The 261592-nt window shown below is 47.5% G+C and overlaps 1 protein-coding gene and 2 pseudogenes across 3 annotated transcripts; 1 reads left to right on the forward strand and 2 right to left on the reverse strand.

The window, feature by feature from the left end:
* Positions 1 to 2171: 2171 nt before the first annotated feature.
* On the reverse strand, positions 2172 to 35212 carry LOC134944431 (up-regulator of cell proliferation-like; annotated as a pseudogene).
* LOC134945731 (uncharacterized) lies at positions 25774 to 189911 on the forward strand. 3 transcript variants are annotated; one of them, XM_063935183.1, is made up of 5 exons: positions 25774 to 25844; positions 54318 to 54437; positions 174118 to 174156; positions 181630 to 181668; positions 188553 to 189911. In XM_063935183.1, exons 2-5 carry the CDS (start codon positions 54338 to 54340, stop codon positions 188660 to 188662), a joined length of 288 nt encoding a protein of 95 aa, XP_063791253.1. In that variant the 5' UTR covers positions 25774 to 25844; positions 54318 to 54337; the 3' UTR covers positions 188663 to 189911. The 3 variants fall into 3 exon arrangements, with proteins under 3 accessions (XP_063791253.1, XP_063791251.1, XP_063791252.1); XM_063935181.1 differs by lacking the exon at positions 188553 to 189911 and adding an exon at positions 184040 to 185633; XM_063935182.1 differs by lacking the exon at positions 188553 to 189911 and adding an exon at positions 184040 to 184342.
* Positions 152217 to 166105, reverse strand: LOC134945730 (up-regulator of cell proliferation-like; annotated as a pseudogene).
* Positions 189912 to 261592: the final 71681 nt, after the last annotated feature.

The following is a 261592-nucleotide window of genomic DNA, read 5'->3' on the forward strand; positions in this document are numbered from 1 at the left end:
CTGGTGATAGACGTTTGTAGCTATACCTGGATGTTCCTGATTTGTGTCTGGTCCAGTATTGCATCTGTGTCCTGACCCTGTCTGATACTGGAATCTTGTGTAATCAGTTCTGTCAGAGTCTGGAACTTCTTGTGAGCTGCTTCCTACCCTGGAGCGTTCCTGTCCTGTAACCCAGTGATTCTGTCAACCTTTGATCCTGTGGTCCTGAGTCCTGGTGTCCGGAAGACTGTTATGGGAATCCTTCCAGCTTTCCATTCCTGTGAGCCTGTGTCTGCGGCCTCGGGGTTCCAGTTCTCCTGCCTGTATTAGGTCCGGTGTTGTGAGTAGCGGCTTTGCCGCATCTTACGGCCTTGGCCGTATCTGTCCGTTATTTTCCTTTGGTATTTTCTGCAGAGGGTTCTGCGTATGCTGTCATCGCCGGTACACAACAGTATTGTGTCAGCGTGTGGTCAGCATTTCCTTTGTTGTAGTTCGTCTTGGCGGCTGAGCCGCACATACTTTTGTTTGAGTTCTGTAGTTGCCCCTAACTCGGGTTTCTGTTTAGTTAGAGGTTCCCCTTGTTCTCGCCCCATCTCAGTTTACGCCTTGTCTCCAACTAAGACCGGGGGGCATCGGAGTTGGGCAGACATAATCCACCCTTCAAACGCGGCTGCCGTGGGCCCAAGCAAACATAGTCTCGCAGGCGTCGACTGACCACGCGGGTGAGACAACGGAGTCAGGGGTTCTGTAGGGGTTGCTGCTGAACTCCATTCCTAGCCGCAGCATTACGTTCCTGGCTCATCCACCCAGTTTCAATAGTACCAAGTACAGTGAACGTAACAATTACTTAACCTTTTTCTTAAAGAACCTTTTTCATTTCCACATCAGTGTGTAGAGTATATTGACTCTTGTTTTTTATTGACTATTGATTGTATGATCTGTGATCACAGACAATATGCTTCTCAAAGGGGGACCACTGTCTGAAATAGCGGACTTATTTTGCAGTAGTCATCATGGGTTCCTCATTGTGCTGAGAGTGGATCAAGTACTCTGTAACATTATTGCAGTGATGTCACCGGCTCTGCCACATCACAAAGAGTCGGATCAGGGGAGGTTGGGGGGGGTTACACACTGACATTGCCAGCTCTCCCTCTTGTGCAGCAGCAGAAGGAAGAACAAGGCAGACAGAATGTGAGCATGACAGTAGACACAGGAGTACAGGTTTCACAAGCTACTGACTGAACTTACCAACAAGAAGAGAGATAGGAGGGAGGAGATAGCTGTAAGTGACCCAGAGGTTATTTGATAAGAGCTACGGGACTGGAGAAAGAGACAGAGAGTCCTCCTGAGTCCTGTTCCAGTGTGTAAGAGTTTAGACAGAATCTGCTGCTATTCTTGTGAAAAGATAAATGGTATATTTTATTTTTCTATGTGTATTTTAAGGTTGTTTAAGTTGTCTTTGTTCCACAGCAAGAAATCTTTGTAAAAGAGTTGCCTCTCAATTAGGTGGAGCTATAAACAGTACCCAGGCATTGTTTACCTATTAGTGTAAATCTAATATACACCATTGGTTTAAATGTAATATACACAATCTAATATACATCTCTGTCCCTGTAGCACATTGCTGCACTTGCACTGTGCAGTCACATAGTGGGGATGGGGCAGCAGGATGACAAGTGGGGGGGTGCTGACAAGATGTGGAGGGCCGGAGTAGTCGGGGCGGGCCCCCCTGTCTCAAGTGCCCCGCCCCAAGGCTTAATCCGGCCCTGCCATCACCAATCAGTAAAGAAAGAGGAACCCACTTGGTTAAAACATCTTTTGTTCCTGGAAACCCATCCAGTACTGAGCACAAGTGGAGCTCATTATTCAAAACCAGACAGTATATCTTCAGGTTGACTCCAACTTTCCCTTCACAATTAAGGGGTTAAACACTTGGAATTTACCAAGGCTTATATGTTATTTTGGGTATTTGGGAATAGAGGGACATTACGTAATGCTTTTGGTCATAGATTTTAGTAGTATATTGAAGTTTTGTATGTGGTAGGTGTAGGTGTCATTTGATAACCTTTTGTGACTTGATATTTCTCTGAGTTGTATAATGGATGCTTTTCAGATATGTAATATAGGATATAGATACTATTTCTAGTTTCTCTGCTGATTTGAATGTAGAGACCAATTTCACATTATTATTGTTACTTAATATTAAAAGCTTCCTCCAGACTTTCCAAAGCTTGTTCCTTTGTTATTTTCCTCCAGTCCTCTGGCAGTACAGCCAGCTCTGCTTCATATTCTTCAGCAAATTGCTGGTTAAACTGAGCAAAAATGTATTTCCAGTAATCAGAGGACTTGATGCTGGCATCGGGTTGGATGGCCCAGTCAGGGTAATATGTACGATACTCTCTGTACGGGTGTGGATTCCAATTAGTGTCCCAATTTTCAAATGTAGCTTTTGATACAACAGCAGTGGAACATATGTCCGTGACCAGTGTCTTATCTCTTAACCGTCTGTACTGTCCTAATCCTCTTGATCTGTGGACAGATGCGGAATGCTCCTTGTGATTACCCCCTACATTCTCACAGGGGACTTTACAGAATGGACACTGATGTCCACATCCAATCACCTTCTTACACAGCTCATCCTGAGGCTTCAGTGAGACCCTGGATAGTACAGTCTCAATGTCCAGTGATCCCAGCTCTGACAGGATTTGTTCCTCTATGGTGGGGAGATAGGACAGAATGTCCTCAGAGAACTGCCCAACATCTGCTGTATTGCAGAAAGTGACCACCTGCATCTCATTCTGGGAAATTACTAATTCTTCCCTAAATAATTCACAAAACTGCTCTAAAAATGCTGAAATTGTTTCTACTTCTGAATATTTTCCCCTATTAAGAACATCTTGGATTCTTTTAGTGATTGCACACAATCTTTTTTGTAGTAAAGTAGAGCAGATGGGTTTTGATATTTTCTTGCAATATACTGAAATATCACATTTTTCACAAACCGCTCATATGAATTAATATATTTTAAATAGTTTTGGAATGAATTTTCCTCTAGTAGCTTCTCCAGCACAGATCTCTGGAAATTGCTTCTGCTGCTAAATGTTGTACTATCAGAGCTGTGTAATATCTCATCCATGATTTCCTCCCCAAGATGCCTCAGAATATACTCAGTTAGTGCCGGCCTCAGGCACAGCTCACAGAATTTCTTGGCTCTGTTCTGACACTCATCTTTCTCCTGAAATATACTCTGAAATGTAGAAAAATATTGTGGTTTTAACTTTTCTAGAGCTATTTTGGGGTCATTTTCTTGGATAAAGGTATCATGCATCTTCTGGAAAGCATCAGATGCTTTCCCAAAGATGAGCAGTTTAATGTCCAACTCAAACTGTGAGGAAAAATGTATCTTGTTACGGTTTCCTTCCTCTAGTTTAGCATTGATCATGTGCAGTAATTCCTGGCAGTAAGTGTCATCATAGTCAACATGGGAAGTTACTTTCTCTGTGACGTATGTATCACATGTATCTAACAAGGATGCAGCAAGAGCTGCGACCCTATCATAGTTTTTTTTACTAATATATAAATCGTTGCAAGTTAATTTAGTCCAAGAGACGTCAATGTGCTTTTTATCCATCTTAAATTCTCCATGTCTATAACCATCTAAACTCATCACATTAGATAGGTTTTGATTTATCCCTGCACCCTTCCCACTCATCTTCTTTCTCAGCAGATGAAGCATTGCTTGGCCAATGTCACGTTTCGGTAATTCCTCCATCTGTAAGTCACACAGTGTTTTCTTCCACATTGCTTCAAATTCTCGCTTTACTTCCATGTCCCCCAGATCACAGTTCCTCTTTCTGCAGCGTCTCAGGAGATCTGTAATTTTCTCTTCAATGAGCTTCTGAGATGTTTTCTGAATATTCTGTACCTTGAATTTGCCTTTCTGAATCGAAACAGCTTCACTGACCTTGCTGAGCGCGTTCCTTTCTAGTTCTCGCTTCAAGAAATTTACGTTCATGAAAAAATCATCTCTATATTGCTCTATGAGATGAACATTGTCAGATTTATTGTCAAAGTATTTCTCTAGCAGTTCCAACATTTGCTTTTCTTCATCATGTAGCAGCTGTTGGAGAGCGTCCCTATACTGAGCGCAGGTTTCTGTATCCAGCCTATCAGCAGACTGATTCCTAATACTGGTCTCTGTGCTCATCACACAGCTGTGAACGGATTTGGTGAATCCCCATTCCCACATTGAGTATTGTGCAGCCAGCTTGTTATAGGCTTCAGCTACCAGACTGTTCCTAAAGCTGAAGATAAACTTCTCGTGTTTAACTGCGTTCCACAGACTTTTTATCCATGTAATAAACTCAGGAATCCGGCATTGCTTGTGATCAGAGTTATGTAACTGTAAGAATTCAACTAAATAGTTTTTTAGTTCATAAACATTCTCACTGTAACCAAAATTTACTGGAGCCATTGGTGGGACCCCCAGCCACAGTCCGGGAATGTACCAGTTGTGTCTCTCTAGGTCATAGTCCATCACATCACTGAAAGCTGTAATTCCACTTATCTTCTCCATTTCGGCAGCAACCTTTGTCATTTCATTCAACTGTTCCAGAAGTTTCTTCCTATCTCTCATGTTCTTCTGATGAGCAGACACATCGCTCACGTTCTGATGTACAAACTGGCAGTTGGGCTTTTTCCCGATTTCTTTCATCCTAAGAAATGCATGGACCACGATCTGTAGAATATCTTTCATTTCTGATGTATTTTCCATGGCCATATTGACGATGGTGATGTCACTCAGCCCAACCACCAGTGTGGCCAGCTCATTGTCATGTTCATAACTATCCTCCAGAGAAGCCAACTCTGGAGCTTTCAGCCCTTCAGTATCAATCACCAGAATGAAGTCACAGCCCAGCTCCTCCTGGAAGGTCTCTTTCACCTTAATAAGAGTCATGAAGGCTCCTCGTGTGCATCGTCCACTGGCCACCGGGAACTGTAACCCAAACATGGTGTTCAGAAGGGTGGATTTCCCCGTGCTCTGTACTCCCAGCACAGTTATTACTCTCATTCTACAGTGTCCTCCCGTCTTGGTGTCCAGCTCTGTCAGGACATCAGTTATCCACCGCAGGGGGATGTTGGAGGCATCTCCATCAATCAGCTCCAATGGGAACCCATCCAGTAGAAGATCAGCAGCGATTCCTGGAAGTTTTGCAAACTGTTTTTGGGTTTCAACAATTAATCTCTCATTAACCATTGCACATTCAGCCTCATAAACCTGCCCCAGCTCACGTAGGAAATGCTCAATTCCCAATGAGCTGTCAGAGATTTTCTGATCCAGTTGCTTCAGTTCTTCAGGATTGTTTGATGTATTGTTACATTTCTCCATGTACTCAGACTGCAGGGTAGAAATATTATTTCTTGCAATTGAATCCAGTTCAAATTTCATCCATTTCAGAAAATAATGTTTTTCTGCTTGAGACAAATGGGCAATTGCATTAATAAATAACGAGATGCCATCGGAAATGCTGTGCTCATGTTGTTTCTTGTGAAGGGACTTTTGTCGCTGTATAAGCTCACTTCTATAGTCTTGTGTATCTTTTCCACCTTGTTTCGTCATTCTGCAAAGTTCTTTGTCTATTTTTGACAATTGTTTCCACAGATCTCCCTGTAATTTCAGTGTTCGGTTCTTATACTCGGCCACATTGCGTATTGCAGAGGTGATGTTCATGGCATAGTCACTTGCAGTCTGACATGTAGACACGTTTTCATCTACACAGATATAATCTCCATCGATCTCATCTTTAATACTAACCAAACTTCTTTGATAATTATTTAAAAGACTCTGAATGGTGTTTTGTATCTTTCTCACAAATGCCGCATCATTTCCTGTGCTGCCCTTATTAATAATGTTTTTTTTTTTCATTTTTAGCGGTGACATTAGACTGTTGATGTGATTCACAGTCTCTGTAGTTACTTTTTTACCAGAATTTGGAGTAAGGATGACGTAATACTCGGCCTCCGTGTTACTGCAGCTGGATAACAGGCTGAATTCTCCTTCACTAATACTCTCAACAAACACAAACACAGCAGAGGAGACTCGTGTCAGAAACGTGAACTGTTCCCAGCTGGACGCCAGGTCACCGCGTAGGTTGGTCACTGCGATGGGCTCTGGGAAGATGTCAGATTTACCACAAGGAAAATACCAGGAAATTTCCACAAGTCCATCAGATATTTGCCTCTCAATATCTCCTCCCTCCATATTATCATGAATGAAGAAGTTGTGATGTTGTTGTGGTGGATTAAGAACTTGATTCAGGATTTTAGATTTGGATAGTTTATTTGTCCCCAGTTTTACAAAGGAGAAGATCGGCATGGGAATATTCACAACATTGTCTTCTCTGAATCCTTTACTGTCAGCCAATGACTGAGGTCTCCATCTCTTCACAATGTCCCTCATTGCCCACAGCATGAAGGTGCATTCTGGGCCATCACCAGCAGGGAGCAGCAGAGGGACAGCAAACTGGCACATGGACATTTTTGATACAATCTCTTGCTGTAGAAAACTCTCTGAGCAATGCAGGACAGCACACACCACGTCCAGAGGGTGGATATAATGAGACAACTCATCCTCTGTTTCACTTGTTGGTAAACCAACTTCATCTTCAATATCCTCGGGACCCAGGTTATGTGGAAGTTCTTCTAACTGGGTGTTTATTGCAGTTCTGTTCAGGGCCATGAGCTTCCGTATAAAGTGCCAAGGAATATTTGTCATATCCTGAGGCTGAGTCTCATCCAGGTTCTCTGACCCAATCTCTAGAACATCCCTCAGGGTCAGCTTTGAAATGCCTTGTTGTTGTATATTTAATTCCTCCAGAACTTTTTGAAAAATATGTACTTTGTCTGTGAAAAGAAAACATTAGGTTACAGTATATTAATATTGTTATTGAACTTTAAAATAATACATTTATAGAATTCAATCTTTTCCATTACTTAATTTTCATAAATATACCTTTGTGTTTTTAAGTAAAGTATAACTAATTCCTAAAAAAAACTGTATATTTGGGCATATTTACCATTGTATATAGGGGTTCCCTCCCATATTGTACATACCAGGATTCCTGCGTCAGTGTTACTGGAGCATTAAGGGCCCACTGGGGAAGGCACCAGTGGGGGCCCTTGCTTAAGGGTGTGGCCAGCCACCACAGGCTTGGCCAACCATTAGAGAGGGCATAGCCTCCAGACAACATGGATACTACAGTGCATGGTTTGTCCAAACACCTGTGGATTAGTCCCACACTGGTCCTGCACAGATCTGTTTCAAAAGGCTATGCCAGGTCCTACCATTTTTGTCCCTGCTTGCTGAAAAATTCAGGAAACAGGATGCCTATGAGAGGAATGTACAAGACTTGAATGGACCTACTGTATTCAATGCTGGATTCCAAGTAAGAAAATTTTAAATGAGGTTTTAAATGTAAAATGTTACTCCCATCATTAAACCCTTAAAGGTGAATACATGATAATGTTAGAAACATGGGATCCTAATCCCACAGATTGAAAACATTGGAGTATTCATGATTAATACTGCACCTTGTGCAATGTGGACTTGAGACCAGTGCCTCTGCCAATTGAGCCACAACAGATGCTACTGTTCAGTGTTACCTTCTTTTATGCTTGAGCTTTCCGACCAAGACCCTTCTTTCCACCAACTTAATGGTCACAACTCCCCCCTACCTCATCACATCTGGTGCTTACCTCGGGGGGAAGCAACCTGCAAAGACCATATGACAGGGCAGGAGTCAGTGGTTAAAACTTGGGTTGTATTTGGACTTCACACCCTCAGGATAAGCTGTAGACTGGTGAAAGGATTTGACCTTATTTTCTTTAACCCTCGATGTGATGGCCTTACAGACGTCTGGAGTGTAAACTTTTAACCACAAGGTACATGCACAGACAAGCAGTTAAAATTCACACTGTTTATTATAAAGTTAACAAGAGTATATAAGACAATGCATATGGGTGGAACTGACAAGTGTAAAAGGGCTCATTGGCTTAGGGGTAGGTTCCTGGGTGGGGTACGTAGGGGTGGTTAATACTTGACATAACATAATTGGATATAGCAGTTGCCAGGCAGATGTTATATATGTTGCATCAGACGAAACTTAACAAAGGATCTTTTAGTAACACACAGAAGTAGAAAAAGCAGGTTTCATCTAGTAGAGAGCTGACCTTGGATGCCAGACCCACACAAGCCTGGTATCTGTATGAGAGACAAAGGCATCTAACACAGGGCAGCAGCATCCATTGCAAACACATAAGAGTTCATAAAGCATGTTTTAACCCTTCACTAGGGAAATAGAAATATTCACTTTTACACTGTAATTATTATAAGGAAACTGATCATATAAAAAGTAATATGTACAAAGACAGAAGAGGTAACCCTTCAATCCCCTCTTAGAATCATGATTATTATATGACATGATTCTTGAGTGAGGCTCCTTTCTTGTTTCTCCAGTTCTTGAGATATTGGACATAATCGTCGGGTCCCTTACTATCAGAGGAGGTGACAGGACTGGTGGTTATGTCATAATACATCAGGGCCTTATCAATGCCTTTGGAGGTAAGTTTCTTTCCACAGGGAATTACACAATAAACTATAATGCCTACAAGAATTAAAGTTACAAGTATGAATATGCTTATTTGCACAAGAGCCAGTTTCCAATTTTCAAACCATCCAAAATATTGGCTCCATGGGTTATCAATACCTGAATTTTTCTTAAGTTCTATGGATAAGGTTTCTAACTTGTTTATGGCTAAAGTAACCTTACCATTGGGACCAGTGTTGTCAGGAATATATGTACAACAGCCTTCCACCTTACTAATGTAAACACATGTACCGCCTTTTTCTGCTAGGATCATGTCAAGGGCCATTCTATTTTGGAATGTCATTTGGGAAGTGGCTTCTAGCTGTTCAGCTATACCTTTAAGAGCATCTTTGGTATCATTAACAAATCTTTGTTGATTATAATATATATAATTAATCCAGGCTACGTTTTTATTTACAGTTTCCCACATATGTAATAAATGTCGCCTAATGATCTAGTTTGGTTGACTAAAACAGTTGTTCTTTTATTTGCACAATACCCTGGTGGGAAGGTTTTTAAATTTCTCCCTGTTGTGGTGTTAGATGTATAACAAGTGTAGTTTCCAGGATATATGGTTATGGTGCTTCCTGGGTTGGGATTTTTTGACAATATGGGATATTCCCTTTTCCACATTTCGCACTGACTGTCATTTGTTTTGGTGTCATTAAAAAGGCTGAAAAAAACAATTTTCTTGTTCTAGGGGTATATTAAGGGGCACTGTACCTAGGTGGGGCCTAGATTTGCCACAGACATAACAGTTGCTTTTATTGTGTTTGTTAGCACTATACTTCATCCATTCCAACCAAAAATTAATGTCAGAGAAACCAGTTTCAATAGCTAGGGTGTCTTCAAAGGTAGGGTTAGTAATAGCCACCATATCTTTAAAAGTGGCAATATGGGGCTTTAAAGGTTTGTTTTGGGGAGCAATTTTAGGCTGGTATTTTGGGTTTTTATACATATCCCATAAATAAAACATTTGCCTTGCACTATAATACCCTGCTTGCCACCATATACCAAGTACATAAGTCTCATTGTCGCTTCTGCTAGGGTTCATTATGTTTAGTCTAAACCTGTATGAATTTGGGCCTTCATCCATCTTATGAATGGATAGTCTAGAAAGTAGGGGTACTCCATATTTGCTCCATCTATTCTTTGCAAACGATGGGCCATATTTCCAATCTACTCCTGTATTCCACCCCACAGCTTCCCAGGAATTACAATTAGATCCATAATATCTATTGTCATAGTACCATTCGTCAGTAACACAAATATATACTGTCTCAGACATTCCTGATTTCCTCCTTTGTTGTATATAATATTTGTCATCAGCAATTTTGGGGAACATAAAATAGTCAAGGATATATGTGGCTACGTGTGTATTGGAGGAATTGTACCACAAGGTGGGGATCCCATTAGTCTGTGTAATATCAACCTCACATATTGTGTGGTGAGTGAGGGCCAGTAGGGCTATCAAGGTAGTCCCCAGGATAAAGATAGGGGACAGGTTCCTCATCTTCTTCTGTTCTTCTTTCTTCGCTAGGTGGGAGGTCAGGGCTGTCTGCCCCGGTTCGTACCTCACTGGAATCACTTGCTTCCCTCTCTAGGTCTGGTCTAGGAACCTTTTTTACTCGGGATGCATGGATCCAGGTAGGACTTTCCTCTGTCAGGACTGCTGTTCGGGTAACTGCTACGACCTCTGTCTCTGGACCATAGGTGAAGTCTCCTGGGCTCTTGTTCCTGGGGAGCACCTTCACCACGACTCTGTCTCCGACTTTAAAGGGGTGTGTAGGTTCCTGTGGATTCAAAAGGGTTTTTACAAACAACCTCATGTTCAATTTCATTCAGTTTTGTTATCAGGGACCTGACATACTCTTCTCTGATAAGTTCTAGATCTCCCTCCTGTATTACTAATGGTTTCTTAGCCCAAGGTGTGGGAAAAGGCCTGCCCATTAGTATTTTAAATGGGGAGTAACCTAGAGTTTTCTGTGGGGTATTCAAGATGCTGGTGTTTAGCTTTATTAGGGTTGTTCCTGAGGCAAGTGATGCATCTGCTAACATACTGGTCCACAAGTGATTTGGCATTAGTAACATAAAAATCACTGGTTAGTAGGAGGAGTGTTGTGGCTTCACCACGGTGACCAACACCACGGCACTGGGCAACGAGCAAAGGGGCACTGGACTGGGGTATACAGGGTTTCCCCTCTTTGCAGATTAATCCTGATTTAGGATTTTTTCTGCAGAATTGGGTAAGTCCAGTCGGAGAGATCAGTATTAGTCGCAGCAGCTTGAAGTTGAGTGAGCAGATGGACGTTGTCAAGGGAGGGACATGCTCTAGTGAGTGCAATGAGTTCTGCAGCTTGCGCGGACTGATAAGGCATTGGTAGGGTCTCCAACACAGTATCAGGGAGGGTGACAATGGCATAGCCAGCCTGGTATGTATTGTCATTGGGCCTACTACAGGAGTCGTCAACAAAAACAATGTCTGCGCCTGGTATGGGAACGGGAGACATGTCAAGTCTGGGAGAAGTTTCAGCTTCAATGGAAGCAGCACAGTCATGTAGGTCGGGTGGTTCATCCTCGGGACCTTTCAAGCCTAAAAGGGCATTGAGAATGGGTGCAGGGCCAGAAGAACCAGCAGTGCACTTGATGGTAAGGGTAGGGTTACTCAAAAGGAGTACTTCATATCCACTAAGGCGTTGTGCTGACATGTGCTGTGTGTAAGCCTTTAAGTATTGCCAGGACATCATGTGTGGTGTGGAGTACTGTGATGTGGCCTAAAGTGAGGGTAGTGGCCATTTCTGCAACCATTGCACAGGCTGCCAAAGCCCTGAGGCAGGCAGGCATACCTTGTACAGACACTGGCATGACTTTGGAAAAAAAATGCCACGGGGCGCAACTTCCCTCCATGAAACTGTGTGAGCACCCCCGCCATGGTTTTACAATTGTCCCTTGCATATAGATGGAAAGGCAGCACACAACTGGGGAGGCCAAGTGCCGGACTTTTCATCAACATACATTTTAAACTTTCATATGCAGTTAACATTTCTTGTGACCATTGTACAGTTTTAGGTTTGTCCTTCAGTGTGGCTTGTCTCAAAATGTTATCACAATAAGAGCAATCAGATATCCACTGTCTGCAGTAATTTACCATACCCAGGAAGGACAGTAGTTCCTTCTGGGTAGTTGGGGTGACCAGGCCCAATACAGACTGTATGCATTGTGGACTGACTTTTCTCTCTCCCTGAGTGAGCACAAAACCTAAGTAATCAACATGCTTTTTACACCATTGCATTTTTATTTTGGACACCTTGTGTCCACATTCACAAAGCCAGTTTAGTAATGAAACACCATCCTCTCGGCAGGCCTCCTCAGTTTTACTACAGAGCAGCAGATCATCTGCATACTGTAGCAGGACTGAACCATGGTGAGGTTGCCAGGGCCTCAATGTGGCCTGGAGACAACAGGTGCGTCAATAATCTGCACCAGGTAAGTTGTTTACCCTCAAAAGAAAAGGCAAAAGTAATTGTGTCTGTGAATCTACAGGTATGCTGAAAAAAAAGGCATTCTTCAAATCAATTTCAGAGAAGAACACAGCATCTGCAGGGATTGCAGAAATGAGTGAGTTTACATCTGGAACAATTGGTGCAATTGGGACAATTAACTGATTGATCGCTCTGAGATCCTGTACAAATCCCAAACTACCATCAGCTTTGGCAACAGGGTTCACAGGAGTACAGTATGGTGATACACCATGTCTGAGAATACCCTGTTGTAAGAATTGCTGTATCATGGGGCGGAGACCTTCTATCTTTTCTGGTGAGAGGGGGTATTGCATAAGTCAGAACACAAAACACTGGCTGCTGCACCGCTGTCCACTAAAAAGGGAATTTTACTTCCATTTATAATAAGTGGCAGCAGAGGTGAATCTCACTATGACGGGAGAGTTGAATAAAGGCTGGGATACCCTCCTCCGGGCCCCGTCAGTGCGCGGGGTCTTTGGAATGTTCCCTGACTGCGGGGTTGGTTCTGTCTGTCAAAGCGTCTGGAGCTCTGATAGTTATGAGTGGGCGCAGGTTTCTTTTTACAAGCTACAGCGACAGGCAAAAAAACACAGGCAAAAAAAAAACTTCCTTCATATGTGTATAGCTGCGTCCTTTGCAAGTTTTGCGTAAATAAGATATACAGCCATCGAGGGTAATGGTGGGCTTGGGACAGTGTTTTACTATTATCTAAACTCTGGGTTATTGGTGCGTTAGGGATAGAGCTAGTGGACGCACCCTCCAGCAGTGAAGTTGGAAGCGATCCCATTTAGTGTGAAAGGGTTACTGCTGCCAAGAGATTTGTGTCTCTGAGCGCAGGATACATTGGAATGCAAAAGGGGGGGGGGGGCGAGAGGGATTTCAAAGACTTACAATTCCTCTGCAGCTTCGCTTCTGTGCTATTGGAAACTGACATTTTTTCTTAAATCTCCATATAGAAAAGGCAATTACTGCCTTCCCGTAGGAATGGGTCCCGTCCTGCTTTCTCTGTCCATCCCGCTAAATTATCCACCCATGGGTTAACTAAATAATACTCTGAGGTAGAGTTACGGGCAACATACATCCTGCATGTCTCACCAGGGAGGGGCGGGGGATATGCAGTTTTTTTACTCTGACTAGAGCCCATTGTCAGACAGTAATATAAATCAACAGTACAACTTTTAAAAGAAAATTATCTAAAATATACGACACTCTACTTATACATAGGTCCCTCCCATAGTAAAAATGCAATCTACACCAGCTTTCTACGCAATTTCCACAACAACCCACAACAACTGTCTATGCAATATCACAACAAAAATGCAGTTTACAAAAAAAACCTTCTATGCAATTTCACAACAAAAAGACTTTCTATGAAATTTCACAACAAAAAAAATGCAATTTACAAAAACTTTCTATGCATGCATTAGCTAACACCAGTTAATTAGTCATTGACAATATCACAATATTATCTGTATAATGAGAACATGAAATCTTTTGACGGGTACGCTTACCTTCGTACAAGATGTCAGAAAAAATACAGCGTTTTAGACAGGAAGCAAGAAAAGTGTTTGAGTAAAGATATCTGGCAGACGAAAACTTACCAGCCGTCTGGACCAAATATAAGAACTTATCTCACTACAAACATACAAAAATATATAGGCGATCAAATCGGGGTATTCTCTACGTTACGTATAGACTCCCAGGTCTATTTTAAGTATCCCAGATACTAACGTCTTTGGAGAAGTGCGCTCGGACCCCTGGTCCCTTCTCAGACGTATCTTTAAGTCCCAGACATTAAAGATTCTATGGTATCCCTGATACCTGTTTTAAAAACTTCGTAATATTAAGTCCCGGACTTAAATATTACCTTGTCACGTGTTCCCGGAACACTGACACGGATTCAGCTTCAGTGTATGACCGCAATCCTGTATGGCAAAGACAGACAATAAATCCTCTATCTTTATCATTCAGGGACGATCACTGAATCCCGGACAATTACCGATAGGTATTAAATTCCTATTTTTACCCCTTTTCACCACCTTACGTTATGAAAGGAAGGTACGCCCCGAATTTCATGTTTCATGGGGTTTTGTCTTTGCATTGAGAGAAGGTCAGGCAGTCAGGACATTTATTGAAATTAGATAAATTAGCTTAATTTTAAAAGTCAACATTCTGCATATTAAATACACATAATTACACATAAATTAATGTTTGTTTTATAGATATTTTGAGTAGATATTTTTGTGTTTTGGTTTTGGATCTTGATCCCTGCTCGTGTTTTGCCAAAACCACCCTTTCGGGTTTTGGTTTTGGATCGGGATGATTTTGGAAAAAAACATAAAAATTTGAGGGTAATTTTGATCCAACAGTATTATTAACCTCAATAACATTCATTTCCATTCATTTCCAGTATATTCTGAACACCTCATACCTCACAATATTGTTTTTAGGCCAGTTTTTCATTGTTTTTTTGTGTGTATGTCAACATAGGTTGACATGGACACGATATAAGTGGAGCAGAATACAGACCGTGAAAGTGGGGCCTCATGATCCTTCTCACTTTTTGGGTTTTAAGCAGGAGGTGTCAGAAAAGTTATCCTCGTTTGGCTCGCTGCGCTCATCATACTTCGGGCACTATTATATTCCCCCTACAGGTCCACTGGGATGGTAAAGTATGAACAAGTTGGTTTTAATGAAAAAAATCATGAAAAACTCATGTCGGCATTTTGACCTGTCGACTTTTTACATGTCGGTATTTTGACCTTGTTGGTATTTTAAATGTCGTAATTTGACCATGTCGGGATTTTGACTTTGTCGGGATTTTGGTCGTCAGTCAATTGTTGTCGGTATTTTGATTGTCGGGATTTTAATTGTCGGTAAAATGACTGCATCCCCTTTTAAAAACTAGGCCCCAAAGAGCACATGATGCAAAGAAGAAAAAGAGGTGCAATGAGATAGCTGGATGACTAAGCTAAGCGACCCAAGTGGGCGGCACAAACACCTGGCCCATCTAGGAGTGGCACTGCAGTGTCAGACAGGATGTCACTTTTAAAAACTAGGCCCCAAAGAGCACATAATGCAAAGAAAAAAATAAGAGGTGCAAGATGGAATTGTCCTTGGGCCCTTCCACCCACCCTTATGTTGTATAAAGAGGACATGCACACTTTAACAAACCCATAATTTCAGCAACAGGGCCTGCCAGACGACTGTGGCTGAAATGACTGGTTTGTTTGGGCCCCCACCAAAAAAGAGGCAATTAATCCCCCACCAAAAAAGAAGCAATTCATCTCTCCTTGCACAAACTGCCTCTACAGAGGCAAGATATCATCCTCATCCTCATCCTCCGATTCCTCACCCCTTGCTGGTAAATGTCTTCCTGGAGGAATGTATAATTCATTTTGGGGAACATCATCTTCTCCACATTTTGTGGAAGTAACCTCCTACGCCGATTGCTGACAAGGTTACCGGCTGCACTAAACACTCTTTCGGAGTACACACTGGAGGGAAGGGGGCAACTTAGGTAAAATAAAGTCAGTTTGTGCAAGGGCCTCCAAATTGCCTCTTTATCCTGCCAGTATACATATGGACTGTCTGATATGCCTACTTGGATGCTGTTACCCATATAATCCACCAACATTCTTTCAATGGTGACAACATCATATGCAGTGACAGTAGACATGTCAGGAACCGTCGGCAGGTCCTTCAGTTTAGACCAGATGTCAACACTTGCTCCTGACTGCCCTGCATCACCACCAGTGGGTGGGCTAGGAAATGTTATCCTTTTCCTCACAGCCCCTGTTGCGGGAGAAAATGAAGGAGGAGCTGTTGACGGGTCATGTTCTGCTTGAGTTGACAATTTTCTCACCAGCAGTGTCTCACTTGTGTCTGCCAGAAAGAGAGATACAACGTAGGTTTTAAACCTAGGATCGAGCACGGTGGCAAAAATGTAGTGCTCTGATTTCAACAGATTGACCACCCTTGAATCCTGGCAAAGCGAATGAAGGGCTCCATCCACAAGTCCCACATACTTAGCGGAATTGCTCTGTCTCAATTTCTCCAGCTGCTTCTGCAAAAGCCTGATGAGAGGAATGACCTGACTCAAGCTGGCAGTCTCTGAACTGACTTCATGTGTGGTAAGTTCGTAGGGTTGGAGAAACTTGCACAAGACGGAATTCATTCTTCACTGCGCTTGAGTCAGGTGCATTCCAGCTCCTTTGCCTATATCATAGGTGGATGTATAGGCTTGAATGACATTTTGCTGCTCCTCCATCCCCTAAAGCATATAGAGTGTTGACTTCCACCTCATTACCACCTCTTGGTTCAGGTGATGGTAGGGCAGGTTCAGGAGTGTTTGCTGGTGCTCCAGTCTTCGGCACGCAGTGGCTGAATGTTGAAAGAGGCCCGTAATTTTTTGGGCCGCCGACAACATCTACTGCACACCCCTGCCATTTAAAAAAAAATTCTGGACCACCAAATTAATTGTAGGTGCACAACATTGGACGTGCCACTGTGCGATGATGTCCCTCAGTTTCCGTAAGAGGTTGTCAGCGGTGTGCCTCTTACGGTAAGCGGTGATACACAGCGTAGCCAGCCTAGGAACGAGCTGGCGTTTGTGATGTTGTTGTTGCAGCGGGAGGCAAAACATCTACCCAGTGGGCTGTCACAGCCATGTAGTCCTTAGTTTGCCCTGCTCCACTTATCCACATGTCTGTGGTTAAGTGGACACTGGGTACAACTGCATTTTTCAGGACACTGAGGACACTTTTCTTAATGTCCCTGTACAGTCCGGCAATCGCTTTCCTAGTTAAGTGGAATCTAGATGGGATTCGGTACCGGAGACACACTACCTCTATCAATTGTCTAAAACCCACTGCACTAATGGCGGATATCGGACGCACATCTAACACCAACATAACTGTTAAGGCCTCAATTATCCGCTTTGCAACAGGATGACTGCTGTGATATTTCATCTTCCTCGCAAAGGACTGTTGGACAGTCAATTGCTTAATTGAAGTAGTACAAGTGGTCTTCCGACTTCCCCTCTGGGATGACGATCGACTCCCAGCAGTAACAACAGCAGCAGCAGCAGCAGTAGGCATACCACTCAAGGATCCTCCAGAGGAATCCCGGTTAGGAGAGGGCTCGTCAGTCATGCCAGTGACATGGCCTGCAGGACTACTGACGTTCCTGACTGAGGAGGAAATTGACGTTGAGGGAGTTGGTGGTGTGGCTTGCAGGAGCTTGGAAACAAGAGGAAGAAGGGATTTAGGTGTCAGTGGACTGCTTACGCTCTTACCAAAGTTTCTGAACTTGACAATGACTTCTCATGAATGTGCTACAGGTGACGTATAAGGGAGGATGTTCCTAGGTGGTTAACGTCCTTACCCCTACTTATTACAGATTGTCACCTGTTGTCCGGATTTGTGGAGAAATAATTCCACACTGAAGACGTAGCTTTTTTGGTATTTATCCCAGGCATGACAATGGGCTTTCTCATCCCATGGACAACAACTGTCTCCACTGGTGCCTTATTCAAACAAACCACATCACCATTAGAATCCTCCTCAGCACAAGCAACACCCATATCCTCATCCTGGTGTACTTCAACAGTGACATCTTCAATTTGATTATCAGAAACTGGACTGTGGGTGCTTCTTCCAGCACTTGCAGAGGGCATGCAAATGGTGGAAAGAGCCACCTCTTCACGTCCAGTGTTGGGAAGGTCAGGCATCGCAACCACCAACACACTTGGACTCTCCTTGGGGATTTGTGATACCATTTTAGAATGCACAGTTCTTTGATGTGCTTTTGCCAGCTTAACTCTTTTAATTTTTCTAGTGGGAGGATGAGGGCTTCCATCATCATGTGAATCTGAACCACTAGTCATGAACACAGGCCAGGGCCTTAGCTGTTCCTTGCCACTTTGTGTTGTAAATGATATATTGGCAAGTTTACGTTTCTCCTCAGACGATTTAAATGTATTTTTTATATTTTACTGAACTTGTCTTTTTGGATTTTACATGCCTTCTACTATGACATTGGGCATTGGTCTTGGCAGATGACATTGATGGCATTTCATTGTCTATGTCATGACTAGTGGTAGCTGCTTCAGCACTAGGAGGAAGTGGTTCTTGATCTTTCCCTATTTTATCCTCCAAATATTTGTTCTTCAGTATTTTTCTGGAGTTACTGTACAAAACAATATGCGGCACAGGAGAGAATACCCCTACACCACACAGGGCAAACGCTGCAAAAATTATTCGGATTAAATATTAATAACTCCTTTATTTGGAGTAAATAATATACAGCACAGGACACCACCACTGGACTTACATGGCAGCACCACTGGACTGGACTTATAAGGCAGTACCCCATGACTTTCATATGGCGTTACCGCAGGATTTATAAGGCTGTACCCCTGACTTGTACGGCAGTACCGCTGGACTTATACGGCAGTATCCCTGGATTTATATGGCAGCAGCACTGGACTTATATGGCAGCAAAGGACTCCACCACTGGACTCATGCAGCACAAGACAGCACCACTACACTGGACTTTTAAAGCAGCAACACTGGACTTATGGCAGCACAGGACATCATCACTGGACTTATGGCAGCACAGTACACCACCACTGGACTGATGCAGCACAAGACATCACCACTGGACTGGACTTATACGGCAGTACCGCTGGACTTATATGGCAGTACTGCTGGACTTATACAACGGTACCCCTGGTCTTATACTGCAGTACCCCATGACTTATATGGCAGCAACAATGGACTTATGGCAGCACAGGACATCACCACTGGACTTATGGCAGCACAGGACACCACCACTAGACTGATGAAGCACAAGACAGCACCACTGGTCTGCACTTATGGAGCAGCAGCACTGGACTTATGGTGGCACAGGACACCACCACTTGAATTATGGAAGCACAGGACACCACCACTGGACTGATGCAGCACAAGACAGAACAACTGGACTGGACTTATACAGCAGCACTGAACTTATGGCAGCACAGGACACCACCACTGGACTTATGGCAGAACAGGACACTACCACTGGATTGATGCAGCACAAGACAGAACCACTGGACTGGAGTTCTACAGTAGTACCCTTGGACTCATACGACAGTACCCCTGGACTTATAGAGAAATACCGCTGGACTTATACGGCAGTATTCCTGGACTTATACGGCAGTACCTCTGGACTTATACGACAGCAGCACTGGACTTATGGCAGCACAGGGCACCACCTCTGGATTTATGGCAGCACAGGACACCACCACTGGACTGATGTAGCACAAGACAGCACCACTGCACTGGACTTATACTGCAGCAGCATTGGACTTATGGCAGCACAGGACACCACCACTGGACTTATACAGCAGCAGCACTGGACTTATGGCAGCACAGGACACCACCACTGGACTGATGCAGCACAAGACAGCACCACTGTACTGGACTTAAACAGCACCACTGGACTTTTACGGCAGTCCTCCTGGACTAATATGGCATTACCACATGACTTATATGGCATTACCACTGGACTTATACGGCAGTACCCCTGGACTCATACGGCAGTACCCCATGACTTACACGGCAGTACCCCTGGACTTATACGGCAGTACCCCTGGACTTATACGGCAGTACCCCTGGACAGAGACGGCAGTACCTCTGGACTTATATGGCAGTACCACTGAACTTCTACGGCAGTACCCCTGGACTTATACAGCAGCAGCACTGGACTTATGGCAGCACAGGACACTCCCACTGAACTTATAGCAGCACAGGACACCACCTCTGTGACTAAACTGATGCAGCACAAGACAGCACCACTGGACTGGACTTATACAGCAGCAGCAGCACTGGACTTATGGCAGCACAGGACGCCACCAATGGACTGGACTTATGCATCAGCAGCAGAACTGGACTTATGGTAGCATAGGACACCATCACTGTGCTTATGACAGCACAGGACACCACCACTGGACTGATGCAACACAAGACAGCACTACTGGACTGGAGTTATACAGCAGTACCCCTGGACTTATACGGCAGTACCACTGGACTCATATGGCAGTACCTCTGGACTTATATGGCATTAACGCTGGACTTCTATGGCAGTACCCCTGACTTATAAGGCAGCAGCACTGGACTTATGGCAGCACAGGACACCACCACTGGACTGATGCAGAACAAAAGAGCACCACTGGACTGATCTTATGCAGCACTAGCACTGGACTTATGGCAGCATTGGACACCACCACTGAACTGATGCAGCACAAGACATCACCACTGGTTTGGAGTTATACGGCAGTACTCCTGGACTTAAATGCCAGTACCCCTGGACTTTTACAGCAGTACCCCTGGACTTAAACGGCAGTATCCCCGGACTTATACGGCAGTTTCCCTGGATATATATGGTAGTTCCCCTGGATATATACGGCAGTTCACCTGGACTTATACTGTAGTACAACTGGACTTCTATGGCAGTACCCCTGGACTTATAAGGCTGCAGCACTGGACTTATGGCAGCACAGGACACCACCACTGGACTTATGGGAGCACAGGACACCACCACTGGACTGATGCAGCACAAAACAGCACCACTGGACTGGAATTATGGCAGCACAGGACACCACCACTGGACTTATAGCAGCACAGAACACCACCACTGAACTGAACTTATGGCAGCACAAGACAGCACCACTGGACTGGGGTTATACGGCAGTACCCCTGGACCTATACAACAGTACCCCTGGACTCATACGGCAGAACCCCTGGACTTAAACGGCAGTACCGCTGGACTTATGCGGCAGTACCGCTGGATTTATACGGCAGTACCCCTAGACTGATACTGCAGTAGCACTGGACTTATGGAGGAGCAGGACACCACCACTGAACTTATAGCAGCACAGGACACCACCACTGGACTGATGCAGCACAAGACAGCACCACTGGACTTGACTTATATTGCAGCAGCACTGAACTTATAGCAGCACAGGACACCACCACTGGACTGATGCAGCACAGGACAGCACCACTGGACTGGAGTTATACGGCAGTTCCCCTGGACTTATAGGGCATTTCCCCTGGACTCATACGGCAGAACCCCTGGACTTATACGGCAGTACCATTGGACTTACGTGGCTGTACCGCTGGACTTATACTGCAGTACCCCTGGACTTATACGGCAGTACCCTTGGACTTATACGGCAGTAGCACTGGACTTATGGAGGAGCAGTATACCACCACTGAACTTATGGTAGCACAGGACACCACCACTGGACTGATGCACACAAGACATTACCACTGGACTGGATTTACACAGCAGCACTGGACTTATATGGCAGCACAGGACACCTCCACTTGACTTATGGCAGCACAGGACACCAACTCTGGAGTGATGCAGCACAAGACAGCTCCACTGGACTGGACTTTAACAGCTCCACTGGACTTATACGGCAGTACTCCTGGACTTATACGGCAGTACTCTTGGACTCATACGGCAGTATCCCATGACTTATACGGCAGTGCCCCTAGATTTATACGGCAATTCCCCAGGACTTATACAGCAGTACCGCTGGAACTATATGGCAGTACCCCAGGACTTATACGGTAGTACCTCTGGATAAATATGGCAGTTCCCCATGATATATACAGCATTTTCCCTGGACTTATATGGCAGTACCCCTGGACTTATGTATGGCAGTACCGCTGGACTTATACAGCAGTACCACTGGACTTATATGACAGCAGCACTGGACATATGGCAGCACAGTACACCACCACTGGACTGATGCAGCACAAGACAGCACCACTGGACTGGATTTATACAGCACCACTGTACTTATACAACAGTACCCCATGACTTATACGGCAGTACTACTGGACTTATATGGCAGTACCCCTGGACTTATATGGCAGTACCCCATGGCTTATACGGCAGTACCACTGGATAAATATGGCAGTTCCCCTGGATATATACAGCATTTTCGCTGGACTTATTTGGCAGTACCCCTGGACTTATATGCCAGTACCTCTGAACTTATATATGGCAGTACCGCTGGACTTATACAGCAGTACCACTGGACTGATACGACAGCAGCACTGGACATATGGCAGCACAGGACACCAACACTGGACTGATGCAGCAGAAGACAGCACCACTGGACTGGAGTTATACAGCATCACTGGACTTATAGCAGCACAGGCCACCACCGCTGGATTTATGGCAGCACAGGATACCACCACTGGACTGATGCAGCACAAGACAGCACCACTGGACTTGATTTATACAGCACCACTGGACTTATACAACAGTACCCCATGACTTACAGTATATAGCAGTACGGCTGTACTTATATGGCAGTACCCCTGGAATTATTTGGCAGTACCCCATGACTTATACAGCAGTACCACTGGACTTATACGGCAGTTCCGCAGGATTTATATGGCAGTACACCTGGACTTATACGGCCGTACCCTGGACTTTTATGGCAGCAACACTGGACTTATGGCAGCAAAGGACACCACCACTGAACTGATGCAGCACAAGATAGCACCACTGGACTGGACTTATGCAGCAGATGCACTGGACTTATAATAGCACAGGACACCATCACTGTACTTATGGCAGCACAGGACATCACCACTGGAATGATGCAGCACAAGACAGCTCCACTGGACTGGACTCATGCAGCAGTAGCACTAGACTTATGGTAGCACAGAACATCATCACTGTACTTATGGCAGCACAGGACACCACCACTGAACTGATGCAGCTCAAGACAGCACCACTGGACTGGACTTATACGGCAGCAGCACTGGACTTATTGCAGCACAGGATACCGCCACTCGACTTATGGCAGCACAGGACACCATCACTGGACTGATGCAGCACAAGACAGCACCACTGCACTGAAGTTATACGGCAGTTCCTCAGGACTAATTCGGCAGTACCCCAGTACTTATACGGCAGCAGCACTGTACTTATGGCAGCACAGGACACAACCACTGGACTGATGCAGGACAAGACAGCACCACTGGACTGGGTTTATACAGCAGCAGCACTGGACTTATGGCAGCACAGGACACCACTGGACTGATGCAGCACAAGACAGCACCACTGTACTGGACTTATGCAGCAGCACTGGACTTATGGCAGCACAGGACACTACCACTTGACTTATAGCAGCACAGGACACCACCACTGGACTGATGCAGCACAAGACAGCACCACTGGACTGGAGTTATACCGCACCACTAGACTTATACGGCAGTACTTCTGGACTTATATGGCAGTACCCTATGACTTATACGGCAGTACCGCTGGACTCATACGGCAGTACCCCTGGACTCATACAGCAGTACCGCTGGACTCATACAGCAGTACCGCTGGACTCATACAGCAGTACCGCTGAACTTATATGGTAGTGCCGCTGGACTGATACAGCAGTATCCCTTGAGTTATATGGCAGTAACCCTGGACTTTTTCGGCAGTACCCCTTGATATATATGACAGTTCCCCTGGATTTATACGGCAGTATCCCTGGACTTATACGGCAGCAACCCTGGACTTATACGGCAGTACCTCTGGATTTATACGGCAGCATCACTGGACTTATGGCAGCACAGGACACCACCACTGGACCTATGGCAGCACAGGACACCACCAGTGGACTGATTCAGTACAATACAGCACCACTGGACTGGACTTATACAGCACCACTGGACTTATGGCAGCACAGGACACCACCACTGGACTGATGCAGCACAAGACAACACCATTGGACTGGACTTATACAGCACCACTCGACTTATACGGCAGTACCCCTGGACTTATACAGCAGAACCCCATGACTTATATGGCTGTACCGCTGGACTTATACGTCAGTACCCAATGGCTTATACGGCAGCACTGCTGGACCTATATGACAGTACCCCTGGATTTATATGGCAGTTCCCCTGGACTTATACGGCAGTACCACTGGACTTATACGGCAGTACCCCATGATATATATGACAGTACCGTTGGACTTATATTGCAGTACCCCTGAACTTATACGGTATCACCACTGGACTTATGACAGGACACCAGCACTGGACTGATGCAGCACAAGACAACACCACTGTACTGGACTTATACAGCACCACTGGACTTATACGGCAGTACTCCATGACTTATACAGCAGTACCGCTGGACTTATACGGCATTACCCCATGACTTATACGCCAGTACCCCATGACTTATATGACAGTACCGCTGGACCTAAACGGCAGTACCCCTGGATTTATATGGCAGTACCCCTGGACTTATACAGCAGTACCACTGGACTTATACGACAGTACCCCTGGACTTATACGGCAGTACCCCATGATTTTTATGACAGTACCGCTGGACTTATACGGCAGTACCCCTGGACGTATATGGCAGCAACACTGGACTTATGTCAGCACAGGACACCAGCACTGGACTGATGCAGCATGAGACAGCACCACTGGACTGGACTTATACAGCAGCACTGGACTTATAGCAGCACAGGACACCACCACTGTGACTGGACTGATGCAGCACTAGACAACACCACTGTACTAGACTTATACAGCACCACTGGACTTATACGGCAGTACTCCATGACTTATACGGCAGTACTGCTGGACTTATACGGCAGTACCCCATTACTTATTCGACAGTACCGCTGGACCTATACGGCAGTACCGCTGGACCTAAACGGTAGTAACCCCTGGATTTATATGGCGGTACCCCTGGATTTATACAGCAGTACCACTGGACTTATACGGCAGTACCCCTGGACTTATACGGCAGTAGCCCTGGACTTATATGGTAGTAGCCCATGATTTTTATGACAGTACCGCTGGACTTATATGGCAGTACCCCTGGACTTATACAGCAGTAGCCCTGGACTTATATGGCAGTACCCCATGATTTATATGACAGTACCCCTGGACATATACGGTAGCACCACTGGACTTATGTCAGCACAGGACACCAGCACTGGACTGATGCAGCACAAGACAGCACCACTACGACTGGACTTATACAGCAGCACTGGACTTATGGCAGCACAGGACAACACCACTGTGACTGGACTGATGCAGCACAAGACACCACCACTGGACTGACACAAAAGAGCAGGTCGCCATCCCACCCACGCGCCACGCCACTCTCCTGCACAGACACTGAGGAGACATGACCTCTCGCTACACTCTCCAGGACTGGAGTGAAAATTGCGGCGACACTCGGCGTCTTATATGGAATCCAAAACCCGCGAGAATCCGACAACGGGATGATGACGTTTTGCCTCGTTCTGGTTTCCGAGTCTGGTGGGAAAATACGGAGCGAGAAATTTTGGGGGGAGGGGGGGTTCGGTTCTCAGAGAACCAAACCCGCTCATCTCTAATTTTGAGGCCTCTTTGATTCAGTTTTTTTCTTCTTGTGTATATGTGTCTGTGATGTGGCCATGCTCCCCTGTGTGCATAAAGCGTCTCTAAAGCGTATCACATTTATATTACAGTATGAGTCACTCAGGAGAAACGAAAGTGAAATTTTTAGGTTTTGTTTCTCCAGATGCCTGTGCAGTTCCTTGTCCTTTGTTCAGATTATTTATTCTCTGCGTGAATAAAGACAGATTCTGGAACCGCTGCTGCTCATCCTGGCTGTTGGATACGGGGTGAGTAAATGGCTGTTACTGCTCTACTGTTCACAGGCAGAATTAGTACAGGGAATACTTACCTACTTTTTAATTCTCCCCTCCGGGAGAAGCCCGGAGAGGAGATGCAGCAGGCGTCTTCGGGGGGCGGGGCTGGACTGTGACATCACTAAGCCCCGCCCCAGCATCGGGAAACGCCGCGATTCGCGGGTCTGCGGGAAGGGGTTGGGGCTAAAATGACGCGATTTGCGTCATTTTAACCCCTTCTCCACCCAACGGACCCGCGAATGCGGGAGGTAATCTCTCCATCCTGCTCGCATCACTAGGGTGCGAGCAGGATACGGGAGACCTGCCCACTCTTCCGGTGGCGCGGGGGTCTACCCCAAAAAACGGGAGCCTCCCGCAGCTTCCGGGAGAGTAGGTAAGTATGGTACAGGGGGTCTATGTACTAAGAGAAATAAAGTGGAGAGAGAGATAAAGCAGGGCCGTCTTTTCATATGGGCTCAGTGAGCTCATGCCCAAGGGCCACAGGAGTATATGGGCCCTAGGCTGATGGCTGAGGGTCCTCTCTTTCCAGGGGTACCAGATTTTTGAAAATCAGCCCTGGGGAACCGGAGTAATCCGACTTTAAAACAGGGGCCCTCATTCCGAGTTGATCGGTCGCAAGGCGAATTTAGCAGAGTTACACACGCTAAGCCGCCGCCTACTGGGAGTGAATCTTAGCTTCTTAAAATTGCGACCGATGTATTCGCAATATTGCGATTACTAACTACTTAGCAGTTTCAGAGTAGCTCCAGACTTACTCTGCCTGTGCGATCAGTTCAGTGCTTGTCGTTCCTGGTTGACGTCACAAACACACCCAGCGTTAGCCCAGGCACTCCCACCGTTTCTCCGGCCACTCCTGCGTTTTTTCCGGAAACGGTAGCGTTTTCAGCCACACGCCCCTGAAACGCCGTGTTTCCGCCCAGTAACACCCATTTCCTGTCAATCACATTACGTTCGCCGGAGCGAAGAAAAAGCCGTGAGTAAAATTACTTTCAACATAGCAAAGTTACTTGGCGCAGTCGCAGTGCGAACATTGCGCATGCGTACTAAGCGAATTTTCATTGCGATGCGATGAAAAATACCGAGCGAACAACTTGGAATGAGGGCCAGTGTTTCCCATCCAAGCCTGTTAATTGCTCTTCCAACCAGATATCTCAGGTTCTGTCTGACTTAGAGTTTTTCTGAGGGTAGACTCCAAAAGCTGTGACTCTCCCACTTTGGTGGACACTGGCAGCTTGTCTCTACTATGCCCAGAACCAGAGATATCAGCCTTCAAGCAGCTGCTCCCTGCTCCAGCTCCACACGCCTGGTATGCAGTTTTATATTTTCATTGGTGGATTGCTCTGGTTCCTGAACTTTAATCCCCAAGTCTCCAGTACCTCCTGAAAGGTGGGGCTCTCTGGTGTTTTATCCCATTAAAAGCTAAGAAATATATTTCCAGGAACTGGAGATATCCGCAGTCAAGCAAGCTGCCCTCCCACCAGAAAATGATGAATATTAAGCGCACTCCACTATCCACTCCTCCCCTGCTTATTAAACACCCACTACCGCCCTGGAAGTCATGTACCGGGGCCCCTTCATTCAGCCCAATGCCCCCTACTACAGTTTAACCCCATCTGTGCAGTAAATGAGTAATGAGCAGAAATTACTGCTCCAGGTCCTACATGCTGAGCAGAAGATAGAACCCCTACCGCCCGCGGGACATCAAAGCTGCCGCTGATAGCACCCCCCACCCCAACCGCTGGAGGATGGGTAGGGGGCCCAGTGCATTGCTGTGCCCAGGGGCCCACACTACTGTTAAGATGGCCCTGAGATAAAGTACCAACCAACCAGCTCCTAACTGACATTTTTCAAACCCAACCTTTAACATGGCCATTGTTCGCTCGCTAGCTACTTTTAGCAGCCGTGTAAATGCATTGTCGCCGCCCACTGGGAGTGTATTTTTGCTTTGCAGAAGTGCAAACGCCTGTGCAGCAGAGCGCCTGCAACATCATTTTGTGCAAAACAAGACCAGCCCTGTAGTTACTCTTCGTGTGCGTTGATTCTAACTTTGTAGTGTTGGCTTTTGATGTTACACACTCGCCCAGCGTTCACTCAGCCACGCCTGCATTTTCCCCGACATGCCTGCGTTTTTCTAAGCACTCCCTGAAAACGGTCAGTTGACAGCCAGAAACGCCCACTTCATGTCAATCTTCCTGCGTTCGGCCGTGCGACTGAAAGCTTCGCTAGAACCTGTGCAAAACCACAAAGGACTCGTGCGTGTGCATTGCGGTACATACGCATGCGCAGAAATGCAGATTTTTAGCCTGATCGCTGCGTTGCGAACAACAGCAGCTAGCGATCAACTCGGAATGACCCCCATTACCTCCATCCAAGTCTTGGTACATAGACCACCTAGTTCAGTAACTCCTGGAAAAGTTCTGTTTCCTCTGTAATAACCTGAATATAGATTCCTATATTGTTATTTGGTGCTGTATAATACTAGGGAGACAAGTCATTCATTAATATACAATAAGTATCTGTCCTAATAAATCAATGTTCTTAAATATATTTATATGTATGTCTTATGTGGTTGTAGTGTATATTGGAGATATAGTGTTGGATTGTCATTTTTCAAGCACAGCCTGTGACATGACCATTAGGAGCTGATTGGCTGGCACATTATCTCTCCACTTTATCTCTCTCCAATGCTTAGTACATAGACCCCTATGTATCAAGCACCTTTTGGCTAAAGGGGAAGTGGAGAGAGATAAACTACCAACCTACTGACTACTGTCACTTTTTAAACACGCCCTGTAACATGACAGTTAGGAGCTGATTGGCTGGTACTTTAACTCTCTCCAAGATTTGATAAATCTCCCCCAAAATCAAGTTTCCCGCCACATGGGGCATATATAATAATGTGAGTTTTACCCGTAAATATCATCCTTATCGCCTTATAATACATGATGATAATGTGTTATTTAATAAAGAGTATTGTAACAGAATAAAGAAAGTGGATTTGTGTCCAAATCTGTTTTCTTGCAGTGTTCTAGAAATGTGTGTGTATTATACAGAAGGGGCTTCCTCTGGGATCAATATACCCCCTCCACACGAGGCATGCACCTTATGTCCCTACTGGAAAAATAGGGGGGGGGGGCACCATTTCTCTCTCTGGCACAGAGCACCCAAAAGTCTAGCGCTGGCTCTGATGGTACCTACCCCTCGGTTTCTGCCACTCTGATGCTTATCTCAGTGTCCTGTCCCCTGATGCAGCAATGTGTATATACCATGTACCTGTCCTGCATTGTCTTGTACTGTAAGTCGCTGTTTTCTTGTTCTGTTCATTTGTTTATGTAATTTGTTAGGCGCTGCAGATCCCTTGTGTCACCAGATAAATAAAGAATAAAAATAGTAATAATACAGTTTATCCTTAACTCTTCTGGAGCACTGTTAACCTAACACAGCCTGCAATGCTGCACCTACTGTAACTGCAATAACTGCAACACTGCAATGCTGCACCTAACTGCAATAACTGCAACCCTGCACCTAACTGTAATTACTGCAACCTTATAATGCTGCACCTAACTGCAATTACTACAACCCTGCAATGCTGCACCTAACTGCAATTACTACAACCCTGCAATGCTGCACCTAACTGCAATTACTACAACCCTGCAATGCTGCACCTAACTTCAATTACTGCAACCCTGCAATGCTGCACCTACTGTAACTGCAATAACTGCAACCATGCACGTAACTGCAATTACTGCAACCCTGCAATGCTGCACCTAACTGCAATAACTGCAACCCTGCACCTAACTGTAATTACTGCAACCTTATAATGCTGCACCTAACTGCAATTACTACAACCCTGCAATGCTGCACCTAACTGCAATTACTACAACCCTGCAATGCTGCACCTAACTGCAATTACTACAACCCTGCAATGCTGCACCTAACTTCAATTACTGCAACCCTGCAATGCTGCACCTACTGTAACTGCAATAACTGCAACCATGCACGTAACTGCAATTACTGCAACCCTGCAATGCTGCCCCTAACTGCAATTATTACAACCCTGTAATGCTGCACCTAACTGCAATTACTACAACCCTGCAATGCTGCACCTAACTGCAATTATTACAACCCTGCAATGCTGCACCTAACTGCAATTACTACAAGCCTGCAATGCTGCACCTAACTGCAATTACTACAACCCTGCAATGCTGCACCTAACTGCAATTACTACAACCCTGCAATGTTGCACCTAACTGCAATTACTGCAACCCTGCAATGCTGCCCCTAACTGCAATTATTACAACCCTGTAATGCTGCACCTAACTGCAATTACTACAACCCTGCAATGCTGCACCTAACTGCAATTATTACAACCCTGCAATGCTGCACCTAACTGCAATTACTACAACCCTGCAATGCTGCACCTAACTGCAATTACTACAACCCTGCAATGCTGCACCTAACTGCAATTACTACAAACCTGCAATGCTGCACCTAACTGCAATTACTACAACCCTGCACCTAACTGCAATTACCACAACCCTGCAATTACTGCACATAACTGCAATTACTACAACCCGGCAATGCTGCACCTAACTGCAATTACTACAACCCTGTAATGCTGCACCTAACTGCAATTACTACAACCATGTAATGCTGCACCTAACTGCAATTGCTACAAACCTGCAATGCTGCACCTAACTGCAATTACTACCACCCCCAATGCTGCACCTAACTGCAATAACTGCAACCCTGCACTTAACTGCAACCCTGCACCTAACTGCAATTACTACAACCCTGTAATGCTGCACCTAACTGCAATTACTACAACCCTGCAATGCAGCACCTAACTGAAATTACTACAAACCGGTAATGCTGCACCTAACTGCAATTACTACAACCCTGCACCTAACTGCAATTACTACAACCCTGTAATGCTGCACCTAACTGCAATTACTACAACCCTGCATTACAGCACCTAACTGCAATTGCTGCAACCCTGCACCTAACTGAAATTACCAAAACCCTGCAATGCTGCACCTAAGTACAACCCTGCACCTAAATGCAAAAATGTAATGCAGCACCTAACTGCAATTACTACATCTCTGCAATTCTGCACCTAACTGCAATTCCTGCAACCCTGTACCTAACGGCATTTACTACAACACTGTAATGCTGCACCTAACGGCAATTACTACAACCTTGCAGTGCTGCACCTAACTGCAATTACTACAAACCTGCAATGTTGCACCTAACTGCAATTACTACAAACCTGCAATGCTGCACCTAACTGCAATTACGGCAACTGTATAATGCTGCTCCTAATTGCAATTACTGCAACCATGTAATGCTGCACCTAACTGCAATTACGTCAACCCTGTAATGCTGCACCTAACTGCAATTACTTCAACCCTATAATGCTGCTCCTAATTGCAATTACTGCAACCCTGTAATGCTGCACCTAATTTTAATTACTACAACCCTGTAATTCTGACTTAACGGCAATTACTGCAACCATGTAATGCTGCACCTAACTGCAATTACTGCAACCCTGCAATGCTGCACCTAACTGCAATTACGGCAAGCTTGCACCTAACTTCAATGCTGCACCTAACTGCAATTACTGCAACCTTGTAATGCTACTCCTAACATCATTTACTGCAACCCTATAATGCTGCACCTAACTGCAATTACTGCAACCCTGCTCCTAACTGCGATTACTACAACCCTATAATGCTGCACTTAACTGCAATAACTGCAACCCTGTAATGCTCCTCCTAACTGCAATTACTGCAACCCCGCAATGCTGCACCTAACTGCTATTACTGCAACCCCATATTGTGGCTCCTAACTGCAATTACTGCAACCCTGCTCATAACTGCAATTACTACAACCCTGTAATGCTACACGTAACAGCAATTACTACAACCCTGTATTGCTGCACCTAACTGGAATTACTACCACCCCGCAATGCTGCACTTAACTGCAATTATTGCAACCCTGTAATGCTGACCTAACGGCAATTACTGCAACCCTGCAAGTAACTGCAATAACTGCAACCCTGTAATGCTACACATAACAGCAATTACTACAACCGTGTAATGCTGCACCTAACTGCAATTTCTACAATGCTGCACCTAACTGCAATTACTGCAACCCTGTAATGCTGCTCCTAACTGCAATTACGGCAACCCTGCTAATAACGGCAACCCTGCACTTAACGGCAATTACTGCAACCATGCAATGCTGCACCTAACTGCAATTACTGCAACCCTGCTCCTAACTGCAATTACTACAACCCTGCACCTAACTGCAACCCTGCACCTAACTGCAATTACTACAACCCTGCAATGCTGCACCTAACTGCAACCCTGTACCTAACTGCAATTACTACAACCCTGCACCTAACTGCAATTACTGCAACCCTGCAATGCTGCTCCTAACTACAATTACTACAACCCTGCTCCTAACTGCAATTACTACAACCCTGTAATGCTGCACCTAACTGCAACCCTGCACCTAACTGCAATTACTACAACCCTGCACCTAACTGCAATTACTGCAACCCTGCAATGCTGCACCTAACTGCAATTAGTACAGCCCTGCAATGCTGCTCCTAACTGCAATTACTACAACCCTACAATGCTGCACCTAACTGCAATAACGGCAACCCTGCACCTAACTGCAATTACTGCAACCCTGCAATGCTGCACCTAACTGCAATAACTGCAACCCCGTAATGCTGCTCCTAACTACAATTACTACAACCCTATAATGCTGCACCTAACTGAAATTACTGCAACCCTGTAATGCTGACCTAACGGCAATTACGGCAACCCTTCAACTAACTGCAATTACTGCAACCCTGAAATGCTGCATGTAACTGCAATAACTGCAACCCTGTAATGCTGCTCCTAACTACAATTACTACAACCCTATAATGCTGCACCTAACTGAAATTACTGCAACCCTGTAATGCTGACCTAACGGCAATTACGGCAACCCTTCAACTATCTGCAACCTTGTAATGCTGCACATAACTGCAATTACTGCAACCCTGCAATGCTGCACCAAACTGCAATTACTACAACCCTGCACCTAACTGCAATTACTTCAACCCTGAACCTAACTACAATTACTACAACCCTGCACATAACTGCAATTACTGCAACCCTGCACCTAACTGCAATTACTACAACCCTGCACCTAACTGCAATTACTACAACCCTGCACCTAACTGCAATTACTACAACCCTGCACATAACTGCAATTACTGCAACCCTGCACCTAACTGCAATTACTACAACCCTGCACCTAACTGCAATTACTACAACCCTGCACCTAACTGCAATTACTACAACCCTGCACATAACTGCAATTACTGCAACCCTGCACCTAACTGCAATTACTACAACCCTGCACCTAACTGCAATTACTACAACCCTGCACCTAACTGCAATTACTGCAACCCTGCACCTAACTGCAATTACTACAACCCTGCAATGCTGCACCTAACAGCAATTACTGCAACCCTGCACATAATTGCAATTACTGCAACCCTGCAATGCTGCACCTAACTGCAATTACTACATTCCTAGGTCTGAAAGAACATTGTGAGCAGTGTGATTTATGTCTATTTCAACAATATAGCTATAATCTGTGAGGTTAAGATCGCTTATTGATATAGGGACAGGGGCGTCGGAATGGGGGGGGGCAAGGGGGCAGCTCGCCCCCAGCAAAGTTGAGAGAGGTGCCTATTACCCATAGCAGAGGAGTGGCAGTCAGGTGAAACACCGCGGCCAGCTGCCGCACTTTACAGCTGATGTGCAGTACCAGCCTCCTCTGCTTCTTCCTTGCACGGCATCATACTGGGTATCAGACTGACTTCAGCCCTGGACCCTGTGTGACACATGCGGCTGAAGTCAGTGTGATGCCGTGCAATGAAGAAGCAGGGGGAGCTGACACTGCACATCTCAGGTGGTCCCGAACTCCTCCACTGCCACCTCCTCGTCCCCTGCAGTGGCTCCGCCCCCAACCACAGTTGCTCCACTCCCACCTCTTCCCAGTGGCTGAGCCAGTGGAAACTCCCCTGCAGCCATGGAGGATGTAGCGGGAGAAGGGACACCAAGCCTGACCCGGACTGCTCTGCCCCTGCCTATGTCGGCTCACAGTGGCAGTGCCGCGATTCACGGGCATTTTGGGGGCGGAGCCTAATGCTGTGAAGTGCCAGCCCCCATTAGAGACCTGATCTGTACTGTAGTCAGGTAATGTCCATCTCTCTCTCTCCCCCCTCCCTTTCTCCCTGACATTATCTCTCTCTGGGCTCTCCCTGACATTATCTCTCTCTGGGCTCTCCCTGACATTATCTCTCTCTGGGCTCTCCCTGACATTATCTCTCTCTGGGCTCACCCTGACACTATCTGTCTCTGGGCTCTCCCTGACATTATCTCTCTCTGGGCTCTCCCTGACATTATCTCTCTCTGGGCTCTCCCTGACACTATCCCTCTCTGGGCTCTCCCTGACACTATCTTTCTCTGGGCTCTCCCTGACACTATCTCTCTCTGGGCTCTCCCTGACATTATCTCTCTCTGGGCTCTCCCTGACACTATCTCTCTCTGGGCTCTCCCTGACACTATCTCTCTCTGGGCTCTCCCTGACATTATCTCTCTCTGGGCTCTCCCTGACACTATCTTTCTCTGGGCTCTCCCTGACACTATCTCTCTCTGGGCTCTCCCTGACACTATCTCTCTCTGGGCTCTCCCTGACATTATCTCTCTCTGGGCTCTCCCTGACACTATCTCTCTCTGGGCTCTCCCTGACACTATCTCTCTCTGGGCTCTCCCTGACACTATCTCTGGGCTCTCCCTGACATTATCTCTCTCTTGGCTCTCCCTGACACTATCTCTCTCTCTCTGGGCTCTCCCTGACACTATCTTTCTCTGGGCTCTCCCTGACACTATCTTTCTCTGGGCTCTCCCTGACACTATCTCTCTCTGGGCTCTCCCTGACACTATCTCTCTCTGGGCTCTCCCTGACATTATCTCTCTCTGGGCTCTCCCTGACACTATCTCTCTCTGGGCTCTCCCTGACACTATCTTTCTCTGGGCTCTCCCTGACACTATCTCTCTCTGGGCTCTCCCTGACACTATCTCTCTCTGGGCGGGATGTAGTAATGCTTACCGGCACAGTTTTTCCCATTTAACGTAGAGAGATATGTACTAAACCTCGGTAACTGAGATGCCCTTCTTACCGTACTGCTGGGTGGCTGAGCTGGGCAGGGAGATAACCACCAGCAGCAAGAGCAGCATGTGGGAGAACAGCAGCCGAGGGTGCGGGCTGTACATACCCGAGCAGCTGGATATACGGTACAACAGTGCTGAGAGCCTCTGGTGCCCGCACCCCCGGAGCTGCAGTACTCCGGCAGAGGACACTCATCCCCCGAACCCTGCGTCGCGAAAGTGGAAACTGCAGACACTTGTTGCCGGCATGGTGCTGCTGCTGGCTGTCCTCCCACTCCGGCTCGGCCACTCAGCAGTACGGTGAGAAGGGCATATCAGTGCCCGAGGTATAGTACATCTCTCTGCGTTAAATAGCCTCTGCAGTGAATGGGAAAAACCGTGGCGGTAAGCATTAGTACATCCCGCTCTCCCTGACACTGTCTCTCTGTCCCCTCCACACTCTCTCTCTTTGACAATGGGGGTGATTCAGATCTGATCGTAGATGTGCTAAATTTAGCACATCTGCGATCAGTTACTCAGACATGCGGGGGGAAGCCCAGCACAGGGTTAGTCCGCCCCACATGTCTGGCTCTGCCCTCCCATCCACCGCGTGTGGAAGCTTCGCACCCAGCGAGTAGTCCCCTGTCTGCGCAGCTAGTGCACAGCCTACCCACTGCGTCCCGGGGCGCATCAGCTGCATGTGACGTCACGCAGCTGCCGTGGCCCACCCCCACAGCGGTCCGGACACACCTGCGTTGTCCGGACCGTGCCCCACCAACGGCGTTCTAACATTGGCACACCCCCTCTCACCACGCAAACCGCCACTGCCAGTCAATCAGGCAGAGGTAGTCACCGCCCGGAGATACTTTCGAGGCGCACTCCCCGAAGGTCTTAGGACTGCGATCGCCGCGTCTGCAGCGATCCAGTCTGAATTAGGCGCTCTGTCTCCCACACACTCTTTCTGACACTATCTCTCTCCCTGGCACACTCTCTCTCTCTGTTATACATTCTCTCCCTCTCTCCCTAATGGTGTGTAAATATCTCTCCCTGGTACTGTCTCACTGTCCCTTACACTCTGTCATCTTTCTCTCCCTCTTTCTCTCTTCCTGACACTACCTCCCTCCATCTCTCCTCTCTCTCTCTCTCTCTCTCTCTCTCACTTTTCCTCTCTCTCTCCCTCTCCATCTTTCTCTCTCCGACACTATTTCTCTCCCTGACACTCCCTGACACTGTCTCTCTGTCCCTCCCCACACTCTCTCTCTTTGACACTGTCTCCCCCACTCTCTTCCTGACACTGTCTCTCTCTCTCTCTCTCTCTCTCTCTCTCTCTCCCTCTCTCTCTATGACAGTCATCTCTTTCTCTCTCCCTGGCACTCTCTCTCTCTCTATGTGACACTGTCTCTCCCTCTCTCCCTGAAGCTGTGTAAATATCTCTCCCTGGCACTGTCTCTCTGTCCCTAACACTGTCTCTTTCTCTTCCCCTGACACTGTATGTCTATCTCTCCCTCTCACTCCCTAACACTGTCTCTCTCCCTGACACTACCTCTCTCTTGATACTTTCTCCCTCTCTTTCACGCTCTCCCTCTCTTTCTCTTTCCCTGACACTCATCTCTTTCTCCCTGACAACCTCTCGCTCACTTCTCTCTTTCGCTCCCCATTCCCTCTTTTCCATGAAACCCTGTCTCCCTCTCTCTCTCCCTGATATCCGCTTTTTCTGTCTCACTCTCTCCTGCTACCCCTAAGGGGCATTATAGTAATAACAGCGGGGGGCAGGGGGCCCTTTCAAAAATGTTCTATGGGAACAGCAAAGTTCTAGTTACGCCTCTGCCTCACACCGTCCAGCATCAGCCGCCTCATCACTGCCTATCCTCCCCTCCTCCCGCCTATCTCCGAATTTTTGCCGTACCACTGCCTATGGCCTGGGAGCCCATCATAGCTCCTGCAGAACCACTGCCTGGCTGGAGAGACAATTCAGCCTCTGCCTGGAGACCTCCAGGTAACTGCTCTTCTGGGAGCATCACATTCTGCTGCAGATGATATACCTCTCTCTATCTTTCTCCATCTCTCTCTCTGTCTCTCTCCATGAATCTCTCTGTCACTTTGTATGTCTCTTTCTCTCACCATGTCTTTCTCTCTCTTTCTATCTCTATCTTTCTCTCCATTTTTGTTATGAGGTACTGTATAACTCAGAGGGGGCGACATTTAGCGATTTAGGGGCGCCAAACGGAAACTATATCATTATCTTGCCCCCCCCACCTAAAAATGTTCTGACGCCCCTGTATAGGGATACCAATCAAAGGATCCTTTATGGTTTGCAAGAACATAAAAACAGATCCAACAGTCAGTGGAGTTCAGCTCCGTAGCCATTTGCTGATGTAGAAACCATATAGGGTTATTTTGTTTTCCCCCTTTCACCTGCACACACTGATATAAAGCACAAACAAGCAGGCAGAAAAACAAGAGTATCTTAACAGTCCATTCAGTTCTCTTCTCCCCGGGAGGCCCCACCCTTTTGGGACCAGTTTGCATCTTGTGGATCTGGTAAAGAAGAAAACACTTTGCCATGCAAATTAGTCAGTTGCTTATGAAGCTGAACCACGTAGTCAGTAAGAGAAGCGTACCGTCCATGCAATTCTTGTGGAAAGAAAAGGCCTGTTAGTGACGGCCTGCCAAACAGTATCTCAAATGATGAAAGTCCATGTAATCCCTTTGGGGTATGCCTCATTGCAAAAAGAGCTACTGGTAACGCTTGTACCCATGTAAGTTTTGTTTGCTCACAGATCTTAGCCATTTTGTTTTTTAAGATGCTATTTGCTCTCTCAACCTTCGCTAACGCCTGTGGTCGATACGGAGTGTGTATGTGCTTGTTAATTTGTAACCCGTTCAATACCTCTACAAATTCCTGTCCTGTAAAGTGAGTCCCCCTGTCCGACTCAACCGTTTCAGGTAGGCCATACCTGCACACAATTTCAGATATCAATTTCTTTGCTGTTAATGCGGCCATTGCCTTGGCAACAGGCCACGCCTCTATCCACGAGGAGTACATAACCATTCTGTTGCAAATTGTGCAAAACCCGGTGCAACCAAAAATTTATTGCAGGGCCGGATTTAGGGGGGGGGGGGGGGGGGGGCGCGACGGGGGCGACCCCCCCCCCTAACACAATCATAGCCACGCCCACTTTTGAGCAGAAGAGAGCTCTCCGGAAGAGCCTGAGGCAGAAAGATGTGCTGCAGCTTATACCACAGCAGCATAGAGTTTCCAGGAGAGCAAGGGTTACAGGGCATTTGCCCCCCACTTGCTGGTGTGTGGTCAGTCACATGTACATAGAACAATCACAAAGCTCTATCTCAGTCTCACTCAAAAAGTTCAGTCAGAATTGAGAGAGGAGTTAGGATTGCAGATGGGAGGAGTTGGGACTGTAGACGGAGGAGTCAAGATTAAACAGTAAACCGCCCCCTCTAAAGAAAAGTGTCACGATCCGGGTATCTGGACGCCATTACCTGCCGTTTAGGTGTCTTCTGAGACTGGCCCAGCGTTCCAAGTACGGATCTCATCTGTGTCAACACTCTGTATATCCCTCCTGTCATTCTGAGACGCTGTCACAGCAGCGCCATGTTTGAATCCAGCATGGCGTCTCCCGTCCTCTGCGGCCTCCGCCGCCGTTCCTGTGTTATTGCTACAGGTTGTCAGAGTGGTGCATCATGCCTGCCGCGGCCTCCGCTGTCCTCCATGTGTCTCAGCATGTAATTGTCATCTGGCGTCTCCTGTCCTCTGCGGCCGCCGCCGCCATTATCACTATGTTTACATATTCTATTTCAAACCAGTTTTCCCTCCAAGTTCTAACGTGGGCGCAGCCATGTTGGATTCAATCACATGCTCCAATTCCTCCAATCCACTGCCTCTGGAAATCTGCATAATTGCCCAGCCAATGCCTGCATAGCTGCAGGTATAAGTATCCTGTGTCTGGGCCAGATAGATGTCAGTGCTTTGAATGTCATACCTTGTTCCAGTCTCTCTCTCCTGTGACTTGTTTCTCCAGGTTCCAGTTCCTGTCTCCAGCATCCACAAAGAGACCCGCACCTGCTTTCCATCCTGCGGTGCAGCCTGACTCTACAGTCCTCCGTGGCTGTCCAGGTTCCAGCTATCTACTATCTGCTTCCAGCAGCCAGCTTTCAGCAGATTCCGGCTTCTACAAAACACCGGTGCTGATCCAGCGGATCCTATCTTACCAGCAGTATCCACTACCACCGGTAATCATCTATCAGCTATTCTGTTTCTACGCTCCCTAGCATCTCACATCATCCACTCTGTGTTTCATCACCTGGCTGGTTCCATCCAGCATCCACTCCGTGACTTTAGTACCTGGCTGATTCCATTCAGCATCCACTCCGTGTCTTACCACCTGGCTGGTTCCATCCAGCTGATACAGCAGCTTACTCAAGTTACCTGATTCACCTGTTACAACTACTGGCATGTTCCTCGGCTATCTCCACTACTACAACCAGGCCTGGTAAGGTTATTCCATCAAAGGACCTTAACATCTGTTCTTAACCTACCAGTGCTCTGTGATACCTTCTATGGTTACGTGTTCCAGGAACTGTGTTATTTGCCACTGTCATTGCTAAACCTTGAATGCTGCTTGTTATTACATGGAGTCTGTTAATAAACTTTTATTTTGAATTTTAACCTGGTTGTCATGGTCACACCTTCGGGTAATCATTCTGCACTTACATGTCCAGGGGTCTGATTAAACCTCCCAAGTTTAATTTCATCTCAGCCCCTACAACTGAGGCTTCCTCCCGTCAGCCTAAACCCTCAGTTGTGACAGTAAGCACTGACCATATGAATCCAGCCGGAGACCAGGATCAAGCGGCTAGACCTATGCAAGAACTGGCAGCCAGACTCGAACATCAGGAGGCTGCACAAGGTCACATCATCCGCTGTCTCCAGGATCTCTCTACTTGGCTGGATGGGATTCAGACGACCCTCCGTGGACCTGGCACGTCTGGTGCGTCCACCACAGTGACTCCAGCTGTAACCCCACCCACCTTACCCATTTCCATACCACGTCTTCATCTTCCAACGCCAGCAAAATTTGACGGATCTCCAAGGTTCTGCATGGGATTTCTCAACCAATGCGAAATCCATTTTGAGCTTCAACCTGGCAACTTCCCCAGTGACCGTACCAAAGTTGCCTATATTATTTCTCTTCTCAGTGGCTCAGCCCTTGATTGGGCATCACCGTTATGGGAGAAGTCTGATCCCCTGCTATCCTCCTATACTGACTTTGTAGCATCATTCAGGCGCATCTTCGACGAGCCAGGCCGGGTATCCTCTGCTTCATCTGAGATTCTCCGTCTACGCCAGGGAACACGTACTGTGGGACAGTATCTTATACAGTTCAAAATCCTGGCATCTGAACTGGCCTGGAATCACGAGGCCCTGTATGCTGCATTCTGGCATGGTTTGTCAGAACGCATTAAAGATGAGTTAGCTACCAGAGACTTGCCTTCTAAGTTGGATGAGCTAATTTCACTATGCACGAAGGTTGATCTACGGTTCAGAGAGAGAGCAACCGAGCGAGGAAGATCATCCATTCCTAAATCTTCTGCTCCTCCTCGTCAACCATCTCCATCCAAGGATGAGCCTATGCAAATTGGTCGTTCCCGTCTATCTCCCGCTGAGCGCCGAAGACGTCTCTCCGAGTCTCTCCGTCTCTACTGTGCAGCTCCGTCGCACACTATCAATGCCTGTCCCAAACGTCCGGGAAACTCCAGATCCTAGCTCGCCAAGGAGAGGGCCGGCTAGGAGTAATGATCTCCTCTCCATCTCCTCATGATTGTAACCTCCCAGTGTCACTCCAAATTGCTCAACGTTACAGGAACGTCATTGCCCTCCTTGATTCCGGGGCAGCTGGGAATTTCATAACCGAAGCTTATGTTAAACGGTGGTCCCTACCCACCGAGAGACTGTCCTCGTCCATCTCTTTGACTGCCGTGGATGGCAGCAAGATTTTTGACGCAGTCATTTCCTTAAGGACTCTTCCAGTTCGTCTGAGAGTGGGAGTTCTTCATTCTGAGTATATTTCTTTTCTAGTGATTCCAAGAGCCACACATTCAGTGGTTTTAGGCCTTCCATGGCTCCGTCTCCACAACCCATCGATTGACTGGACGACTACGCAAATACTGGCGTGGGGTCCCTCCAAGCTGAGACTTGTTTAGCCAAAGTTCTTCCTGTTTGTTCTTCCTTCCCCAGGTCATCTGATGTTCCACCTCCTCCATATCAAGACTTCACGGACGTGTTCAGTAAAAGCCTCTGCTGATATTCTTCCTCCTCATAGAGAATGGGACTGCCCAATCTACCTCATTCCAGGGAAGGTTCCACAGCGAGGCCGAACTTATCCGTTGTCTCTGCCTGAGACACACTCCATGGAAGAGTACATCAAAGAGAACCTGGCGAAGGGTTTCATCCGACCATCTTCTTCTTCAGCCGGCACAGGCTTCTTCTTCGTTAAGAAGAAAGACGGTGGTCTGCGTCCGTGCATCGACTACAGAGGTCTGAACGACATTACCGTCAAGAACCGATACCCTTTACCCCTGATTACAGAGCTCTTCGACAGAGTTAGTGGTGCAACCATTTTCACAAAACTGGACTTGAGGGGTGCCTACAATCTCATCCGGATCCGTGAGGGTGACGAGTGGAAGACCGCCTTTAACACCCGTGATGGACATTATGAGTACCTCGTCATGCCCTTCGGATTGAGCAACGCTCCAGCTGTCTTCCAGCACTTCGTGAATGAGATCTTCAGGGACATCTTATACCGCCATGTCGTTGTTTATCTAGATGATATCCTCATCTTTGCTAATAATCTAGAAGATCATCATTTCTGGGTAAAGGAGGTTCTTTCCCGTCTCCGTGTCAATCACCTCTATTGCAAATTGGAGAAGTGTGTGTTTGAAGTTAAAACCATTCCGTTTCTAGGTTACATTGTGTCCGGTTCCGGACTAGAGATGGATCCTGAGAAACTCCAAGCAATCCAGAATTGGCCTATACCCTTAACCCTCAAAGGGGTCCCGAGGTTCTTAGGGTTCGCCAATTATTATAGAAAGTTTATACGAGATTTTTCCACCATTGTGGCGCCTATCACTGCATTAACCAAGAAAGGTGCTAATCCGTCCAAGTGGTCCGAAGAAGCTACGCAGGCCTTTCACCTTCTGAAGGAACGGTTCATCTCTGCACCAGTTCTGAAACAGCCCGACACCGACTCTCCTTTCATCTTAGAGGTGGATGCCTCCTCCATTGGAGTAGGAGCGGTGTTATCCCAGAGGGCCAAAGATGGTCATCTACATCCTTGCAGTTTTTTCTCCCGGAAGTTCTCCCCAGCTGAGCACAACTATGCCATTGGCAATCAGGAGTTGCTAGCCATCAAGCTCGCTCTGGAGGAGTGGAGATACCTGTTGGAGGGAGCTTCTCATTCAATCACTATACTTACCGACCACAAGAATCTTTTATATCTCAAAGGCGCACAATGTCTGAACCCTCGTCAGGCCAGATGGGCACTTTTCTTCTCTAGGTTCGACTTTAAACTCCAGTTCTGTCCTGGTTCTCAGAATCGTAAGGCCGATGCCCTTTCCCGCTCATGGGAGCAAGAAAATGAGTCTGAGTCTGCAGACAAGCATCCTATTATTAATCCGTTGGCATTCTCCATGGTAAGGATGGACTCTACGCCCCCACCAGGGAAAAGTTTTGTTAAGCCAGTTCTAATGAAGAAGCTCATGTATTGGGCCCATGCTTCCCGTTTTGCTGGACATACAGGCATTCAGAAAACCCTTGAGTTTATCTCTAGGTCCTACTGGTGGCCAACTCTGAAGAAGGACGTTATGGAATTTATTGCCTACTGCCCAAAGTGTGCCCAACACAAAGTCTCCCGCCAGTCGCCTGCGGGGCAACTGGTTCCATTATCTGTTCCCCGTCGACCATGGACCCATTTGTCGATGGACTTTGATCTACCTATGTGCAACAAGTTTAATACCATCTGGGTAGTAGTTGACCGGTTCACCAAGATGGCACATTTCATCCCTCTCACCGGTCTTCCGTCAGCTTCCAAGTTGGCTCAAGTGTTTATACAAGAGATCTTCCGACTTCACGGTCTTCCTGAAGAGATCATCTCGGATCGTGGAGTACAATTTGTAGCCAAATTTTGGCGAAGTTTGTGTCAAGCCCTCCAAGTCAAGTTAAAGTTTTCCACAGCTTACCATCCTCAGACCAATGGTCAAACCGAGAGGGTGAATCAAGACTTAGAGGCCTTCCTCCGTATATATGTGTCTTCCTCTCAAGATGACTGGGTTCAACTCCTTCCTTGGGCCGAGTTCAACCACAACAATCAATACCATTCCTCATCTTCTTCGACACCATTCTTCAGCAATTATGGATTCCACCCTAAAGTCCCAGAATTCCAACCGCTTCCCGCAACTTCTGTTCCAGCAGTGGATGTCACCTTGCGTCAGTTTTCAAATAACTGGAAGAACGTCCGCGCGGCCCTGCTTAAAGCCTCATTCAGGTATAAGAAGTTTGCCGATAGGAAGCGTAGAGCGGTTCCTGCTCTCAAGGTGGGTGATCGTGTGTGGTTGTCCATGAAGAATTTGAGGTTGATAGTTCCCAGCATGAAATTTGCACCTTGCTACATCGGTCCTTTCAAGATTGAACAAGTCATCAATACTGTTGCCTACAGATTACAGTTACCACCCTTCTTGAAAATACCCAGGATATTTCATGTTTCCTTGTTGAAACCGCTGATCCTGAATCAGTCTCATTCTGCACTTCCTCCAGCTCCTAAAGTTCAGACTCAACGGGGAGTCGAGTATGAGGTGGCCAAGATTTTGGACTCACGTTTCCGTTACGGTCAGTTACAGAATCTCATTGACTGGAAGGGCTATGATCCTGAAGAACGCTCTTGGATCAATGCCTCAGACGTCCATGCTCCTGCCTTGGTCCGGAATTTCCACTCGAAGTTCCCTCTAAAGCCTAAGAAGTGTCCTGGGGCCACTCCTAAAGGGGGGGGTGCTGTCACGATCCGGGTATCTGGACGCCATTACCTGCCGTTTAGGTGTCTTCTGAGACTGGCCCAGCGTTCCAAGTATGGATCTCATCTGTGTCAACACTCTGTATATCCCTCCTGTCATTCTGAGACGCTGTCACAGCGGCGCCATATTTGAATCCAGCATGGCGTCTCCCGTCCTCTGCGGCCTCTGCCGCCGTTCCTGTGTTATTGCTGCAGGTTGTCAGAGTGGTGCATCATGCCTGCCGCGGCCTCTGCTGTCCTCCACGTGTCTCAGCATGTAATTGTCATCTGGCGTCTCCTGTCCTCTGCGGCCGGCGCCGCCATTATCACTATGTTTACATATTCTATTTCAAACCAGTTTTCCCTCCAAGTTCTAACATGGATTCAATCACATGCTCCAATTCCTCCAATCCACTGCCTCTGGAAATCTGCATAATTGCCCAGCCAATGCCTGCATAGCTGCAGGTATAAGTATCCTGTGTCTGGGCCAGATAGATGTCAGTGCTTTGAATGTCATACCTTGTTCCAGTCTCTCTCTCCTGTGGCTTGTTTCTCCAGGTTCCAGTTCCTGTCTCCAGCATCCACAAAGAGACCCGCACCTGCTTTCCATCCTGCGGTGCAGCCTGACTCTACAGTCCTCCGTGGCTGTCCAGTTTCCAGCTATCTACTATCTGCTTCCAGCAGCCAGCTTTCAGCAGATTCCAGCTTCTACAAAACACCGGTGCTGATCCAGCGGATCCTATCTTACCAGCAGTATCCACTACCACCGGTAATCATCTATCAGCTATTCTGTTTCTACGCTCCCTAGCATCTCACATCATCCACTCTGTGTTTCATCACCTGGCTGGTTCCATCCAGCATCCATTCCGTAACTATAGTACCTGGCTGATTCCATTCAGCATCCACTCCGTGTCTTACCACCTGGCTGGTTCCATCCAGCTGATACAGCAGCTTACTCAAGTTACCTGATTCACCTGTTACAACTACTGGCATGTTCCTCGGCTATCTCCACTACTACAACCAGGCCTGGTAAGGTTATTCCATCAAAGGACTTTAACATCTGTTCTTAACCTACCAGTGCTCTGTGATACCTTCTATGGTTACGTGTTCCAGGAACTGTGTTATTTGCCACTGTCATTGCTAAACCTTGAATGCTGCTTGTTATTACACGGAGTCTGTTAATAAACTTTTATTTTGAATTTTAACCTGGTTATCATGGTCACACCTTCGGGTAATCATTCTGCACTTACATGTCCAGGGGTCTGATTAAACCTCCCAAGTTTAATTTCATCTCAGCCCCTACAACTGTGAGGCTTCCTCCGGTCAGCCTAAACCCTCAGTTGTGACAAAAAGTCTAGATCCATCCCTGATTTATTGACACTATCAATTATTCCCCCTTTGGAAATATGTGAAGGGAGATGGGACAGATTTGCTAGAATAGGATACAAGGATGGAGGTGCACACAATCGCCCATCCTCATGTTTTCAAACATCATGTATTTGTTTGCAACCGGCTTTACTCCATTTGTCAAGTGTTTGGGGACCTGCCTAATTTTTCCGGGTCATTACAGTATCCATTGACAAACTCTCTGTATCTTTTGAGAACACTATGGGCTGCTCCACTGTCCACCAGACACTCCACTGAGTAAAAAGACATTTCATAGAGGCTCAAGAGGACAAAGGCATCACCCCCCCCCCCTACTATATGAGATGACTGGTAACACTGGAAGCTCTCCCCGTCAGACGCTATCCTTTGCCCCCTTTTTTTGGAGCTGGACAAGTTTTTGCAATATGGCTCTGTTTCCCACAATTGTAGCACTTCACATATCTGGGCTCCCAGTTGTTCCTCTCCCCGAACTTACCCCTCTAGGGTTTGCCAAGTGTCTCAACTACCATCACCCTCTGGATGTTTTTCTCCTGCACCTCCTGTATATTTCTCTGGATTGAACTGGCTAGACTCATTAGTGCCAGGACTGATTTGTCTTGCCAGTCGGCATGGGCCAAAACCAGCTTATCATGTATCTCCTTATTAAGTCCCGAGACTAATGTGGCAGTCAGCATCTTTCCCATACCTTGGTCTTCTAAATCTCCTCCTGCTTCTTCTACTGCCAGTCTAAATCTCCCAAAATAATCCTCCACTGGTTCTTTAACCTTTTGCTGAATATTTGTCACTCGGACCCAGGAGTGTGGGGGAAAGACTTCCCTAATTTTTCCCTTATGTGTGTAACATATCCTAATGCCCTCTGGGGGGTGTTCTGTCATTCTAATGGATCCGGTGGTAGGGTGAGTTTGGTAAAAATAGCGGCAGTATCGATCTGACCAGCTACTGATTTTATTATCTGCAGCAGGTCTCTCCATGTGGGACTGTAACTGACCGCAATATTATGCAGTTCATTTGCAAACCCATATGGATTGTTTCGTGGCTTAGGGATAGATGAAAGGAATCCTCTCATCTCCCCAGGTGTCCTTGGGACATGTTGTGTAACTCTCCGATCCGCCTGTCCAGTCCATTTGTACCAAGAATGAATTGCTCTCTAATTGGGTAAGCTGAGGCTTGAGGAAGGCGATATTCCTCAGCCATTTCATCTATCTCACCTTGGGTTATTTTGGGAGTGATGAGAATCTCACCCTCCACTCCACATAAAACCCTTCCTCTCCTTGGATCAGATATATTTTGCCAAGAGGTGTGGATAGAGTGAGGAGGTGTGTACTCTGGGGCATTAGCCCAGACCTGGGGCTCCACATACCTGGGTGGCAGGGGAGCACTTGTGGAGAAGCCAGGGTTTATTGTGGATGTCGGGTCTGCAGTGCGGTACACTGCCTTGTAGCTAGGGGGCTCCTCTGGTTTTGTCTCATCATATATTGGAGTCCCCTGGGTACTTTAATGAGAGGTCTCCAGGCTGACTGCAGTGGGTTCTATTAAAGATACAGCAAGTTGTTCTATCTCCTCTCCCTCTTCCTCATCTGACTGTACCTCTCTTCGCTGATTTGCCCTTCCTGTTCTTGTTTCTACTGTAAAAATACCTTGGGCTTTTTGCTGTCTTTTATAAGATTATACCGTCCACCTACTCCAAGCTGCCTGTTCATTTGGCTCTGTTAACTTTGTTTTATAATTTTTGCAGAGGGTTGCCCAGCGGGATGATTCAAAGGTTCCCTCTTTTGGGATTCCACAATCCATTCACCTAGTCAGCCTGCCCCACTTAGGCAAATGCTGGCTGACCCATTTGCCATATTTCTTATTCATCTTCTCCTGTGGGTTGCGAGGAGCCTCAGGATGTCCATTACTTTGATTTGGTGATTGGTCAAATCCGCGTTTGCTGTGACTGTTTCCCATAGCCTGGTTATGGTGGAGGGGACTCTTACACCCCTCTCTCAGTTTTTCACAGCACTATATTCTATGGCTATTGGCTGTTAGGGGAAGTCTTACACAGCGAATCCCCGCTTTTGGTCCCACCAAATTTTCCAACAGAGCCAAATGAAAATCAGCAAGGCGCAGATACCAAACAATACTTGCCCTCTGATGTCACCTATGTCAAACGATGCAAGTAAGGGATTATCTAAGCCAGAAGTATGATTTTTCATGCGAGACAGAGACACAAGTCTGCAGCTTTGGGGCACGCACTTCAGTGTAGCGAGAAGCAGACTCAAACCAGTGTACACAGTGCTGTCAGATAGGAGGCCAGGAGGTAATCAGAGATTAAAGCACTCCTGATCTGAGGGGAGAGCCCCGAGGGGTTGCCCAGGGACCTGTATTGACAAGCAAAGGCAGACCAGCAGAGAGCCTACTCTCACCAACACTTATCCTTCTATGACTTACTTTGTCCCTCTGCTATGCAGACAATGTTAATGACAGTTTACTTGACAGACTCAGAAGATAGGAAACATTCGTGTCCAAGGACAATAGTGTCCTCTTACTTTTTACTTCCCTGCCACCACCATGCTCTCTCTGTAGAGGTGTGTCTTGGGGCAGCATAATCACTCAGCCGTAAAGGGCCTCTTTCAAGCTGATATGGTTGTGTGCCGGCATCCACATATACTCACACATGCATATCCAAAAGATGTTAGAACACAAAACACAGCTGTTCAGGTTTTGGGACCTGTACTCATGACAGTGGGATGGAGGGTCTTAGGATTGGAGGAGGGGAGAGCAGAAAAAGACACAAATGTTCTCACCTTTTTTAAATAGTGCTGATCTAGTCTCCAGTCCTCCGTTCCTGTCCTGATTCCGTTCCAGTCACTTTCAGGTCCCGGGTGTCACAACTGAGGGCTGGTGCTGACCAAGGGAAGCCTCAGTTGTAGGGGCTGATGTGTACGTGAACCTGGGAGGCAATATGGGTTTCTTTGACATGCAGATGAGCTTGCAGTACCAATGCCCGAAGGCGTGACCATGACAACAGAAGGAAAGTTTATGAGTTTTATTTAAGCACAGTTCAGATGGTACATTGGCAGTTGCAGTATTCAGGTATAGTAAATGAACCCATCCGCTGAGTAATGGAATGAGAAATAGGAACTGACCAGCTGATGTTATACTGGAAACTGGGAGTACTGTTGGACCACTGGCTCTGGGTAAGCACCAGTGAACTGCTGGGTATGCTGGGTGGATGCGGGCCAGGTGATGAACTGTGTGGAAGTGCGTGTGCACCAATGTAGCAGAAGAACAGAGGAGCGACACTGGTGATGCTGGGGATCGGTGGTTATTCGAGGTCGATGGCGGAACACCGATGGTATCTGGAAATCGATGGCAGAGCACCGATGGTATCTGGAAGTCGATGGCGGAGCACCGATGGTATCTGGAAGTTGATGGCGGAGCACCGATGGTAACAGGAGACAGGACACCGCTGGAAGCTGGATGCTGGAAGCTGGCGTTAGGACACTGCCAGTCGCAGGGTTCAATGATAGGACACTGTAGAGTCAGGCTGCACCGCAAGGTCTCTAGTGGAGTTGAAGACAGAAGCTGGAACTACCTGGAGCTTAGCAAAACAACCACAACGAGGAGAGACTGGTAACACTGGGTATGACAACCAAAGCACTGACACTTTCCTGGTCCAGGAACAGGAAATGTATACCTGCTGGGAGGCAGGCATTGGCTGATCAATTATGCAGAGTCCAGCAGCGCAGCGGATAGGTTGAAGTGATAGCATGTGATTGGAAAAACATGGCTGTGCCCATGTTAGCATGTGGAGGGAAAGTCAGTTTGTTGAAACCATGTGGAGAAATGACAGTAATGGCGGCAGAGGCCGCGGAGGGCAGGAGACGCCATACTTGATCATTTGCTCACTGGAATCACAGGGATGGCGGCGGAGGGCTGGAGACGCCATTTTAGGATTAAGCACGTTAAATTTATGAAGCTGCGGAGACAGCGCTGCGGGATCACAGGGAGGAGATGTGAAGAGAGGACATCAGTAAAGCAGCTGGGATCCGGCCCTGGAACGCTGAGCCAGCCTCAGGAGACACTTGAAAGGTAAATAATGGCGTCCAGTTACCCGTCTCGTGACACCGGGTTTCAGCACCAAATTGTTGTGGATAAAATAACAACATGAGCAGCTGTTATCAAATTGGTATTTTATATTGATAATGGCAGAGCAAGATTACAATGACGTGACAATCAGCCTAATCAGGTAATATTACAAGAGCGCTCAGTCTGCCCAGAACATTGCAGAGAAAGCCCTTAATGTTGCATTCTCCAGAACAGTGGCGTAACTACTGCCCCCGCAGTCCTTGCGGTGGCTTGGGGGCGAGGGGCTGCGGGGGCGCCACTGATTTAGCGCAGATTGACATGCGGACGAGCGTCCGCATGTCAATCTGCGGTCTCCTTCCCTCTGCTGCTGTGTTGGAGGGACACGGAGGGCACAGCGCGCGCCTCTCCTGTGTCCCTCCTGGCTCTCCGGCGGGTCTAATAAAGGAAGTGCCGTTCGTGAGCACTGATTGGCTCACGAACTGGCACTTCCTTTAACAGACCCGCCGAAGACCCAGGAGGGACACAGGAGAGGCGCACACTGTGCCCTCCGTGTCCCTCCAACACAAAGGAGCGGGGGAGCGCGGCACTGGGGGAGCATATGTGGCAGGCACTGAGGAGGATATGTGGCACTGGGGGCATATATGTAGCACTGGGGCATGTGAGTACCTGGCACTGTGGGGGAATATCTGGCACTGGGGGCATATGTGGCACTGGGGGGGGGTATATTTGGCACTGGGGCACGTGAGTACCTGGCACTGTGGGGGAATATCTGGCACTGGGGGCATATGTGGCACTGGGGGGTATATTTGGCACTGGGGGCACGTGAGTACCTGGCACTGAGGGGGAATATCTGGCACTGGGGGCATATGTGGCACTGGGGGACTATATTTGGCACCGGGGGCATGTGAGTACCTGGCACTGTGGGGGAATATCTGGCACTGGGGGCATATTTGGCACTGGGGGGGTATATGTGTACCTGGCACATGGGGGGGGGCTATATTTGGCACTGGGGGCATGTGAGTACCTGGCACTGTGGGGGAATACCTGGCACTGGGGGCATATGTGACACTGGGAGCACGGCCCTAGCAACAAGCACTACCCCCTAGCAACGAGCATGACACGCAGTGCATGAAACCCCTGGCAACGAGCATGACACCCAGTGCATGAAACCCCTGGCAACGAGCATGACACCCAGTGCATGAAACCCCTGGCAACGAGCATGACACCCTGAGCATGAAAACTCCTGGCACCGTGCATGGAACCAAGAGCATGAAACCCCTGGCAACGAGCATGACACCCAGTGCATGAAACCCCTGACAACGAACATGACACCCTGAGCATGAAAACCCCTGGCACCGTGCATGGAACCAAGAGCATGAAACCCCTGGCAATGAGCAGGTAATTTAAAAGTAATTAGAAGCCTTACTGTAGAACTTAATGTGTAATGGGCATTACGGTGTGTGGCATAATGTATCACGGACATTGTGGTGTGTGTCATAATGTGTCGGGCATTACGGTGTGTAGTATACTATATCACGGGCATTGTGGTATGTGGTATAATGTCTCAGAATCATTGCGGAGTGTGTCATAATGTGTCACAGACATTGTATGTGCTATAATGTATCAGGGGCATTGCAGTGTGTAGCATAATGTATAACGGGCATTGCGATTCCTGTCATAGTGTGTCACAGGCATTACGGTGTTTGGCATAATGTGTCGGGAGCATTACGGTGTGTGCATATTGTGTCATGTGCATTATTGTGTGTGGCATAATGTCTAAGGGCCATTGCAGTATGTGGCATAATGTATACTGGGCATTACTATAAGGAGGAAAAATGACAAATAATGTAAGGGGCATGAATCAGGATTATTTTTCTTTCCTGTGGTGGCCAACGTCTGGGCGTGCAGGTTGCAAAACTGGGGTATAAGGTAGTCTTTTCCTGCAATGCCACTCCCCTTTATGCAAAGCCACGCCCATTCCAACAAAGTCACGCCCCTTTTGGCGGCGCGCCCCTTCGACGCGCGCATGTTTGTCCCTTTACTAGTACCAATTATGGGGGATATGGGGGGGCGCCAAAGAATTTTTTGGCTTGGGGGACAAAAATTTCTAGTTACGCCACTGCTCCAGAAATTCCTCCCCCCAAGGCTTGGACCAATCCGAGCAGGCCTTGAGGCCAGTTCCTCACTATCGAACACCATCTGGTCCTGGCTTGGGTACATGACGTGCAGAATTTAGCAAGGCTAGGAGGACCTAGCGAAGTAGGCAAGTTCTTTGTCACAAACATGTTTTTCATAATATTGCTTTAACTATTAAATGATATTAAAAGACAGGGCAGAATGCTAGAAACTGCTTAATTTCCTTAACACCTGTAATGCTGCACCTAACTGCAATTACTGCGACCCTAATATATTTGTCTTATACTACGACAACCACAGACAGAAGGTCCCAGCTGTTACGCCATATGCGTCGCAACTAGAGTTCCATGTAAGCTACACACATAAACTCTCTATACGACCGAGACAATACCACCCAAATATTGCTACTTGACATAATCCATGAAGTAACCTTATTACTTTAACTATATATTTATATATATCTATATATCTATATATATATATATACTGCTCAAAAAAATTAAGGGAAGACTTAAACAACACAAGTCAATCACACTTCTGTGAAATCAAACTGTCCACTTAGGAAGCAACACTTATTGACAATCAATTTCACATGCTGTTGTGCAATGGAATAGACAACAGGTGGAAATTATAGGCAATTAGCAAGACACCCCCAATAAAGGAATTGTTCTGCAGGTGGTGACCACAGACCACTTCTCAGCTCCTATGCTTTCTGGCTGATGTTTTGGTCACTCTAGTGGTAGCATGAGACGGAGTCTACAACCCACACAAGTGGCTCAGGTAGTTCAGCTCATCCAGGATGGCACATCAATGCGAACTGTGGCAAGAAGGTTTGCTGTGTCTGTCAGCGTAGTGTCCAGAGCATGGAGGCGCTACCAGGAGATAGGCCAGTACATCAGGAGACGTGGAGGAGGCCGTAGGAGGGCAACAACCCAGCAGCAGGACCGCTACCTCTGCCTTTTTGCAAGGAGGAACAGGAGGAGCACTGCCAGAGTCCTGCAAAATGACCTCCAGCAAGCCACAAATGTGCATGTGTCTACTCAAACGATCAGAAACAGACTCCATGAGGGTGGTATGAGGGCCTGATGTCCACAGGTGGGGGTTGTGCTTACAACCCAATACCGTGCAGGACGTTTGTCATTTGCCAGAGAACACCAAGATTGGCCACTGGCACCCTGTGCTCTTCACAGATGAAAGCAGGTTCTCACTGAGCACATGTGACAGACGTGACAGAGTCTGGAGACGCCAAGGAGAACGTTCTGCTGCCTGCAACATCATCCAGCATGACCGGTTTGGCAATGGGTCAGTAATGGAGTGGGGTGGCATTTCTTTGGGGGGCCGCACAGCCCTCCATGTGCTCGCCAGAGGTAGCCTGACTGCCATTAGGTACCGAGATGAGATCCTCAGGCCTCTTGTGAGACCATATGCTGGTGCGGTTGGCCCTGGGTTCCTCCTAATACAAGACAATGCTAGACCTCATGTGGCTGGAGTGTGTCAACAGTTCCTGCAAGACGAAGGCATTGATGCTATGGACTGGCCCACCCATTCCCCAGACCTGAATCCAATTGAGCACATCTGGGACATCATATCTCGCTCCATCCACCAACGCCACGTTGCACCACAGACTGTCCAGGAGTTGGCGGATGCTTTAGTCCAGGTCTGGGAGGAGATCCCTCAGGAGACCATCCGCCACATCATCAGGAGCATGCCCAGGCATTGTAGGGAGGTCATACAGGCACGTGGAGGCCACACACACTACTGAGCCTCATTTTGACTTGTTTTAAGGACATTACATCAAAGTTGGATCAGTCTGTAGTGTGTTTTTCCACTTTAATTTTGAGTGTGACTCCAAATCCAGACCTCCATGGGTTAATAAATTTGTGGTTTTGTTGTCGGCACATTCAACTATGTAAAGAACAAAGTATTTAATAAGAATATTTCATTCATTCAGATCTAGGATGTGTTATTTTAGTGTTCCCTTTTTTTTTTCCAGCAGTATATATATATATATATATATATATATATTTTTTTTTTTTTTTTAAACATTCAAATCATTATTACTTTCAGTATTCATAAAACAAAGAGAATATAATCCACCAAATACATCACCAGGTAAAGTGTACAATATAGTACAGGGGGAGTCTTCTCTATCCGAAATGCTCAGGACCAAAAGCATGTCGTATATTGGATTTTTAAGGATTTTGGAATTCCTAATTTAGGGGTGTTGATGGGGTCCACGGTGTGGGTATGTCTGGCGGGTGTTATTGGGGATCTGGCAGGTGTTGTGGGGTCTGGCAGGTGTTGTGGGGGTCTGACGTGTGTTGAGGTGGTCCAGCAGGTTCCACAGGGGTTCCGGCAGGAGTTGGGTGGGAGCTCTCGCATGTGTTGCAGGAGTCCAGCGAGGGGATTGGTCAGACAGGGTGGAGGAGATGGAGAAGCAGTTCCAGGTGAGGGAATGGCTGTGAAGCCACGCCCACATGGCCAGTCATTGGCCACTGACACTAGGTGACGTCATGAGACATCCAGATAAATCATTCTACAGAAACAGAGTAATCATTACATGTTCTCATTTTCAGGCTGTGAATCTTATAACACAATGGCTTCTAATGGAGAAACATCACTGGGATGGAGACTCTTTGGATATGTAAAGAACATTATTCCCGGGCTTTCAGCCGCTGCTGTGTCCCAACCAGAAGGTGAGTAACCTCTCTCCAGGCTTTAGGCAGTAGAAAGAACAGGGTCACATCTATGGGTAGGAGGAGTTAGGTGGTAGAAGCAGCAGGGTCCATGCCAGGGTCACATTTATAGGTAGTGGAGGTGTGGTGGTGGTGGTGGTGGTGGTGGTGGTGGTGGTGGGGGGTCGTTGGTTATTAGCAGCAGCAAGGTCTATCTTATGGTAACATCTATTAACTACTACCAGGCCGGTAGTTAGATAATTAGCAATATGCCTTTCTTATCAAACCTGGGACATCTCCTCCACTAGGACCCAGGGGACTACAGCTGTGAAAAGAACTGGTACCCACTTGTCTTGCAGGCGGGAAGGATTCAGAGACCATTAAGGAGAGTCCTGAGGGGATTTTGGGAGAGCAAAGCTGTGCTGTCCGGCTCTCCTGTCAGAGATAGACCACCTTGCTGAGTGGAAGATGGCCCTGCTGTAGAGTGAGACAGCCGGGAGTCACGGGTCAGGGGGAGCTGATCAAAGTGAGAAGAGGTGGCCCTGTGAAGGAGATGGGGTGCACTGTATGTAGGTGCAGACTGAAGGGAAGCAGTACAGCACTGCTGGTCTTTACCGGGTCATGGGCAGTCTCTGGTGGCACTTGCAGTGAGACTTTTTAGTGGGGTATCACACACCTGTAAAGTGTACTGTGCTCCCTGAGCGGCTGAATGTGGGAAGGAACAGTCGCTCGTGTTCCACTTTCTGGAAATGACAGAGATCAGTGACAGGTAATGGTGGCCATAGGGAAGGAACCCTGGTATCCCGCAATCTTGGTTGTGGTAAATGTACAGCACAGTTCCAAGTGAATGATCACAATTGAAGATTTGTGGTGAACGAATCCTTTGTATTGATATTGAAGTACATATGTGGGTTAACTCCAGGATAGGTTGGTATAATAAATGATAGGGGTACCGCTGGTGGATATGCAGGAAGGGGGATAAGAAACTACAGAAATGTAGGTAAAGGGTCTCCTGACTGGCCTCTCTCTACCAGTTAACACAATGCTCCCTGGTGCCCAGAACGCCGGGGTGCGGCACTAGTCTCTGGGGGGAAAAATACTAACTTCAAGACACACTGGGACTGTCCACAGTACCTTTCCCCCTCTTACAGAGCCTTACCTCCGTCTTATGCAGTTTCCTCCCAGCGTTCGCTTCCACCTCACCGTGCTGTGCATCCTGCAGCGGCTGAGATTCTTCATCCTGGTTCCGAGGCTTGTGGTCACAAGATCGCAGCTCTCGGTTAGTAATTGTGTCCTTAGCTCCGCTGTATATTGGTGATCCGGTATATATTAAACAAATATAGGAACTGTGCTGTATAAAGTAGATAAAGTAGATTAATCTGAAAAAGTCTGTCTAGGTCTCCTACGCGTATCGGCCCATCTGGTCCTTCGTCAGGGAGTCTGCAGTGGCCATCTTTGTTGAGGGCTATTTATGCCCAAAGTCCATTACGTCAGTGGGGGTGTGTGTTTTCTCTACAGACAATACTAAAAAGGGGAAAGAAGGGAAAAAAAGAAAATGGAGAGATAAAGGGAAAAGAATGGAAAAAATATGGGTAATACATATATTAAATGTAACTCATAGAGGGATGTCCAAAAATACTCATTTTAGTTCATCTTGATAGAATTATCTTGATGGAATTATCATATTAATGTGCATTAATTGTATAAACATATATATCATTCATGTAGTAAAGGGAGATGACGGGTTTTGGGGAGGGGACAAGGAAGACGCTGGTTAAGTAATCATAGACATAGGTGAATAATAGTCCATAATACCATACTCGATTAGTGGACTATGTGGGATTCAGTGTAGACCACTGATTATAATGTAATCATGTTCCTCACTTCATTATCCACATTCAAATGTCTAACTTAATCCCCCCACCCACCCCCTCCAATTGGGTGGCAAAGATCCCAATCCCATTCTTCCTGTTTTCTATTACCTACCAAAAATACATAAAAACATACACAACCCACCAGGCCGCCTGATAATATCAGGAATAGGTTCTCTTACATCCAATTTGTCCCAATACATCGATTCATATCTACAAACCTATGCACAGTCTCAGAAATCATATATAAAAGACACAACAGACATCATTAAAACTATCAGCACCAACACTTGGTCAGATGATTACTGGATTTGTACAAGTGATGTAACGTCTTTGCATACGATCATTGATCAGAATCAGGGATTAGATGCAATAAATCATTTCGTTTCAGCAGATCAAACTATGGAATCAACACAATCCATTTCCATTCTGGACTGTATAGACTTCATCTTACAACACAATCATTTTTGGTTTGAGGACACACATTACAGACAAACTACAGGCACGGCCATGGGGACTAGGTTTGCCCCAAGTTATGCCAATCTGTTTATGAGAAGTGGGAGGACATGCACATTTGGTGAGGGCATGACTTTGGGGCAAACCTAGTCCTCTGGCCCCCCGCCATGGTGCCGGAGCTACTGTTTAATATTTATACTGGCCATGTCTCCCTGTGTTTGTAACCTCACATGAATGCTTGGTACAATGTATTTTAGCCAGTCTCATGCAGGGGCTACAGCGGGTCACCCCCAGGAGGGACCCGTATACCTCACCCACGTTTCAGATGCACAATGAACCGGGGGACCCCCTAGTGGGGTCCCTGGCGAGTACTTACCACCGATGATCACCCTCAGGTAGCGTTAGGGGTGAGCGGCATGATGCGACTGCGACAGCCAAGGCGCCATGCCTCGCTGAACAAACATCCCCTCAGGACGGTGGTCCTGCAGCGGGGAAGCAACTCTGCACCTCAAGAGGCCGGTGACCATCCCCCCTAACTCCCACGGTGCAGGTATGCTGTTACCCAAACAGCATACCGATAGAAATAAAACTTTAAAGGAAATTGAAGAAAAAACTCTGGAGCTAGCAAAGTGTGCATTTTCTAAACTGACCTGTAGGAGGAGGCATAGAGGGGAGGAGCCAGTACACCCAGTTGAAGAAATTTAAAGTGCACTGGCTCCTTTGGACTCGTCTATACCCCATTGTACTAATCTGTCCCCAATATCCCTTATGGATGCTAGAGAAATATTAACTAATTCCTCATACTTTCACTCTGTTAGATACATACAGTTCGGCAGTAGGGATAAGCTGACAGTAACTGTTCTGTCTTGTTAGCATAGAACACTGGTTTGAAGAGAGAGAAATGGAAAGTTTTAGGTAACTTTCACAAAGTTGGATGATCAAGCTGAAAACTGACAGCACTCCACTTCTTAGTAATCTTGGTAGGACTTTTAAATTTGGGTCCAAATTTATTGGAAGTTTGCTTCAGTTGGATCCCCTACCTTAAAAATACATATCTTCTGATGTTTATCTGAACTATTTTTTGCCTTCATCAACACTTTCTTCCACTTTTCTTTTGAGGTGAACTGAGATTTCTTTTATTCCAGTGGATTGAATTTAAAGATCATTAAATGAGCTGGCTTTTGAATGACAACCACAGACACAATAGAATGGAGAAAGTCCAGATGATACATGGTGAACATTATTATATGCGAATTCCACCCACTGGAGTGACTCTACCCAATTCTTATGAGAATGAGAGAAGTAACATCTCAAATGCTGCTGTAAGATTTGATTGACTCTCTCTGTCTGGCCCAAAAATGAACAAAAGGCTTTCCAGAATCTTGCCATGAACTGTGATCCTCTGTCCTAGACTATATTAAAGGGAAATCTTGTAATCTGAATATGTTTTGGATGAATACATCAGCTACGATCTTGGCTGAAGGAATATCAGTGAGAGAGAAAAGAAGAGAACCTATCTGGTCTGTTTTGGTCTCTATCTCTTTGCCAATTCTGTATAAAGCAAATTCACCTGTCATATGCATACCATCCATAGTACAATAGACAGACCAAAAGGGTGACTCAATCATTAGAACAATACCTTCATTGCTACATCTTCAAATTCCACAATAATTGGGCAGAATATCTACCTTTTGCCTTGATTGCTTAGAACAATGCCTGCCATTCTTCCATCAATATGTCTCCATTCTTTTGTATATATGGTCATCATCCCAGAGCAAACTCTTTCTTCTCCTCTTGAACACATTAATGTTCCAGAAATTCACAACACGGCTACCTGGATTAAATCTGATTGGAATAAAGTTCATGCAGTATTGCACAGGGACTCAGTTTGTTCAAAAGAAATTCAGACCAACATTGTAGAATGTGTACCATCAAAGTGGGTGATATGGCTTGGCTATTTACTCAAAATAGACTGCACCAACCCACTAAAAGAATGTGTTCCTTGTTTCTTCAATCTCTTCAGAATTATCAAGCAAGTGAAACCTGTTGTTTTTTGATTGAAGCTTTCGGGATCTTTAAGAAACCTCAGTACATTTCATTGTTCCTTCTTAAAACCAGTCATTGTTTCCAAGATATTCAACTCCAACTATCCAAGAAGATCTCTTTCAGTTTTAGTTGATGGTCATCAAGAATTTCTGGTGGAAAGATTCTGGATTCCAAAAATGTACAAGGCCAAGTCCACTTCTTAGTCCATTAGTAAGGCTAAGGGAGGTTTTGGATTCAAGAGAAACACTTATATGCAGAGAAACTAAAGGAGAACTTTTAGAAATTGTTTCCAGGTAAACCTGGATTTAGGGGTTCCTCAACCTCTCCTTAAGGGAGAGTGGTACTGTTATGAGCCACCACGCAGTTTAGATCTCAATTTGAAAACATCCCTCTCACATCTAAAATCTCTCTGCACATGTTGCACCTGCCCCACCTACAGTGCAACATGGTTTTACCAAGGTGCACAGTTACTTGCTCTTACTTGATGAGGTCAGCGCACTTGTGGGAGAGAAGGACTGTGCGAGAAAGGGTGAAGATGGAAAGGGACGGAGAAAAAGGGATGAGAGAAATTGGGAAGAAAGTGATGTGACAATTTGATGTATGATAGTGTTCACAAATGACCATATGTGGTAATATAATGATATTTATTAGGGTGGTATGTTCCCACTGTCAGGTGTGTCATGCAGACCACCCTTTTCAGTGTACCCTCCTGAATGGTACACTTCTGCTCAAAACTTCTAGAATTAATAATAAGAGTGGTGGGTAAAAGTATGTGCCTCTCCGTAAATCTGGCACAATGTCTGTGTCAGTGTTACGTCCTTAGGAGTCCTAATGTTCAGAGGTCCCTTGCGGGATGAATGTCAGGTATGCCCAAGGGTGCACCTTTACCATAGGTATGGTATCACCTATGTGGCTCTGAAACTAGGTTAGTATCAGTCGTGGTGGGGTGTGTGACAGTTTGCGGCGTCCCGCCTGTCAGACCTCCCTGTGTGCACCAAATGAGGAATCGGGGGTACGGGCTTGGTTCTTACACTTACCGCCGTGGGTGCGTTCTGCGCGCCTATGCCGGCTCAGCTTCCGTTCCCGAGTCCTCCGGTGTCCTTTGATGTCCAGGCTGTCTCATCTCGGTCCCGTGGTCGGTCAGCGGCCGCCGCTTTCCTCCTTCCTCCGCCGGGTCCCGTCTGTGACTTCCTGCTTTGCCGCTCACGTGATGTGTCACGTGAGCGGGAGTGTTCGATTAGCCCCTGTTGCTCGGGGATACCTCTCTCCAGCACGGGAGAGGTGTCTGTAGAATGCAGTGTGTAGTGAGACAAGTCCACCAACGCGTTTCAGCAATCTACCTTTTTCTAGGATTACAAGTCTTGAGTCCTTGGATCATTATATGCTTGTTACATGGCACTGATTGGTTCCCAATGTATGTGCACGCCCCTTTATGTTAATGGCCAGTATTATATAATCAGCTTTCTCCAATGTTGATAGGAAGAGACTTATTCTTTGTGCCTAATTTGGGATGTCTGTTAACACTGATTGATTACTAATAATGGGTAATACTTGTGTGAAAAAAGATGGGGGATAATGTATGATAGAACTGTCAGTGCATATATTGTATAGATTGAAAAAGTTATGATAATTACATAGGTGGAGGGGATAAACATGGTGGGGGGGGATAACATGATTGGTTTGGGTAGTATGTGATGATATTAGGTAATTGTCTGTAACGTGGGATATCGATGTATGCAATTGCATGACAGGATGAAAGAGATGTGAAAGGAAAAGATAGTAACGATGAGTGAAAAATGAATAATGAATGAAAAATGAATAGTAGATATGATTGATATGTGATTGAAAATAAATAAATATAAAAATAATAATAAAATAAAAAAAATATAAATAAAAATAAATATGAATAATGGAAAAAAATAAAAATAAAAAAAATACAGAATTCTCATCCACAAATACAAGACAGACATTCAAAATCAGAAAAGAAATATCATGCCACACAAAGGGAGTCATTTATCTCATCACATGCCCGTGCGGACTCCAATATGTGGGACGCACAATCAGGACATTAAAAGTCTGAATATCGGAACATATACAAAACATCAAAAAAGGTTACAATAAACATAGTGTGTCTCAACACTTTAGAGACAAACACACACAGGATCTGACACAATTGAAATTTATGGCCATACAACAGGTGACGAACAACCGGCGGGGAGGTGACTTCATAAAAAGAATTAACAGGGAAGAACTCAGATGGATTTTTACCCTCAAAACCCTCACACCGAAGGGGCTCAACATAGAGTACAACATTTCTTCAGTACTATAGTGGACACTCACTACCTAACAAATAATCACCGTACGGATTAGGATCATTTAACACGGTATGATGAACCCATACCTTGGGTTATGGGACTACAAATGTAGGGGTATGACAAGACGTCTAGGGACTTAGATTAATTCATAAGTAAACACATGGTCAGTACCATGATATTAGTCCTACACTGAGGCAATCCACTCATCCTTAGAAAGCTATAAACATTTAGGGTGAGTGTAACATCATTTAAATCAGGAATGTAACTGCCTCCTGAGCACTTACTACTAATATACATTAAAGTACTCACACACACTCTGATCATTAATAAATTCCTCATCCTTATTTTTATTTTTATATTTATTTTTACTTTATTTACTTTTTTATATTTACTTTTATTTTTAATTTAATTTATATTTATTTTTATTTTTATTATATTTGTTTATTTTTATATTTATAATTTTTATTTTTTTATACCTTTTTTATTTTTATTATTATTTATTTATTTATTATTATTATTATTATATATTTTATTTTTTATTTATTTTTTATTTATTTATATATATATATATATTTTTTCTTCATTATTCATATTTATTTTTATATATATATATATCTATATTATTTTATTATTATTTTTATATTTATTTATTTTCAATCACATATCAATCATATCTACTATTCATTTTTCATTCATTATTCATTTTTCACTCATCGTTACTATCTTTTCCTTTCACATCTCTTTCATCCTGTCATGCAATTGCATACATCGATATCCCACGTTATAGACAATTACCTAATATCATCACATACTACCCAAACCAATCATGTTATCCCCCCACCATGTTTATCCCCTCCACCTACGTAATTATCATAACTTTTTAAATCTATACAATATATGCACTGACAGTTCTATCATACATTATCCCCCATCTTTTTTCACACAAGTATTACCCATTATTAGTAATCAATCAGTGTTAACAGACATCCCAAATTAGGGACAAAGAATACGTCTCTTCCTATCAACATTGGAGAAAGCCGATTATATAATACTGGCCATTAACATAAAGGGGCGTGCACATACATTGGGAACCAATCAGTGCCATGTAACAAGCATATAATGATCCAAGGACTCAAGACTTGTAATCCTAGAAAAAGGCAGATTGCTGAAACGCGTTGGTGGACTTGTCTCACTACACACTGCATTCTACAGACACATCTCCCCTGCTGGAGAGAGGTATCCCCGAGCAACAGGGGCTAATCGAACACTCCCGCTCACGTGACACATCACGTGAGCGGCAAAGCAGGAAGTCACAGACGGGACCCGGCGGAGGAAGGAGGAAAGCGGCGGCCGCTGACCGACCACGGGACCGAGATGAGACAGCCTGGACATCAAAGGACACCGGAGGACTCGGGAACGGAAGCAGAGCCGGCATAGGCGCGCGGAACGTACCCCCGGCGGTAAGTGTAAGAACCAAGCCCATACCCCCGATTCCTCATTTGGTGCACACAGGGAGGTCTGACAGGCGGGACGCCGCAAACTGTCACACACACCACCACGACTGATACTAACCTAGTTTCAGAGCCACATAGGTGATACCATACCTATGGTAAAGGTGCACCCTTGGGCATACCTGACCTTCATCCCGCAAGGGACCTCTGAACATTAGGACTCCTAAGGACGTAACACTGACACAGACATTGTGCCAGATTTACGGAGAGGCACATACTTTTACCCACCACTCTTATTATTAATTCTAGAAGTTTTGAGCAGAAGTGTACCATTCAGGAGGGTACACTGAAAAGGGTGGTCTGCATGACACACCTGACAGTGGGAACATACCACCCTAATAAATATCATTATATTACCACATATGGTCATTTGTGAACACTATCATACATCAAATTGTCACATCACTTTCTTCCCAATTTCTTTCATCCCTTTTTCTCCATCCCTTTCCATCTTCACCCTTTCTCGCACATTCCTTCTCTCCCACAAGTGCACTGACCTCACCATTGCTTAACATTAGTACGAAGGTAGGACACCTCTAGGCCTAGCAGCACTAACCCCCCATCGCAGTGAGCGCAGTCTCTCTCCAATTATCTACTTGCTCTTACTTACTTTATTACCAAATCAGAATTGGGTCATATGTTTGGACTAAAAATAGTGAGATGGATTCAGAGTACAAACAGATTACTTGTAAATTAAGAAGTGGTCTGAAAATTAGTAGGTCCACCAGACAGAAGATCATCGTTCAAACCAACAATAGAAATAGACAACTCAAGAGGCACAACTTGAATTGCAAGTATAGAAATGCAAGTCTTGTTAATTAAAATCCCAGCAGGTCCATTTGGACAGTCTTGTAAGAGAAGGATACTTGAACAGTAATTTGTTGGGAATTTCAATAAATTTACCTTAATTGCTGAGAGTTCCTCTCTATAAGTGCCAAGACTTTCTAATTTCCTGGCTTGTTAGGACAATTCCACACCAGATGACCCTCTTCTCCAAAATATAGACAGAGCCCTCTTAGATGTCTCCTGGACCTCTCAGCAGAGGAGTGTCGGGAGACTCCTGTCTACATAGACTAGGGTTCCTTTGGAAACTGTGGAAGAGATTGGAAGCTTTTTTCTGACTATGTTCCTGGAGTCATCAATCAGTATGGATAGCCAATTACATTAATTGATCTATAGATATAGAAGTTAGAAATTGAACTAAAGCATCCTTGATCTGTTCAGATAATCCTATACTGAAATGAGCACGCTGGATCAATCCACTTACAGTCAACTCTGTGCTGTACTGCTCCTTTAATCTGCAGTCCTGCCCTAAAGCATGAAGGTTTGACTCAGCAGAAGCAAGACTCAGGGTCATCATATAGAAGGCTTAGGCAGAGAAAAAGGGATTAGTGGACTGTAAAAGCCCAACCCAAAGGCCCAGGCTTGTGACTCACTATGGAAAGGAGAAATGATGATCCAACCCACTATTCCTCAGATCCAGAGGAATGTGGTCTGAGTTCCAAATAAAATTTGTAGCTGTCTTTAAAGTCCCAGAAAGTTACTTGGTCTCCAGAAAACTTGTCTGGAAAATTAATCTTGGGCTCTACTGTTAGTACATCAGCTCCAGGGACAATTCACCCATTTTAATCCTGAGCACATCACTCACTGGAATAACTCTTGCACCACCCAAGTGTGTATCTGAATTTTATTCACCAACATCTGCACTGGAAACAAATTTCCTTGTTCCATGGTGTCAGGCACATGTGATGGGACTGGTGATAATGTTATGAATCACTGACATGGTTAGTGGTTCTGCACTTACCAATTGAAGGGTTACCTCTTCTGTCTTTGTACATATTACTTTTTATATGATCAGTTTCCTTATAATAATTACAGTGTAAAAGTGAATATTTCTATTTCCCTAGTGAAGGGTTAAAACATGCTTTATGAACTCTTATGTGTTTGCAATGGATGCTGCTGCCCTGTGTTAGATGCCTTTGTCTCTCATACAGATACCAGGCTTGTGTGGGTCTGGCATCCAAGGTCAGCTCTCTACTAGATGAAACCTGCTTTTTCTACTTCTGTGTGTTACTAAAAGATCCTTTGTTAAGTTTCGTCTGATGCAACATATATAACATCTGCCTGGCAACTGCTATATCCAATTATGTTATGTCAAGTATTAACCACCCCTACGTACCCCACCCAGGAACCTACCCCTAAGCCAATGAGCCCTTTTACACTTGTCAGTTCCACCCATATGCATTGTCTTATATACTCTTGTTAACTTTATAATAAACAGTGTGAATTTTAACTGCTTGTCTGTGCATGTACCTTGTGGTTAAAAGTTTACACTCCAGACGTCTGTAAGGCCATCACATCGAGGGTTAAAGAAAATAAGGTCAAATCCTTTCAGTAATTCCTTTTTTTCTAGTCCGTAGTGGATACTGGGGTCTTGTATAGATTGGGTCCACTGGAACCTGGCACTTTAAAAACCATTAGTGTGCGCATGTGTGCTGGCTCCTCCTCTTTATGCCCCTTCTACCAGACTCAGTCTACAATAACTGTGCCCGAGGAGATGGACATAATATGAGAGAAGAACAATTACAACAGAGGTGAGGCATCAAGCCAACACACAACCATAAATGAAAGGAGGGTGCTAACCAGAACAGAGGATAGCAGCACCAACCGTATCTGGATAGCACAGCTATCCCGACTACATAATGGGACTGCGACCTCAGTCCAACCAAAACTTACACAGGCAAGCAGGTACGAAGCACTGAGGTGGGCACCCAGTATCCACTATGGACTATGAGTAAAGAAATTACCGGTAGGTATTAAATTCCTATTTTCTCTTACATCCTAGTGGATACTGGGGTCTTGTACTTTAGTACCATGGGGAAGTCCCAAAGCTCCCAAACGGGTGGGAGAGTGCTGAGACCCCTGTAAAACCGCCTGACCAAACTGAAGGTCATCCTTGGCCAAGTTATTCAACCTACAGAATTTAACAAACGTGTTTGAACCAGACCAAGTTGCCGCACAGCACAACTGTAGGGCTGATACACCACGGGCAGCTGCCCAGAAAGACCCTACCGAGACCCTACCGACCTTGTTGAGTGGGCCTGAAAAGACTTCGGTAAGGGCAGAGCCGCCGAAGTATAGGCCTGTTGAATGGTCAACCTGAGCCAACGAGCAATATATAGAAAAATTCAAAAATAGATTGCTTGGAAGGTGGCCGACCAATCTTGGAGGCATCATAAAGGACAAACAGCGAGCCAGATTTACAATGATGGGCTGTCCTTTTGACATAAATCTTCAGAGCCCGGACTACATCCAAGGACTCAGGACCAACGGAAGTGTCAGACAACATTGGAACCACAATAGGCTGATTCACATGAAAACCTGACACCACTTTAGGCAAGGTCCTAAGTTCTGCCCTGTCCTCATGAAAAAACAAATAAGGGCTCTTACAAGTTAAGGCCCTAAATTCAAAGAAACGCCTGGCAAACGCCAATGCAAATAACATCACCGTCTTCCAGGTGAGAAATTTTAACTCCACCCTACGTAAGGGTTCAAAGCAATCCAATTGAAGAAAGGACAGAGCCACATTGAGATCCCACGGAGCCGTGGGAGGCACAAAGGGTGGTTGCAAATGAAGAACTCCCTTTAGGAAAGTTTGTATTTCCGGCAACATGGCAAGCCTAAATGTAAGCCCATATCCACTCCCGCTTGCAGGAAAAGTAGAAAATGACCAATTCTAAATTCCTCGTGAGAAACCTTTCTACTTTCACACCAGGAAACATACTTTTTCCAGATACCATAATAATGTTATGACATAACCATCTTCCTGGCCTGGACCATGGTGGAAATAACCCGGTGGGGAAGACCCTTTCTTGCTAGAATCTCCCTCTCAGCTTCCAAACCATCAAACGTAGCTGCTGTAAGTCTGGATAGACGAACAGACCTTGCTGAAGAAGATCATCTTGGAGGGGCAGAGGACAGGGATCCTCCAGAGACATTGACAGGAGGTCCGGATACCACGCCCGTTGAGGCCAATCCGGGGCAATTAGAATTACCTGAACACTTACACTTCTTAGCTTTTTTAGCACACTTGGGATTAGCGGTAGAGGAGGTAACAGGCAAACAAACTGGTATGTCCATGGTGCTGTCAACGCATCCACTGCTACAGCCTGCGGATCCCTCGTTCTGGAACAGTAACGGCATAGCTTCTTGTTGAGACGATAAGCCATCAGATCTATCTGCGGACAGCCTCACCGGTGAATTAACTGAGGATGTAGGCCCCATTCCCCTGGATGGAGGTCGTGCCTGCTGAGGAAGTCTGCTTCCCAGTTGTCCACTCCCGGAATGAATATGGCTGATATGGCCCTTGCGTTGGTCTCTGCCCAGAGGAGGATTTTTGACACCTCTTGCATCGCTGCTCTGCTCTTCGTTCCCCCATGGCGGTTTATGTACGCCACCACAGTGGCATTGTCCAACTAAACCTGGATCGCCCAATCCTTCAGGAGATGAGAAGCCTGCAGAAGAGCATTGTAAATTGCCCTGAGTTCTAGGATGTTTATGGGCAGAGCAGATTCCTGTCTTGACCATATCCCCTGGAACTGGGCCCCTTGTGTCACCGCCCCCCAATCCTGGAGGCTGGCATCCGTTGTCAGTAGAATCCACGAGTGGATATTGAAACTCCTGCCCTCTACCAGGTGAGGATCTTGTAGCCACCATAATAGAGAACTCCGGCTTTCGGAGATAAGGTCACTTCCTGATGCATGTGAAGGTGAGAACCCGACCATTTGTCCAGCAGATCCAGTTGAAATGGTCAGGAATGAAATCTGCCGTATTGGATTGTCTCCTAAGCAACCACCATCTTGCCCAGTTATTGGATGCAAAGATGTAAGTATATCTTGCGAGGACGGGGCACCGAGCAGACCATAGCCTGTATAGTCAAGGCCGGGAGAAACACCTTTTGAGATCCAGTATCATCTCCGTGGCGGCCTTGGTGAAGACCCTTGGAGCTGTGTACAATCCAAAGGGTAAGGCCTGAAACTGCAAAAATGGTCATCCAATATGGCAAACCTGAGGTAAGCCTGATGAGGGGGCCACATGGGGATGTGTAGGCAAGCATCTTTGACATCCAGAGACACCAAGAACTCCCCCTCCTCCAGAGCGGACACCACTGCCCGCAGGGATTCCATCTTGAATTTGAACACCCACAGATACGGGTGTAGAGACTTCAGGCTCAAGATACGGCACACTGAACCATCCGCTTTAGGAACAACAAAAATACTGAAGTTAAAACCTCTGTTGCATAACGGAGGAGGTACAGGTACCACCACCCCTGTCTGCAAAAGTTTTTGAATAGCCTCTTGCAAGGTAAAGCTGGGTAAAGCTGGTATGCCCGACTTGAAAAACCTGTGAGGAGAGAGTGTTTTCTAGTCGGTATCCTTGGGAAATGAGGTCCCTCATCCAAGGATCCTGGCAAAACTCTGCCTACATGTGTGCGAAGTGCTGAAGGCGAGCACCTACCTGAAAATCGCCTTGCCGCTGGGGCCAACCATCACGCGGAAGGCTTAGTGGCAGAGGATCCAGTGGTCTAGTCCAGGGATGCAGCAGTTGCAGATTTATAGGACTTACCACGAGATCCTCTGGAAGTGGTGGAGACCCCTCGGCCCCTGTCTCTGCACCTTGCCACACGAAAGGACTGCAAGGAGGGTCCGGTGTAAGAACGTCTAGCAGGTGGCGCAGCCAATGGCAAATAGGTAGACTTACCCGCCATCGCCTTGGGAGATCCATTTATTTAATTTGTCTTCAAACAAGTAAAGGCAAGATTTTCTATACCCTCTTTGGAATCAGCGTCAGTCGACCACTGACGTAACCACAGAGCTCTGCGTGCCAAAACAGTCATAGCAGTAGTGTGGCCATTTATCTTACACAACTCTTTAAAAGCCTCGCTCATAAAATTTGCAGCATCCTGTATATGTTGCAGCAGAGTAGTAATGACCTCATCCCGGAGGTGGGATGTTGTGCAGTGCTTACTGCCGTATAAATTGCCTTGAGCGTGGTCTCAATTTTATGGTCAGCCAGCTCTTTCAGGGATATAGCCCCTGGTACTGGCAGTACCAATTTCTTAAATAGTCTGGATACAGACGTATTGACTGACGGGGGTTTTTCCCATACCCTTCTGTCCTCAGCTGGGAGGTGAAAGGTAGTTAAAAACTGCTGAGAATTTTTACATTTCTTATCAGGGTTCAAAATTCCTTAGACACTGGAAAAGTTTCTGAGCACTTGGGTCTAACATTAAAGTATAACTCCTCATCTGGTTCTGCCTCCTGATCCGGTATTGTGGAGGACCTCTCTCACAGCAAAAATGAGAGCCTCCAACCTAGGGGACAGAGAGCTGTCCTCATCCATATCATCATCATCATCATCCACATCAGGCTGATCAGAATCAGACTAGAGCACCTGTGGCAGTGAGCGTTTATGTGAAACCAACAGAGGGGCTGAGAAGCCTTTCTGGTATCTGCTGCTTTGGTCATATAATCAATAGACTGTTTTAACACCTGTCTCTCCTTTTTAGCTGCAGCTAATTCTGAATTGACATTCTGAATCATGCTTTTAAAATTGTCTAACCGGTTAGGTGCCTGGGAGCTGGGCCCCTGTGGTGATAAGAAACATTGCTCACACATGATGGTCCAATGATTCATTGCTTCAATGATGAAGGGGTAGAGTTACAAGCAGCACACAGTACCATGTCCACAGACATCCTACACAACTGTAAAACAGTGCAGCCCACTATCCAAACACCTCCACACAGACCCCAGAGAGCCCTTGTTGTGACACTGAGGAGCGGACACCAGACCACAGAACACAGCAGTATAATATGTGTAACTAAATGTATGACTTGACAGTAGTGTAGCAGCACTGCCACTGATGTGCTCCCCCCTTACTATGACTCGCTAGTATCAGTACAGAGTCCTGTAGCAGCGTGGGTCTCTAGAGGGGTCTTCCTTTCTCAGGTCCCGCTCTGGAAAGCCCCGCCCCCTGTAATGGTGCGTGGTCCGTGATCCAAATTTTTATGCTGGCTATGTTACAAACAACATCATATATGCAGACAGTACACACAATGCCTTTGTTGAGAAAGTGAGCACTGAGGGCTCAGACAGTTTTTCTGCGGCGGGCACCGCAGCTCTGGACCTGAGACCGCTGCATGACTTGCCACCAAACTGCACTGGGGACCTGCTAACAGGGACCCCGGTGTAACACTCACTGCACCTTGTACTTCAGCATCTGTTAGAGGGTGGCGGCTAGCTGCCGGTGTGGGCACACATACTGATGATATGTGATCGGCACCTCAGGAGCTCAGTGTCCTGTCGGCTGGGATTATGAACCATTAACCCTCAGGAGGTTGGTTCGGTACCCCCTCTAAGTCCCATGAAGCAGGTAGCCTGGTTGCCAACTAGGGCTACCTGAAAATAATAAACTAAAATAAAAACCAAAGGAAACTCTCTGGAGCTCCATAGAAATGCATCCGGTTCATGGGCACATTTTTCTAAACTGAGTCTGGTAGGAGGGGCATAGAGGGGAGGAGGCAGCACACACATGCACACACTAAAGGTTTTTAAAGTGCCAGGCTCCAGTGGACCCAATCTATACCCCATGGTACTAAAGTACAAAACCCCAATATCCTCTAGGACGTAAGAGAAATGTACTTTTACTGACTCGTCAATATCTCTCAGGCCCGTTGAGATATCGACTGGATTCAGGGGGTACCATTCTGACCCCCAAAAATGACAAGGCTACCGTCATTAATCCCACTACTTCAGTCATTCGAAGGGGAGAAACGGAGTACAGGTCTGTGGACTCGGTAGTACAAATGGATGGCACAGTCCACTACCCCATGGAATTCTTCAACATGCTTAACCCTCCTGGTCTCCCAGCCCACAAGCTTCTCCTCAAAGTGGAGGTTCTGGTGATATTGTTGTTGAGCCTCTACCCACCCAAACTCTGCAATGGCACCTGGCTGCGATTGAAGACCTTCCACAGGAACGTCATTGAGGCCTCAGTTTTCACTGGCTATGCTCGGGGGAAGTCAGTGTTTATACCCCACATACCACTCATACCATCAGAGTACACCTTCAAGCCCAAGTGGCTGCAATTCCCACTAAAGGTCTGCTTTACAATGACCATCAACAAGTCCCAGGGACAGTCGCTAAAGGTGGCAGGGATTGACATGAGGGAGGACGGCTTGTCACATGGGCAGTTCTACATGGCCTGCTCCAGAGTGAGTTCACCCAGTAGCCTGGTGATCCTGGAACCAACCTTCAATTCATTCATATTAAAATTGTTTAAATATCTTAAATTAATATTGATACCACCACGCTCTGGTACCCCAGATAAAATAAACTAAGTATATAAGTTAAGTTAGAATGGGATGAAGGAAAGGGAAACAGTACATATATAAGGTCTACCAGGGTGAAACCGGGAATATCGGCTGCTAGTGTTAGCACCCTGATTTACACCTTGAAAGAGCTACACACTAGTGAAACGTGCGTTGGCAGTATACCCGTGGCATGTACCATATTATGGGGGTAATTCTGAGTTGATCGCAGCAGGATTTTTGTTAGCAGTTGGGCAAAACCATGGCCCTCATTCCAAGTTGTTCGCTTGTTAACTGCTTTTAGCAGCATTGCACACGTTAAGCCGCCGCCCTCTGGAAGTGAATCTTAGCTTAGCAGAATAGCGAACGAAAGATTTGCAAAATAGCGAAAAGAAATTTCTAAACAGTTTCTGAGTAGCTCCAGACCTACTCACAAATAGCGATCTGTTCAGGCCGTTTCGTTCCTGGTTTGACGTCACACACACGCCCAGCGTCCGGCCAACCACTCCCGCGTTTCTCCAGACACTCCCACATTTTTGGCTGACACGCCAGCGTTTTTCCGCACACTCCCAGAAAACGGACAGTTTCCGCCCAGAAACACCCACTTCCTGTCAATCACTTCAACGATGAAAAATCTTCGTTTGGGCGTGAGCAAATCTACTAAATTCTTAGTAAAATTACTAAGCGCATGCGCACTGCGTATCATGGCAATGCGCATTTTTGCCTTAATCGTTCCGTTGCGAAAATCGTCAACGAGCGAACAACTCGGAATGACCACCCATGTGCACTGCAGGAGAGGCAGATATAACATGTGCAGAGAGAGTTAGATTTGGGTGTGGTATGTTCAATCTGCAATCTAAATTGCAGTGTAAAAATAAAGCACCAGTATTTACCCTGCACAGAAACAAAATAACCCACCCAAATCTAACTCTTTCTGCACATGTTATATCTGCCCCACCTGCAGTGCACATGGTTTTGCCCAACTGCTAACAAAAATCCTGCTGCGATCAACTCAGAATTACCCCCTATATCAGATCATGTCATTGTGATAAACGGAGTCAATATTGGTCAACCAGTTGCAACCGCAAATAAGTAAATGGGTGATGTTATTGGAGTACTGATTACACACAAGTTATGAATCTGCTGGATTGCAACATTGTATCTAGCTGTCAGCAATGTTTCCAGACTAGGATATTAATAAATGAACTGACATTTCTCTGAATCCAGATAGTTACTTTGGACAGTGACTTGAAGCATTATACTTATACATAGTAACACAGCTGGTACACTCTTATTACAATAAAGCCAGTGGGTAGTAATATTACATCATTTTTAACAGACCTGCAGTGGAATGTCAGATATTAATAGAAATTAAATTAATACAAGGAAGGCTGTCTAGTGGAGTGATGTGTTTGTTTATTGGGCTTTTTAAAAAAAAAACAATATCCACACTCTGCTTTATGGTTTGTTTTTTGGGGGGTATTTTTTTTCATCATTGCATTTTTAAAATCAAAATAATATATTTTTATCATAAACAGTTTTTATTGAGAAAAGTAACAATATAGGGAATATAGAAAAGAAAAAGGGAGGGGGTAGGGAAAGGGGAGCATGCTGGGAAATCCAATATACATAATACAAATGGAAAGATAATCTTTTTAGGCGATATCCATCATGTGTAGGTACAGCAAACATTTTTTTCTAGGGGAATCACTTTTATTCAAACTAAGTTGAGATCTGTGTAATAACAGCGCCTTCGCCATGTGCGACATATTGACGCCAAGAAAACCACTTCAGGATAGGGGAGGAGCTTAAGATGAATATGGCACGCAGGCTATCTCCATCTCAAAGTGAAACTGAACCTTGAGAAACCCCTTAAGTAAAGGAGGGGAGCGGAGGCTGTTTCCAGTTTTATAGCAGTACAGTGGCCTGTACTGCTATAAATCAATGACCTATCACATACCTCTGGTGAGATTGCACTTGTGGAGTATTGAGGTAGAGCAGGTACGGGTAGTCCCAGCACTTTATTAAGAGAAAACAAATATGGAAAACATTATGATGTTCTACAATTCCTCCTGCAAAATTTAGACTGTGTTGGCCACATACTATGTAAGCAGTCAGGTGTAAGGCAAAGCCTACATAACAATGGCCCTCATTCCGAGTTGATCGGTCGCAAGGCGAATTTAGCAGAGTTACACACGCTAAGCCGCCGCCTACTGGGAGTGAATCTTAGCTTCTTAAAATTGCGACCGATGTATTCGCAATATTGCGATTACTAACTACTTAGCAGTTTCAGAGTAGCTTCAGACTTACTCTGCCTGTGCGATCAGTTCAGTGCTTGTCGTTCCTGGTTGACGTCACAAACACACCCAGCGTTCGCCCAGGCACTCCCACCGTTTCTCCGGCCACTCCTGCGTTTTTTCCGGAAACGGTAGCGTTTTCAGCCACACGCCCCTGAAACGCCGTGTTTCCGCCCAGTAACACCCATTTCCTGTCAATCACATTACGATCGCCGGAGCGATGAAAAAGCCGTGAGTAAAATTACTTTCTACATAGCAAAGTTACTTGGCGCAGTCGCAGTGCGAACATTGCGCATGCGTACTAAGCGGATTTTCATTGCGATGCGATGAAAAATACCGAGCGAACAACTCGGAATGAGGGCCAATATATCATACATTTCACACAATAGGACATTGCACAAACAACATAACACATTGCATATACTGTATTAACTAGAGATGTGTACTTGAAATTTTTCGGGTTTTGTGTTTTGGTTTTGGGTTCGGTTCCGCGGCCGTGTTTTGGGTTCGACCGCGTTTTGGCAAAACCTCACCGAATTTTTTTTGTCGGATTCGGGTGTGTTTTGGATTCGGGTGTTTTTTTCAAAAAACACTAAAAAACAGCTTAAATCATAGAATTTGGGGGTCATTTTGATCCCAAAGTATTATTAACCTCAAAAACCATAATTTACACTCATTTTCAGTCTATTCTGAATACCTCACACCTCACAATATTATTTTTAGTCCTAAAATTTGCACCTAGGTCGCTGGATGACTAAGCTAAGCGACCCTAGTGGCCGACACAAACACCGGGCCCATCTAGGAGTGTCACTGCAGTGTCACGCAGGATGTCCCTTCCAAAAAACCCTCCCCAAACAGCACATGACGCAAAGAAAAAAAGAGGCGCAATGAGGTAGCTGTGTGAGTAAGATAAGCGACCCTAGTGGCCGACACAAACACCGGGCCCATCTAGGAGTGGCACTGCAGTGTCACGCAGGATGTCCCTTCCAAAAAGCCCTCCCCAAACAGCACATGACGCAAAGAAAAAAAGAGGCGCAATGAGGTAGCTGTGTGAGTAAGATAAGCGACCCTAGTGGCCGACACAAACACCGGGCCCATCTAGGAGTGTCACTGCAGTGTCACGCAGGATGTCCCTTCCAAAAAACCCTCCCCAAACAGCACATGACGCAAAGAAAAAAAGAGGCGCAATGAGGTAGCTGTGTGAGTAAGATAAGCGACCCTAGTGGCCGACACAAACACCGGGCCCATCTAGGAGTGGCACTGCAGTGTCACGCAGGATGTCCCTTCCAAAAAACCCTCCCCAAACAGCACATGACGCAAAGAAAAATTAAAGAAAAAAGAGGTGCAAGATGGAATTGTCCTTGGGCCCTCCCACCCACCCTTATGTTGTATAAACAGGACATGCACACTTTAACCAACCCATCATTTCAGTGACAGGGTCTGCCACACGACTGTGACTGAAATGACGGGTTGGTTTGGACCCCCACCAAAAAAGAAGCAATTAATCTCTCCTTGCACAAACTGGCTCTACAGAGGCAAGATGTCCACCTCATCATCATCCTCCGATATATCACCGTGTACATCCCCCTCCTCACAGATTATCAATTCGTCCCCACTGGAATCCACCATCTCAGCTCCCTGTGTACTTTGTGGAGGCAATTGCTGCTGGTCAATGTCTCCACGGAGGAATTGATTATAATTCATTTTAATGAACATCATCTTCTCCACATTTTCTGGATGTAACCTCGTACGCCGATTGCTGACAAGGTGAGCGGCGGCACTAAACACTCTTTCGGAGTACACACTTGTGGGAGGGCAACTTAGGTAGAATAAAGCCAGTTTGTGCAAGGGCCTCCAAATTGCCTCTTTTTCCTGCCAGTATAAGTACGGACTGTGTGACGTGCCTACTTGGATGCGGTCACTCATATAATCCTCCACCATTCTTTCAATGGTGAGAGAATCATATGCAGTGACAGTAGACGACATGTCCGTAATCGTTGTCAGGTCCTTCAGTCCGGACCAGATGTCAGCATCAGCAGTCGCTCCAGACTGCCCTGCATCACCGCCAGCGGGTGGGCTCGGAATTCTGAGCCTTTTCCTCGCACCCCCAGTTGCGGGAGAATGTGAAGGAGGAGATGTTGACAGGTCGCGTTCCGCTTGACTTGACAATTTTCTCACCAGCAGGTCTTTCAACCCCAGCAGACTTGTGTCTGCCGGAAAGAGAGATCCAAGGTAGGCTTTAAATCTAGGATCGAGCACGGTGGCCAAAATGTAGTGCTCTGATTTCAACAGATTGACCACCCGTGAATCCTTGTTAAGCGAATTAAGGGCTCCATCCACAAGTCCCACATGCCTAGCGGAATCGCTCCGTGTTAGCTCCTCCTTCAATGTCTCCAGCTTCTTCTGCAAAAGCCTGATGAGGGGAATGACCTGACTCAGGCTGGCAGTGTCTGAACTGACTTCACGTGTGGCAAGTTCAAAGGGCATCAGAACCTTGCACAACGTTGAAATCATTCTCCACTGCACTTGAGACAGGTGCATTCCACCTCCTATATCGTGCTCAATTGTATAGGCTTGAATGGCCTTTTGCTGCTCCTCCAACCTCTGAAGCATATAGAGGGTTGAATTCCACCTCGTTACCACTTCTTGCTTCAGATGATGGCAGGGCAGGTTCAGTAGTTTTTGGTGGTGCTCCAGTCTTCTGTACGTGGTGCCTGTACGCCGAAAGTGTCCCGCAATTCTTCTGGCCACCGACAGCATCTCTTGCACGCCCCTGTCGTTTTTTTAAAAATTCTGCACCACCAAATTCAAGGTATGTGCAAAACATGGGACGTGCTGGAATTTGCCCATATTTAATGCACACACAATATTGCTGGCGTTGTCCGATGCCACAAATCCACAGGAGAGTCCAATTGGGGTAAGCCATTCCGCGATGATCTTCCTCAGTTGCCGTAAGAGGTTTTCAGCTGTGTGCGTATTCTGGAAAGCGGTGATACAAAGCGTAGCCTGCCTAGGAAAGAGTTGGCGTTTGCGAGATGCTGCTACTGGTGCCGCCGCTGATGTTCTTGCGGCGGGAGTCCATACATCTACCCAGTGGGCTGTCACAGTCATATAGTCCTGACCCTGCCCTGCTCCACTTGTCCACATGTCCGTGGTTAAGTGGACATTGGGTACAACTGCATTTTTTAGGACACTGGTGAGTCTTTTTCTGACGTCCGTGTACATTCTCGGTATCGCCTGCCTAGAGAAGTGGAACCTAGATGGTATTTGGTAACGGGGGCACACTGCCTCAATAAATTGTCTAGTTCCCTGTGAACTAACGGCGGATACCGGACGCACGTCTAACACCAACATAGTTGTCAAGGCCTCAGTTATCCGCTTTGCAGCAGGATGACTGCTGTGATATTTCATCTTCCTCGCAAAGGACTGTTGGACAGTCAATTGCTTACTGGAAGTAGTACAAGTGGGCTTACGACTTCCCCTCTGGGATGACCATCGACTCCCAGCAGCAACAACAGCAGCGCCAGCAGCAGTAGGCGTTACACGCAAGGATGCATCGGAGGAATCCCAGGCAGGAGAGGACTCGTCAGAATTGCCAGTGACATGGCCTGCAGGACTATTGGCATTCCTGGGGAAGGAGGAAATTGACACTGAGGGAGTTGGTGGGGTGGTTTGCGTGAGCTTGGTTACAAGAGGAAGGGATTTACTGGTCAGTGGACTGCTTCCGCTGTCGCCCAAAGTTTTTGAACTTGTCACTGACTTATTATGAATGCGCTGCAGGTGACGTATAAGGGAGGATGTTCCGAGGTGGTTAACGTCCTTACCCCTACTTATTACAGCTTGACAAAGGGAACACACGGCTTGACAAATGTTGTCCGCATTTCTGGTGAAATACTTCCACACCGAAGAGCTGATTTTTTTGGTATTTTCACCAGGCATGTCAACGGCCATATTCCTCCCACGGACAACAGGTGTCTCCCCGGGTGCCTGACTTAAACAAACCACCTCACCATCAGAATCCTCCTGGTCAATTTCCTCCCCAGCGCCAGCAACACCCATATCCTCCTCATCCTGGTGTACTTCAACACTGACATCTTCAATCTGACTATCAGGAACTGGACTGCGGGTGCTCCTTCCAGCACTTGCAGGGGGCGTGCAAATGGTGGAAGGCGCATGCTCTTCACGTCCAGTGTTGGGAAGGTCAGGCATCGCAACCGACACAATTGGACTCTCCTTGTGGATTTGGGATTTCGAAGAACGCACAGTTCTTTGCGGTGCTTTTGCCAGCTTGAGTCTTTTCAGTTTTCTAGCGAGAGGCTGAGTGCTTCCATCCTCATGTGAAGCTGAACCACTAGCCATGAACATAGGCCAGGGCCTCAGCCGTTCCTTGCCACTCCGTGTGGTAAATGGCATATTGGCAAGTTTACGCTTCTCCTCCGACAATTTTATTTTAGGTTTTGGAGTCCTTTTTTTACTGATATTTGGTGTTTTGGATTTGACATGCTCTGTACTATGACATTGGGCATCGGCCTTGGCAGACGACGTTGCTGGCATTTCATCGTCTCGGCCATGACTAGTGGCAGCAGCTTCAGCACGAGGTGGAAGTGGATCTTGATCTTTCCCTAATTTTGGAACCTCAACATTTTTGTTCTCCATATTTTAATAGGCACAACTAAAAGGCACCTCAGGTAAACAATGGAGATGGATGGATACTAGTATACAATTATGGATGGACTGCCGAGTGCCGACACAGAGGTAGCTACAGCCGTGGACTATTGTACTGTACTGTGTCTGCTGCTAATATAGACTGGATGATAATGAGATGTAGTATGTATGTATAAAGAAGAAAGAAAAAAAAACCACGGGTAGGTGGTATACAATTATGGATGGACTGCCGAGTGCCGACACAGAGGTAGCTACAGCCGTGGACTACCGTACTGTGTCTGCTGCTAATATAGACTGGTTGATAATGAGATGTAGTATGTATAAAGAAGAAAGAAAAAAAAACCACGGGTAGGTGGTATACAATTATGGACGGACTGCCGAGTGCCGACACAGAGGTAGCTACAGCCGTGGACTACCGTACTGTACTGTGTCTGCTGCTAATATAGACTGGATGATAATGAGATGTAGTATGTATAAAGAAGAAAGAAAAAAAAAACCACGGGTAGGTGGTATACAATTATGGACGGACTGCCGAGTGCCGACACAGAGGTAGCTACAGCCGTGGACTACCGTACTGTACTGTGTCTGCTGCTAATATAGACTGGATGATAATGAGATGTAGTATGTATAAAGAAGAAAGAAAAAAAAACCACGGGTAGGTGGTATACAATTATGGACGGACTGCCGAGTGCCGACACAGAGGTAGCTACAGCCGTGGACTACCGTACTGTACTGTGTCTGCTGCTAATATAGACTGGATGATAATGAGATGTAGTATGTATGTATAAAGAAGAAAGAAAAAAAAACCACGGGTAGGTGGTATACAATTATGGATGGACTGCCGAGTGCCGACACAGAGGTAGCTACAGCCGTGGACTACCGTACTGTGTCTGCTGCTAATATAGACTGGTTGATAATGAGATGTAGTATGTATAAAGAAGAAAGAAAAAAAAACCACGGGTAGGTGGTATACAATTATGGATGGACTGCCGAGTGCCGACACAGAGGTAGCTACAGCCGTGGACTACCGTACTGTGTCTGCTGCTAATATAGACTGGTTGATAATGAGATGTAGTATGTATAAAGAAGAAAGAAAAAAAAACCACGGGTAGGTGGTATACAATTATGGACGGACTGCCGAGTGCCGACACAGAGGTAGCTACAGCCGTGGACTACCGTACTGTACTGTGTCTGCTGCTAATATAGACTGGATGATAATGAGATGTAGTATGTATAAAGAAGAAAGAAAAAAAAAACCACGGGTAGGTGGTATACAATTATGGACGGACTGCCGAGTGCCGACACAGAGGTAGCTACAGCCGTGGACTACCGTACTGTACTGTGTCTGCTGCTAATATAGACTGGATGATAATGAGATGTAGTATGTATAAAGAAGAAAGAAAAAAAAACCACGGGTAGGTGGTATACAATTATGGACGGACTGCCGAGTGCCGACACAGAGGTAGCTACAGCCGTGGACTACCATACTGTACTGTGTCTGCTGCTAATATAGACTGGATGATAATGAGATGTAGTATGTATGTATAAAGAAGAAAGAAAAAAAAACCACGGGTAGGTGGTATACAATTATGGATGGACTGCCGAGTGCCGACACAGAGGTAGCTACAGCCGTGGACTACCGTACTGTGTCTTCTGCTAATATAGACTGGTTGATAATGAGATGTAGTATGTATAAAGAAGAAAGAAAAAAAAACCACGGGTAGGTGGTATACAATTATGGACGGACTGCCGAGTGCCGACACAGAGGTAGCTACAGCCGTGGACTACCATACTGTACTGTGTCTGCTGCTAATATAGACTGGATGATAATGAGATGTAGTATGTATAAAGAAGAAAGAAAAAAAAAACCACGGGTAGGTGGTATACAATTATGGATGGACTGCCGAGTGCCGACACAGAGGTAGCTACAGCCGTGAACTACCGTACTGTGTCTGCTGCGACTGGATGATAAATAATGATATAAAAAATATATATATATCACTACTGCAGCCGGACAGGTATATATTATATAATGACGTACCTGCTGGACACTGTCTGTCAGCAGAATGAGTTTTTTATTTTATAGAATAAAAAAACACCACACAAGTCACACGACGTGTGTTTAACTTTTACAGGCAGACATTCTTTCACAATACAATATAGTATACTATATACTGGTGGTCAGGTCACTGGTCAGTCACACTGGCAGTGGCACTCCTGCAGAAAAAAAGTGTGCACTGTTTAATTTTAATATGTACTCCTGGCTCCTGCTATAACCTAACTGCTCCCCAGTCTCCCCCACAATTAAGCTGTGTGAGCACAGTCAGATATTATACATAGATGATGCAGCAGCACACTGGGCTGAGCACAGATATGGTATGTGACTGAGTCACTGTGTATCGTTTTTTCAGGCAGAGAACGGATTATATTAAATAATATAAAACTGCACTGGTGGTCACTGGTCAGTCACTAGTATAACTAACTAATACTATCAGCAAAATTCTGCACTCTCTGTCTGAGTACTCCTCCTAAGCTCCAGTAAATGAAGTGTCACTGTCTCACTCTGTCACTAGTATAACTAACTAATACTATCAGCAAAATTCTGCACTCTCTGTCTGAGTACTCCTCCTAAGCTCCAGTAAATGAAGTGTCACTGTCTCACTCTCACTCTCCTATCTATTTCTTCTCTAAACGGAGAGGACGCCAGCCACGTCCTCTCACTATCAATCTCAATGCACGTGTAAAATGGCGGCGACGCGCGGCTCCTTATATAGAATCCGAGTCTCGCGATAGAATCCGAGCCTCGCGAGAATCCGACAGCGTCATGATGACGTTCGGGCGCGCTCGGGTTAACCGAGCAAGGCGGGAAGATCCGAGTCGCTCGGATCCGTGTAAAAAAAGCTGAAGTTCGGGCGGGTTCGGATTCCGAGGAACCGAACCCGCTCATCTCTAGTATTAACTCCACAGAGTGACCCAGGTCTTGTCTCCAGTGGGTCTGAGAGGTTGTAACAAACAAAGACAACTGTATGATCTATCACTCTTTTCATTGAAGTGAGAAAATAGTACAAGTCTTGGGGGGCATACACATTGTCCCTGGAGAAAGAGCCGCACTCTTAAACCAATGGGCAATTTGATGATACTTTAAGTCCTGGGAGGGTAAGGAATAACAATCCTGCAAACAGGAGAATGAGAGCAAGAAGCCACCATCTAAAATATCCCCTAGGGACTTAATGCCAACAGATTGCCAAATTGATAAATGCAAATAAGAAAATAATTAAGAAGGAGCAAAAAATGGAGATGCTAGCAGTAGAGAAAGAGACATGTGTAAGCTAAAAAAAAGGAACCTACCCCAGGCCTGCACTGCGGCTCTCATGGAAGAGAGAGTCAAGGACTTTTATGGGTACAAGCACGTAGACATCCACAGGAGATCCATCAGTGGTCACCCCATGCAGGCTGCCACCTCCAGGGCCACTCAACGCTTGGCTGCTGGTAGGAATGTCCAGTCTCAAAGTTAAACAAGAAGACAAGCCTCCTGTTATCTACCAAGGTCTGTCATGCCAAACCTCCCTGATTTTAGCAAGAATATGAAATGTTTGGGAATTGTTTCATCCACACATACAGTATTTAGTTAAAATGGTCTGACACCTGTCTAAGTATTTCCTGGGGAAAGTAAGTGGAATTTCGCAAAACATATGCACAAGCTTGGGAAGTAGGGACATCTTAAATGCCGCTAAACGGTCCAGACAGGGAATATCCGATGAACACCAGGATTTAGAGGTAATCATTTCTCAATAAGTGGTGGGAGATTAACATCAAATACAGAGGACAGATTTGGAGGAATTTGATTACCTAACTATAAAAGAGAAGTGGTCTGCCAAATGTGTTTAACACTAGAGTGGAGTGTAGACACGCTAGTCTCCGGGAGATTAATAGACAAAGCATCAGATTAAGTGGTCTATCTTCTAAGCCTTGGATGCAGATAAAGTACCAGCCAATCAGCTCCTAACTGCCATCTCACAGGCTGCATTTGAAAAATGTCAGTTGGGAGCTGATTGGCTGGTACTTTATCTCCATCGACTTTATCTCCACGCAAGGCTTAGTAAATAGGCCCCTTATGTGGGAGGAGCAATATGTTTGGGGTGAGCTGGGGGCGGTCTCGTATGTTACCACCACTACATAGATAATATCAGTTTTGTGTGGAGAGGAGGAAAATAATCTCTGAAGAGTTTTCAGGATAGCGTATGTGCAAATGATTTTGGGGTGGTATTAACATTAACAAGTCGTGAACATCAAATCAATTATTTAGATTTGGCTGTGTATATAAAAGATCTGACCATAGGCACACAAAACTACACCAAGCCCACCGATAGGCAATTCGTGTATCGGTAGAGATAGTAGCCATCACCCTAGTTGGGTACGGGGTGTTCCGGGAAGTCAATTCCGTCATCTAAAAAGAAATTGTACTGATGAAAAATTGTATAAAGAAAAGTCAGAGATGGTGAAATAATTTCTTAATAAAGGATATGAACAGGAGAAGTTGGAAAGTACCCTAAAGGAAATAGAGAAGATAGAGAGGGACATCTTATTGCAGCAGACAGTAAAGAAAAAGGAGGAAGATTTTACCATGCCATTTGTGACCACATATAACAGTAGCTATAAACATATTGAAACAATACTGTGAAAACATTGGAAAATGCAAAAAACAGACCCCATTTTGGAAAGGATAATACCAGAAAGACCGAAAGTGATATATAAACGAGCACCTTACTTGAAGACACGTTTTGTGAAGAGTGCAGTTGCCCCCAAACCACTACGACTACTAGAGTGAAATCTAAAGGCTTTTATAGGTGTTGCCTGTGTATAGGATATAAGTATATTAGAGGGAACGAGGGGAGTAACATAGAAGCCTTCACATCTAATGTCACAGAAAAGAAATATAAAATAAATAATTTTTTGACATGTGGGAGATGTAATGTTATATATCTTATACAGCGCCAAAGTATGAAACAATGGCCCTCATTCCGAGTTCATCGCTCGCTACGGATTTTCACAGAGTGGCGATCATGGCAGAACGGGGCTAATCTGCGCATGCGTATGCACCGCAATGCGCACGCGTGGCGTACGGGTACAACTAGCATCGTGGTTTTGCACAGGTTCTAGCGACCAGTTGCACTGCCGAACGCAGGGAGATTGACAGGAAGTGGGAGTTTCTGGGTGGCAACTGACCGTTTTCTGGGAGTGTTTGGAAAAACGCAGGCGTGGCCGGGCATTTGCTGGGCGGGTATCTGACGTCATTACCGCGTCACTCGTCACAGCAATCATCGCACAGAATAAGTAACCACAGGGCTGGTCTTGTTCTGCACAAAATGTGTTTGCAGGCGCTCGGCTGCTCAGGCGTTCGCACTCCTGCTATGCTCAAATACACTCCCAGAGGGCGGCGACTATGCGTTTACACGGCTGCTAAAAGTAGATAGCGAGCGATCAACTCGGAATGAGGGCCAATATGTGGGGAGAACGAGTAGACCTTTTCAAATTAGAATGGGGGAGCATATAAGTAATGTTATAAAAGGTGTGGAGAACCATTATTTGTCAGCCCACTGCAAAGAGACACATGAATGCTCTGTAAATAGCATTATAAATTATAACATGACAGACCAGGTGAAGGGAAGCTGGAGGAGAAATGATGTGGCGGCTGCTTTAGCAAGAAAGGAGATGAGGTGGATTTAGGAGTTAGAAACACTGCAGCCGGGAGGGTTAAATGGCAGCTTTGCATTAAAGTGGTTTTTGGAATAGGAGGTTCTGTTGTATCTGTTTTAGTAAGATGCACTATGATGTTTATTGTGATTGCCCGGGAAGAGTTCACTTATGATGTATATAGTTTGTTATTGTCCTTTTCTCACAATAGTTAAAGATGTTTTAATGCTATGTACCTTTAAATAACCCTGAAATGAGTATAATGTTACATGGGAACGAGCATACCAGATTCATGGGAAGCATTATAAATGGAGTGACTGGACCGAGCCCACCTATGCCTTGACAAAGACCCAATTAGGGTGGAAACGCGTCGGCAGGTGGACTCGGTCACTAATGTGTTCTGTGTGTAGTGGGGAGGCTGTATCCGGGAGCGGAGAGAGCGGAGAGACCTGGTTGCGCTGCAGCGCCTGGAGACTCGTGATCATAGGACAGCTAGCGGTGATGGAATGATGACCGCGGGTGACGCAATTCCCGCTGTAGAAAGCAACGTATAACAACGGCGTCCCTAAGATCTGGTGATCTCCTCCATCTGTACATCTGGACACCAGGAGTATTACCGCTGTTATCTGTCCGCCTGATGTGAGCACCCACGGGAGAGAAAAGCGTCTAAGAATTTTTAGAATAAACTGTTTGGATTTTGGAAGACCTGTATCTGTGATTGTGAATTACCCTAGAAATCCAGAGTGGATGGAAACACAACTATGCTGAATACTCGCTGTGCGGATACAAGGTTGTCTGTATAAAGAACGCTTGGAAACTGATATTATGTAGATGAGAGATGAAAGGCTCTATAGATAGTAACAGCGCTGTGGATTCCTTCTGTATGTTTTGGAGACTTCACATACTAGATTGGTGTACGGATATTGATTTTTATACACATTAGAGATGAGCGGGTTCTCAGAGAACAGACACCCACCCGAACATAGGGGATCCGGGCCGATCCGAGCCACAGCCTAACGCTGTGGGTGCATCTATCTTGCCCCACATTAACCTATGGAAGACCGCTGATTGGCTGAGAGAGCCATCTGTCATGGCTCTCAGCCAATCAGTGTGTCCCCATAGGCTAATATAGGGCAAGATTGATGCCCCTAATAGCGCCACTGCCCACACTGCCGACACCGCCTCCTGCACTGCCGACACTCCCACACTGCCAGCACCTCCGCACTGGGGACACTGCCGCCACTCCTGTACTGAGGACACCTCTGGCACTCCCGCTTTGCCAACACTGCCGGCACCCCTGCACTGAGGAAACCGCATGCACTTCTGCACTGCTGACACAGCCAGCAGCCTCACACTGCTGACGCTGTTGGCACCCCACCTCAGGAAGGACATCACTGGTACACCCACACTGCCGACACAGCCAGAACCCCCTGCACATACGACACCACTGGGACACCCGCACTGTCAACACTGGTGGCACCCCTGCAGTGAGGACACCATTGCACCATTGGCACCCCAGGACAGAGGACACATCCACCACCCTTGCATTGCTGACAATGACTGAACCCCTCCCTGCTGCCAACACTGACGACATACCCACATTGAGGACACAGTTGGCACCCTCACACTGCTGGCACCCCCACAATGAGGACACTGTCAGCACCCCTGTATTGCCGACACCACCAATACCCCCACATTGAGGATCCCAACTTCACCCACCACTGCTGACACTGCTGGCATACCCACATTGAGGACACCATCGGTACCCTCACACTGCCGACACCGTTGGCATCTCTGCATTGAGGCCCCCCCTCACTGTGCACAGCCCACACTGAGGACAATGCCGACACTCCCATCCACAGTAAGTGCACTATTGTTGTATCTGACCTGCACTGTATCTCGTACTGTATCTGACCTGCACTGTATCTCGTACTGTATCCGACGTGCACTGTGTCTGATCTGCACTGTATCTCGTACTGTATCCGACGTGCACTGTGTCTGATCTGCACTGTATCTCGTACTGTATCTAACGTGCACTGTGTCTGATCTGCACTGTATCTCGTACTGTATCCGACGTGCACTGTGTCTGATCTGCACTGTATCTCGTACTGTATCTAACGTGCACTGTGTCTGATCTGCACTGTATCTCGTACTGTATCCGACGTGCACTGTGTCTGATCTGCACTGTATCTCGTACTGTATCTAACGTGCACTGTGTCTGATCTGCACTGTATCTCGTACTGTATCCGACGTGCACTGTGTCTGATCTGCACTGTATCTCGTACTGTATCTAACGTGCACTGTGTCTGATCTGCACTGTATCTCGTACTGTATCCGACGTGCACTGTGTCTGATCTGCACTGTATCTCGTACTGTATCTAACGTGCACTGTGTCTGATCTGCACTGTATCTCGTACTGTATCCGACGTGCACTGTGTCTGATCTGCACTGTATCTCGTACTGTATCTAACGTGCACTGTGTCTGATCTGCACTGTATCTCGTACTGTATCCGACGTGCACTGTGTCTGATCTGCACTGTATCTCGTACTGTATCCGACGTGCACTGTGTCTGATCTGCACTGTATCTCGTACTGTATCCGACGTGCACTGTGTCTGACCTGCACTGTATCTCGTACTGTATCTGACGTGCACTGTGTCTGATCTGCACTGTATCTCGTACTGTATCCGACGTGCACTGTGTCTGACCTGCACTGTATCTCGTACTGTATCTAACGTGCACTGTGTCTGATCTGCACTGTATCTCGTACTGTATCTAACGTGCACTGTGTCTGATCTGCACTGTATCTCGTACTGTATCTGACGTGCACTGTATCTGACCTTGCACTATATCCAACCCACACTGTTCTCTACCTGCACTGTATCCGACCCACACTGTAAACTGCAATGTATCCAAACCACACTGTATTCCACACTGTATCTGACCCACACTGTATTCCACACTGTATCTGACCCACACTGTATGCTACCTGCACTGTATCCGATCCACACTGTATGCTACCTGCACTGTATCCGATCCACACTGACTGTATGCTACCTACACTATATCCGACCCACACTGTATGCTACCTGCACTGTATCCGACCCACACTATATGCTACCTGCACTGTATCCGACCCACACTGTATGCTACCTGCACTGTATCCGACCCACACTGTATGCTACCTGCACTGTATCCGACACAACTGTATGCTATCTACACTGTATCCGACCCACACTGTATGCTACCTACACTGTATCCGACCCACACTGTATGCTACCTGCACTGTATCCGACACAACTGTATGCTATCTACACTGTATCCGACCCACACTGTATGCTACCTACACTGTATCCGACCCACACTGTATGCTACCTGCACTGTATCCGATCCACACTGTATGCTACCTACACTGTATCCGATCCACACTGTATGCTACCTGCACTGTATCCGACCCACACTGTATGCTACCTACACTATATCCGACCCACACTGTATGCTACCTGCACTGTATCCGACCCACACTATATGCTACCTGCACTGTATCCGACCCACACTGTATGCTACCTGCACTGTATCCGACCCACACTGTATGCTACCTGCACTGTATCCGACACAACTGTATGCTATCTACACTGTATCCGACCCACACTGTATGCTACCTACACTGTATCCGACCCACACTGTATGCTACCTGCACTGTATCCGACACAACTGTATGCTATCTACACTGTATCCGACCCACACTGTATGCTACCTACACTGTATCCGACCCACACTGTATGCTACCTGCACTGTATCCGACACAACTGTATGCTACCTACACTGTATCCGACCCACACTGTATGCTACCTGCACTGTATCCGACCCACACTGTATGCTACCTGCACTGTATCCGACACAACTGTATGCTACCTACACTGTATCCGACCCACACTGTATGCTACCTGCACTGTATCCGACCCACACTGTATGCTACCTACACTGTATCCGACCCACACTGTATGTTACCTGCACTGTAACCGACCCACACTGTATGTTACCTGCACTGTATCCGACCCACACTGTATGCTACCTGCACTGTATCCGACCCACACTGTATGCTACCTGCACTGTATCCGACCCACACTGTATGCTACCTGCACTGTATCCGACACAACTGTATGCTATCTACACTGTATCCGACCCACACTGTATGCTACCTACACTGTATCCGACCCACACTGTATGCTACCTGCACTGTATCCGACACAACTGTATGCTACCTACACTGTATCCGACCCACACTGTATGCTACCTGCACTGTATCCGACCCACACTGTATGCTACCTACACTGTATCCGACCCACACTGTATGCTACCTGCACTGTATCCGACACAACTGTATGCTACCTACACTGTATCCGACCCACACTGTATGCTACCTGCACTGTATCCGACCCACACTGTATGCTACCTGTACTGTATCCGACACAACTGTATGCTGCCTACACTGTATCCGACCCACACTGTATGCTACCTACACTGTATCTGACCCACACTGTATGCTACCTGCACTGTATCTGACACACACTGTATGCTACCTGCACTGTATCCGACCCACACTGTATGCTACCTGCACTGTATCCGACACAACTGTATGCTGCCTACACTGTATCCGACCCACACTGCATGCTACCTACACTGTATCTGACCCACACTGTATGCTACCTGCACTGTATCCGACACAACTGTATGCTGCCTACACTGTATCCGACCCACACTGTAAACTGCAATGTATCCAAACCACACTGTATTCCACACTGTATTCGACCCACACTGTATGCTACCTGCACTGTATCCGACACACACTGTATGATTCCTGCACCGTATCCGACCCACACTGTAAACTGTAATGTATCCGACCCACAATGTATTCCACACTGTTTCCGAAGATCATTGTATCCAACCTGCACTGTAACCTACCCTGCATCCAACCCATACTCCGACCCGAACTGTATCCGACCCGAACTGTATCCTGCACTGTATTTGGCCTGCACTGTATCTCGCACTGTATCCGACCTTGCACTGTAGCCAACGTGCACTGTATCCGACCATCACTGTAGCCTGCACTATATCTAACAAGCACTCTGACCTGTACTGTATCTGACCCACACTGTATCTCACCCACACTGTATGCGACCTGCACTACATACAACCTGCAATGAATACCACCTACACTGTATCCGGCCTGCCCTGTGTCCACCTGCACTGTATCTGTCCCACACTGTAACCTGCATTGTATCTGACCTGCACTGTATCTGTCCCACACTGTAACCTGCATTGTATCCGACCTGCATTTCATCTGACCCACTCTGTATCCAACCTGCACTGTAATTCGCACTGTGTCTGACCTGCACTGTCAGGGCCGGCTCCGGGGCTAATGGCGCCCCGGGCGGCTTTAGGGGCGTGGCTTTGTACAGGGGGCGTGGTCGTTTACGCCCCCTGTACAGACTGAATTGATGTGCGGTGCGCGATGACGTCATCACGCACTGCACAGTAAAGGACCTCTCCAGGAAGGGAAACTAGACGCGTACGCGTCTAGTTTCCCTTCCCAGCGGCAGCGGCCGGGGGCAGCGGGCAGCGGGGGGCACACACCAGCAGCGGATCTTGCCCTGTTGTGGCGCCCTCCGGAAGGCGGCGCCCCGGGCAAAAGTACTGCTTGCCCGTGGCAAGATCCGCTACTGTGCACTGTAATTCGCACTGTGTCTGACCTGCACTGTATCCGACCTGCACTGTAACCTGGTCAATATTTAACTTTGTGACCCAAAGTATTCGGCACTGTACTACACAGGTACAGAATGCTGTTTTTTGTGATTAGGGAGAATTTGGGGCGCTGCTCGACAAAATGGCTGATTATTAGGGCTTAACATGGGCACAGAGTACCAGATAGCAGTGACCCAGGACCCCCAGGACATAGGTACAGACTGGGCACTGAGAATAGGCATGTGCTGGGGGCATGTACACTTGTATAGGGGGCATCAATGTCTGCTGTTACTATGTTGCACATGGTTTGGGGGGGGTTTTCTTTGCTGTTTGGTAACTACTTTAGAGCAATGATATTGTACACACGATTCTCAGGAAACTTCTGTGTTGGAATGTTTTCTACTGATAGTACCTGTGAGTTGGTCTGATTGGTTATTGCTGATACAGTACTCCTGTGTAAATGACTGCCGTGTGTTTGTGCCGCTGCTCTGCTGCTTAGTTAGCTAGCCAGGCTTTGGCCTATGTTGGTGAGGTGGTCAAAACTGACAGGAAATGAGTGGAAATTAATCTTATTTAGGTTACTAATACTGGAGGAACAAAGACACCCCCAAATTCTGTAATTTAGCTGTTTTTATGATTTATTAAAAAAAATACAGATCCAAAACCAAAACCCACAAGGGCGGTTTTGGCAAATCCAATCCAGATCCAAAACACAAAGGAGATACAGATCCAAAACCAAAACCCGAAAATAGCCCGGAGCACACTCCTAATACACACAGAACCCTGGAGGTGAGCATATTATTTCCTTACTCCCCGGCAGCCCTCTTGCATGTTCCGTGCTCAGATTTGCCCCCAGTTGCTTTTACCGCTGTGTTAATCAGAGAGGCATATGCATCAAGATAAACAAAAGGTTTGGATGCAGACATACAGTGTCCAGATACATTACATTTGCTTAATGCGCGGTTTGTTGGATGGAGACATAAGGGTTTAGTGGCTATTAGAAATGTCTATGATCCCGGAGGCACAGTTTCCACCTTCCAATGACTGAGTTGATCGCAGCAGCAAATTTGTTAGCAGTTGGGCAAAATCATGTGCACTGCAGGTGGGGCAGATATAACATGTGCACTGCAGGTGGGGCAGATGTAACATGTGCAGAGAGAGTTAGATTTGGGTGGGTTATATTGTTTCTGTGCAGGGTAAATACTGGCTGCTTTATTTTTACACTGTAATCTAGATTTCAGTTTGAACACACCCCACCCAAATCTAACTCTCTGCATATGTTACATCTACCCCCCCTGCAGTGCACATGGGCCCTCATTCCGAGTTGTTTGCAGCGATTTTCCGCAAACTGCACATGCACATTGTTCGCACCGCGCCTGCGCCAAGTAAATTTGCAAAGAAGTTTGGTATTTTACTCACGGCTTAATGAAGAAATTTCTTCGTTCTGGTGATCGGAGTGTGATTGACAGGAAGTGGGTTTCTGGGTGGAAACTGGCCGTTTTATGGGCGTGTGGGAAAAAACGCTACCGTTTCTGGGGAAAACGCGGGAGTGGCTGGAGAAACGGAGGAGTGTCTGGGCGAACGCTGGGTGTGTTTGTGACGTCAAACCAGGAACGACAAGCACTGAACTGATCGCAGTGGCAGAGTAAGTATCAAGCTACTCGGAAACTGCAAAGAAATTTCTGATCGCTATTCTATTCGCTATTTTGCAAATCTTTCGTTCGCTAGTCTGCAAAGCTAAGATTCACTCCCAGTAGGCGGCGGCTTAGCGTGTGCACTGCTGTGAAAAGCGGCTAGCGAGCGAACAACTCGGAATGAGGGCCATGGTTTTGCCCAACTGCTAACAAATTTTCTGCTAGGATCAAGTCTGAATTACCCCCTTAGTTCTTATTTCTCTTTAGACAATAGTTTTTATATGTTCCTCCAAGCCCGTCACCATGTGCAATCCCTTCCATCTCCCGTCACCATGTGCAATCCCTTCCATCTCCCGTCACCATGTGCAATCCCTTCCATCTCCCATCACCATGTGCAATCCCTTCCGTCTCCCATCACCATGTGCAATCCCTTCCGTCTCCCATCACCATGTGCAATCCCTTCCATCTCCCATCACCATGTGCAATCCCTTCCGTCTCCGGTCACCATGTGCAATCCCTTCCATCTCCCGTCACCATGTGCAATCCCTTCCGTCTCCCGTCACCATGTGCAATCCCTTCCGTCTCCCGTCACCATTTGCAATCCCTTCCATCTCCCATCACCATGTGCAATCCCTTCCATCTCCCATCACCATGTGCAATCCCTTCCGTCTCCCGTCACCATGTGCAATCCCTTCCATCTCCCGTCACCATGTGCAATCCCTTCCATCTCCCGTCACCATGTGCAACCCCGTCCGTCTCCCGTCACCATGTGCAATCCCTTCCGTCTCCCATCACCATGTGCAATCCCTTCCGTCTCCCGTCACCATGTGCAATCCCTTCCATCTCCCGTCACCATGTGCAATCCCTTCCGTCTCCCGTCACCATGTGCAATCCCTTCCGTCTCCCGTCACCATGTGCAATCCCTTCCGTCTCCCATCACCATGTGCAATCCCTTCCGTCTCCCGTCACCATGTGCAATCCCTTCCATCTCCCGTCACCATGTGCAATCCCTTCCGTGTCCCATCACCATGTGCAATCCCTTCCGTCTCCCATTACCATGTGCAATCCCTTCCGTCTCCCGTCACCATGTGCAATCCCTTCCGTGTCCCATCACCATGTGCAATCCCTTCCGTGTCCCATCACCATGTGCAATCCCTTCCATCTCCCGTCACCATGTGCAATCCCGTCCGTCTCCCGTCACCATGTGCAATCCCTTCCTCTCCCATCACCATGTGCAATCCCTTCCGTCTCCCGTCACCATGTGCAATCCCTTCCATCTCCCGTCACCATGTGCAATCCCTTCCGTCTCCCGTCACCATGTGCAATCCCTTCCGTCTCCCGTCACCATGTGCAATCCCTTCCGTCTCCCGTCACCATGTGCAATCCCTTCCGTCTCCCATCACCATGTGCAATCCCTTCCGTCTCCCGTCACCATGTGCAATCCCTTCCGTCTCCCGTCACCATGTGCAATCCCTTCCGTGTCCCATCACCATGTGCAATCCCTTCCGTCTCCCATCACCATGTGCAATCCCTTCCGTCTCCCGTCACCATGTGCAATCCCTTCCGTGTCCCATCACCATGTGCAATCCCTTCCGTGTCCCATCACCATGTGCAATCCCTTCCGTCTCCCGTCACCATGTGCAATCCCTTCCGTCTCCCGTCACCATGTGCAATCCCTTCCGTGTCCCATCACCATGTGCAATCCCTTCCGTCTCCCGTCACCATGTGCAATCCCTTCCGTCTCCCATCACCATGTGCAATCCCTTCCGTCTCCCGTCACCATGTGCAATCCCTTCCGTCTCCCGTCACCATGTGCAATCCCTTCCGTGTCCCATCACCATGTGCAATCCCTTCCGTCTCCCGTCACCATGTGCAATCCCTTCCGTCTCCCGTCACCATGTGCAATCCCTTCCGTCTCCCGTCACCATGTGCAATCCCTTCCGTGTCCCATCACCATGTGCAATCCCTTCCGTCTCCCGTCACCATGTGCAATCCCTTCCGTCTCCCGTCACCATGTGCAATCCCTTCCGTCTCCCGTCACCATGTGCAATCCCTTCCGTCTCCCGTCACCATGTGCAATCCCTTCCATCTCCCGTCACCATGTGCAATCCCTTCCGTCTCCCATCACCATGTGCAATCCCTTCCGTCTCCCGTCACCATGTGCAATCCCTTCCGTCTCCGGTTTTAGATACTAATGTTGAAGACCCTTTACACTTTTTATTTACTATAAGTCTACAATTCCTTATAAATCTAGATTCCTATACCCACTGCTGTAACCTGCTTGTAGGGAGAAATTGTGGACTTCTAATAAAGGGCCTAATTCAGACCTGATTGCAGGCTACGTTTTTGTTGCTGCCCTGCGATCTGATAGTCGCCACCTACAGGGGGAGGGGAAAGCGCTGTGCAAGTGTGCGTTCACTTCATGAGCAGAGCTGCACAAAGATCAGTTTGTGCATTCTCTGCTCAGCCCAGAACTTACTCACCCGCTGCGATGTACTACCGCTGTTCGGGGCCGGAGCTGACGTCAGACACCCTCCCTGAAAACCTCAGATCCCGCCTGCGTTTTTCCAGACACTCCTGTAAAACGGTCAGTTGCCACCCACAAACGGCCTCTTCCTGTCAGTCAGCTTGTGATCGCCCGTGCGATCTCTTTTTTCGTACCATCCCATCGCTAGGCAACGATGCCCGGTGCAGTCGTCCGACGCGCTGGCGCATTGCTGTGCATACGCATGCGCAGTTCAGATCTGATCGTCCGCTATGCGAAAACGCAAGCAGCGATTAGTTCTGAATTACCCCCAGAGATAAGTGGAAGGAAGACTTACCTCAGCTGACTGCACCCTCTATATTGTGGAAGAACACGAGAAAACGTTGAGATTATTATGCTCTGCGATGTTTCAGGAAGAAGATCTTAAAGCTATACATCGAATGTATATGTCTCCGGCACAAAGACAACATTTGGTGCCAGGGGAGTCCGGAACATGTATGAAATGTAGTTGCTCTTCTGCGTCTTTCTACCATTGTATGTGGACTTGTAGGAAAATTAAGAAATTTTTGGGGAAATTGATGGTGTTTACTAACAAGGTTTATAGACTTGACCTTACTGCAGTCTCCTTGGCCATATTATGGGGGGAATTCAATTGTTTGAAAAGTCAGTTGGATGTCTGTTTTTTCCTGTCTAATAGACAGACACCCAATCGACTTTTCAAACAATTGAAATCCCCCCTATGTGTTCATTTTACAAACTGGAACTTACAGGGCAGAGGGAAGGCACTTATTCCATTTTTTACATTTACAGTGACGGCCGCTAGGAAATTGGATCGTAGGAGGGTTAGGGGGAGGGAAGCAGGAAGGTTAGAATGTTGGAATCCTGGCCGTCAGGATGCCGGTGTCGGTCTTCTGACCGCTGACATCTTAAGCGCCAGGATCCCGTACCCAACCCCATTCACTACCTATTTATTTGTACATTATTTTAACCACTTGCCTGGCATGGTGGCATCCAGCCGCACACACTGTCTATCTGACAGGTCACGTCCTGTGCGACCAGGTCAGATAAAGCACTTGCTGGTGTGGTCACATCTGATGCCAGGCAAGTGGTTAAATGTTCTTCACCTAATTCAATCATTAAAAAAATTCTGACAATTTCTGAGCCATTTTTGGGAAAAATATTTGTCAGTTAAGTGATTAAGTGGACATTAGTATTAGCAGACTTTTTACCCTGAAGCTAATTGCCGTTATTACCCACTATATCATGCTGCCATCCATACATTGCAACTATTGAAACCCTCAAAACTGTTTTTTTTTAACATCATAATTTTTATTGATAATATATTTTACAAGGGATACAGAAAAAAGAAAAGGACGGCTTGGGGGGGGGGGGAAGGGGAACAAAGCAGGATCCCAGAAGCACACAAATAAACACTATTCTTACACATGGCATCATTAGCGTCAGGAAGAACATAATACTAAACTGTAATAGTACAGAATACATAAAATCCAGGCGATGAAGAGAGAAACCATAATTAGAATACAAATCAACAAGTGATACGGAATATTAGTGCCCTGAAAAGTGGATTCACGAATCGTGAGGAGAGTCAGACATTGTTTCTTAAGACTAAACTGAAGAGGGTCAGACTGATATGGCTTGGTGGGTAAATCGTGCGCCTTCCCCATCTTTGGAAAATACATGCAAGGGAGACCAACGAACCAATGGAGAATTAACTTGAATGAATAAGGAAAGAATTCAGTTTCCATGAGAAAATCTGTATAACTTTCAATAGGCTAGGTGCGGCAGGTTGTGTCCACATTTGAGCTAAGGCTGCACAGGCGGCTATGAGGATATGGCCGAGTACATATTGCTTATGGGACGGAATATCATCTGGAATTATATTTAATAAAGCCAAGGAGGGAGATGGGGACAAAGTTACGCCTAGTACTTTATTTATTAATCCAAAAACCTCCAACCAGAACCCGGTGATGATAGGACAAGACCAACAGACATGAAACAGATGGCCTATTTCACTGCATTGTCGCCAGCAAAATTTAGAGCATGCAGGCCAAAACGTATGCAATTTATTGGGGGTCAGATACAATCTGTGAAGCATTTTGAAATGCATTTCGGTGTGGTTTAAGCACCGGAACATAGTATATGATGACTGGAAGATTTTACTCCATTGGTTTGGGGAAAGTGTAATGCCCAACTCTGTTTCCCATTTCCTTTGTGCAGTGGATTTAGAAACGGGGACTGAATCAATGAGAATATTTACCAAAATGTCACCTGTAGATTTGGATTCTGAAAGACGGGCAAACAGTTTAGTAACAATGGGAATAACAGGAGTTACTTGCTTAGATATGTTTTTCCACCAATGGTAGATCTGAAAGTAAGACAAGAGCTCAGAGGCAGGGAGACAAAATTATCATTGAAGACTAGAGAAGGAAAGCAAGGCCGACCCCCTTCATGTATCACTAAACATATTTATACCACAAAAAAAGTCATTTTGACAAATTCAGATTCTGAATCAATTTAGTTAATGTCTTCAAAGAAATAGTCGTGAGCATAAGTAAGGGAGGAGAAAGTTTAGCAGTCAGTGTATCCCACACTAAACGAGATGCCTGAGTAGACGGCAAGAATACACCAGGGGATGGACGTATAGACTTGGGGATTTTCAATAGGTCTTCCAGGGGAAAAGATGGGCATGAGGACTGTTCAAGACACACCCACCCTAATTTGGAACTAAGTGCCGAATAGGCCTTCAGGTGAGCTAAAATACAAGCCTCATGATATATGGTCAGATCAGGCAAGTTGAGGCTTTCGCTAGCTTTAGGGAGAACCATCCTAGAATGAGTCAACTTAGGGGGACCAGAGGCCCATATATAATTTATTAAAACAGCAGTATAGGACGCTAAATCTTTTTTAGGAAAAGTATATGGGATCGTGCGAAAAAGGTACATAAGTTTGGGTAATAAGGTCATTTAAAAGGCTGCCATACAGCCTAACAGGAAATTTCATGTGCAAGCCAAGAATTAGAAAGGGAAGTAAGAGAATAGATAAGGGCGTCAAGTTCACCTCGAAAACCTTCGATGTGTCACCCGGGATACTAACACCTAGATATCTGATCGAGTCTGATCGCCAATTATAAGGATAGGTAGTGCACAGGGGAGCAAGAGAGTCAGGGAAAGTAATAGGAAGGCCATCAGTTTTTGTTCCGTTTAATTTGTAATACGAGGCTGCACTGTATTGATCTAAAATTAAATAAAGATGGGGTAGGGACTGTGAAGGATCGGAAACAAACAGGACGTCATCAGCAAACAAACACAATTTATGGCATTATCACAACGAAGTTTGGATGTCCGGGGTTCAGTTGCAAAAACAAACACCCAGGCCGTTGCTAAACACCCAGGATGAGAGGGAACGGTATAGAGCAGAGATAGAAGATAGTATGTAACCTCTAAAACAAAATTTAATCAAAACTTCATGCATATAGGCCCAATGCAAGCAATCAAGTGCCTTCTCCGCGTCCAGGGACAACAGAAGAAGGCCTCGGTCCTTAGAAAGAGTGTCAGTTAGATTAAACAACCTGTGTCAGGAATCCGCAGTCTCCATTGCATCACTTCCAGTGAACAGGGCTCTCCTGGCTTCAGTCCTCTGTCCTCAGAGTATCCCCTGTGAATTGGACCTGTGGAACTACAGGTCCCAGCAGTTCCAGTTCTGTTCCAGTTTTCAGTCTACTGCAGCCTGGAGTACACAGTGCTTTAGCTAACTCACAGCTGACCTGAACACCTAATCCAGCGGGGTGTGTTCTCACAGATGCAACATCCAATCATCACAGACCAAGGGGTATAAACTTCAGTTCCTATCTCAGTCTCATTGCCTTGGACAATGCGTCACATTCTGTGAACGGGCGGCTCCTGTTTGCAGTCTTCTGTCTTCAGAGATCCTTGTGTATTAGACCCGTGGAACAACAGGTCCCAGCTGTTCCAGTTCCGTTCCAGTTCCAGGTTCCAGCTCTCTTGCAAGTCACATTCTGTGAACAGGCGTCCCCTGTTTGCAGAGATACCCTTGTGTATTGGACCTGTGGAACTACAGGTCCCAGCAGTTTCAGTTCCGTTCCAGTTCCAGGTTCCAGCCTTGGACAGCACGTCACATTCTGTGAACAGGCGTCTCCTGTTTGCAGTCATCTGTCTGCAGAGATACCCCTGTGTATTGGACCTGTGGAACTACAGGTCCCAGCAGTTCCAGTTTCCAGTTCCAGGTTCCAGTCTTCAATTCTTTGTTTCCAGCAATCTCCTATTTCTGGCATCTCCAAGTTGTTTCCCTGTTCCAGTGTTCCTGTGGAACTACAAGTAGCAGCAACCACTCCAGCTCTCCTGCGAGTCACATTCAGTGTGCACGTTCCTGTGTTCCAGTCTCCAGTCTTTATTGTTCCAGTTTGCTACAAACTCCAGCCACAGTCTGCTACACCAATCCGCAGTAGAGACTTTCCTCAGGTGTGTTCTCAGCTTCTTCACCTAATTACCAGCATTCCACACTGTGCATTGCCTTTAGCACTTAACATCTTGCTGTGTTAGGACTGTCTCCTGCTAGGGCCTTGCTTGGCTTAAAGACGTATGCTTCTACAGAGACTGTGCTTTGATGGCTATTCGTTATATACCAGAGTTTGTTTGCTGCATCTGATTTCATCATTGCCTTATCATTTATATCAAGTTTCAAGTTCATCTTCATTGCTTATTTGTTACCAGTGACTTTTGAAATATTCATTTATCGGATTAAGTTATTATTCATTGTTCCTGTCATCGGTTATCCCTTTGTGATAATAAATATCAAGCGCACATGCGCGGAACTGTTTGTCCGTTTCCCAGTTTCCTCTATCACTCCTACACTGACCCACTAGTGCCCCCTCCGGGGACATACTAAACCAGAACCCTGACAGTTTGTCCAAGGCCCATGGACCCGGATGGTGGTCAGAGTGTGGGGTCAGGGTCACTCCAGAGTTTGGTATCACGACTCAATGGCTATGAGGCAGCACAACAACAAGTGATCCTGTTTCTACAGGGAATGTCTACCCGTTTGGATACCTTGCAGCAATCCCTTTGAAGTTCTGTTGATCTTCCTGTTCCAGTTCAAGTCACTCCTGCTCCAGTTATTCCAACTTCCTCTGCACAATTCGTTCCTGTAGGTGGACCTCGCTCAAGTCAGCCCTATGGTACACCCTTCACAACTGATTCTACTGAGAGGGCTACTTCCTCCTTTGCAAATTTTAGGACTCCTCTGTCTTCTGCTGTAAAACCTGAACTTATAAGCACTCTTTGTTATTTATTGGAACAACTTCAAAGTCTGCTATCAAGAATCATTCCAATCATACCAGAAATCCTAGGTGGTGCTTTAAATACAGTGAAGACTCCTGCTCAATGTATTGAGACTAGTGCGACCTCCGTGTCAAGCTTCCTACAAACTCAAGTCTCTTCTCCTATGCAGAGAGAGGGCAGATTCCAGAGCTACCCGCGCTCCAAACTCACGGAAGCTGAACGCCGCCATCGCAAGCAGCTTCACCTCTGCTTTTACTGTGGGAGTTCTAGTCATCTTATTAAGGACTGTTCCTTCCGCAACTCAAAAGTTGGTGACAGGTCTCAACATCACAGAGTTTTCACCTGCAAACCTTCCAACGTATCCTCTACAGTTTCAAGTTCCTTTACCCCGGACAGGAGTGTCCAAAAAGTATACGATTGGGGTCCTGTGACAAATAGACCCAATCCCAAGTTCAGAAATCAACAGAGACTATCTACATTACCCATAACTAAAGTAGTTTCTGTGCCTACAGCCCGAGAAGGGGCATCTGTGCCTACAGCCCGAGAAGGGGCATCTGTGCCTACAGCCCGAGAAGGGGCATCTGTGCCTACAGCCCGAGAAGGGGCATCTGTGCCTACAGCCCGAGAAGGGGCATCTGTGCCTACAGCCCGAGAAAGGGCATCTGTGCCTACAGCCCGAGAAGGGGCATCTGTGCCTACAGCCCGAGAAGGGGCGTCCGTGTCTACAGCCCGAGAAGGGGCGTCCGTGTCTACAGCCCGAGAAGGGGCGTCCGTGTCTACAGCCCGAGAAGGGGCGTCCGTGTCTACAGCCCGAGAAGGGGCGTCCGTGCCTACAGCCCGAGAAGGGGCGTCTGTGTCTACAGCCCCAGGTGGGGCATCTGATGTTGTGACCCCAGTAGGGGTATCTGATGTTCAGGTTCCAGAAGTGGCATCCGGGCATGCAGCTCAAAGAAGTGTGTCTGATCTATTAACCCCAGGAGGGGTCTTTGGAGTTTCATCCTCAAGTGAGGAATCCAGGGCCAAGATCCCAGGAGGAATTCTTAAAGCCACAGATACAGACATGAACTTTTGTTTGCCAACTTCAGAGAGTGCTACCAGCTCAGTACCACTCCAAAAGGGATCATCAGAACATCCGGATTCTGTCTATACAGAGTCAAGTGTCAATGGACCTAGCCCGGTTCCAGCCGTCGGTCCAAAGTCTCCACTGGTTCCAGCCAGCCTGAGTGGCTCCAATGATGGGCTACCTCCTTCGGTTCCAGCCGATTCCAGAATCCTCGGATCAAATCCGGTCCTATCCGTCAGTCCGAGGACTCCACCGGTTCCTGCCGATTCAAGCTCTTCCGGACCCAATCCGGTCCCATCCGTCTGTCCGGATCAGCCTCCTCTGGTTCCAGCCAGCCCGAGTAGCTCTGTTTCCAATGCTGAGCTACCTCCTTCGGTTCCAGCCCATTCCAGAATCCTCGGATCAAATCCGGTCCTATCCGTCAGTCCGAGGACTCCACCGGTTCCTGTCGCTTCAAGCTCTTCCGGACCCAATCCGGTCCCATCCGTCTGTCCGGATCAGCCTCCTCTGGTTCCAGCCAGCCTGAGTAGCTCTGTTTCCAATGCTGAGCTACCTTCTTCGGTTCCAGCCGATTCCAGTATCCTCGGATCAAATCCGGTCCTATCCGTCAGTCCGAGGACTCCTTCGGTTCCAGCCGATTCCAGTCTCTTTGTATCAAATCCGGTCCTATCCGTCAGTCCGAAGACTCCTGCGGTTCCAGCCGGTTCAAGCTTATCTGGACCCAATCCGGTCCCATCCGTCTGTCCAGATCAGCCTCTTACAGTTCAAGTCCATTCAAGTAGTCCTGGACAAATCCCTGTTCCATCCGTTTGTCCAAAGTTGTCGTCGGTTCCTACCAATTCCAGTTCCTCCGAACCCGGTGTGGTTCTCTCCAGTGTTTCAAGTAAGCAACTCCTGTCGCTATGTCCAGAGTCTACAGTTCTTTCAGATATTGCAGTTGCCTCAATCCAGATGGAGGCTCTACGCATCTCACCCCAAGATGAAGCTTCTAGCGTTCTGTTAACCTCAGCAGAGAATTCCCGTCAGTCAATCCAGGAGATGACGTCCTCTCTCCACCCTCGAGCATTTCAAGTTGATTCTACTCCTGCTTCTGAATGCTTATTCCAGTCCTCAACTCTCAAGTGTCCTACATTGTCTTCCGAGACTTCAACTGACATTCAGCCTTCCAAGTGTCCACCAGATACAAAAGCTCCAGTCTACTTTGATGGTGACTATGCTCAGTTTCGTGCAGTGGCGAGCCAATACCTTGCTTTTACTGAGTCGGAACCTTCAGTGACTATTTCTCCAGCCAATGCAATCAGATACTTCCTCCTGTTCTTCAAAGATAGAGCACTGGACTGGGCGAATCCTCTCATTGAATCTAAAGATCCGCTACTGAGTGATCTTCCCGCTTTCTGCGAAGCCGTAAAACAGGAGTTTGCTCCAAAGTTTATGCATTCAGAGTCATCTGGGCATTCTGGCCAATTTGTCAACAGTTTGTCTACTGCTAAATCCTCTCCAACATCTCTGTCTGTGCAAGATCAGGATACGTTAGACCAAGCTATTAAAGATTTCCAAGCTGTAAAGTCAAGACAAGGTTCTCAGACTTCAGATTTGAAAGTTGCATATACTCCCGTGCCTCCATCCTACAGCAACACTTCTGAAAGTGAGTTTGTTGATGACGACTCAAGTTACATTATGGGGGGTTCTATCCTTCCGAGTTATGCCTTCTTCCAGGAAGTAAAACCTGTCTCAAATGACCATGAATGGTCTACTTGTTCTGACGAGGAAAATCTGTCTTCTGAAGATGAAAGTTGGGAAGACTTTTGAGGACCTCTGCTTTTGTGTATTCCTAAGTTCTTTTCAAGGATCCTCCAGGTTCCTGCGTGGGTGTTCGGTGCCCACCCATAAAAGGGGGGGTACTGTCAGGAATCCGCAGTCTCCATTGCATCACTTCCAGTGAACAGGGCTCTCCTGGCTTCAGTCCTCTGTCCTCAGAGTATCCCCTGTGAATTGGACCTGTGGAACTACAGGTCCCAGCAGTTCCAGTTCTGTTCCAGTTTTCAGTCTACTGCAGCCTGGAGTACACAGTGCTTCAGCTAACTCACAGCTGATCTGAACACCTAATCCAGTGGGGTGTGTTCTCACAGATGCAACATCCAATCATCACAGACCAAGGGGTATAAACTTCAGTTCCTATCTCAGTCTCATTGCCTTGGACAATGCGTCACATTCTGTGAACGGGCGGCTCCTGTTTGCAGTCTTCTGTCTTCAGAGATCCTTGTGTATTAGACCCGTGGAACAACAGGTCCCAGCTGTTCCAGTTCCGTTCCAGTTCCAGGTTCCAGCTCTCTTGCAAGTCACATTCTGTGAACAGGCGTCCCCTGTTTGCAGAGATACCCTTGTGTATTGGACCTGTGGAACTACAGGTCCCAGCAGTTTCAGTTCCAGGTTCCAGCCTTGGACAGCACGTCACATTCTGTGAACAGGCGTCTCCTGTTTGCAGTCATCTGTCTGCAGAGATACCCCTGTGTATTGGACCTGTGGAACTACAGGTCCCAGCAGTTCCAGTTTCCAGTTTCCAGTTCCAGGTTCCAGTCTTCAATTCTTTGTTTCCAGCAATCTCCTATTTCTGGCATCTCCAAGTTGTTTCCCTGTTCCAGTGTTCCTGTGGAACTACAAGTAGCAGCAACCACTCCAGCTCTCCTGCGAGTCACATTCAGTGTGCACGTTCCTGTGTTCCAGTCTCCAGTCTTTATTGTTCCAGTTTGCTACAAACTCCAGCCACAGTCTGCTACACCAATCCGCAGTAGAGACTTTCCTCAGGTGTGTTCTCAGCTTCTTCACCTAATTACCAGCATTCCACACTGTGCATTGCCTTTAGCACTTAACATCTTGCTGTGTTAGGACTGTCTCCTGCTAGGGCCTTGCTTGGCTTAAAGACGTATGCTTCTACAGAGACTGTGTGCTTTGATGGCTATTCGTTATATACCAGAGTTTGTTTGCTGCATCTGATTTCATCATTGCCTTATCATTTATATCAAGTTTCAAGTTCATCTTCATTGCTTATTTGTTACCAGTGACTTTTGAAATATTCATTTATCGGATTAAGTTATTATTCATTGTTCCTGTCATCGGTTATCCCTTTGTGATAATAAATATCAAGCGCACATGCGCGGAACTGTTTGTCCGTTTCCCAGTTTCCTCTATCACTCCTACACTGACCCACTAGTGCCCCCTCCGGGGACATACTAAACCAGAACCCTGACAGTTTGTCCAAGGCCCATGGACCCGGATGGTGGTCAGAGTGTGGGGTCAGGGTCACTCCAGAGTTTGGTATCACGACTCAATGGCTATGAGGCAGCACAACAACAAGTGATCCTGTTTCTACAGGGAATGTCTACCCGTTTGGATACCTTGCAGCAATCCCTTTGAAGTTCTGTTGATCTTCCTGTTCCAGTTCAAGTCACTCCTGCTCCAGTTATTCCAACTTCCTCTGCACAATTCGTTCCTGTAGGTGGACCTCGCTCAAGTCAGCCCTATGGTACACCCTTCACAACTGATTCTACTGAGAGGGCTACTTCCTCCTTTGCAAATTTTAGGACTCCTCTGTCTTCTGCTGTAAAACCTGAACTTATAAGCACTCTTTGTTATTTATTGGAACAACTTCAAAGTCTGCTATCAAGAATCATTCCAATCATACCAGAAATCCTAGGTGGTGCTTTAAATACAGTGAAGAGTCCTGCTCAATGTATTGAGACTAGTGCGACCTCCGTGTCAAGCTTCCTACAAACTCAAGTCTCTTCTCCTATGCAGAGAGAGGGCAGATTCCAGAGCTACCCGCGCTCCAAACTCACGGAAGCTGAACGCCGCCATCGCAAGCAGCTTCACCTCTGCTTTTACCGTGGGAGTTCTAGTCATCTTATTAAGGACTGTTCCTTCCGCAACTCAAAAGTTGGTGACAGGTCTCAACATCACAGAGTTTTCACCTGCAAACCTTCCAACGTATCCTCTACAGTTTCAAGTTCCTTTACCCCGGACAGGAGTGTCCAAAAAGTATACGATTGGGGTCCTGTGACAAATAGACCCAATCCCAAGTTCAGAAATCAACAGAGACTATCTACATTACCCATAACTAAAGTAGTTTCTGTGCCTACAGCCCGAGAAGGGGCATCTGTGCCTACAGCCCGAGAAGGGGCATCTGTGCCTACAGCCCGAGAAGGGGCATCTGTGCCTACAGCCCGAGAAGGGGCATCTGTGCCTACAGCCCGAGAAGGGGCATCTGTGCCTACAGCCCGAGAAGGGGCATCTGTGCCTACAGCCCGAGAAGGGGCATCTGTGCCTACAGCCCGAGAAGGGGCGTCCGTGTCTACAGCCCGAGAAGGGGCGTCCGTGTCTACAGCCCGAGAAGGGGCGTCCGTGTCTACAGCCCGAGAAGGGGCGTCCGTGTCTACAGCCCGAGAAGGGGCGTCCGTGTCTACAGCCCGAGAAGGGGCGTCCGTGCCTACAGCCCGAGAAGGGGCGTCTGTGTCTACAGCCCCAGGTGGGGCATCTGATGTTGTGACCCCAGTAGGGGTATCTGATGTTCAGGTTCCAGAAGTGGCATCCGGGCATGCAGCTCAAAGAAGTGTGTCTGATCTATTAACCCCAGGAGGGGTCTTTGGAGTTTCATCCTCAAGTGAGGAATCCAGGGCCAAGATCCCAGGAGGAATTCTTAAAGCCACAGATACAGACATGAACTTTTGTTTGCCAACTTCAGAGAGTGCTACCAGCTCAGTACCACTCCAAAAGGGATCATCAGAACATCCGGATTCTGTCTATACAGAGTCAAGTGTCAATGGACCTAGCCCGGTTCCAGCCGTCGGTCCAAAGTCTCCACTGGTTCCAGCCAGCCTGAGTGGCTCCAATGATGGGCTACCTCCTTCGGTTCCAGCCGATTCCAGAATCCTCGGATCAAATCCGGTCCTATCCGTCAGTCCGAGGACTCCACCGGTTCCTGCCGATTCAAGCTCTTCCGGACCCAATCCGGTCCCATCCGTCTGTCCGGATCAGCCTCCTCTGGTTCCAGCCAGCCCGAGTAGCTCTGTTTCCAATGCTGAGCTACCTCCTTCGGTTCCAGCCCATTCCAGAATCCTCGGATCAAATCCGGTCCTATCCGTCAGTCCGAGGACTCCACCGGTTCCTGTCGCTTCAAGCTCTTCCGGACCCAATCCGGTCCCATCCGTCTGTCCGGATCAGCCTCCTCTGGTTCCAGCCAGCCTGAGTAGCTCTGTTTCCAATGCTGAGCTACCTTCTTCGGTTCCAGCCGATTCCAGTATCCTCGGATCAAATCCGGTCCTATCCGTCAGTCCGAGGACTCCTTCGGTTCCAGCCGATTCCAGTCTCTTTGTATCAAATCCGGTCCTATCCGTCAGTCCGAAGACTCCTGCGGTTCCAGCCGGTTCAAGCTTATCTGGACCCAATCCAGTCCCATCCGTCTGTCCAGATCAGCCTCTTACAGTTCAAGTCCATTCAAGTAGTCCTGGACAAATCCCTGTTCCATCCGTTTGTCCAAAGTTGTCGTCGGTTCCTACCAATTCCAGTTCCTCCGAACCCGGTGTGGTTCTCTCCAGTGTTTCAAGTAAGCAACTCCTGTCGCTATGTCCAGAGTCTACAGTTCTTTCAGATATTGCAGTTGCCTCAATCCAGATGGAGGCTCTACGCATCTCACCCCAAGATGAAGCTTCTAGCGTTCTGTTAACCTCAGCAGAGAATTCCCGTCAGTCAATCCAGGAGATGACGTCCTCTCTCCACCCTCGAGCATTTCAAGTTGATTCTACTCCTGCTTCTGAATGCTTATTCCAGTCCTCAACTCTCAAGTGTCCTACATTGTCTTCCGAGACTTCAACTGACATTCAGCCTTCCAAGTGTCCACCAGATACAAAAGCTCCAGTCTACTTTGATGGTGACTATGCTCAGTTTCGTGCAGTGGCGAGCCAATTCCTTGCTTTTACTGAGTCGGAACCTTCAGTGACTATTTCTCCAGCCAATGCAATCAGATACTTCCTCCTGTTCTTCAAAGGTAGAGCACTGGACTGGGCGAATCCTCTCATTGAATCTAAAGATCCGCTACTGAGTGATCTTCCCGCTTTCTGCGAAGCCGTAAAACAGGAGTTTGCTCCAAAGTTTATGCATTCAGAGTCATCTGGGCATTCTGGCCAATTTGTCAACAGTTTGTCTACTGCTAAATCCTCTCCAACATCTCTGTCTGTGCAAGATCAGGATACGTTAGACCAAGCTATTAAAGATTTCCAAGCTGTAAAGTCAAGACAAGGTTCTCAGACTTCAGATTTGAAAGTTGCATATACTCCCGTGCCTCCATCCTACAGCAACACTTCTGAAAGTGAGTTTGTTGATGACGACTCAAGTTACATTATGGGGGGTTCTATCCTTCCGAGTTATGCCTTCTTCCAGGAAGTAAAACCTGTCTCAAATGACCATGAATGGTCTACTTGTTCTGACGAGGAAAATCTGTCTTCTGAAGATGAAAGTTGGGAAGACTTTTGAGGACCTCTGCTTTTGTGTATTCCTAAGTTTTTTTCAAGGATCCTCCAGGTTCCTGCGTGGGTGTTCGGTGCCCACCCATAAAAGGGGGGGTACTGTCAGGAATCCGCAGTCTCCATTGCATCACTTCCAGTGAACAGGGCTCTCCTGGCTTCAGTCCTCTGTCCTCAGAGTATCCCCTGTGAATTGGACCTGTGGAACTACAGGTCCCAGCAGTTCCAGTTCTGTTCCAGTTTTCAGTCTACTGCAGCCTGGAGTACACAGTGCTTCAGCTAACTCACAGCTGACCTGAACACCTAATCCAGCGGGGTGTGTTCTCACAGATGCAACATCCAATCATCACAGACCAAGGGGTATAAACTTCAGTTCCTATCTCAGTCTCATTGCCTTGGACAATGCGTCACATTCTGTGAACGGGCGGCTCCTGTTTGCAGTCTTCTGTCTTCAGAGATCCTTGTGTATTAGATAGAGATGAGCGGGTTCGGTTTCTTTGAATCCGAACCCGCACGAACTTCATGTTTTTTTTCACGGGTCCGAGCGACTCGGATCTTCCCGCCTTGCTCGGTTAACCCGAGCGCGCCCGAACGTCATCATGACGCTGTCGGATTCTCGCGAGACTCGGATTCTATATAAGGAGCCGCGCGTCGCCGCCATTTTCACACGTGCATTGAGATTGATAGGGAGAGGACGTGGCTGGCGTCCTCTCCATTAGAAGAGAGAGAGAGAGAGAGAGATTGTGCAGACAGAGTTTACCACAGTGACCAGTGCAGTTGTTGTTAAGTTAACTTTTATTTAATATATCCGTTCTCTGCTATATCCGTTCTCTGCCTGAAAAAAACGATACACAGCAGTCACACAGTGTGACTCAGTCTGTGTGCACTCAGCTCAGCCCAGTGTGCTGCACATCAATGTATAAAAGCTTATAATAATTGTGGGGGAGACTGGGGAGCACTGCAGGTTGTTATAGCAGGAGCCAGGAGTACATAATATTATATTAATTTAAAATTAAACAGTGCACACTTTTGCTGCAGGAGTGCCACTGCCAGTGTGACTAGTGGTGACCAGTGCCTGACCACCAGTATAGTAGTATATTGTTGTATACTATCTCTTTATCAACCAGTCTATATTAGCAGCAGACACAGTACAGTGCGGTAGTTCACGGCTGTGGCTACCTCTGTGTCGGCAGTCGGCACTCGGCAGGCAGTCCGTCCATCCATAATTGTATAATTATATACCACCTAACCGTGGTATTTTTTTTTCTTTCTTTATACCGTCGTCATAGTCATACTAGTTGTTACGAGTATACTACTATCTCTTTATCAACCAGTGTACAGTGCGGTAGTTCACGGCTGTGGCTACCTCTGTGTCGGCAGTCGGCAGGCAGTCCGTCCATCCATAATTGTATTATAATATATACCACCTAACCGTGGTTTTTTTTTCATTCTTTATACCGTCATAGTGTCATACTAGTTGTTACGAGTATACTACTATCTCTTTATCAACCAGTGTACAGTGCGGTAGTTCACGGCTGTGGCTACCTCTGTGTCGGCAGTCGGCAGGCAGTCCGTCCATCCATAATTGTATTATAATATATACCACCTAACCGTGGTTTTTTTTTCATTCTTTATACCGTCATAGTCAGTCATACTAGTTGTTACGAGTATACTACTATCTCTTTATCAACCAGTGTACAGTGCGGTAGTTCACGGCTGTGGCTACCTCTGTGTCGGCACTCGGCAGGCAGTCCGTCCATCCATAATTGTATTATAATATATACCACCTAACCGTGGTTTTTTTTTCATTCTTTATACCGTCATAGTGTCATACTAGTTGTTACGAGTATACTACTATCTCTTTATCAACCAGTGTACAGTGCGGTAGTTCACGGCTGTGGCTACCTCTGTGTCGGCAGTCGGCAGGCAGTCCGTCCATCCATAATTGTATTATAATATATACCACCTAACCGTGGTTTTTTTTTCATTCTTTATACCGTCATAGTGTGTCATACTAGTTGTTACGAGTATACTACTATCTCTTTATCAACCAGTGTACAGTGCGGTAGTTCACGGCTGTGGCTACCTCTGTGTTGGAACTCGGCAGGCAGTCCGTCCATCCATAATTGTATTGTTATAATATATACCACCTAACCGTGGTTTTTTTTTCATTCTTTATACCGTCATAGTCAGTCATACTAGTTGTTACGAGTATACTACTATCTCTTTATCAACCAGTGTACAGTGCGGTAGTTCACGGCTGTGGCTACCTCTGTGTCGGCAGTCGGCAGGCAGTCCGTCCATCCATAATTGTATTATAATATATACCACCTAACCGTGGTTTTTTTTTCATTCTTTATACCGTCATAGTCAGTCATACTAGTTGTTACGAGTATACTACTATCTCTTTATCAACCAGTGTACAGTGCGGTAGTTCACGGCTGTGGCTACCTCTGTGTCGGAACTCGGCAGGCAGTCCGTCCATCCATAATTGTATTACAATATATACCACCTAACCGTGGTTTTTTTTTCATTCTTTATACCGTCATAGTCAGTCATACTAGTTGTTACGAGTATACTACTATCTCTTTATCAACCAGTGTACAGTGCGGTAGTTCACGGCTGTGGCTACCTCTGTGTCGGAACTCGGCAGGCAGTCCGTCCATCCATAATTGTATTATTATAATATATACCACCTAACCGTGGTTTTTTTTTCATTCTTTATACCGTCATAGTCAGTCATACTAGTTGTTACGAGTATACTACTATCTCTTTATCAACCAGTGTACAGTGCGGTAGTTCACGGCTGTGGCTACCTCTGTGTCGGCACTCGGCAGGCAGTCCGTCCAACCATAATTGTATTATAATATATACCACCTAACCGTGGTTTTTTTTTCATTCTTTATACCGTCGTCATACTAGTTGTTACGAGTATACTACTATCTCTTTATCAACCAGTGTACAGTGCAGTAGTTCACGGCTGTGGCTACCTCTGTGTCGGCACTCGGCAGGCAGTCCGTCCATCCATAATTGTATTATATACCACCTAACCGTGGTTTTTTTATACCACCTAACCGTGGCAGTCCGTCCATAATTGTATACTAGTATCCAATCCATCCATCTCCATTGTTTACCTGAGGTGCCTTTTAGTTCTGCCTATAAAATATGGAGAACAAAAAAGTTGAGGTTCCAAAATTAGGGAAAGATCAAGATCCACTTCCACCTCGTGCTGAAGCTGCTGCCACTAGTCATGGCCGAGACGATGAAATGCCAGCAACGTCGTCTGCCAAGGCCGATGCCCAATGTCATAGTACAGAGCATGTCAAATCCAAAACACCAAATATCAGAAAAAAAAGGACTCCAAAACCTAAAATAAAATTGTCGGAGGAGAAGCGTAAACTTGCCAATATGCCATTTACCACACGGAGTGGCAAGGAACGGCTGAGGCCCTGGCCTATGTTCATGGCTAGTGGTTCAGCTTCACATGAGGATGGAAGCACTCAGCCTCTCGCTAGAAAACTGAAAAGACTCAAGCTGGCAAAAGCACCGCAAAGAACTGTGCGTTCTTTGAAATCCCAAATCCACAAGGAGAGTCCAATTGTGTCGTTTGCGATGCCTGACCTTCCCAACACTGGACGTGAAGAGCATGCGCCTTCCACTATTTGCATGCCCCCTGCAAGTGCTGGAAGGAGCACCCGCAGTCCAGTTCCTGATAGTCAGATTGAAGATGTCAGTGTTGAAGTACACCAGGATGAGGAGGATATGGGTGTTGCTGGCGCTGGGGAGGAAATTGACCAGGAGGATTCTGATGGTGAGGTGGTTTGTTTAAGTCAGGCACCCGGGGAGACACCTGTTGTCCGTGGGAGGAATATGGCCGTTGACATGCCAGGTGAAAATACCAAAAAAATCAGCTCTTCGGTGTGGAGGTATTTCACCAGAAATGCGGACAACAGGTGTCAAGCCGTGTGTTCCCTTTGTCAAGCTGTAATAAGTAGGGGTAAGGACGTTAACCACCTCGGAACATCCTCCCTTATACGTCACCTGCAGCGCATTCATAATAAGTCAGTGACAAGTTCAAAAACTTTGGGTGACAGCGGAAGCAGTCCACTGACCAGTAAATCCCTTCCTCTTGTAACCAAGCTCACGCAAACCACCCCACCAACTCCCTCAGTGTCAATTTCCTCCTTCCCCAGGAATGCCAATAGTCCTGCAGGCCATGTCACTGGCAAGTCTGACGAGTCCTCTCCTGCCTGGGATTCCTCCGATGCATCCTTGCGTGTAACGCCTACTGCTGCTGGCGCTGCTGTTGTTGCCGCTGGGAGTCGATGGTCATCCCAGAGGGGAAGTCGTAAGCCCACTTGTACTACTTCCAGTAAGCAATTGACTGTTCAACAGTCCTTTGCGAGGAAGATGAAATATCACAGCAGTCATCCTACTGCAAAGCGGATAACTGAGTCCTTGACAACTATGTTGGTGTTAGACGTGCGTCCGGTATCCGCCGTTAGTTCACAGGGAACTAGACAATTTATTGAGGCAGTGTGCCCCCGTTACCAAATACCATCTAGGTTCCACTTCTCTAGGCAGGCGATACCGAGAATGTACACGGACGTCAGAAAAAGACTCACCAGTGTCCTAAAAAATGCAGTTGTACCCAATGTCCACTTAACCACGGACATGTGGACAAGTGGAGCAGGGCAGGGTCAGGACTATATGACTGTGACAGCCCACTGGGTAGATGTATGGACTCCCGCCGCAAGAACAGCAGCGGCGGCACCAGTAGCAGCATCTCGCAAACGCCAACTCTTTCCTAGGCAGGCTACGCTTTGTATCACCGCTTTCCAGAATACGCACACAGCTGAAAACCTCTTACGGCAACTGAGGAAGATCATCGCGGAATGGCTTACCCCAATTGGACTCTCCTGTGGATTTGTGGCATCGGACAACGCCAGCAATATTGTGTGTGCATTAAATATGGGCAAATTCCAGCACGTCCCATGTTTTGCACATACCTTGAATTTGGTGGTGCAGAATTTTTTAAAAAACGACAGGGGCGTGCAAGAGATGCTGTCGGTGGCCAGAAAAATTGCGGGACACTTTCGGCGTACAGGCACCACGTACAGAAGACTGGAGCACCACCAAAAACTACTGAACCTGCCCTGCCATCATCTGAAGCAAGAAGTGGTAACGAGGTGGAATTCAACCCTCTATATGCTTCAGAGGTTGGAGGAGCAGCAAAAGGCCATTCAAGCCTATACAATTGAGCACGATATAGGAGATGGAATGCACCTGTCTCAAGTGCAGTGGAGAATGATTTCAACGTTGTGCAAGGTTCTGATGCCCTTTGAACTTGCCACACGTGAAGTCAGTTCAGACACTGCCAGCCTGAGTCAGGTCATTCCCCTCATCAGGCTTTTGCAGAAGAAGCTGGAGGCATTGAAGAAGGAGCTAACACGGAGCGATTCCGCTAGGCATGTGGGACTTGTGGATGCAGCCCTTAATTCGCTTAACAAGGATTCACGGGTGGTCAATCTGTTGAAATCAGAGCACTACATTTTGGCCACCGTGCTCGATCCTAGATTTAAAGCCTACCTTGGATCTCTCTTTCCGGCAGACACAGGTCTGCTGGGGTTGAAAGACCTGCTGGTGACAAAATTGTCAAGTCAAGCGGAACGCGACCTGTCAACATCTCCTCCTTCACATTCTCCCGCAACTGGGGGTGCGAGGAAAAGGCTCAGAATTCCGAGCCCACCCGCTGGCGGTGATGCAGGGCAGTCTGGAGCGACTGCTGATGCTGACATCTGGTCCGGACTGAAGGACCTGACAACGATTACGAACATGTCGTCTACTGTCACTGCATATGATTCTCTCAACATTGATAGAATGGTGGAGGATTATATGAGTGACCGCATCCAAGTAGGCACGTCACACAGTCCGTACTTATACTGGCAGGAAAAAGAGGCAATTTGGAGGCCCTTGCACAAACTGGCTTTATTCTACCTAAGTTGCCCTCCCACAAGTGTGTACTCCGAAAGAGTGTTTAGTGCCGCCGCTCACCTTGTCAGCAATCGGCGTACGAGGTTACATCCAGAAAATGTGGAGAAGATGATGTTCATTAAAATGAATTATAATCAATTCCTCCGCGGAGACATTGACCAGCAGCAATTGCCTCCACAAAGTACACAGGGAGCTGAGATGGTGGATTCCAGTGGGGACGAATTGATAATCTGTGAGGAGGGGGATGTACACGGTGATATATCGGAGGGTGAAGATGAGGTGGACATCTTGCCTCTGTAGAGCCAGTTTGTGCAAGGAGAGATTAATTGCTTCTTTTTTGGGGGGGGTCCAAACCAACCCGTCATATCAGTCACAGTCGTGTGGCAGACCCTGTCACTGAAATGATGGGTTGGTTAAAGTGTGCATGTCCTGTTTTGTTTATACAACATAAGGGTGGGTGGGAGGGCCCAAGGATAATTCCATCTTGCACCTCTTTTTTCTTTTCTTTTTCTTTGCATCATGTGCTGATTGGGGAGGGTTTTTTGGAAGGGACATCCTGCGTGACACTGCAGTGCCACTCCTAGATGGGCCCGGTGTTTGTGTCGGCCACTAGGGTCGCTAATCTTACTCACACAGCTACCTCATTGCGCCTCTTTTTTTCTTTGCGTCATGTGCTGTTTGGGGAGGGTTTTTTGGAAGGGACATCCTGCGTGACACTGCAGTGCCACTCCTAGATGTGCCCGGTGTTTGTGTCGGCCACTAGGGTCGCTAATCTTACTCACACAGTCAGCTACCTCATTGCGCCTCTTTTTTTCTTTGTGTCATGTGCTGTTTGGGGAGGGTTTTTTGGAAGGGCCATCCTGCGTGACACTGCAGTGCCACTCCTAGATGGGCCCGGTGTTTGTGTCGGCCACTAGGGTCGCTAATCTTACTCACACAGCTACCTCATTGCGCCTCTTTTTTTCTTTGCGTCATGTGCTGTTTGGGGAGGGTTTTTTGGAAGGGACATCCTGCGTGACACTGCAGTGCCACTCCTAGATGGGCCCGGTGTTTGTGTCGGCCACTAGGGTCGCTTATCTTACTCACACAGCGACCTCGGTGCAAATTTTAGGACTAAAAATAATATTGTGAGGTGTGAGGTATTCAGAATAGACTGAAAATTAGTGTAAATTATGGTTTTTGAGGTTAATAATACTTTGGGATCAAAATGACCCCCAAATTCTATGATTTAAGCTGTTTTTTAGTGTTTTTGGAAAAAAACACCCGAATCCAAAACACACCCGAATCCGACAAAAATAATTCGGTGAGGTTTTGCCAAAACGCGTTCGAACCCAAAACACGGCCGCGGAACCGAACCCAAAACCAAAACACAAAACCCGAAAAATTTCAGGCGCTCATCTCTAGTATTAGACCCGTGGAACAACAGGTCCCAGCTGTTCCAGTTCCGTTCCAGTTCCAGGTTCCAGCTCTCTTGCAAGTCACATTCTGTGAACAGGCGTCCCCTGTTTGCAGAGATACCCTTGTGTATTGGACCTGTGGAACTACAGGTCCCAGCAGTTCCAGTTCCGTTCCAGTTTCCAGTTCCAGGTTCCAGCCTTGGACAGCACGTCACATTCTGTGAACAGGCGTCTCCTGTTTGCAGTCATCTGTCTGCAGAGATACCCCTGTGTATTGGACCTGTGGAACTACAGGTCCCAGCAGTTCCAGTTTCCAGTTCCAGGTTCCAGTCTTCAATTCTTTGTTTCCAGCAATCTCCTATTTCTGGCATCTCCAAGTTGTTTCCCTGTTCCAGTGTTCCTGTGGAACTACAAGTAGCAGCAACCACTCCAGCTCTCCTGCGAGTCACATTCAGTGTGCACGTTCCTGTGTTCCAGTCTCCAGTCTTTATTGTTCCAGTTTGCTACAAACTCCAGCCACAGTCTGCTACACCAATCCGCAGTAGAGACTTTCCTCAGGTGTGTTCTCAGCTTCTTCACCTAATTACCAGCATTCCACACTGTGCATTGCCTTTAGCACTTAACATCTTGCTGTGTTAGGACTGTCTCCTGCTAGGGCCTTGCTTGGCTTAAAGACGTATGCTTCTACAGAGACTGTGCTTTGATGGCTATTCGTTATATACCAGAGTTTGTTTGCTGCATCTGATTTCATCATTGCCTTATCATTTATATCAAGTTTCAAGTTCATCTTCATTGCTTATTTGTTACCAGTGACTTTTGAAATATTCATTTATCGGATTAAGTTATTATTCATTGTTCCTGTCATCGGTTATCCCTTTGTGATAATAAATATCAAGCGCACATGCGCGGAACTGTTTGTCCGTTTCCCAGTTTCCTCTATCACTCCTACACTGACCCACTAGTGCCCCCTCCGGGGACATACTAAACCAGAACCCTGACAGTTTGTCCAAGGCCCATGGACCCGGATGGTGGTCAGAGTGTGGGGTCAGGGTCACTCCAGAGTTTGGTATCACGACTCAATGGCTATGAGGCAGCACAACAACAAGTGATCCTGTTTCTACAGGGAATGTCTACCCGTTTGGATACCTTGCAGCAATCCCTTTGAAGTTCTGTTGATCTTCCTGTTCCAGTTCAAGTCACTCCTGCTCCAGTTATTCCAACTTCCTCTGCACAATTCGTTCCTGTAGGTGGACCTCGCTCAAGTCAGCCCTATGGTACACCCTTCACAACTGATTCTACTGAGAGGGCTACTTCCTCCTTTGCAAATTTTAGGACTCCTCTGTCTTCTGCTGTAAAACCTGAACTTATAAGCACTCTTTGTTATTTATTGGAACAACTTCAAAGTCTGCTATCAAGAATCATTCCAATCATACCAGAAATCCTAGGTGGTGCTTTAAATACAGTGAAGAGTCCTGCTCAATGTATTGAGACTAGTGCGACCTCCGTGTCAAGCTTCCTACAAACTCAAGTCTCTTCTCCTATGCAGAGAGAGGGCAGATTCCAGAGCTACCCGCGCTCCAAACTCACGGAAGCTGAACGCCGCCATCGCAAGCAGCTTCACCTCTGCTTTTACTGTGGGAGTTCTAGTCATCTTATTAAGGACTGTTCCTTCCGCAACTCAAAAGTTGGTGACAGGTCTCAACATCACAGAGTTTTCACCTGCAAACCTTCCAACGTATCCTCTACAGTTTCAAGTTCCTTTACCCCGGACAGGAGTGTCCAAAAAGTATACGATTGGGGTCCTGTGACAAATAGACCCAATCCCAAGTTCAGAAATCAACAGAGACTATCTACATTACCCATAACTAAAGTAGTTTCTGTGCCTACAGCCCGAGAAGGGGCATCTGTGCCTACAGCCCGAGAAGGGGCATCTGTGCCTACAGCCCGAGAAGGGGCATCTGTGCCTACAGCCCGAGAAGGGGCATCTGTGCCTACAGCCCGAGAAGGGGCATCTGTGCCTACAGCCCGAGAAGGGGCATCTGTGCCTACAGCCCGAGAAGGGGCATCTGTGCCTACAGCCCGAGAAGGGGCGTCCGTGTCTACAGCCCGAGAAGGGGCGTCCGTGTCTACAGCCCGAGAAGGGGCGTCCGTGTCTACAGCCCGAGAAGGGGCGTCCGTGTCTACAGCCCGAGAAGGGGCGTCCGTGTCTACAGCCCGAGAAGGGGCGTCCGTGCCTACAGCCCGAGAAGGGGCGTCTGTGTCTACAGCCCCAGGTGGGGCATCTGATGTTGTGACCCCAGTAGGGGTATCTGATGTTCAGGTTCCAGAAGTGGCATCCGGGCATGCAGCTCAAAGAAGTGTGTCTGATCTATTAACCCCAGGAGGGGTCTTTGGAGTTTCATCCTCAAGTGAGGAATCCAGGGCCAAGATCCCAGGAGGAATTCTTAAAGCCACAGATACAGACATGAACTTTTGTTTGCCAACTTCAGAGAGTGCTACCAGCTCAGTACCACTCCAAAAGGGATCATCAGAACATCCGGATTCTGTCTATACAGAGTCAAGTGTCAATGGACCTAGCCCGGTTCCAGCCGTCGGTCCAAAGTCTCCACTGGTTCCAGCCAGCCTGAGTGGCTCCAATGATGGGCTACCTCCTTCGGTTCCAGCCGATTCCAGAATCCTCGGATCAAATCCGGTCCTATCCGTCAGTCCGAGGACTCCACCGGTTCCTGCCGATTCAAGCTCTTCCGGACCCAATCCGGTCCCATCCGTCTGTCCGGATCAGCCTCCTCTGGTTCCAGCCAGCCCGAGTAGCTCTGTTTCCAATGCTGAGCTACCTCCTTCGGTTCCAGCCCATTCCAGAATCCTCGGATCAAATCCGGTCCTATCCGTCAGTCCGAGGACTCCACCGGTTCCTGTCGCTTCAAGCTCTTCCGGACCCAATCCGGTCCCATCCGTCTGTCCGGATCAGCCTCCTCTGGTTCCAGCCAGCCTGAGTAGCTCTGTTTCCAATGCTGAGCTACCTTCTTCGGTTCCAGCCGATTCCAGTATCCTCGGATCAAATCCGGTCCTATCCGTCAGTCCGAGGACTCCTTCGGTTCCAGCCGATTCCAGTCTCTTTGTATCAAATCCGGTCCTATCCGTCAGTCCGAAGACTCCTGCGGTTCCAGCCGGTTCAAGCTTATCTGGACCCAATCCAGTCCCATCCGTCTGTCCAGATCAGCCTCTTACAGTTCAAGTCCATTCAAGTAGTCCTGGACAAATCCCTGTTCCATCCGTTTGTCCAAAGTTGTCGTCGGTTCCTACCAATTCCAGTTCCTCCGAACCCGGTGTGGTTCTCTCCAGTGTTTCAAGTAAGCAACTCCTGTCGCTATGTCCAGAGTCTACAGTTCTTTCAGATATTGCAGTTGCCTCAATCCAGATGGAGGCTCTACGCATCTCACCCCAAGATGAAGCTTCTAGCGTTCTGTTAACCTCAGCAGAGAATTCCCGTCAGTCAATCCAGGAGATGACGTCCTCTCTCCACCCTCGAGCATTTCAAGTTGATTCTACTCCTGCTTCTGAATGCTTATTCCAGTCCTCAACTCTCAAGTGTCCTACATTGTCTTCCGAGACTTCAACTGACATTCAGCCTTCCAAGTGTCCACCAGATACAAAAGCTCCAGTCTACTTTGATGGTGACTATGCTCAGTTTCGTGCAGTGGCGAGCCAATTCCTTGCTTTTACTGAGTCGGAACCTTCAGTGACTATTTCTCCAGCCAATGCAATCAGATACTTCCTCCTGTTCTTCAAAGGTAGAGCACTGGACTGGGCGAATCCTCTCATTGAATCTAAAGATCCGCTACTGAGTGATCTTCCCGCTTTCTGCGAAGCCGTAAAACAGGAGTTTGCTCCAAAGTTTATGCATTCAGAGTCATCTGGGCATTCTGGCCAATTTGTCAACAGTTTGTCTACTGCTAAATCCTCTCCAACATCTCTGTCTGTGCAAGATCAGGATACGTTAGACCAAGCTATTAAAGATTTCCAAGCTGTAAAGTCAAGACAAGGTTCTCAGACTTCAGATTTGAAAGTTGCATATACTCCCGTGCCTCCATCCTACAGCAACACTTCTGAAAGTGAGTTTGTTGATGACGACTCAAGTTACATTATGGGGGGTTCTATCCTTCCGAGTTATGCCTTCTTCCAGGAAGTAAAACCTGTCTCAAATGACCATGAATGGTCTACTTGTTCTGACGAGGAAAATCTGTCTTCTGAAGATGAAAGTTGGGAAGACTTTTGAGGACCTCTGCTTTTGTGTATTCCTAAGTTTTTTTCAAGGATCCTCCAGGTTCCTGCGTGGGTGTTCGGTGCCCACCCATAAAAGGGGGGGTACTGTCAGGAATCCGCAGTCTCCATTGCATCACTTCCAGTGAACAGGGCTCTCCTGGCTTCAGTCCTCTGTCCTCAGAGTATCCCCTGTGAATTGGACCTGTGGAACTACAGGTCCCAGCAGTTCCAGTTCTGTTCCAGTTTTCAGTCTACTGCAGCCTGGAGTACACAGTGCTTCAGCTAACTCACAGCTGACCTGAACACCTAATCCAGCGGGGTGTGTTCTCACAGATGCAACATCCAATCATCACAGACCAAGGGGTATAAACTTCAGTTCCTATCTCAGTCTCATTGCCTTGGACAATGCGTCACATTCTGTGAACGGGCGGCTCCTGTTTGCAGTCTTCTGTCTTCAGAGATCCTTGTGTATTAGATAGAGATGAGCGGGTTCGGTTTCTTTGAATCCGAACCCGCACGAACTTCATGTTTTTTTTCACGGGTCCGAGCGACTCGGATCTTCCCGCCTTGCTCGGTTAACCCGAGCGCGCCCGAACGTCATCATGACGCTGTCGGATTCTCGCGAGACTCGGATTCTATATAAGGAGCCGCGCGTCGCCGCCATTTTCACACGTGCATTGAGATTGATAGGGAGAGGACGTGGCTGGCGTCCTCTCCATTAGAAGAGAGAGAGAGAGAGAGAGATTGTGCAGACAGAGTTTACCACAGTGACCAGTGCAGTTGTTGTTAAGTTAACTTTTATTTAATATATCCGTTCTCTGCTATATCCGTTCTCTGCCTGAAAAAAACGATACACAGCAGTCACACAGTGTGACTCAGTCTGTGTGCACTCAGCTCAGCCCAGTGTGCTGCACATCAATGTATAAAAGCTTATAATAATTGTGGGGGAGACTGGGGAGCACTGCAGGTTGTTATAGCAGGAGCCAGGAGTACATAATATTATATTAATTTAAAATTAAACAGTGCACACTTTTGCTGCAGGAGTGCCACTGCCAGTGTGACTAGTGGTGACCAGTGCCTGACCACCAGTATAGTAGTATATTGTTGTATACTATCTCTTTATCAACCAGTCTATATTAGCAGCAGACACAGTACAGTGCGGTAGTTCACGGCTGTGGCTACCTCTGTGTCGGCAGTCGGCACTCGGCAGGCAGTCCGTCCATCCATAATTGTATAATTATATACCACCTAACCGTGGTATTTTTTTTTCTTTCTTTATACCGTCGTCATAGTCATACTAGTTGTTACGAGTATACTACTATCTCTTTATCAACCAGTGTACAGTGCGGTAGTTCACGGCTGTGGCTACCTCTGTGTCGGCAGTCGGCAGGCAGTCCGTCCATCCATAATTGTATTATAATATATACCACCTAACCGTGGTTTTTTTTTCATTCTTTATACCGTCATAGTGTCATACTAGTTGTTACGAGTATACTACTATCTCTTTATCAACCAGTGTACAGTGCGGTAGTTCACGGCTGTGGCTACCTCTGTGTCGGCAGTCGGCAGGCAGTCCGTCCATCCATAATTGTATTATAATATATACCACCTAACCGTGGTTTTTTTTTCATTCTTTATACCGTCATAGTCAGTCATACTAGTTGTTACGAGTATACTACTATCTCTTTATCAACCAGTGTACAGTGCGGTAGTTCACGGCTGTGGCTACCTCTGTGTCGGCACTCGGCAGGCAGTCCGTCCATCCATAATTGTATTATAATATATACCACCTAACCGTGGTTTTTTTTTCATTCTTTATACCGTCATAGTGTCATACTAGTTGTTACGAGTATACTACTATCTCTTTATCAACCAGTGTACAGTGCGGTAGTTCACGGCTGTGGCTACCTCTGTGTCGGCAGTCGGCAGGCAGTCCGTCCATCCATAATTGTATTATAATATATACCACCTAACCGTGGTTTTTTTTTCATTCTTTATACCGTCATAGTCAGTCATACTAGTTGTTACGAGTATACTACTATCTCTTTATCAACCAGTGTACAGTGCGGTAGTTCACGGCTGTGGCTACCTCTGTGTCGGAACTCGGCAGGCAGTCCGTCCATCCATAATTGTATTGTTATAATATATACCACCTAACCGTGGTTTTTTTTTCATTCTTTATACCGTCATAGTCAGTCATACTAGTTGTTACGAGTATACTACTATCTCTTTATCAACCAGTGTACAGTGCGGTAGTTCACGGCTGTGGCTACCTCTGTGTCGGCAGTCGGCAGGCAGTCCGTCCATCCATAATTGTATTATAATATATACCACCTAACCGTGGTTTTTTTTTCATTCTTTATACCGTCATAGTCAGTCATACTAGTTGTTACGAGTATACTACTATCTCTTTATCAACCAGTGTACAGTGCGGTAGTTCACGGCTGTGGCTACCTCTGTGTCGGAACTCGGCAGGCAGTCCGTCCATCCATAATTGTATTACAATATATACCACCTAACCGTGGTTTTTTTTTCATTCTTTATACCGTCATAGTCAGTCATACTAGTTGTTACGAGTATACTACTATCTCTTTATCAACCAGTGTACAGTGCGGTAGTTCACGGCTGTGGCTACCTCTGTGTCGGAACTCGGCAGGCAGTCCGTCCATCCATAATTGTATTATTATAATATATACCACCTAACCGTGGTTTTTTTTTCATTCTTTATACCGTCATAGTCAGTCATACTAGTTGTTACGAGTATACTACTATCTCTTTATCAACCAGTGTACAGTGCGGTAGTTCACGGCTGTGGCTACCTCTGTGTCGGCACTCGGCAGGCAGTCCGTCCAACCATAATTGTATTATAATATATACCACCTAACCGTGGTTTTTTTTTCATTCTTTATACCGTCGTCATACTAGTTGTTACGAGTATACTACTATCTCTTTATCAACCAGTGTACAGTGCAGTAGTTCACGGCTGTGGCTACCTCTGTGTCGGCACTCGGCAGGCAGTCCGTCCATCCATAATTGTATTATATACCACCTAACCGTGGTTTTTTTATACCACCTAACCGTGGCAGTCCGTCCATAATTGTATACTAGTATCCAATCCATCCATCTCCATTGTTTACCTGAGGTGCCTTTTAGTTCTGCCTATAAAATATGGAGAACAAAAAAGTTGAGGTTCCAAAATTAGGGAAAGATCAAGATCCACTTCCACCTCGTGCTGAAGCTGCTGCCACTAGTCATGGCCGAGACGATGAAATGCCAGCAACGTCGTCTGCCAAGGCCGATGCCCAATGTCATAGTACAGAGCATGTCAAATCCAAAACACCAAATATCAGAAAAAAAAGGACTCCAAAACCTAAAATAAAATTGTCGGAGGAGAAGCGTAAACTTGCCAATATGCCATTTACCACACGGAGTGGCAAGGAACGGCTGAGGCCCTGGCCTATGTTCATGGCTAGTGGTTCAGCTTCACATGAGGATGGAAGCACTCAGCCTCTCGCTAGAAAACTGAAAAGACTCAAGCTGGCAAAAGCACCGCAAAGAACTGTGCGTTCTTTGAAATCCCAAATCCACAAGGAGAGTCCAATTGTGTCGTTTGCGATGCCTGACCTTCCCAACACTGGACGTGAAGAGCATGCGCCTTCCACTATTTGCATGCCCCCTGCAAGTGCTGGAAGGAGCACCCGCAGTCCAGTTCCTGATAGTCAGATTGAAGATGTCAGTGTTGAAGTACACCAGGATGAGGAGGATATGGGTGTTGCTGGCGCTGGGGAGGAAATTGACCAGGAGGATTCTGATGGTGAGGTGGTTTGTTTAAGTCAGGCACCCGGGGAGACACCTGTTGTCCGTGGGAGGAATATGGCCGTTGACATGCCAGGTGAAAATACCAAAAAAATCAGCTCTTCGGTGTGGAGGTATTTCACCAGAAATGCGGACAACAGGTGTCAAGCCGTGTGTTCCCTTTGTCAAGCTGTAATAAGTAGGGGTAAGGACGTTAACCACCTCGGAACATCCTCCCTTATACGTCACCTGCAGCGCATTCATAATAAGTCAGTGACAAGTTCAAAAACTTTGGGTGACAGCGGAAGCAGTCCACTGACCAGTAAATCCCTTCCTCTTGTAACCAAGCTCACGCAAACCACCCCACCAACTCCCTCAGTGTCAATTTCCTCCTTCCCCAGGAATGCCAATAGTCCTGCAGGCCATGTCACTGGCAAGTCTGACGAGTCCTCTCCTGCCTGGGATTCCTCCGATGCATCCTTGCGTGTAACGCCTACTGCTGCTGGCGCTGCTGTTGTTGCCGCTGGGAGTCGATGGTCATCCCAGAGGGGAAGTCGTAAGCCCACTTGTACTACTTCCAGTAAGCAATTGACTGTTCAACAGTCCTTTGCGAGGAAGATGAAATATCACAGCAGTCATCCTACTGCAAAGCGGATAACTGAGTCCTTGACAACTATGTTGGTGTTAGACGTGCGTCCGGTATCCGCCGTTAGTTCACAGGGAACTAGACAATTTATTGAGGCAGTGTGCCCCCGTTACCAAATACCATCTAGGTTCCACTTCTCTAGGCAGGCGATACCGAGAATGTACACGGACGTCAGAAAAAGACTCACCAGTGTCCTAAAAAATGCAGTTGTACCCAATGTCCACTTAACCACGGACATGTGGACAAGTGGAGCAGGGCAGGGTCAGGACTATATGACTGTGACAGCCCACTGGGTAGATGTATGGACTCCCGCCGCAAGAACAGCAGCGGCGGCACCAGTAGCAGCATCTCGCAAACGCCAACTCTTTCCTAGGCAGGCTACGCTTTGTATCACCGCTTTCCAGAATACGCACACAGCTGAAAACCTCTTACGGCAACTGAGGAAGATCATCGCGGAATGGCTTACCCCAATTGGACTCTCCTGTGGATTTGTGGCATCGGACAACGCCAGCAATATTGTGTGTGCATTAAATATGGGCAAATTCCAGCACGTCCCATGTTTTGCACATACCTTGAATTTGGTGGTGCAGAATTTTTTAAAAAACGACAGGGGCGTGCAAGAGATGCTGTCGGTGGCCAGAAAAATTGCGGGACACTTTCGGCGTACAGGCACCACGTACAGAAGACTGGAGCACCACCAAAAACTACTGAACCTGCCCTGCCATCATCTGAAGCAAGAAGTGGTAACGAGGTGGAATTCAACCCTCTATATGCTTCAGAGGTTGGAGGAGCAGCAAAAGGCCATTCAAGCCTATACAATTGAGCACGATATAGGAGATGGAATGCACCTGTCTCAAGTGCAGTGGAGAATGATTTCAACGTTGTGCAAGGTTCTGATGCCCTTTGAACTTGCCACACGTGAAGTCAGTTCAGACACTGCCAGCCTGAGTCAGGTCATTCCCCTCATCAGGCTTTTGCAGAAGAAGCTGGAGGCATTGAAGAAGGAGCTAACACGGAGCGATTCCGCTAGGCATGTGGGACTTGTGGATGCAGCCCTTAATTCGCTTAACAAGGATTCACGGGTGGTCAATCTGTTGAAATCAGAGCACTACATTTTGGCCACCGTGCTCGATCCTAGATTTAAAGCCTACCTTGGATCTCTCTTTCCGGCAGACACAGGTCTGCTGGGGTTGAAAGACCTGCTGGTGACAAAATTGTCAAGTCAAGCGGAACGCGACCTGTCAACATCTCCTCCTTCACATTCTCCCGCAACTGGGGGTGCGAGGAAAAGGCTCAGAATTCCGAGCCCACCCGCTGGCGGTGATGCAGGGCAGTCTGGAGCGACTGCTGATGCTGACATCTGGTCCGGACTGAAGGACCTGACAACGATTACGGACATGTCGTCTACTGTCACTGCATATGATTCTCTCAACATTGATAGAATGGTGGAGGATTATATGAGTGACCGCATCCAAGTAGGCACGTCACACAGTCCGTACTTATACTGGCAGGAAAAAGAGGCAATTTGGAGGCCCTTGCACAAACTGGCTTTATTCTACCTAAGTTGCCCTCCCACAAGTGTGTACTCCGAAAGAGTGTTTAGTGCCGCCGCTCACCTTGTCAGCAATCGGCGTACGAGGTTACATCCAGAAAATGTGGAGAAGATGATGTTCATTAAAATGAATTATAATCAATTCCTCCGCGGAGACATTGACCAGCAGCAATTGCCTCCACAAAGTACACAGGGAGCTGAGATGGTGGATTCCAGTGGGGACGAATTGATAATCTGTGAGGAGGGGGATGTACACGGTGATATATCGGAGGGTGAAGATGAGGTGGACATCTTGCCTCTGTAGAGCCAGTTTGTGCAAGGAGAGATTAATTGCTTCTTTTTTGGGGGGGGTCCAAACCAACCCGTCATATCAGTCACAGTCGTGTGGCAGACCCTGTCACTGAAATGATGGGTTGGTTAAAGTGTGCATGTCCTGTTTTGTTTATACAACATAAGGGTGGGTGGGAGGGCCCAAGGATAATTCCATCTTGCACCTCTTTTTTCTTTTCTTTTTCTTTGCATCATGTGCTGATTGGGGAGGGTTTTTTGGAAGGGACATCCTGCGTGACACTGCAGTGCCACTCCTAGATGGGCCCGGTGTTTGTGTCGGCCACTAGGGTCGCTAATCTTACTCACACAGCTACCTCATTGCGCCTCTTTTTTTCTTTGCGTCATGTGCTGTTTGGGGAGGGTTTTTTGGAAGGGACATCCTGCGTGACACTGCAGTGCCACTCCTAGATGTGCCCGGTGTTTGTGTCGGCCACTAGGGTCGCTAATCTTACTCACACAGTCAGCTACCTCATTGCGCCTCTTTTTTTCTTTGTGTCATGTGCTGTTTGGGGAGGGTTTTTTGGAAGGGCCATCCTGCGTGACACTGCAGTGCCACTCCTAGATGGGCCCGGTGTTTGTGTCGGCCACTAGGGTCGCTAATCTTACTCACACAGCTACCTCATTGCGCCTCTTTTTTTCTTTGCGTCATGTGCTGTTTGGGGAGGGTTTTTTGGAAGGGACATCCTGCGTGACACTGCAGTGCCACTCCTAGATGGGCCCGGTGTTTGTGTCGGCCACTAGGGTCGCTTATCTTACTCACACAGCGACCTCGGTGCAAATTTTAGGACTAAAAATAATATTGTGAGGTGTGAGGTATTCAGAATAGACTGAAAATTAGTGTAAATTATGGTTTTTGAGGTTAATAATACTTTGGGATCAAAATGACCCCCAAATTCTATGATTTAAGCTGTTTTTTAGTGTTTTTGGAAAAAAACACCCGAATCCAAAACACACCCGAATCCGACAAAAATAATTCGGTGAGGTTTTGCCAAAACGCGTTCGAACCCAAAACACGGCCGCGGAACCGAACCCAAAACCAAAACACAAAACCCGAAAAATTTCAGGCGCTCATCTCTAGTATTAGACCCGTGGAACAACAGGTCCCAGCTGTTCCAGTTCCGTTCCAGTTCCAGGTTCCAGCTCTCTTGCAAGTCACATTCTGTGAACAGGCGTCCCCTGTTTGCAGAGATACCCTTGTGTATTGGACCTGTGGAACTACAGGTCCCAGCAGTTCCAGTTCCGTTCCAGTTTCCAGTTCCAGGTTCCAGCCTTGGACAGCACGTCACATTCTGTGAACAGGCGTCTCCTGTTTGCAGTCATCTGTCTGCAGAGATACCCCTGTGTATTGGACCTGTGGAACTACAGGTCCCAGCAGTTCCAGTTTCCAGTTCCAGGTTCCAGTCTTCAATTCTTTGTTTCCAGCAATCTCCTATTTCTGGCATCTCCAAGTTGTTTCCCTGTTCCAGTGTTCCTGTGGAACTACAAGTAGCAGCAACCACTCCAGCTCTCCTGCGAGTCACATTCAGTGTGCACGTTCCTGTGTTCCAGTCTCCAGTCTTTATTGTTCCAGTTTGCTACAAACTCCAGCCACAGTCTGCTACACCAATCCGCAGTAGAGACTTTCCTCAGGTGTGTTCTCAGCTTCTTCACCTAATTACCAGCATTCCACACTGTGCATTGCCTTTAGCACTTAACATCTTGCTGTGTTAGGACTGTCTCCTGCTAGGGCCTTGCTTGGCTTAAAGACGTATGCTTCTACAGAGACTGTGCTTTGATGGCTATTCGTTATATACCAGAGTTTGTTTGCTGCATCTGATTTCATCATTGCCTTATCATTTATATCAAGTTTCAAGTTCATCTTCATTGCTTATTTGTTACCAGTGACTTTTGAAATATTCATTTATCGGATTAAGTTATTATTCATTGTTCCTGTCATCGGTTATCCCTTTGTGATAATAAATATCAAGCGCACATGCGCGGAACTGTTTGTCCGTTTCCCAGTTTCCTCTATCACTCCTACACTGACCCACTAGTGCCCCCTCCGGGGACATACTAAACCAGAACCCTGACAACCTGCGTGTATTGTCCGACGCCTGTCTACCAGGGATAAATCCCACTCGGTCTGGGTGCATCAGCAGGGGTAAGAAAGCATTAATATGGCTGGCTATTAATTTAGCGTTTTACATCCCCATTCTGTAACGATATCGGGCGATAGTTATGACAATATGCTGGAGCCTTCCCAGGTTTGGGCAACATCACTATTTGCGCCTCCAACATTTCCTTCGGAAGAGCACCTACTGAGGTTATGGCGTTAAAAAGAGTAGTCAAGTGTCAAAACTGGTTTTAAATTAGATTCCTATTAAGTATCCAGTCAATGTGCAGGTTGTGACTTAGTGTTAGGGTCTCCTGCCCTGTGCTGCCACGTCGTCATGGCAACCGGGAGACAAGTGCTAGTGGAGTAACCTGAGCGCAGCTGATACTCCGGTTCGGGTCTTTTGCTGTGCAGTGGTTATAGGCTCTGTGCATGGCAGGGGATCCGGTGCTGGTTTTTGTGCTCAGTCTGTGAGGTCTGAGTGGGGCGTGGACAGCACCTGCTTTATAAGGCCTCTTTTCAGGGTAAGCAGATGCTGCTGAATCTTTGTTGGTTAGTCAGTTTCTGAAAGTTAGCCAGTACTGTGTAGCTTTGTATTTGTTTGTTGCTTACTGCAAATAGGCCTGGGGATTTGGTATTACACTCTGCCAATCCAGACCTAGCAGTAAGACTGGAGTCAGTCGTTTAGCTTGCTGGGGTTCTGTTACTACTCTGTGAACTTAGCAAGTTTGCGGCTGTATTCTAAGACTTGCCTGTCTAATCCTGTCTCACTGTGCTAGGTGTCAGGGGTCAGTTTAGTGGCAGTAAGCTGAACCTGTGCACTGCAAGTGAGAATTAGGATTGTGGAGACTCTCCTTGTGTCTATCATTCCATCTCTGACCAAGGAGTTTACTGCCACACCCGTTGGTAACCCTTTAGGGTTTTGCTGTTGCCCTTAGCAACAGCATTTCGGGTTCTCTACGTATTAAAACACAACATCTTGCTTTTCCCATCTGAGCAGTTCTAATACAAGGGAGATACCCAGTTCCTTAGCCTCTGGGCTTCTCTGTTCACTTTGTGTGTATTTTGTTACCCTATCACCTTCTGTGTACGTTATGTCATATTCCCCAGTCTGTCTGTGAGTCCATTTGTTTTGCATAACAGTTCAAACACCAGTACATTCCTGCAGGCACTGGAGTGCATAACAGTCCTGACACCAGTACTTTCCTGCAGGCACTGGTGTGCATAACACTTAGGGGGTCTATCTATTAAGCCTTGGATGGAGGTAAAGTGGACAGAGATAAAGTACCTGCCAATCAGCTCCTAACTGCAATGTCACATGCTGGGTTTATAAAATGGCAGTTAGGAGCTGGTTGGCTGGGACTTAATCTCCATCCACTCTATCTCCATCCAAGGCTTTAGTAAATAGACACCTGAGTCATTTGTCTGTGTGTTAGTTCAGATTCATTTTTAATGACACATCCCCAAACTCTCAGCAGAATATATTTGTTATTATTGTTCCACAGTTGTGCACATTTATACATATCCATTCCCTAGTTATTCATCAACAGAATCTTCACAAACTTGAAAGACATATTAGCATTCACCTGGGGCTTACACCAATGGGCCTGTTACCTTTGCTAACAGCGGTATGGGCAGAATTATACCCTAAAATAATTATATACAAATTATAACTTATACACATTTTGCCCTGTGCTGGTTTCCTCTCATCATACTGAAGGCACACCAGTCATAGGCATGTGCACTGGTCCTGACTCACATTTGGCTGGAGGAGCTATTGTGGTGATAGCACTAATATGGTTATGCAGCAGGGGGCGCCACACCTCCTCCCTGCATTACTGATCCGAGCTGGTATCCTAGCATGCAGCATCGGATCATCTGCGACACCGCCGTCCAGGAAATCTCTGTCTTCCGACGGAGATCCTGGCTTCTTTACTCCTCCACAATCATGAATTAGACCCTGAGTGCACCCACAAACACCATGGGCAGCCCACAGCATCTCCTCTCTGAACGTCTGCCGGCATGGTGTGCATAACATATTCAGCAGCCTAATACTCCTGTTGAAATTTTGTGGGAATATGGAGCATACCCCTCAAAATACGTTGCAACAGGTGGTCGATCAGGTGCAGGTCCTGACTCGACAATTTAATGATTTGTCCATTAAAATGCACACCTCCCAGGCTGCTGGCGGAGCTCCCGCAGCAGCAGCACCTGCAGGGGTTAAGGAGCCGAAAGTAAATCTCCCGGATTGTTTTTCTGGAGATCGCTCGCAGTTCTTTTGTTTCAAGGAGAGCTGCAAGCTATACTTCCGGCTTAGGCCTCAGTCTTCTGGGTCGGAGATTCAGCGGGTGGGCATAGTGATTTCCTTGCTACAAGGAGACCCACAGGTCTGGGCATATGGGTTGCAGCCTGACTGTCCGTCGCTTAAAAGTGTTGATGCTTTTTTTACGGCACTGGGCATGTTGTATGATGACCCTGACAAGACGGCCTCAGCCGAGGCACAGATTTCGATTCTTAAGCAAGGGCGAAGGCCAGTTGAGGTTTACTGTACGGAGTTTCGGAGATTGGCCCATGATACCCAGTGGAATGACCCAGCCCTGAGACACCAGTACCGAAGAGGTCTTTCTAACCAGATAAAGGACCAACTGGTACAATATCCCTTGCCTGATAGCTTGGATCAGCTCATGCAGCCAGTTATCCATCCGGGTGGATAGACGGCTGAGAGAGCGTAGGCTTGAAAGGGAGACTGAGATTTCCTTCCTTCCCAAGGGAACCTCAGACTCTGAGGAATTTTCCGAGGAGCCTATGCAGATTGGGGCTACCCGCCTCTCCTCGCGTGAGAAGACGCGGAGGAGACAGCAGGGGTTGTGTTTGTACTGTGGGAATAAAGGTCATGTGGTAGTATCATGCCCAGAAAAGCCGGAAAACTTCAGGGCCTGAGGGTGATGGGAAATATCCTGTCAGGCCAGAAGTCAGAATTTCCCAAGAAGACTTTTTTATCATTCCGGTGACCTTGAAGATCCTCGGTCAAACTGTCAAGACTGAGGCCTTTGTGGACAGTGGGGCCGACGGGGTTTTTATGGACCGCCAATCCGCCCTGAAACACTCTGTTCCCTTAGTACCCTTGGCATCGGAAATTGAGATTTGTGGGTTAAACGGGGAACCATTATCCCAAGGTAAAATTACCTCTTGCACTAGCCAGATTTCTTTGTTTATTGGAGCCACACACTCTGAAAAATTGTCCTTTTATGTGACTGTCTGTACTTTTGCCCCATTGGTGTTGGGGTTACCCTGGTTAAGGGCCCACAATCCTCAATTTGACTGGGTCACTGGGGAGATTCTTAGTTGGGGTACTGATTGTTTCAGGAGTTGCTTGAGCCTTCCAGTCAGGCTCTCGCAGCTAAGTTTGCCAGGATTGCCAGGGTGTTATGCAGATTTTGCGGACGTGTTCTCCAAAAAAGTTGCAGAGGTACTACCTCCCCATCGCCCCTATGACTGTGCCATTGATTTGTTGCCAAATGCTAAGCTTCCCAAGAGCAGGTTGTACTCCCTGTCACGTCCTGAGACTCAGGCTATGGCAGAGTACATTCAGGAGAACTTGGCTAAGGGATTTATCAGACCTTCAGTCTCCAGTTGGGTCGGGGTTCTTCTTCGTGGGTAAAAAGGACGGTTCGTTGCGACCCTGCATCGACTTCAGGGAATTGAACCGTATCACGATTAAAAACTCATACCCACTGCCTCTCATTTCGGTCTTGTTTGACCAGCTTCGTACTGCCACCATTTTTTCTAAGATTGACCTACGCGGTGCGTACAATCTAATCCGAATAAGAGAGGGGGATGAATGGAAGACTGCCTTTAATACCCACTCAGGGCATTATGAATATTTGGTGATGCCTTTTGGGCTCTGTAATGCCCCGGCAGTCTTCCAGGATTTCATGAATGATGTGCTCAGGGAATATTTGGATAGATTCTTAGTTGTATACTTAGATGACATCCTAATCTTCTCCCATTCCCTGGAGGAACATCGGAAGCATGTACGCTTAGTCCTCCAGAAACTCAGAGACCACCGGCTTGGGGCGAAGCTGGAGAAGTGCGAATTTGAAGTTCAGCAAATCGCATTTCTAGGATATATTATCTCCCCAGAAGGTTTCCAAATGGAGGGTTCCAAGGTACAGGCAGTCCTGGATTGGGTGCAGCCCACTAGTTTGAAGGTGCTTCAGCGTTTCCTGGGCTTTGCGAATTTTTATAGACGATTTATCGCTGGATTTTCGTCTATAGTGGCGCCCTTGGTGGCACTCACTAAGAAAGGGGCGGATGTTGCTCACTGGTCTTGTGAGGCTAAAGCGGCTTTTGCCCGTCTCAAAAGGGCATTTGTTTCGGCCAAGGTGCTGCGACACCCAGATCCAGAGCGTCCTTTTGTGGTGGAGGTGGATGCCTCTGAGATGGGTATTGGGGCAGTGCTTTCTCAGATGGGAGTGTCTGATAATCGCCTTCATCCCTGTGCTTACTTTTCCCGTAAATTTTCGCCTGCCGAGATGAATTATGACGTGGGTAACCGGGAATTGTTGGCTATTAAGGATGCACTCGAGGAGTGGAGACACTGGCTTGAGGGGGCTAAGTTTGTGGTCTCAATTCTCACTGACCATAAGAATCTGGCATATTTAGAGTCAGCGAAGCGTCTCAATGCCAGGCAGGCACGATGGGCTTTGTTTTTTGCTCGCTTTAATTCTTTGATAACATATCGCCCTGGGTCAAAAAACATCAAGGCTGATGCGCTCTCGCTGAGTTTTGCTCCAATCCAGGAGACCACGAGGAGCCGTTGCCCATTGTTTCCCCATCATGTATTAAAGTGGGCATTACCCAGGACCTCTTATCATTAGTTCTTAGAGCACAGGAGCAGGCTCCTCCAGACCTTCCGGTAGGTCTTTTGTTTGTGCCTCCTAGGTTAAGACAGCGAGTGTTCCTGGAATTCCATGCCAAGAAGTCTGCAGGTCACCCGGGTATTGCCAGAACTCGGGAGTTGCTATCTAGGGCGGTGTGGTGGCCCTCGGTGGCTAAGGATGTGGATCAGTGGGTTCGAGCATGTGACATCTGTGCCCGAAATAAGACTCCTAGAGGGGTTCCTGTTGGCCCATTACATCCACTCTCTATCCCATCTAAACCATGGACCCACATTTCAATGGATTTTGTGGTGGACTTGCCCAAATCCTCGGGGATGACAGCCATCTGGGTTGTCGTTGACAGGTTTTCGAAGATGGCGCACTTCGTTCCACTGGTTGGGCTGCCATCGGCCAGACGCCTGTCTGAATTATTTATGCTGCATGTTGTGCGTCTCCACGGGTTGCCACTTGATGTGGTCTCTGACCGCGGATCCCAGTTTGTGGCCAAATTCTGGAGGGCATTTTGTTCCGATCTCCAGATTTCTGTCAGCTTGTCGTCGGGCTACCATCCGCAGTCTAATGGGCAGACTGAAAGGGTGAACCAGTCCTTGGAGCAGTTCCTCAGGTGTTATGTCTCCAAGTGTCAGACTGACTGGGTTGCTCATCTGTCCATGGCGGAGTTTGCCTATAACAACGCGGCTCACTCTGCTACAGGGATCTCTCCCTTCCTTTGTGTGTATGGGCATCATCCTAAGGCCAATTCTTTTGACCCCCTGGACTCCACGCCTGGTGGTTCCTCTGTGGTTTCGGTCCTTAGAGGTATTTGGCGGAAAGTGAAGAAAGCCCTTGTGTCTGTGTCATTAGTGACCAAAAGGGTTTTTGATAAGCGGAAAAGACCCTGCAGCTTCAAATTAGGAGACTTCGTCTGGTTGTCTACCAAGAATTTGAATTTGAGACAGACATCTCATAAGTTAGGCCCCCGGTTCATCGGCCCTTATAAGATCACCAGGGTTATCAATCCGGTGGCATTTCAGTTAGATCTGCCCCGTTCTTTGGGTATCAATAAAACATTTCATTGTTCCCTTTTAAAACGGGCGATTAGTAATCCTTCTTCCAGTGGAAGACCTTCCCCTCTTCTGATACGTGGCCAGAGGGAGTTTGTTGTTGAAAGGATTCTTGACTCCAAGGTGGTTCGGGGTCGGCTGTCATTTTTGGTGCACTGGAAGGGGTATGGCCCGGAGGAGCGGTCGTGGGTGCGCAGTTGTGATCTTCATGCCCCCAGACTGATACGCTCTTTCTTCTCGCAGTTCCCCGATAAACCCGGTGGTAGGGGTTCTTTGACCCCTCGTCAGAGGGGGGATACTGTTAGGGTCTCCTGCCCTGTGCTGCCACGTCGTCATGGCAACCGGGAGGCAAGTGCTAGCGGAGTAACCTGAGCGCAGCTGATACTCCGGTTCGGGTCTTTTGCTGTGCAGTGGTTATAGGCTCTGTGCATGGCAGGGTATCCGGTGCTGGTTTTTGTGCTCACAGTCTGTGAGGTCTGAGTGGGGCGTGGACAGCACCTGCTTTATAAGGCCTCTTTTCAGGGTAAGCAGATGCTGCTGAATCTTTGTTGGTTAGTCAGTTTCTGAAAGTTAGCCAGTACTGTGTAGCTTTGTATTTGTTTGTTGCTTACTGCAAATAGGCCTGGGGATTTGGTATTACACTCTGCCAATCCAGACCTAGCAGTAAGACTGGAGTCAGTCGTTTAGCTTGCTGGGGTTCTGTTACTACTCTGTGAACTTAGCAAGTTTGCGGCTGTATTCTAAGACTTGCCTGTCTAATCCTGTCTCACTGTGCTAGGTGTCAGGGGTCAGTTTAGTGGCAGTAAGCTGAACCTGTGCACTGCAAGTGAGAATTAGGATTGTGGAGACTCTCCTTGTGTCTATCATTCCATCTCTGACCAAGGAGTTTACTGCCACACCCGTTGGTAACCCTTTAGGGTTTTGCTGTTGCCCTTAGCAACAGCATTTCGGGTTCTCTACGTATTAAAACACAACATCTTGCTTTTCCCATCTGAGCAGTTCTAATACAAGGGAGATACCCAGTTCCTTAGCCTCTGGGCTTCTCTGTTCACTTTGTGTGTATTTTGTTACCCTATCACCTTCTGTGTACGTTATGTCATATTCCCCAGTCTGTCTGTGAGTCCATTTGTTTTGCATAACAGTTCAAACACCAGTACATTCCTGCAGGCACTGGAGTGCATAACAGTCCTGACACCAGTACTTTCCTGCAGGCACTGGTGTGCATAACACTTAGGGGGTCTATCTATTAAGCCTTGGATGGAGGTAAAGTGGACAGAGATAAAGTACCTGCCAATCAGCTCCTAACTGCAATGTCACATGCTGGGTTTATAAAATGGCAGTTAGGAGCTGGTTGGCTGGGACTTAATCTCCATCCACTCTATCTCCATCCAAGGCTTTAGTAAATAGACACCTGAGTCATTTGTCTGTGTGTTAGTTCAGATTCATTTTTAATGACACATCCCCAAACTCTCAGCAGAATATATTTGTTATTATTGTTCCACAGTTGTGCACATTTATACATATCCATTCCCTAGTTATTCATCAACAGAATCTTCACAAACTTGAAAGACATATTAGCATTCACCTGGGGCTTACACCAATGGGCCTGTTACCTTTGCTAACAGCGGTATGGGCAGAATTATACCCTAAAATAATTATATACAAATTATAACTTATACACATTTTGCCCTGTGCTGGTTTCCTCTCATCATACAGAAGGCACACCAGTCATAGGCATGTGCACTGGTCCTGACTCACATTTGGCTGGAGGAGCTATTGTGGTGATAGCACTAATATGGTTATGCAGCAGGGGGCGCCACACCTCCTCCCTGCATTACTGATCCGATCTGGTATCCTAGCATGCAGCATCGGATCATCTGCGACACCGCCGTCCAGGAAATCTCTGTCTTCCGACGGAGATCCTGGCTTCTTTACTCCTCCACAATCATGAATTAGACCCTGAGTGCACCCACAAACACCATGGGCAGCCCACAGCATCTCCTCTCTGAACGTCTGCCGGCTCCCAGAGAAGAGTCTCTTTTTGAATCCAAGATGGCTGCCTCTTCAACATTAAGTAAAACTGCTGTATCCAAATAAAGCAATATCTAAATCGGCCATTTTGGATTCTAAGTGAGGGTGCCTCCTCCCTGGGAACCAGCTGAGATGTGGGTAGGAGACAACAGCAACCACCCAGGTGTGTAATTTATGCCGCAAGAGGGTGTCGGGTAGCGTTTATCCTTGGTGGGAGGGGTAGCATATGCCACAGAGGGGATCAGGTAGTTTATGCCTTGGGAGTTGGGAAAAGGGTGGGTGTGGTTCTGGTAGTGTATGTCCTGGGGGGGAGGTGTCCTTAGTGTTTCCCAATGGGTGGGTTTCGGTAGTGTATGAACTGGGGGGAATGTTGGTAGTTTATGATGGGGGGGGGCTTGGGGAGTGTATATCCTGGGAGGGAGGGATGTTGGTAGTGTATGTACCAGAGGAGAGGGGGTCAGGAGAGGGGATCAGGTATGTCAGTAGGGAGGGATGGCAGTAGTGTATGTCCCGGAGGAGAGGGGATCAGGTATGTCAGTAGGGAGGGATGGCAGAAGTGTATGTCCCGGAGGAGAGGGGATCAGGTATGTCAGTAGGGAGGGATGGCAGAAGTGTATGTCCCGGAGGAGAGGGGATCAGGTATGTCAGTAGGGAGGGATGGCAGTAGTGTATGTCCCGGAGGAGAGGGGATCACGTATGTCAGTAGGGAGGGATGGCAGTAGTGGTTGTCCCGGAGGAGAGAGGAGAAGGAGAGGAGAAGGGATCGTGTATGTCAGTAGGGATGGATGGCAGTAGTGTATGTCCCGGAGGAGATGGGATCAGGAGAGGAGAAGGGATCATGTATGTCAGTAGGGAGGGATGGCAGTAGTGTATGTACCAGAGGAAAGGGGGTCAGGAGAGGAGAGGGGATCAGGTATGTCAGTAGGGAGGGATGGCAGTAGTGTATGTCCCGGAGGAGAGGGGATCAGGAGAGGAGAGGGGATCAGGAATGTCAGTAGGGAGGGATGGCAGTAGTGTATGTCCCGGAGGAGAGGGGATCAGGAGAGAAGAGGGGATCAGATATGTCAGTAGGGAGGGATGGCAGTTGTGGTTGTCCCGGAGGAGAGAGGATCAGGAGAGGAGAAGGGATCGTGTATGTCAGTAGGGAGGGATGGCAGTTGTGTAGGTCCCAGAGGAGAGGGGATCAGGAGAGGAGAGGGGATCAGGTATGTCAGTAGGGAGGGATGGCAGTAGTGTATGTCCCGGAGGAGAGGGGATCAGGTATGTCAGTAGGGAGGGATGGCAGTAGTGTATGTCCCGGAGGAGAGGGGATCAGGAGAGGAGAGGGGATCAGGTATGTCAGTAGGGAGGGATGGCAGTAGTGTATGTCCCGGAGGAGAGGGGATCAGGAGAGGAGAAGGGATCATGTATGTCAGTAGGGAGGGATGGCAGTAGTGTATGTCCCGGAGGAGAGGGGATCAGGTATGTCAGTAGGGAGGGATGGCAGTAGTGTATGTCCTGGAGGAGAGGGGATCAGGAGAGGAGAGGGGATCAGGAGAGGAGAGGGAATCAGGTATGTCAGTAGGGAGGGATGGCAGTAGTGTATGTCCCGGAGGAGAGGGGATCAGGTATGTCAGTAGGGAGGGATGGCAGTAGTGTATGTCCCGGAGGAGATGGGATCAGGAGAGGAGAGGGGATCAGGTATGTCAGTAGGGAGGGATGGCAGTAGTGTATGTCCCGGAGGAGAGGGGATCAGGTATGTCAGTAGGGAGGGATGGCAGTAGTGTATGTCCCGGAGGAGAGGGGATCAGGTATGTCAGTAGGGAGGGATGGCAGTAGTGTATGTCCTGGAGGAGAGGGGGGATCAGGTATGTCAGTAGGGAGGGATGGCAGTAGTGTATGTCCCGGAGGAGAGGGGATCAGGAGAGGAGAGGGGATCAGGAGAGAAGAGGGGATCAGGTATGTCAGTAGGGAGGGATGGCAGTTGTGGTTGTCCCGGAGGAGAGAGGATCAGGAGAGGAGAAGGGATCGTGTATGTCAGTAGGGAGGGATGGCAGTAGTGTAGGTCCCAGAGGAGAGGGGATCAGGATAGGAGAGGGGATCAGGTATGTCAGTAGGGAGGGATGGCAGTAGTGTATGTCCCAGAGGAGATGGGGTCAGGAGAGGAGAGGGGATCAGGTACGTCAGTAGGGAAGGATGGCAGTAGTGTATGTCCCGGAGGAGAGTGGATCAGGAGAGGAGAAGGGATCAGGTATGTCAGTAGGGAGGGATGGCAGTAGTGTATGTCCTGGAGGAGAGGGGATCAGGTATGTCAGTAGGGAGGGATGGCAGTAGTGTATGTCCCGGAGGAGAGGGGATCAGGAGAGGAGAGGGGATCAGGTATGTCAGTAGGGAGGGATGGCAGTTGTGGTTGTCCCGGAGGAGAGAGGATCAGGAGAGGAGAAGGGATCGTGTATGTCAGTAGGGAGGGATGGCAGTAGTGTAGGTCCCAGAGGAGAGGGGATCAGGAGAGGAGAGGGGATCAGGAGAGGAGAGGGAATCAGGTATGTCAGTAGGGAGGGATGGCAGTAGTGTATGTCCCGGAGGAGAGGGGATCAGGTATGTCAGTAGGGAGGGATGGCAGTAGTGTATGTCCCGGAGGAGATGGGATCAGGAGAGGAGAGGGGATCAGGTATGTCAGTAGGGAGGGATGGCAGTAGTGTATGTCCCGGAGGAGAGGGGATCAGGAGAGGAGAAGGGATCAGGTATGTCAGTAGGGAGGGATGGCAGTAGTGTATGTCCCGGAGGAGAGGGGATCAGGAGAGGAGAAGGGATCAGGTATGGCAGTAGTGTATGTCCCAGAGGAGATGGGGTCAGGAGAGGAGAGGGGATCAGGTACGTCAGTAGGGAGGGATGGCAGTAGTGTATGTCCCAGAGGAGAGGGGATCAGGTATGTCAGTAGGGAGGGATGGCAGTAGTGTATGTCCCGGAGGAGAGGGGATCAGGAGAGGATAGGGGATCAGGTATGTCAGTAGGGAGGGATGGCAGTAGTGTATGTCCCGGAGGAGAGGGGATCAGGTATGTCAGCAGGGAGGGATGGCAGTAGTGTATGTCCCGGAGGAGAGGGGATCAGGTATGTCAGCAGGGAGGGATGGCAGTAGTGTATGTCCCAGAGGGGATGAGGAGAGGGGATCAGGTATGTCAGTAGGGAGGGATGGCAGTAGTGTATGTCCCGGAGGAGAGGGGATCAGGAGAGGAGAGGGAATCGGGTATGTCAGTAGGGAGGGATGGCAGTAGTGTATGTCCCGGAGGAGAGGGGATCAGGTATGTCAGTAGGGAGGGATGGCAGTAGTGTATGTCCCGGAGGAGATGGGATCAGGAGAGGAGAGGGGATCAGGTATGTCAGTAGGGAGGGATGGCAGTAGTGTATGTCCCGGAGGAGAGGGGATCAGGAGAGGAGAAGGGATCAGGTACGTCAGTAGGGAGGGATGGCAGTAGTGTATGTCCCGGAGGAGAGGGGATCAGGAGAGGAGAAGGGATCAGGTATGTCAGTAGGGAGGGAGGGCAGTAGTGTATGTCCCGGAGGAGAGGGGATCAGGAGAGGAGAAGGGATCAGGTATGTCAGTAGGGAGGGAGGGCAGTAGTGTATGTCCCAGAGGAGATGGGGTCAGGAGAGGAGAGGGGATCAGGTAAGTCAGTAGGGAGGGATGGCAGTAGTGTATGTCCCGGAGGAGAGGGGATCAGGTATGTCAGTAGGGAGGGATGGCAGTAGTGTATGTCCCGGAGGAGAGGGATCAGGTATGTCAGCAGGGAGGGATGGCAGTAGTGTATGTCCCGGAGGAGAGGGGATCAGGTATGTCAGTAGGGAGGGATGGCAGTAGTGTATGTCCCGGAGGAGAGGGGATCAGGAGAGGATAGGGGATCAGGTATATCAGTTGGGAGGGATGGCAGTAGTGTATGTCCTGGAGGAGATGGGATCAGGAGAGGAGAGGGGATCAAGTATGTCAGCAGGGAGGGATGGCAGTAGTGTATGTCCCGGAGGAGAGGGGATCAGGAGAGGAGAGGGGATCAGGTATGTCAGTAGGGAGGGATGGCAGTAGTGTATGTCTCGGAGGAGAAGGGATCAGGTATGTCAGTAGAGAGGGATGGCAGTAGTGTATGTCCCGGAGGAGAGGGATCAGGTATGTCAGCAGGGAGGGATGGCAGTAGTGTATGTCCCGGAGGAGAGGCGATCAGGTATGTCAGTAGGGAGGGATGGCAGTAGTGTATGTCCCGGAGGAGAGGGATCAGGTATGTCAGTAGGGAGGGATGGCAGTAGTGTATGTCCCGGAGGAGAGGGGATCAGGAGAGGAGAGGGGATCAGGTATGTCAGCAGGGAGGGATGGCAGTAGTGTATGTCCTGGAGGAGATGGGATCAGGAGAGGAGAGGGGATCATGTATGTCAGTAGGGAGGGATGGCAGTAGTGTATGTCCCGGAGGAGATGGGATCAGGAGAGGAGAGGGGATCAGGTATGTCAGTAGGGAGGGATGGCAGTAGTGTATGTCCCAGAGGAGAGGGGATCAGGTATGTCAGTAGGGAGGGATGGCAGTAGTGTATGTCCCGTAGGAGAGGGATCAGGTATGTCAGCAGGGAGGGATGGCAGTAGTGTATGTCTCGGAGGAGATGGGATCAGGAGAGGAGAGGGGATCAGGTATGTCAGTAGGGAGGGATGGCAGTAGTGTATGTCCCAGAGGAGAGGGGATCAGGTATGTCAGTAGGGAGGGATGGCAGTAGTGTATGTCCCAGAGGAGAGGGGATGAGGAGAGGGGATCAGGTATGTCAGTAGGGAGAGATGGCAGTAGTGTATGTCCCAGAGGAGAGGGGATCAGGTATGTCAGTAGGGAGGGATGGCAGTAGTGTATGTCCCGGAGGAGAGGGGATCAGGAGAGGAGAGGGGATCAGGTATGTCAGTAGGGAGGGATGGCAGTAGTGTATGTCTCGGAGGAGATGGGATCAGGAGAGGAGAGGGAATCAGGTATGTCAGTAGGGAGGGATGGCAGTAGTTTATGTCTCGGAGGAGATGGGATCAGGAGAGGAGAGGGGATCAGGTATGTCAGTAGGGAGGGATGGCAGTAGTGTATGTCCCGGAGGAGAGGGGATCAGGAGAGTAGAGGGGATCAGGTATGTCAGTAGGGAGGGATGGCAGTAGTGTATGTCCCGGAGGAGATGGGATCAGGAGAGGAGAGGGGATCAGGTACGTCAGTAGGGAGGGATGGCAGTAGTGTATGTCCCGGAGGAGAGGGGATCAGGAGAGGAGAAGGGATCAGGTATGTCAGTAGGGAGGGATGGCAGTAGTGTATGTCCCGGAGGAGAGGGATCAGGTATGTCAGCAGGGAGGGATGGCAGTAGTGTATGTCCCGGAGGAGAGGGGATCAGGAGAGGAGAGGGGATCAGGTATGTCAGTAGGGAGGGATGGCAGTAGTGTATGTCCCGGAGGAGAGGGGATCAGGAGAGGAGAGGGGATCAGGAGAGGAGAGGGGATCAGGTATGTCAGTAGGGAGGGATGGCAGTAGTGTATGTCCCGGAGGAGAGGGATCAGGTATGTCAGCAGGGAGGGATGGCAGTAGTGTATGTCCCGGAGGAGAGGGGATCAGGAGAGGAGAAGGGATTAGGTATGTCAGTAGGGAGGGATGGCAGTAGTGTATGTCCCAGAGGAGATGGGGTCAGGAGAGGAGAGGGGATCAGGTACGTCAGTAGGGAGGGATGGCAGTAGTGTATGTCCCGGAGGAGAGGGGATCAGGAGAGGAGAAGGGATCAGGTATGTCAGTAGGGAGGGATGGCAGTAGTGTATGTCCCGGAGGAGAGGGATCAGGTATGTCAGCAGGGAGGGATGGCAGTAGTGTATGTCCCGGAGGAGAGGGGATCAGGAGAGGGGATCAGGAGAGGAGAGGGGATCAGGTATGTCAGTAGGGAGGGATGGCAGTAGTGTATGTCCCGGAGGAGAGGGGATCAGGAGAGGAGAGGGGATCAGGTATGTCAGTAGGGAGGGATGGCAGTAGTGTATGTCCCGGAGGAGAGGGATCAGGTATGTCAGCAGGGAGGGATGGCAGTAGTGTATGTCCCGGAGGAGAGGGGATCAGGAGAGGAGAGGGGATCAGGTATGTCAGTAGGGAGGGATGGCAGTAGTGTATGTCCCGGAGGAGAGGGGATCAGGTATGTCAGTAGGGAGGGATGGCAGTAGTGTATGTCTCGGAGGAGATGGGATCAGGAGAGGAGAGGGGATCAGGTATGTCAGTAGGGAGGGATGGCAGTAGTGTATGTCCCGGAGGAGAGGGGATCAGGAGAGGAGAGGAGAGGGGATCAGGTATGTCAGTAGGGAGGGATGGCAGTAGTGTATGTCCCGGAGGAGAGGGGATCAGGTATGTCAGTAGGGAGGGATGGCAGTAGTGTATGTCCCAGAGGAGAGGGGATCAGGAGAGGAGAGGGGATCAGGTATGTCAGTAGGGAGGGATGGCAGTGGTGTATGTCCCAGAGGAGAGGGGATCAGGAGAGGAGAGGGGATCAGGTATGTCAGTAGGGAGGGATGGCAGTAGTGTATGTCTCGGAGGAGATGGGATCAGGAGAGGAGAGGGAATCAGGTATGTCAGTAGGGAGGGATGGCAGTAGTGTATGTCCCGGAGGAGAGGGGATCAGGAGAGGAGAGGGGATCAGGTATGTCAGTAGGGAGGGATGGCAGTAGTGTATGTCCCGGAGGAGAGGGGATCAGGAGAGGAGAGGGGATCAGGTATGTCAGTAGGGAGGGATGGCAGTAGTGTATGTCCCGGAGGGGATCAGGAGAGGAGAGGGGATCAGGTATGTCAGTAGGGAGGGATGGCAGTAGTGTATGTCCCGGAGGAGAGGGGATCAGGAGAGGAGAAGGGATCATGTATGTCAGTAGGGACGGATGGCAGTAGTGTATGTCCCGGAGGAGAGGGGATCTGGAGAGGAGAAGGGATCAGGTATGTCAGTAGGGAGGGATGGCAGTAGTGTATGTCTCGGAGGAGATGGGATCAGGAGAGGGAATCAGGTATGTCAGTAGGGAGGGATGGCAGTAGTGTATGTCCCGGAGGAGAGGGGATCAGGAGAGGGAATCTGGAGAGGAGAAGGGATCAGGTATGTCAGTAGGGAGGGATGGCAGTAGTGTATGTCTCGGAGGAGATGGGATCAGGAGAGGGAATCAGGTATGTCAGTAGGGAGGGATGGCAGTAGTGTATGTCCCGGAGGAGAGGGGATCAGGAGAGGGGATCTGGAGAGGAGAAGGGATCAGGTATGTCAGTAGGGAGGGATGGCAGTAGTGTATGTCTCGGAGGAGATGGGATCAGGAGAGGGAATCAGGTATGTCAGTAGGGAGGGATGGCAGTAGTGTATGTCCCGGAGGAGATGGGATCAGGAGAGGAGAAGGGATCATGTATGTCAGTAGGGAGGGATGGCAGTAGTGTATGTCCCGGAGGAGAGGGGATCAGGAGAGGAGAGGGGATCAGGTATGTCAGTAGGGAGGGATGGCAGTAGTGTATGTCCCGGAGGAGAGGGGATCAGGAGAGGAGATGGGATCAGGTATGTCAGTAGGGAGGGATGGCAGTAGGGTATGCTCAGGGAAAGAGTTGGCAGTATAAGTTCAGAAGGGTATTGGGTAGTGTAGGTTCTGGAAAGGGGGGATGGGGGTATTGTGTACAGTAGTGATGTCCCGCGAATGAGGGGTGTGCAGTAGTGTATGTCTTAGGGAAAGCGTCAGGTAGTGTATGTCCCAGGGTGAGGGTCGGGTACTGTATGTCCTGGGGCGGTGTGGGGTAGTGTATGTCCCATGGTGGGAGGAGGGGTTTTGTCTTACATGTCCTGGTGGGGATGTCGGGTGCTGTATGTCCTGGGGCGGTGGTGGGTAGTGTATGTTCCGGGGTGGGGAAGGTTGGGTACTCTATGTCCCGGGGTGAGGGTTGGGTACTGTATGTCCTGGGGTGGTGTTGGGTAGTGTATGTCCCGGGGGAGTGAATGTACCTCCTTTGCTCTTAGCCTGTACACGCCAATGATACCAGTGCATTGATAACCCACATACAAGCTGTGGTGAGAGCAGGGTGCTGGGCGTGCTTATAATGGGTACCTCAGCCTGGCATCTCCTCTCACCCAGTACTGCATATGATCATTACTCTATGGGACTGCACTGAACCTGTGCTATAAGAGTGACGTTTATGTTCCTAAATGTTGCCGGGTGTCACTAGATTCTCCACCACATGACTTATGGTCACATTAGCTATGGTCACCTGTGCTCATCAGGGCACCCAGTTTCCCAGTGGCACCCAGAGTAGCTGCAGCGCCCACTAACCAAAGACTCTGTAAGGCATTTTATGCAGTAGAATGATGACACTTATTCATAAATCACCTTATTATCAATCTCAGATAATAATAGGTAGTAAAGACCCCTTCACCTCACATCCATTATGTATTTCATGACAGAGAATAATTTCTAAAGCAAACATGACCCTCGCGATGGCAGCATTCCTATTACATAGAAACAGTTTATATTACATCAGTTACCGCTATGAGCAGGAAGAGTCTGGCCAAAGAGCATCATCTGATTGGACAGTAGATGATTATGTATAACTGACATCCAATCATGCGGCACCACTACAGCAATCCTCACCTGCTGCTTCAGTCTCTCCTGGCCAATGGTGTTAAAGGCTGTAATTAGTCACAATAGTCAAATCCCTTTAATTTACAAAGTTCCAGTTCAGTAACACCTCAACCCCTATTACCCCAGGTCCACCAAGCGTTCATCAAGGAGATAGAGGTCAGGTCCTGATCTTCCCTTTTACTCTTTTCTTTCCTGAATTAGTTACATAATTGAAGCAAGGATAATTCAGTAAGTTAAAAAAATAGTTGTTTTTTTTCTTCCATTTTTTGGAGAAGACATTTATCTCCTGGATAACCTGTAGGCCAATGTAGACATTTCTCTCCTTCCTGCTTGGAGGCTTCTTTTTAGCTGACTTGTTTACAGGTCTTTCATCTGATTTCCTTTCGTCCTACACACACAGGGATTCTGGAGGGATGAGTACATCCAGAAAGCCACGGGTGCCAGGAATTGGACCTCTGCCAATCTGATACTTGGAGAGTGCACTTATGGATTATTCTTTAAGGTTATAAACACAGCAGACTGTTTTCAGGTGTGGATCAGTGGCCTATATTCAGGTATCTAGCCCAAGCAGATGCTATAGATGTGAATAACTGAAGAAAAACAAAAGGCTCATGTATAATTCCATCTATGCACCCTTCCCAATGAGTCACAAAACAAGGTTCCAAAATAGTTGTATTAGCCTTCAAAGAGACTGACCAGTTGTCCTCATATGTGTGGTGTTATTTATGTATCAATCTTACTGTTCCCGGCATATTAGATGAGACAGATAGGAGTGAGGAGCAGCGGAAGAATTGAGGCTACTCGTAGCCCGGTAGCTGGAGGCCGATAGGACAGAGAACGTTGAAAACTTTGATGAAGACGGGAAAAGGTGGAGAAATATATACCCCTCCCCCCCCCCCGCCCCCATGCTGAGCCTATTGCGGCACATTTTGGGCTAGTTAAATGCATTCATCAGCATAAGTCATGCAGCACCCACATCAATTGTTGTATCTTTTTTTCCAAAACACGTTTTATAGGCCAAAAGAATCATTGGTTTCATCATAACTCAAGATTTGAAGCCATAGAATAATTTCACTTTTTTTTTTAATCTACAAAATTTATGTTTAGAGAATGCGTACATAGCATGGATTGCCAGATCGGGCTGTATGTATTCTCAGAAGGATGGCACCAGATCAATGTTTCATGCACATGCGTATTTATATAGAAATATCTTGTGTTCCTATTATAATGTTTGGAGCGCAAAAATAAAAGCATTTTATTGTAAAGCTATTTAATGACAAGACATGCATATGGGAGTCGTTCTAATCCGGAATCATCCACATATCGCATGATTCTGTTTCCAACACCATGTAAGTAGAACGTACATCTTAATGGTCCATCTTGGCTTTAATGTCTTAGTCTTTCTTAATAGTTAAGGTTAGAAGTTACAAGTAAAGAACAAAATGGCGGATTGGATGTAGCGGTGGTTAGTAAGCTTCTTGGAAATGATTGCTACATGGTAAATATAGGGGAACATTTCCTCTGAATGCAGTCTCTGCTAACTATTATAATGTTTTTGACTATAGTGGAGCCATCCTTATAAGCAATTAAAACAATGCATGAACCTTTTTCTAAAAGAACCTTTTTCATTTCCACATCAGTGTGTAGAGTATATTGACTCTTGTTTTTCATTGACTAGTGGTAATATGATCTGTGATCACAGACAATATACTTCTCAAAGGGGGACCACTGTCTGAAATAGCGGACTTATTTTGCAGTAGTCATCATGGGTTCCTCATTGTGCTGAGAGTGGATCAAGTACTCTAACATTATTGCAGTGATGTCACCGGCTCTGCCACATCACACAGAGTCGGATCGGGGGGGGGGGGGGGGGGGGGGGGGTTTACACACCGACATTACCAGCTCTCCCTCTTGTGCAGCAGCAGAAGAGAGAACAAGACAGACAGAATGTGAGACTTGACAGAAGACACAGGAGTACAGGTTTCACAAGCTACTGACTGAACTTCCCAACCAGAGGTGGTTAGTAAACTTCTTGGAAATGATTGCTACATGGTAAATATATCTGCTAAGCTATTATAAATTTAAAATGCTTTTGACTATAGTGGAGCCATCTTTATAAGCAATGAAAATAATACATATATATATTATATTATTTCTCTGACGTCCTAAGTGGATGCTGGGGACTCCGTCAGGACCATGGGGATTAGCGGCTCCGCAGGAGACAGGGCACAAAACTAAAGCTTTAGGATCAGGTGGTGTGCACTGGCTCCTCCCCCTATGACCCCCCTCCAAGCCTCAGTTAGGTTTTTGTGCCCGTCCGAGCAGGGTGCAATCTAGGTGGCTCTCTTAAGGAGCTGCTTAGAAAAAGTTTTTAGGTTTCTTATTTTCAGTGAGTCCTGCTGGCAACAGGCTCACTGCATCGAGGGACTTAGGGGAGAGAAGTTCAACTCACCTGCGTGCAGGATGGATTGGCTTCTTAGGCTACTGGACACCATTAGCTCCAGAGGGAGTCGGAACACAGGTCTCACCCTGGGGTTCGTCCCGGAGCCGCGCCGCCGACCCCCCTTGCAGATGCTGAAGATTGAAGGTCCAGAAACCGGCGGCAGAAGGCTTTTCAGTCTTCATGAAGGTAGCGCACAGCACTGCAGCTGTGCGCCATTGTTGTCACACACTTCACACCAACGGTCACGGAGGGTGCAGGGCGTTGCTGGGGGCGCCCTGGGCAGAAATGTATAATACCTTATTCTGGCTAAAAATACATCACATATAGCCCCTGGAGGCTATATGGATGTATTTAACCCCTGCCAGGTCTCAGAAAAACGGGAGAAGAAGCCCGCCGAAAAGGGGGCGGGGCCTATTCTCCTCAGCACACAGCGCCATTTTCCCTCACAGAAAGGCTGGTGGGAAGGCTCCCAGGCTCTCCCCTGCACTGCACTACAGAAACAGGGTTAAAACAGAGAGGGGGGGCACTTATTTGGCGATATGTATATATATATTAAAATGCTATAAGGGAAAAACACTTATATAAAGGTTGTCCCTGTATAATATAGTGTTTTTGGTGTGTGCTGGCAAACTCTCCCTCTGTCTCCCCAAAGGGCTAGTGGGGTCCTGTCCTCTATCAGAGCATTCCTCTGTGTGTGTGCTGTGTGTCGGTACTTGTGTGTCGACATGTATGAGGACGATGTTGGTGAGGAGGCGGAGCAATTGCCGGTAATGGTGATGTCACTCTCTAGGGAGTCGACACCGGAATGGATGGCTTATTTAAGGAATTACGTGATAATGTCAACACGCTGCAAGGTCGGGTTGACGACATGAGACGGCCGGCAAACCAAATTAGTATCTGTCCAGGCGTCTAAAACACCGTCAGGGGCGTTAAAACGTCCTTTTACCTCAGTCGGTCGACACAGACACGGACACTGACTCCAGTGTCGACGGTGAAGAAACAAACGTATTTTCCTTTAGGGCCACACGTTACTTGTTAAGGGCAATGAAGGAGATGTTACATATTTCTGATACTACAAGTACCACAAAAAAGGGTATTATGTGGAGTGTGAAAAAACTACATGTGGTTTTTCCTGAATCAGATAAATTAAATGAAGTGTGTGATGATGCGTGGGTTTCCCCCGATAGAAAATTATTGGCGGTATACCTTTTCCCGCCAGAAGTTATGGCGCGCTGTGAAACACACCTTAGGGTGGATAAGGCGCTCACACGCTTATAAAAACAAGTGGCGTTACCGTCTCCAGATACGGACGCCCTCAAGGAGCCAACTGATAGGAGGTTGGAAAATATCCTAAAAAGTATATACACACATACTGGTGTTATACTGCGACCAGCGATCGCCTCAGCCTGGATGGGCAGCGCTGGGGTGGCTTGGTCGGATTCCCTGACTGGAAATATTGATACCCTTGACAGGGACAGTATTTTATTGACTATAGAGCATTTAAAAGATGCATTTCTTATATATGCGAAACTCTGGCATCAAGAGTAAGTGCGATGTCCATATCTGCCAGACGATGTTTCTGGACACGACAGTGGTCAGGTGATGCAGATTCCAAACGGCACATGGAAGTATTGCCGTATAAAGGGGAGGAGTTATTTGGGGTCGGTCCATCGGACCTGGTGGCCACGGCAACAGCTAGAAAATCCACCTTTTTTACCCCAAGTCACATCTCAGCAGAAAAAGACATAGTCTTTTCAGCCTCAGTCCTTTCGTCCCCATAATATCTGCTCAGGGATAGAGGTAAGGGAAGAAGACTGCAGCAGGCAGCCCATTCCCAGGAACAGAAGCCTTCCACCGCTTCTGCCAAGTCCTCAGCATGACGCTGGGGCCGTACAAATAGGTGCGGTGGGGGGTCGTCTCAAGAGTTTCAGCACGCAGTGGGCTCACTCGCAAGTGGACCCCTGGATCCTACAAGTAGTATCCCAGGGGTACAGATTGGAAATTCGAGACGTCTCCCCCCCGCAGGTTCCTGAAGTTTGCTTTACCAACGTCTACCTCCGACAGGGAGGCAGTATTGGAAACAATTCACAAGCTGTATTCCCAGCAGGTGATAATCAAAGTACCCCTCCTACAACAAGTAAAGGGGTATTATTCCACACTATATTGTGGTACTGAAGCCAGACGGCTCGGTGAGACCTATTCTAAATGGAGTCACTCAGAGCAGTGATAGCGAACCAGGAAGAAGGGGACTATATGGTGTCCCTGGACATCAAGGATGCTTACCTCCATGTCCAAATTTGCCCTTCTCACAAAGGGTACCTCAATTTCGTGGTACAAAACTGTCACTATCCGTTTCAGACGCTGCCGTTTTGGATTGTCCACGGCACCCCGGGTCTTTACCAAGGTAATGGCCGAAATGATGATTCTTCTTCAAAGATAAGGCGTCTTAATTATCCCTTACTTGGACGATCTCCTGATAAGGGGCAAGGTCCAGAGAACAGTTGGAGGTCGGAGTAGCACTATCTCAAGTAGTTCTACGACAGCACGGGTGGATTCTAAATATTCCAAAATCGCAGCTGTCTCCGACGACACGTCTGCTGTCCCTAGGGATGATTCTGGACACAGTCCAGAAAAAGGTGTTTCTCCCGGAGGAGAAAGCCAGGGAGTTATCCGAGCTAGTCAGGAACCTCCAAAAACCAGGAAAAGTGTCAGTGCATCATTGCACAAGGGTCCTGGGAAAAATGGTGGCTTCTTACGAAGCGATTCCATTCGGCAGATTTCACGCAAGAACTTTTCAGTGGGATCTGCTGGACAAATAGTCCGGATCGCATCTTCAGATGCATCAGCGGATAACCCTGTCTCCAAGGACAAGGGTGTCTCTTCTGTGGTGGCTGCAGAGTGCTCATCTACTAAAGTGCCACAGTTATGCATTCAGGACTGGGTCCTGGTGACCACGGATTCCAGCTTGAAAGGCTGGGGAGCAGTCACACAGGGAAAACATTTCCAGGGAGTGTGATCAAGTCTGGGGACTTGTCTCCGCATAAATATACTGGAGCTAAGAGCAATTTACAATGCTCTAAGCTTAGCAAGACCTCTGCTTCAAGGTCAGCCGGGTATTGATCCAGTGGGACAACATCACGGCAGTCGCCCACGTAAACAGACAGGGCGGCACAAGAAGCAGGAGGACAATGGCAGAAACTGCAATGATTCTTCGCTTGGCGGAAAAAACATGTGATAGCACTGTCAGCAGTTTTCATTCCGGGAGTGGACAACTGGGAAGCAGACTTCCTCAGCACGACCTCCACCCGGGAGAGTGGGGACTTCATCGAGAAGTTGTTTCCACATGATTGTGCACCGTTGGGAAAGACCAAAGGTGGACATGATGGCGTCCCGCCTGAACAAAAAACTGGACAGGTATTGCGCCAGGTCAAGAGACCCTCAGGAAATAGCTGTGGACGTTCTGGTAACACCATGGGTGTACCAGTCGGTGTATGTGTTCCCTCCTCTGCTTCTCATACCAAAGGTACTGAGAATTATAAGACGTAGAGGAGTAAGAACTATACTCGTGGCTCCGGATGGGCCAAGAAGGACTTGGTACCCGGAACTTCATGAGATGCTCACAGAGGACTCAGGGCCTCTGCCGATAAGAAGGGTCTTGCTTCAGCAAGTACCATGTCTGTTCCAAGACTTACCGCGGGTGCGTTTGACGGCATGGCGGTTGAACGCCGGATCCTAAGGGAAAAAAAAGGCATTCCGGAAGAGGTCATTCCTACCCTGGTCAAAGCCAGGAAGGAGGTGACCACACAACATTATCACCACATGTGGCGAAAATATGTTGCGTGGTGTGAGGCCAGGAAGGCCCCACGAAGAAATTTCAACTCGGTCGATTCCTGCATTTCCTGCAAACAGGAGTGTCTATGGGCCTCAAATTGGGGTCCATTAGGGTTCAAATTTCGGCCCTGTCGATTTTCTTCCAGAAAGAATTGGCTTCAGTTCCTGAAGTCCAGAAATTTGACAAGGGAGTACTGCATATACAACCCCCTTTTGTGCCTCCAGTGGCACTGTGGGATCTCAACGTAGTCCTGGGATTCCTCAAATCACGTTGGTTTAAACCGCTCAAATCTGTGGATTTGAAATATCTCACATGGAAAGTGACCATGATGTTGGCCCTGGCCTCGGCCAGGCGAGTGTCAGAATTGGCGGCTTTGTCTCACAAAAGCCCATATCTGATTGTCCATTCGGACAGGGCAGAGCTGCGGACTCGTCCCCAGTTTCTCCCTAAGGTGGTGTCAGCGTTTCATCTGAACCAGCTTATTGTGGTACCTGCGGCTACTAGAGACTTGGAGGACTCCAAGTTGCTAGATGTTGTCAGGGCCCTGAAAATATAGATTTCCAGGACGGCTGGAGTCAGGAAAACTGACTTGCTGTTATCCTGTATGCACCCAAAAAACTGGGTGCTCTTGCTTCTAAGCAGACGATTGCTAGTTGAATGTGTAGTACAATTCAGCTTGCACATTCTGTGGCAGGACTGCCACAGCCAAAATATATAAATGCCCATTCCACAAGGAAGGTGGGTTCATCTTGGGCGACTGCCCGAGGGGTCTCGGCTTTACAACTTTGCCGAGCTGCTACTTGGTCAGGGGCACACCCTGGCTGAGGAGGACCTGGAGTTCTCTCACTCGGTGCTGCAGAGTCATCCGCACTCTCCCGCCCGTTTGGGAGCTTTGGTATAATCCCCATGGTCCTGACGGAGTCCCCAGCATCCACTTAGGACGTCAGAGAAAATAAGATTTTACTTACCGATAAATCTATTTCTCGTAGTCCGTAGTGTGATGCTGGGCGCCCATCCCAAGTGCGGATTGTCTGCAATACTTGTACATAGTTATTGTTACAAAAAAATCGGGTTGTTATTGTTGTGAGCCGTCTGTTCAGAGGCTCCTACGTTTGTCATACTGTTAACTGGGTTTAGATCACAAGTTATACGGTGTGATTGGTGTGGCTGGTATGAGTCTTACCCGGGATTCAATATCCTTCCTTATTGTGTACGCTCGTCCGGGCACAGTATCCTAACTGAGGCTTGGAGTGGGGGTCATAGGGGGAGGAGCCAGTGCACACCACCTGATCCTAAAGCTTTAGTTTTGTGCCCTGTCTCCTGCGGAGCCGCTAATCCCCATGGTCCTGACGGAGTCCCCAGCATCCACTACAGACTACGAGAAATAGATTTATCGGTAAGTAAAATCTTATTTTTATCCTTTCCACATCAGTATGTATATTGGGCCTAATTCAGAGTTGATCACAGCAGCAAATTTGTTAGCAGTTGGGAAAAACCATGGGAGTCATGAAGACCAGATCGCACGCTAGGTTTTTTTTGCAGTCCTGCAATTGCCTAGTCGCCGGGCTAAACTGCACATACATATGCAGCGCAATGTGCAGGCGCGTCGCACAGGTACAAAGCTGATCACTGTGCGAAGGGTTTTTACGAAGAATCCTTCTCACATCCGTTCGCAAGGTGACTGACAGGAAGAGGGCGTGTGTGGGTGGCAAATTACCGTTTTCAGGGAATGGTTGAAAAAACGCAGGTGTGCCTAAGCGTTCGCAGGGAGGGTTCCTGACGTCAATACCGGTCCCGGACAGGCTGAAGTGATCGCAGCGGCTGAGTAAGTCCTGGGCTACTCAGAAACTGCACAAGATCTGTTCGCACAGCTCGGCTGCACATGCATTCGCACACTTGCACAGCTAAATACACTCCCATGTGGGCGGCGGCTATGCGATCGCAGGACTGCAAAAAGAGCCTAGCGAGCAATCAGGTCTGAATTAGGCTCCATGTGCAGTGCAGGTGGGGCAGATGTAACATGTGCAGAGAGAGTTAGATTTGGGTGGGGTGTGTTCAAACTGAAATCTTAATTGCAGTGTAAAAATAAAGCAGCCAGTATTTACCCTCCACAGAAACAATATAACCCACCCAAATCTAACTCTCTTTGCAAATGTTATATCTGCCCCACCTGCACTGCACATGGTTTTGCCCAACTGCTAACAAATTTGCTGCTGCGATCAACTCTGAGTTACCCCCATTGAATCTTATGTTTAGGTGAATAGTGGTTATATGATCAGTGACTACAGACCTAGCTACAAGGGGGTACCACTGTCTAAAAGAAGGAACTGAAGCTGTGAAACATGGGATTTATGAAGGTTTATATGTTACTTTGGGTGTTTGGGAATAGAGGGACACTAATACTTTAGGTCAGAGATTTTAGTAGTACAGTATATTGAAGTTTTCTACATGGTAGGTCTAGGTGCCATTTACTAACCTTGTTGTAACTGTTCTGGTTTCTCTGATACCCCTTTCACATCGCACAAATAACCCGGTATGGACACGGCATATTTCCGTGTCGAAACGGGTCAGTGTGCGATGTGAAAGCTCCTTTGGTGAATTAGCGGGTCGCCTGACCCGGTAATTCAACCCAGTAAAAAAGAAGGGTTATTACCGGGTTGATTACCGGGTCAGGTGCAGTGTGAATGGGAGCCGTTCCGATGCGACACGGCTCCCATTCACAGCATAGGGAGAGGCGGCGCAGGAGATGAGCTCATCTCCCAGCGCCGCCTCCACCCCCGCCCCTGCTGCGCCCCCCCCCCCCCCCCGCTGCTATGGCAACCGACACGGTATATTGCCGGGTCGGAAAGCCAGCAAAGGAGCGCAAATGCCGGATCCCACCCGGTAAGGACACGTTTCTCTTAGCGGGTGGGATCCGGCATTTGCGATCTGAAAGCAGCTTTAGTTGTATAATGGGTGCTTTTCTGATCTGTGATAAAGGATATTGAGACTATTTCTAGTTTCTCTGCTGGTCTGAATGAGATCAATTTTATATTATTATTTTCACTTAATATTAAAAGCTTCCTTTAGACTGTCAAAAGCTTGTTGTTTTGTTATTTTCTTCCAGCATTTTGGCAGTACAGCCGGCTCTGATTTATACCGTTCAGCAAATTGCTGATTATACTTCACAAAAATGTATTTCCAGTAATCAGAGGACTTGATGCTGGCGTCGGGTTGGATGGCCCAGTCTGGGTAATAGGTGCGATACTCCCTGTACGGGTGTGGTTTCCAATTTGTGTCTGAGTTTTCAAATGTAGTATTTGAGACAACATCAGAAGAACATATGTCAGTGCACAATATCCCATCTCTTACGAATCTGTACCCTCCCAATCCCTGAGGTCTGTGGACAGAGGCGGAATGCTTCTTGTGATTACTCCCTGCTTTCTCACAGGGGACTTTGCAGAATGGACACTGATGTCCACATCCGATTACCTTCTTACACAGCTCATCCTGAGGGTTCAGTGTGACCCTGGATAGTACAGTCTCAATGTCCAATGATCCCAACTCTGATAGGATTTGTTTCTCTATGGTGGGGAGATAGGACAGAATGTCCTCAGAGAACTGCCTGACATTTGTTGCACTCTGGAAAGTGATCACTCGCATCTCATTCTGGGAAATTACTAATTCTTCCCTTAATAATTCACAAAACTTCTCTAAAAATGCTGAAATGGTTTCTAGATCTGAAATTTTTTTCCTTTTAAGAACTATTTGGATTTTTGTAGTAATCGCACTCAAAATGTTGTGTAGTAGATCTTTTAGACTCTGATATTTTCCAGCGATGTACTGAAATATCCAGTTTTTCACAAAAATCTCATATGAAGAAATGTATTTGACATAGTTTTCGAATGAGTTTTTCTTTAGTAGCTTCTCCAGCAGAGTTCGCTGGAAATTACTTCTGCTGCTAAATGTTGTACTGTCAGAGTTGTGTAATATGTCATCCATGATTTCCTTCCCGAGGTGTCTCAGAATATACTCATATAATGCTGGTTTCAGGCATTGCTCAGAGAATATTTTTCCTCTATAATGACTCTTGTCTTTATCCCGAAAAATTCTCTTAAATGTAGAAAAATATTGAGGTTTCAACTTTTCTAGGAAGACCTTTGGGTCATTTTCTTGGATAAAGGTATCATGCATCTTCTGGAAGGCTTCAGATGCTCTCCCAAAGATGAGAAGCTTAATGTCCAGCTCAAACCTTGAGGAAAAATGAATCTTGTTATGGTTTCCTTCCTCCAGTTTAGCATTGATCATGTGCAGTAATTCCTGGCAGTAAGTGTCATTATAGTCTTCACGAGAAGTTACTTTCCCTGTGACATATGTATCACATATATCTAACAAGGATCCAGCAAGAGCTGTGACCTTATCAGAGTTTTCTTGCCAAATATACTCTGTCCAGTGTCTTGGATTGTACCAAGAGATTTCAATGTACTTTTTATCCATCTGAAATTCTTGGTGTCTATAACCATCTAAACTCATCACTTTAGACAATTTTTGATTTATCCCAGCACCCTTTACACTCATCTCATTTCTCAGCAGATGAAGCATTGCTTGGCCGATGTTACGTGTCGATAATTCCTCTATCTGTAAGTAAGAAAGCGTTTTCTCCCACATTGCTTCAATTCCTCTCTCTACAGCTTCTCAGGAGATCTGTGATTTTCTCTTCAATGATTTTCTGAGATGTTTTCTGAATATTCTGTACCTTGAATTTGCCTTTCTGAATAGAAACAGCTTCACTGACCTTGCTGAGCGCGTTCCTTTCTAGTTCTCGCTTTAAGAAATTTACGTTCATGAAAAAATCATCTCTATATCGCTCTATAAGATGAACATTGGCAGATTTGCTGTCAAAGTATTTCTCTATCAATTCCAACATTTTTGTTTCTTCATTGCGTAACAGCTGTTGGAGAGCGTCCCTATACTGAGCGCAGGTTTCTGTATCCAGCCTATCAGCAGACTGATTCCTAATACTGGTCTCTGTGCTCATCACGCAGCTGTGGACAGACTTGGTGAATTCCCATTCCCACTGAGAGTATTGAGCAGCCAGTTTGTTATAGGCTTCAGCTACCAGACTGTTCCTAAAGCTGAAGATAAACTTCTCGTGTTTAACTGCGTTCCACAGACTTTCTATCCATGTAATAAACTCAGGTATCCGGCATTGCTGGTGATCAGAGTTACGTGACTGCAAGAATTTAACTAAATACTTTTTTAGTTCATGGACATTCTCACTGTAACCAAAATTTATCGGAGCCATTGGTGGGACACCCTGCCACAGTCCGGGAATGTACCAGTTGTGTCTCTCTAGGTCATAGTCCATCACATCACTGAAAGCTGTAATTCCACTTATCTTCTCCATTTCAGCAGCAACCTTTGTCATTTCATTCAATTGTTCCAGAAGTTTCTTCCGGTCTCTCATGTTCTTCTGATGAGCGGACACATCGCTCACGTTCTGATGTACAAACTGACAGTTGGGCTTTTTCCCAATTTCTTTCATTCTAAGAAATGCGTGGACCACAATCTGCAAAATATCTTTCATTTCTGATGTATTTTCCATGGCCATATTGACGATGGTGATGTCACTCAGCCCAACCACCAGTGTGGCCAGCTCATTGTCATGTTCATAACTGTCCTCCAGAGATGCCAACTCGGGGGCTTTCAGCCCTTCAGTGTCAATCACCAGGATAAAGTCACAGCCCAGCTCCTCCTGGAAGGTCTCCTTCACCTTAATAAGGGTCATGAAGGCTCCTCGTGTGCATCGTCCACTGTCCACCGGGAACTGTAACCCAAACATAGTGTTCAGAAGTGTGGATTTCCCGGTGCTCTGTACTCCCAGCACAGTTATTACTCTCATTCTACAGCGTCCTCCCGTCTTGGTGTCCAGTTCTGTGAGGACATCAGTTATCCACCGCAGGGGGATGTTGGAGGCATCTCCATCAATCAGCTCCAATGGGAACCCGTCCAGAAGAAGATCAGCAGCAATTCCTGGGAGTTTTGCAAACTGTTTTTGGGTTTCAACAATTAATCTCTCATTAACCATTGCACATTCAGCCTCATAAACCTGCCCCAGCTCACGTAGGAAATGTTTAATTCCCAATGAGCTGTCAGAGATTTTCTGATCCAGTTGCTTCAGTTCTTCTGGATTGTTTGATGTATTGTTACATTTCTCCATGTACTCAGACTGCAGGGTAGAAATATTATTTCTTGCAATTGAATCCAGCTCAAATTTCATCCATTTCAGAAAATAATGTTTTTCTGCCTGAGACAAATGGGCAATTGCATTAATAAATAACGAGATGCCATCGGAAATGCCGTGTTCATGTTGTTTCTTGTGAAGGGACTTTTGTCGCTGTATGAGCTCACTTCTATAGTCTTGTGTATCTTTTCCACCTTGTTTCGTCATTCTGCAAAGTTCTTTGTCTATTATTGACAATTGTTTCCACAGATCTCCCTGTAATTTCAGTGTTCGGTTCTTATACTCGGCCACATCATGTATTGCAGAGGTAATGTTCCTGGCATAGACACTTGCAGTCTGACATGCAGACACGTTCTCATCTACACAGATATAATCACCGTGGATTTCATCTTTAATACTAACCAAACTTCTTTTCTGACAATTATTTAACAGACTATGAATGTTGTTTTGTATCTTTTTCACAAATGCTGCATCATTGTCTTTGTTGCCCTTCTGAATAATGTCTGTTTTTTTCAGTTTTAGCGGTGACATTAGACTGTTGATGTGATTCACAGTCTCTGGAGTTACTTTTTTACCAGAATTTGGAGTAAGGATGAGATAATACTCGGTCTCCGTGTTACTGCAGCTGGATAACAGTCTGTATTCTCTGTCACTAATACTCTCAATAAACACAAAAACAGCCGATGAGACTCGTGTCAGAAACGTGAACTGTTCCCAGCTGGACGCCAGGTCACCACGTAGGTTGGTCACTGCAATGGGCTCTGGGAAGACGTCAGATTTACCGCAAGGAAAATACCAGGAAATTTCCACAAGTCCATCAGATATTTGCCTCTCAATATCTCCTCCCTCCATATTGTCATGAATGAAGAAGTCGTGATGTTGTTGTGGTGGATTAAGGACTTGATTCAGGATTTTAGATTTGGATAGTTTATTTGTCCCCAGTTTTACAAAGGAGAAGATCGGCATGGGAATATTCACAACATTCTCTTCTCTGAACCCTTTACTGTCAGCCAATGACTGAGGTCTCCATCTCTTCACAATGTCCCTCATTGCCCACAGCATGAAGGTGCATTCTGGGCCATCACCAGCAGGGAGCAGCAGAGGGACAGCAAACTGGCACATGGACATTTTTGATACAATCTCTTGCTGTAGAAAACTCTCTGAGCAATGCAGGACAGCGCACACCACGTCCAGGGGGTGGATATAAGGAGACAACTCATCCTCTATTTCACTTGTTAGTAAACCAACTTCATCTTCAATTTCCTCGGGACCCAGGTTATGTGGAAGTTCTTCTAACTGGGTGTTTATTGCAGTTCTGTTCAGGGCCATGAGCTTTTGTATAAAGTGCCAGGGAATATCTGTTATGTTCTGAGGCTGAGCCTCATCCAGGTTCTCTGACCCAATCTCTAGAACATCCCTCAGGGTCAACTTTGAAATACCTTGATGTTGTATATCTAATTTCTCCAGAACTTTTTGAAAAATCTGTACTTTGTCTGTGAAAAGAAAACATTAGGTTACAGTATATTAGTATTGCTATTAAACTTTAAAATAATATATTTATAGAATTCAATCTTTTCCATTAATTAATTTTCATAAATATACCTTTGTATTTTTAAGTAAAGTATAATTAATACCTAAAAAAAACCCAGTATATTTGGCCATATTTACCATTGTACATAGGGTTTCCCGCCCAGATTGTGCATACGAGGATTCCTGCATCAGTGTCACTGGAGCATGAAGGGTCCACTGGGGAAGGTAACAATAGGGGCCCTTGCTTAAGGTTGTGGCCAGCCACCACAGGCTTGGCCAACCATTAGAGAGGGCATAGCCTCCAGACAATGTGGACAAGGTGCATGGTTTGTCTGAACACCTGTGGATTAGTCCCACACTGGTCCTGCACAGATCTGTTACAAAAGGCTATGCCAGGCAGGGCCAGATTTAGGGGGGGCAAAGGGGGCAAACCCCCCCCCCCCCCCCCAGCACAGTCATAGCCACACCCACTTTTCAGCAGAAGAAAGCTCTCCAGGGAGAGCCTGAGGCAGAATGCTCTACTGCAGTCTATAGCACAGCAATACAGAGGAGCCAGGAGAGCAAGGGTTACAGAGCATATGTCCCTCACTTGCAGGTGTGTGGGAACTAGGGCTAATAAATACAATTACCCCACAGCACAGTCACATGTATATAGAACAATCACAAAGCACTATCTCAGTCTCACTCAAAAAGTTCAGTTTTTCAGGAATTGAGAGAGGAGGAGTTAGGATTGCAGATGGGAGGAGGTGGGACTGGAGAGGGGAGGAGTCAAGACTAAACAGAAAACCGCCATCCCTTAAAGAAAAGTCTAGATCCATCCCTGATGCCAGGTCCTACCATTTTTACCCTGCTTGCGGAAAAATTCAGGAAACAGGACGCCTACGAGAGGAATGTACAAGACTTGAATGGACCTACTGTATTCAATGCTGGAATCCAAGTAAGAACATTTTAAATGAAGTTTTAAATGTAAAATGTTACCCCCACCATTAAACCCTTAAAGGAGAATACATGATTATGTTAGAGGCATGGGATCCTAATCCCACAGATTGAAAACATTGGAGTATTCAGGATTAAAACTGCACCTTATGCAATGTGGACTTGAGACCAGTGCCTCAGCCAATTAAGCCATAACAGATGCTACTGTTCAGTGTTACCTTCTTTTATGCTTGAACTATCTGACCAATACCTTCTTTCCACCCACTTCCTGCTCACAACTCACCCCTACCTCATCACATCTGGTGCTTACCTCGAGGGGAAGCAACCTGCAAAGACCATATGCCATTGCAGGAGTCAGTGGTGAAAACCTGGGTTGTATTTAGACTTCACCCCCCCCCCCCCCCTCTCCCCCAGGATAAGCTGTAGACTAGTTAGTGCAGAACCACTAACCATGTCAGTGATTCATAACATTATCACCAGTCACATCACATGACACCATGGACCAAGGAAATTTGTTTCCAGAGCAGAGTTTGGTGAATAAAAATCAGATACTCACTGGAGTGGTGCAAAATTTATTCCAGTGAGTGATGTGCCCAGGATTAAGATGGGTGAATGGTCCCTGGAGCTGATGTACTAACAGTAGAGCCCAAGATTCATTTTCCAAACAAGTTTTCTGGAGACCAAGTAACTTTCTGGGACTTTAAAGAGAGCTACAAATTTTCTTTTGAAATCAGGCCACGTTCCTGTGGATCTGAGGAATAGTGGATCGGATCATCTCTTTTCCATGGTAATCCAAAAACTTGGGTCTTTGGGGTGGGTATTTACAGTCCACTAATCCCTTTTTCTCTTCCTAGGCCTTCTATATGATGACCCTGAGTCTTGCTTCTGCTAAGTCAAACCTTCTTACTTTAGGGCAGGACTGTAAGTGAATTGATCCAGCGTGGTCAGTTCAGGATAGGATGGTGGCTTGACACTTAAACATCAGATATCAGCCACAATCAAATCCTCATTCTTTCACCTGAGGAACATAGCTAGAATCAAGCACTTAATTCCCTCAGATGATCTGCCAAAAGTCATAAATGCATATGTATCTTCTTGATTAGACTATTGCAATGCCCTCTACCTTGGTCTCCGAGCAAAAGAATTGCACCGCTTACAGCTGGTGCAAAACACAGCTGCCAGACTGTTACCCAACCAGCCCCGCTCTAGCCACAAAACACCCATCCTCTACTCCCTCCACTGGCTGCCTGCAAGATGGCGAATCATCTTCAAGATTGGCTTACTGAGTTTCAAAGCACTACATCAAGGATGGGGAACCTTCGGCCCTCCAGCTGTTGTTGAACTACATATACCAGCATGCCTTGCTACGGTTTTGCTATTTGGCCATGCTAAAACTGTTGCAGAGCATGCTGGGATGTGTAGTTCAACAACAGCTGGAGGGCCGAAGGTTCCCCATCCCTGCACTACATGACCAGGGCCCAAGGTACCTGAAGCAGCTTCTGATTCCATATTGCCCCACTCGATTACTGCGATCTGTAGGTGAAAGACTTTTAGCAGTACCTAGAATCTTCCGTAATTCATCCGGGGGTCGAGCTTTTAGTCATGCGGCTCCGACTCTATGGAACTCACTTCCCCGCACAGTGCGAGAGGCCCCCACTATAGAATCCTTCAAAAGTAGACTCAAGACTTTTCTGTTTACTCAGCATTTCCATAATGTCCCTTTACTATCTACATGCTTCTGTATTTTATGGAAAGCTTTTCTGTACTTCACTGTTTTCTGGACTATATTATGCTATGTATCTGTTAAGCACCTTGAGCCCTATTGGAAAAAAGAGTGCTATATAAATAAAATATTTATTATTTATTATTATTATTATTATTATTATTATTATTATTATAGGATTATCTGAACAGATCAAGGATGCTTTAGTTCAATTTCTAACTTCTAGATCTATAGATCAATTAATGTAATTGGCTATCCATACTGCCTGAAGACTCTGGGAACATGGGGGTCATTCCCGTCCCATGCTGTAGTTTTTCGCAGCTGTGCAATCCGGCTCCGGAATGTGCATGTGACTGATAGCAGGAAGGCGTTCCGAGGTGGCAACTGACCATTTTCTGGGAGTGGAGAGGAAAATGCAGGCGTGTTCAGGCATTTGCAGGGCTGGTGCCTGACATCAATTCCGGGACCTGACATGCTGAAGTGATCGTAGTGGCTGAGTAAGTTCAGAGCTACTCAGAAACTTTTTGTACAGCTCCCCTGCACAAGCATTCGCACACTTGCACTACTAAAATACACTCCCCCATAGGCGGCGTCTATCTGATCGCATGGGCTGCAAAAAGTTGCAGCGTGCGATCAACTCGGAATGACCCCCATAGTCAGAAAAAAGCTTCCAATCTCATCCACAGTTTCCAAAGGAACCCTAGTCTATGCAGACAGGAGTCTCCCAACTCTCCTCTGCTGAGAGGTCCAGGAGACATCTAAGAGGGCTCTGTCTATATTTTGGAGAAGAGGGTCATCTGGTGTGGAATTGTCCTAACAAGCCAGGAAATTAGAAAGTCTGGGCACTTATAGAGAGGAACTCTCAGCAATTAAGGTACATTTAAAGAAAACTCCCAACAAATTACTGTTCAAGTATCCATCTCTTACAAGACTACAGAAATACCTGTTCTACTGTCCAAGTGGACCTGCAGGGATTTTAATCAAGACTTGCGTTTCTAAACTGGCAATTCAAGTTGTGCCTCTTGAGATGCCTATTTCCATTGTTGGAACGATGATCTTCTGTCAGGTGGACCTACTAATTTTTAGTTGAGAAAACTTCTTAATTTATAAGTAATCTGCTTGTACTCTGAATCCATCTCACTATTTTTAGTCCATTATCTGTTTATCCACTGCTTCTAGGATCTCCTTGGATGTCCAAACATATGGCCAAATTCTGATTTGGTAATAAAGTAAGTAAGAGCAAGTAACTGTGCACCTTGGTAAAACTATGTTGCACTGTAGGTGGGGCAGGTGCAACATGTGCAGAGAGATTTTAGATGTGAGAGGGATCGTTTCAAATTGAGATCTAAACTGCGTGGTGGCTCATAACAGTACCACTCTCCCTTGAGGAGAGGTTAAAGAACCCCGAAATCCAGGTTTACCTGGAAACAATTTAAAAAGTTCTTCTTTAGTTTCTCAGCATATAAGTGCTTCTCTGGAATCCAAAAACTCCCCTAGCCTTACTAATGGACTAAGAAGTGGACTTGGCCTTGTACATTTTTGGAATCCAGAATCTTTCCACCACGAATTCTTGATGACCATCAACTAAAACTCAAGGAGATCTTCTTGGATAGTTGGACTTGAATTTCTTGGAAACAATGATTGGTTTTAAGAAGGAACAATAAAATGTGCTGGAGTTTCTTAAAGATCCCAAAAGCTTCAACCAAGATGAAACAGGCTTCACTTGCTTGATAATTCTGAAGAGATTGAAGAAACAAGGACCACATTCTTTTAGAGGGTTGGCGCAGTCTATTTTGAGTAAATAGCCAAGCCATATCACCCACTTTGATGGTACACATTCTGCAAATATAGTGGTGGATGCTCAATTAGCTAAGTGATATAATTCAGGTGCTTGAAAGGGAGGGGTATTTCTAAGCAAGAAAAAAAAACACATTTTGTTTCCCGCAGCACCCTGAATGATAGCAGATTTAAATCCCATACAATATCTTAGAATGCCCTGGGCTGTCTGGCTTATGCTGATTTTTTTGGGGGGTGCCACGCCCTGCACCTAGATATAGCGCTAGGGACCCCCAAAATATATACAGAGAGGCCTTGACACGGCTTGGGGGCTTACACATACATTTGCGCAGATATATGTAACCGAGATCTCTGAATTCTAAGATATTGTATTGGATTTAAATCCGGTTACTGCTATCATTCAGGGTGCAGGGGGAAACAAAATGGTACACATTCTATAATGTTGGTCTGAATTTCTTTTGAACAAACTGAGGCCCTGCGCAGGGCTGCATGGACTTTATTCCAACCAGATTTGATCCAGGTAGCCGTGTTGTGAATTTCTGGAAGATTAATGGGTTCAAAAGAGAAGAAAGAGTTCGCTCTGGGATGATGACCATATATACAATAGAATGGAGACATACTGTATGCTGCCCAATTATTGTTGAATTTGAAGATGTAACAATGAAGATATTGTTCTAATGATTGATTCACCCTTTTGGTCCGTCCATTGGACTGTGGATGGTATGCATATGACAGGTGAATTTGCTTTATACAGAATTGAAAAAGAGATAGAGACCCAAACAGACCAGATAGGTTCTCTTCTTTTCTCTCTCACTGATATTCCTTCCGCCAAGATCGTAGCTGATCTGTTCATCCAAAACATATTTAGATTACAAAATGTCCCTTTAATATAGTCTAGGACAGAGGATCACAGTTCATGGCAAGATTCTGGAAAGACTTTTGTTCATTTTTGGGCAAGACAGAGAAATTCAATCAAATCTTACAGCAGTATTTGAGATGTTACATCTCCCATTCACATAAGAACTGGGTAGAGTCACTCTAGTGGGCGTAATTCGCAGATAACGATATTCATCCTGTATCATCTGGACTTTCACCATTCTATTGTGTCTTTGGTTGTCATTCAAAGACCTGCTCCAGTTCCCCTCAAAAGAAACTGGAAAAAAGTGTTGACAAAGGCAAAAAATACTTCAGATAAACATCAAAAGAAATGTATTTTCAAGGTAGGAGATAAAATGTGGTTGTCAACCCATGATATCTGACTGAAACAGCCTTCCAATAAATGTGAATCCAAATATAAAGGTCCTATTAAGATTACTAAGAAGTGAAGTGCTGTCAGTTTTTAGCTTGATCATCCAACTTTGTGAAAGTTATCCAGAACTTTTCATTGCTCTCTCTCTTCAAACCTTTTAAAAAAAACTGCAAAACCTTAACAATGTCAAAAGCCTTTACTAAAGTCTAAATAAGCTATATCCGCGGCTCCACTTTTATAAATACCTTTAGTCACACAGTCAAAAAAGTCAATAAGATTTGTTTGACATGATTTGTTTGACTGGGGCAGCACGGAGGGTGTAGTGGTTAGCATTACTGCCTCACAGCACTGAGGTCATGGGTTCGATTCCCACCATGGCCCTAACTGTGCGGAGTTTGTATATTCTCCCCGTGCTTGTGTGGGTTTCCTCCGGGTACTCCGGTTTTCTCCCACAATCCAAAAATATACTGGTAGGTTAATTGGCTTCCAACAAAAATTAACCCTAGTGTGATTGTGTATGTGTGTACATGTGATAGGGAACATAGATTGTAAGCTCCACTGGGGCAGGGACTGATGTGAATGAGAAAATATTCTCTGTAAAGCGCTGCGGAATATGTGTGCGCTATCTAAATAACTGGTAATAAATAAATAAATAAATAATCTGCCCCCAGTGAATCCATGCAGTTTGTGATCCTGTAAATTGCTGGATTTGAGATAATCTATAACTTTTTTAAGAGTGTTTCCATCAATTTTCCTACTACTGATGTAAGACTCACCGGTCTGTAGTTGTTTGCCTCTTCCTTGCTTCCACTTTTGTGCAGTGGGACAACGTTCGCTCTTTTCCAGTCCTCTGAAATTACTCCTGTAGCTAATGATTGGTTGAATAATTATTTCGATGGTGCTACCAGCACATCTTTAAGTTATTTTAGCATCCTTGGATGTATCCCATCTGGCCCCATAGATTTGTCCACTTTCAGCTTTGAGAGTTCTGTTAGGACCTTCTCCTCTGTAAATGTACTTGTTTCGTTTTCCTGAATATCCCTGCAACTTAACTGTGGCCCCTTCCCCTCTCTTTCAGTAGTGAATACTGAGCAAAAATAACTTTTAAGATGATCTGCTATTACATTGTCTCCCTCAACAAGACTCCCAGTGTCTGTCTTTAGTTTTATCATTCCGCCTTTTGTCTTTCTCCTTTCGCTTATATACCCAAAAAAAGTTTTGCCTCCTTTACCCACTGACTGGGCCATTTTCTCCTCAGCCTGGGCATTTGCACATCTGATTACCTTCTTAGTCTCCTTCTATCTAACAGGATATATCTCTTTGTGTTCATTATTTTGTGTCTGCTTATATTTCCTAAAAGCCATCTTTTTTTCTTTCACAATATTTGCTACTATCTTCGCAAACCACACTGGCTTCCTTTTCCTTGTGTTTTTCCTAACACTTTTGATACAAAGGTCTGTTGCCTTTAATATTGCACTTTTTAATGTTTCCCACCTCTCCTGCACGGCTTCCAAGTTCCGCCTTTCTGCCAAAGAATTGCTTACACATTTTCCCATCCCTACAAAATCAGCCTTCCTAAAATCCAACACCTTTGTTTTTGTTTGGGACGAGTCAGTCTCTGTCTTAATGCTGAACCATATTGCTTGATGATTACTGGATCCGAGGTTTTCACCCACTTTTATGTCCGATAATCGGTCTCCATTTGTAAGTATTAAGTCTAACATTGCGTCTTTCTGAGTGGGCTCCCTCACCAATTGGTGGAGGGATTCTCCCTGCAGGGAATTCAAAATGTCCCTACTTCTAGTGGAACTAGCAACTGACACCTCCCAGTTTACATCAGGAAGTTTAAAGTCTCCCATGATTATTTCCTCTCCTTTTAATGCCATTTGAGTTATGTCCTGCAATAGGTTCTTGTCCAGTTCTTCTTCCTGTCCTGATGGCCTGTATATCATGCCAATGCGATTAATCGACTTCTCCCGTTTCTATGGTTACCCAAAGGGCCTCAGTTTTTTCTTCAATACTTTGTATTAAGGTAGTATTTATGCAGGTTTTTTACATAAATTGCTACCCCTCCTCCAATTTTTCCCATTCTGTCCTTCCTAAATAAAGTATATCCCGGTATAGCTATGTCCCAGTCATGATTTCATTGCACCATGACTCTGTAATTGCCACAATTACTAGATCATCCCTTGCCATTATTGCAGTTAGTTTTGGGATTTTATTTCAATATAGTTGAACACTGGGTGCAAGTACCAACTTCAATAACTCAGCGGGTTAAGCAACAACTGGAAACTTGTTTTGCTTGAAAGATGTGCAGTCTGAAGTAATTACAGCAGATTTAGGGGTCTATTTACTAATCCCTGGAAAGAGATAAAGTGGAGAGAAGTAAAGTACCAGACAATCAGCTCCTAACTGACATCTGTTCTGGAGCTGTACTTATCGAGGGTGAAGAAATGCGCTAGCAATATTGTAAAGGACCAGACGCATCCTGGCTGGTCCTTGTTTCAGTTGCATCCATCAGGTAGGTGCTATAGAGCTCACCCTGTAAAAACTGTCAGACACACACAAAAAAGTTTTTTCTTGCAGTCAATTCATTTGTTAAATAACTGGTGATTTATGCATTTGGCTTTTTTTTTATTCTTGTTATTATTTTTTGTATCTGATTTTCAGGGGATAGCCACAAATATTAGGTATCACTTGGATGTATGACTGAGGGACTGCAGCACATATCGCTGATCCTCCATTCCCACCGATCCTCCATTCCCGCCGGCAGCTGCATCCCCCATAGGATTCTATGAGGAATTCGATGCTGACAGATTTACCAATATCTGCGATGCAGAATAGCTCATTCATTGCACATCATCCCTGCAGGGTGCCACATCTGCAGGTACAGAAGCCTGGAGAGAGGTTACCCACCTTCTGGTTGGGACACAGCAGCGGCTGAAAGCCCGGGAATAATGTTCTTCACATATCCAAAGGGTCTCCATCCCAGTGATGTTTCTCTGTCAGAAGCCATTGTGTTATAAGGTCACAGCCTGAAAATGAGAACACATAATGATTACTCTGTATCTGTAGAATGATTTACCTGGATGTGTCATGACATCACCTTGTGTCAGTGGCCAGTGACTGGCCGTGTGGGCGTGGCTTCACAGCCATTCCCTCACCTGGAACTGCTTCTCCATCTCCTCCACCTTGTGTGACCAAAGCTCCCGCTGGACTCCTGCAACATACGCCAGACCCCAAGATCACCTGCCAGACCCCCCATAATACCCGACAGACACACACACATACAATGTGGACCCCAGCAACACCCCTAAAGGAGGAATTCCAATATCCCAAAACAATCCAATATCCGTCATGTTTCTGGTCCGAGCATTTTGGATATAGGAGACTCACCCTGTACTATATTGTGCACTTTACCTGGTGAGCTGTCGTAGTATAAGACAAATATATTAGGATTGCAGTTGGGTGGTATTCAGTATGCCGGCAGTCGGGCTCCCGGCGACCAGCATACCGGCGCTGGGAGCCCGACAGCCGGCATACCGACACTTATTCTCCCTCGTGGGGGTCCACGACCCCCCTGGAGGGAGAATAAAATAGTGTGGTGCGCGTAGCGTGCCACCGTGCCCATAGCGTGGCGAGCGCAGCGAGCCCGCAAGGGGCTCATTTGCGCTCGCCGCACTGTCGGTAAGCTGGCGGTCGGGCTCCCGGCGCCGGTATGCTGGTCGCCGGGAGCCCGACCACCGGCATATCGTAGTGAACCCATTGCAGTTAGGTGCAGCATTACAGGTTGCAGTAATTGCAATTAGGAACAGAATTGCAGGTTTGCCGTAATTGCAGTTAGGTGCAGCACTACAGGGTTGCAGTAATGGCAGTTAGGTGCAGCATTGCAGGGTTGCCGTAATTGCAGTTAGGTGCAGCATTGCAGGGTTGCTGTAATTGCAGTTAGGAGCAGCATTACAGGGTTTCAGTAATTGCAGTTAGGTGCAGCATTACATTTTTGCAGTTAGGTGCAGCATTGCAGGGTTGTAGTAATTGCAGTTAGGTGCAGCATTACATTTTTGCAGTTAGGTGCAGCATTGCAGGGTTGTAGTAATTGCAGTTAGGTGCAGCATTGTAGGGTTGCAGTAATTGCAGTTAGGTGCAGCATTGCCGGGTTGTAGTAATTGCAGTTAGGTGCAGCATTACCGGGTTGTAGTAATTGCTGTTACATGTAGCATGTAATTGCAGTTACTTGAAGGGTTGCAGTAATTGCCGTTAGGTCAGCATTACAGGGTTCCAGTAATTGCAGTTAGGTGCAGCATTGCGGGGTGGTAGTAATTGCAGTTAGGTGCAGCATTAAATTTTTGCAGTTAGGTGCAGGGTTGTAGTAATTGCAGTTAGGTGCAGCATTGCAGGGTTGTAGTAACTGCAGTTAGGTGCAGAATTACAGGGTTGTAGTAATTGCAGTTAGGTGCAGCATTGCAGAGCTGCAGTAATTGCAGTTAGGTACAGCATTGAAGGGTTGCAGTAATTGCAGTTATGTGCAGCATTACAGGGTTGCCGTAATTGCAGTTAGGTGCGGGGTTGCAGTAATTGCAGTTAGATGCAGCATTACAGGGTTGCCGTAATTGCAGTTAGGTGCAGCATTGCAGGGTTGCTGTAATTGCAGTTAGGAGCAGCATTACAGGGTTCCAGTAATTGCAGTTAGGTGCAGCATTACATTTTTGCAGTTAGGTGCAGCATTGCAGGGTTGTAGTAATTGCAGTTAGGTGCAGCATTACATTTTTGCAGTTAGGTGCAGCATTGCAGGGTTGTAGTAATTTCAGTTAGGTGCAGCATTGCAGGGTTGCAGTAATTGCAGTTAGGTGCAGCATTGCAGGGTTGTAGTAATTGCAGTTAGGTGCAGCATTACAGGGTTGTAGTAATTGCTGTTACGTGTAGCATTACAGGGTTGCAGTAATTGCAGTTACTTGAAGGGTTGCAGTAATTGCCGTTAGGTCAGCATTACAGGGTTCCAGTAATTGCAGTTAGGTGCAGCATTGCGGAGTGGTAGTAATTGCAGTTAGGTGCAGCATTACATTTTTGCAGTTAGGTGCAGCATTGCAGGGTTGTAGTAATTGCAGTTAGGTGCAGCATTGCAGGGTTGTAGTAACTGCAGTTAGGTGCAGAATTACAGGGTTGTAGTAATTGCAGTTAGGTGCAGCATTGCAGAGCTGCAGTAATTGCAGTTAGGTACAGCATTGAAGGGTTACAGTAATTGCAGTTATGTGCAGCATTACAGGGTTGCAGTAATTGCAGTTAGGTGCAGGGTTGCCGTAATTACAGTTAGGTGCAGCATTGCAGGGTTGCAGTAATTGGAATTAGGAGCAGAATTGCAGGTTTGCCGTTATTGCAGTTAGGTGCAGCACTACAGGGTTGCAGTAATGGCAGTTAGGTGCAGCATTGCAGGGTTGCCGTAATTGCAGTTAGGTGCGGGGTTGCAGTAATTGCTGTTAGATGCAGCATTACAGGGTTGCCGTGATTGCAGTTAGGTGCAGCATTGCAGGGTTGCTGTAATTGCAGTTAGGAGCAGCATTACATGGTTGCCGTAATTGCAGTTAGATGCAGCATTGCAGGGTTGCAGTAATTGCAGTTAGGTGCAGGGTTGCAGTAACTGCATTTAGGAGCAGCATTGCAGGGTTGCCGTAATTGCAGTTAGGTGCAGCATTACAGGGTTGCAGTAATTGCAGTTAGGTGCAGCATTGCAGGGTTGTAGTAATTGCAGTTAGGTGCAGCATTACAGGGTTGTAGTAATTGCTGTTACGTGTAGCATTACAGGGTTGCAGTAATTGCAGTTACTTGAAGGGTTGCAGTAATTGCCGTTAGGTCAGCATTACAGGGTTCCAGTAATTGCAGTTAGGTGCAGCATTGCGGGGTGGTAGTAATTGCAGTTAGGTGCAGCATTACATTTTTGCAGTTAGGTGCAGCATTGCAGGGTTGTAGTAATTGCAGTTAGGTGCAGCATTGCAGGGTTGTAGTAACTGCAGTTAGGTGCAGAATTACAGGGTTGTAGTAATTGCAGTTAGGTGCAGCATTGCAGAGCTGCAGTAATTGCAGTTAGGTGCAGCATTGCGGGGTGGTAGTAATTGCAGTTAGGTGCAGCATTACATTTTTGCAGTTAGGTGCAGCATTGCAGGGTTGTAGTAATTGCAGTTAGGTGCCGCATTGCAGGGTTGTAGTAACTGCAGTTAGGTGCAGAATTACAGGGTTGTAGTAATTGCAGTTAGGTGCAGCATTGCAGAGCTGCAGTAATTGCAGTTAGGTACAGCATTGAAGGGTTGCAGTAATTGCAGTTATGTGCAGCATTCCAGGGTTGCAGTAATTGCAGTTAGGTGCAGGGTTGCCGTAATTACAGTTAGGTGCAGCATTGCAGGGTTGCAGTAATTGCAGTTATGTGCAGTATTACAAGGTTGCAGATAGTTGAAGGGTTGCCGTAATTGCTGTTAGGTCAGCATTACAGGGTTGTAGTAATTTCAGTTAGGTGCAGCATTATAGGGTTGTAGTAATTGTAGTTAGGAGCAGCATTACAGGGTTGCATTTATTGCAGTTAGGTGCAGGGTTGCAGTAATTGCAGTTAGGAGCAGCATTACAGGGTTGCAGTTATTGCAGTTAGATGCAGGGTTGTAGTAATTGCAGTTAGGAGCAGCATTACAGGGTTGCAGTTATTGCAGTTAGGTGCAGCATTGCAGGGTTGCAGTAATTGCAGTTAGTTGAAGGGTTGCAGTAATTGCCGTTAGGTCAGCATTACAGGGTTGCAGTAATTTCAGTTAGGTGCAGCATTATAGGGTTGTAGTAATTGTAGTTAGGAGCAGCATTACGGGCTTGCAGTTATTGCAGTTAGGTGCAGAGTTGCCGTAATTGCAGTTAGGAGCAGGGTTGCAGTTACTGCAGTTAGGTGCAGCATTGTAGGGTTGTAATTGCAATTAGGAGCAGCATTGCATGGTTGTAGTAATTGCCGTTAGGTGCAGCATTGCAGGGTTGCAGTAATTGCAGTTAGGTGCAGGTTTGTAGTAATTGCAGTTAGGTGCAGGGTTGCAGTTAGGTGCAGGGTTGCAGTTAGGTGCAGCATTGCAGGGTTGTAGTAATTGCAGTTAGGAGCAGCATTACAGGGTTGCCATAATTGCAGTCAGGTGCAGCATTGCAGGGTTGCAGTAATTGCAGTTAGGTGCAGCATTGCATGGTTGCAATAATTGCAGTTATGAGCAGCACTGCAGGGATGCCGTAATTGCAGTTAGGAGCAGCATTACAGGGTTGCAGTAATTGCAGTTAGGTGCAGCATTGCAGGGTTGTAGTAATTGCAGTTAGGTGCAGCAATACAGGGTTGTAGTAATTGCTGTTACGTGTAGCATTACAGGGTTGCAGTAATTGCAGTTATGAGCAGGGTTGCAGTAATTGCAGTTAGGAGCCACAATACGGGGTTGCAGTAATAGCAGTTATATGCAGCTTTGCGGGGTTGCAGTAATTGCAGTTAGGAGGAGCATTACAGGGTTGCAGTTATTGCAGTTAAGTGCAGCATTATAGGGTTGTAGCAATTGCAGTTAGGAGCAGGGTTGTAGTAATTGCAGTTAGGTGCAGCATTGCAGGGTTGTAGTAATTGCAGTTAGGAGCAGCATTACAGGGTTGTAGTTATTGCAGTTAGGTGTAGCAATGTAGGGTTGTAGTAATTGCAGTTAGGAGCAGCATTACAGGGTTGCAGTTATTGCCGTTAGGTGCAGCATTGCAGGGTTGCAGTAATTGCAGTTAAGCGCAGCATTATAGGCTTGCAGTAACTGCAGTTAGGAGCAGCATTACGTGATTGCAGTAAGGTGCAGTAATGCAGAGTTGCAGTAATTGCCGTTAGGTGCAGCATTACGAGGTTGCCGTAATTGCAGTTAGGAGCAGCATTGCAGGGTTGCAGTTATTGCAGTTAGGTGTAGCATTATAGGGTTGTAGTAATTGCAGTAAGGAGCAGCATTGCAGGGTTGCAGTTAGGTGCAGCATTGCAGGGTTGTAGTAATTGCAGCTAAGTGCAGCATTGCGGGGTGGTAGTAATTGCAGTTAGGTGCAGCAATACGGGGTTGTAGTAATTGCTGTTATGAGTAGCATTGCAGGGTTGCAGTAATTGCAGCTATGAGTAGGGTTGCAGTTATTGCAGTTAGGTGCAGCTTTATAGGGTTGTAGTAATTGCAGTTAGGAGCAGCATTGCAGGGTTGTAGTAATTGCAGTTAAATGCAGGGTTGCAGTAATTGCAGTTAGGTGCAGCATTGCAGGGTTGTAGTAATTGCAGTTAGGTGCAGCATTGCAGGCTTGCAGTAATTGCAGTTAGGTGCAGTATTTCAGTGTTGCAGTAATTGTAGTTATGAGCATTGCAGTCATTGCAGTTAGGAGCCGCAATACGGGGTTGCAGTAATAGCAGTTAGGTGCAGCATTGCGGGGTTGCAGTAATTGCAGTTAGGAGTAGCATTGCAGGGTTGCAGTTAGGTGCAGCATTGCAGGGTTGTAGTAATTGCAGTTAGGAGCAGCATTACAGGTTTGTAGTAATTGCAGTTAGGTGCAGGGTTGCAGTAATTGCAGTTAGGTGCAGCATTGCAGGGTTGCAGTTAGGTGCAGCATTGCATGGTTACAGTTATTGCCGTTACAGTAGGTGCAGCATTGCAGGCTGTGTTAGGTTAACATTGCTCCAGAAGAGTTAAAGATAAACTGTATTATTACTATTTTTATTCTTTATTTGGTGACACAAGGGATCAGCAGCACCTAACAAATTACATTAACAAATGAACAGAACAAGAAAACAGCGACTTACAGTACAAGACAATGCAGGACATGTACATGGTATATAAACATTGCTGCATCAGGGGACAGGACACTGAGATAAGCAGAGTGGCAGAAACCGAGGGGTAGGTACCATCAGAGCCAGCGCTAGACTTTTTGGTGCTCTGTGCCAGAGAGAGAAATGGTGCCCCCCCCCCCCTCATTTTTCCAATAGGGACATAAGGTGCATGCCTCGTGTGGAGGGGGTATTGATCCCAGAGGAAGCCCATGCTATGATGCCCCTTCTGTATAATACACACACATTTCTAGAACACTGCAAGAAAACAGATTTGGACACAATTCCACTTTCTATCACTTAACTTTGAGAACTCGTTATTCAGTTACAATACCCTTTATTAAATAACACATTTCACTATACTGCCATACCCAGGATTCACACCTGTAACCTGCTGCATTCCAGTCAAACACTCTACTCATTGATCTATTTGATCCTGCATAAAAACTGAGATTTCTAACAATATGAAGCTACTGGTACTTTGTACAAAAATAATCAGCATTGCACTTGAGCAGATCTATGTAGTGTGCAGCCACACATCCAGGTGGTCATTCCGAGTTGTTCGCTTGTTGCCGATTTTTGCTATGCTGCGATTTGTTGCTACATGCGCATGGTACGCAGGGCGCATGCGCTTAGTTAACTAAAAACTGAGCAGTTTTGCTGTTGTTCTTGCGGCGCTTTTCAGTCACACTGCTAATCGGTGAGTGATTGATAGGAAAGGGGCGTTTCTGGGTGGTAACTGAGCGTTTTCCGGGAGTGTGATAAAAAACGCAGGCGTGTCAGGCAAAAACGCAGGAGTGGCTGGAGAAACGGGGGAGTGGCTGGCCGAACGCAGGGCGTGTTTGTGACGTCCATCCAGGAACTAAATGGACTGAGGTGATCGCAATCTAGGAGTAGGTCTGGAGCTACTCAGAAACTGCAAGGAAATACTTAATAGCAGAATTGCTAATCTTTCGTTCGCAATTCTGGTATGCTAAGCTACACTCCCAGAGGGCGGCGGCCTAGCGTTTGCAATGCTGCTAAAAGCAGCTAGCGAGCGAACAACTCGGAATGAGGGCCCCAATCTCTTGCAGCCACACACTACATAGAGACCTGCTCAGCCGCAATGCTGATCATTTTATCACAAAGTACAAGGTAAGCTTCAAATAGGTAGAATTCTCTATCTTAGAATTATCTACCTTTCTATACAAGAGCAGATAGAACAATGAATAGATTGTCTGACTGCAATGCCACAGGAAGTAGGTTGGAATCCCGGGTATGTCAGTATCTTGAAATGTAATAAAGGACAGTGTGACTGAATAACAAAGAGCTCTCAAGTTGAGTTCATGAATGTTGTATAGGTATTAGTGACAGAAGGGGTGGGGGTAGGAGTCAGGGACGGTCAGGAGATGCTGGGCTTTTAAAAGGGGGGGGGAAGCTGCAAGTGAAAGTAATTAAAATAGATAATTGACAAGTGCCACCAACAGCGCCCCCTACCCTGCAGCGCTATGTGCGATGCCCCCTCCGCACATACCAAGTTATGGCCCTGGTTACCATTGTAGGCAGTATGGAGTAGAAGACTAAGTAAGGGAGTGTCAATAAGAGTTATTACAGGAAGCAAATTTGTCCAAGCTACAGATATTTAATAAATTCAGTATTATCATCATTTATTATATGAGGCAATAAGAATTATATTTACGGGTAAAACTCACATTATTAAATATTTCCTGTACGGCGGGAAACTTGATTTTGGGGGAAATTTATCAAAGCTTGGAGAGAGATAAAGTATCAGCCAATCAGCTCCTAATTGTCATGTTACAGGTGTTTAAAAAGTGACAGTAGGTGGGTAGTTTATCTTTCTCCACTTCCCCTTTAGCCAAAAGATGCTTGATACATAGGGATCTATGTACTAAGCATTGGAGAGAGATAAAGTGGAGAGATAAGGTGCCGGCCAATCAGCTCCTAATGGTCATGTTACAGGTTGTGTTTGAAAAATGACAGAAGTTGGTTGGTTGGTACTTTAGCTCCATACACTTTATCTCAAGCCAAGACATAGTACACAGACCCCATAGATATATAATAAAACACTATATCTCCAATATACACTACAACCACATAAGAAATACATATAAATATATTTAAGAACATTGATTTATTAGGACAGATACTTATTGCATATTAATGAATGACTTACAGAATATGAGGGGACAGAATTAGGTTAAGATGAGGTGTTTGGTATCCAGCCGTACAGTATGGTATCAGTAAGAGATCTGGTAGTCACGGAGCTCGGAGGCAATGTGCAGGGTTATTGACTGATGAATACTGCATATGTAGGTGTAACCCTATCTTACTAGTTGTTACTTGAAGTGTAATAGTGCAAAGGTTACAATCTTAAATATCCGGAGTGCCTCCACCTAAGCAGGGGTAAAATTACAGTGCTCGCTTGGGAAAGCCCAAAAAGGGATATTGATGTGACCCTTTAATATATTATAATTTCTTATACTGACCTTTACCACTTTATCTTTTGTTTCAGATCCAGCATATATTTATCAGAGCAAAGTACAATATTCAGGTAAGTATTTTTTATTAAATCACCAAATTGTGTTTGTTGTTTTTCCAGGTCCAACCTCAGTAGATCAAAGGAACATTCAATTGGAATAAATTAGCTCTAATCATATATACCAATTTATACAATACATGTATTATACTCTATACAAAGAGACTTGCATGCAATAACCATTGTTATGAATAAGGATACGTTGGTGCACTGTTGGGGCCCTTTCGATAGCGCGATTCCTCTATACTGATAATAGGGTGGTGTACTATCGCATTTATCCTCTAAGTTTGAACCGAAGGGAGAAATAAGTTGATCTTTGGTGTCCTTCCGAATTACTCTTCTATCCTGATGCACTCCCATAAGAGGGGAGTAGTACGCTTGGACACTCAATAGCCTAGCGGGTGCTGTAAATGCTGTTTGTCTCGTCGGTCCTTTAATATATAAGCAATGAATCGCTATAGTTCATACGAGACGATAACTGCGTCCAGATGACTCAAGAGGGCTTCCACTTGTATATATATATATATATATATATATATATCGATATTCAGTATCGGAGGATATTAATACCCGATACCAGTTCCCTCCTGTAACCTCAATAGCAGTCTTTCAGTATATTCAAGTAAAAGAGTAAGTAAAGTATAACTCCAGATTCCCTTAAGTAACGTATAACTCCAGATTTCCTCTTCCTCCTGGCCGGGCACTTTAAGAAGTAGCTGTCTATACTCCGTCTTCTAATAACCAGTATAAGCAATACCACCAATGTAGCCCCCAGGAGAGGACTACTGACACCTTTCACTCTGCAGTTCGGGTTGGTGCCTTATACAATCCTGGTTTCAGTTTAGCGTTATCCAGTGATCATGTGATACTTCCCCAACTCGGTTATAAAATATAGGGCGAATGGATATTAACCATGGGGGATATGCTGTCTCTGGAAACCCCAATTAGGGTTCACTTATTTTAAACCAGTCACCTACTGGTGTCCATCAATCACCTTACAGCAGGCTAGTATAAATCTCTACTGTCCCTGTTATGCTCCACACCATGTAAGGTAATACTGACAAACAGGGAGGGGTTTCCTAAGGGGTGTTCCAATAGTTCTCCACTCCCCTAGGTCACTTTTCAGTGGTGTAACTCACATGACCCTCAGCAGGCAGTAGCTGACGGATGTCCCATCATATTTGCGTCTTTTCGGCAGCCGCCATCCGGGACTATAAAGCAGATGTCCGGGGTTACGTATAATCGAAGGGTATTGTCCGGACACCCGGGGTACGTTCAGCCGTCACTCTGGATTCCGACTCTCAGCATGGATGGTCACAATCAGTTCTGAGGTATTTGCTCCCCGAGTCTCCTTAACTACGGGGCTGTCTCGGCTACAGTGACTCACACCCTCGTCTCCGTTCCCGGCTATATGCGGTACCTCCGGTGCTCTATCTCACCCGCTCCGTTCAGCGTAATCCTCCTTCTGCCAGCCGTCCTCGCTCTCCCTGCTGCGTAGCTATCCCCTCTCCTCTCTTCTCTCTCACGCGCTGACTAACCGTCTTCCCCGGTCTCTCGTGCTCATACCAGAAAGTTCTCTGAGGTGCACGCTCTCCAGTAACACATGCCCATAGTAGCATATCACTGCTAATACCAATATATATATTTGCTATGTTATACAACAATATTATATTACATTAATAAATACATGTACACATAAATTTTCCCATGTTTGAAAGCCAGCTCTTCCAGTCATTATATACATATAGAGGGCTACATTCTCCCCCTGGGGATTCTAATGACCAGAATTAGGAAATCCCCACCCCCTATAACATATTTGTTTAAAATAGGGCCATGGTAATACTGGACTAGGATTTACTACCAACGGTACTTCTGTAGGAATTCCCAATTGATCATAGGTGAGTACCCGAGGGGGCTTCCGAATTCTCTGTGGCCGAGGTGATGGCAGGTAAGCATTTTCTGATTCCCGATTGTTCACCCCCATAGATTCATCCAATGAATGTACATCTATCCCTTGTTCTTCAATAATTTCTTCAACTCTACTGTTGTCTTCCATGCCCCAATCATCACCATTCATGGGAGATTCATGAATACCACTATTAAGCTTGTCGGTATCCTCTGCTTTTCTCTCAACCATCCCAAAAGGTTCCTCATCCTTATAGTAACTACCACTATAATAATCCTCATCCTCGTTATCTCCTATATAGTTGAATGTCTGGGATTCCGGAGCAATAGATCTCATCCCAGATTGAGGATTTATGTGCTCGGTATCACCATTACTATTTCCCCATCGTGTGTCTTGTGATATGGGTAATAGATGTTGACGGTGATAAGTTACAGAAGGACCTATCCCATCTTCTGGTACTAGTTGATAAACTGGAAGATCTGGGAGTTGTCGAATAATAATATATGGATAGGGTCGCCACCGATTAGTAAGTTTCCTACTCCTAGGAACTCCGAAGATTCTAAGCAATACTCTATCTCCCGGGAGCAAACGATACTCCCGCACTTGGCGGTCATATTGAGTCTTATTTTTTTCTCCTGCTCGTTTCGAAGTTGATTGAGCTAATTGATATGCATTCTTTAACTGTTGCTGAAGTCGCTTCACATATTGACTATGTGATGAAGCAGCATGGGTATGCGACAGAGTCCCCAGACACACATCAATGGGTAGTCTAGCTTCTCGGCCAAACATTAGGAAATACGGTGTATATCCAGTAGATCCATTCTTGGTGCAGTTGTAGGCATGCACTAATGATGCTATATGCTGTCTCCACTGGGATTTCTGTTTTGGACTCAAGGTACCGAGCATATTCAATAACGTCCTATTGAACCGTTCGGGTTGCGGATCCCCCTGTGGGTGATAGGGGGTTGTTCGTGATTTTCTTATCCCGCAACACAGGCAGAGTTCCCTAATTAGTCGGCTCTCGAAGTCTCTCCCTTGATCTGAGTGTATCCTTGCAGGTAAACCATAATGCTGAAAAAACTTTTCCCATAGTGTTTTAGCCACAGTCACCGCTTTCTGGTTGGGCGTCACGTAGGCCTGCGCATACCTGGTGAAATGGTCTGTAATTACTAAGATGTTTCCATCTCTACCTCCAGGCTCTTCTAAGTTTAAAAAGTCGATGCATACCAAATCCATAGGTCCAGAGCTTTGAATGTTCACTAATGGAGCTGATCTGGCTGGAAGGGTCTTTCTTAGTATACAGCTACCACAGGTCTTACAGAAATGTTCAATGTCTTTGTTCATAAAAGGCCAAAAGAAGCGGTCAGCAATCAACCCTTGGGTTTTGTCATAACCCAAATGGCCATGTCTATCATGCAACTCTGATAATACTAACTGTTTATATTTACTAGGTAACACCAGTTGTAATCTTTTGCTGCCATCTTGCCGTATGCTGCTCCTATACACAAGGCCATCCTGTATTATCAATCGCTTCAATTGACGCATCAATATTCGGGACTTATCTGTAAGCGTCTTCTCCTTAGCTTTAAAAGGATGCCCCTCTAACATATGTACTATCGGGGATATATCCAGATCAGCATGCTGTTCTCTGGCCATCTGTGCAGAATTGATGATGTCCATTCCCTCTACTGCTAATCGATTGAGCCTACAATACTGAGACGGGATGGCTTGTTCCGATGCTCCTGTCAAGGTAATGGCAGCTACAATTACATTTCGGGTAATACTAATCTGATGACATAGCACATTTACATCTGCGGCAGGAACTTCTATCCATTCATTGTGATCTTCATTAATTTTCCTATGGGCCATTCTGGATAAAGCATCTGCATCCTGATTACTGATCCCTGGTCGATATTTTATGGTGAAATTATAATTACTTAAAGCTGCCAACCACCGGTGACCAGTAGCATCAAGTTTGGCGGTTGTTTGGATGTAAATTAATGGATTATTGTCAGTTTGCACTAAAAACTTGGCACCATAGAGATAGTCATGAAACTTCACAGTTACTACCCACTTAAGGGCGAGGAACTCCAATTTATGCACTGGATATTTCTTCTCACTAGGAGATAATCCCTGACTAACATAACCCACGGGTCAGAGTTGCTTATCTTGCTGCTGATATAAAACACCTCCCAGCCCATTGAATGAGGCATCTATATGGACTTCATACGGAAGCTCAGGATTCGCGTAGGCTAATACGGTGGAGTTGGTTAATCTATCTTTGAGCTTTTCAAATGCTTCTTCACATGATATATCCCACCGACTCCCGAAAGGCTCTTTAGGCTTAAAATAATCCCTAACTGTCTTCTGCTTAAATTTATAGGATTCTCTCTTTCGTGGCAGATAGCCTCGTGTTAGATCAGTGAGTGGCCGGGCGATTTGAGAATATTGCGGTGCAAATTTGCGATAATACCCGCAAAATCCCAAAAATGATCGCAATTCCTTGAGATTTTCTGGTCTGGGCCAATTTTTTACTGTATTTACTTTATCAGGGTCAGTGGCTATTCCCTGTCGACTTACTATATGCCCTAGATATTTTACTGATGATCGACAGAATTTGCACTTTTCAACCGACAATTTAAGCCCTCTTGCTTGTAAACGATCTAATACTTTCAGCAATCTTTCATTGTGCTCTTGAAGGGTCTTACCGAAGACAATGATGTCATCCAAGTAGACCAACACTTCACGGTAACACATATCTCCCACGGTTCTTTCCATAGTCCTCTGGAAGGTGGCTGGTGCTCCCGTTATCCCTTGAGGCATTTTCAGAAATTCAAAAAACCCAATGGGACATATGAATGCGGTCTTGGATCGATCATCTTGACTCATGGGAATCTGATAGTACCCACAACGAAGGTCCAGCACCGAAAACCATTGGTTGCCCTGCAGACAATCTAGTGCTTCCTCTACCTTAGGGACGGTGTATTGGTCAGGAACAGTTCTGCTATTCAACGTGCGGTAGTCGATGCACAGTCTAATCTCTCCATTCTTCTTTCTGGCCACCACTATAGGAGAAGCATATTGACTTTCTGAATCCGCAATTACGTGATTCTCCAGCAAACCCCTAAGATGACTCCTCACATCCTCGAAATCCGCTAGAGCCAGCCTCCTTGATCTTTCCCGAAAAGGCGTATCATCTGTTAACTTAATATGGTGTTCCACACCTACTGCAGAACCTAGATCCCATTCACTTTTTGAAAAAACTGCTTCCCTCTGTAGTAATTGTTCCATCAAAAGTAGTTTACAGTCATCACTGATGTCACTTCCATCAAAACAGGATTCGAGGTTCAGCATCCAATTCCACTGCCCTTTATTACTGGGTTCGGTGTCACTTGGTCCCACAGTTAAACATTCCCCTTTCAAGTACCTACACTGCCCTTCTAGTGCCTCTTTTCCACCATTGTATCGGCTTTCTAGTTCTTGTTTTTCACACCATTTAATAAGATTACGGTACATGTGAGTATTAGTGCCCACAATAACCGGTAAGTTTCCATTATCCCCTGGGGAATCAGGACAAACTAGAGCGATCAATGGAACAGTCTCATTGGGGGAGCCCAAACCCGGTTCAAAGGTAATCTGCGTGATGATATAACCGAGATAGGGATACCTTTGCTCACTCAACCCCCATATAGTGAGTCCACTGAGTGGTTGAATGGGGATATCTGAAAGATGATCATTATACCAGGACTCAAAGACAATGGATACTTGCGAACCACTATCCATTAGAATGGTGCAGTCATGTCCATTAATGATGGCCCTCGTTAGTGGTGCATGTCCCAGTAATTGATCCGGAAGATTATGCGACCACTGGGCACTCCCCATTGCTTTAACCTTTATGATCGGGGAGTCTGTGAGGGGTCCACAGAGCTCCCGTTCTCGTTTTCCCCCATTGATTCCCTCCTCCTATTGGGGAAGTTACCTCCTCTGGTTTCATATCTATTGAGGGGACATTCAAAAGACCGATGCCCTAACTGTCCGCAACTATAACATTCTATATTGGTTCGAGGTCCTCCCCTCCTATTAACTCCGCGACCCCATCCAGAGGTTCGAGTTGTTTCCATAGGCTGTGGTGGAGTCTGTAAGGCAATAAGTTGATCGATTTTCTTGTTTTGTTCCTCAAGTAATTTTAACAGCCGATCATCTATAGGAGGAGTACTAGTGTCTGCAGAGGGTAACACCACTTTAACTTTCTTAATTGACTTCTCACGATTTTCAATTTGTACCTCTTCCAATTTTACTTCTTTAACTAACTCCGTCAAAGTAGGAGGGGGTGCAGTAGCCATGGTGCATCTTAACCGTTGCGCTACAGGGTTATTAGTAAGTGCTCCTTTCAGTACTTGTTTTAACCGTCTCTCATTCACTATTTCGGGACTAAGACCTCCTTTATCCACTACCTTATAGATTAATCGGTCGACACGGTATATATAATGGGTCAAGGTCTCTCCATGGTCTTGATAGGTGCAGTTCAATCGGGCCATCAGGTCTCCCACATCCTCCAATGTCCCAAACGAAAAATCCAATGCTTCTATGTAATCTCTCAATGTCGCGGTAGGGTTACTCCGGCGAGTGGCCTGGATCACACCCATGGCAGGTCCGCGTAAGCTCTCAACCACTCTTTGTCGCCTTATATGTTCCGGACATTGCCATTCCTCGGAATGTTGTACGGCCGCTTCACGCCACATCTCATATGTTTCTTCTCCAGCTGGAACAGGGGTGATTCCAGAAAAGATTCTTAATCGGCGGTATCCACCTTCATAATGCCACCGTTCCAAGTGGCTTACCACTTTATCCACAACGTTATCCACTGGAGTATCAGGGTTACCCCTAGGGGTATGATTAGAAGGATCCACTCCTCTACCGGTAGTATGGAAACAACCCCCCGACATGGAATCCCCCATTCCCTGACCCTCGGAGTCCTCCCCTTGGGCAGCTACTTCAGCCGCATACTCTTCGTTCCTCTCTTCTGGCCACACTATCTGGACTTTCCTTCCCATCATGCCTTCTAATAATATCATACTGGGTATAAGGGTTTGATCCAATTGATCAGCATTGGTAATGAGAACAGCACAAACATCCCCATATGGCCCTTTACATTTATCAACTATACGGGGTTGCTTTATACCCCATAAAGACCCTACAGCCTTTAACATTCCTTCATCTGTTACGGTTACCATATTTCCATGTAACCCAAAACAGTATCTGGTATCCACACCTTTCTCTATGCACCATCGCCCAATGTAGGCTTCTGTAATAACTTTCATACTGACAATAAGTATTCTAGCTAGGAGACAACTGTATACTAGGATCTCAGCAGTGCCTCCACATGTAACCCTATCTTACTAGTTGTTACTTGAAGTGTAATAGTGCAAAGGTTACAATCTTAAATATCCGGAGTGCCTCCACCCAAGCAGGGGTAAAATTACAGTGCTCGCTTGGGAAAGCCCAAAAAGGGATATTGATGTGACCCTTTAATATATTATAATTTCTTATACTGACCTTTACCACTTTATCTTTTGTTTCAGATCCAGCATATATTTATCAGAGCAAAGTACAATATTCAGGTAAGTATTTTTTATTAAATCACCAAATTGTGTTTGTTGTTTTTCCAGGTCCAACCTCAGTAGATCAAAGGAACATTCAATTGGAATAAATTAGCTCTAATCATATATACCAATTTATACAATACATGTATTATACTCTATACAAAGAGACTTGCATGCAATAACCATTGTTATGAATAAGGATACGTTGGTGCACTGTTGGGGCCCTTTCGATAGCGCGATTCCTCTATACTGATAATAGGGTGGTGTACTATCGAATTTATCCTCTAAGTTTGAACCGAAGGGAGAAATAAGTTGATCTTTGGTGTCCTTCCGAATTACTCTTCTATCCTGATGCACTCCCATAAGAGGGGAGTAGTACGCTTGGACACTCAATAGCCTAGCGGGTGCTGTAAATGCTGTTTGTCTCGTCGGTCCTTTAATATATAAGCAATGAATCGCTATAGTTCATACGAGACGATAACTGCGTCCAGATGACTCAAGAGGGCTTCCACTTGTATATATATATATATATATATATCGATATTCAGTATCGGAGGATATTAATACCCGATACCAGTTCCCTCCTGTAACCTCAATAGCAGTCTTTCAGTATATTCAAATAAAAGAGTAAGTACAGTATAACTCCAGATTCCCTTAAGTAACGTATAACTCCAGATTTCCTCTTCCTCCTGGCCGGGCACTTTAAGAAGTAGCTGTCTATACTCCGTCTTCTAATAACCAGTATAAGCAATACCACCAATGTAGCCCCCAGGAGAGGACTACTGACACCTTTCACTCTGCAGTTCGGGTTGGTGCCTTATACAATCCTGGTTTCAGTTTAGCGTTATCCAGTGATCATGTGATACTCCCCCAACTCGGTTATAAAATATAGGGCGAATGGATATTAACCATGGGGGATATGCTGTCTCTGGAAACCCCAATTAGGGTTCACTTATTTTAAACCAGTCACCTACTGGTGTCCATCAATCACCTTACAGCAGGCTAGTATAAATCTCTACTGTCCCTGTTATGCTCCACACCATGTAAGGTAATACTGACAAACAGGGAGGGGTTTCCTAAGGGGTGTTCCAATAGTTCTCCACTCCCCTAGGTCACTTTTCAGTGGTGTAACTCACATGACCCACAGCAGGCAGTAGCTGACGGATGTCCCATCATATTTGCGTCTTTTCGGCAGCCGCCATCCGGGACTATAAAGCAGATGTCCGGGGTTACGTATAATCGAAGGGTATTGTCCGGACACCCGGGGTACGTTCAGCCGTCACTCTGGATTCCGACTCTCAGCATGGATGGTCACAATCAGTTCTGAGGTATTTGCTCCCCGAGTCTCCTTAACTACGGGGCTGTCTCGGCTACAGTGACTCACACCCTCGTCTCCGTTCCCGGCTATATGCGGTACCTCCGGTGCTCTATCTCACCCGCTCCGTTCAGCGTAATCCTCCTTCTGCCAGCCGTCCTCGCTCTCCCTGCTGCGTAGCTATCCCCTCTCCTCTCTTCTCTCTCACGCGCTGACTAACCGTCTTCCCCGGTCTCTCGTGCTCATACCAGAAAGTTCTCTGAGGTGCATGCTCTCCAGTAACACATGCCCATAGTAGCATATCACTGCTAATACCAATATATATATTTGCTATGTTATACAACAATATTATATTACATTAATAAATACATGTACACATAAATTTTCCCATGTTTGAAAGCCAGCTCTTCCAGTCATTATATACATATAGAGGGCTACATAGGTATTGCGAAAACATAGTTGAAGATGGGTGCATCCAGAGATGTCAGTCAAACAGTAATATCGACATGAGCGGACATCCTTTGAGTGATTACCACTCATTAGTGGGTACGGTCTTAAACCAAACAGAATGTTAGGTGTGCTCACAAGTACCTCAAGGACAGAGTAAGTCAGGATTAGTGCCATACCCATTAACAGTAATTGAGGTACTCGAATTACAGGGGGGGGGGGGACCGGTGGACTAGAAATTCAATATATCTAGGCCTCCTAGCTTGAAGCTCCACCAGTACCACATAGATAGGTCACTGTTCTGCTTTAACGTGTCCAATTTCCGGAAACCAGGAAATCGAGAAGTGACATGGAATTACCAGACAATGACCTTCTCACATAGAGCTGATAAAGTACCCATCAACTCCGAACTTGTACGTAAGATATCAACAAGTGGGAGGTACTTCCAATACAGGTATACACGTGGGATCAAAACCATGTGGGCAGGAAAAGTGTCACAGGGGTATTGTGCCCACATCATCCAGCCCAATACTTGTAATGAGCAAATGGGAGAACTGGGGACCGGTTTCTTTATAAGAAAAATCTGTGATATGGTTTTGTTGCATTATGTCCCTTATGTTCTTCCAGATGATGCCTACTTCATATGTGGAAGGAAAGCGTACAAGTGGCTTACTCCGAGCTCTGAAAGGTTGTGTTATATTGGCAGAGTACTACCAGAGGTTATGACCACTGCACACAACAAAATGAAAGATATTCACTGCAACGCTCAGACTCCTTATACTCATACAAATTATGAACACATTGTCAAGAGACACCTCATAGATAGGACAGAGGTCGCAGCCTCTGATTTGATCAATGAATCTACTGGGATTTAAATTCTTCTCGCATATTCTCCTCCTATTCTCATTTTACTACCAGTTTACACCCCATCCACACTATGACCAGGCTGGCAAACCCCATTACTCATTGTCTTTCTAATCCTTTATTCTGTCCCCTGTTACCACCTCTATCCCTCTCTCCCAGTCTCTTACATCTCATCCTCTCTCCTCTCCTCTGTCTGCCTCCCTACCCCTCTTCTGTTTCCCCATTGCAATTCACTTCTGCCCCTTCACACCATTTATACCACACCACTCAACCCTGCTCTCTCCCTCCTCTGCCTGTCTCCTCACCTCTCCTCCACCAGTATCAAACTGCACTCCCTCCCTGTCTCACTCATGCAGTCTCCCTTCCTAGCCAAGGCCCCAGCACCATCATCACACCCTCTTTATCCTTTCCTTCCAAATTACTCCTACCTCAACGCTACAGTAATCCTGATAATCTCATTCACATCTCTCCCACAAACTCATACCCCCTATCCTGTGCACTCTGGAATGCCAGATCTATTTGCAACAAACTGGCCCCCACTCATGACCTTTTCATTTCCAACTCCCTGCACCTCCTGGCCATTACAGAAACCTGGATTACTCCCTATGACACCACTTCTCCTGCTGCTCTCTCTGCTGGGGGCCTCACATTCTCACACACACCCCGACCCGGGGGTCGCCATGGGGGTGGTGTTGGTATCCTTTTACCCTCAAGCTACACATACCAACTTATACCTCCAGAACCTTCTCTTACATTCTCTACATTTGAGGTCCATGCAATACGCCTCTACCAACCTACTAATCTTCGAGTTGCTGTCGTTTACCGTCCACCTGGCATTTCCTCCAAATTCCTCGACATCTTTGCTTCCTGGCTACCTCACTTCCTCTCTTCTGACATTCCCTCCATTATTCTAGGTGATTTCAACATCCCTATCGATAACCCCACAAAATCACCTGCCTCTAAACTCCTTAACCTCACCTCTTCACTTGGTCTCTCCCAGTGGACCACCTCACCCTCCCATGTGAACGGGAGCTCACTGGATCTGGTTTTCACTCACCGCTGTGACATTTCTGATTTCTCCAATTCCCCTTTTCCCTCTCTGACCACCACTTGCTCTCTTTCAACTTATCTATCTCTGCTTCCCCATCTTTCCCTCCTAAGGCTACCACCACGAAGCGTAACATTGAGGCTATTGACACCTCATCCCTATCCTCCCTGTTTGACTCCCTTCTCTCTTCTCTTCTCTCTCTCTCACATGCCCTGAACAAGCCACATCCCTATACAATGCATCTCTTACTTCTGCCCTTGACTCTGTTGCTCCGCCAACCACTATTCACCCTCGCAAATCAACACCTCAACCCTGGCACAACAAATGCACCAGATATCTACAAAAATGCTCACGTACTGCCGAGCGACAGTGGAGGAAATCACGCTCTAAAGCAGACTTCCTCCATTTCAAATTCATGCTCTCATCCTTCAGTACTGCCCTTTCCCTTGCTAAACAATCATACTTCAAAATCCTCATTTCTACCCAGTCTTCCAACCCCCGGCGCCTCTTTGCCACTGTTAACTCCCTCCTCTGCCCACCACCACCTCCTCTCCCTTCCTCATTGTCTGCTCTTGACTTTGCCACTTATTTCACATCCAAGATTGACTCCATACATCAGGATATCACATCCCACCAGACCAGCAACCAGCCACCACCCATCCCTTGCCACCCCTCCCCTTCCCTCTTACCAACTCTGACATCTTTCTCCCATGTATTTGGCGAGAAAGTCATGGCCCTCATCCGTTCCTCCCCCCCCCACACAACCTCACCGCTCGACCCTATCCCCTCCCACCTCCTCCGCTACCTCTCTCCTTCTGCCTGTTCCCATCTTGCCCACCTTCTCAATCTCTCCCTTTCATCAGGCACTGTCCCCTCTGCCTTCAAGCATGCTCTTGTCTCCCCTATTCTTAAAAAACCTACCCTTGATCCTAACACTCTCTCCAACTATCGACCCATCTCTCTCCTCCCCTTTGCCTCCAAACTTCTTGAGCGTATTGTCTATAATCGCCTTACTGCCTTTCTTTCCTCTCACTCACTGCTTGACCCATTCCAGTCTGGTTTCCGTTCTCTCCACTCCACTGAAACTGCCCTCACAAAAGTCTGCAATGACCTCCATGCAGCCAAATCTAATGGCCACTACTCTCTGCTTATTCTTCTTGACCTCTCTGCTGCTTTTGACACTGTGGACCACCCTCTCCTTCTGCAAATCCTTCACTCTCTTGGTCTGCGTGATACTGCCCTCTCCTGGCTGTCCTCCTACCTCTCTGATCGTTCCTTCTCTGTCTCCTCTCATGATGCTATCTCCCCCCCCACTTCCACTAACTGTTGGTGTCCCCCAAGGCTCTGTTCTTGGTCCTCTCCTTTTCTCTCTCTATACGTCCTCTTTAGGTGAACTCATTAGTTCTTTTAACTTCCAATACCACCTCTATGCTGATGACACTCAAATCTACTCTCCTCCCCTGATCTCTCCACGGCTCTCCTCACTCAGACCTCAAACTGTCTTTCTGCTATCTCATCCTGGATGTCTCAGCGCTTTCTTAAACTCAACATGTCTAAGACTGAGCTGATCATCTTCCCACCCTCCCGCACAGCCTCACCTCCCACAATCTCATTATCCATTGATGGCACGACTATCTCCCCTAGCCCCCAAGTACGCTGTCTTGGCGTAATCCTTGACTCCTCCCTCTCCTTCAAACCACACATTCAGCACCTCTCACAAACCTGTCATTTTCATCTCAAAAACATTTTTAGAATCAGACCTTTTCACTCACTGATTATTTCCAGACTGGACTACTGCAATCTCCTCCTAACTGGCCTCCCTGACAATTACCTCTCTCCACTCCAATCTATCCTCAATGCTGCTGCCTGGCTCATCTTCCTCACCAAACGCACTACGTCTACCTCCCCTCTCCTACAGGCCATCCACTGGCTTCCCTTCCCTTTCAGAATCCAATTCAAACTTCTCACACTCACTTACAAAGCTCTCACCCACTCCTCTCCCATCTACATCTCTGACCTTATCTCCCTTTACTCTCCCACCCGTCCTCTTCGCTCTGCTAATGCACGCCGACTCTCCTGTCTTCTGATTACTTCCTCCCACTCCTATCTCCAAGATTTTTCACGTGCTGCTCCCTTTCTCTGGAATTCTTTACCTCTCCCCCTCAGACTCTCCACCTCTCTACAAAACTTCAAACGGGCTCTTAAGACCCATTTCTTTACCAAACCTAGCCAAATCTCAACCTAACCCTCTGTTCCATGCTCTCTATGTACCCCATCTGTGTCACCCCTGTCTGTCTACCCCTCCCCTTAGAATGTAAGCTCTCACGAGTAGGGCCCTCTTCCCTCATGTGCTTATACTTTTCTTACTTTAATAATCCTCAACTGCCCAGATCCCGCAGTTTTTGGCCACCTGGAACTTATCTCTATGTTTACTGGTGTAGTTATGCTTAGTTACCCTGTACTTGTCCTATATTGTCTTCAACTGTAAGTCACTGTTTTCCTGTTTTGATTATGTGCATATGTACTCTGTAATTGGGCGCTGCGGAACCCTTGTGGCGCCATATAAATAAAGGATAATAATAATTAGACATCACCCATACTGCCAGAGGAATTATAAATTATAGGTACATCCATGCGCTGGCAAACTTGATCGATAATATCACTGAGATGTATGATGACACCTTCAGGTATACGGGTAGGGAGTTACAGGCCTACAAGAAGGAGCTGGTCCAGCATAGGATGGTCTTGAATTACATCACGGCTGTGAAAGGTGGGTATTGTGTTACTCTGGCAACTCAATATTGTGTGAAGTGCTGTACGTATATTACGAATAGTACTGAAGACCCAACTGAGATCATCGATCAAAACATGGATGAGATCTTGCAGTTGAAGTGGAAGTTCAGAAGGAAGCACAACCTTACCTTGACGGCTGTGGGTAATGAATTGACCGACTGGGCCTCATGGTTGAACCCACTCAAATGGTTCTCTGGTTTAGGAGAGTGGGCCCAAAATTTAATTGCGTGTGTGGAAAAGTTTCTCCTCTATATCCTGGGTGTTTTGACGCGGCGCAAACATAGGATAAATTTGATGAGTCTAAGGAGCAAAGGCGTTGTAACAGTGGCAGATTTTATTTATGACCCAACCGTAGAAACAGTGTTGTGATAAGGAATGCAAATGAATTTCATGACCTGTTTCTTTCACCATATTTCTGTTTTCCCCTCTACCCAGACACATCCAACCGGAAAAGTCTTCAGTGTACCCAGATATATGTGAATGTATTTTTATGTGTCTTACCCTCATCTCTGCAATCTTCAGTTAATGACACACATAGTCGATAAATGTTATCCACACATAATAGCATACACATACGTCTCCCCCACATGTATCATCAGATAAATGTGCTCCCCATTTGTTGGTATAAGAAGATGAAAAGGTGAGGGCTAATGGCCCTTGCCTGAAAAGAGCTCGATAGTGTTTGTTTGCCCATGTACAGACCCTTAATACGGGATGAGAAGGATTTAATGTATACTTTGCAGTACCTCGAAGCTTACTTAGAACATATACGGCACGATGATACATGCCCCTCAGACATTTACTCATACATACACGCTTTTTCCTATCCCACTAGGCTATATCTTTCCCACCTAAAACTCTTCCCATGTAACCTGAAATGTACATATTGTAAATGTAATATTTTCTGTATTATTAGTTATGGGATGCAGTTATTGTTTACTGCCAAAGGGTGGACTGTCAAAGTCAAAATTATTATACCCACACGCATCACGTGTAAACACCACACAGAGTGACTTCCGTGCGTGTGCTTGTTCTGCCATGCGTGCGCATCCCCGCAGGTTGCGTATATTGGCTCATGAAGTCCTGCATATTAACGCGTGGTATGAGTATATACGGTAGCATACGCATTTGCATGGAAAAGCCACAAAGACGTATCTGATATTTAATCCACATAGTGCATAATTTACACATAGCCTACACGCACCACACCAGCAAGTTACATTTACTTTGAAGGTATAACAACAGAGGGATTCAACTTTACAGGATATGAGGGGACAGAATTAGGTTAAGATGAGGTGTTTGGTATCCAGCTGTACAGTATTTCAAGGCCTATATTCCGATTGCAGTTTGCAGATAATTGCATGCTCCTGCGCATAGTTATGTGCAGGAATACAATATTTATATCTCACTGTATGTACTGTACTCCTGATATTCAGCGGGAACCCAGTGGAAGACATCTGCAAGTGCACCTGGACCAGGCATCGCCCACCTATTCAAACAGACCTATGACCCCTCATGTACTGTAGGAGACCAGCCCTTTGACCTATGAAAGAAGAGATTACAGTTTCCTTTGTTTCATGCTTTGGACTATTGTATAAAAACCATGCCTCCTGGCCGGCCTTAGTCTATTCTCTGAAGGTCATCTTTCCAGATTGACTGAGGACCGGATCCGGGTGGCGCAGCGAACAAACGTATGTATCCATTGGTTGTAGCTTCTTCTCTGTAATAGTGTTGTATTTCTCTGTGTACCCCCTTTTAAGTAAATATTTGTTGCTGCGTTGGACCACAAAATAACATATAGAATTGGTGTCGCATTCATTTCCTGGTAGGGGTTAAAGTGTATTCGGCCGCACGTGTAGCTACCTTGTGCTTACAGCGTGACGGTGTGCTTACAGGTTGCAGCAGCCTGAACATTTCTGTATTAAAGTAGTGCTTTTTCTTCCTGTAAGTTAAACAAACTTAACACCTGTCTCCATAGTATTGTATAGCACCAAATAACAATATAGGACTCTATATTCAGGTTATTACAGAGGAAACCGAATTTTTCCAGTAGTTACTGAACTAGGGGCTCTATGTACTCAAGGGCGTAGCTACCATAGGTGCAGGTAGTGCAGCTGCTATGGGGCCCAGAGCTGAGAGGGGCCACCTTCCCTGTCACAGTTACATAGTGTGGCCGGACAGCTCTGGTAACCACATGGTTAATGGCGGCCGTGGCACTAAAGGGGTTAACCTCAGTGCCCGGCGCCATATTCAGGGACACAGGGCGCTTTTAAATGTAATAGGTGCTAGGCGCCGTGTGTTTTGAAAAATGTATTTTGTTAAATGTGTGCCGCGGTCCCAGACCTCTCCAGCGACCGCGGCAGTGAGGGCAGCTCCCGGCGCACTGAGCTGTGTGTGCGCGCCGGGGGAGTCGCTGCAGCCGGGAGATCAGCTCCCGCTGCAGCGATCTGTGTGAGACACTGACCGCCAAAATCTGGGAGCTCTGCTCTCGGCAACAGCAGCGGTGAGTACAGCCCCCAGTGCACTGAGCTGTGTGTGTGTGTGCGCGCGCCGTGGAAGAAGGGTGAGCCACTGCGGCTAGGAGATCAGCTCCCGCTGCAGCGCGCTCTTTGCGTGCCTCTGCTGGGGGCGCCTCAGCACGCTGGAGGCGGCCAGCCACGGCAGCCGGGACGAACGTCCCGGGCTGCTGGGCGGCAGGGGGGGTGCGCTGCAGCACGGATCACTGCCGGACGCTGCGTTGAGGACACCGAGTTCAGCGCCACACACAGGGGACTGGGCTAGCTGGCTCCCTGAGCGGCGAGGGCACCAGAGTGCGCCGCTCATGGGAGACCGGGCTAGCCGGCTCCCTAGTGGCGGGGGTGAGCAGGATGGTGAGTGCTGGGGTCCAGGAGCTATGCTCCTGGCACCTCAGCACTCTAGAGACACAGAGCCACGGCGGCCGGGACAAGTGTCCCGGGCCGCCGGGCTTCAGATTAGGGGGGGGTGCCGCACCGTGCAGCGAGGCCAGTGAGTGCCACACTGGGGGACAGGGAGAGCCAGCTCCCTGGACTTCAGTGGCAGGTATTACAGGCAGTATGGAGGATGGGGAAGCCAGCCCCATACCTCCAGCACTGAGACAGAGCCCTAGCAGCCAGGCTGCAGGGTTAAGGTAGCCCAGCGCTGAGCGCTGGGCAGAATAAAAACAAAAACATTGTTTTTAAATGTGGATATAAAAATATAGTGTGTTGTGACTTGAGGCACTGAAGTGCCTGGGTATGTGGAGCCTGTGCAGGGCACAGGCTCAGTGTATATTTAGAGGGGAATGTACCGTGTATTTTAAATGTATTTAAAGGTAAATTGCACTTACTTGGTTGTGTGTCCCAGGAGGGGAGAATCCATGGCTGTGCCGGCTGATGGATTCTCCCAGCCCTTTTTCCCAAAAACGGAATGCTTTCCCTTCCAGTCTCAGACTTGAAAGTAGCATTGGAAGAGAGAGGAGAAGCTCAGCTTTGAAACAAGCTGAGTGGTTTTCTGGAGCTCCATAGGGATCCCTGACCGGGGATCTAGGCTACCCAGCATCTGGAGCCCGAATCCAGGCTGCAGACCGTGGGCTAGGTTCCGGTCAGGTTTCTGGAAGTCAGTTTAGGTGGGAAAACTTCCCCCAACCTAGACTGAACGGCACCGGGGCATATCCTGACCTTCCAGGATGGGGCAGTCAAAGGAGAGTGACCACTCCCCACTGTCCATAGAGAACAATAGTAGCTGTACATGTGACAAAGGCATGCACAGCCCATGGGTAAACATTGATTGGTTGTAAACCACAGGGCAGACTTACCCCCTGTGGTATTGTGTATTGGAGTAGGATAAAAGGAGGGCAGTTGCCCCATGAAAAGTGTATTATACAATTTTCTTTCTGCTGTAACATCTTGCTGTATTGCTGAGTTCTTTTCAGAACAATTTATTGGCATTAAAACATCATCTGCCTCAAGAAGATTGCGTCATCTTGTGAGCTACAGGGCTATGCGAAACCTAGCCCCGTTCACCAGCTGTCCAGGGTGAACCAGCGCCTCCAAGTTCCGCCTTCCGCCAGCTACCGGTAGAGGCCTAGTCCAGTGACTAGTGGGGATACGTCAACATCACACAGGTGTGGTAAGGCAGCGTGTCGGCACATACAGAGCAGAACCGTGGTTCCAAACGCCATGGCAGGTTTGGAGTTTGGTGGTGGCAGCATAAACCCGCCCACAGCACAGTGGGTGGAGTCAGTAACAGGCGGTTACTGACTGTAAGTGGGAATCCCCTATGTGGCCAGGTCCCATGTGACCTAAACATCCATTCTGTGTACTGGGGACGGGACGCGAAAGCAGTGAGGTCTTTCGTACGGGACCGTACGGTCACTGAAATTGGTGGCATAGCAGTGGGATAATCCCAGGCAGCTTTTTGGTCACCCGATTGGAGAAGCCGAGTTACTCAGGAGAGGAGTAACTGCAGCGCAGGAGAACGCACAAGATGGCGGACTTCAGGGGAATGTCTAAGGACGATTTGGAGATCATGTGTCGGCATAAGGGTGTGCAGATCCCTTCCAACCCGTCCAAGAGCGTCATGAGGGCGGCGCTCATGAGCTTGGAGGAGTCCCGCCGGGTGAAGGTGGAAAGCACTGACGGCGTCAGCATCGGAGAGGACGGCCCACCAGTGGACCTTCATAAGGAACTGGTGAGACCCACAAGCCCCGCCCCCTCTATCAACAGCCATATTTCCCAGCAATCCCTAGCAGGGCCAGGATCCCAACGTCCCAGGGGGCCGCACGGATACCCTAGCAGATCGGCTAGCGGGGAATGGGGGAAAGGGCAACGGAGGAAGAACGCATGCTTGACATTCGGATGTGGCATGCGGAGCGGGCATCACAAGCCGTGTTACCCCAGGAGCCATTGACCACTGCTGTACACAGATCGGGACGTATTCAGTTTGCCAAGTTTGCAGACAGTAATGGGGACATTAATGGACATTTACACGTTTTTGAAAGGACTTGTGAACTACAAGATTTACCCAAGTCGGTGTTATGATTCCCAGCACTCCTGACCAGAGGAGATCTTATTACAATGACCAGAGTACTGGAAGGGAATGCTGGTTACGGGAGCAGGAAAGACTAGTTGCCCCTGGCGCCCTAACTCTATTGTCTCACCCGTGCTATCGGAAATCCCTTGCGAGACTATGGTTTCTTGAGCCCTTGGCAGCCACGTTTGAAGGGCGGATTATGTCTGCCCAACTCCGGTGCCCCCCGGTCTTAATGAGAGACAAAGGGAAATCCGAGGCAGGATGATAACAAGAGGACCTCTGACTGACAACAGGCCAGGGGCAACAAGCTAACTAGCAAAGACCTGAAGTATGTGCGGAAAAACCGCCAGGGAAAAGGACAACCAAAAATCCACTTGTCCAATACTCCTACCCAGCACCGCCGGATACCAGAGTGGACCTGTGGAAGCGGAACCCTCCGCAAAATGCTCCAAAACACAAATAATAAATGGTAAAACGGCCAAGCCGCAACACACGGCAAAGCCGCGACTCACGAACACCACTGGATGTTAAACGGTGATCAGTCAGGACTCCAGGAACAAGATGACAACTTCCGAGTACAGGACTTCTGGAGACTGGAACGACCGGATACAGCAAGACTGGAAACAGATTCTCAGGAAACAAGGACAGCATGCAGGAAGCTATTACCGGCGTCTGTGAGAAGCCCTGAGAGTGCATATAAACAGGAGTCCTCCAATCAGCTGCTGACAGGGCTGATTACATAAATGCCGTGCAGCTGCCTTGCTGCACGGCCAGGAAACAGGTGCACAATCATTTTAACTGGACCCAGCAACGGGGAACGCGGTCCGCCAGTGGTGTCCCTGTTGCTAGGGTCCGTGCGGCTCAGTGCGCCCGGCGTCTAGCGTTGCCAGGGAGCCGGCGGCTGTACGCGTACGGCGTCCCTGGTTGCTAGGCGCCGGGCCGCACCGACGAGCAGACCCCGGCGCCTAACAGTACCCCCCCCTTGAGGAGGGGTCAAGGAACCCCTAAAGCCAGGCTTCCGAGGAAATTCCCGAAAAAATGCCCTCTTTAGCCTCGGGGCATGAAGATCCTTATCCAGGACCCAAGACCTTTCCTCTGGACCATAGCCTCTCCAGTGAACAGAAAATAAAGCCTGCCCCGGGACAATTTGGAATCGAGAACCTTCTCCACCAGGAACTCCTGTTGTCCCTGTACATCCACTGGAGATCTTCCCTGAGAGATCTTCCAAGGAAATCTACTGGAAGAAACGTATGGTTTCAGCAGGGAGCAATGAAACGGATTTCCAATCCGGAGAGATCTTGGTAAACGTAACCGGAAAGCAACTGGGTTGACTTTTTTAATAATATGAAATGGTCCAATAAATTTGGGTCCCAATCTAGCCGAGGATTGTCGAAGTCTAATGTTACGAGTCGACAACCATACCCTATCTCCCACCTTAAAAGTGCAAGGACGTCGGAGCCTGTCAGAAAATTTTTCTCTTGAAAGGCCGCTTTTCTGAGAGCAAGGTGCACTTTTTTCCAAATGGCTCTGAGATGGGAGGTTAATGTTAGCGAGGAAACTGAGGAATGTTGAAAAAAAGAATTAGCTCTGGGGTGAAAACCAAAAACTGAAAAGAATGGAGACACATTAGTGGAGGAATGACAAGAATTATTGTAAGCAAACTCCGCCAATGGAAGAAACTCGGACCAATCATTCTGGAGTTTGGCTGAGTACAAACGCAAATACTGTTTCAATGATTGGTTAACTCGCTCGGTTTGCCCGTTGCATTGGGGGTGGTAACCGGATGTTAATGACAATTTCATCTTTAATGAAGCACAAAAACACTTCCAGAATTGTGCAATGAATTGTGGACCCCGATCAGAAACAATATCAGTGGGCAACCCATGAAGTCTGAAAACATGGCGGAGAAACAAAACTGCCAATCCTTGGGCAGATGGCAGTCGGGGAAGAGCAATGAAATGAGCCATCTTGCTAAAACGGTCCACTACCACCCATATGACTCGGAATCCGGCTGAAAGGGGAAGGTCTACCACAAAATCCATGGAAATATGAGACCATGGCCTGAGGGGGACATTTAAGGGCATAAGTTGCCCGATAGGCAAGGAACGGGGAACCTTATGCTGTGCACAAACCTGACATGAAAAAACAAACTCCTTAACGTCTTTAGAAAGACCAGGCCACCATACTGAGCGGGAGACTAACTCCAAAGTCTTAGAGATCCCCGGATGCCCGGAAACTTTGTTATCATGGAACTCCGTCAAAACAGTAGCTCTCAAAAACTCAGGGACGTAAAGACGACCAGCAGGAGTATTTCCAGGAGCTTGGTGTTGAAGCTGTTTTAACTGGGTAAATAAATCTTGTGTGAGGCCTGCCCAAATGACTGAAGATGGAAGTATGGGAGTAACAGGACTGTTATTGTGAACCGGAAGAAAACTGCGTGACAGGGCATCCGCCTTGGTATTCTTGGAACCTGGCCTGAAAGTGATAATAAATTTGAAACGAGTAAAGAATAAAGCTCAACGAGCCTGCCGGGCATTCAGCCGCTTAGCTGATTCGATGTATTGCAGGTTTTTATGGTCAGTCAATACTGAAATAGTATGTGTTGCTCCCTCCAGCCAATGCCTCCACTCCTCGAAAGCCCATTTTATTGCCAGTAACTCCCGGTTACCAACGTCATAGTTGGATTCAGCGGAGGAGAATTTCCTGGACATAAAGGCACAAGGATGTAGTTCCAGAGACTCCGGATCCTTTTGAGATAGGATAGCCCCCACTCCAACCTCCGAGGCATCAACCTCCACAACGAAGGGCAATTCTGGATTGGGATGTCTGAGGACTGGAGCCGAGACAAAAGCTTGTTTCAGGGCCAGAAAGGACAACTCAGCTTCACACGACCAGTTGGTAGGATCTGCTCCTTTCTTTGTCAGAGCCACAATGGGAGCAACCAGGTCGGAAAAAGAATGAATGAACCTCCTATAATAATTCGCAAACCCTAAAAAGCGCTGAATTGCTTTTAAATTGGTGGGTTGCGCCCAACTAAGGATAGCCTGGAGCTTCTTAGGTTCCATGAAAAATCCCCGAGGGGAAATAATGTACCCTAAAAAAGATACCTCCGTGACATGAAACTCACATTTCTCCAGCTTGGCATATAGATGATTCTCACGTAACTTTTGAAGAACCTGACGCACCTGGGTAACATGTTGTTCAATTGAGTCAGAATAAATCAGGATGTCGTCTAAGTAAACGACCACGAATTTCCCTAGGAAGTCACGGAGCACATCGTTAATGAGGTCCTGGAAAACTGCTGGAGCGTTAGACAAGCCGAACGGCATCACCAGGTACTCGTAGTGACCCGACTGAGTACTGAAGGCCGTCTTCCACTCATCTCCAGACTTGATTCGGATGAGATTATACGCTCCTCTTAGGTCAATTTTAGAAAAAATCACAGCCAAACGCAGCTGATCAAAGAGGACAGAAATCAGCGGCAGAGGATAAGTATTTTTTACTGAGATTTTATTCAGGGCTCTAAAGTCAATGCAAGGTCTAAGCGAGCCATCCTTTTTCTCCACAAAGAAGAAGCCTGCACTTAAAGGAGATTTTGATGGCCTAATAAATCCTTTCCCTAGGCTCTCCTTAACATAATCATTCATGGCCGCAGTTTCTGGCCCGGATAAAGCATATAACCTTCCCTTTGGCAATGCGGCACCAGGAATTAGCTCAATAGCACAATCATAAGGCCGATGTGGAGGCAGAATGTCTGCATTGCCCTTGGAGAACACATCAGCAAACTCTTGGTATTCCACGGGAATGAGTTCAGGAATGGCAGCTGCTATTCTGACTGGAAACGTAATACATTCCTTATCACAGAAGGTACCCCATTGTGAAATCTCCCCCGACCGCCAATCAATGGTGGGATTATGAAAGGCCAGCCAAGGGTGACCCAGAACCACTGGAACTGCTGGGCAATGGGTAAGGAAGAACTCGATTTTTTCAGAATGAAGAGCTCCTACCGTAAGTAGTACAGGGGGTGTACAGAGGGAAATAACCCCATTGGACAGTGGACTCCCATCTAAGCCATGCATGGTGACACACCTACCCAAAGATAACTGAGGAATGCCTAAGGCCTTAGCCCAAGTTAAATCCATAAAGTTTCCTGCAGCTCCACTGTCAACAAAAGCCGACACCGAAGAACTGAGGCTGCCAAAGGAAACTTTAGCTGGGACTAAAAGGGAGTTATTCGAGGAGATAAGCTGCAGACCTAGGTGAACCCCCTCACAATTCACCTGGTCGAGGCGTTTCCCGACTTGTTCGGACAATTACGAGCAAAATGTCCCTTACCCCCACAGTACAAACAAAGACCAGAGTTTTGCCTTCTGGCTCTTTCTTCAGGAGACAGCCGGGAGAGACCCATCTGCATGGGCTCCTCTACGTCCTCAGGAATGGAAAATACACATGGAGTTGACCTGACAGGTGCTCCTTTTTCAGCCCTCCGCTCTCTGAGATGACGATCAATCTTAATAGAAAGCTCCATGAGTTTATCGAGAGTCTCAGGAGCGGGATACTGAAGGAGACTGTCTTTTATAGACTCTGATAAGCCGAGGCGAAACTGACTGCGCAGGGCTGGGTCATTCCAGCCACAGTCGTTCGACCAACGGCGAAACTCCGTACAATAAACCTCTGCAGGATTCCTACCCTGTCTGAGAGCGCGCAACTGACCTACAGCGGATGCCTCTCTATCAGGGTCATCATACAATAGCCCTAAAGACCCAAAAAAGGCGTCTACTGACAACAAGGCCGGATCCTCTGCTTTTAAACCAAATGCCCAGGTCTGAGGATCCCCCTGGAGCAAAGAAATAATAATCCCAACCCGCTGAGATTCAGTACCCGAGGAGATCGGTCTTAAACGAAAATAAAGTTTACAGGATTCTTTAAAATTAAAAAACTCTTTCCTATCACCAGAAAAACGGTCAGGCAAATGCATCTTTGGTTCAGGGACTACCTTCGGGGAAGTTCGCAAAAGATCTTCCTGCGACTTCACCCGAAGGGAAAGATCCTGAACCATCTGAGTAAGTTCTTGAATCTTGCTGACTAAGAGCTGACCAGGATTTGGCCCTAAACCTGTTGGATTCATGAGGCCGATAAACTCTTACAAAACTGAATGAGAAAAAAATTAAACCCCGTTTAATTTTAAGTTTTGGTGTGGGCGGTAATAATTAGAGATGAGCGCCTGAAATTTTTCGGGTTTTGTGTTTTGGTTTTGGGTTCGGTTCCGCGGCCGTGTTTTGGGTTCGAACGCGTTTTGGCAAAACCTCACCGAATTTTTTTTGTCGGATTCGGGTGTGTTTTGGATTCGGGTGTTTTTTTCAAAAAAACACTAAAAAACAGCTTAAATCATAGAATTTGGGGGTCATTTTGATCCCAAAGTATTATTAACCTCAAAAACCATAATTTACACTCATTTTCAGTCTATTCTGAATACCTCACACCTCACAATATTATTTTTAGTCCTAAAATTTGCACCGAGGTCGCTGTGTGAGTAAGATAAGCGACCCTAGTGGCCGACACAAACACCGGGCCCATCTAGGAGTGGCACTGCAGTGTCACGCAGGATGTCCCTTCCAAAAAACCCTCCCCAAACAGCACATGACGCAAAGAAAAAAAGAGGCGCAATGAGGTAGCTGTGTGAGTAAGATTAGCGACCCTAGTGGCCGACACAAACACCGGGCCCATCTAGGAGTGGCACTGCAGTGTCACGCAGGATGGCCCTTCCAAAAAACCCTCCCCAAACAGCACATGACGCAAAGAAAAAAAGAGGCGCAATGAGGTAGCTGTGTGAGTAAGATTAGCGACCCTAGTGGCCGACACAAACACCGGGCCCATCTAGGAGTGGCACTGCAGTGTCACGCAGGATGTCCCTTCCAAAAAACCCTCCCCAAACAGCACATGACGCAAAGAAAAAAAGAGGCGCAATGAGGTAGCTGACTGTGTGAGTAAGATTAGCGACCCTAGTGGCCGACACAAACACCGGGCCCATCTAGGAGTGGCACTGCAGTGTCACGCAGGATGTCCCTTCCAAAAAACCCTCCCCAATCAGCACATGATGCAAAGAAAAAGAAAAGAAAAAAGAGGTGCAAGATGGAATTGTCCTTGGGCCCTCCCACCCACCCTTATGTTGTATAAACAAAACAGGACATGCACACTTTAACCAACCCATCATTTCAGTGACAGGGTCTGCCACACGACTGTGACTGATATGACGGGTTGGTTTGGACCCCCCCCAAAAAAGAAGCAATTAATCTCTCCTTGCACAAACTGGCTCTACAGAGGCAAGATGTCCACCTCATCTTCACCCTCCGATATATCACCGTGTACATCCCCCTCCTCACAGATTATCAATTCGTCCCCACTGGAATCCACCATCTCAGCTCCCTGTGTACTTTGTGGAGGCAATTGCTGCTGGTCAATGTCTCCGCGGAGGAATTGATTATAATTCATTTTAATGAACATCATCTTCTCCACATTTTCTGGATGTAACCTCGTACGCCGATTGCTGACAAGGTGAGCGGCGGCACTAAACACTCTTTCGGAGTACACACTTGTGGGAGGGCAACTTAGGTAGAATAAAGCCAGTTTGTGCAAGGGCCTCCAAATTGCCTCTTTTTCCTGCCAGTATAAGTACGGACTGTGTGACGTGCCTACTTGGATGCGGTCACTCATATAATCCTCCACCATTCTATCAATGTTGAGAGAATCATATGCAGTGACAGTAGACGACATGTCCGTAATCGTTGTCAGGTCCTTCAGTCCGGACCAGATGTCAGCATCAGCAGTCGCTCCAGACTGCCCTGCATCACCGCCAGCGGGTGGGCTCGGAATTCTGAGCCTTTTCCTCGCACCCCCAGTTGCGGGAGAATGTGAAGGAGGAGATGTTGACAGGTCGCGTTCCGCTTGACTTGACAATTTTGTCACCAGCAGGTCTTTCAACCCCAGCAGACCTGTGTCTGCCGGAAAGAGAGATCCAAGGTAGGCTTTAAATCTAGGATCGAGCACGGTGGCCAAAATGTAGTGCTCTGATTTCAACAGATTGACCACCCGTGAATCCTTGTTAAGCGAATTAAGGGCTGCATCCACAAGTCCCACATGCCTAGCGGAATCGCTCCCTTTTAGCTCCTTCTTCAATGCCTCCAGCTTCTTCTGCAAAAGCCTGATGAGGGGAATGACCTGACTCAGGCTGGCAGTGTCTGAACTGACTTCACGTGTGGCAAGTTCAAAGGGCATCAGAACCTTGCACAACGTTGAAATCATTCTCCACTGCACTTGAGACAGGTGCATTCCACCTACTATATCGTGCTCAATTGTATAGGCTTGAATGGCCTTTTGCTGCTCCTCCAACCTCTGAAGCATATAGAGGGTTGAATTCCACCTCGTTACCACTTCTTGCTTCAGATGATGGCAGGGCAGGTTCAGTAGTTTTTGGTGGTGCTCCAGTCTTCTGTACGTGGTGCCTGTACGCCGAAAGTGTCCCGCAATTCTTCTGGCCACCGACAGCATCTCTTGCACGCCCCTGTCGTTTTTTTAAAAATTCTGCACCACCAAATTCAAGGTATGTGCAAAACATGGGACGTGCTGGAATTTGCCCATATTTAATGCACACACAATATTGCTGGCGTTGTCCGATGCCACAAATCCACAGGAGAGTCCAATTGGGGTAAGCCATTCCGCGATGATCTTCCTCAGTTGCCGTAAGAGGTTTTCAGCTGTGTGCGTATTCTGGAAAGCGGTGATACAAAGCGTAGCCTGCCTAGGAAAGAGTTGGCGTTTGCGAGATGCTGCTACTGGTGCCGCCGCTGCTGTTCTTGCGGCGGGAGTCCATACATCTACCCAGTGGGCTGTCACAGTCATATAGTCCTGACCCTGCCCTGCTCCACTTGTCCACATGTCCGTGGTTAAGTGGACATTGGGTACAACTGCATTTTTTAGGACACTGGTGAGTCTTTTTCTGACGTCCGTGTACATTCTCGGTATCGCCTGCCTAGAGAAGTGGAACCTAGATGGTATTTGGTAACGGGGGCACACTGCCTCAATAAATTGTCTAGTTCCCTGTGAACTAACGGCGGATACCGGACGCACGTCTAACACCAACATAGTTGTCAAGGACTCAGTTATCCGCTTTGCAGTAGGATGACTGCTGTGATATTTCATCTTCCTCGCAAAGGACTGTTGAACAGTCAATTGCTTACTGGAAGTAGTACAAGTGGGCTTACGACTTCCCCTCTGGGATGACCATCGACTCCCAGCGGCAACAACAGCAGCGCCAGCAGCAGTAGGCGTTACACGCAAGGATGCATCGGAGGAATCCCAGGCAGGAGAGGACTCGTCAGAATTGCCAGTGACATGGCCTGCAGGACTATTGGCATTCCTGGGGAAGGAGGAAATTGACACTGAGGGAGTTGGTGGGGTGGTTTGCGTGAGCTTGGTTACAAGAGGAAGGGATTTACTGGTCAGTGGACTGCTTCCGCTGTCACCCAAAGTTTTTGAACTTGTCACTGACTTATTATGAATGCGCTGCAGGTGACGTATAAGGGAGGATGTTCCGAGGTGGTTAACGTCCTTACCCCTACTTATTACAGCTTGACAAAGGGAACACACGGCTTGACACCTGTTGTCCGCATTTCTGGTGAAATACCTCCACACCGAAGAGCTGATTTTTTGGGTATTTTCACCTGGCATGTCAACGGCCATATTCCTCCCACGGACAACAGGTGTCTCCCCGGGTGCCTGACTTAAACAAACCACCTCACCATCAGAATCCTCCTGGTCAATTTCCTCCCCAGCGCCAGCAACACCCATATCCTCCTCATCCTGGTGTACTTCAACACTGACATCTTCAATCTGACTATCAGGAACTGGACTGCGGGTGCTCCTTCCAGCACTTGCAGGGGGCGTGCAAATGGTGGAAGGCGCATGCTCTTCACGTCCAGTGTTGGGAAGGTCAGGCATCGCAACCGACACAATTGGACTCTCCTTGTGGATTTGGGATTTCAAAGAACGCACAGTTCTTTGCGGTGCTTTTGCCAGCTTGAGTCTTTTCAGTTTTCTAGCGAGAGGCTGAGTGCTTCCATCCTCATGTGAAGCTGAACCACTAGCCATGAACATAGGCCAGGGCCTCAGCCGTTCCTTGCCACTCCGTGTGGTAGATGGCATATTGGCAAGTTTACGCTTCTCCTCCGACAATTTTATTTTAGGTTTTGGAGTCCTTTTTTTACTGATATTTGGTGTTTTGGTTTTGACATGCTCTGTACTATGCCATTGGGCATCGGCCTTGGCAGACGACGTTGCTGGCATTTCATCGTCTCGGCCATGACTAGTGGCAGCAGCTTCAGCACGAGGTGGAAGTGGATCTTGATCTTTCCCTAATTTTGGAACCTCAACATTTTTGTTCTCCATATTTTAATAGGCACAACTAAAAGGCACCTCAGGTAAACAATGGAGATGGATGGATTGGATACTAGTATACAATTATGGACGGGCTGCCGAGTGCCGACACAGAGGTAGCCACAGCCGTGAACTACCGCACTGTACTGTGTCTGCTGCTAATATATAGACTGGTTGATAAAGAGATAGTATACTCGTAACTAGTATGTATGTATAAAGAAAGAAAAAAAAACCACGGTTAGGTGGTATATACAATTATGGACGGGCTGCCGAGTGCCGACACAGAGGTAGCCACAGCCGTGAACTACCGCACTGTACTGTGTCTGCTGCTAATATATAGACTGGTTGATAAAGAGATAGTATACTCGTAACTAGTATGTATGTATAAAGAAAGAAAAAAAAACCACGGTTAGGTGGTATATACAATTATGGACGGGCTGCCGAGTGCCGACACAGAGGTAGCCACAGCCGTGAACTACCGCACTGTACTGTGTCTGCTGCTAATATAGACTGGTTGATAAAGAGATAGTATACTCGTAACTAGTATGTATGTATAAAGAAAGAAAAAAAAACCACGGTTAGGTGGTATATACAATTATGGACGGGCTGCCGAGTGCCGACACAGAGGTAGCCACAGCCGTGAACTACCGCACTGTACTGTGTCTGCTGCTAATATAGACTGGTTGATAAAGAGATAGTATACTACTAATATTATATATACTGGTGGTCAGGTCACTGGTCACTAGTCACACTGGCAGTGGCACTCCTGCAGCAAAAGTGTGCACTGTTTTAATATAATATTATGTACTCCTGGCTCCTGCTATAACCTATAACTGGCACTGCAGTAGTGCTCCCCAGTCTCCCCCACAATTATAAGCTGTGTGAGCTGAGCAGTCAGACAGATATATAATATATATTATATAGATGATGCAGCACACTGGCCTGAGCCTGAGCAGTGCACACAGATATGGTATGTGACTGACTGAGTCACTGTGTGTATCGCTTTTTTCAGGCAGAGAACGGATATATTAAATAAACTGCACTGTGTGTCTGGTGGTCACTCACTATATAATATATTATGTACTCCTGGCTCCTGCTATAACCTATAACTGGCACTGCAGTAGTGCTCCCCAGTCTCCCCCACAATTATAAGCTGTGTGAGCTGAGCAGTCAGACAGATATATATAATATTATATATAGATAATAGATGATGCAGCACACTGGCCTGAGCCTGAGCAGTGCACACAGATATGGTATGTGACTGAGTCACTGTGTGCTGTGTATCGCTTTTTTCAGGCAGAGAACGGATTATATTATGTACTCCTGGCTCCTGCTATAACCTATAACTGGCATTGCAGTAGTGCTCCCCAGTCTCCCCCACAATTATAAGCTGTGTGAGCTGAGCAGTCAGACAGATATATATAATATTATATATAGATAATAGATGATGCAGCACACTGGCCTGAGCCTGAGCAGTGCACACAGATATGGTATGTGACTGAGTCACTGTGTGCTGTGTATCGCTTTTTTCAGGCAGAGAACGGATTATAAATAAAAGTGGTGGTCACTGGTCACTATCAGCAAAACTCTGCACTGTACACTACTGAGTACTCCTAATGCTCCCCAAAATTAGTAAATCAAGTGTCTCTCTAATCTATTCTAATTCTAAACGGAGAGGACGCCAGCCACGTCCTCTCCCTATCAATCTCAATGCACGTGTGAAAATGGCGGCGACGCGCGGCTCCTTATATAGAATCCGAGTCTCGCGATAGAATCCGAGCCTCGCGAGAATCCGACAGCGTCATGATGACGTTCGGGCGCGCTCGGGTTAACCGAGCAAGGCGGGAAGATCCGAGTCGCTCGGACCCGTGAAAAAAAACATGAAGTTCTGGCGGGTTCGGATTCAGAGAAACCGAACCCGCTCATCTCTAGTAATAATGTTATGATTCCCAGCACTCCTGACCAGAGGAGATCTTATGACAATGACCAGAGCGCTGGAATGGAATGCTGGTAACGGGAGCAGGAAAGACTAGTTGCCCCTGGCGCCCTAACTCTATTGTCTCACCCGTGCTATCAGAAATCCCTTGCGAGACTATGGTTTCTTGAGCCCTTGGCAGCCACGTTTGAAGGGCGGATTATGTCTGCCCAACTCCGGTGACCCCCGGTCTTAATGAGAGACAAAGGGAAATCCGAGGCAGGATGATAACAAGAGGACCTCTGACTGACAACAGGCCAGGGGCAACAAGCTAACTAGCAAAGACCTGAAGTATGTGCGGAAAAACCGCCAGGGAAAAGGACAACCAAAAATCCACTTGTCCAATACTCCTACCCAGCACCGCCGGATACTAGAGTGGACCTGTGGAAGCGGAACCCTCCGCAAAATGCTCCAAAACACAAATAATAAATGGTAAAACGGCCAAGCCGCAACACACGGCAAAGCCGCGACTCACGAACACCACTGGATGTTAAACGGTGATCAGTCAGGACTCCAGGAACAAGATGACAACTTCCGAGTACAGGACTTCTGGAGACTGGAACGACCGGATACAGCAAGACTGGAAACAGATTCTCAGCAAACAAGGACAGCATGCAGGAAGCTATTACCGGCGTCTGTGAGAAGCCCTGAGAGTGCATATAAACAGGAGTCCTCCAATCAGCTGCTGACAGGGCTGATTACATAAATGCCGTGCAGCTGCCTTGCTGCACGGCCAGGAAACAGGTGCACAATCATTTTAACTGGACCCAGCAACGGGGAACGCGGTCCGCCAGTGGCGTCCCCGTTGCTAGGGTCCGTGCGGCTCAGTGCGCCCGGCGTCTAGCGTTGCCAGGGAGCCGGCGGCTGTACGCGTACGGCGTCCTTGGTTGCTAGGCGCCGGGCCGCACCGACGAGCGGACCCCGGCGCCTAACAGTCGGAGTGAGTGAGACACCTTGTGCCCACTCTGCATGGAGAGGCCTTGGAGGCCTATCGAGGAGTGGCAAAGGAGGACTGTGGGGACTACAACGAAGTCGCGAAGGCCCTCCTCCAGCGATTCTTCATCACTCCAGAGTTCAGAGATTTGCCCAAGAATCATAACAGCACCCATGAGCAGTTCACCACCCAGCTGCGGCAGTATGTGGTGAAGTGGGTGAAGGATTCTGAAGCCACTACATGGGATGCACTGATTGACCTGATCTGCAGGGAGCAGTTCTACCGTAGGTGCGCCCCAGAAGTGAAGGAGTGGGTGCTAGACCGGGAGCCACACAGCTTAAAGATGGCTGCCCAGTTAGCCGACAAGTATGTGGCAATTTGGTCACAGGGGCAGAAGCGCCCAGCCAGCAGCCAGCTCCAAAAGACTGTACCACCAGGGGGACACCCCTCTTCAGCTCATCGCCCCCCAAAGCAAGCATCTTCCATCCCGGGTGCTCTTGGCCAGCAACCGCACTGCATTGTCCCTGCAAGTGATCAGAGCTCATCGGTGCCACGGCTGGAGAAGAAGTGCTATGGGTGTGGGAAAATCGGACATCTGAGGATGTACTGTCCTACATCCCAAGCACCCCAGACTCGTGCCCCAAATCCGAGTGCTGGAGCACAGCTCGCTTGTTTGACGAGTGGAGATGAGCCTACAGAGACTGTTCCCCCTCCAGTCAGTCCGATGGAGTGTGGCGAGAGACAGGTGCACTCTGCGGAGAGAGTCACCTACATGGCCAAACAGCCCCTACACAATATGTGGAGGCACCTGCAGCCGGTCCAGGTGGGACCCCTGCAGGGGGAAGGCCTAAGAGACTCTGGGGCATCAATCACTGTGGTGAGCCACCACCTTATAGATCCTGCAGCAGTATTGCAGGGTCGCACTGCCAAGGTCACCCTGGCAGATGGAATGGAGAAAGAGGTTCCCATGGCAAGAGTCTACCTGGACTGGGAAGCTGGACCAGAGTGGCGAGAAGTTGCCATCATGGATGGTCTCCCAACTGATGTGGTCCTAGGAAATGATCTGGGTGGTGGGATCATCGCCACATTTGCTGGGGTCATTCCCCAGAGTCAAGATCCACAACCACCGTTGACATCAGCTACTCCAGCACAGCACAGCCCAGCGGAAAAGACTACAGCTGCTAGACAACTGCCAGCACAGCCAACCACAGCATCAACCAGCCCAGAGGAAAAGATTACAGCAGCTAGATCGGCGCATCGACCCCGCATGCCTTTTGCCTCTGGTATGCCTACGTCCCCTAGCAATGCAGAGGATGTTGGTTCCAGCTCGTTTGGTCCTGTGGGGGTGCCAAATGATGCGCCTGACCCAAGTGGTTTGACAACTCCGGCGGTGAATATGAGAAACCACACTGACCTTTCCGTGACTGACCCCTACCAGACTGACCCTAGTAGTCCCCACCTAGATCCCCCTGTAGAGTGTCCCAATTTAGGAAAGACTGAGGGCCACAGGCAGGAGTTTAGGGAGGCTCAACTCTCTGACCCATCCCTGAAAGGCATGAGGCGCCACTCTGGCAGCAGCCTTGACAGGGGCAGAAAGTTTGACCTGGCGGGAAGAGTTAAGGTACAGGGTAGCCAGGAAAGTGGGAGGGGATAGACCAGATAGGGAACGTGTCCAACTGGTCCCCCAGGGAACTTTCCTGCGCAACCGGTGTCGGTTGCCAGCGAAACCCCTTTGGACAGTAACCCGGAGATAGACCGTACCCTGAAGTGCCTGTCACAGAGCTTACCCTGGTCTGGAATGTCGGATGATGAGCAGACGAACTGTAAGGCTGGTGCCATGCGTAGGCAGCTGGGGCACTCCAGCGGTTGTGTTGTCTCTGGGCCTCTGCCCATAGGAGGACCCTTGTAGCAAGTTGCTGTGGACATAGCAGGTCCCCTGCCTGTGCGCAGTAGATCGGGGAAGACACGCAGCCTCCTTGTAGTGGATACCACACAGGATCCAGAGGCTGGTGGTCTGGCCGCCATCACTGTGGCACAGGTAGCGGACGAGGAGGAAAGAGCAGACCTAGGTGACAGGGTAGGTTTCCCGAGGCATAGGTCGACAGAGGAGGATGGGAGGGCAGGTCTGACAATTAGGGCAGACAGTTGCCAGATAGGAATGATGGAGGTGAAGTGCCTGGGGCACCATGTGGGAGGAGACAGGGGTAGGCCCAAAGCAGAGGCAACCAGAGGCTGTCCCCGGCCCACATCACCCAGACTGGTACTGACCTTAGAACCTGTAGGGCCCTCTGGACACGTTGTCATTGACTTTAGTCCTGTAGTGAACCCCTTTACAGAGATGGCTAAGAAGGGCATTCCCAAGTCAGTGGACTTTGCACCCGCTTGCGAGTTGGCATTCCAGTCATTGAAGGAGGCTCTGGTACCTGCTCCAGTGCTGATGGCGCACATTCTTGACCAGGACTGTGTTTTACGAACTACTGCGCCACTGCACAAACTGGGAGCAGTACCGAGCCAGGAGGAGCCATATGGGCAGGAGCACCCTGTGGCCTGTTTGAGCAGAAAACTGCTATGGTGGGAGGTGGGGCATGCCACAATTGGGACACCTTGGGTGGCACTTGTGTGTACACTGGACCAGTTTTTACTCTGCTTGTGTAACTGGCAGGGCCGGTGCTAGGGTGTCCGGCGCCCTCCTGCAAACAATAAATTTGCACCCTCCCTCCCATATGGAATAAAGGGACAGTGCTCACCAAAGGGGCGTGGTCTCACATGGAAGAGGCGTGGCCACATAATAGTATCCCCAATTCAAATTACGCCACACAGTATCTCAATTGTATTCACATTATACCACACGTAGTGCCTGATTCATATTGCACCCGATAGTTGTGTACCTATTTCACATTACGATACACAGTAGTGCTCCTTATACACAATACCCACAGTAGTGTCCCTTATACAAATAACACCTGCAGTAGTAGTGCCACACAAAATGCCCACAATGATAGCGTGCCTAATACACAATGCTCGCAGTAGTCGTGCCACACAGAGCGCCCACAGTAGTAGTGCCCCACAGAGCACCCACAGTAGTAGTGCCCCACAGAGCACCCACAGTAGTAGTGCCCCACAGAGCACCCACAGTAGACATGCCACACATAATGCCCACAGTAGTAGTGCCCCACAGAGCACCCACAGCAGTAGTGCCCCACAGAGCACCCACAGTAGACATGCCACACATAATGCCCACAGCAGTAGTGATCCACAGAGCGCCCACAGTACTAGTGCCACACAGAATGCCCACAGAAGTAGTGCAACAATTAATGAACCTTACACTTTAGTTAACCGGAGGAGAGATAGAGGTGGTGTGCGGTACATACCGCACACAGATCTGTGGAGAGTGCTGCCGGAGCCGCTGCCTAAAGTGCAGTGGGGAGGAGGGAGGGAGCCGGAGGGACCAAGCCGGGGCCGAGCTTCACGCTGCTGAGCTGGAGAACACCGGCTCTGTGCGGGAGAGTGCTGCTGGCGCCCCTGCCTAAAGTGCAGTGGGGAGGAGGGCAGGCCCGAAACCAGGAGTTTTGTCACCCGGGGTAAGCCATTAACTTGTTGCTCCCGCCCCCCCCCCATTTAAGTGTGTGTGTGTGTGTGTGTGTGTGTGTGTGTGTGTGTGTGTGTGTGTGTGTATATATATGTGTGTATATGTGTATATATATATATATATATGTATATAAAGTCCACAAGGGCAAAGGGGATAGCTAGGCATTTTCACACTTTTTACTTGTATTTTTTTATTTATTTGGGCTACAGATAAAGATAAAATAATACCTCTGTTATATCATCTGAGGTGGATCGCACCGGGAGCCTGACACGGATGCTTCCCGGGCGAGACCCTTTTCCCACCGCATATTCCAACTTGGCATATTGCCGGGTTGGTGACATTGCCGGTGACGCAGCGGGGGCGGCACTTGGAGATCACATGATCTCCAAGCCCTGCCTGTACATACACTGTGAACAGGAGCCGGGTTGCATGGACCCGGCTCCCGTTTGCACAGCACAGTTTGCCGGGCTGAACCCGTGTCCAACCCTGCAAGCTACCTGGAGTTGGAATACCAGGTCAATCGACCCGGATTATTCCAACTAGCTGACGGTGTAAAAGGGGTATACAATAATAACTCATATATTGATACATACATGAAATCACACACCTATACAAATACATGCTGTCACACACCTAAAAACATACACGCACACATACATTCTCTCACATACATACATATAATCACAGTCTAGAGATGTGCACCGGAAATTTTTCGGGTTTTGTGTTTTGGTTTTGGGTTCGGTTCCGCGGCCGTGTTTTGGGTTCGAACGCGTTTTGGCAAAACCTCACCGAATTTTTTTTGTCGGATTCGGGTGTGTTTTGGATTCGGGTGTTTTTTTCAAAAAACCCTAAAAAACAGCTTAAATCATTGAATTTGGGGGTCATTTTGATCCCATAGTATTATTAACCTCAATAACCATAATTTCCACTAATTTTCAGTCTATTCTGAACACCTCACAATATTATTTTTAGTCCTAAAATTTGCACTAGGAGTGGCACTGCAGTGTCACGCAGGATGGCCCTTCCAAAAAACACTCCCCAAACAGCACATGACGCAAAGAAAAAAAGAGGCGCAATGAGGTAGCTGTGTGACTAAGCTCAGCGACCCAAGTGGCCGACACAAACACCTGGCCCATCTAGGAGTGGCACTGCAGTGTCACGCAGGATGGCCCTTCCAAAAAACACTCCCCAAATAGCACATGACGCAAAGAAAAAAAGAGGCGCAATGAGGTAGCTGTGTGACTAAGCTCAGCGACCCAAGTGGCCGACACAAACACCTGGCCCATCTAGGAGTGGCACTGCAGTGTCAGACAGGATGGCACTTCAAAAAATAGTCCCCAAACAGCACATGATGCAAAGAAAAATGAAAGAAAAAAGAGGTGCAAGATGGAATTGTCCTTGGGCCCTCCCACCCACCCTTATGTTGTATAAACAGGACATGCACACTTTAACCAACCCATCATTTCAGTGACAGGGTCTGCCACACGACTGTGACTGAAATGACGGGTTGGTTTGGACCCCCACCAAAAAAGTAGCAATTAATCTCTTCTTGCACAAACTGGCTCTACAGAGGCAAGATGTCCACCTCATCATCATCCTCCGATTCATCACCGTGTACATCCCCCTCCTCACAGATTATCAATTCGTCCCCACTGGAATCCACCATCTCAGCTCCCTGTGTACTTTCTGGAGGCAATTGCTGCTGGTGAATGTCTCCACGGAGGAATTGATTATAATTCATTTTAATGAACATCATCTTCTCCACATTTTCTGGAAGTAACCTCGTACGCCGATTGCTGACAAGGTGAGCGGCGGCACTAAACACTCTTTCGGAGTACACACTTGTGGGCGGGCAACTTAGGTAGAATAAAGCCAGTTTGTGCAAGGGCCTCCAAATTGCCTCTTTTTCCTGCCAGTATACGTACGGACTGTCTGACGTGCCTACTTGGATGCGGTCACTCATATAATCCTCCACCATTCTTTCAACGGTGAGAGAATCATATGCAGTGACAGTAGACGACATGTCAGTAATCGTTGGCAGGTCCTTCAGTCCGGACCAGATGTCAGCATCAGCAGTCGCTCCAGACTGCCCTGCATCACCGCCAGCGGGTGGGCTCGGAATTCGTAGCCTTTTCCTCGCACCCCCAGTTGCGGGAGAATGTGAAGGAGGAGATATTGACAGGTCGCGTTCCGCTTCACTTGACAATTTTCTCACCAGCAGTTCTTTGAACCCCTGCAGACTTGTGTCTGCCGGAAAGAGAGATCCAACGTAGGTTTTAAATCTAGGATCGAGCACGGTGGCCAAAATGTAGTGCTCTGATTTCAACAGATTGACCACCCGTGAATCCTGGTTAAGCGAATGAAGGGCTCCATCCACAAGTCCCACATGCCTAGCGGAATCGCTCTGTTTTAGCTCCTCCTTCAATGCCTCCAGCTTCTTCTGCAAAAGCCTGATGAGGGGAATGACCTGACTCAGGCTGGCAGTGTCTGAACTGACTTCACGTGTGGCAAGTTCAAAAGGTTGCAGAACCTTGCACAACGTTGAAATCATTCTCCACTGCGCTTGAGACAGGTGCATTCCACCTCCTATATCGTGGTCAGATGTATAGGCTTGAATGGCCTTTTGCTGCTCCTCCATCCTCTGAAGCATATAGAGGGTTGAATTCCACCTCGTTACCACTTCTTGCTTCAGATGATGGCAGGGCAGGTTCAGGCGTTTTTGGTGTTGCTCCAGTCTTCTGTACGTGGTGCCTGTACGCCGAAAGTGTCCCGCAATTCTTCTGGCCACCGACAGCATCTCTTGCACGCCCCTGTCGTTTTTAAAATAATTCTGCACCACCAAATTCAAGGTATGTGCAAAACATGGGACGTGCTGGAATTTGCCCAGATATAATGCACGCACAATATTGCTGGCGTTGTCCGATGCCACAAATCCACAGGAGAGTCCAATTGGGGTAAGCCATTCTGCGATGATCTTCCTCAGTTGCCGTAAGAGGTTTTCAGCTGTGTGCGTATTCTGGAAAGCAGTGATACAAAGCGTAGCCTGCCTAGGAAAGAGTTGGCGTTTGCGAGATGCTGCTACTGGTGCCGCCGCTGCTGTTCTTGCGGCGGGAGTCAATACATCTACCCAGTGGGCTGTCACAGTCATATAGTCCTGAGTCTGCCCTGCTCCACTTGTCCACATGTCCGTGGTTAAGTGGACATTGGGTACAACTGCATTTTTTAGGACACTGGTGAGTCTTTTTCTGAGGTCTGTGTACATTTTCGGTATCGCCTGCCTAGAGAAATTGAACCTAGATGGTATTTGGTACCGGGGACACAGTACCTCAATCAAGTCTATAGTTGGCTCTGAAGTAACGATGGATACCGGAACCACGTTTCTCACCGCCCAGGATGCCAAGGCCTCAGTTATCCGCTTTGCAGCAGGATGACTGCTGTGATATTTCATCTTCCTCGCAAAGGACTGTTGGACAGTCAATTGCTTGGTGGAAGTAGTAAAAGTGGTCTTACGACTTCCCCTCTGGGATGACCATCGACTCCCAGCAGCAACAACAGCAGCGCCAGCAGCAGTAGGCGTTACACTCAAGGATGCATCGGAGGAATCCCAGGCAGGAGAGGACTTGTCAGAATTGCCAGTGACATGGCCTGCAGGACTATTGGCATTCCTGGGGAAGGAAGAAATTGACACTGAGGGAGTTGGTGGGGTGGTTTGCGTGAGGTTGGTTACAAGAGGAAGGGATTTACTGGTCAGTGGACTGCTTCCGCTGTCGCCCAAAGTTTTTGAACTTGTCACTGACTTATGATGAATGCGCTGCAGGTGACGTATAAGGGAGGATGTTCCGAGGTGGTTAACGTCCTTACCCCTACTTATTACAGCTTGACAAAGGCAACACACGGCTTGACACCTGTTGTCCGCATTTCTGTTGAAATACTTCCACACCGAAGAGCTGATTTTTTGGGTATTTTCACCAGGCATGTCAATGGCCATATTCCTCCCACGGACAACAGGTGTCTCCCCGGGTGCCTGACTTAAACAAACCACCTCACCATCAGAATCCTCCTTGTCAATTTCCTCCCCAGCGCCAGCAACACCCATATCCTCCTCATCCTGGTGTACTTCAACACTGACATCTTCAATCTGACTATCGGGAACTGGACTGCGGGTGCTCCTTCCAGCACTTGCAGGGGGCGTGCAAATGGTGGAAGGCGCATGCTCTTCACGTCCAGTGTTGGGAAGGTCAGGCATCGCAACCGACACAATTGGACTCTCCTTGTGGATTTGTGATTTCGAAGAACGCACAGTTCTTTGCTGTGCTTTTGCCAGCTTAAGTCTTTTCATTTTTCTAGCGAGAGGCTGAGTGCTTCCATCCTCATGTGAAGCTGAACCACTAGCCATGAACATAGGCCAGGGCCTCAGCCGTTCCTTGCCACTCCGTGTGGTAAATGGCATATTGGCAAGTTTACGCTTCTCCTCCGACGATTTTAATTTAGATTTTTGAGTCCTTTTTTTACTGATCTTTTGTGTTTTGGATTTTACATGCTCTGTACTATGACATTGGGCATCGGCCTTGGCAGACGACGTTGATGGAATTTCATCGTCTCGCCATGACTAGTGGCAGCAGCTTCAGCACGAGGTGGAAGTGGATCTTGATCTTTCCCTATTTTTGGAACCTCAACATTTTTGTTCTCCATATTTTAATAGGCACAACTAAAAGGCACCTCAGGTAAACAATGGAGATGGATGGATACTAGTATACTTATGGATGACGAGTGACTGACGACACAGAGGTAGCTACAGCCGTGGCCTACCGTACTGCGTCTGCTAGTATAGATAATATTATAAATATATTACTACTGTAGGTATATAATATAATGACGGACCTGGTGGACACTGTCAGCAGACTCCTAAACTACTAGTATGAAGAAGATATAAAAAAAAACCCACCACAGGTAGGTAGGTATACAATTATGGACGAGCACTGACGACACAGAGATAGCCACAGCCGTGTACTACTGTACTGCGTCTGCTAGTATAGATAATATAATAAATATATTACTACTGTAGGTATATAATATAATGACGGACCTGGTGGACACTGTCAGCAGACTCCTAAACTACTAGTATGAAGAAGATATAAAAAAAAACCCACCACAGGTAGGTAGGTATACAATTATGGACGAGCACTGACGACACAGAGATAGCCACAGCCGTGTACTACCGTACTGCGTCTGCTAGTATAGATAATATAATAAATATATTACTACTGTAGGTATATAATATAATGACGGACCTGGTGGACACTGTCAGCAGACTCCTAAACTACTAGTATGAAGAAGATAGAAAAAAAAACCCACCACAGGTAGGTAGGTATACAATTATGGACGAGCACTGACGACACAGAGATAGCCACAGCCGTGGCCTACCGTACTGCGTCTGCTAGTATAGATAATATAATAAATATATTACTACTGTAGGTATATAATATAATGACGGACCTGGTGGACACTGTCAGCAGACTCCTAAACTACTAATATGAAGAAGATAGAAAAAAAAAACCACCACAGGTAGGTAGGTATACAATTATGGACGAGCACTGACGACACAGAGATAGCCACAGCCGTGGCCTACCGTACTGCGTCTGCTAGTATAGATAATATAATAAATATATTACTACTGTAGGTATATAATATAATGACGGACCTGGTGGACACTGTCAGCAGACTCCTAAACTACTAGTATGAAGAAGATAGAAAAAAAAACCCCACCACAGGTAGGTAGGTAGGTATACAATTATGGACGAGCACTGACGACACAGAGATAGCCACAGCCGTGGACTACCGTACTGCGTCTGCTAGTATAGATAATATAATAAATATATTACTACTAGGTGCTTCATCGCGCCCTACGGGCGCTCTTTACACCGTCGCAAGGGGCTACGCCCCCTTAACCCTTGCATGCCTTTCTGGGGTTCAATATTTGTATTATATGGAGTATTAACTGCATTCCTTTGTTAGTGGTTAAATATTGCACAATGAAAGGGCGTGCGATGGTGAAGGAGGCGCAGCCCCTTGCGACGGCGTGAACAGCACCTGCAGGGCACGATGTACAGAATGTAGCGGGTGCGGGGGGGACTGCGGATGGGGGAGGGTGTCTGTAGATGCTGCGGGTGGAGGGGGGGCGGAAGCGGGGGGGCCCGGATGGGGAAGGGTCGGGTGGTGCTGCGGGTAGGGTAGGGGCAGAGGAGTGGGGGCTGCAGATGGGGGAAGGGTCCAGAGGCACTGCAGGTGGGGGAGGGGCAGGGGTGCCACGGGTGGGAGAGGGGCAGGTGTGGGGATGTTGCGGATGGGTGAAGGGTTCCAGAGGTGCTGTGAGATGGTAAGGGACGGGGGTGCCAGGGGTGGGGTAGGGGTCCGCAGGCACCGTGGGTAGGGGAGGGGCAGGTACGGGTGGTGCGGCGGATGGGGAAGGAGGTCTGGAGGTGCTGCAGGTGGTGGAGGGGCAGGTGCAGGGGTGCCATGGGTGGGGAGGGGTGGGTGAGGGGGGGACCGTGGATGGAGGAGGTTGTCTGCAGATGCTGCGGGTGGAGGGGGGCAGGTGTGGGGGGAGACGTATATGGGGGGGTGGATGGTGGAGGGGGTTTGGAGGTGCTGTGGGTGGTGAAGGGGCGGAGGAGTGTGAGCCGTGGGTGGTGTAGGGGGTCTGGAGGCACAGCATGTGGGGGAGGGGTGGAGTGTCGCATGTGGTAGAGGGGAAGGTGCGGAGGTGTGGTGCATTGGGGAGGGGTCTGGAGGCGCTGCGGGTACTGTACCTGCCAAAAAGGTAGTTGGAGGGTATGCAGTAACAGGGCCAGGACAGGGGTGACAGGGTCAGAACAGGGGTGACGGGGCCAGGACAGGGGTGACAGGGTCAGAACAGGGGTGACGGGGCCAGGACAGGGGTGACGGGGCCAGGACAGGGGCGACGGGGCCAGGACAGAAATGACAGGGACAGGATAGGGGTGACAGGGCCAGGGTAGGGGCGGCAGGACCAGGACAGGGGTGACAGGGCCAGTATAGGGTTGACAGGGCAAGCACAGGGGTGACAGGGCCAGGATAAGCGTGACAGGGCCAGGATAAGGGTGAAAGGGCCAGGATAAGGGTGACAGGGCAAGGTCAGGGGTGACAGGGACATGACAGAACACAGGGCACGGGAGAGATTGGTATTAGGGACAAAACAGTGGTGACAGACAGATGTGTCTTACCGGAGTCACTGCTGCTGGCTGCTGCTGTTCCACTCCAACCTGTTGGGATCTGCTGCTGGTGGAGACTTGGCATGGCTGACTCTCTTAGGCTGGAGTCCTGCTTCCTCTGCCCATCCGCATCCCTCCCCCCTCCTCAGTCACACACCACAGACCTCGTGCAGCTGCCGGGCACTGTGGTAAGGGGAGACTGGGAGTGACTAGTTAGCCCCCAGGAGACGCTGCGGCTGGAGGGAGGAGGGGGTCATAGCATGCACGTGGCGCGGACCTCGCGGCTGCTGGGCGCTGTGGTAAGAGGAGACTGGGAGTGACTGGTTAGCTCCCAGGAGATGCTGCGGCTGGAGGGAGGAGGGGGTCGGAGCCTGCAAGCAGCTCGGACTTCTACAACGCTACCCGCCGGCTAAAGTGTGTAAGGGCGGGATGTACTAAGCGGAAAATGCGGTAAACTCCCTGCTTACCGCATTTTCCTGATGTACTAACCCCCGGCCGGCAGGACAGCGCCGCGGCGGGGTACGCCAGCTTTAGCTGGCGATAGTCCATAGAAGCCTATGGGCTTCTCTCCGCGGCGCTGTGTGAGGGATCCGATCGGATCCCTCCCAGCATGCCCTGCGGCCGCCCCCGTCACCCCGCGCATGCGCAGACTGACTCCTTGGGCCGAATCCCGGAAGTCAGGCTGCCGCTGCGCATCGCGGAGGACAGCTCTTATCGGAAGAGCTGTCCTCCGCAATGCTGATCGCATATGTTAGTACATATGCGATCAGCATCGTGGCGCAGGGCGGCGATGGGCGGCGATGTACATTAGTACATCCCGCCCTGAAGGAGCTGGGCGCACCTCACTGCGGTGGCAGCGCTGCAGCTAGCAGTGGGGTTGCCGGTGCTGGAGATAACAGAGGCAGTATGGAACCTGCACAGCGGCAGGTGCAACTGCAGCTAAGAAGCGTGGAGTGTGCCAGAAAGGGACGCTCCTCCGCGTCAGAGAGCCCCTGCTGAGTATGCTGATGTGGGGGGTCAAGCACACAGTGAGCCGGTGCCCGTCTGTCTGTACGGCATACCCCCTCACACACCCCCATACCTCGCAACTGTCCTGATTTTCGCGGGACAGTCCCATTTTTTGGGGTCTGTCCCGCAGTGTCTCACGGTGGGGGGGGGGGGTCAGTTGGAAAGCTCCTGTACTCGCTGTTCTGCTTAGCAGAGCAGCGGTGAATAGTGGAGACAGAGGGAGAGGGGGCACCAGGGGGTACGGATTAAGGGGGGGTTCCAGCAGCAGAGCCGGATTAAGGGGGGGGCAGGGGGTACGTACCGTTGGCCCCACAGTTTTAGGGGGCCCCTGGCTGGAGTAGCTCTGTCCCATCTCAGAAGCTCCCCCGTCCTGCCAGCAACAGCGGCAGCATTGTGCTACAGTCAGCACACGCAGCTGCGTGTTGGCAGGTCTGATGCCTCCCTGCTTTCTTCTGCCTGTGTGGGTGTGTAGGGGGGAGCAACCACCCCTCTGGATTTAGCCCTAGCTGAGGGGCCAAAATTCCATTAAAAAAATAATCCTGGAATTTGCATAAGGGGGCGTGGCCTCGCGGGCCGCGATTAGGCCACGCCCCCAACCCCACAGCAGGCACAGCAATGAGATAGGGCTCCCCTGTCTCAAGTGCCCTGGGCCCCCCGGACTCATAATCAGCCCCTGGGGGCATGCCAGCAGCTCACAGAGCGCTGGGCATGCCCCCTCACTGACGAAAACGGGGCCCTCCCGTGAAGCCACGCCCCTTTTTGTTGACCACGCCCCCTTTTCGCCACGTGTGTGTGTGTGTGTGTGTGTGTCCCCCTCCTTCTGCCTGAAGAAAGCTGGGAGGTTGCACCCCTGCCTGTGCCATGCCCATACTATCTGCTTCTGCTCCTAGTCTCCTCTAGATTTGGCCAGATCTGTGACTCATTTGACTAACTCCGCCCAGTGTTGTGACTCCGCCCAGCGTTAGCAAATGAGTCACAAAGTCACAGATCTGGGCTATTATATAGGAGACTGTAGGTATATAATATAATGACGGACCTGGTGGACACTGTCAGCAGACTCCTAAACTACTAGTATGAAGAAGATAGAAAAAAAAAACCACCACAGGTAGGTAGGTATACAATTATGGACGAGCACTGACGACACAGAGATAGCCACAGCCGTGGACTACCGTACTGCGTCTGCTAATATAGAGATGATAAAGATGATAGAGATGGAAAAAAAATATATAACACTACTGTATGTAAATATTTATATAATATAATGAATGACGGACCTGCTGGACACTGTCAGCAGAATGCGTTTATAGAATAAATAAAAAAAACACCACAGGAGTGTTTAACTTTTTCAGGCAGACAATATACTGGTGGTCACTGGTCAGTCACACTGGCAGCAAAAGTGTGCACTGTACTCCTGCTATAACTGCACCCCAGTCTCCCCCACAATTCAGCTGTGTGAGCAGTGAGCACTCAACACAGTCAGATATACATAGATGATATATCATGCAGCACACTGAGGCTGAGCACAGATATGGTATGTATCGTTTTTTTCAGGCAGAGAACGGATTATAATAAAACTGGTGGTCACTATCAGCAAAACTCTGCACTGTACTGAGTACTCCTAACAACTGCTCCCCAAAATTAGTAAATCAATTGTCACTCGTCTCTCTAAACGGAGAGGACGCCAGCCACGTCCTCTCCATCTCAATGCACGTGTGAAAATGGCGGCGACGCGCGGCTCCTTATATAGAATCCGAGTCTCGCGAGAATCCGACAGCGGGATGATGACGTTCGGGCGCGCTCGGGTTAACCGAGCAAGGCGGGAGGATCCGAGTCTGCTCGGACCCGTGCAAAAAAGGCTGAAGTTCTGGGGGGTTCGGATTCCGAGGAACCGAACCCGCTCATCTCTAAATCACACACCTGTATAAAGACATATATAGTGACACATATACATACAGTGACATACCAGCACACATACAGCTATGTAGTCACACACCTATTCACATACAGTCACACACAAGCAAACATTTATACACACATATAGCAGTCACTCACACACACAGTGCCCTTCCCTGAGTCACACTCACTGTTTTGGCAATGCTGACATCCCCTCCATTATCCCATGCTGCTGGCAACTGGCAAGGAACTGTGTAGTACAGTGACGTCTAGCCCCGCCCCCTTTTCGGACCTCAGGTAACTTCTTAGTTTAGAGTGCACTGCCATGATTAATGGCAGTGGGGGGAAGAGGGGGTGGGGAAAGGCTGGGGTAACTTGTCCCCTACCTCTGCTCCAGGGCCGGTTCTAGACCTTGTGGCTCCCAGTGCGAACTTTTCCTCTCCTCCTTTTCCGCTCCTGCTCTGCTCCCTCAATCCTTTTCAGCTGATCACTGCAAGATGAAACTGAAAGTAAACTACAGCTCCCGGCAGCAAGGGCTGCTGGGAGATGTAGTTTATGTTCAGTTTCATCTCGACGGCTGCTGTATAGGGAGTGGATCATTAGGGGGGATCGGCAAACTCTCCTATCAGGAGCCAGCAGCAACAGCAGAGCGGGGAGAGCACCTCTTCCGACCAGTGCCTCCCTGCTGTGATGTTAATGTATTAGAATGCTTATATTTTTAGACACTCTCTTACTAATTTGTGTAAGCCTGAATCTTCAGTGATGGTCCCTGGAACAAGGGGGATGCTGGGAAGTGGGTGGTCCAGTGTGCAGTGTGCCAGGAGTTGGTGAGAGAATAAACAGCACAGCAGTGAACTCACATGTCTCTGTGTCCTGATGACTGGATTTACAAACATATGAACAAAACATGGTGTCAGAAGAAGTTTAACTTGGACTGCTAGTGCTCTCAGAGTGTGAAAGAATCTTGCAGAAGTCTGTAAGGCTGTGATACTCAGTGTCTGCAAAGCCTGCCGTGTGCTCCTATCTTCAAACAGTGAGTAACCATGGATAAACTAGCTCCTCCAACCGGCATGCTGATGTCTGGTAACTTGTCTGAAAACTGGAAAAGATTTAAACAAAAGTTTAATATATATCTTGCTGCATGTGGAGCTGATTCAGAGGCTGACAAAACGAAGGCATCCATTTTCCTCCATGTGATAGGAGAGGATGTGCTGGACATTTATAATAATTTTCAGTTTGCTGAGGTGCAGAATATGGTGCTATCTTCTATAATGCAAAAGTTTGAAGATTATTTTGTGCCAAGGAAAAATGTGACATATGAAAGATAGAAGTTTTTCACATGTGATCAGAAGTCTGTAGATGGATTTGATCAGTATGTTACAGAACTGCAATCACTCAGTAAAACCTGTGAGTTTGGTGATTTAATGGATTCACTGATTAGAGATCGTATTGTCTGTGGAATACCTGATAATGGACTCAGAGAGAGACTGCTGAGAGAGCAAGATCTAACACTAGACAAGGCAGTGACTATGTATAGATCTGCAGAAATAACTAGATTTCAAGCCAAAACATTACACAAGGAAGTTGATGCTAATGTCCACGTAGTGCAGAAAACAGAGCCTTGCAAACCTCCATTCTCAAGAATGAAGCAGTCTAAGCCACAGTCTAATAAGGAAGTGGAAATGCTCACAATCCTAAAATGTTCCCTGCTTATGGTAAAACCTGCATGAAATGTGGTAGACTTAATCACTTTGCCAAATGCTGTAAAATTAAAAGTAAAACAACCAAAGTGCATGCTGTTAAACAAACAGATGAATTCTTTGTGGATTGCATTGAACTTTGCAGTGCAGATAAGAAAGAATGGATTGTCCCTTTAACTATGAATGAGATTGTAATTCCCTTTAAGCTTGATACTGGCGTGCAGGTGAATTTAATATCATTTCAAGACTATAAGACTTTTAGAGTAAAACCTAAAAGTCATCCAGCCAAAGTGAAAGTTACAGGGTACACTGAGGAGGTGTTAGACGCCGCGTTGCCCGGCGCCTAGCAACTAGGGATGCCGAGCGCGCTGAGCCGCCGGGTCCCTAGCAATGCTAGGACGCCGTGCGCGCTGAGCCACCGGGTCCCTAGCAACGCTAGGACGCCGGGCACGCCGAGCCGCCGGGACCTTAGCAACGGGGACGCCACAAGCGGACCGCGTTCCCCGTTGCTGGGTTTATTAATTAGTGTGCACACATGTTTCTCTGGTCGTGCAGCAAGGCAGCTGCACGACATTTATTGTAATTAGGCTCTGGACTCTGATTGGAGGATTCCCTGCTAAATACCTTCTCAGTGCCTCACACAGACGCCGGTGATAGTTTCTTGCATGCTGCTCATGTTGGTGAACGTCTGTTCCTGGTCTGCTGTGCCCGGTCATTCCAGTCCTCTGAGTTCCTGAGTCTTGGTGTTTGTCATCTCATCCCAAGGAGTTCTCCTGGTCCTCATTTACCTGTCACAGTCTATAGAGGATCTCGTTTGGTTTCGTGAGTGGCGGCTCTGCCGCGTGCTGCGGCCTAGGCCGCTTTATATTGTTTTCTGGTTTTGGAGCATTTGCGGAGGTATCCGCTTCCACAGTCCTCTCCGGAACTCGGCGGTGCCGTGTAGGAGAGTGGACAAGTGGAGTATTTTGGTTGTTCTTTTCCCTGGCGGTAGTCCGCGCATACTTTAGTTTTAGGTTTGTTAGTAGCCCCTGGCCTTGTTGTTTAGTTAGAGGGCCCCTTGTTATCACCCTGTCTCGGTTCACTCTTTGTCTCTCATTAAGACCTGAGGGGGCATCGGAGTTGGGCAGACGTAATCCGCCCTTCAAACGCGGCTGCCATGGGCCCAAGAAACCATAGTCTCGCAAGAGTGTACTGACAGCACGGGCGAGACAACGGAGATAGGGTGCCAGGGGCTATTCCCATTCCTTTCCCCTTTCCCAGCATTACGTTCTGATATTCAAACCAAAGATGCATTTACCCGACCGTTTTTCGGGTAACCGAAAAGATTTTTTTAATTTTAAAGAAGCTTGTAAGCTATATTTTCGTTTAAGGCCTAGTTCCTCTGGTACTGAATCTCAGCGGGTTGGGATTATTATGTCATTGCTCCAGGGGGATCCACAGACCTGGGCGTTTGGGTTAAAAACTGAAGATCCTGCTTTGTTATCAGTAGACTCCTTTTTTAAATCATTAGGTCTGTTGTATGATGACCCAGATAGAGAAGCGTCAGCTGAGAGTCACCTGCGTGCTCTTAAACAAGGTAAAAATCCAGCAGAGGTGTATTGTACCGAATTTCGCCGTTGGTCGAACGACTGTGGCTGGAATGACCCGGCCCTGCGCAGTCAGTTTCGCCTCGGTTTATCTGAACTTATTAAAGACAGTCTCCTTCAGTACCCCGCTCCTGAGACTCTCGATAAACTCATGGAGCTTGCTATTAAAATAGATCGTCGTCTCCGAGAGCGGAGGGCTGAAAGAAGAACAACTTTTAGGCCTAGTCCTTGTGTTTATACCTTTCCAGAGGACGTCGAGGAGCCCATGCAGATGGGTCTCTCCCGGCTGTCCCCAGAGGAAAGAACCAGAAGATTAAGTTCTGGTCTCTGTTTGTACTGTGGTGGTAAGGGACATATTGCTAGCAACTGCCAGAACAAAGTCGGGAAACGCTCTGACCAAGTGAATTGTGAGGGGGTTCACTTAGGTCTGCAACTTATCTCCTCAAATGACTCTCTCTTAGTTCCTGTTAAGATTTCCTTTGGCAGCCTCAGTTCATTGGTGTCGGCCTTTGTCGACAGTGGAGCTGCAGGAAATTTTATGGATTTAACTTGGGCTAAGGCCTTAGGCATTCCACAGATACCGTTGGACAAACGTATCACCATGCACGGGTTAGATGGGGGTCCGCTTTCCAATGGGATAATTACTCACCGCACACCTCCACTATTACTTACAGTAGGAGCCTTACATTCTGAAGATATAGAATTCTACCTTACACATTGTCCGGCAGTTCCTGTAGTTTTGGGTCACCCTTGGCTTGCCTTTCATAATCCCACTATTGATTGGCGGTCCGGGGAGATTTCCCAATGGGGTCCTTTTTGTGTTAAGGAATGTATTTCTTATCCAGTCCGGGTTGCAGCAGTCGTCCCAGAGCTTATTCCTGTGGAATATCAGGATTTTGCCGATGTGTTCTCCAAAGGCAATGCGGACATTCTGCCTCCCCATCGGTCCTACGATTGTGCAATTGAGTTAGTACCAGGTGCCACTTTGCCTAAGGGGAGATTATATGCCCTGTCCGGGCCAGAAACCACGGCCATGAATAATTACATACAGGAAAGCCTTAAAAAAGGTTTTATTAGGCCTTCAAAATCTCCGTTGAGTGCAGGATTTTTCTTTGTTGAGAAAAAAGATGGGTCGCTTAGACCATGTATTGATTTTAGGGCTCTGAATAAGATCTCTGTGAAAAACACCTATCCTTTGCCATTAATTTCAGTGCTTTTTGATCAGTTATGCTCCGCCGTGATCTTTTCGAAAATTGACCTTAGGGGAGCTTACAACCTCATCCGAATAAAATCTGGGGATGAGTGGAAGACGGCTTTCAGCACTCAGTCGGGTCACTATGAATACCTGGTGATGCCGTTCGGCCTGTCAAATGCTCCGGCGGTTTTTCAAGACCTCATTAACGATGTTCTCCGTGACTTCCTTGGGAAGTTCGTGGTCGTTTATCTAGACGACATTTTGATATACTCTGAGTCTATGGAACAACATGTTACCCAGGTGCATCTGGTTCTTCAAAAATTAAGAGAGAATCATTTATATGCCAAGCTTGAGAAGTGTGATTTTCACATCACAGAGGTGTCTTTCTTGGGGTACATTATTTCTCCCCAGGGATTTTTCATGGAACCGAAAAAACTCCAGGCCATCCTTAATTGGGCGCAACCCACTAATTTAAAAGCAATTCAGCGCTTTTTAGGGTTTGCTAATTATTATAGGCGGTTCATTCATACTTTTTCTGACCTGGTCGCTCCCATAGTAGCTTTGACTAAAAAAGGAGCGGATCCCTCCAATTGGTCGCATGAAGCTGAGTTAGCCTTCCGGGCCTTGAAGCAGGCCTTTGTCTCGGCTCCTGTCCTCAGACATCCTAATGCGGAGCTTCCCTTTATTGTGGAGGTTGATGCCTCAGAGGTTGGAGTAGGGGGCTATCCTTTCTCAGGAAGATCCGGAGTCTCAGGAGTTACATCCTTGTGTTAGGGTCTCCTGCCCTGTGCTGCCACGTCGTCATGGCAACCGGGAGACAAGTGCTAGCAGAGTAACCTGAGCGCAGCTGATACTCCGGTTCGGGTCTTTTGCTGTGCAGTGGTTACAGGCTCTGTGCACGGCAGGGGATCCGGTGCTGGTTTTTGTGCCCACAGTCTGTGAGGTCTGAGTGGGGCGTGGACAGCACCTGCTTTATAAGGCCTCTTCTCAGGTTAAGCAGATGCTGCTGAATCTTTGTTGGTTAGTCAGTTCCTGAAAGTTAGCCAGGACTGTGTAGCTTTGTATTTGTTGTTGCTTACTGCAAATAGGCCTGGGGATTTGGTACTACACTCTGCCAATCCTGACCTAGCAGTAAGACTGGAGTCAGTCGTTTAGCTTGCTGGGGTTCTTTTACTACTCTGTGAACTTAGCAAGTTTGCGGCTGTATTCTAAGACTTGCCTGCCTAAATCCTGTCTCACTGTGCAAGGTGTCAGGTGTCAGTTTAGTGGCAGTAAGCTGAACCTGTGCACTGCAAGTGAGAATTAGGATTGTGGAGACTCTCCTTGTGTCTATCATTCCATCTCTGACCAAGGAGTTTACTGCCACACCCGTTGGTAACCCTTTAGGGGTTTGCTGTTGCCCTTAGCAACAGCATTTCGGGTTCTCTACGTATTAAAACACAACATCTTGCTTTTCCCATCTGAGCATTACTAATACTAGGGAGACACCCAGTTCCTTAGCCTCTGGGTTTCTCTGTTCACTTTGTGTGTATTTTGTTACCCTATCACCTTCTGTGTCTGTCTGTGAGTTCATTTGCTTTGCATACCTATCCGTTCAGACACCAGTACATTCCTGCAGGCACTGGTGTGCATAACAGTTCAAACACCAGTACATTCCTGCAGGCACTGGAGTGCATAACAGTTCTGACACCAGTACATTCCTGCAGGCACTGGTGTGCATAACATATTCAGCAGCCTAATACTCCTGTTGAAATTTTGTGGGAATATGGAGCATACCCCTCAAAATACGTTGCAACAGGTGGTCGATCAGGTGCAGGTCCTGACTCGACAATTTAATGATTTGTCCATTAAAATGCACACCTCCCAGGCCGCTGGCGGAGCTCCCGCAGCAGCAGCACCTTCAGGGGTTAAGGAGCCGAAAGTAAATCTCCCGGATCGTTTTTCTGGAGATCGCTCGCAGTTCTTTTGTTTCAAGGAGAGCTGCAAGCTATACTTCCGGCTTAGGCCTCAGTCTTCTGGGTCGGAGATTCAGCGGGTGGGCATAGTGATTTCCTTGCTACAAGGAGACCCACAGGTCTGGGCATATGGGTTGCAGCCTGACTGTCCGTCGCTTAAAAGTGTTGATGCTTTTTTTACGGCACTGGGCATGTTGTATGATGACCCTGACAAGACGGCCTCAGCCGAGGCTCAGATTTCGATCCTTAAGCAAGGGCGAAGGCCAGTTGAGGTTTACTGTACGGAGTTTCGGAGGTTGGCCCATGATACCCAGTGGAATGACCCAGCCCTGAGACACCAGTACCGAAGAGGTCTTTCTAACCAGATAAAGGATCAGCTGGTACAATATCCCTTGCCTGATAGCTTGGATCAGCTCATGCAGTTATCCATCCGGGTGGATAGACGGCTGAGAGAGCGTAGGCTTGAAAGGGAGACTGAGGTTTCCTTCTTTCCCAAGGGAACCTCAGACTCTGAGGAATTTTCCGAGGAGCCTATGCAGATTGGGGCTACCCGCCTCTCCTCGCGTGAGAAGACGCGGAGGAGACAGCAGGGGTTGTGTTTGTACTGTGGGAATAAAGGTCATGTGGTAGTATCATGCCCAGAAAAGCCGGAAAACTTCAGGGCCTGAGGGTGATGGGAAATATCCTGTCAGGCCAGAAGTCAGAATTTCCCAAGAAGACTTTTATCATTCCGGTGACCTTGAAGATCCTCGGTCAAACTGTCAAGACTGAGGCCTTTGTGGACAGTGGGGCCGACGGGGTTTTTATGGACCACCAATTCGCCCTGAAACACTCTGTTCCCTTAGTACCCTTGGCATCGGGAATTGAGATTTGTGGGTTAAACGGGGAACCATTATCCCAAGGTAAAATTACCTCTTGCACTAGCCAGATTTCTTTGTTTATTGGAGCCACACACTCTGAAAAATTGTCCTTTTATGTGACTGTCTGTACTTTTGCCCCATTGGTGTTGGGGTTACCCTGGTTAAGGGCCCACAATCCTCAATTTGACTGGGTCTCTGGGGAGATTCTTAGTTGGGGTACTGATTGTTTCAGGAGTTGCTTGAGCCTTCCAGTCAGGCTCTCGCAGCTAAGTTTGCCAGGATTGCCAGGGTGTTATGCAGATTTTGCGGACGTGTTCTCCAAAAAAGTTGCAGAGGTACTACCTCCCCATCGCCCCTATGACTGTGCCATTGATTTGTTGCCAAATGCTAAGCTTCCCAAGAGCAGGTTGTACTCCCTGTCACGTCCTGAGACTCAGGCTATGGCAGAGTACATTCAGGAGAACTTGGCTAAGGGATTTATCAGACCTTCACAGTCTCCAGTTGGGTCGGGGTTCTTCTTCGTGGGTAAAAAGGACGGTTCGTTGCGACCCTGCATCGACTTCAGGGAATTGAACCGTATCACGATTAAAAACTCATACCCACTGCCTCTCATTTCGGTCTTGTTTGACCAGCTTCGTACTGCCACCATTTTTTCTAAGATTGACCTACGCGGTGCGTACAATCTAATCCGAATAAGAGAGGGGGATGAATGGAAGACTGCCTTTAATACCCACTCAGGGCATTATGAATATTTGGTGATGCCTTTTGGGCTCTGTAATGCCCCGGCAGTCTTCCAGGATTTCATGAATGATGTGCTCAGGGAATATTTGGAAAGATTCTTAGTTGTATACTTAGATGACATCCTAATCTTCTCCCATTCCCTGCAGGAACATCGGAAGCATGTACACTTAGTCCTCCAGAAACTCAGAGACCACCGGCTTGGGGCGAAGCTGGAGAAGTGCGAATTTGAAGTTCAGCAAATCGCATTTCTAGGATATATTATCTCCCCAGAAGGTTTCCAAATGGAGGGTTCCACGGTACCGGCAGTCCTGGATTGGGTGCAGCCCACTAGTTTGAAGGCGCTTCAGCGTTTCCTGGGCTTTGCGAATTTTTATAGACGATTTATCGCTGGATTTTCGTCTATAGTGGCGCCTCTGGTGGCACTCACTAAGAAAGGGGCGGATGTTGCTCACTGGTCTTGTGAGGCTAAAGCGGCTTTTGCCCGTCTCAAAAGGGCATTTGTATCGGCCAAGGTGCTGCGACACCCAGATCCAGAGCGTCCTTTTGTGGTGGAGGTGGATGCCTCTGAGATGGGTATTGGGGCAGTGCTTTCTCAGATGGGAGTGTCTGATAATCGCCTTCATCCCTGTGCTTACTTTTCCCGTAAATTTTCGCCTGCCGAGATGAATTATGACGTGGGTAACCGGGAATTGTTGGCTATTAAGGATGCACTCGAGGAGTGGAGACACTGGCTTGAGGGGGCTAAGTTTGTGGTCTCAATTCTCACCGACCATAAGAATCTGGCATATTTAGAGTCAGCGAAGCGTCTCAATGCCAGGCAGGCACGATGGGCTTTGTTTTTTGCTCGCTTTAATTTTTTGATAACATATCGCCCTGGGTCAAAAAACATCAAGGCTGATGCGCTCTCGCGGAGTTTTGCTCCAATCCAGGAGACCACCGAGGAGCCGTTGCCCATTGTGTCCCCATCATGTATTAAAGTGGGCATTACCCAGGACCTCTTATCATTAGTCCTTAGAGCACAGGAGCAGGTCCTCCAGACCTTCCGGTAGGTCTTTTGTTTGTGCCTCCTAGGTTAAGACAGCGAGTGTTCCTGGAATTCCATGCCAAGAAGTCGGCAGGTCACCCGGGTATTGCCAGAACTCGGGAGTTGCTATCTAGGGCGGTGTGGTGGCCCTCGGTGGCTAAGGATGTGGATCAGTGGGTTCGGGCATGTGACATCTGTGCCCGAAATAAGACTCCTAGAGGGGTTCCTGTTGGCCCATTACATCCACTCTCTATCCCATCTAAGCCATGGACCCACATTTCAATGGATTTTGTGGTGGACTTGCCCAAATCCTCGGGGATGACAGCCATCTGGGTTGTCGTTGACAGGTTTTCGAAGATGGCGCACTTCGTTCCACTGGTTGGGCTGCCATCGGCCAGACGCCTGTCTGAATTATTTATGCTGCATGTTGTGCGTCTCCACGGGTTGCCACTTGATGTGGTCTCTGACCGCGGATCCCAGTTTGTGGCCAAATTCTGGAGGGCATTTTGTTCCGATCTCCAGATTTCTGTCAGCTTGTCGTCAGGCTACCATCCGCAGTCTAATGGGCAGACTGAAAGGGTGAACCAGTCCTTGGAGCAGTTCCTCAGGTGTTATGTCTCCAAGTGTCAGACTGACTGGGTTGCTCATCTGTCCATGGCGGAGTTTGCCTATAACAACGCGGCTCACTCTGCTACAGGGATCTCTCCCTTCCTTTGTGTGTATGGGCATCATCCTAAGGCCAATTCTTTTGACCCCCTGGACTCCACGCCTGGTGGTTCCTCTGTGGTTTCGGTCCTTAGAGGTATTTGGCGGAAAGTGAAGAAAGCCCTTGTGTCTGTGTCATTAGTGACCAAAAGGGTTTTTGATAAGCGGAAAAGACCCTGCAGCTTCAAATTAGGAGACTTTGTCTGGTTGTCTACCAAGAATTTGAAGTTGAGACAGCCATCTCATAAGTTAGGCCCCCGGTTCATCGGCCCTTATAAGATCACCAGGGTTATCAATCCGGTGGCATTTCAGTTAGATCTGCCCCGTTCTTTGGGTATCAATAAAACATTTCATTGTTCCCTTTTAAAACGGGCGATTAGTAATCCTTCTTCCAGTGGAAGACCTTCCCCTCTTCTGATACGTGGCCAGAGGGAGTTTGTTGTTGAAAGGATTCTTGACTCCAAGATGGTTCGGGGTCGGCTGTCATTTTTGGTGCACTGGAAGGGGTATGGCCCGGAGGAGCGGTCGTGGGTGCGCAGTTGTGATCTTCATGCCCCCAGACTGATACGCTCTTTCTTCTCGCAGTTCCCCGATAAACCCGGTAGTAGGGGTTCTTTGACCCCTCGTCAGAGGGGGGATACTGTTAGGGTCTCCTGCCCTGTGCTGCCACGTCGTCGTGGCAACCGGGAGACAAGTGCTAGCGGAGTAACCTGAGCGCAGCTGATACTCCGGTTCGGGTCTTTTGCTGTGCAGTGGTTACAGGCTCTGTGCACGGCAGGGGATCCGGTGCTGGTTTTTGTGCCCACAGTCTGTGAGGTCTGAGTGGGGCGTGGACAGCACCTGCTTTATAAGGCCTCTTCTCAGGTTAAGCAGATGCTGCTGAATCTTTGTTGGTTAGTCAGTTCCTGAAAGTTAGCCAGTACTGTGTAGCTTTGTATTTGTTGTTGCTTACTGCAAATAGGCCTGGGGATTTGGTACTACACTCTGCCAATCCAGACCTAGCAGTAAGACTGGAGTCAGTCGTTTAGCTTGCTGGGGTTCTTTTACTACTCTGTGAACTTAGCAAGTTTGCGGCTGTATTCTAAGACTTGCCTGCCTAAATCCTGTCTCACTGTGCAAGGTGTCAGGTGTCAGTTTAGTGGCAGTAAGCTGAACCTGTGCACTGCAAGTGAGAATTAGGATTGTGGAGACTCTCCTTGTGTCATTCCATCTCTGACCAAGGAGTTTACTGCCACACCTGTTGGTAACCCTTTAGGGTTTTGCTGTTGCCCTTAGCAACAGCATTTCGGGTTCTCTACGTATTAAAACACAACATCTTGCTTTTCCCATCTGAGCATTACTAATACTAGGGAGACACCCAGTTCCTTAGCCTCTGGGTTTCTCTGTTCACTTTGTGTGTATTTTGTTACCCTATCACCTTCTGTGTCTGTCTGTGAGTTCATTTGCTTTGCATACCTATCCGTTCAGACACCAGTACATTCCTGCAGGCACTGGTGTGCATAACAGTTCAAACACCAGTACATTCCTGCAGGCACTGGAGTGCATAACAGTTCTGACACCAGTACATTCCTGCAGGCACTGGTGTGCATAACACCTTGTGCCTTCATGTCCAGGAAATTCTCCTCCGCTGAATCCAACTATGACGTTGGTAATCGGGAATTACTGGCAGTAAAATGGGCTTTCGAGGAATGGAGGCATTGGCTGGAGGGAGCTAGGCATACTATTACTGTTTTTACTCGTTTCAGGTTTATAATCACCTTCAGGCCTGGTTCCAAGAATACGAAAGCTGATGCCCTGTAACGTTGCTTTCTTCCGGTTCACAATAGCAATCCTGTTACTACCCCCATAGTTCCATCTTCAGTCATCCGGGCAGGCCTCACACAGGATTTATTTACTCAGTTAAACCAGCTTCAACACCAAGCTCCTAGACTTACTCCTGCTGGTCGTCTTTTTGTCCCTGAATTTTTGAGAGGCACTGTTTTAACTGAGTTTCATGACAACAAAGTCTCGGGGCATCCGGGTATCACTAAGACCTTGGAGTTAGTCTCTCGCTCAGTGTGGTGGCCTAGTCTTTCTAAAGACGTTAAGGAATTCGTCCATTCCTGTCAGGTTTGTGCACAGCATAAGGTTCCTCGTTCGTTGCCTATCGGGCAACTCATGCCTTTAGCCGTTCCTCTCAGGCCATGGTCTCATATTTCCATGGATTTCGTGGTGGACCTTCCCCTTTCAGCCGGATTGCGAGTCATTTGGGTGGTAGTGGACCGTTTTAGTAAAATGGCTCATTTCGTTGCTCTTCCCCGATTACCCTCTGCTCAAGGGTTGGCAGTTTTGTTCCTCCGCCATGTGTTCAGGCTCCATGGTTTGCCCACTGATGTTGTCTCTGATCGGGGTCCACAATTCATCGCACGATTCTGGAAACGTTTTTGTGCCTCATTGAAGATGAAACTGTCTTTAACATCGGGTTACCATCCACAGTCTAACGGGCAAACCGAACGAGTCAACCAGTCATTAAAACAGTACTTACACTTGTATTCGGCCAAACTCCAGAATGATTGGTCCGAGTTTCTTCCTTTGGCCGAATTTGCTTATAATAACTCTTGTCATTCCTCCACCAAGGAGTCCCCTTTCTTTTCAGTCTTTGGTTTTCATCCTAGAGCCAACTCTTTTTTCCATCATTCTCCAGTTTCCTCGTTGACCTTAACCTCCCATCTCAGAGCAATTTAGAGAAAAGTGCACCTTGCCCTCAGAAAAGCGGCCTTCCGAGAAAAGAAATGTTCTGATAGGCTCCGACGTCCTTGCACTTTTAAGGTGGGAGATAAGGTATGGTTGTCAACTCGCAACATCAAGCTTCGACAACCCTCGGCTAGACTGGGACCCAAATTTATTGGACCGTTTCTTATCATTAAGAAGGTCAACCCAGTTGCTTTTCGGCTACGCTTGCCAAGATCTCTCAGAATTGGAAATACTTTCCACTGTTCCCTGTTGAAACAATATGTTTCTTCCAGGAGATTTCCTCGGAGGACCTCCCAGGGTAGATCTCCAGTGGATGTGCAGGGACAACAGCAGTTCTTGGTAGAGAAGGTTTTAGATTCTAAAGTGTCCCGGGGCCGGCTTTATTTTTTGGTTCACTGGAAAGGCTATGGTCCGGAGGAAAGGTCTTGGGTCCTGGATAAGGATCTACATGCCCCTAAACTCAAGAGATTATTCTTTCAGGAATTTCCTCAGAAACCTGGCTTTAGGGGTTCGTTGACCCCTCCTCAAGGGGGGGTACTGTTAGGTGCCGCGTTGCCCGGCGCCTAGCAACTAGGGACGCCGGTCGCGCTGAGCCGCCGGGTCCCTAGCAACGCTTGGACGCCGTGCGCGCTGAGCCGCCGGGTCCCTAGCAACGCTAGGACGCCGGGCGTGCCGAGCCGCCGGGACCTTAGCAACGGGGACGCCACAGGCGGACCGCGTTCCCCGTTGCTAGGTTTATTAATTAGTGTGCACACATGTTTCTCTGGTCGTGCAGCAAGGCAGCTGCACGACATTTATTGTAATTAGGCTCTGTACTCTGATTGGAGGATTCCCTGCTAAATGCCTTCTCAGGGTCTCACACAGACGCCGGTGATAGTTTCCTGCATGCTGCTCATGTTTGGTGAACGTCTGTTCCTGGTCTGCTGTGCCCGGTCATTCCAGTCCTCTGAGTTCCTGAGTCTTGGTGTTTGTCATCTCATCCCAAGGAGGTTTCCTGGTCCTCATTTACCTGTCACAGTCTATAGAGGATCTCATTTGGTTTCGTGAGTGGCGGCTCTGCCGCGTGCTGCGGCCTAGGCCACTTTATATTGTTTTCTGGTTTTGGAGCATTTGCGGAGGTATCCGCTTCCACAGTCCTCTCCGGAACTCGGCGGTGCCGTGTAGGAGAGTGGACAAGTGGAGTATTTTGTTTGTTCTTTTCCCTGGCGGTAATCCGCGCATACTTTAGTTTTAGGTTTGTTAGTAGCCCCTGGCCTTGTTGTTTAGTTAGAGGGCCCCTTGTTATCACCCTGTCTCGGTTCACTCTTTGTCTCTCATTAAGACCTGAGGGGGCATCGGAGTTGGGCAGACGTAATCCGCCCTTCAAACGCGGCTGCCATGGGCCCAAGAAACCATAGTCTCGCAAGAGTGTACTGACAGCACGGGTGAGACAACGGAGATAGGGTGCCAGGGGCTATTCCCATTCCTTTCCCCTTTCCCAGCATTACGTTCTGATATTCAGGTCCCTTCATATAAGATCACCCAAGACCTGAGTATTAGAATCATAACAGGAGGAAATTCCTGTGAAAGGTACATGCTTAGTGACACTGAAATATAAGGGACAACAGTTTAAAACATCTCTACTGATTGTGGATAAAAATGTGCAACCGATTCTAGGATTAAGTTCCTGTGAGAAACTAAGCTTGCTAAAGAAAGTTTTTATGGTGACATCACAAGTAGAAGATGACTGCAAATCGATGTTTACAGAATACAGAGACTTGTTTGAAGGTCTAGGTTGTTTGCCTGGAGAGCATAAAATAAATATAGACACGCAAGTTTCTTCAGTGATACACCCCTGTAGAAAAGTGCCATTTGCGCTGAGAGAAAAACTGAAACAAGAGTTAAATCGCATGGAAGCCTTGGGTGTGATACAGAAAGTTGATGAGCCTACTGAATGGGTAAGCTCCTTAGTAATTGTTGAAAAGAAAAATGGACAACTCAGAATATGTCTAGACCCCAGAGATTTAAACAAAGCTATTAAACGAGAACATTTCAAACTACCAACCAGAGATGAAATCATGTCGCAATTTGCGGGAGCAAAATGGTTCAGTAAATTGGACGCATCTTCAGGATTCTGGCAAATGAAGCTAGATGAGGCCAGATCAAAGCTTTGTACATTTAATACACCAGAAGGTCGATACAGATTTCTTAGACTACCATATGGAATTTTGTCTGCTCCAGAAGTATATCACAAAAAGATACACATGATTTTTGAACATATTCCAGGTGCTGAAACAATGATGGATGACATTATTGTCTGGGGATCTACAAAGGAAGAACATGATTCTAGATTGAGACAAGTAATGGAACTTGTCAAGAAAGTGAATCTAAAGCTAAACAAGGACAAATGTGAATTTGGCATGAATACACTTACCTTTATGGGCGACGTGGTTTTGGATCAAGGTGTAAAACCAGACCCAAGGAAAATATCAGCCATAGTGAACATGGAACGTCCTAACAACAAAGACGACGTCAGAAGATTCCTAGGAATGATTACTTACTTAGGAAAGTTTATTTCTCAACTCTCTGAACGAACAGCCTCTCTTAGATGGTTGTTGGACAAAGATAACGAGTGGATGTGGTCACATGAACAAGAAGAAAGTTGGCAAAACTTGAAACAGATCATTACAGAGCAACCAGTGCTAAAATTCTTTGATCCTGCGAAAAGAATAAGAATTTCAGCAGATGCTTCGCAATTTGGCCTAGGCTCAGTGCTGTTACAAGAACATGAGGATACATGGCAACCAGTAATCTATGCATCAAGAGCACTGGCAAGTGCTGAAACAAGGTATGCTCAGATAGAAAAAGAACTTCTAGCGATCACATATGCATGTGAGCGATTTCATCAGTTTGTGTATGGTCAAACATTTACAGTGGAAACTGACCACAAGCCATTGGTAGCTATCATGACTAAATCATTGCATGACTGTCCCATGAGAATTCAACAAATGCTTATCAGACTACAGAAATATGATGTACACTTGCTGTACTGTCCCGGCAAATACATGTACATTGCTGATACACTTTCTCGTGCTGTGGACAAAAGTGAAGGTTCCAAAAGTCTGATGGATGAAGAGATAGAAGCCTATGTTAATTTGATTGTAGCTTCTCTACCAGTGTCTCTTGCAAGACAAGAACAGATTAGGAAAGAAACTGAGACAGATGACACAATGAAAGTGTTGAAAGATATCATTCTGAAAGGTTGGCCAGCAGAAAAACATGCGTGCCCGCTGTCTATCCATGATTATTGGATGTACCGCAGTGACCTTACAGTTGTCGATGGTATTATTTACAAAGGCTATAGGTTTGTCATACCTGCACGACTAAGAAAAACTATGCTGTGCAAGATACATGAAGGCCACTTAGGAGAAGAAAAATGTTAGCGGAGAGCGCGTGAAGTTATGTATTGGCCAAGAATGAACCAAGACATAGCACAGACTACAGCTACATGTGAATTATGTCTTACGTATAGACCGAAACAACGAGTCGAGCCACTGAGTCCTCACACAGTGCTAGAGAGACCGTACCAGAAAGTTGGCGCAGATTTGTTTGATTGTAATGGGAAAACGTACATTGTCGTGACTGATTATTACTCTAACTACCCTGAGGTGAAGACACTACATACAACTACTAGTAAAGCCGTAATCAATTGCATGAAGTCAATCTTTGCAAGACATGGTGTTCCTATGGAAGTGTTCACTGACAATGGTCCTCAGTTTTCCAGTGCTGAATTTAGACAATTTGCTGATGAGTGGGAATTTGTCCATACTACGTCAAGTCCCCACTATCCACGCTCAAATGGGTTGGTGGAAAGTTCAGTTAAAACTGTAAAGAGTCTCATGAAAAAAGCTCAAGAAGGTAAAGAAGATTTCTACAAAAGTCTTTTAATCTACCGCAGTACACCTTTACAGAATGGACTTTCTCCTGCACAAATGCTGATGGGAAGGAGGATTAGAGCAAATCTCCCGATACATGATGAACTGCTTAATACACATAACTCAGTGTTGGTCAGACTGAGTAAAGAACGTCAACAGGCGAAACAAAAACTGTTCCACGACAGGCGAGCAAAAAGCTTATCTGATCTAAAATCGGGTGACCAAGTCCGTCTCAGAGATCATGAGAAAGGTATTTGGGTGCAGAAAGGTATTGTGCAAGCACAAGTAGCACCAAGATCCTATACTATACGTACAGAGCGTGGAACGGAAGTAAGAAGAAATCGGGTGGATTTAAGATCTCAACCTAACCATAATGAAGACAAGATGACTGAAGAATACCCTTCATCTGACATGTATGATGATCCTGATGAACAAACCACGATTCTAGAAAGGTCCAATATGGTCGATGAAATGCAGACTGTGTTTTAAAGACCCAAAAGGGAAATACGCAGACCTGAGAGACTCATTGAAACGTGTTAGATGATGTTCTTAATATGACGTTGTTAATAGTTGCATTGAAGCGTACAGGGCTTATCTTTAAAGAAAAGAGGATGTGATGTTAATGTATTAGAATGCTTAATATTTGTAGACACTCCCTTACTAATCTGTGTAAGCCTGAATCTTCAGTGATGGTCCCTGGGACCAGGGGGATGCTGGAAAGTGGGTGGTCCAGTGTGCAGTGTGCCTGGAGTTGGTGATGGAATAAACAGCACATCAGTGAACTCTCATGTCTCTGTGTCCTGATGACTGGATTTACAAACATATGAACAAAACACCTGCCCTGCAGGAGCTGCTGAGCGGTTAGCACCGGCTCTGGTAACTGGCCCCCCACAGTGGTGACTTTCCACCCACCTGTTAGGTGGCTGCAACCTACCTTGGGGAAAACGGACAGACTTTTGTGGTGGAGCCTTGAACTTGGACTTCAGGTGGACTATTTGAACATTGTGCACCCACGAAGAGAGGCCCACTGCACTGTGGATGAACTGTCTAGGCCGGAGCCTACACCCCCCAGGTAGGATCCCCTTCAACCCAAGGGACTGCGGGACGAGGAGTCAAATCATTGGGACATGGCTCCCTGGTTTTCCCACTTGAATTGGGGGGGAGGAGTGTGGCCGGACATCACTGGTGGCCACATGGTTAATGGCGGCCATGGCACTGAAGGGTTTAACCTCAGTGCCTGGCGTCATATTCAGGGACACTGGGCGCTTGGCGCCAATTTTAAATGTAATGGGCGCTAGGCACCGTGTGTTTTGAAAAATGTATTTTTTAAATGTGTGCCGCGGTCCCGGACCTCTCCGGCGACCGTGGCAGTGTGGGCAGCCCCCGGCGCACTGAGCTGTGTGTGCTCAGTGGGGAGAGGGGAGCCGCTGCAGCCAGGAGATCAGCTCCCGCTGCAGCGATCTGTGTGAGTCGCTGACTGCCGGAGTCCGGGAGTTCCACTCCCGGCAACAGCAGCGGTGAGTACAGCCAACGACACACTGAGCTGTGTGTGTGTGCCGGGGGAGAAGGGTGAGCCGCTGCGGCTGGGAGATCAGCTCCCGCGGCAGCTCGCTCTGTGCGTGCCTCTGCTGGGGGCCGGGAGCTCTGCTCCCAGTGCCTCAGCACGCTGGAAGTGGCCAGTCGCGGCAGCCGGGTTGAACGTCCCGGGCTGCTGGGCGGCAGGAGGGGTGCGCTGCGGCACGGATCACAGCCAGATGCTGCGGCGAGGACACCGAGTTCAGTACCGCACACAGGGGACCGGGCTAGCTGGCTCCCTGCGCGTCGAGGGCACCAGAGTGCGCCGCTCATTGGGAACTGGGCTAGCCGGCTCCCTAGCAGCGGGGGTGAGCAGGATGGTGAGTGCTGGGGTCCGGCACCTCAGCGCTCCAGAGACACAGAGCCGCGGCGGCCGGGACAAGTGTCCCGGGCCGCCGAGCCTCAGATAAGGGGGGTGCGCCGCACCATGCGGTGAGGCCAGTGAGTGAGTGCCACACTGGGGGACAAGGAGAGCCAGCTCCCTGGACCTCAGTGGCAGGCATTACAGGCAGGCTGGAGGATGGGGAAGCCAGCCCCATACCTCCAGCACTGAGAGAGAGCCCTAGCAGCCAGGTTGCATGGTTAAGGTAGCCCAGCGCTGGGCAGAATAAAAACAAAAACATTGTTTTTAAATGTGGAAATAAAAATATAGTGTGTTGTGACTTGAGGCACTGAAGTGCCTGGGTATGTGGAGCCTGTGCAGTGCACAGGCTCAGTGTATATTTAGAGGGGAATGTACCGTGTATTTTAAATGTATTTAAAGGTAAATTGCACTTACTTGGTTGTGTGTCCCAGGAGGGGAGAATCTATGGCTGTGCAGGCTGATGGATTCTTCCAGACCTTTTCCCCAAAAATGGAATGCTTCCCCTTCCAGCCTCAGACTTGAAAGTGGCATTGGAAGAGAGAGAAGAAGCTCAGCTTTGAAACAAGCTGAGTGGTTTTTTGGAGCTCCATAGGGATCACCCGTAATGGCCAGGAAACCCTGACCGGGGATCTAGGCTGCCCAGCTCTGAAGCCCGAATCCAGGCTGCAGACAGTGGGCTAGGTCCCGGTCAGGTTTCTGGAAGTCAGTTTAGGTGGGAAAACTTCCCCCAACCTAGACTGAACGGCACCGTGGCGTATCCTGATCCTCCAGGATGGGGCAGTCAAAGCAGAGTGACCAATCCCCACTGTCCATAGAGGACAATGGTAGCTGTACATGTGACAAAGGCATGCACAGCCCACGGGTAAACATTGATTGGTTGTAAACCACAGGGCAGACTTACCCCCTGTAGTATTTTGTATTGGAGTAGGATAAAAGGAGGGCAGTTGCCCCATGAAAAGTGTATTATACCATTTTCTTTCTGCTGCAACATCTTGCTGTATTGCTGAGTTCTTTTCAGAATAATTTGTTGGCATTAAAACATCATCTGCCTCAAGAAGATTGTGTCATCTTGTGAGCTACAGGGCTATGCGAAACCTAGCCCCATTCACCAGCTGTCCAGTGTTAACCAGCATCTCCAAGTTCCGCCTTCCGCCAGCTACCGGTAGAGGCCTAGTCCAGTGACTAGTGGGGATTCGTCAACATCACACAGGTGTGGTAAGGCAGCGTGTCGGCACATACAGAGCAGAACCGTGGTTCCAACGTTTGGTGGTGGCAGCATAAACCCACCCACTGCGCAGTGGGTGGAGTCAGTAACAGGCGGTTACTGACGGTAAGCGGGAATCCCCTATGTGGCCAGGTCCCGTGTGACTTAAACATCCATTCTGTGTACTGGGGATGGGACGCGAAAGCGGTGAGGTCTTTCGTACGGGACCGTCCAGTCACACATGTGTTATATACAGGGTGTAGCTACCATAGGTGCAGGGAGCGCAGCTGCTATGGGGCCCAGAACTGAAAGGGGCCATCTTCCCTGTCACAGTTACATGTGTTATATACAGGGTGTAGCTACCATAGGTGCAGGGAGCGCAGCTGCTATGGGGCCCAGAGCTGAGAGGGGCCACCTTCCCTGTCACAGCTACATGTGTTATATACAGGGTGTAGCTACCATAGGTGCAGGGAGCGCAGCTGCTATGGGGCCCAGAGCTGAGAGGGGCCACCTTCCCTGTTACAGTTACATGTGTTATATACAGGGATGTAGCTACCATAGGTGCAGGGAGTGCAGCTGCTATGGGGCCCAGAGCTGAGAGGGGCCACCTTCCCTGTCACAGTTACATGTGTTATATACAGGGTGTAGCTACCATAGGTGCAGGGAGTGTAGCAGCTTTGGGGCCCAGAGCTGAGAGGGGCCATCTTCCTTGTCACAGTTACATGTGTTATATACAAGGGTGTAGCTACCATAAGTGTAGGGAGTGTAGCTGCTATGGGGCCCAGAGCTGAGAGGGGCCACCTTCCCTGTCACAGTTACATGTGTTATATACAGGGTGTAGCTACCATAGGTGCAGGGAGTGCAGCTGCTATGGGGCCAGAGCTGAGAGGGGCCACCTTCCCTGTCACAGTTACATGTGTTATATATAGGGTGTAGTTACCATAGGTGCAGGGAGTGCAGCTGCTCTGGGGCCAGAGCTGAGAGGGGCCACCTTCCCTGTCACAGTTACATGTGTTATATACAGGGTGTAGCTACCATAGGTGCAGGGAGTGTAGCAGCTTTGGGGCCCAGAGCTGAGAGGGGCCATCTTCCTTGTCACAGTTACATGTGTTATATACAAGGGTGTAGCTACCATAAGTGTAGGGAGTGTAGCTGCTATGGGGCCCAGAGCTGAGAGGGGCCATCTTCCCTGTCACAGTTTCATGTGTTATATACAGGGTGTAGCTACAATAGGTGCAGGGAGTACAACTGCTATGGGGCCAGAGCTGGGAGGGGCCACTTTCCCTGTCACAGTTACATGTGTTATATACAGGGTGTAGCTACCATAGGTGCAGGGAGTGTAGCAGCTTTGGGGCCCAGAGCTGAGAGGGGCCATCTTCCTTGTCACAGTTACATGTGTTATATACAAGGGTGTAGCTACCATAAGTGTAGGGAGTGTAGCTGCTATGGAGCCCAGAGCTGAGAGGGGCCATCTTCCCTGTCACAGTTTCATGTGTTATATACAGGGTGTAGCTACAATAGGTGCAGGGAGTACAACTGCTATGGGGCCAGAGCTGGGAGGGGCCACTTTCCCTGTCACAGTTACATGTGTTATATACAGAGTGTAGCTACCATAGGTGCAAGGAATACATCTGCTATGGAGCCTAGAGCTGAGAGGGGTCCACCTTCCCTGTCAAAGTTACATGTGTTGTATTCAGGGTGTAGCTACCATAGGTGCAGGGAGTGCAGCTGCTATGGGGCCCAGAGCTGAGAGGAGCCACCTTCCCTGTCACAGTTACATGTGTTATATACAGGGGTGTAGCTACCATAGGTGCAGGGAGTGCAGCTGCTATAGGGCACAGAGCTGAGAGGAGCCACCTTCCCTGTCACAGTTACAGGGTGTAGCTACCATAGGTGCAGGGAGTGTAGCTGCTATGGGGCCCAGAGCTGAGAGGAGCCACCTTCCCTGTCACAGTTACATGTGTTATATACAGGGTGTAGCTACCATAGGTGCAGGGAGTGCAGCTGCTATGGGGTCAGAGCTGAGAGGGGCCACCTTCCCTGTCACAGTTACATGTGTTATATACAGGGTGTAGCTACCATAGGTGCAGGAAATGCAGCTGCTATGGGGCCTAGAGCTGAGAGGAGCCACCTTCCCTGTCACAGTTACATGTGTTATATACAGGGTGTAGCTACCATAGGTGCAGGGAGTGCAGCTGCTATGGGGTCAGAGCTGAGAGGGGCCACCTTCCCTGTCACAGTTACATGTGTTATATACAGGGTGTAGCTACCATAGGTGCAGGAAATGCAGCTGCTATGGGGCCTAGAGCTGAGAGGAGCCACCTTCCCTGTCACAGTTACATGTGTTATATACAGGGTGTAGCTACCATAGGTGCAGGGAGCGCAGCTGCTATGGGGCCCAGAGCTGAGAGAGGCCACCTTCCCTGTCACAGTTACATGTGTTATATACAGGGTGTAGCTACCATAGGTGCAGGGAGTGTAGTAGCTATGGGGCCCAGAGCTGAGAGGGGCCATCTTCCCTGTCACAGTTACATGTGTTATGGGGGTCATTCCAAGTTGACTGCTAGCTGCATATGTTCGCAGCACAGTGATCAGGCTAAAAAAAGGCAGTTCTGCACATGCGTATGCGGTGCAATGCGCACGCGTGATGTACAGGCACAACGAACGATGTCGTTTCACACAGGGTCTAGCGATGCATTTCAGTCGCACTGCTTGCCGCAGAGTGATTGACATGAAGTGGGCATTTCTGGGTGGCAACTGACCGTTTCCAGGGAGTGTGCGGAAAAACGCAGGCGTGCCAGAAAAAACGCAGGCGTGGCTGGGCGGGTTCGTGACGTCAAATCCGGAACTAAATAGTCTGAAGTGATCGCAAGCGCTGAGAAGGTTTTGAGCTACTCTGAAACTACACAAAAAAAATTTGTAGACGTTCTGCGATACAACCATTCGCACTTCTGCTAAGATAAAATACACTCCCAGTGGGAGGCGGCATAGCGTTTGCACGGCTGCTAAAAACTGCTAGCGAGCGATCAACTCGGAATGACCCCCTATATACAGGATGTAGCTACCATAGGTGCAGGGAGTGTAGCAGCTATGGGGCCTAGAGCTGAGAGGGTCCACCTTCCCTGTCACAGTTACATGTGTTATAATAAGAATTTACTCACCGGTAATTCTATTTCTCGTAGTCCGTAGTGGATGCTGGGGACTCCGTAAGGACCATGGGGGAATAGACGGGCACTCTAAAGAAAGATTAGGTACTATCTGGTGTGCACTGGCTCCTCCCTCTATGCCCCTCCTCCAGATCTCAGTTAAGGAAACTGTGCCCGGAAGAGCTGACATTACAAGGAAAGGATTTTGGAATCAAGGGTAAGACTCATACCAGCCACACCAATCACACCGTACAACTAGTGATAACTTTTTACCCAGTTAACAGTATGAACAACAACCAAGCATCACTCAACGGATGGCTCATAACAATAACCCTTTATTAAGCAATAACTATATACACGTATTGCAGAAAGTCCGCACTTGGGACGGGCGCCCAGCATCCACTACGGACTACGAGAAATAGAATTACCGGTGATTAAATTCTTATTTTCTCTAACGTCCTAGTGGATGCTGGGGACTCCGTAAGGACCATGGGGATTATACCAAAGCCTCCAAACGGGCGGGAGAGTGCGGATGACTCTGCAGCACCGAATGGGCAAACACAAGGTCCTCCTCAGCCAGGGTATCAAACTTGTAGAATTTTGCAAACGTGTTTGAAGCCGACCAAGTAGCAGCTCGGCAAAGCTGTAAAGCCGAGACCCCTCGGGCAGCCGCCCAAGAAGAGCCCACCTTCCTTGTGGAATGGGCTTTCACTGATTTTGGATGCGGCAATCCAGCCGCAGAATGAGCCTGCTGAATCATGTTACAGATCCAGCGAGCAATAGTTTGCTTTGAAGCAGGAGCACCCAGCTTGTTGGATGCATACAGGATAAACAGCAAGTCCGTCTTCCTGACTCCAGCTGTTCTGGTGACATAAATCTTCAAAGCCCGGCAACTTGGAGTCCTCCAAGTCACGAGTAGCCGCAGGCACCACAATAGGTTGGTTTAAATGAAAAGATGACACCACCTTTGGCAGAAATTGTGGACGAGTCCGCAATTCTGCTCTGTCCATATGGAAGATCAGATAGGGGCTTTTACATGACAAAGCCGCCAATTCTGACACACGCCTAGCCGATGCTAAGGCCAACAGCATGACCACTTTCCACGTGAGATACTTTAGTTCCACGGTTTTAAGTGGCTCAAACCAGTGGGATTTCAGGAAACCCAACACCACGTTGAGATCCCAAGGTGCCACTGGTGGCACAAAAGGGGCTGAATATGCAGCACTCCCTTAACAAACGTCTGAACTTCAGGAAGAGAAGCCAGTTCCTTTTGAAAGAAAATGGATAGGCCGAAATCTGGACCTTTATGGATCCCAGCTTCAAGCCCATAGTCACTCCAGACTGTAGCAAGTGCAGAAACCTGCCGAGCAGGAATTTCTCTGTAGGGGCCTTCCTGGCCTCACACCAAGCAACATATTTTCGCCATATACGGTGATAATGCTTTGCTGTCACGTCCTTCCTAGCCTTTATCAGCGTAGGAATAACCTCCTCCGGAATGCCTTTTTCCGCTAGGATCCGGCGTTCAACCGCCATGCCTTCCAACGCAGCCGCGGTAAGTCTTGAAACAGACAGGGTCACTGTTGCAATAGGCCCTGTCTGAGAGGTATAGGCCCTGTGTCCTATGTGAGCATATCTTGCAGTACCGGGTACCAAGTCCTTCTTGGCCAATCCGGAACAATGAGTATTGTTCTCACTCCACTTTTCCTTACGATTCTCAGCACCTTGGGTATGAGAGGAAGAGGAGGAAACACATAGACCGACTGGAACACCCACGGTGTTACTAGTGCGTCCACAGCTATCGCCTGAGGGTCTCTTGACCTGGCGCAATACTTGAGACGGGATGCCATCATGTCCACCTGTGGCAATTCCCATCGATTTGTAATCTGAGTGAAGACTTCGTGATGAAGCCCCCACTCTCCCGGGTGGAGGTCGTGTCTGCTGAGGAAGTCTGCTTCCCAGGTGTCCACTCCCGGAATGAACACCGCTGACAGATGCTTGCACGTGATTCTCCGCCCAGCGAAGAATTCTGGTGGCTTCTACCATCGCTACCCTGCTCCTTGTGCCTCCTTGGCGGTTTACATGAGCCACTGTGGTGATATTGTCTGACTGAATCAGAACCGGTTGGTCGCGAAGCAGGGTCTCCGCTTGACTTAGGGCGTTGTATATGGCCCTTAGTTCCAGGATATTGATGTGAAGGCAAGTCTTCTGCCTTGACCACAGCCCTTGGAAATTTCTTCCCTGTGTGACTGCCCCCCACCCTTGGAGGCTTGCATCCGTGGTCACCAGGACCCAGTCCTGAATGCCGAAACTGCGACCTTCGAGAAGGTGAGCACTCTGCAGCCACCACAGCAGAGACACCCTGACCCTGGGGGATAGGGTGATTAACCGATGCATGTAAAGATGTGATCTGGACCACTTGTCCAGTAAGTCCCATTGGACGGTCCTCATATGGAACCTGCCGAAGAGAATGGCCTCATATGATGCCACACTCCTTCCCAGGACTCAAGTGCAGTGATGCACTGACACCCGTTTTGGTTTTAATAGATTCCTGACCAGTGTCACAAGCTCCTGAGCTCTCTCTATCGGAGGTAAACCCTTTTCTGGTCTGTGTCTAGGATCATGCCTAGGAGAGGCAGATGAGCTGTAAGAACCAACTGCGACTTTGGAACATACAGAATCCAGCCGTGTTGCCGTTACACTTCCAGAGAAAGCGATACGCTGTACAGCAACTGCTCTCTTGATCTCACTTTTATGAGGAGATCGTCCAAGTACGTAATAATAGTGACACCTTGCTTCCGCAGGAGCACCATCATTTCCGCCATTACCTTGGTGAATAGTCTCCAGGCCATGGAGAGACCAAACGGCAACTCTGAAATTGGTAATGACAATCCGTACCGCAATTCTGAGGTACACCTGATGAGGTGGATAAATGGGGACATGAAGGTATGCATCCTTTATGTCCCGAGTCACCATAAAATCTCCCCCTTTCAGGCTTGCCATGACCGCTCTTAGCGGTTCCATCTTGAACTTGAATCTTTTCAGGTATAAATTCAGGGATTTTAAATTCAATATGGGTCTTACCGACCCGTCTGGTTTCGGGACTACCACATGGTCGAATAATAACCCCCTCCTTGTCGAAGGAGGGGAACCTTGACCACCACCTGTTGAAGATACAATTAGTGAATGGCAGTTAACACTGCTTCCCTCTCGTGGGGGGAAGCCGGCAGGGCCGTCGGTGAGGGGGCATATTCTCCAAGTCCAGCTTGTATCCCTGAGACACAATATCTATTGCCCAGGGATCTAACAGGGAGTGAACCCACTTGTGGCTGAACTTACGAAGGCGTGCCCCCACCGGGCCTAGCTCCGCCTGTGGAGCCCCAGCGACATGCGGTGGATTTTTGTAGAGTCTGGGGAGGACTTCTGTTCCGTGGGAACTAGCTGTGTTGTGCAGCTTCTTTCCTCTGCCCCCGCCTCTGGCAAGAAAGGACGCACCTCGTACAATCTTGTTTCTTTATTCGAAAGGCTGCATTTGATAATGCCGTGCTTTCCTAGGCTGTGCAAGAATATAAGGCAAAATATCAGAATTACCAGCTATAGATGCGGAGACAGGGTCCAAGAACCCTTCTCCACACAATCCTCAGCCTTGCATATGCCTCTTAAGTCGGCATCATCTGTCCATTGCATATTACACAGGACACGTCAAGCAGAAATCGACATAGCTTTGACTCTAGGACCCAGTATACTCATGTCTCTTTGGGCATGTTTTATATATATATATATATATATATATATATACACATATCTCTTAAGACAGCATCTTTAATATATATATCTCTATATATACACATATATATATCTATATGCATACTGGGGTCTCTACTTATAAGGTACCTGTCCACGCTGCCACAGCGCTATAAACCCATGCCGACACAATCGCCGGTCTGAGTAGTGTACCAGACTGTGCACGCTATCTGCAGGATCCCTAAGAATAGCTAGTGACACCCTAGGGGAAGATTCCCATCATATCCTGGCCCTAGTGGGGAAAGGATACTGCCTGAGAATTCTTTGTTGGAAGCTGCCGTCTCTTGTCTGGAGATTCCCGCTCTTTTTCCTCATGAGAGGAGGGAAATTTACCTCAGCTTTCTTCCCCTTAAACATGTGTACCCTTGTGTCAGGGACAAATGAGTCATCAGTGATATGCAAATCATCTTAAATTACAATAGTCATATATTGAATACTTTTCTGCCATTTGGCTGTAACTTTGCATAATCGTAGTCGACACTGGAGTCAAACTCCGTGTTGATATCAGTGTTTATTATTTTGGATAGTGAGCATTGTGAAACTCTGAAAGTCTCTGTGCCATAGGGACAGACATGGGTAGATTTCCTGTCTGTTCTCTAATCCTTTTTGCAATAAATTCACCTTAGCACTTACACATATCCAAACAGGTGTCGGTGTTGTCGACGGAGACACCCTCTCACACACATATTTGCTCTATCTTCTCCTTAGGGGAGCCTTTTACCTCAGACATGTCGACACACACGTACCGACACACCACACACACAGGGGATGCTCTATTTGAAGACCGTTCCCCCACAAGGCCCTTTGGAGAGACAGAGAGAGAGTATGCCACACACACCCCAGCGCTATTAACCCAGGGATTACACTGTACCTTAGTGTTTACCCAGTAGCTGCTGTTTTTTATATACATATATCTGCGCCTAAATTTATGTGCCCTTCCTCTCTTTTTTACCCTCTATTGCACCTGTATACTGCAGGGGAGAGCCTGGGGAGCGTCCATCCAGCGGAGCTGTGAAGAGAAAATGGCGCTGGTGTGCTGAGGACGAAGGCCCCGCCCCCTCAGCGGCGGGCTTCTGTCCCGCTTCTTATGTGTAAAAATGGCGGGGGCTCGTACACATATACAGTGCCTGACTGTATATATGTATACTTTTGCCATCAGGTATCTTAATTGCTGCCCAGGTCGCCCCCCCCTGCGCCCTGCACCCTACAGTGACCGGAGTGTGTGGGTGTGCTGCGGGAGCAATGGCGCACAGCTGCAGTGCTGTGCACTACCTGTAGTGAAGACAGGAGTCTTCTGCCGCCGATTTCGAAGTCTTCTTGCTTCTGCTGCTTCTGTACTTCTGGCTCTGCGAGGGGGACGGCGGCGCGGCTCCGGGAACGGACGATCAAGGTTAGGGTCCTGTGTTAGATCCCTCTGGAGCTAATGGTGTCCAGTAGCCTAAGAAGCGCAACCTAGCCACAGTTAGTAGGTTTGCTTATCTCCCCTCAGTCCCACGTAGCAGAGAGTCTGTTGCCAGCAGAAGCTCACTGAAAATAAAAAACCTAACAAAATACTTTCTTTACTAGTAAGCTCATGAGAGCCCACTAGGAGCACCCAGCTCTGGCCGGGCACAGATTCTAACTGAGGTCTGGAGGAGGGGCATAGAGGGAGGAGCCAGTTCACACCAGATAGTACCTAATCTTTCTTTAGAGTGCCCAGTCTCCTGCGGAGCCCGTCTATTCCCCCATGGTCCTTACGGAGTCCCCAGCATCCACTAGGACGTTAGAGAAATACAGTATGTAGCTACCATAGGTGCAGGCAGTGCAGCTGCTATGGGACCAGAGCTGAGAGGGGCCACCTTCCCTGTCACAGTTACATGTGTTATATACAGGGTGTAGCTACCATAGGTGCAGGGAGTGCAGCTGCTATGGGGCCCAGAGCTGAGAGGGGCCACCTTCCCTGTCACAGTTACATGTGTTATATACAGGGTGTAGCTACCATAGGTGCAGGGAGTGCAGCTGCTATGGGGCCAGAGCTGAGAGGGGCCACCTTCCCTGTCACAGTTATATGTGTTATATACAGGGTGTAGCTACCATAGGTGCAGGCAGTGCAGCTGCTATGGGGCAAAGAGCTGAGAGGGGCCACCTTCCCTGTCACAGTTACATGTGTTATATACAGGGTGTAGCTACCATAGGTGCAGGGAGTGCAGCTGCTATGGGGCCTAGAGCTGAGAGGGGCCACCTTCCCTGTCACAGTTACATGTGTTATATACAGGGGTGTAGTCAGGGCCGGCGCTACCACTAGGCAGCTTTAGGCAGCTGCCTATGGGCGGCGACCACTGGAGGGCGACACCGCACACTGAATGAACCAGAGAACGCTTTCTTAATCACCCTGCCTCACCTCGCCTCAGCTTAGCCAAGCTCCTGCTCTTCTTTAAGAAACGAGGAGCAGCCAGGGATGTCGTGGGCGCCCAATTGTCAGCACCCGAACCCCCCCCCCCCCTTCCCGGCGATTGTGCTCCCGAATGTTACCGCCCCCCAGCGCGATTATGCTCCCGAATGTCACCTGCTCCCCTCTGCATCGTTACAACACCCCCCCCCCCCCCCCCGCGATTGTGCTCCCAAACCCCCCCTCCCGCAATTGTGCTCCCAAATATTACCCGCTGCCTCCCCACCTCTTGCATCTTGTTACCATCCAGGGCCAGGCTGAGGAGGGTCAAGACCAGAGCCGACGCAACACGCTCAGCCAGGTCAGCAATGCAGGGAGGTGCTGAACTACAGAGGCGCGGCGCTCTCCCTGCTCTGCTGCTACAGTGTCCGCTGCTGCTGCACATGTCAAAACTGACAGGCAGCAGCAGAGCAGCAGCGTCAAGGCGCCTTAGCGCCGTTCCCCTCGAGTTGCTGCTGCTGTAGCTAGGACGTTTTAAACTTTCTACAGTACTGCAGTCGTCTAGTAAGCTCCGCCCCTTCTGCAGGCTCCGCCCCCTACTCGGCCCGTGGTTCTCCATGGTTTTGGTAAGGAAAGCTTCTTCTCTTATCTCCCCCTTCTCTGATCTCTACACTTACTGTCCTTTTCATCACTCATTCATGATCTCCTGTTGCACCTCACTGCCTCCCTCTATGCACCGTTTCTTCCACTCCTTTCTCCACTGTCAGCTCCACGCTACAACTTTCTGTGCCTGTCTTTTTAATTCTTCTATTGAGGGCATTATGTGTGTAAGTGGCGGTACTATTGTTTGCAGGCATTATGTGTGTAAGCGGCGGTACTATTGTATGCGAACATTATGTGTGTAAGCAGCGGAACTATTGTATGCGGACATTATATGTGTAAGCGGTGCTACTGTTATCTGCAGGCATTATGTGTGTAATTGGCGGTACTATTGTCTGCGGGCATTATGTGTGTAAGCGGTGCTACTGTTGTCTGCAGGCATTATGTGTGCAAGTGGCGGTACTATTGTCTGCGGGCATTATGTGTGCAAGTGGCGGTACTATTGTCTGCGGGCATTATGTGTGTAATCGGTGCTACTGTTGTCTGCAGGCATTATGTGTGCAAGTGGCGGTACTATTGTCTGCGGGCATTATGTGTGTTAGCGGTGCTACTGTTGTCTGCAGGCATTATGTGCGTAAGTGGCACTACTATTGTCTGCGGGCGTTTTGTGTGTAAGGGCGGTAGTATTGTCTGCAGGCATTATGTGTGTGAGCGGCGCTGCTATTGTCTGCAGGTGTTATGTGTATAAGCAGCGGTATTATTGTCTGCGGGCATTATGTGTGTAAGCGGCACTACTATTGTCTGCGGGCATTATGTGTGTAAGTGGCGCTACTATTGTCTGCGGGCATTTTGTGTGTAAGCAGCGCTACTATTGTCTGCGGGCATTATGTGCATAAGGGGCGCTACTATTGTCTGTGGGCATTATGTGTGTAAGGGCCACTACTGTTGTGGGCAGTATACGTGTAAGGGGCGCTACTACTGTGGGCATTGTGTGTAAGCAACGCTGCTACTGTAGGCATTGTGTAAGGGTCACTATTAACGTGGGCATTATGTGTGACCACTGTGTGCCGTAACGTGAAAACGGGGCACTACTATGTGGTGTAATGTGAATCAGGAGCACAATGTGCAGTGTAACGTGTGGTTTAATTTGAATTGGGGTACTATTGTGTGGCCACGCCCCTTCCTTGAGATACCACACCCCTTTTGTGCAGCAGGGGGAGGGCGCAAATATATAGTTTGCAGGTGGGCGCCGAACACCCTAGCACTGGCCCTGGGTGAATGCTGTGAATGGGTGCCAGTGAATGACTGCTGTGTGTGGGTGACATTGGGTGAATGACTGCTGTGTTTGGGTGACATTGGGTGAATGCTGTGTGTGGGTGCCAGTGAATGACTGCTGTGTGTGGGTGACATTGGGTGAATGCTGTGTGTGGGTGACTGCTGTGTGAATGTGTGCGACAGGGGGTGACTCCTGTGTGAGTGACTGTGCTAAGTTTAAATTGCCACCATATCTGCCGTGGTGCTCCTGATTTGAGATGTCTATGTCCCTGCTTGGGGAAGGAGCTGCATTGGATGAGAAATCGCATTGGGGAGAGTGGCTAGGGGTTAAAGAAAAGAAAGCTAGTGAGAGGTGCAGGGATGAGAGAAGGAATCAGGTAGGCAGTGGGGCAAGGAAGCAGGCAGGGAGTGAAACAAGCAATGAGAGGTGCGGGGAATGATGGGGGGCAGGGGTAGAGCGGGAAGAAGGAGCCGAATAGGTAGCAGGTAATATGCGAGAAGTAAGTAAAGGTGAGAGACACAGGCATTCAGACACCGAGGAGAGCAAGTGTTTTTTTGTTTTTTTGGGGGGATGGAGGGGTGGGTGTTAGGCTGAAGTTTTGCCTAGGGTGCCGAAATACCTTGCACCGGCCCTGGGTGTAGTTACCATAGGTGCAGGGAATGCAGCTGCTATGGGGCCAGAGCTGAGAGGGGCCACCTTCCCTGTCACAGTTACTTGTGTTATATACAGGGTGTAGCTACCATAGGTGCAGGGAGTGCAGCTGCTATGGGGCCAGAGCTGAGAGGGGCCATCTTCCTTGTCACAGTTACATGTGTTATATACAGGGTGTAGCTACCATAGGTGTAGGGAGTGCAGCTGCTATGGGGCCAGAGCTGAGAGGGGCCACCTTCCCTGTCACAGTTATATGTGTTATATACAGGGGTGTAGCTACCATAGGTGCAGGGAGTGCAGCTGCTATGGGGCCAGAGCTGAGAGGGGCCACCTTCCCTGTCACAGTTACATGTGTTATATACAGGGTGTAGCTACCATATGTGCAGGCAGTGCAGCTGCTATGGGGCCCAGAGCTGAGAGGGGCCACCTTCCCTGTCACAGTTATATGTGTTATATACAGGGGTGTAGCTACCATAGGTGCAGGGAGTGCAGCTGCTATGGGGCCCAGAGCTGAGAGGGGCCATCTTCCTTGTCACAGTTACAGTGGCGTAACTAGAAATTTTTCTCCCCCAAGCCAAAAAATCCTTCGGCGCCCTCCCCCCCCCCCCCCCCCCCCCCCCACCCCCATACCCCCCCATAATTGGCACTGGTAGAGTGGCGTGACGCCAAAAAGGGGGTGTGGCTTCGTTGAAATGGGCATGGCTTCGCGTAAAGGGGCGTGGCATTGCAGGAAAAGACTACCTTATACCCCAGTTTTGCAACCTGCACGCCCAGACGTTAGCCACCACAGGAAAGAAAAATAATCCTGATTCATGCCCCTTACATTATTTGTCATTTTTCCTCCTTATAGTAATGCCCAATAAACATTATGCCACATACTGCAATGGCCCTCAGACATTATGCCACACACAATAATGCACATGACACAATATGCACACACTGTAATGCCCCCGACACATTATACCACACACCGTAATGCCTGTGACACATTATGCCACACACCGTAATGCCTGTGACACATTATGACAGGAATCGCAATGCCCATTATACATTATGCTACACACTGCAATGCCCCTGATACATTATAGCACATACAATGTCTGTGACACAGTATGACACACACCACAATGACCCTGAGACATTATACCACATACCACAATGATCGTGATATAGTATACAACACACCGTAATGCCTGACACATTATGACACACACCGCAATGTCCGTGATACATTATGCCAAACACTGCAGTGACCCTGAGACACTATACCACATACCACACAATGCCCGTGATATAGTATACCACACACCGTAATGCCCATTACACATTAAGTTCTACAGTAAGGCTTCCAGTTACTTTTAAATTACCTGCTCGTTGCCAGGGGTTTCATGCACTTGGTTCCATGCACGGTGCCAGGGGTTTTCATGCTCAGGGTGTCATGCTCGTTGCCAGGGGTTTCATGCACTGGGTGTCATGCTCGTTGCTAGGGGGTAGTGCTTGTTGCTAGGGCCGTGCTCCCAGTACCACATATGCCCCCAGTGCCAGATATTCCCCCACAGTGCCAGGTATATGCCCCCAGTGCCAGATATTCCCCCACAGTGCCACATATGCCCCCTCAGTGCCTGCTCCCCCCAGTGCCAGATATTCCCCCACCGTGCCAGGTATATGTCCCCGGTGCCAGGTATATGCCCCCAGTGCCAGGTATATGCCCCCAGTGCCAGATATTCCCCCCCAGTGCCAGGTATATGCCCCCAGTGCCAGATCTTCCCCCACAGTGCCAGGTATATGCCCCCAGTGCCAGGTATATGCCCTCCCCCCCCCCCAGTGCCAGATATTCCCCCACAGTGCCTGCTTCCCCCTCAGTGCCAGATATTCTCCCCCCCCCCCCAGTGCCAGGTATATGCCCCCAGTGCCAGATATTCCCCCACAGTGTCTGCTTCCCCCCAGTGCCAGATATTCCCCCCAGTGCCAGATATATGCCCCCAGTGCCAGATATTCCCCCCCAGTGCCAGATATATGCCCCCAGTGCCAGATATTCCCCCCCCCAGTGCCAGGTATATGCCCCCAGTGCCAGATATTCCCCCACAGTGCCTGCTTCCCCCCCAGTGCCAGATATTCCCCCCAGTGCCAGGTATATGCCCCCAGTGCCAGACATTCCCCCCCAGTGCCAGGTATATGCCCCCAGTGCCAGATATTCCCCCCCCCCAAGTGCCAGGTATATGCCCCCCAGTGCCAGGTATATGCCCCCCCAGTGCCAGGTATATGCCCCCAGTGCCAGGTATATGCCCCCAGTGCCAGGTATATGCCCCCCCAGTGCCAGGTATATGCCCCCCCAGTGCCAGGTATATGCCCCCCCAGTGCCTGCTTCTCTCCCTCCCCCCCTCCCTTGTGTTGGAGGGACACGGAGCGCATAGCGCGCCTCTCCAGTGTCCCTCCTGGCTCTCCCCCGGCCGGTCTAATAAAGGAAGTGCCGGTTCGTGAGCCAATCAGAGCTCACGAACGGCACTTCCTTTATTAGACCGGCCGGGGGAGAGCCAGGAGGGACACAGGGGGGGCGCGTGATGTGCGCTCCGTGTCCCTCCAACACAGGAGGCAGCAGCGGAGGGAGAGGAGACTGCAGATTGACATGCGGACGCTCGTCCGCATGTCAATCTGTGCAAAGTCAGTGGCGCCCCCGCAGCCCCTCGCCCCCAAGCCACCGCGAGGACTGCGGGGGCAGTAGTTACACCACTGCACAGTTACATGTGTTATATACAGGGTGTAGCTACCATAGGTGCAGGGAGTGCAGCTGCTATGGGGCCCAGAGCTGATAGGGGCCACCTTCTCTGTCACAGTTACATGTGTTATATACAGGGTGTAGCTACCATAGGTGCAGGCAGTGCAGCTGCTATGGGGCCCAGAGCTGATAGGGGCCACCTTCTCTGTCACAGTTACATGTAATATATATACAGGGTGTAGCTACTATAGGTGCAGGGAGTGATGCTGCTATGGGGCCCAGAGCTGAGAGGGGCCACCTTCCCTGTCACAGTTACATGTGTTATATACAGGGTGTAGCTACCATAGGTGCAGGGAGTGCAGCTCCTATGGGGCCCAGAGCTGAGAGGGGCCACCTTCCCTGTCACAGTTACATGTGTTATATACAGGGTGTAGCTACCATAGGTGCAGGGAGTGCAGCTGCTATGGGGCCCAGAGCTGAGAAGAGCCACCTTCCCTGTCACAGTTACATGTGTTATATACAGGGTGTAGCTACCATAGGTGCAGGGAGTGCAGCAGCTATGGGGCCCAGAGTTGAGAGGGGCCACCTTCCCTGTCACAGTTACATGTGTTATATACAGGGTGTAGCTACCATAGGTGCAGGGAGTGCAGCTGCTATGGGGCCAGAGCTGAGAGGGGCCACCTTCCCTGTCACAGTTACATGTGTTATATACAGGGTGTAGCTACCATAGGTGTAGGGAGTGTAGCTGCTATGGGGCAAAGAGCTGAGAGGGGCCACTTTCCCTGTCACAGTTTCATGTGTTATATACAGGGGTGTAGCTACCATAGGTGCAGGGAGTGCAGCTGCTATGGGGCCCAGAGCTGAGAGGGGCCACCTTCCCTGTCACAGTTACATGTGTTATATACAGGGTGTAGTTACCATAGGTGCAGGGAGTGCAGCTGCTTTGGGGACAGAGCTGAGAGGGGCCACCTTCCCTGTCACAGTTACATGTGTTATATACAGGGTGTAGCTACCACAGGTGCAGGGAGTGCAGCTGCTTTGGGGCCCAGAGCTGAGAGGGGCCACCTTCCCTGTCACAGTTACATGTGTTATATACAGGGTGTAGCTACCATAGGTGCAGGGAGTGCAGCTGCTATGGGGCCAGAGCTGAGAGGGGCCACCTTCCCTGTCACAGTTACATGTGTTATATACAGGGTGTAGCTACCATAGGTGCAGGGAGTGCAGCTGCTATGGGCACAGAGCTGAGAGGGGCCACCTTCCCTGTCACAGTTACATGTGTTATATACAGGGTGTAGCTACCATAGGTGCAGGGAGTGCAGCTGCTTTGGGGCCTAGAGCTGGGAGGGGCCACCTTCCCTGTCACAGTTACATGTGTTATATACAGGGTGTAGCTACCATGGGTGCAGGGAGTGCAGCTGCTATGGGGCCCAGAGCTGAGAGGGGCCACCTTCCCTGTCACAGTTACATGTGTTATATACAGGGTGTAGCTACCATAGGTGCAGGGAGTGCAGCTGCTATGGGCACAGAGCTGAGAGGGGCCACCTTCCCTGTCACAGTTACATGTGTTATATACAGGGTGTAGCTACCATAGGTGCAGGGAGTGCAGCTGCTTTGGGGCCTAGAGCTGAGAGGGATCACCTTCCCTGTCAAAATGAATATCTATTTATATTGGTCCCCTGGACCTGCTCATTGTAATGTGGTATAAAATGAACTGAAGGGCATTATACTGTTACATATTATAAAGTAAAGCACTGTATTGTGGCACAATATAAAGTAGAGGCACTGTAATGTGGCACAATATAAAGTAGAGGCACTGTAGTGTGGCATAATAGGAAATGTGTCATAATGTGAATTGGGGATACTGTGTGGCATAATGTGTACAGGCAGCCCAAGTTCAATGTGATATAATGTGAATTAGAGCACTACTGCGGTTCATAGAATATATAAAATTTTGCTATGGGGCTCGTTAAGTTCTGGCTATGCCCCTGTATGTACTTAGCCTTGGAGAGAGGCAAAGTGGATGGAGATAAAGTACCAACCAATCAGCTTCTAACTGCCATGTTACAGGCTGGGTTTTAAAAATAGTAGTAAGGAGCTGGTTGGCTGTTACTTTATCTCGTCTCCAGGGCTTAGTATATAGACCCCTGTATTACAGTTGTTGTTGTTGCATTCATTCCATCTGTGAACAGTAGAACAGTAAATTTTACTCACCCCGTGTCCATCAGTCAGGATGAGCAGCAGCGGTTCCAAAATCTGCCTTTTATCCCCAGAGAATAAATAGTCAGCACAAAGGTCAAGGAACTGTCCAGGCAGGAGAAACGAAACCTAAAAATGTCATATTCGTTTCCCCCGAGTGACTCATCATGTAATATAAATGTGATATAGGGGTATATTCAATTGAAGTCGGATCCATGCCGACATTCATTTGTCGGAATGGATCCGACCAGGGCTATTCAATGCTATCTCAATTCGACTTTAAAAAAAGTCGAATTGAGATGCGGGAGCTGAGACGGGGGAGACGGGGAGTGGGGGGGGAGAGCCGCGGGCAGACGGGGGAGAGCAGCGCTGCAGCAGCGTAGCCGGAGGATGTGTCACAGCCGACGCTCACGGCAGCGTCCATCCGGCTCCAGCAAGCAATGTCTCGTTTGCTGGAGCCGGGTGGACACTGCTGTGAGTGGCATCTGTGTCATCCTGGGGCTACGCTGCCTGCTGATGTAGTGCTGCTCCCCCCTGTCTGCCCGCGGCAGTGGTATGTGGGGTATAAACCAGAGACGTGCGTTGAGGTAAATGGCTCAGTAGGCGCTGACTAGTACCAGAGTCAGATTTACACACAATATATGAGCCAAAGGGTACATGTGGGCATTATACACAGGTGCAGCGGTATATACATGTGGGCATTATACACAGGTGCAGCGGTATATACATGTGGACATTATACACAGGTGCAGCACTATATACATGTGGACATTATACACAGGTGCAGCAGTATATACAAGTAGGCATTATACGCAGGTGCAGCAGTATATACATGTGGGCATTATACGCAGGTGCAGCAGTATATACATGTAGGCATTATACGCAGGTGCAGCAGTATATACATGTGGGCATTCTACACAGGTGCAGCAGTATATACATGTGGGCATTATACACAGGTGCAGCAGTATATACATGTAGGCATTATACACAGGTGCAGCAGTATATACATGTGGGCGTTATACACAGGTGCAGCGGTATATACATGTAGGCATTATACGCAGGTGCATCAGTATATACATGTAGGCATTATACGCAGGTGCAGCGGTATATACAAGTAGGCATTATACGCAGGTGCAGCGGTATATACAAGTAGGCATTATACGCAGGTGCAGCAGTATATACATGTAGGCATTATACGCAGGTGCAGCGGTATATACAAGTAGGCATTATACGCAGGTGCAGCAGTATATACAAGTAGGCATTATACGCAGGTGCAGCAGTATATACATGTAGGCATTATACGCAGGTGCAGCAGTATATACATGTTGGCATATTACACAGGTGCAGCGGTATATACATGTAGGCATTATACGCAGGTGCAGCAGTATATACAAGTAGGCATTATACGCAGGTGCAGCAGTATATACATGTTGGCATATTACACAGGTGCATCAGTATATACATGTAGGCATTATACGCAGGTGCATCAGTATATGCATGTAGGCATTATACGCAGGTGCAGCAGTATATACAAGTAGGCATTATACGCAGGTGCAGCAGTATATACATGTAGGCATTATACGCAGGTGCAGCAGTATATACATGTAGGCATTATATGCAGGTGCAGCAGTATATACATGTGGACATTATACGCAGGTGCAGCAGTATATACATGTTGGCATTATACGCAGGTGCAGCAGTATATACATGTAGGCATTATACGCAGGTGCAGCAGTGTATACATGTAGGCATTATACGCAGGTGCAGCAGTATATACATGTAGGCATTATACGCAGGTGCAGCAGTATATACATGTAGGCATTATACGCAGGTGCAGCAGTATATACATGTTGGCATATTACACAGGTGCAGCGGTATATACATGTAGGCATTATACGCAGGTGCAGCAGTATGTACATGTAGGCATTATACGCAGGTGCAGCAGTATATACATGTTGGCATATTACACAGGTGCAGCGGTATATACATGTAGGCATTATGCACAGGTGCAGCAGTATATACATGTAGGCATTATACACAGGTGCAGCAGTATATACATGTAGGCAGAGCCGGCCCTAACCAATATGATGCCCTAGGCAAGATTTTGGCTGGTGCCCCCTAGCACCACCGCTGGTTCTGCCGCTGACCTTGCACCTCTTTCCCAGCACCATCACCCCTCACCCATAGCAGTCTTTGTACCCCCTATATTTTAAATAGGAACAGTTCACACATTTGACGCACAGTCCAAAAAGGGGCATTTTCTTGCTGGGAAGGGGCATGGCCACACAATAGTAACCCCAATTCCAATTACGCCACACAGTAGTGCAACTTTATTCACATTTGATCATGCGATAGTGTCCATAATTCATATTACATCCCACAGTAGTATCACTTTACCTTATAAATGTTACTCCTCACAGTAGAGCCCCTTATTCACATTACATCACACTGAATTGCTCCTTATTCACATTACACCACACCTTATTGCTCTTTATTCACATTAAACGACACAGTAGTGCCCTTTCTATATGCAACGCCACATAGTAGAGCACCTTATACACATAATACCACACCTTAGTAATGCATTTATACACAATTCCACACAGTAATGCCCCTTACACATGAGACACATTAATGTCCTTATAAACATAATGCACCTTACACATTATGACAACCTTTATTAATGCCCTTTTACACATAATGTCCCTTACACATAAGCCGCACATTATTAATGCCCTTATACACATAATGACACACATAGTGCCCCCTACACATTTGCTGCACATTATTAGTGCCCCTATACACATAATGACACACAGACAGTAGTACCCTGTTACACATATGCCGCACATTATTAATGCCCTTATACACATAATGACACACATAGTGCCCCCTACACATTTGCTGCACATTATTAGTGCCCCTATACACATAATGACACACATACAGTAGTACCCTGTTACACATATGCCGCACATTATTAATGCCCTTATACACATAATGACACACATAGTGCCCCTTACACATATGTTGCACATTATTAATGCATTTTTACATGACACACATAATGCTCCTTACACATATTCTGAACACTACTGCACAACCAACCCACTCACATGCACACAGCACTCACACTTACACTAACACTGTGACCTCTGCCTCTGCTTGGATACAAATGTGTCCTCATAAATCTTGCATCAATGCTAACGTTGGACACCTTTTTTATGAAAATGCATCTTATTTGCATTGCTATGTGGCTAGGATGCACAAGCAGCTTCTGCTGATTAAACTGATATGCAGCATGCCTATATACTGTGTGAGACTGTGGCTGTATCTGCATATGAAATGCTGCACACAGAATATAGGCATGCCACATATCATTTTAATCAGCAGAAGCTGCTGATGCTCCTAGGCATATCAAATGCCCTAGGCAATTGTCTAGTTTGCCTATACCTATGGCCGGCTCTGCATGTAGGCATTATACACAGGTGCAGCATTATAAACTCCTGGAAATTTGGTGAGTTTTGATTAGAGATGTGTGGAAAAGATAAGCAGGTGAGCCATATACTTTTTACTCCAGAGTTTGGGCTATAAGAATGATTAGAATAATACTAAGAAGATATTTCAAACAGATTTTTTTGTATTTTTCATATACTTTATACAATCAAAACTCTGGTACAAACGTAAGTATGACAGGAAAGGCTCTGCCTCACCGCACGTCACTGCTAAATTGTTAACCCTTCTTAACACCTCTTTATTGGGTTGTACTGTGATGTTACACATTCATTTTATGATTCTTCAAATAACCACTGACTATTCCTGCCAGTGATACATGTAAAGAGTTACTAATGTAGCGATATTTGCATAGTGGTTACAGATTCTTCCTTCAGTGATCAGAGTGCAACATTTGTTCCTTTATAGTAGCATAATAAAGAGGTTTAGTGCATCGCTGCAATGTGGGATATATTCCTGATCTCAAGTGCTGGATGATGATACATCTCTATTACTGAGTTATATCAGCTACATTTATCCAGGAAATAGTGCCAGCATATATGTCTATATTCCCTACACACTTTCATTACATATAAAGCAGACTGAAATGCTGCTATGTTAGTTATTGCTCATATATCCAGATAACAGATTTAATGCCTGTTCCTGCTGAGTATCAGGTTTGCATTACCCTAAGCAGCACTGGTATACGTTTCCATGCTTGTTAATAACTTGTTTTTGATACTGGATTTTATATGAGTGGCCACTGTTTAAATAGATGATATTTAGTTATAGATCAATATTCCTTGGTCCCAATTCACTCTCCTGACTGGGGAAATAAACCACAATAGTTCGTATGTCTCACAGAAATAATAAATTAAACAGGGACTGTTAGAAATAACTGTTAGATGGTAAAACTTCCCCTAATATGTTAAATAGTGGTGTAGGGCAGAGGCGGAACTACCGCCAGTGCAACCAGTGCGTTGCACTGGGGCCCGCCACTGTCCAGGGGCCCAAAGCATGTAATGAGTCAAACTGACTCATTACATGCCGCTGTGTGCTGCGGGCAACCGCCGCCCGCAGCACACAGCCGCCCGGACAGAGAGGAGTGCAGCGGTACGGGGGAGGAGGAGGAGGAGGGAGGTGGAGGAGGGAGCCGCAGCACTGCTTTACTACTGGTTGAGGCGCTGCTGCTGCTGTCTCTCTGCTTCACTATAGGCTGTCTTCCGAGAACAGCCTATAGTGAAGCAGAGGGGCAGCAGCAGCAGCGCCTCTACCAGTAACACAGCGCTGCTGCGGCTCCCTCCTCCACCTCCCTCCTCCTCCTTCTCTCCTGCCCGGGAATCGTGACCAGAAGCTGCACCGAGGAGCCTGAGCCAGCGGAGAGGGTAAGTATAATTCTTTCTTTCTTTCTTTCTTTCTTTCTTTCTTTCTTTCTTTCTTTCTTTCTTTCTACAAAAAGGGGGACTGTCTGCCACAATGTGTAAAAAGGGGTAATCTGCCTGCCGCAATGTGTAAAAATGGGGACTGTCTGCCACAATGTGTAAAAAGGGGTAATCTGCTTGCCGCAATGTGTATAAAGGGGGAATCTGCCTGCCGCAATGTGTAAAAAGGGGGAATCTGCTTGCCGCAATGTGTAAAAAGGGGGAATCTGCTTGCCGTAATGTGTAAAAAGGGGGAATCTGCCTGCCGCAATGTGTAAAAAGGGGGAATTTGCCTGACGCAATGTGTAAAAAGGGGGAATCTGCTTGCCGCAATTTGTAAAAAGGGGGAATCTGCTTGCCGTAATGTGTAAAAAGGGGGAATCTGCCTGCCACAATGTGTAAAAAGGGGTAATCTGCTTGCCGCAATGTGTATAAAGGGGGAATCTGCTTGCCGCAATGTGTAAAAAGGGGGAATCTGCCTGCCGCAATGTGTAAAAAGGGGGAATCTGCTTGCCGTAATGTGTAAAAAGGGGGAATCTGCCTGCCGCAATGTGTAAAAAGGGGGAATTTGCCTGACGCAATGTGTAAAAAGGGGGAATCTGCTTGCCGCAATGTGTAAAAAGGGGGGAATCTGCTTGCCGTAATGTGTAAAAAGGGGGAATCTGCCTGCCGCAATGTGTAAAAAGGGGGAATCTGCCTGACGCAATGTGTAAAAAGGAGGAATCTGCTTGCCGCAATGTGTAAAAAGGGGGGATCTGCCTGCCGCAATGTGTAAAAAGGGGGAATCTGCTTGCCGCAATGTGTAAAAAGGGGGAATCTGCTTGCCGTAATGTGTAAAAAGGGGGAATCTGCCTGCCGCAATGTGTAAAAAGGGGGTATCTGCCTGCCGTAATGTGTAATAAGGGGATGCTGTCTGCCGTAATGTGTAAAAAGGGGGATGCTGTCTGCCGTAATGTGTAACAAGGGCACGCTGTCTGCCGTAATGTGTAAAAAGGGGACGCTGTCTGCCGTTATGTGTAAAAAGGGCACGCTGTCTGCCGTTATGTGTAAAAAGGGCACGCTGTCTGCCGCTATGTTTAACAGGGGCACGCTGTCTGCTGTTATGTGTAAAAAGTGTACGCTGTCTGCCGCTATGTGTGACAAGGGCACGCTGTCTGCCGT

The sequence above is a fragment of the Pseudophryne corroboree genome, chromosome 7, assembly GCF_028390025.1.
Source record: "Pseudophryne corroboree isolate aPseCor3 chromosome 7, aPseCor3.hap2, whole genome shotgun sequence".
NCBI classification, from domain to species: Eukaryota; Metazoa; Chordata; class Amphibia; order Anura; family Myobatrachidae; genus Pseudophryne; species Pseudophryne corroboree.

What these genes read in the sequence shown, in the direction of transcription:
- LOC134945731 (XM_063935181.1), top strand. Translation starts at nt 184,350, where the DNA reads ATGACCAGGCTGGCAAACCCCATTACTCATTGTCTTTCTAATCCTTTA.